Source organism: Manis javanica, chromosome 14 (genome assembly GCF_040802235.1).
Source record: "Manis javanica isolate MJ-LG chromosome 14, MJ_LKY, whole genome shotgun sequence".
In the NCBI taxonomy this organism is placed as follows: domain Eukaryota; kingdom Metazoa; phylum Chordata; class Mammalia; order Pholidota; family Manidae; genus Manis; species Manis javanica.
In genome coordinates this window covers 74,579,847-74,868,204 of record NC_133169.1, presented here as the reverse complement: position 1 = coordinate 74,868,204, position 288,358 = coordinate 74,579,847, and the positions used below count along the sequence as shown (strand labels likewise).

Here is a 288,358-nt window from a genome sequence, read left to right as displayed (position 1 = left end):
ACTCCTTTGTCCTCTCTCCCAGGCCAAAGGCAGGGTCCTCAGCCTCTCTCCACCATCAAAAGGGAGAGGCGTTTGCGACAAGCCAGTGGCATCCTCCTCCAGAAACGCTCAGCACTGGGAGTGCCACTCGGACTGCTTCTCCTCGGCGTGGTGGTTGGTAAAAGGGGACTTCAGGCGCTTGTACATGGGCGAAGAGTTATGGCGGCGGGGCAGATGAAGGGCAGCCCACAGCCTTGCCTCTCCAACCGTGGGCCCTGGCCAGCAGCCCCGGCACCATTAGGCCTACAGACGCTCAGGCTGCACACGGAGGTGCTGGGTCAGAATCCCCTTTGCAGCAAGACCTCCAGGTGGGGCCGGTGTTGAGAAGCCGGCCCTAGAACTATTCTGGGAACCCACACACCTGGATCCTCCCCCTGGGGTGCTGTCCTGTAGGGCAGAAGAGGCAGTAAACGAGCTTTCATTTCCTTGAGGGCAGAGGAGACCGCCGGGCAGGCTGGCCCACTTGGGGAGGGGAGACTCACTTCCCCTTCATCGCTGCCAGCTGTCTCCCAGGTCCCACAGACCCTTCAACTCACATCCCCTCCCACCCGCTCAGGCCCGCACCCACCTCAGCCTGAAGGGTTTCTGCCCAAGTTGTCAGGCACAGGGGATCCCATTTAGATTTCACAACATGGTCACAGCAAATCTGAACCATGCAGCATAAAATTGGGTTGACTTGACAATCTCGCGTTACACTCCAAATTGAAATTAAAAAAATATATATGCATCAAGAATTGATGCACCAGCAGAGGTTCTTGGAAATAGTTTATACTTCTCCCAAGTCAGGCCACAGAAATGCCTGCCATCCTTTTTCAAGATCTGTAGTCTGTGAAAGATGATCAAATCTCGGTAGCTAAGAGGCAGTGGCTGTATCCTGGTAGTATCTTGGTAACTATTTTGCTAATGTTCATCTTCATCGATATAAGTTGTTATGCTTTAAAAATCTATTATACCAGCTTAATATAAAAGATCCCTGAATGGATTGATAAAAAGGCTGTTATAAAGTGCCTCCAAATCAAAATCTTTGCAAGGGAAGTTAGATGTGGTAGAATGCCACAAGAAAAGCCACCCACACACTGACATGCTGCTGATATAGGAAAAAGATCTGCAAAATATTATGGATAATGCGTGGAGTGGGGAAGCAGATTTAAAGCAAAAAGACAACACAGTCATCACAGATTTATGCTCTCCTGGAACACAGCCCCTTGACTTTACATTTATTGCTATGGGAAAATCTGTCTTGAGTTATGCAAGTTTGTCAAAAAAGCTTCCGTGGCATAAAAATGTGACCACGACATACATGACAATGTTTTATCCCTCGGGTCATCGAAGCCAGAAACGTAGCCTGACGTGTCCAACATGATCACTCCCCTTGGATATGGGACTTTTCCTCCCACTGGGTGGGGCCTCCTAGTCCCCTTTGTGCCCTGGGACCCCATCTATTGTATTGCTAGACACCTAACAATGGGGAAATGATGCCATTATCTACAGACAAACTGGTTTTTAACTTGTTCTCCATTTTTTTTTAAATCCAGGCTGATAATATTTGTTGAGCTCTGGCTTTAAGCAGGGCCCCCGCCTGCTCTGCTGCATGGATGTGTATGTCTCAGTGCCTTGTGTTCTATCTTTGCAGAGGTTTGCTCTCAGCCTGACAGTCTTTCCTTGGAGGGAGTTGTCCCAGGAAAACAGATGGTCTCCAGCAGGGTCAGGGGGCCCATTCTGCTCTGGGGTGAGAGGCCACCCCAGGCGGGACCCCGCCACCATGTTCACTACTTCTCTGCAAGGCCAATTGTGGGGCCTCTCCAGCAGGAGTGGCTGAGCTCTGCGTGTGAGGAGGCCCCCACGGGTTGAGGTCAGAGCTGCAGAGACACTCAGAGATCGAGAGGAGGAGGAGCTGCAGATGATCGCAGGGGTGGGTGACAGGAGCCCCAAAGGGACTGTCCTCTTGTCTCCTCCTGTGCAAACTCCTCCTCGGCCTCCACTGCACATGGAGGGTCCCAGAGGCCAAAAGGAGAAGTCTTGAGTTGAACCATAAGAAGTTGCCACTTTTAGGTACAAAATGGCTGACTGTTGGCAATTTCCTATGGTTCAACTTAAAATTGCCCGGTGGGAAGGCTGGGGAGGGAGGCTGTGCGACCCTCTGAAGTTTGCCTGCAGCAGGAGGGTGAGGCTGAGGTGCAGGGGAGACCTCCGTCTGTCTTCACCCTGGAGCGGACAGCCTGGAGTGGGGACCCTATTCTCAGAAGGGACCCTCAGTGACAGGAGGGGTCATTCCCGTGGGGCTGCCTCTGCACCCACATTGCCCTCATCACCCTGCTTGCAACGATGTGCTCTCAAGTGTGTCCTGAGGTCAGGGACAGTGTGTCAGCTCCTGGGACAGCGCCTCCCCTGGGTTCCAGATGTCAGTGGAGGTGCCAAGAAATGGTGACTGAATTGAAGCGGAACCCCCTGACAATGACGGACGCCTGCAGAGAAGTAGTAGCTGGGCATCTTCAAGAGGGAGGAATAGTGCACAGTATTTCCGAAAGGACTGGATGACAAAATATGTTGTTTTCATGGAGCATCTCCCAAGGAAACACCAAGGATTGGTGTTTCCCAGAATGTATTTTGGTCATTCAGACAGGAATTGGGCTTCAATATATCTATGCTCAGTCTATGAACAAGAAATTAATACAATAAACAAGATTTCAAGGTAGAAATAAAAAAATACATAGGAAAAAGACTGTTTCCAAAGAGCTGAGTATTTCAGAAACACCAAGTACATATACATATTTGATATAATATTAATAGGAATTTAATTATTCATTAAAATAGGTTCCCTAAAGAGATGGATAAAGCAAGACTAGATTAGCCTACCTGAAGATATGTACTTGAGTGGGACATGCCTACATGCTTCGAATATATTCTAAATTTTCAATAATTCAAACTAGCTTCACCATTTTATTCCATACTTAAAGGATTATAATCTAACCATTTAATTCACTAATTCATTTGAAAATACATGAAAGGTATATACTTGGTATCATGGGTACCATCCCAAAGACGAATCAAGAAGAGAATTTGTCTTCAGGGCAAATTCTCTAAGAGGTGCTAAGCCAGGAAGATGAGATTAAATGAATGTTCCTCAAAGCAGAATGAAATAAGTACTATATGAAAAACCCAGACCGGTGCTGGGGGCTTCTGAGGGAGGGAGGTTGCTTCCAGCTGTGGGAGGAGATGCCTTGCATGGGGAGTTCCATCTGTGTGGGCTGTCTGCTGGGGCAGAAGGCTGTGCTCGGTGGGAGGAAGGAGCGTCCCCTAGTGGACACCATGGATCGTGTGTCGACACCTGAGCTTGTTTGTACAGAGAGTAGCTAAGATTGGGGGCTTGATTCTGTAAGCGATCAGGAGCCGCCAAATGTGCCCTCAGAGTGCAGGGAGCAGCAGGTGTCTGAGAGAACTGACAGCTGGAAACCCACAGAACGAGGGTGGTTAGAAGCTTTAATGGACGGTTTTCTGTTAAAAGAATGCATACTTTGAAAACGTGAACTCCTCAGCTCGGCTCCGTTTGCCTTGATGTTCAAATGTCCCACCAGCCCACACCTGAGGGCAACCGAGGAGATCCTGGCAGTCCCCACCAGGTGGTTCGCCCAGTGAATGAGAAGGGAAAGTGCCCTTTGGGCTTGTGCTAAGGGAGAGAGGCCAGGTCGTTTCCATGTGCGGACACTGGGAAACGACCTGGTGCTACCACACCAACCCCACGTGGGGTCATCCACCATGAATGGAAAACGGCTTTCAAGAGGTGCCACCGTGTGAGTGGAATGTGAGGATGTAAAAAGCACAACACGGTACACACACTTTTGATAGATTATAGCCAATATTTCCACCATGACTGAACACCTACCATGCGTCCTCATTTAATTTTCATATAAACCCAATGCATTATATTGCTCCCATTTTATACATTTTATGAGGAAACTTAGACTGAGAATGGTCCAAAACACTAAAAGAAGCAAACTTGCAAGCCACTGGCAGGGCCTCAGTGTGAATCCACGTCCTTTTGATCCCCCAAGCCCAGGGCTCCACAGAAGCCAAACCTTTACCTAATGAACACCAGCTCCCCACCTTCTCAGAATCTTGGATCCCCAGTCTGCAAACGAGGGAGCAAGGGTGGGGAAGAAGTAGGCACACGTCAGCATCGGCTCACCTCACAGGGCCATTTTGAAGCTCAACTGTGAAATACCTATTAAAAATGGCAGAGGACTTGAATAGACATTTTTCTGAAGAAGACATACAGATGGCCAATAGGCCCATGAAAAGGTGCTCCACGTCACTAATCATCAGGGAAATGCAAATCCAAACCTCAATGAGATACCACCTCAAAGCAGTCAGAATGGCCACCATCCAAAATACAAGAAATAGCAAGTGTTGGTGAGGATGCAGAGACGTGGGAGCCCTCCTGGGGAACGTAAATTGGTGCAGCCACTGAAGAAAGAGGTATGGAGGGTCCTCAAAAAAATTAAAAATAGAAATACCATACAACCCAGCAATTCCACTTCTGGGAAATTACCCAAAGAAAACAAAATCACTTGTTTGAAAAGCTATATGCACTCCTATGTTTATTGCAGCATTATTTACAATAGCCAAGATACAGAAGCAACCTAAGTGTCCATCAATAGATGAATGGGAAAAGAAAATGCGATACATATATATATACAATGGAATGTTATTCAGCCATAAAAAATGAAATCAAATCTGTCATTTGAGACATTACGGATGGACCTAGAGGGTATTATGCTGGGTGAAATAAGCCAGGCAGAGAAAGACATAATACCATATGATTTCACTTATTTGTGGAATCTAAAAAACAAAACAAATGAACAAAAACTGAAATAGACCCATAAACAGAGAAAACAGACTGGTGACTGCCATAAGGGAAGGGAATGAGGGGATGGGTGGAATAGGTGAAGGGGATAAAGAGGTATAAGTTTCTAAAATTATATAACAATTAGGTCTTGAGGATGAAAAGTACAGCATAGGAAATGTAGTAAATAATACTGAAATATCTTTGTGGACAGATGGTAACTACATTTAACATGGTGAGCATTTCATAATGTAGACCATTGTCCAATCACTATGTTGTACACTTGAAGCCAATATTGCATATCACCTATATTTCAGTTATAAAATTTGTGTGTGTGTGTGAAAGTATACTTTCAACTATGAATGGCTTACTAACAGACATGCTTTGATTAAGGGCTAAGGGTGTTGCAGGTGCTCTGCAAACACAGGCTCCTCCCTTAAACAGCCGGGCCATAAGGGGAAGAATATACACTTAAGGGGTGAGCAAAGGACGTAGCCCTGAAAGAAGCTGGAGGAGTTAAGAGCAAACTCCTGGACTCTCTGGTTCTGCCTTAGGCCATCTCTGGTCCTCACCATGTAGGACTGGAACCCACTCCCGTGCCCCCCTGCGGTCCTTCTGCTTGACCCTGAAGCTTTGCATGTAACCCCAGCCCTCATGACGCACACCCGCGCTGGCCTGGCCCCATGCCTCTGGCCAGGTGCTTGTGCTGATAGGCGGCCTGGAGCCCAGGCCCACCAGCACACTGTGGGGTGAATTTGGTCTGTGTCCATGAAGCTGTCCAGCCACTGAGAGAGAAAAGCATCCAAACCAATGCCAGAAAGCTTTCCTTTCTCTGCTAGCAGAAGGGGTCAGTGGCTCCCCACAGTCTGTGTGATAAATCAGTTCAGAGACACCAGCTTCAAGACTGTAAGGGCCCCTGTGTCATTGGCCAAATTCAGAGTCAGTGCTGCAGGATTTGTTTTCTAGTTCACAAACTCTGATTGACTGGAGCATGTCCTCCCAGCTTTGCTGAATCCTCTCTAGCAGGAGCTGTGCACGATTCTCAGCCTTTGTCTCCTGTCTCCAGGATGAGTCTAGGGTCAGCAGAGAAGGTACCATGTACCCAACAAATCACTAACCTTCAGTTTGAATTGCCAGTGTAAGGAAATATTGGGGGGAGGAAGAGATGAATCCAACCTAAATTATCCTACATTATTAAGAACATGGCCTCTGCCTACTGCTTGGCATGGTGGGTGGAGACCCTTCAGGTCTTGGGGCCGCCCTCCAATGCAAGTTTCAACTGGAATTTCTGCTGGGCTTCTGACGCAGCAAGCCTTTGCGCGTGAACGGGCCCTTGAGCATCCTGAACTCATCTGCCACTGGCCTGCCTGGCATGTGTATGTGGCGGTAAGGATCCTTGTGGGTTCCCTGAGTCTCTACTGGGATCCTGCAGGGCCTGTAGCTTTATTTCTTGAGAGATCCATGATCCAAAAATAGCTAAGAACTATCATGGGGAAAATAAATCTCCTCTGTTCTTCCTCTCTGAGGAATGGGGTCCTTGGCTCCCAGACTCCCACAAGCTGTTTTTACCTGCCTGTAACATCAGCTGTAGACAGGGGTTCAGGGCTTGGCCATGGAATTGGTATTTGTTTTTTTTGACACTGGAAGCACTTTCCCCCTGACTCTTACAGGGACATTGTTGCCCGCCTCAGGCTCGTCCTTCCTGGCCCTTCTCGCTCATAAAGCAGGTTTCTGAAAGAGGAAACAGACACTTGTTACCTCCTGGAGTAAGTAGCAACCTGACGGCTGCAGGGCCTTCCTGGGGACAGAGTGCAGTCCACAGAGACACTGCAGAGCCTCCTGCATTCTGCCCCTGACTAGACCCCGGGAAAGGCGTGTACCAGTTTGCACTGAGCCAAGCTACAGAAGCCCGTCTTAAAAGAAGAATATCCGCTAGAGGCAAACAAGAACTATCAGAAGGCTGCAGCCCCAGCCGCCCCAGCGGCCCCAGCCAGGAGAGACAGGGCAACAGCAGGATCCTAAAGAGATGCCTGGAAACAGCACAAGGATATGTCCAGACACTAAATATTTCCAGTGCAAAAAGACACAGGTTCAGAAGCCGGGGGATTCAGGCAATGGAAGAGCAAAGGGGCCCTCAGGTGCCTCTTGTCATCCTATCTCTTTGGAAGAGGTCCCCAAGATCCTTGAAAACTAGCAGGGCTCCCCAAGAGGCAGGGGTGGGGGCTGGCTGTGGTGCTGGGGTGACAGCCCGGGCACCTGCAGCAACCCGGCCCTGATGCCGCACGTGGGGCTGCAAACCCGGCAAAGCTGTGTTATCAAGGGAAGCTTCAGGGCCACGTCATCTCCACGGGGCTCAGGTGGCAGGGAGCGAAGTCTCAGTCCTCCAGGTCCGCTCTTCTCAGCGGTTCAGGGCATCCTCACCGTGGTCATCCACGTCTTCCCGGGAAGGGGGAAGTGCAGAAAATGACTTCCCCAGGTCCCACGTCCTGCTAACAACACCCTCTGCTGGGAGCCCTGTTCTTCCAGGTGGATGAGGGTGGGGGCAGCAGTGGGCCCTTCTGACCCGGGGCCTGCCTTCACCAGGCCTCCCATCTGTGGCTGGGAGGCAGAAGCAAAACAGAGAGCCAGCTCAGTGCCTGTAGCTTGCTGCCATGAGGGACTGTGTGTCCCGTGCCATCAGATAGGCTGGCTTTTCAACAGAAACAGGAAACCTGCGTTTGTATATGAAATACTCTATTTATAACTGGTGGCTCCGAGTTATATTTCAGAGAATAGCTTTGTAGGGGCCCAACTAGGCTCTCTCTGTCCTTTAGGTCGAAGCCCCAAGGGCTCCACCCTGCAACCCCGGGCAGCCTGGTCCCTCCAGGCCACAGGAGCAACGCCTGGGGCCCCCCAGGGCACCGCGAACAGCCGGCTCCAGGAAGGCTGGAGGCTGGAGGCTGGAGAGAGGAACCCGCCTCTTGCTGTGAGGCGGAATCCTCTGTTCCGAGCAGTAATTCTGGTCCCTCCATAAGCGCCACCGGTCTGGGTCAAGCTACCTGCCCTTGTCAGCTGCGACCTCCTTGTCATCTGCAATAAGCTCTGGGGGAACGGTACCCCATGCGCTGGCTGTGGCCCTGCTGAAGACTAACTGCCCTCAGGCCTTTGGGGGGCCTCTGGAAACAAACAACCATAGCAGCCTCGCCTTCTTGGCCTTACCCTCCTGGAATAACAGTCACTGACACATCGTGAAACCTAACACTCCTAGGGCAGGCTACCCTCCCCACGCCTCTGCGAAGTACCAGACGCGTCCACTGTGTCTCCCATACACAGACTGAGGCTGAGGGATGAAAAGGTTAACGTCCAGAGACCCCGTCTGCATAGTCAGGCTTAGGATTTGAATCTGGGGGTTCACCTCTGGGTATCACTACCTGAGGCCTCTTTGCGGCTCCCCCGCCCTACGGACATTCCTTGTTTATCTCCAAGCAGGGTGGGGTGGGCTCTCCCCCCTCTTCCTTTCCTCCACTCTTCCCTTCTCAGGAGTTTAGAGCGAATCTTCAAAGGCTTCATTGTCACAAAAAGGCATTGAAGTTTTGCCCCCCAGAGGGAGTCAATACTAGCAGGAGAAGGAGTGTTTTGCTAGTAGATTATTTACTCTGAATAAACTGAGGCCGAATCATCTCCCTGCACATTCAGGACTTCACTGATCAGATACTTGAGTACTCACAGACTACCCTCCTCCACACCCCTTTGGGCCCCACTGAGAGTACTTATAACTGGGGAGGAGACAAACTTCCTGGAAATGGGCTGTAGCTAGTCTCCTCCCAAGTGTTAGATACAAGGACAAAGAGTTACCCACTTTCAAGATTCCCTGTGAAGCATATACAATGGAGCTAAACCAGATAGCAGTCGGCAGAGTCCATCCAGCCTCCCCTTTAAGCGCAGTGCTCCCTGTTTACTAGGCTTCACAAGTAAACACACGAGGAAAAAATCCATCACTGATGGTCACCTACAATGTTCCTATGTATTCCAGCTTTGCTTTTGAGCACCGAACTCTTGCTTATGGCCTTTCTTTCTCAATCAGTCAATTAGCCAATCATTAACAACTGATCATCGCTACCCCAGTCTGTAAAGGGCATTTAGAAGGAATATTAGAAATAATGGCTGTGTTGTCAGTCAATAATGCATATTTATTTATACTTGTAATACATATATATTTATACTTTTATATAATATATATTCATTTCATGTATATAAAATGTATATGTTCACGATATGAAAGAATATGTAGTTCGACTGTTCAAATGTGTTGTAAAGACAGCATGTTCTCCGAGAGTTCAAAGAATGGGCACAAGAAGAGGAGCGAGAGCAGGAGAAATTAGGGAAACTTCCTGGAGGAGGTAACGTTTGAGCTAGAACTTGGGAAACAGGAACAACCCAGTTGGAGCCCTAGGGGCAGAAATGATCTTGCTTTAGTTGGCAGGGAGAAATGAAATTTCTGATTGATTTGGGGTGGGGAAGCAGAGCCCAATAAACAACACTTCGGATTATGCAATGGGGAAATAATTGGCTCTTAATTTAGTTCAGCATCTTTCTGAATCGAGTTTAGGAGAATCGGTTCGGTAATGGTACGTAGACGAGCTGCAGAGCACACAGATGCCAGAAAGGACAGCCAGTGCTAAGTTCTGGGTTGGGCACTTAATATCCGTTAAGAGTAAAAGGATCTCCAAACCAGCAGGAAAATAACAAATACCTTCTTTGGAAAACATGAGCAAAGGAAGATATTAAGCACACTGTCAAGGAAGAAAAACATACAAAAGTGTACAAATTCACAAGCAAAATAGTTAGAAAATACAATTTGGCAGGATTAAATAAAAAGATAAAAGCCAATACAATTGGCAGTAGGGGACCATGATACACTGCTGGTAAGACACACATTGGTACAGCTTCTTGTATTTGGTATCATGTGCAGACCTTCAACTCAACAAGTAAGTCCTGCTTTTAAAACTTATCTTAAAGAAAGAATTAAGAGTTTGAGCAAAGAACTTCTGCAAGGACTTTCATTACATCAAGCCTATCATGGTCAAAAATTAAACTAATTTTTAAAATTTGAGAGCCAAGAACAATGTATCAGAAATATGTTTATTAATATGGAAGGCAATTATCAAAATTTTTAAAAAGCATAGAGCAGATCACACAACAGTATCTGCAGAGTGATCCCATTTGTGTACAAAAGTAAAATGAACAAACAAAATTCTATAAGCCTATACTAGATAAAACTATATAAACGATATAAAACTAAATAAACTATGTAAACCTAAACACACACACATACATACATACATAAACATATAACACACACAAGCATATGCGTACATCTGGATTTTTCTCTCTATATATATTAGTATATACACACACACGTGCATATATACAAATAAATACATAGATGTCCATACACTAGATGTTAACATTCCATATCTTTAAAGAGTGGGGTGGGATTATATGTAATGTCTATTTCTTCTCATACATCTTATGATTATTTAATAACTTTTTTTCTACAAATAAGCATATATAATTTTTCTTTAATTTAAAATAAAAGATTTAGATTCTTCTGCCAGGAACCCTTGTTAGTAGGCCAGGCCATGTAATGGTAATTCAATGTGACATAAAATGATGCTGATGGACAAGGCAATTCTGAAAGGCACGTCCCAGTGCTTGCAGCCTAGAACTCAGCATTGGCATGGCCAGGTAAAATAACCTGCTGCTCTCCTTCCCAAGACCCCTTCCATTTCCCAGTGTGCATTTCAAAGAGCAACACTTAGAGGTGGAGAGAGGAGAGGAAACAGAAAACAATGACAATATCTTACTCTTATGAAACACTGCTTATATCAAATCATTCAGCCTTTACAACAAACAGCATTATGATGTAGATCCAGGGGATATACCCATTCTACAGATGGGGAAACTGAGGCTTAGGGGTACAACCAGGACTTGACCCCCTCCTCCCTGGGTAACTTATTGGAGCATTTTAAAAACAATACTCACTCAAAGGCAGCAATTTAAGCCGAATGTGCATTGCAGGAAAGAGCATGATCATGCAAATCTTATTTATCATCTCATCTCATTACATAATCAGATTAAAGTTGTGGATACATAGAAGTGTGAGTCCACGTTTTTGTTTTGTTTTGTTGTTAATCTCTCAATGGAATTTCTGGTCCACTCATCAACCTTACGCATGGCCTTCCCTCCACCGGGGGGCTTCTCTCTCCAGAAGGAGGAAACACATTCTGTTGGAGGGAGCTGCCTCAGCCGACCCGGGTGACTGGGCACCTGAGTGGGTCCCGGGTCTCCGCCTTTCACCTCTCACTGCCAAGGCTGTGTTACCCCATTCCCGTCATCCTTGCCCCATCCTTCCTGATGAGAGCCTGTGTGCACCAGGGGAAGAGAGGGCCTGAGGCGGCCTTCCCACCTTCATATCACAGTCCCTGGGAGGGGCTGGCCCCTGCTTCCTCGCTGTTCCTGCGGAGCCTCTTCCTCAGCTTTGAAATATCCTGCTGCTTTTCAAGTAGAAGCTACAGTCTTCAAAACTACCCTGTACCCAAACACCCCTTACAAGGGTGCAGAATATATTCTGGCTTCATTTTGAGCTGAAAAATAAACCTAGAAGGACAAAAGACTCCTATTGAGAAGCAGAGGTCCCCAGGGGGTCTGGCCAGAGGCAGTGCCTCCAGCCTGGGCCTGACTTGGTTCAGAGAGGGGTGTTAGCACACCTACAGCCTGTGCTTGCTGGATTGGCTGGGCAGTTCATCAGATGTCCTTCATTTGTTTGTTTGTTCAATTTAGAAAACATGGATTTATATGTGTTCTGATTTAATTTTTTCAATATGCAATGCACTTGCCCAGTTCAAAAACAAAAATAATTTAAAGATGGATACATGGGGAAATCTTGATCACACCTCCCTTCAACTCTGCATTCTCTCCTTCATTATAGACAACCATTTCTACTGGTTTTTAATGTATCCTTGCAGTTTGTTATGTAATAGACTTAATTTCTCCCTTTCTTATTGAACAGGCATTCTCAATGGGAGTGACATCACCACCAAGGGGGTGAAAATTGGTTTTGGGAAGTGGAAAATTCTTACTCTTTGTATGCAAAAATCACAGATACATACTATACATAGAGCATATAAATAGATATATACGGTATTGAAATTTAAGGAGGAATGAAAGGAAAAAATGTCATGGTTTCTCGCAGGAGGTGGTAATGAAAAAAAGGTTGAGAAACTCCGTTATAAAAGTGATACACAATATACACTGTTCTGCACTTGGCTTTTTTCACTTTACAATATGTCCTAGAGATCTTTCCATATCAGCTCATACAGGTATACCTCATTATTGTCGATAGAGGCTTAGTATTCCATGGTATGGACGCATACCATGTTTGTACCAGTTCCCTATAAACAAACACTTGGGTTGATTCTAATCTTTGGCTATTGTGATATTGCAGTGACTAGCCTTCTGCATACATTGAATACATGCACAGGGAGACTCTATGTAGATGCCTGGAAGGAGGGTTGCTAGGTCCAAGGGTAAGTTCCTTTAAAATGCAGATGAACTTTGCAAGATGCCCCTCTGTTTCACACTCCAGCTGAGCAGTCATCCAATAAGTAAGAAACCTGTGAACTATTATTTAATGGCTGTCTGACACCTCCTAAGGGTCAGTTAGTCATTCCTGGGATAGGGGCAAGGTGGTCATTGGGGTCCTGGGGTCTCCTCTGGGCTGCACGGTGAAGAGGGTGTCCACAGTCCTGAAGAAGGTCCCTTGTGCTTTGGCTAAGCAGAGGGAGGGTCCTTTGTGAGAGTACCTCACACAAGGAAGGGGCCCCTGCCCCTGCATTTCGGATGAGGAGCCTTTGGGCCATCAGACGGATGTAACCTGCAATGACTTCAGGCTGTGTTGTGGGATCTGGCACCTCCGTCTGTAACCTGGACTGCTCCAGTTTGTGGAAAGGCAGCTCCCAATGTAAGTTGACACAGTCCAACCTTGACTTTCTAGCCTGGGACCAAAGGGATCTCTGGCCAGGCCAGAGAGGTTATTTTGCATGAAATATTCAAGCTGCCACACAGCTCAGCTCTTGACACAATTCCCTTCCTGTTATCCTGCGGCTCACCTTCCCCAGAAGCCCCTGCTGATGCCGGCCAGCAGGCCAGGCCAGGTGGGGACTTTCTCTGCTGCCCTGCTCCCACTTTAATCTGGACTAGAGTTAATAGCCAGCTCACCAGACATTTGTGTTCAGCACCTCAGCTGACTCTTAGAAGATTTTATTTGGTCCTTAAATTATTTAAACCAATGTAATCATATTGGATTTCAACAGAAACCTGCTGTATTCATGAGTTTAAAAGCAGACCCCATGGAGCCACTGCATGGGTGGCTGCCACTATGGGCTGCTTTTGGATCCCCCCATCTCACTCCCTACTCCCCAACCCCTGCCCCAGACAGGCATCTCAGCCTAGGGCATGCAGCCATGTTTTCTGCACGCACACATGTTTTCTGGCTCTTGTTAACCAATGGTGAATACATCACAAAATACAGAAATTTATGCTGCATGACCATCATGTCTGAGCTATTGCTGGGCAGGATTTTGACTCTTATAATTCATTCAAGACTTCCTCTCCTTCCTCGTTTCCCAGCCAAATCTGGGTCCAACTGGTCTTTCCTGAATAGTTCTGTACGCAACTTGGGACTCCCGCCCTGCTCAAAGAAGACTTTTTGGTTCAGTGAATGCGCTTAAATAAATAAACAAACACCTGTCATGAACCTGACTTCAAGGCTGGTATGGGCACAGTGCCTCCCTTGGCCTCTGCAGCGTCTCTCCATGAAGCTGAATGCAATAAAGCTCTGTGCCAGTGAGAAACATGATAGAAAGTATCAAGCCACATAAATTGTGAATCATAAGTCACAGTTCCATTTGCTCTGCCACAGTGTAAAAATTGCAAATTTTTCATCAAGCAAGGAAAGAACTATGAGTGTTTCAGCGTAACTCCGCTTCCACGACACTCGGACCATCCACGTCCACCTGTGCGGCGCACCTCCCCTGCCCCCTGCATGCTGGCCTGTCCGGGCTAGCACCTGCGTGGCTTGTCTTCTCTGGGTGCACACATTCCTCACGCTCCTTCAGTTGATTGATATTTCAGACAGCTTCTATTGTTGTTTGGTTCATGACAACAGTGGAAAAGATGTCAACACAGAAGCTCCTTTTTTCCCTGGTAAATCGCGCTCTCTCTTTTTTCTCTCTCTGTCTCACTCTTTCTGCTCTCTTTCTCATCACCACATTTTCTGTCACCTGCTCCAGAATTCCAAAGAGAGGTAGGACCTGACCAGTAGAGCCTGAGCTTAGGAGAAACAGTCAGGTCTTTCACAGAATGATTCTCAGGACTATGGTCAACAGTACTAGTGTGGGGCCACTTCCCAAAAGGGTCATGCTATGGCCATAACAAAAATCCCATGGCTTCCCCAAGGCCCTTCCTCAATCAGAGATGTGTCTGCCTCTCCAACTTCCACTTCTAGATCCTACCTCTGGCCTTATGGGTCAATCTCTACATAGTGGGCCAAGAGATATTGCCAGATGCTAGGTACTACTAGGGAAGCCTAGGCCCAGTGGTGATTTGTTTATTATTGGTCTATTGCTGGAAGGCTTGGTTTGGGTTGTGGACCCTTAGAGGACCAGGGCTGGCTTTATGCCACTTCCACACAATGCCATGCAGAGAGCCTTGGTATTGCCTTTGGGCAATGACAGCATGAGATGACATGCTCAATAGAAAGGATGGTCATCTGATGTATTATATATTAGAAAATGTGTTAATAGTGTCATCTAAAGTCTGAATCAATTTTTCTAAGTCCTCTGTAATGCAAACCTAATAGAGAAAAATGGGATCAACTTGCAAGGAATGGGACTTTTATTTACTCTTTGGCTATGTACTTATTTATAAATCAACATGTATCGATATGCAAAGTAAATAAACATGTATCAATATACAAAATAAACATGAATCAAGATGCAATCAAACATACTATGTAGCAGAGTAGAAAGATAGGCAAGATGGGTCCCCGTCATCAGGAAGTTTGAAGTAGAAGATATAATAACAATAATAATAATTAATATTAATAATAAAAACAACTAACATTGCTGAGCATTGCCAGTCACTATTCTACACACTCAGCATGGATTTGCTCATTTGATTTGTACAACAGTCCTGTGTGGTAGTTAGTGACTATCTGCATCTTATAGATGAAGAAACTGATGCACAGAGGAACTAGGTAATTTGCCCAAGGTCACACACTGGATGCCTCAGCTGGGGACTGCACCCAAAAAACCTGCCTCCAGAATCCACAAACTTAACCACTACACTATGAAACTAGACAACTATTAAATGATGCAGAAATGTCTGAGACCCCTGAAATAGGCAACAATAAATCGCTAGGGGACTCTACAGGAGAAGGAGATCACCTCTGGGTTGGGAATGGGGGTGTTGGGGGTCTCAGCCAAGGCTTCATGGAGATTATGGGATCTGTTCCCAACCTTAGTAATGGATGAGTTTGGAAACTGGAACAATCCGATGAGATTTACGGGTAGAAATGATGTGGTCTTAGAAGCAACAGAGAAACACACAACTTGCAAAGGAACAAAGAGTTAAAGGCGAATCATGGTAGATTAACAAGGGTTTGGAGAGAGAAGATCATGCATTTCATATTGTAAAATAAACCTTCTGAATATTACAGGATTCATGTAGGTGTGACGCCCCCACAGAGAAGTGTATACATGGGAGGATGTCAGAGCATCTGCCTGGGAATGCTGGGAGAAACGATGGGGCCTGTGGGGCCTGGCAGTGCAGTATTAAACCCAGGCCATCACCCTTCTGCTGCCCCTGCAAAACTCTCCTCAGAAAACATGGCTTTTTATGGTCAAGGTTAGAATAGGCCCCAGCCAATGCCCCAAATTGGCTCGATTCCCTTTTTGGGGTGAAGTGTCATCAATTTCCAAACAGAAATGACTTGATCTCAGCAGGTGGCTGCTCAGTCTGACTGGTAGCTGGTCTCCAGCCACGCCCCGGGCCCCGGCTCTCAGTGAGTGCATGCTCCGCGGCAGACAGCGGGCAGCTTCTTTCCTTAAGTTTCATGACTTATCCCATTGCTGGAAACACCATTTTCAAAACAGTGTGGCCTCTGGTACTGCATTTCGGATGAGGATGTTCAGGGCTGTCCTAGCCCCAGGGTTCCAGGGAGAGTGACTTACACCAAGGAGAGCTGGCACCTCACAAGCCCAACACCAGGGCCTGCCTGGGCCCAGCCCGCAGCCCTGGCCTTGCCCGGGGTGGGAAGACGCCCTCGGGTGGTAAAGGGTGCAGCCGTCCTGAACCTGAGGACGCCTGGCCAGAACGGGCAGTGAGGGAGGGCATGGGACATACGAGGGCCAGCACCAGCCTCCTGGTTAACACAGGCTCTCAACTGTTCATTTAATTAAATGTCTAACTTAGGTGAACAGATGGTACAAAGATAACATCAAATGCTTCCACTTCCTCATCCTCAAAAGAGCTCCAAGTTTCTTTTTTTCTGTTTGGTCTTGTTTCTGTTTTCTTTTTAACAAAGGAAATCAGACAAAGCAGAACACAGACTCTTTGGCACGGGGTGTGTAGGAAGCGGGGAAGCATGCGGGTCTTCTCCGCTCTGCACGCACGGTGGCTAAGGAAAGGGATCGTACCGGTGAGGAGCAGCAGGGCTGCAGTGTCTGGGCACAAGCCCCTCTCGGGCAAGTTAACTGAGCTTCTGCTCTCAAATGCGATCTGCTGCAGGGCAGGGCACGATGACAAGGAGGAGGCGGCATGCTCGGAGACGAGATTCCCATAATCGATTCCCCACCCGTGCTGGGAAAAATCAAACATTTTCTTACACGTTCATTTGTCAGACATCTTGGGCATACAGAGGTGAGAGGGGGAAAAAAATAACAGAACCCAAAATAGCACAGCACTGCGTGGGAAGGATGATAAAATTATGGCACTTCGAAGGGTGACAGACACTGAGGTTTCATTTCATCTCTGTGAAAGTGCTCCGGGCAGGTTCTCTGGTCCCCTGCCTTCTCTTCCTCTGAGCCCCTGTGTTTTCCTCACATGAATATGTACATCACTGCATATTTTACTTCAGCTTGAGATGTTTTCTCACCTGGTCCACCTCAGATGCATGCAGCCTTGCTGCTCAGCGACGGCTTATGTGCGGCCCCAGCTGGCCCCGGGTGACATCCTCCGAGGACCGGGTATAGCCGCTGCTGCTTTGAAGGCACATGCACCCCCCGAATCTGGGAAATGGGATGCCTGCCATCTCGTCACCCTGCCGGTTCACAGAAGCCAGGAGATCAGCTTCTGGGCTGAATGCAAAGGGCTACATCTCTTACTTCCGGCCGTGGCAACCTGAAGCGGCTTTTGCATCTTCCTCGTGCCAGTTCCGTGATGAACAGGTCACTCCTCTAGTCGTGGTTGTGTGCACAGATCCTACCACTTGCACATCAACCCCACCCCCAACCTAAACAGCCCAGAAGAGAGGGAGTGGAGGGGTCCTCAGGCACCCAGCTCTGCAGTGGCGGTCTGGAGGGTCTGCCCTGCACCATCTGCATGGGAACGCTCTGAGACAAGGTGTGAGCACCATGCCTCCTAATGAGGCATCACCGATATTATTTGCTCTCCTACCTGGATCAGGCAGAGTCCAATCAGGGAAAGAGAACCGCTGTGGCTGGTTCGGAGTAAGGACCTGGAGAGTCTGCAGGAGCTAGACGCTCTGCAGGAGAGGTCGCGGACAATGCCAGCGTTGCAGCCTGGGCAGGCTGCCGCCTCTGTGTCTAGCGCCGAGCCTGCGGTTCCCACAGGTCAGCCAGACTGCCAGTGGGGAAGGAAGCGGAATGTGGGTGATGGCAAGGCCATCTGGAACCTGCAAAGATGAACTGAGGCTCACATGACAACTGGAAACTGTGGTGGAGACTGGAACTTGGTGTCTGTCTCTTGCCACCTGGATGCTGTGGGGAAGTGGGTGCTGTGCTACAGAGCTGCTCACACATGTGGCCCAAGACTCAGAGACATGGATGGAGGTCTGGTAGGAGCTGGTAGATCTGCAGAGTCACTGGTGTGTGTGAGGCAGGGTGGTGCTTGGCACCCAGCACCCACATTCAGAGTTTAAGAACTTTGGCTCCTGCTTTATCTCCACCTTCCAAATTTTATTCACAATGTCTCACATGACCAGTGCTCACCTGGAGCCAGACGAGATGGTGTTCAGGGGACTGTGGCTCCAGGACAGCTAAGTTGCTACAGTACAAACCACCATAGTACTTGTTAAGAGAGCTGCAACCTTCCGCCTGCAAGTCCCTCACCCCCACCTGTGGAAGAAACACCAGTCCTAATGAGATGCACTGCTTCTCATCAGCACACATCGTCGGGGTTCTAGAAGATGTTCAGTCAATTGCAGAGACAATGAGAACAAGCTCTTACCTTTGCACAAGTCTTCAGCCACCTTGCATTTTACATCAGTCCATGAACTGACAAGCATCCGCTGAGCACCTACTGTGAGCCAGACACTGGGATGGGTACTGAGGAAAATGTAAAGAAACAGAAAAAGCCACTCATGCCCTCAAAATTGTAGCCATCTGGCTTATGAGGTGACAGGGATTCATCCGAGGCTAATTACTATCACAGTGTCACATTTGGGAAGAGGCAGGGAGTGCTAATGAATAATCTAGGAATCCTTATGCGTGACTTCAGGAAGGCTTCCCAGAGGAGGTAAGACTTCAGCCAGTGTGTGAAGACAGATGGAGGGGCGGGGGGGGGGGGCGAGGCGGAGGAAGACATGGCAAAGGAGTGGACGGCAGAGTTCAAAAGGCCCACTTGGGGCAGGAGGAGGCACCGACCCAGCTGGCTTTCCGACTTTACAGAGAGGATGAGAGGACAGAAGGTGGGGGCTCACATCAAGGGTGACAGCGGGAAGTGAGCCCCCCTCTGTCTGGGCTCTCCCAGCATTGGGAATAGAGAATGTGATCATGCTGCTCTTCAGTGATCCAAAGTATTGACTGCTCTAAACCAGTGCTGTTACATCCATCACTTAACCCATTGGGGGGGTTACCCCTGTCTGCATGGTGGGTAGGGAAGTGGGCCTTAGAAGGATGACATGCAGCAGCAGCCAGCAGCTGGCATGCGGACCGACACCAGCACCTGCGGCTCTGCACCCCCAGGGAGAACATCCACGGGCAGTGACCATCCTCCCCAGCTGCCCAGGCGGGCCTGCAGCTCCAAACCCCAGCGGTGGAGATGTCGCTGAACGCATGGGGTGAGCAGTCGAATGCTGCACTCACGAGGGCCTTTCCTATCCTTTAATTTCAGTTTTCATTAGGGAGGGAAACACCCCAGAATTTAAACTAGCTAAATTATCAGAAATGTTGCTGCCTAGGAAAGTGGCTCTCCCGACCCAGGAGGGCGGACTGGGGAGAGAGCCTGCACCGTGGTACAGCACCTGTGTATATTGGAATGAGCATTTGGTACCTCTTTGCTTTTTATTTTACTGGGGCTTTCACCTGTAGATTATGGGTTTCTTTGGAGAAAAAATGTGTCCAGTTGTGTAAGCTGAAATGCACTCATTCACACTGGTAGTGAAAACGTGCATGCACACAGAAATCACCACCTCAGCGCCCAGCCTGTGGCCGCCCTCCCAGCAGATCAGAGGTCCTTCCCGCCCGTCCCCCCTGTCCTTCCTGCTCCAGCGAGGAGAGGCCCAGCTGAGGCAATGAAGCAGGAAAGCGAATGGAGCTCAAGCCAGTAAATGTATCAATTTATTTGGACTCCCTGCAATTTAGGAGCTGATTTCAAAGAAAAATTGCTTCAGGCCTCAGACGCCTTCTGTTGTTGCCAACTGTGGCCCATTTTACAGCTGACTGACCACCGGCTAACAGTGTGGGCCTCTGGTAGTCACGGCAGGCCTTGAAGGCTGCTCGCTGCCCCCGGCAGAAGTCAGAAGCATAATTACAGCTAATGGAGGCAGGCTGAGGCAGGCTGGCCTCTGCGCCGCCACCACCTGCTTCCCCAAGGACTGGGCCACTGCTTGCACATGCAGCTGTTTGTTGAGAATCCCCAGTCAACAGCTGACATGATTTATTAGGACGTCAGACCCCTCCACTGCAATCCCCTCACGCCTCTTGAACCTTCCCTGCCAGCCCGGCCCGCTGCGTTCATGCTCCCTGCCTTCTCTCTCCTACCCCACCCTGTGCAACCTCTAAGGTTAATTCTGCTGCCTCAAGGCCTCCACCTAGAAGGAAAGTAAACAGCCTGATCTGGCTGGGAGTGACTGAGTTGGAGAGCGGCGGGGGCAAGAAATCCACCCCGCGTGCATAAATCAGCATGCTTTTTCTTCGGCAGCTTAAATCTGAGTATGTTTCATTTAAAATCCATCTCTCCAGTTGCCAGCCTGAGATTGGGGATAAGGGTTATCAGATTGCTCCGTGGTAATAAGGAACACATTAATCTCAGCTGAGTTTCCAGAGAGAATTTTTTTTTTCTTTTGGCTCCGAAAGGGCAGTTATTTAAATAGAGCTGTTTGGTGGATGAAGCATCAATATGCTGTCCCCTCCACAAACCCTTTAAGAACCTGTTAACAGAGCCTCAGTAGCTCAGAAAGGTGATTCCTCTGCGTGGTTTATTTCAGGGCCGTTGGAGGGTGCATTACGTCTGCTCAAAGAGAGCCTGTTCAGAGGAAACAGGAAAGCTCAGGGTGGCACCTCAGCCAGAGGGTTATTCCAGGCGGAGGTAAAACGCGGGAGGCCAGAAGCAAATAGAAGCAGTGCCTGCACCTGCTCAGGGCCTCCATTGCGGAGATGGGGGAGACTTTCCCCTCTGCTGCGCCCAGCCCCAGTGCCCTGCCTGAACCTTCTGCTTTGTGAAGCAGCAGTCTAGACGAATGGAGATAACCTTTCCAGACCAATCACAGCCTTCCGCTGGGACATTTGCATGCAATTCTTATGAAAGGTCACCCAGACAACTACGTGGTCAAAAAGCATCCTTCCAAACAACAAACGTGACAATTAAAACAAAGCACCCTTCTCATTTAATGGCGCGGAAGCAGCTGGGCTCCAGGATAGCTTGGCGGGCCCAGGCCTGTGGCATTTGTTACCTGAGGGAAACAATAGCAGCTCTGTAGGCACTTCTGTCTGAAAGGGCAGGAGCTGTTCCTGGCTTCTTGGTTCAGGCCAATGAGAGAGGGGCATCCGGAGACGGCTCATCAAGACTGCTAGGCAGCTTCACATCTTCTCCAACACCCACCGTATTCTTGCTCCTGCCTCCTGGCACGCTCCTGTATGTGTGCACGTGCGCTGGTGCGATAGTGCAGAAGGCAGAGGGTTTGGGTTCCAGAGTGGGGCGTGAAGCTGGGAGCCCAGGGAAGGCCTGGAGGCTGCGGGGGTGTCTCTCATCCGAGTCTGCAACAGCCAGGACAGCCATGGCTTTGTCCTGGGATTGAAAAATGTGTGTTGGACTGTTGGAGCTCAAGACATGTTTCTCACCTCCTCCAAGTTTTTTCTAGTCTCCCATGGAAGGGATAGTTTACAGATAGCTTATGGCTCTTCTAAAAACACTCACACATGCCCACGAATGCCGGCTGTATCAGTGGGTCCTTGGGGCCTACTTAGACCGTGCTCTATGTAAGAGCAAACCAACCCACGGAAAGGCCTTGGTGATCAGATGGGCTATTTTTCAACCATTCCTCGCTACCCAGGCTTCTCCCACACAGCCCACTGGACCAGGGGCTGGTGACGGACCCACAAAAAGAACCAACTGGTACCTTTCCAGTGACCTGTGACCCATGTTTTCAAAAGAAAAAGGGAGGACAAAGAGCTGAACCAATTATATTCTCTCTCTCTCTCTCTCAAATATGAACCATGAACCAGAGAAGAATTTCCTATTGACAGAAGAAATTACTTCTTAAGAGTCATGAAGTAAACCTAGAACTACAGAAGTCAAAATTGAGCGGGAGCTGGGGCCACAGGCAGGCACAGGGAGCCACTGGTGGTTGGGAATGAGCGAGAGAGAGGCCATCCTGCAGAAGGTAGTGTTGGTCCTGACGGTGGACGGCCTGAGCGGGGACCCATCTGGAGCCCCTGGAAGCCTTCTGTGTGTTCCAGGTGACGCGGCTCTGCCTTGGTCTCTGGCCTTCCCTGTCACGCTGATAGACTTTAACGTGATCCTCCTTCCCTTTGGCTGGCTTCAAGATGCTCAATGCCTTCCCTGAAAATGAGCCCAGAAAAAAAAACAACAGACATCTTGGGAAGACTTGTTTCCCAGAGCCCAATAAGAAAAGGCTGATTTTATTAAGAACACATTTAATTTCTGCTATTGTCTTCGATTAAAGGAATGAAGACAGAAACCCCAATTTATGAGGCAATCACCAGACTCACAGAGGGTGACCCAGACAGCCAGGGGCAGCACCACCAATGCAGAGTCAGTAACCTAGTTGCCTCAGAGGGAGAGAGATGGCTGTCTGATTGCCCTGCCAGAATGGCTGTCCGTTTGGGGATGTGAAAAACTGAAGCTATGCTAGGCAGCTCTCCCTTCTCCTTCCAGGCAGGGCCAGCAACATTTGGCACCCCAGCAGACGTGGCCTGAGAAGAGGTCAAAGCCCTGATTCCTTTAGCCTCTTAGAACCTGACAAAACATGAGAAGCAACAGGAAGGTCAGGTAGATTCATATTCTAGGCCGGGTGTCAATCACTCGGGTGTTCTATCTTTTTTCTGTTTGAGTTACAAGGAACGTGCTCTAGGCTAGGGAGAATGCACAGTATTTTTATAAATTTCAAGTTTATAAGCCATTAAATACTCTTCACAACTTGCTTGAGGAGGCTGGGAAGACAAAGGCAGAGCAGGCCATGTAGTAAAAAAAAAAGACCTCAACTAACCAGAATTCAGCTAACCCAGACTTCTCAGTTAACCAGACGTTTTACTTTCTACTTTTACACACATAAAAGCTCAAGTGACAAAAAAAATCCACTAAAAAAGTCAAACTAGCTTTTGTCTAGAAGCTACGTATAGAGATATCTAGGATGAGGACTTTGAGATATTGCAGCATCTTGAATCATGGAAAATGTTCGGTGTGCTCATTAAACTCTACTTTGTAAGGCACGATGTACACAGTATTTTGGAAAGTTTTGCCACAGTGGATGTTTCTATTTCCTTGCTCTCATGGAAGCAAGGAATTGGATGTTTAAATGCCCACCCATGAGATCCCAAACATCATTCTTTAAGACTGTTATAACAGCCTCAACACCACATCCTCTTTCTTCTGAGAAGAGGGATCATGATTTGGAAAAGGGCTTAAGAGACATGGGTCCAAGTCTTAGTCTTGTCAATCAATGAATGACCTTGGGAAAACCTGGGTCTCATTCTCCGTGGCTGTAGAGAGATTGCATTAACATATAAAATGATCTCTCTCCAAAGACAATTTCACTTCCAAACTACGTACCACCATTTGGAAAGAAAACTTAGGGGCTACTTGTCTTAATTTTAGGTCTAAACTAGAGGCAAATTCTAGAGGAGACACCTTTGGCTGAATGCCCTACTGTGCATTAATTACATTGCCCTTTGAGGGAAACCACCTGCAATAATAATCCTGTACATCCAGCTCCCGTTCTCGTTGTAGTTCACAAACTCCTTTTCTCGATACAGAAAGATCTTGAAGATTCCAGCCCATCCACTCAGATCTGGTATTTAAAGATATATTCCTCCCACAGAGGGAATCCCTGAGCAGACCTGAAATTATGAAGACTGCTTCCTATCCCTCAGACCCTTAATCCTGGGCCAAACTCACGAGTTCTTCCAAATCCATTTGGAGGCAAGGAGGTGGGACGCTTCATCTGGGGAAGTGATGAGGTGCTTCCTTCCTCCTGGAGCTGAGCGAGCTCCGTCCTCAGGACTCCCACGGCCTCAGGGGCCACAGGTTAGGAGCCTGAGGAACAGGGCCGATCCAGGTTTCCCATTAGACCACAGAAGGTGAGTCTGATTCCAAACTCAATCCCTTGCAGCAGATGTGTGTAACCTAATGTAATGCCCGGGGCAGGGATAGGAGTCCTAATGGCTACCCTCTGAGGTGCTGGGGGTCACATGACTCAGACCAGTGACATCGTCTACTGAAGCTTAGTCCCCTCATGTGTGAAGTGGGTTTAGCAACACCCCTCCCTTCCTAAGGCTGGGGCACCAATTCCATGAGATTATTCAGGCCAAGTACCTGGCAAGCAGAAAGTATTCAGTAACGTGTAGCTCTTGTTTTCATTATGCCCCAAGAATCCCCAAGCCCCTTCTTTGGTCCCCCCAAAGTCCTCCAAGGGCAGGGTATCACAGGAGCTAAGTTTGATGTGACCTATATGTCCATCTGGGAGCAGTGGGGGCTGCAGAACCTTCTGGCATGGGGTGGCCATGAAGGTGTTTACTGGCTGTGAGCCAATAGCTACGACGTTCGCACCTTTGATTTCACTCACTCGGTCCTGAAGCACCACCTCTGCCATCCGTAGACAAAAGTGAGCCATGAGTCATTTCTGCCCAGATCATTTCAGTAGCACCTATGTTCAATCGCACTGCATGGGAAACATCAAATACCTTTGAGCTGAGGTTGGGGCATTCAATACACCCAAGCTGAATTAGAAATGGGGAGGCCGTGTGATTCCACACCAAAAGAACTAGCTGGGTCTCAGCACGGAGTCTCTGGTGGAGCCCGGGGCCCGAGGACGAGGCCATGGCTGGATGGAGCTGGCTCTGCATGTGCCAGCTGCACAGCTGTGAGCAAGCCGAACCTCTCCAGCAGCACACTTCCTCCTTGGTGAGGCGAGACGGCAAAAGCCCAGTGATAACCCTTCCCTGGGTCATGCTGGAGACACTGTTCTGAGGTTGAGTGTCCGTCGCTGGGGAGCCCACTGAGTTCTCCTCCCAGGCCCACGGGTGGCTGGGAGGCAATTCCGTTACCAATTTGGTATCTCCCCGTCAACAGCAGCCACAAAGCGGGCAGCTCATCCTCCCACTGGACATGTCTCTAACTTGCACTATGAGCAGTCAGCCCTGAGACCCCAAATCCGGCACCAGCAGAGGCCACGTCTCCCTCTCACCACCTGAAGTCAGCCTGGGATCCAGCCGGGATCCACAGGGCAGGGAATTCCTTCCCTTGATGCCCACTAGGGAGCTCTTGCCGTAGCAGCTGGGGTAGGGTGGGGACTTGATGACTTGGGCCTTGTGGCTCTGATAAGATACAAAGAGAAGCCTTCCCCTGCTGGCTGCCCTTGACACCCTCCCCAGCTCCTCCAGCAGGGCTCCCCACCCCCTGGTCTGACGTCCCACAAATCTGGGCTGCAGCATTTCCTACCTTGACTCACTGTTGCCTTAATTTGTTTCTTCCTATTTAACATTCAGTCATTAATAGCATGGACTCTGGTCTCGGACAACCTGAACTTAAGCCAAGTGTCTCCCTTCTCTGTCTCGGTTCCTACTGCTGTAAGTGAGGAGAATGCTAGTTCCTCTTTTATAGGCTTGCTGTCAGCACTAAATGAGTGGATGCAGGTAAAGCATTCATAACAGTGTCTGGAACATAAGAAACACTGCACTCCTGTTGACTGTTTTATTATTGTTCGTTAGGCCTCCATGACGCCTCCTGATCAGTGGGTTCTTCCGAGGTTTCATCCGTCAGGAGAGAGGGAACAGAGAGAGCCTGTCAGCTCCCCGCCAGGATGGTGTGTAAATCCCTCACATTGTCACACACTGCTGGACCCTCTGTCTGTCTGCTTACTGTGACCGGAGAGGGCTCAGTCCCTCCTGTTCTAGGCACTTTTCTTCTTTTTCTGGAATTATTTGTTCACTCCCATTTCTGTATATCCATGCTTCCCCACTTACACAGACAGAACCATGTCTATATTTAAAAACAGATACATACTTAGTTAAAAAATATTCCAAATACCCAAACACGTGGACTCGCCCCCACCCCCAGGCTCACCCCCAAGCACCAGCCGGTGGGGGAAGAAGAGCACCTGTGCTGCGCCCCTCACTCTCCCTGGATGGGGGAAGAACAGCACACACCGCTTTTCTTCATCTCTCTCCTCAACAGCAATCTTTTCAGAAGCTTCAACAAGAGACGAGTAGAGTTAAAAGAGAATCCTCTAAGGTAAGCCTGTCTTTTTTGGCCATTGGAGCAAAAGTTACAGAAATCACACTGCCAAGCTCCACCTGGAATCCTCCCTACGCTGGCCCCAGTCGTCAAGGTCCATCAAGCGACTTGGAACCAAGTCCACCTTCCTGAGAGTTCTGGGAAGGTGGGTGGAGGAGAAAGCTACCTCTGCTCGGCCCACAGGGCTCCCGGGCAGCTCTGAGGACGCCTTTCCCCAGTCTGTGCAGCAAAGATACTGCAGGCATTTCCAAGTAAACTAGCTCCCCAGTTAAACTAAAAGGCCATAGCATTTTCTTTTCTCTCCCTACCAAAGCTGTCCATGCAGAAAAAAAATTTTTTTTAGTCTACAAGTTGAAGTAGGCTTTTTTTTTTAAAAAAAAAGCAACTACCCACATTAAGACTGTTTAATTCTAGATCTACAGCTAGAAGATCAAAAATAGGAATAATTAAAGCCTGAGATGTAAGTGTTAAGAAAGGCGTTTTTGTTTTCTTTGCCAAGTCCTTAAACAGGTAAACCACATAGTTAAAGGAAGCACTCAGATCTGAAAACCCCAGTGGGGAATTTTTTTCCTTGTTTAAGACATAGTGAATTCAGTCTTCTGAGACCAGGGAGCAGGGTTTGTTAAGCTCTCTGAACTGTCAGCTGAATAATTATCTAGCAAAGCCTGTGTGTAGGTGACTCCCTGTGATTCAGCTTCTTTCCTGTTTTGAAACAGAAGGTTACTAACCTCTGGAACAAAATCTGGCAAAGTCAGGGAATATCAGCTTTATGCAGAACAGTACTTCCTTTTGGTGGCCTCCTTTTCATCCTATGATATTTGATTTTTAAAAGTCTTACAAAAATACTGAATTCCACTCAATAGGCTTTCCAAATACACCCAGAGAAGACATAGAATTAAACAAAAAAAAAGAACAAACAGGTATCCTACTACACTGATGGACAGTGACTGCAATACAGTATGGGGGGTGGAATTCAATAATAAGGGTGAATGTAGTAACCACATTTTTTTCTTGTGAAACCTTCATAAGAGTGTATATCAATGATACCTTCATTAAAAAAAAAACACAAGAAAAACAAAAACAACAAACCAACCAACCCCAAGTCTCCCCCTTTTCCAGAGCGGCCGGACCACACAGGCCTTATGTCAGCGCCCGTGAACAGTCTGACAGTTTCTATTCCAACGAGAAGGTGAAGCAGGGACATGAAGGGTCAAATGCAAAATAAGAATTCTTTAAAGAAAAAGAAAAAAAACAACCTCATTACTGCCAAACCTGTTGGATTTTTAACATGATTATAATTTTGAATTGTGGCTTTAAAATATCAGAGTGCTTGGATGTATTGCTTGGAAGTCTGCACTTGAGGTGTTGGGTCAGCGGTTTCCCTTTCCCTAAAAGGACTCTGGACAACTGGATAAAAGGCATCCTTTTGTTGCGTAGACTTCATCACCATGTTTTGCAATTAACTTACTCAGTCTCTTTCCCCACAGGATGCAAGGTACCTTCCAGCAAAGTCAATGCATGTTACTGTCCAAACTCTCAACTGCAGGCAGAGCTAAGCCATGAACTCCAGATCAGACAGAAACCAGACCTGGAGCAGAGAGGGTGCCCGTTGTACCGGGGTCCCCCGAGAGCTTGGCCTGGCTGGCACACAGGCGTGTGTGTCAGACACTCAGACTGGAGGACTGCTGGCTGCACCTGACAGGGCAGGGGATGTGGGCTTTCCAGATCAGAACACAAAAACTCACTTCCTAATTGTAAAGGAGAAAAAGAGCTGAGCAGGCCAGCTTCTCTCAAATTTAGTCAAACAGGCTACTTTGTTGTTCTTAAGCTCTAAAAACAAAAAACTACCCACCCTGTGGCTGCTACTGCTGCCTGTGTCATCTCAGATGTCACAGTGGGTCCGAAGGAGGCAGGCGAGTGTCTGCAAGGCACTCAGGGTGGGAGTGGAGTTGAGAGAAGCTGCCCCCACCTGGAGATCACCTTGCTGCACCCTCTCCACTACCCTGCAGAGAAAGGCAGTTAGCAGAAGAGCAGGTCCACAGGCAGTTGAGACTTCCCAATGGGACCTCACTTCCAGGCTCATGAGCCTGGACTGCATTGCCATCAGCCTTCCCTGGACAAAGCAGCAGAAGAAACAAGCACGAAGGAGCAGTCCCGCCACCATGTGTTCAGGAGTTTGCCCTGGAATCCGAAGCCGAGTTGTTAGAATTGTTTCATTTTACACTGGTTTTCAGGTCACCCCAGGCCTAGAATGGCATGTGCTTCTATAACTCAAGACAAGCTGCCAACTTCTCAAGAACTTTCTCTATCCTGACACCCAGACATTCAAAGTCTGGGGCTGGCATCCATCTCCTGTTTTCACTCAGGCTGCTTACCTGTGTTCTCAAAACCTTAAACAGCAGAGCCTCTTTTACTGTTTCCCCCTCCGAACTTCACAGCCCCTGTGGAAACTCCCCCAGGATGTATCCTGGTGTCCCCGAGATGTCTGCTGGGACATGAAGAGGAATGGGCAGCTCCCACACATAAACCTAGGGAGCTTGACAGCTGCCCTCCACGATGCCAGCCTGAGCCTGGGATGAAGAGGATGGCACGAGAACCCAGTCCTCATGAGATACTCAGAAAATACCTCAGCAGAACTAGAGAACAGATATCCCCTAAACCCCAGTATTCTTTGACAATATTAACTCCATGATTCCATGATCACTGGTGTTACCAAATCCCGGTCTTTTCCTGCTGCCCTAAGATCAGCCAAGAGCTAACCTTTCAGCCCATTTTCTCTCCAGAAAGGACAACAATTTAAGACATGCTTAAACTGACCAGTCAATAAATGGCCAGAGGTCATTATGAGGGTTAATTTTATTTTGAAAACTTACAAATCAAATTAAAATAAAAAACAGCTTGAAATCATCAGAGAAAAGGGCTAAAATAATTTCAAATTTTGACAGGTGGATGGAATTGCTAACCTATATAAGGAAAGGTAAAACCATAGTCTTGACGGGAAGTCGTTGGTTAAATGTTACCATGTGGGTGCACCTCCCCCTACTCTGAAACCTAATGAACTTCATGAGGTTTTCTTTAATCTTGGAAATTGTTTCAGGTTTTTTTCCCCATGTCGGTCTTATACATTTTTTATTTAGTTTATTCCTGGGTAGCTTAGAGTTTTATAAATGTCATCTATTTTTCTCATGGCATTTTCACCATTGCTTATTAATAGGGTACAGTATCTGGCCAATTTGCTGAATCCTCTTATTAGTTCAAATCATTTTTCAGTTGATTTGGATGGATTTTCTAAAAAGACAATTACATTGTCTGCAAGTAAAAATAGTTTTGTCTCTTCTTTTTCAATATTTATATGCTTTACTTCTTTTTACTGTTTCATTCCACTAGCTAAGATACTGAATAATAATAGTGTTAGCTCTTGTCTTTGTTTCTGATTCCAGACTAGTGCTTCACCACTGAATGTGATGTTGGGAGAGGGGTTTCTTTCCTTTCTTAAAATGAGGCTGTTTTATTTTAATGCTATTTTGTTAAATGGTTTTTTTAAATCACAAATGGGTCTTTGTTGAATTCATTAATTTTTTTTGTCTGTATCTATCAAGATGATGTCATGATCTTCCTCTCAGTTCTTGGTCAGATGAATTACACTAATAGATTTCCTCATGCTGAAATATCCTGGCATTCCAAGGATAATCCCTGGTTCGTTAAAATGTATTATTCTTTCAGGATACAAATGGATTTAGTTAGCTCTGCTGTTATTTAGGACTTTTGCATCTGTGTTCATAAACATGATTGAGCTGTAATTTTCTTTGTTTAGTCTTGTTACATGGTTATGCAAGCCTTGTGGAGAAGCTTCTAAGCTTACTTTGTGTTCTGAAGAAGTGATATAACCGCAAACTATTTTTTTCTTGGTGATCTGAGCTTTATGACTCATCTTGACTAACTTTTAAATGTTTCTGTAATCATTTATCTCTCTTTAGTCAGTTTTAGAATTTATATTTACCAGGAAATCACCAATTTTTTTAAATCCAGATTTTCAAATTTATTTAATGAAGTTGTTCATGGTACGCTTTTATGTTTTAAATCTCTTAACAGAACAGATGTTCTTTCTTATTACTAATGTTTCATTATTTTCATGTTCATAACTGGAGTTGCAAAGCCTTAAATCAATTTTTCTTCCTTGTTTTTACTCCATAACCCCTGCATTTTCGTGTTTACTAATTCTTTCCTACTTTTCTGGGAGTTTACCTCATAATCTGTTATCTGGCTTCTTGATTCATAACTTTAGTTCCTTTTAAAAAATCTTTCTTTTGTCTAATTAGGACATTTAAAGTTATAAATTGTCCTCTAAATATCATTTTGCATGCATCCCACTAGCTTTTTGTTTTAATACTGTGTTCACACTTTCATTTATTCCCAAATTGTTTGTAATTTCAGATTACAAATAAAATACAACTTTAGATTATAAAAATAATTATACATTACAAAATAAGATTTTTTTCTCTGGTTTGGGAGTTATTTAAAAGTTTAGGTTAAAATTTCCTGCTAGACGTGTCTAGAATATATAAAGAACTCCTACAAATCAATAATGAAAAGAAAATCCATTATAAAATGGGCAAAAATTTGAACAGGCAACTCACAAAAGAAGATATTTGAATGGCCAGTAAATATGTGAAAAGATACTGAATATTAGTAGTCATCAGGGAAATGCAAATTAAAGCTACAGTGAGATGCCACTTGACATCCACCAAATAGCTGCCAGTTAAAAGATGTAAAATACCAAATCTTTGTTAGAAAGTAGGGCAAAAGCTCTCAATCATTGCTAACAAAAGTATAAAATGGCTAAACATGTCCCTACCCTACAAACCAGAGATTTTATGACTAGGTATAAACCCAAGATAAATGAATGCTTATATTCAGAAAAATCCTTGTGCAAGACTGTTTACATTAGTTTTGTTTACAATAACCCCAAACTGAAAGCTAGATTATTAAACAGCAATATACCCACACAAAGAGATACTACTTAGGAAACAAAGAAATAAATAAGGAATGAACTGCTGATATACAAACCAAGCAACATTATGCATCTCAAAAATACTGCTGAGCAAGAGAGTGATTATCTCTGGTTAGGGGAATGACTGGAGAAGGGTGGGAGGAGTGTTTTTGAATGATGGGAATGTTCTGGATCTTGATCGGTGACAGTCACTTAGGTGGACATTCTTTGAACATTCACTGAATACTTGCACATTTCACTTTGTGAACTATACTTAAAAGAAGAACAATGATAACAAAGAGGGATTTTGGGGGGATTTTTTTTTTACCTCATTCTGTTGTCAATTTACACTATTATTGCCTTTGGCCAGTACATTTATTTACATACATTCAACTTCTTAATATTTACTGAGATTTTCTTTGAGTCACAGTAGATAGTACATTTTTGGTACTGCTCCATGAGTATATCAAAGAATATATGTTATTTTGTTAGAAATAACTTAACTTCTAGATGCAGCTTATATTTTCTTATTCAAATATACCATTTTTCTTTTTCCTGCCATGATTTTTCTGTTTGGAGAACCACACTAAAACTGTGGATTTGTCACTCATCTCACCCAGTAAACATCTGTTGAGTTCCTACCCTTTGAGGAAGTACACAATAAAGCTTGAGAGCAAAGGGTGTGGAGCCAGACCATCCGGGTTTGAATCCTGGCTCTGCTGTCCACTAGCTATGACACTGGATATACTACTTAGCCTCTCTGTGCCCCAATTTCTATGTCATTAAAATGTGGATAATATAGCACCTGCCTCATGTGTTTGCCAGTACCAAAGGTGTACATACAGTGTCCTAGAATAATGCTTGCATACAATAAGAATAACATGAGTTATGACATGACAGAAACTATGTTAAGCTCTGGAGATAATATGATGAAAAGGAATATAAGACATAATCTGAGATCTCTTGGGGCTTACCTTGTCATGAGAGAGTCAGACTTTTTGTCAATTACACAAATAAATGTATGATTACAGCTGGGATAAATGCAATAAAAGAGAAAAAAGTATCATGAGTGCATGTCACAATGGGACATGGTCTACTCTGAGGCATCGGAGAAGACATTCCTACTGAAGTAATGTTTGGGTTTGAGAGAATCTGGCTATGACTTCAGAGTACAAAAGGATTTCATAAGCAAGTCACAATAAGTAGAACCCATTAAGATTAAAATTTGTAGAGTTCAAAATACCACAAACTAAATGAAAAAATGCATCAAAGACGAGAAGATATTGTAATGCATATGGCTGATAAAGGCTATTATCCGAATTTATCAAGAAATTGTACAAATGATAAGAACAAGCCAACATGTATAAACGTGTGGACAAATGACAAGAAGAGGCCAGTCATCTAATAAACCGGAAAAGCCAAAAAACACAGATAAAGATGCCCCACCTCATTAGTAAGCAAGGTAACACAAAAAAAAGAATGAAAATGAGATAACTGACATTTTTTATCCAATAGACTGGCAAAAAATTTAAAGTCTAACAATATCAAGATTTGGCAACAGGACTCCAACACTACTCTAAAGGTAAATTAATACATTTAATTTGGAAAGTAGTGAGGCAGCATCTAGGAAAACCAAATAGTCCCCTCTGACTCAGGAATTTTACTCCTAGGTTTATACTCTAAAACTAGCTGTCCAACCTTCTCACATCATGGGTTTTATTTTACCCAACCAGCAAATCATATTCAATAAGGAAATTTAACTCATTTCCATATCTTGTGATTACTACTATGACTAGGATGTATTTGTATAATCTCATTTTATGGTTTTCATGTGTCCTACTTAAAAAAATCTGTGTTTGTTTCCCCAGTTTGACCATCCGTTTTAACTGATTTCGAATTACTTGAATTTTTTCCTCCAATAGTTTGGACAGTATACATTCTATTTCTATTTTTTTCCTAGCAATTATCCTTACATTTTAACATATATTTAAGCCAATATTTGGATCTCCATACTTTCCCTGAAAATTCATCTATTGATTCGATACAATTCCAATATTATCCTGCTTTCACTTATTTCTCCAACCCAACCAAACCCACCCTTTTGAAATCATTTGGGGTTTTAGTTCTAATTTAGTTTTATTAAGTATTTTTTACATCATGCTATCAGAACCTTTTTAGATTTAACTACTAATTATATAGCCTTATTGGTTTATTCTTTTCTTACTATTGGTTGATTACTTTCTTAGGCTCATTTTTCTTCTTGTTAGAAACACTCGAGTATGTCTATTCAGAGAGGGCCCGTGGGTGATGATCTTTCAAGTCCTAGCATGTAATGAATGCTTTTACTTTGTCCTTTAGCTTTAATACCAGTTTGCTCAGGATTAAATTGTAGTTCTCTGCAGCCGTACTCTTCCCTGGAGTTGAAAACTGATGAATTCCCCTTAACTGCTGTTTCTTTGGTCTACTTGCTGCTTTTCCATAGATTCCAGTTTAGCAAGTATTTGTTGAGTCCCCCCTATGAGCCAAGCTCTTTTTAGGTGCAGGGGTGCAGGGGTGCAGGGGTATCTAAGCGACAGGGCTGGGCTTGGTGTGTTGGGCTCCCTCCCCTCACTGCACCTGTGCCTGTGCTGCCCCCTGGTGGCCGGCCGAGGGCCGCCTCCTCAAGGGTGGCTGGTGCTGGGCTGGGCAGCAGTATGGTGTGCTGATATTAAACAAAACAACACATAGCAACAAAACTCAGCTCACTGATTCCATTCTCATTCTTATGCGTCTGAAGGGGAGATGCCCAAAGAATGGAGCTGCACGAATAATGCCGCCTGCTCTCTGGCCATCTGCCCATGAAGGATGGAGCTCAGGATGTCTGGTCTGTCTGATAGATGCTCTGACCCAGCTCTGCCTGACAAACCACATCTTTCTCACCATCACTTTCTGAGTGGTGACATTTGGGAGAGGAAAGATGAGCTTCCAGGCAAAGCGATTCTCTGAAGAAAGAAAATAGGGCTGGGGATGGAGGGAGCATTTTTTAAATCACCTGGGGGACTTTTTCAAAATGCACATTCTGGTTTCTTTCCCCAGAGAATGCGATTTGACCCTCTTGGGGATGGGGAAAGTGTGAGAGAAAATACACATGTTTTGAAAAAGTGTTTCAGGAAATTATCATCTATATTTTATGTCTGACCCCTCAGCCACCTCAGAGTTCACAGCCACTGATGCTGTCACTTTATAGATGGAGAAACCATGGTCCAGAAAGGAGAGGTGACTGATTTGTCTAAGGCCACACAGCTCATTAATAGCAAAGCCAGGATGAGACTCAAGGACACTTGATTCCTACACTGGTGGTTCTTCTGACATTACCTATTATTGACCTTTAACTCTTGCTCTTGTGGCTATCACCATTACTGCCATCACCATCACTACCACCATCATCAAAATCACCATCACCACTACCACCACCACCACCATCACCATCATTGTCACCACCACCATCACCACCTTCACCATCACCCCATCACCATCTTCACCATCACCATAATCACCTTCACCATCATCAAAATCACCATCGCCACCATCACTACCACATTCACCACCACCACCACCACCACCATCAATATCAACACCACCACCACCACCACCACCATCACCACCATCTTTTTCATCAGACACTCTAGTGGCTCTTTTACATAAAATTATCTCTCGAATTTGCAGTAATTCAACAAGGCAAGTATAGTCTTCATTTCTCCCTCACCTTTACGTATTATGCGCCCTGACACTTGGGATGGTCCACCAGCAAGTGCCACTATGTCTTTCATCCTTTTTTTGTAAGGTCTTCTCATATCTTGCCCTCGTGGAAATTTAGCTGTTCCCTGCAAAAGCCACCTCATCTGCAGCCCCTAGCAGAGGCCATTCTGGTCTTCTGTCAGATGGATTCGGGATGGGGTAGGTATCCCATGGCACCTTCAATTCCATTTCCTTCCCTCCTTCACAAGGGCCAGATCCTTTCAAATTCATGCTGGACTTTGCCACTAGACACCCTTCCTCACTACTGTTATTTACCAACCTACTCTTCATTCATTAATGACTTTAACACCTGGCTCTCCATCCCTATTCCTATCACCATTCTTGGTGACTTAACAACTTTGTCTAACAGTGGACCATTCCACACCTTGCCCTTCATGTTCCATGATCTCACCTCCAGCAAACTGCAAGCTCTGCTCCACCTCAGCCACTCTTATCCTTGTGATCCTGCCGCTGTCGGCACCAGTCTGACATGGACCCACTGACCCTACACATTTATATCTTTATAAAGATACAAATCACATACAAAGATACCATATACACACATCTCCTTATGTCCTCACTTACCTCCTTGCTCTGCTAGCCCATGGCTTACCATTACAATTGGTTTTGCCTCTTTCCATCAAATTCATGTGGCAAAAGTCCATTCAAGATTAAATCCATATTCACATATTTTGTGACTACACCTGAGATGTCTCAAAGTTGTGGCAGAAAATACAAAGGTGCTGGAAGGTTTACGTTAAGCACATTACTGCCTACAATAGGTACCCAGCACACCTGGCAGGTTTATAATACTCCTTAATATGCCCATTTTTCTGCTCTGTGAAGAGATTGTTTCACACCTTCCCCTGTCTGTTCAAACTTCAGACATGGCTGGTTTTGCCTGCGTTGCTCGAAAAGCTGCGCGAGACACAGGTTTACTTGAAGGTGGTTTACATGGGAAATGGCCCTAGGGACCTGAGAGAGGACCCAAGTGAACAGGGGGAAGTGGGGAAGGCAAAGATGCAGGGCTGAGTTGGCTGCTCCTTTGGGCAGCAGAGGATCACTCCTGTGGAACCTTTTGAAGAGCCTGAGAGGACACAGCTCAGAATTCTCTGCTCAGGGAATGAAATGGGTGAGCATACACCCACCCGCTCCTGTCTCCTGGTGGTCCGCGTGGCCCCTCACTGCCTGCCTGCATCTCCAGGCCATCCGGGTGAGTGCCCAGGGCATCCTGCAGGCATCCACAACAGCTTCAGGGAAGCCCTGGGGCAGACGCTGTCACTCCGCTGCTCACGGAGCTGTGGTCATGCCTGTACAGAGTTGGCCCTGCCACCATCAGCAGAGAAGGGAGTGAGGCTGACGGGATTTGGACTAAGGTACAAGGGGTGTCCCTTGCACCTTTCGCACCTGTCACAGACCCTCTAAGTCCAAATGAGTCTTTATTCAAGCCTGCACCCTTTGCCAGGATTTAATGCACAGAGTGAGACGAGCAAGCTCTGGCCCCACTGCCCCAGCTGATCTCAAGGCCACAACTTGACATTCGTCATTTATCTCTACCACTCATTGCCCATTTCCCTCATACTCAGCCAGCACTTAGCTGGCATAAGTTGATCACACAGGGACGAAGGCCTTTATCCCGCACAGGGTCTGCCCCTTAATGCTTTGCCCTCACCAGGCCACGGATGCCGAACTGCCAATTCACCGTAGTTACTGAGCAAGAAAGCATGGAGCCACTCCCGTGGCCCCTGCGGTTGGGTCCCAGAGTTCCTGCCCTCCCTGGTGAGCTCTGGTGATCCAGCCCCCATGGCAGGGGGCCCCTGCAGCAGGAGGGTTGAGGGCGCTGGCCCCGGGGAGAAGGCAAGAGGCAGAGAGGTAAGAAGTGAGGAGCTAAGAAGCTAAGAAGTTCCCCAAAGAGTTTCACATGGGAGTGGGAGGAGTCGCCAAAGACCTTCCCCCTGAATGTCAGAGAAGGGCCTGTCTTTTCTTGAATACCTACTATGTGCCGGGTGGTTTCAGTGACTTGGCATGGCTGTGCCCGTTTTTGTAAGGCGAGAATTGCTCAGAGCAGGGGACGAACCTGCTGAGCCGGGGCTCCCACCCAGGACTGACTCCAGCCCCTCCTGCCAGCCCTGCGCCTGCTCTCCGGGGTAGGGACTGTCAGGTGACGTGTGTCAGACACCGTGTCAGCCAGCGTCCTGCCAAAGCCCAGAGAGCTCAGCCTGATGAGATGTGTGTGGAATGTGTACAGAACCGTACCGTGTGTGGGGCAGTGGGTGACCCCGCGGCAAGCTCCCTGGTCTCCACCACCCTTCCTGCACCGTGGCTCTTGGCTGCCCTCCCCAGTGCTCCCCGGGGAGTGGGGTGTCTCGGGCCGACCACTGTGCTCCCTTCAGGTCCATCCAGTGAACGCACCTTCCCCCTGCAGGTCACTGACTCCCACAGGCTCCCGGGTCCCCACACCCAGGCAGGGCCCCCTTGGCCGAGTGGGATGAAGCTGGTGCTATGGCCGCCTGGCTCTGTGGGGAGCAGCGACACCGACACCACAGCATGGCAGCCTACTGGCAGGTCCCAAGCAGAAACCACAGCCCTCTCTGCAAGGAGGGGCGGCATGGCGGCCAAGCTGCAGGAGCCTGTGGCCGACTGAGAAGAGTGGTCAGGTGGAGGAGCCCTACCTCGGGAGCTGCTGAGAGAAGCCAGCGGAGCCATCACTCAGAGGGCGGCCAGCTCCTCAGAGCTGGGAGGACAGAGTGAGGTCCTGAGAGCCCCCGGGGCGGGAGGCCGCAGCCTCCTCTCCTCACGCCTCCCTCTCGGTCTCTGCAGGCCCCACGTCACTGTCCTTCCAGGTGGAGGCAGAATTACACCCTGAGCAGCTGGGCAGCCCTGAGGCGGTGAGACTAAGGGCCGGTGCTCAGCATGTGCCCCCTGCTGCCAGCCTGCAGCCTGCAGCTCCCCTGCCTGGAGGTGCCTCTGCCACCTCTGTCACTTCCTGGCTGTGAGGCCAAGGGCAGGTCACTGAGCTTCCCTCTGCCTCGGAACAGGGATGCTGATGGGTGATGGCCACCTGCCCTTCCTCCTGGGGTGGTGTGGCCCAAGTAATATGGGTGGAGTCTTTAGAGGAGGGCAGGGCAGATGCATGTTTCAAATCATTTCATTTATTTTTTGGAACAATGTAATTTTAAAGATGGGGAAACTGAGCCTCCAAAGTGGACAGGCACTCACTGGAGGGCGTACACTGAGTAGGAGCCGTAACCTGCACCTGAACTTTGTGACTCTAAGGCCTATGCTCTTTTTGGGCTCTAAGAGTAAGAGGAGCCATCACACAGGCAGGTACATGGGCTAAGAGCTGCCCTGCGTGGCTGGGCTGGGCCTGGGCCTCTGCCAGGAACGGGGATTCCAAGCCATTCTGCCTCACTTTTACTTTTGGCACCCTGGAACTAGACCAGGGCGCCGAGCCAAAATTCCTCTGCAAAAGGAGAGGCCCACCTCCACGCTAGATGAGTGTAAGAACAGAGCCTCGAGTGGTCTTCCCAGCCCTTTCCTTCTCCCACCCACAAGCAGGGTCTCGTGGTGCCCTGGCCACCTGCCGAGAAGCCATGGGCCCTGTGGAAAGAAAGGCCGGTACAGGGCTTGATTGGAGCAGGAGCTGGGATGCAGTTTCAGAATCGTGTCACAGTTCTTCCTGTGGTCTTCCTGAGGCTGTTGGACAGAAACCAAGTGGAAGGACAGAGGCTGTGGAGGTTCTGCGCTGCGCAGAGGCTCCATCGAGCCACATTTTCCAAGCCCTCCTTGCCTGTCTCGTCTGCCTACTTCTTGCAGCCTTGTGCCACGCATTCCATGAACCACCCTGCTTCTGCCCCCTCCCCAACCAAATGGATACCAGATGCACAGAGTAGACCCTGGACAAAGTGGGGAAGAAAAACTTTACTCAGACAAATAAGCAGAGAAAACACAATTAGGGAAAGCAAACAGACATGGAGAGGCGGTGGGCAAACCAAGCATCCAGGAGCCCCTCGAAAACCGTGCTCTCCCAATAGGGGCCATATGGGAGCCCCCACCCAGCAAAGGAGGGCTCTGAGCATAGCAAATCAAGACAGCTGCTGTGCCAGGGGCTGAGGAAGTGGGGAGAGGTGAGTTTGCTTGTGTTCCACCCTAACGTCTCCAGGAAGGATGTAGGGCCTGTGGCTGCTGTAAAAACATGAGAGCTTCGTGCCAAGAAGCTCCCAGAAAATTGGCCCAGCTCCTTCCTTATCTTGCAATCTAGACCTCCAGCCAGTGCCAGGAGTTGCAATCACTGGAAAAGGGGGGAGGGGTAAAGGCCAGGTTTGCAGCAACTCTTTCCTTGGGAGGCTGCTGTAAGTCCGGGGAGAAGAAATCCTGGGGCAAAATACCTCTAAAAATCGAAATCAGTCAAAGGGAGAAATAAAGTTTAAAATGCGTTTATTGCTTACAAACTGCAGTCCAGGGCCTTCCGTCTCACTCCTCTGCTCCTGAAGAAATAAGCAAGCCAGCCCCTCCCGCTGAACTCTCAGGTTCAGACACACCCTCGGTTGCCCAGGTGATTACCCACTGATATGGAGATGAACCTCGGTCTGCCTGGCTGTACCTGGGGGCACAGCTGGTGACACTCCTGGGGCGCTCTATGTTTGGTGCTGGGTCCATCAACTCCCACGGTCACTTCTGTTCATAGACAAGTATCTGATTGGTTGTGAAAAAAGGCACACGTAAGAAGCAACATCTCATGCTACCACGATGCTGACTTCCCATTAACAGAGGTTTAAAATTATTTTAATGTGTTTGAATTTTAAATCATATAATAACTACGAAATCTAGTTATGGCCCAAAATTATAATATGGGTCTTCTATTTCCCTTTACTGTAGATATGTGTGTTTTCATAGGATTTGGAGAGACTTCCATCCTTTCAGTCCACCCAGAAGGACTCCGTTCAGCGTTTTGTAGAGGGACGCATTTAGTGGTGATGAGCTCTCTCGGCTTTGTTTACCAGGAATGTTTTAATTTCTCCATTTTTGAAAAACAATTCTGCCAGATGTAGAATTCTTTGTTGATAGTTTTTTCTTCTTTTAGCACTTCAGATGTATCGTGCCCCTGCCTTCTTCCCTTCAAGGTTTACTCTGAAGACTTGCCTGATAATCTTGAGACTATCCTTGTATTTAACAAGTCACTTCTCTGTCGCTCTGGATTCTCTTAGTCTTTGAATTTCAACATGTGACAAAGTGTCTGTGTGGAGCTTTTTAGTTTTATCCTCTTGCAGTTCATGGAGCTTCTTGGGTTTGTAGATTCATATATTTTTATTGAAGTTGGGAAGTTTGGGGTCATTATACTTTTTTTTTTTTTTTTTGAGAGGGCATCTCTCATATTTATTGATCAAATGGTTTTTAACAACAATAAAATTCAGTATAGGGGGGACAACGCTCAATGTACAATCATTAATCCATCTCAAGCCTAATTCTCGTCAGTCTCCAATCTTCTGAAGCATAACGAACAAGTTCTTACATGGTGAACGAATTCTTACATAGTGAATAAATTCTTACATGGTGAACAGTACAAGGGCATTCATCACAGAAACTTTCAGTTTTGATCATGCATTATGACCTATAAACAATCAGGTCAAATATGAATATTCGTTTGATTTTTGTACTTGATTTATATGTTGATCCCACATTTCTATTATTATTATTATTTTTATTTTTAATAAAATGCTGAAATGGTAGGTAGATGCAAGATAAAGGTAGAAAACATAGTTTAGTGCTGTAAGAAGGCAAATGTAGATGATCAGATGATCAGGTGTGTGCCTATGGACTAAGTATTAATTCAGGCTAGACAAGGGCAGCAAGACATCCACGGATGCAGAAGATTTCTCTCAAAGCAGGGGGGGTGAGGTTCTGAGCCTCACCTCTGTTGATCCCCAAATTCTCACCTGATGGCCCCCCTGCGACTGTGCCTGTCTTAGGTTGTTCCTCCCTTGAGGAATCTTACCCGTCTCTGGCTAACCAGTCATCTTCCGGGGCCATACAGGGAAATGTAAAGTTGGTAAGTGAGAGAGAAGCCATATTGTTTGCAAAGGTTAGCTTTTTACTTCTTTGCAGATTTATGCCCTGTGGCTTCTATGCCCAGCACTTGTCTCAAGGTATCTTTACCACCTGGAGGAATTATGATACTCGGTAAATTCGATATGAGGCACGAATTCTATTTAAGGGTTGTAATTAGGAAGGAAGAAGAAAAGCTATAGATGTAGCATATGAAGGAAACATGGGAGGATTGATTATTTCTTTGACATATCTTCTTGTATAGTACCTTAAATATGTATAGGTTTTAAACTACTAACTAATTTGCACACACATATTAACATAATAGGAATACGGTGACATAAACAAAGCAAATCTATAATTACCATCCATCTCCAGTGAAGCCAAGAAAACCATTTAGGCACCCTAGGCATTTGTGAAAATTTATCTATGATATGATGGATATTGTCCAACTGTACTTGAACCATCAGACAAATTAAAGCAGCCCATTTCTGGGATCTGTTCACATCCCATATGTTCTTTTAACCATAGATAGTCTATAGTCATGAGATTTTGGAGTGCTACAACTTGCACCCCTCCCAACTCCTGGTTGAGTTCCAACAGTACAGATCCGGTCAAATTCGTTGTCTCACTGTATGCACATGCCAGCCTAGACATCTCCCTCCTCATTCCTATGGCAAGTCCAGGAGACGGTGGGCTGGATGCAGCCACAACCGCAGCATCGTCCGGATCCCTGTGGAGGCTTTTTGATGATCATCCCCCGGCACAAGTCCTCCAGAGAGTGCTGATGCCGGAAGCTCCTCCTCATATCGTATCTTAGTTCATTTTCTGGGTATCCAAGCTAGGCCTTGATCTTCTGCATAGAAACAAACAGACCCTTTGCCCACACTTTGACATGCCCTCTACACCACTGTGCAGAACTCATTGGAGGTCAGCACACAGTAACTGCTTTTTTTTTTTTTTTTTTTTTAATTAAGAGAAAGGAATATTATCAGAAAAGAGTACCTCCATAGCTGATCATCTGACACCCTTTAAGTGATCAACATTAAGGATATTTAAAGCATGCGTTGATCTTTGATTTACCAATAGTTTTATCTCATTATACTTTTTAAAGAATCTATTTTCCCCTTTTACTGACTCCTCTCCTTCTGGGACTGGACTTAGGTATATGTGGGTCAGGTGGGTGGTGTTTCATAAGTCTCTTGGGCTTTGTCCACTATCTTCATTATTTTATTTTGTTCCTAACACTCAATAAATGTTTTATCTTCAGATCTATTGATTCCTTTTTCTGCCTCCTCAAATTTTTCCTTGAACACCTCTACCAATTTTAGAATTCAGTTGTTGTATTATTCGACTCCAGAATTTCACCTTCCTATTCATTAACTCCTCATCCCCCCTTTCTCTTTGTGCTGCCCAGGGGTGAAATTATATAGGAAAGTCCAATGGAGACTACTTTGCCTTAATGGGAACGTCAGTCTAGAACAGGATAGAAATACATAATTAAATGTATAGTAACATTTCTATTTATGATGACTGATAGAACCTCATGGATGGAGCAGAGGATAAGTTCCCCTGAAAAAAAGAAGGGTGTTACTCCAGGATAAGAGGGTGATTACAGGCAACAAGGGTGGTGGTGATTTCCACCATGCCTTCCTGGACCACGGTCTCACATCCTCTCTACACTGCTTACAACTGCTGTCTTGTCCCTCAGACTTTTCTGTGCCTACTGTCCCCACACTGACAGGTAATATTCTTACTGCCTCATCCCAGAGCTCAAGAGGAGAATTGCTTCCATCTGCCCTTACTCTGAGGGTGAAGCCTGTCAGGATACCAGCTTAATAGGTACATGAGGTGTGAATACCAGACTCCTATCCCCAGCTGCAAACCCTTGCCTTTAACTTCTGCTGCCCCTGTCACATGAGGTCATCAATACTACAGCTCAGTTAACAGGTATTTCTCACATAGCTGTAAATGCACTCAGAGGAAAGTTGCTTTGAGTAACTCACCTCTTCCAGATTTTGGCTTGGTAATTTCTCCATTTATAACAGGCTCCTTGTTGCTTTAAAATTATGATTTTTACATTTCATCCAGAGTTTTCATTTTTCCCAGTGGAAAAGCTGATCTAAATTTCCTAGCTTGCCATTTAGGGAGTAATTAAATTATATGTTCATTTAAAAATATCAAACCAGAAATAAGAGAAAAGAAAATAAAAATAATCTGAAATGCCAGTATCAGTATGCCAGTATCAGTATTAAAATTACACAGACATCTTTTCAGAAGGTCTCCTATGCATACATTCACATAAAATTATTCTATATAAATATAAATCTTTATTACTAGCTAGTCCATAACTTTTCCTTAACATGATCATTTTCCATGTTAATATAGATAGTACCATTAATAATGTTTGCATTATAATATCAAACACTCTAACACTTATTGAGTATTTACCATGTGCATGAATCAATTCATTTAATCTTTGTAACAACTTTATGAAATAGATTTTATAGGTTATGAAGCTATTTTAGAGACTTTAAAACAGCTTAGATCTAGACTAGGAAACTTAGGCAAAGCAACATTAAATAATGTGATCAATATCATATAGGCAGTAAGTGGTAGGGCCAGATTTAAACTCAGCCTGACTCCAAAACCTGTTTCTAAGGGCTGGACAGTGCACAGTATTTCACTGCATGGATGTACTAAATTCATTAAGCCAAGCTCCCCACTGATGGATAATTAAATAATCACAGTCTATTTTTGCTATCATGTAAGAACAACTTAAAAAATCCTTGTCATACATCTGGCTCATATATGTCCTCAGAGAAAGTTCCTACAAAGAGAATGGTCATGTCAAGGGTGTTTATATTTAACATTTTAGATTTGGGCACATATACTGCTAACCGCCCTCCAGAAAGGCTTACTGGTTCACAGTCCCTCAGTCAGTTTATAAGAGTTCCCATCCACTGACATTCTTTTTAGCGCTGAGTTCTGTCAGGATTTTCCTTCTCTGATGCTCAGAGCATTATTATTTGCATTTCTTTTCAAACTGTGCCATTGAACTGTTACTGTCTAGGGAGCTACAGGGATTCCCATTTGCTGCCTTTCCTCTCTTCAGCCTGAGCTTGCTTTTGGAACAGAAAGCACTGTTCAGGATGCGGGATTATTCGGTCTCTCCTCAACCATGTAGGATGTGGTGGCCTGAGTGACTGAAGTCTAATTTCAGAGCTGTGATTCTCTTCCGTCCTCACGCTGCGGAGTCGGCTCCCTTCCTCTCTCCTTTCCAATGAAGCAGTGGAGTGATTGGCAGTATGCCACATGTTTTCCTAAACCTATACAATCTTCTGCTTATGGTGCACAGGCTCTAGAAAATGCAGATTTAAACCTGTTACACTATTGCAGGCGACTCCCATGGGCTATCTAAGAGCTGTGTAATGATCAAAGCGCCTCGATTTAGTGACCAAAACAGAATTTCTTTATCATTTCTCAAACACCTGATAAAGTACACATTCCAAAAGAACAGTCCTTAAAATCCTACTTCTCTCTTCCTTCTCCTCTCAAATATATTCCATTTCCCTCCTGCTTGGTGCCCTTTAAGCTTTGGATCTGTGACTTGGTGTCTGACATTTATTCAGGGGGAGACTCAATTATTATTGTTCACATATTGCGTCTGCTGCTCTTCCTTCTCCTTTTGTGTGTCCCACAGTTCCGGGATAGTCTGCTCCATTTTTAACCCAGTCTTTTTTATCTTCGCTTTTCAGTTTTAGAAGTTTCTATTCACACATCCTCAAGCTCAGAGATTCTTTCTCTTGCTGTGTGGAGTCTACTAACAAGACTGTGAAAGGCATTCTTCATTTCCCTTACAGGGTCTTTGAATTCTAGCATTTCTTTTTGATTCTTTCTTAGAATTTGTATCTCTCTGCTTACATTACTCATCTGGTCCTGCATGTTGTCTACCTTTTCCATTACAGCCCTTGGCCTATTGGTCACAGTTGTTTTAAATTTCCCATCTGATAATCCCCTCACCTCTGCCACACCTGAGTCTGGGCCTAATGCTTGCTTTGTCTCTTCAAACTGAATGTTCTGCCTTTCATGTGCCCTGTAATTTGTTGCTGAAAGCCAGATATGCTATACTGCATACAAGGAACTCTGGTTGGCAGGCCTTTAGTTACTGGTGGGAAGGCACGAGGTAAGGGGAGACGTCCTGTAGATCTGTGATTCGGTCTCAGTCTTTCGGTGAGCCTGTGCCTCCAGACCATGGAGTTACAGTTAGGTCTCAGTTGTTTTCCGCCCCCCCTGTAAGTAGAACCAGATAGCCAGAGAGGGCTGAAGATGAGTACTTCCCTTCCCTCAAGTTACTGTAGGCTCTAGAAAAACCATTTATCTGAAGGGTAGGCCTTGTTAAGAACAGAATGTTCTGGCATATTTCAAAAATGTTAATTTTCCCCTTTCCGTACCTGAAGCATGAAGGATTTTTCTCCAATATTTACACCAAAAGCCTGGTAGGGCTCAACCACAGGGTGGGGCTCCCTCTGGAGTTTTAACTCTCAGACTGCTCTACACGGAGCCTCCAGCAATTTGTCAATGACACTTAGGTGTTCTACCTGGTACTGGGTCCCACAAAGGTTTCTGCTCCAGTTGTAATTCTTTGTACCTGCCTGTCTCTCTCTATAGTTTGGGGGAACAGTGGTTTGCCCTGTGACCTCACTTCTCTAACAGATGTAAGAGTTGTTGATTTTCTGTTTGTTCAGCTTTTTACTTGTTAGGACTGAGTGATGACTTCCAAATCAGAAGCCTGGACACTTCATAAGATTTCTCTTTATCACTGAATTTTAACAATTGATCAAGATATGTCTTTTTTTGTTGTTTTGTTTTTCTATCTTGTCAATAAGTTTCAGACCCCGGCAAGTTCACTAGGGATTCAGTGAGACTGAAAAATGACAGTGGAACATTCTTGGGGTAAAAGGGTTTATTATCCAGCTTGTTCTCCCAGAAATAGGTCGAGCACTAGAATCACATCTGCGTCCAAAAGTCTGCAGGTCCACCTTCATCTGTTATCCACCTTCGTCTCAGCCTCCGCCCAGAGCACTGGGCAGAGCTCTTTAAATAGTGACTCCGTTAATAATAGCTCATTGCCTACGGATGTGGAAGCAGTAGCCTTGCAGTGGGCCAATGACATCATCAAGTAGTTTAGGTTCAGGTGAGGATCCTGGCATGGGAACTTCCATTTATGCCACATTTTGCTTGAGGGTCACTGGGCTTCTTGGATCTCTGGGTTTTTGTCAATTTTGAAAAAATTTTGGCCATTTCTTCAAATATTGTTTCTGCTTCCCCTCTGCACACCCTCTCCTGGGATGCTAATTATACGTATATTTGACCACACAGCTTAGGGATGCTCTGTTCATTTCTTTCATGTCTTCTATTTCATTTTGGACAAATTTTTCTACATTTTGATTTATATTTCTATGATTTCAAGTTCATTGGTCTTTCCTTTTGCAGTGTCAGATCTGCTTTTAAACCCATTCAGTGTATTTTTCATTTCAGATATTATGTTTTTTATTGTCTGAAGTTCCATTTAATTCATCTTTATTTCTTCTCTCATTATGTCCATATTTTTCCTTGATTACTTGAACAAATTTAAAGAACTGCTTTAACATCCTGTTAATCTCATCATCTCTATCATTTTCAGATTTATATTTACTGATTTTTCTCCCAATTATAGACTGCATTTTCCTGATTCTTTGTATATATGTATGTATGTATAGTAATTTTTATTGGTTGCCCAGCATTGTGAATTTAACATTGTTGAGTGTTCAATTTTGGTGTATTCCTTTAAATAGTGTTAAACATTTTCTGGCAGGTAGTCAAGTTATTTTCACATAATTAGAGTCTTTTAAAGTATTTTTTAAAAGCTCTTTAATAGGGCCTAGAGGAGCCCTTGTTTAGAGCTATCATGCCCATGTTTAAGACTTGGCCCTTCTGAGGTCTTTTCTAAATGTCCTTCAATTCAATAATGTCTCTCCAGTTTGGCTGGACATTAGTTCCAACAATTCTCAGCCCTGTGTGAGCTCTTGGAATTATTTACTTTACAGTTTTCCTGTGTGGATAAAGTGAAGGTTCCTGTGGCCAGGATTCTCCCCTGGCCCTGGTTGGCCAGCTCAATACACATGTGTGGGCAATGTGTTGTTATTGACTCTATATAAAGAGCTCTGCCCAGTGCTCTGGGCAACACAGTGGCATGGCAGCAAGGCTGCAGGAGAGCAGAGCAGAGGTTGGAGTGGTGGCAGCGCCGAGGACAGAGACTAAGACGTCTGCACGGGTAGAGGCCCAGAGGCAGAGACCGGCTTGCTGCACACAGACTTGCTCTGTGTGGACAGGATTCCAGTGATTGACCTGCCACCGTGGAAATAAAGTTGGGTATAACCCTTTCACCCCAAGAACGTTTCACTGTCATTTCTTCGGTCACACTGAATCCATAATGAACTTGTCCAGGGCTGAAACCCATTGGCAAGACATCCTGTAATCATTTTACCTTGGAAGCTGTTCTTGTCCAACTTCATGATATGTTTTCTATTTCTCTCCTCATTGTGTTCATGTTTTGCTTTTTGGTACCTTGGACAAACGGAGCATGCACAGACTGGTAATAAACCAAGGGCTCAAGGGACCTTTATGCACACCTCTGTAGCAGTTAGTCCTTCATGGACAGCAACAGAAGCTCTCTCCTTAACGCAGATGAAGGCAGAAATGTTCTTGCCCTCAACTTTGCATTTCCCAAAGACTCAGGGGACCCAAAGTTACTTTTTGATAAATGTTCTCCAAAATATTTATGTCTTAAAGATTTAGACCTTACTCCTAAAAAATAAGCCATTTGTGATCACATCTAAATTGCCTTATATCCAGTACCAGGTCCTTGCTCTATGTAAAGGAGGAAATGCATGGGGAAGGGAGTTAGTTCTTGAACACAATAAACAGCTCAGCTTTTAAAGGTTATTTAAAAATCTATGCCATTGTGAATAGGGCTTAGATTTTACTATGATGTAATTGGGTCAATTCCCACCACCCCAAGACACTGAACAAAATAACACTGCTCACTCCCCCCCCCTTGCCTCCTATCACTCTGAACAGAAATGCTCAAAGGAGACACATTACTACATATCTCCAAATGTCTCCAGGGCTATCTGACCCTTCTTGTGCCAACAGTCCAGCACCCTCCACTCTTCTCTGACCTGTGAACCGCTCTGGCCAGGGCATATCAGGATTTTGGAAAGAGAATCCACTGCCAAAGAGAACTCAGCAACAATTTTTCACAGCTATTTTGTCCAATAAATGGCACAGAACTGAATCCTGATAGCATACCCAGTCCTGGTATCCTTTTTGCTGCAGATAGAGAAATTATGAAACTAGTACTTTCTGAGATGAAATAGAGGAAAGGAAACAGATTATATGCAATCACTTTGATGTTGGTATCAGCAGGGCCGGAAAAATCCCCTGGCTAAATCCCACAGTGAAAATCTGCTAATTTTGAGGGGATTAAATCATCTGAATAAATTGGGATTGCCAGATAATGGAAGTAACCATTCTGAAAGTTAAACTACTCCAGGGGAGGAAACTTATTATTTATGTCTCTAGCAATAATAGAAAGTAGGAATTTGGCATTTTTTTAAAGCAAGACAATTGGGACTGTTTCTTATGATACAAGTTACATTTGTATAATCTCTGTGTGTCAGCAGTATTGACATTTTATTCAGATACAAATTCATAGTTTGACTATTATTATCTTGAAACCATTATGTAGTAATTTTCCCATTCACCTTATGGAAAAAGGACCCAGGCATGATTGGATCTGGTTGATATAATAATCCCTATAAATAGATTTCCTTTCCCACTTTCAACATAGTTGCAAAGCTCTGAGGAGGATATTAATGTGCTTAACAGATGATACTGGCCTGTGCAGTCATTTCTAAGCTATGAGAAACATCAAAACTTTCTCTTTCTCCTGCTTACAACTTTCTCCCTGGTTGGCATTTACTTGAAAGATACCAAGTTGGCAGAAGATACAGGCGGGAAGGAGAAACAAAGGATATCTCACTGAGCACATTGCTAAAACTGTCCCCTGGCCAGCTGCTAGCTAGGCTCAAAGGCACAGAGAAGCTGTGATGAGGGGTCAGGTCATCTGGGGCAGAGATATGCGTTTCATTTTGCTCCTGGCTCCTTAGTGCCTAGTGCACTGTGCACAGGGCAGGGACTCAGTAAACGTGACGCACAGCAGCAGAACCCTGGGAGCCTCCTCTCTGAGAAGGAATGTGCCTCCGGCTTCTCCTGCCGAAGTCCTGGTCAAAGAAAGATATGACCCCAAGGGGACTCACTCTTCCTCTCAAAGACATGTCTTCCCTGATGGACCCATCCTTTACCTTTATGGCTAAAATTTATGAAATCTTATTGTTTTTACCTGTTCTTGTGTCTTATTTGAGAATTATGAAATTTCCAGCACAGGGAACATCAGTGATAAGGTGGGGAGGGATGAGTCTGTATAGTATGTTTGTGAAACAGTTCTTTTTCTCTTTCCTGTTTTTTTTTTTTCTTTCTTTCCTGTTTTGGCTGTTCACAGTGAGTACAGAGGTTACAGTGGATCATATTCTTTTGTTCATAGCATATTATCATAATTAATCAGTTCATGTTTCTCTCATTTTTTTATTTATATACCTTTTACTTTTTCCCATAGACTAGCTTCTGGCTCACGATGTACTAAGGCTCCCACTGATAACAAAAAGCCACTTTTTTTTTTTTAATGAAGTCATTTGTAGAAAGACATCTGAAGGAGTTACAGGGGTCAAGATTCCAGAGAGAGACTGAATGGAAGTGGACTGACCCTCAGTAGCTGCTTTTTCTCTGAAGGCATTTGTCAATTTTGGCCAAAGGCTCTACCTGAGCAAAGTGAGCCTCACAAGTTGGAAACCTGAGTGGCTTCAACATACCTCCAGTCTTCCCCTAAAGACATCTGCCTAATCCTGAAGCTACACAGAAAGCCTTTGAAAAGTAGAACTTTGTAGTGTCAGTGATGAGGAGACAAAGAATAGAGTTCAGGACTAACCAAGACAGGGACACCCAATGACCACACCAGCAAAGATTTGTAGGGCTACACCCTAGGAGCAAGGGTGAACTGGAGCCAACTGAGGCTTAAAAAAATTGCAGCTAAGCATTTTCTTAGCTCAGCTCTGGATTGGATTAAGTAATCAGTCCCTGCACTGTAAGGCTCATAAAGGAAAGGGTGAATCACCTCTGCTGAAAGATAGTATCATTTGAAGCCACTAAAATGTTTAAAATGCACAATGTCCAGTGTGCAACAAAATAAAACTTAAGAGTTAAGAAGCAGGAAAGTAAGCTTTTTACCAAGAGATAAAATAGTTAATAGAAGCAGAATGAGAAACGAACCAGACACTGAAGTTTGCATACAAGGATTTCAAAATAAATAAGAATATAAAAAATAAAACTGAAAAAGGATGGAACTACTGAACAGAAAAAAATGAAGCAATATAACAAAGAATTTGAATTCATATCTAAAGAGAGTCAAAGTTGACATTCTAGAACTGCAAAGTTAGTATCTTACAAGCTTCATTTTTAATTTAGGAGTGAATTCCTGATAAATATATATTCCTTCAAATAGCATCTATAAACCCTCAAAAAAGTACAAAACAAAGAGGAAAAAATCTATCTGAAGGCTCTGGAGATTGAAAAAGACGGGCCAGTTATGGAAAGGAGTTGAAACTTAGTAAAGTGATGGGCTAGAATGAATTCCCCGTTTCTGTCACTTCACCCTGAAGGCAGCACTGACGTGGTGGCGACAGTGCCCGGTCACTAAACTCCACTAGGAGAACCTATTGACCTGCCTTCCAGAGGAAGCAGGGACAACCACAGCTACTGAAAGTGAAGAGGGAGGCTTGGGAAGGAGGGAGCCAGAGAGAACTGCTAGCTTAGACTTACGATTGGTCAACGAATCACCCGTGCTGATGACAACTAGGAGGAGCTCGTACCTAAAACTAAGGGAACTGAATTGAGAACCGAACCACCACCCACCACAGGCGTGACAGGAGGCTACTTGAGTCTCCTTATTGAGTAGGACCCTCCATGTTCCAGCTCTTCAGCTCAGAACGGGCTCAGTGGGGCTGTCAGGATTATCACAGGACCTGATCATTAACAGGAGTCTGTGGGACTCTCTCATGGCTTTGCTGCCACCAGTTGTGGAAAGAGGGTCCAGGAATAGAGTGTTAGTTGTCAGCTCATCTGTCCTTTCCCGAAGCTCTACTACGTTTCACAGTGATCTGGCTCCCGGTGCTCACCTCCATGCCAGTCTCTTACCTTAGCAGTATATACACACACACGTACAACAGAGACCTGGCCTGAGCTCCTAGAGAAAAGTGTTTGCAGTGCAGCCGGGAACGTGGGAGGTAGATATCCCATTGAGCCCTGGGACAGGCACCATACTCTGTACTGCCACATCCCCAGTAGTACAGTGGCTGGTCCAAGGAAAGCATTTGTTTAATAAATGTTTGCTGGGTTAAGTTGAATATATTTGAAGCCTTTGGAGAAAAATTGGTGAAGTCACCCCCATTCTCCAAGGACATACTTTCCCTGCTGCCTGTCATCTACAGTGGATGGAACCTAAAAATTCCTGGCAGGAGGCCCTCGGGCTTATGTATACAGGTGGATGGTGGCCATGTGACTATCAGCGCCTTCACATGCTTTATATATATAAAGTAAGAGCTCCAATTGTTTTTGAACCTTATACAGGATTCAAATTGCTACTCAATCAGTATAGACTATGTTCCTGGGTTCAGGCCACATCCACTTTCCTCCAAATAGAAAATATGTACTGACTGAAGCTCTGCCTGTGGAGGATTTTCCTGCCCTTCTGTCTTCCACAGTACCCTGAAAGGGACCATTATGTCGTAGCTGACCCTTCCAGTATTTGTGGCTGCCAGCATTGCATACAACACTATCTGTAACTGGGCCTGAATTTTAACTTCCCCTTCACCCCAGTGGCTCGTCACAGAGAACTTTCCATGAGGCCTGATGGATGGTTGGCTCTAGCCTCATAAACATCATTTCCAGCCCACAAAGGAATGCTTCTTGGCCTGATCACCATTATAAAGAGCAATAGCAGGTAGCATTCACGGGGGGTAGGTTGGATCATACAGTCACTTAGTGCCCCATGTCCCAAATCCACCAGAGCCCAGTGAAGAGACAGGAGCAATGTCTCAAAGGCAAACAGTTACCTGTCAAAGGCTTTGCTTCAGAATCTTAAAGGCCTCACACAAACTCGATACGATACTTCTTGCTGCTAAAGATACCACAGGCCCTTTTGGAATCTGCTGGGTCACTGGAGATTCCTTTCTTTCCTTAAGACCTACTCAAATCTTGGAGCTTTTTTGACACACAGCCGCTGAAGCCTGTTTATTCACTAAGGCTTATTCATTAAGCAGAATAAGTATGTGCTTAGTGGGGAGAAGGAGACAGAGAAACTGAGGAAGAGAGGGATTCAATGAACTTAATTGTTTGAAATCTGAAAATCTATAAAGAAATAGTTAATTTTAAAAAACACACTAATTGTGCCTTTTCATAAACTGGGATTTATTCTGGATTACTTATAAGGGCAGCAAAATCTTTTCAGTATTTAGGTTATCTAATGTTCTTAACCAAGTAGCTGTTGAATGGCCCAAAGCAGCCACCCCAGAGAGAAACGCTTTACTTGCAGAATCCAAACAAGCATTATGCTCTGTCTTGAATGGGATGGGCACACGATTCAGCCACTTGCTGGCAGGCACCCGATTGCTGACCAGATCCCCATGTATTTAACCAAGGTGAAAACTCTCCATTGTTGCATGGATGTAGCTCTTTCCCACTGACACATGTAGTTTTTCAATTTTCCAAGCTATAAGCAGCCTAGCTGAGGGCTCAACAGTCCTCTACTATTTACTCCAATGAGCTGGACAAGTATTTTCTGTGTGTACCACGATGCAAGAAAAAGTTCAGGAGGCACTGAGGTAAGTGATGAATGGCAACTAACAGTCACGCTTGGTAAAAAGGGCTCGTAATGTTTCCTTAGGGGCGATATTGAATTTTGCCCTAGCAGGCTCTCCTCAGTGAAATTTACGTATTTCTAAAAGCATGTTCTTATTAAAGTTATAATTTTTCAGAATATATTTTACTAACAGCTTGTTTAATATCTAAGGGAAGCCTAGGCCCTGTGCCTGCCTGTCCTCCACAGGCACTGCTATTCAGCAGGGGACAGTCACTAATTCTAAAGTTAATCAGGCTCTACAAAGTTGGTCCCTGTAACTTAAAGCTTTTAATGATGAAGAATGTCACTCAAGGAGAAAGGAAATCTTAACTATCCTTCCTAAAAGGATAGTCATGCAGCGTCTTGTATTTTGGATCCAAAGTGTCCTGTCACTTGACTGGGAGACCCGGATGGTGTGGAGAGTCATTTATCGTTGAAGCTCCAGAAAAGTGCCTAGAACCACAAGGGTTATGGAATCTTTGATCCCACTGTAAACAGACTTTGGCCCTTTTGTCCTGGGAATCACTACCTGAGCTTCTAAGCTGGTGGCTGGGTTTCAGCTTTGTCTTCTCAGTGACCTCACCTGGGACACCGACACAGGGTGTTTTCTCTTTGAGCCTTTTTGAACGCAAAGGACTAGAGGGGAAAGAGGTCACAGTGAGAGTCCCAGTGCTAAAGTGAAACGCCCAAACAAGTGGCCGTACACAATCTGTTCCAAACATGAGCTACTGGGGCAAGAGAGTCCTACAGGCCCTTCTGATCTGTGTGTGTGATTCCCACAGTGTAGGTAGAGCCTGGGGACGTCAGGAAGGTCAGAGAGAGGAGGCACCAAAGCGCTACATCTCATTCTCTCTGCCGACTCCCTTCCCTGGAGAGAGCTGGGAAGGGGTTACCTGAGCGCTTTCTCCCAAAGTGGTACCTTTTCAAGCCCCAGACACTGTCGAGTGGTCCCAAGTGGTGACTCTTTATGTGCTGGGATCCTCAACAGTAGCACCTGGTCACCCTGGATACATTTTGGTATGGAGAACATACCCCAGAATACTTTTAGCTGCACTGAGGTGAGAACCATCAGATAATCTTTGAAAACATCGCACTGCACCTCACTGAGGCTTCCCTCATATGTTCTGGGAGACCCTTTACTTCTATACCTTTAAATAAACCTTTGAGGCCACAAGTCCAGATACAGAAACCTCTCCTGTGAGAAGTCTGTGAGACACACGTTATCCTTATCTCAAAGCTCAGGTGGAATATGTGCTTTTTGTCTAAAATAGGGAACTGCAGAATGTTTTTCATACTAAAATTCCTCTGTATTGACATTAGGGTTATTTATTTCAACATAATTTATTAGAATTTCAATGTTTTCAGCTTCAAGAGAAAAAGTCCTGGATTAAGGTAGCTGAGTGAGGCACTTAACTCAGGCACAAAAATTAAAGGGACTCTGCAGTCAAGGCATATAATATTTTAGTAAATCCAAGTTGATGCAAACATTTCATGATGAAGAAAATATCAAAATTTTAAGTAAAGATAAGATCAGTAAGAATGCCATTCTGAGCTATATTGGGACCTGAGGCAAGTGCAAAATTCAACTGTCGTGTTTGCCATGGACACATTATGCTTCTTCACACTGTACAAAGAGATACAGCAATGATCAGAACCGGATTCCAATATGACACAGATGCAGGAACTATCAGACAGGACATTTAACACAGCTATTATGAATAATGTTAAGTGCTACAATGGAAATGGTAGACAATATACAAGATCAGATACATCATTTCAACAGGGAAATAGAAACTGTAAGAGAGTAAACAGAAGTGTAAGAAATATAAAAACAGTGACAGAGATGAGGGACACTTCCAAGGGCTCATCAGCAGGCTTAATACAGGGAAGGAAAAAAAAATCCATGACCTTGAAGGTAAGTCAATAGAATTTATCCAAATTGAAAGGCAAAGACCAAAGAGGGTAGAAAAACAAAAAACAAAACTAGGACATACATCAAAGAGCTGTGAGACACTATCAAATGGTCTGACATGTACAAAATTAGACTCCCTTAAGAAGGGAATGGGTCAGTACAAATAATTGAAGAAATAATGGCTGAGAATTTTCCAAAATTAATGACAGACACCAAACACAGATCCAAGAAGCTCAGAGAACACTAAACAGGATTAAAACAAAAATAAGGCAAAAAACCTAGGCATATCATAGTCAAACTGCTGCAAACCAAAGACAAAGATCAGCAGGGTAAGAGGAGTGGGGGGCAGGGGAGACACAGCATCAACGGCAACAAGGATAAGAATTAGAGTCAGTGTCTTATCAGGAACCAAGTAAGCAAGACTAGCAGAGTGGGATCTTAAATGGGCTGAAAGAGAGAGAAAGCTGTCAACCCAGAGTGCTATAGGAAGTACAAATATCCTTTTAAAGGGAGGAGGATAAAGATTCTCTCAAATAACAAAAACCTGAGGAACTAGGGAATTCATTGCCTGCAGACCTATTCTACAAAATAAAAAAAAGTTGAAGGAATTTCTTCAGGCAGAATGAAGATAACATAGGTCAGAAATCAGGATCTATACAAAGAAATGAAGAGGGCTGGGATTGGAATAAATGAAGAGAAAATATAATGCTTTACCTTCAACTGTTCTAAAAGCATTGTTTAATGCAAAATAGTAATAGCATATTATGTATTTGTATTTTATCTAGAAGTAAAATATGTAACAACAATAACAGAAATAATGAGTGTAAGGCATTGGCAATATATTGCTACAAGGTCCTAAACTACACGTAAAGTAGTACAATATTACCTGAATGTAGATTCAGATAACTTAAAAAATGTACACTGTAAACCCAAGGAAAACCACTAACAATTTTAAAACATAAATAAGTCAACAGGGCAGATAAAATGGAATCATTAAAATGCTCAATTAAACATAGAGAAGGCAGAAAAAGAAGGAAAAAAAAAAGCCAAGAACAAATGGATTTTAATCCAATCATATCAATGATCACTATAAATCTGAGTCGTCTAAAAACATTAGCGAAAAGACACAAAAATGTCAGATGGGGAGAAGCAATATGCCATATGCTATCAGTAAGAAATCCCCTTTAAATATAAAGACACAGATAGGGTAAAAGTAAAGAGTGAAGAAAGATATGATGTACAATAAACAAACAAAAAAAACCCTGGATTGGCTATTCGTAGCTCTGGGAGTAAGGGGGTTCTCTTCCCGGAGCAATTTCCCCTATGACTCTAGTGAGACCTAAGTAAGTCAAGGAAAAGGGTGGGTTGGGAGAAACCATTTTTATTGCTCACAACTTGCTAGCAAGGAATATACACTAGCGAGGCACGGCTCAGACCTTTCCCTCTGGCCCCGGCATGCACTTACACTTCCGCCCCTCCACCCCAGAGAAACTCCAAGGGCAGTTCCTTGGTGACTGGCAGATGCCAGAGCAATTACGTGCCAGGAATAGAGGGGAGGAGAGAATGGTTGTTTTCTTTCCACCCCTTCCCGGGATTCCACCGGAGGCTCTGGGTATGTAAACAGACCAAGGCTAGGCATGCGATTCTGGATATTACGCCATTTACCCCACACTATTTCAACTTTACACAAGGTGGACTTCAGAACAAGGAATATCACCAGAGAGGAGGGACATGACGTAACGATCATCAGAGAGGAGGGACATGACATAACGATAGAGGGGTCAGTTCTCCAAGATGATGTAACAATCCAAAATGTATATGCACTTAACCTCAGAGTTTCAAAATAAATGAGGTAAAAAATGATAGACCTGAAAGGAGACATACAACTTCACAATTATAGTTGGAGATTTCAACATTATTCTCTTACTAATGGATAGAATGGGTAGGTAGAAATCAGAATATCGGTGATCTGAACAACACTATCAACCAACGTGGCCTAAGGTATCTATAGAACATTCCATCAACAATAACAGAATGTACATTCTTCTAATGCAGAGGAACATACTCTACGGTAGCCGATTTTGGGGCCCATAAAACTTTTTCGATAATTATAAAAGAACAGAAATCATATAAAGTGTATTCCTGGCCCATGCCAGAATTTAGCTAGAAAATATCAGAAAGATTCTGGAAGATCCCCAACTATTTGAAAATTAAACAGTAGTCCTACTAAACAGCCCAAGGGTCAAAGCAGAAATGCTGAAGAAAATCTGAAAAATATTTTGAATTGAATGAAAATGAAAACAAAAATGTGTCAAAGTTGTAAGATGCAACTAAGGAAAAGCAATGGTTACAGAGAAATGAATACACAGCATTAAATGCTTATATTATAAAAGAAGACCTAAAATTACTATCCTAAGCTTTTACCTTAAAAGCAAGAGAAAAATAAACCAATTAAATCCAAAGAAGCAGAAGGAAAGAAAAATGATAAAGATTAGTGTAGAAATCAATGAAATGGAAAACAGAATAGAGAAAATCTATCAATGTACAATCTGGATTTTTTAAAAGTTCAATAAAGTTGATAACCTTGCATCCTGAATTATCAAGAAAAAAGAGAAGACACAAATTACCAAATTAGAAATAAAATATGAATATCACTACAGATCCCTTAGGTATTAAAAAGCTGCCAAGAGATTATTATGAATAATATTATGGCAATCAAGTTGACAGTTTAGTGGAAATGGATAATCTTTTCATAGTAACAAATTATCAAAGCTGACTCAAGGAGAATTGAAAAACATAAAAAAACTAAGTGTATAATTAAGTGGTTTGCCATAAATAAAACTCACATGACTTTATGGTGAAGTCTATCAACATTATGAAAAGTACTAATCCTACAAAACATAGTGACAAAGCTGAGTTCATCTCAGGAATATAAATTTGGTGGAAGATCTAAAATCGGTCAATGAAGTCCATCATCTTAATAGAATAAGGGAAAAACAAAAACTATTTCTTATTAATAAATGCAGAAAAAGCATTTGCCAAAATTCAACACTCATTCATGGTAAAAATTCTCAGCAAAGACCTTTCTCAATCTCATGAATGTTATAGACCAAAAACTTGGAGCTAACAGCATTCTTAACAGTTGAAAGACTTATTTTCCTCCTAAAATAGAGAACAAGGCAACGTTATTGGTTCTCATCACTTCTATTTAATATTTTCCTGGGGTCAAAGCTAATGCAGTTAAGAAAAAGACTGAATGGAGATCAGAAAGGAGGAAGTAAAACTGTTTCCCCAGACTACATCATTGTACATGCAGAAAATTCAAAGGAATCCTCCGAAAGCTACTAGAACTAAGAAGTGAGTTTAACAAGGTCACAGGATGCAAGATTAAAATACAAATAGCAATTGTATTTTTATATATTAGCAGCAGACAAGTAGGAAATAAAATATAAAAAATGCCATTTAACATATGTTAAAAAAGTGAAACTCTAAGGGATAAAATGAATAAAACAAGTATAAGGTCTGTACATTGAAAATGGCAAAACATTGCTGAGGAAAATTAAAGAACTAAATAGATGGGAATTCACTGTTGTTAAGATGTGACTTCTTCCCAAAATGATCTATAGATTACATGCAATCTTAAGTCAAAATTCCACAGGTTTTTTCTTTCTTTGTAGCAATTGACAAATTTGTACTAAAATCTAGAGAAATACAAGAGACTTAGAATATATTAAGCAATCTCCAAAATTATAATGTTTATTTTGTGACTTATTATACAGTTATTAAGTAGTGTGGGTTTGGTATAAAGATAAACCATATAAAGAGGCCATATAGAGAGTCCTCATAATCAATGGTCAAGTGATTTTGACAAAAGTGCCAAGAAGTTCAATGGGGCAAAAGATTCTTTCCAACAAATGATGCTGGCAAATATGGGTATCCATTTAGAAAGAAAGGAACCTTGGCAATTACCTCATATCATTTACCAAAATTACCTTAAAATGAATTGTAGACTTAAACATAAAAGCTAAAACTGGCAGGCTTCTAAGAGAAAATATAGGAGAAAATATTTGGGTATTTGAAGGAGGCAAAGATTTCTTAGACAGGACAAAGACAGCACAAACCATAACAGAAAAAAGTTGGTAAGAAAAGACTTTTTAAAAATTAAGCACTCTGCTTTTGAAGGTAAGCCCCTGACAGGGAGAACACATTTGCAATAAATACATCTTACAAAGAAACTGTTTCCAGGAAATACATAGAAAGAACTCTTAAAAGTCAAGACTAAGAAGACAAATCAACATAATAAAAAAACAAGGAAAATTCTCAAAAGAAGACACAGGAATGGCCAATAAGCACATGGAAAATTGTTCAGTATCATTAGCATAGAAATGAAAATTAAAACCACTACACATTTGGAACAGTTAAAATTAGAAAGACTGACAATACCATGTATTGGTGAGGATGTGTATCAGTAACAACCCTCATAGACGGATGGTGGCAACGTAACATTGCACAACTCCTTTGGACAACAGTTTGGCAACTTCTTATTACTTTAATCAGACACTTTCCAAACAACTCATTAGTTCCTAGGCATTTCCACCAGAGAAATGAAAACATTTCTCTGCCCTCCCAAAGACAGACACAAAAGTTCATAGCAGCTTTACTCATCACAGCCCCGAGTCAAAAATAATCCCTAAATCCCATCAACAGAAACATTTTGGGGCCTATCCATCCAATGGGATACTCTTCAGCAATAAATAGGAACATATTTTGGATATATACAACAACATGGATAAGTCTAAAAAACATGCTGAACCAAAGAAACCACACACAAAAGCCTACACAGTATGCTTCCCATTTACATGAAATTCTAGGGTAGTCACAACTCATCTCTAACGAGTAGATCAGTGGCTGACTGGGACCAGGGGTGGAAGAGATTGCCTGCTAAAGGAGCACACGGGGTCTTTTGGCACGGCGGAAATGTTGTGTATCTTGGCTGTAATGGTAGTTACATGGATTTGTGTATACATGTCATAACTTACAGAACAGTACAATTAAAACAAATATTGTATGCAAATTGAGTCTCAACAAACATGACTAAAAATAAAAAATAAATCCCAGGTTGTTCTGTATTTAGTTTTCAGATCTCAACATGCAGGCTAACGCTCTGCAGTGGAGCACACTCCGCCACTCTGAGACCTGCCCTCCTGCCGGCTGCTGGACCAGAGCCCTGGACGGACTTCCTCTCTGCTCAACGATGTCCCAGGTCTAGAAGCCCACTACTGTGAGGTCTCTGTTTACAGAGTCATATCCTAGGTGTTAGGAGAGGGATGCGGTCTTGGCTATCAAAGGAGTCACGTGAAGAGCTGATGTATTCCTGGGGCCTGGCACAGTGCTTCTTGGATGAATGAATAGGACAGAAGTAGAATAAAAGTATTCCCAGGGCAAACCTTAAATCTCTACAACAGTACACATGCAAAGGCTGAGAGAGCCAGAGGAGAGGGGGAGAGAAACAGTGGCTGTGAAGAAAATCACCAAGCCGGGAAGCGCCTCCATACTGGCTCTCAGAGCAAGCCCAGGCTAGGAAGTGCACAACTGATATATTTGCAAATCCTGGCAGTGGCCTTCTCTGATGTCATTGGGCCATCCTCAGTGTAGCAGACTCCCCAAGGAGGTACATTTTATTTCTCCTGTACCTGCGACTCTCAACAAGATGCATCCCCAGTCAGGGCCAGCATGCAAAGTGCAACTCTCATTTCACTGGAACTCCTTGCAGAGCATTTGGCCTCTCCTAGGACACTCACAGGCCCGTTTTCTCTGTCCCTATGTGTCTCTTGCTTCCCACCATCCCAAATTGGTTAATCAGCATGGGCTCCATTCCCAAGGACAGCCAGCAGACATTCTAAACATGGCTTGACGTAGCTCACTGCTCTTGCTACACCTACACTCCCCTTGGCTCGTATGTGGCCCGTCTGTTGATGAAACATCAATGACACAGTGTGTCACATATGGCCATACATTCACTGTAGGATTCAAGCTAGAAGCCATGTTACTGGGGAAGCTTCAGTAGAGTATGTGGAACAGGTTCTGCCAGCTCTCCCCCATTTATGAAAGATCCCACGCCTTGGCTCCCTGGAAAAATATCTGATCAGCAATGGCGAAATGTCTTGCTAAGTAAGGCAACATGATAAAAGGAAATCATTAGCACAATTATGCTGCAGATGCTGGACAGGAGCGAAGGAGAGGCTTATGTGGGGGTATAAGACCACCAGAGAACCTAGTGCTGTTTTGAGGATGGTAGAACAGGAGACATTCTACTTTGCCCCCAAATCTGGGATGCTGTGGGTTAGCAGGAGGCCAGTTACCTGGAAGGGAGTCAAACCTCAAATCCAACATATTAGACTGCTAGATGCTTTCCCAAAGGCAACAGAATTTCTTGTGTCCCCAAAATAGACTCTCTTGAACTAGTAGGTGAAGTATGGGGGTAAATTCCCCACTTCCTTAGATGGCAGTTCTGTCACCACCCCTTTCTGCTGCACTAGAAGCAGTAGGGTAATATAATGTTAAGGGTTTGGATTGAGGATCGTGAGACCTGCTTTCTACACCTGGCTTTACCAAGAGGGGGCCACATGACCAGGGCCTCATTTCTATGAGTCTTACAAGCAGCTAGACCACTTGGTATTTCCCTAGTTCCTTCTGGGCCTTTCCATGTTGTTTCCATGCTGTCTTCCAGAATGTTCCTTTAGCTTGCCCTCTAGTAACAACCATTTACATGGCCTCCCAGCTGACAGCCAGAACTGCTGCTCCCAGTTAGCATTTGACCAATTTTACTGAATAAATGAATGAATAACCATGTATGTGAATAAATTCCTCACTCTTTCCCACATGCTGTCTCTGTCTGTGGGCTGCTATCAAACAGGGTGTTTAAATTATGCTCAGTTGGTCACTGCTAATTCAGGACTGTTAGGCATCAAGGTAGGCAGGTGTTTGCGCTGATCAGAGACATATGACAAATGCCTGCCGGTAAGAAATGCCAGCTGTTTCCATTACCTCTGTCTGCGACTCCACACTGACAGCTGGTGAGTACATCAGTCAGGGCCTGATGAGGAGACAGAAACTACAGTGATATAAATAGGGTAAGCTTAACATAAAAACTATGAAGTTAGATGAAAAAGTAGCTATAAGATCTGGGAACTTTCCAGGGTACCAGAGGCCTGAGGGACAAGCAGCTATGCTGGACAGGGACAAGCTGCAGAAGCTCCCAAGGAAGAAGGAACCTGGGAGGGGAGCCCTCTCCTCAAGGGCTGAGGTTCACACAGGTTGGAGAAGGTGCAGTTCAAGTCCATTGGATGGAAGAGAAGTTTGGTTTGCGCAAGTCTGAGCTGGTCCGCAGTCTCTGGAAGGGCAGGAAGCAACCCTCTGGGAAGCAGTAAATAAGCCACAGCCAGTGATGGGATATATACAGGGGACAGGAAACGCACTGTTTGTAGGGGGCTTGGCACACCGTGTCCATGTCAGGAGGGCAAACCTGAGGCGGGGGGTGGGGACAAAGGGAATCAGGGCACATGCAGAAGGGCTGGAGGTAATGCTCAAGAGGCCTAGAGTATGCAGCATCTGTGCTGGGAGGGCCATGGAAAGTGCTCGCCAGGAGCAGCCAGGGCCACATGGTCCGCAAAGGACTGCAGGTTCTGGACCCACTGCCACATGCCCTTGCATCCACATGGATGGTCCGGTGCCTCCTCCTCCTGCACTGCCCCTCTGTTGGGGGTTGAGTTTGGTCGTGGTTCTTGTCCCCGCCACAACAAAGAATTGAAGGGCAGAGACACAGTCGTGAAGCAGAGCAAGTTCTGTTTGAATACACTCCCAGGGAGGTGCAGGCTACAGCAGTAATGATGAGAGGAAGGAAATAGAGGGAGGAAAAGGAGCTCCTGCTCGGCAGGGGCACATCCCCTGCCAACTCCTAAGGCCAGGGCCACCTGATACCCAGTGTTCACTTGAATCTGCACGACATGGGAACTGAGTCCCTGCCACCCCAGGATTTGGGGGGAGCTGCAGAGCACTGGATGGAGTGGGATTATGTTCTGGGAACTTCCCAAAGGCAAAGAAAGGCAATTTTCAGGCAGGCTACTAAGGGGCAGGATGGTACAGCTGCGGTTCCGTCCAGGCGAGGGATCTTGCAAGCGCAGATCAGAACTCTCAGCAGCCCCTCCCTGCTTATCTGGAGTAGGACAGACAGAGCGACACACTCAAAGAAAAGGGAGTGTGGGCAACCTCAGGGAGGAGGCGCTCTTACGGGGTTAGGGTCTGGGGTTTTATACTGTTGTTTGGGGAGGAGTCAGGATAAGGAATGATGTACACTGGTGATTCATGCCTTTAAAGTTCTGTCTTAAGAATAGGGTTATTCAGGTGACTGTGTTGGTCCACATCTCAGCATTCTTTGCCCACACAGGTTTATTTACACTTCAGAGGTCTGTCTCCTGCCCTGGTTACAAAGTTACTTGATTAAGGGGTTGGAAGAAGAGGAAGAAAAGCATATAGGTTAAGTCAAAGAATAAACCGGAGCGTTTTTCTTGCAGGCTAAGTAGGTTTTACAATGGCATGATCTAGCCGGCTGTGCTAGGATACTTTTCTTTATCTGGAGAATATCTGGACATTCCTAGTTGCTCCTGGCCTTTGGAACTTGAACTAATGAACTCATTAACTCTTGAGTCCCTCCTGGCTCTTTGGTGTTAGCCGGTTAACTCTTTGAGTCCTATTTAGTGGGCTCCACTGCCCTTATTCTCCTTCCATCCTTTTATATCTGTTTTTCATCCTAACACCTCCAGCACCTTCCACTGAAAAAGCTTACCACAGTCTCAGTGCACAGAGGGGCCTCCAGGGAAGCTAACCACACTGCAGAGCACGTACTACAGGGACATTTGGAGAGGCAAAAATTGCTCTCAGGAGCCCTGAACGAAGGGCTGGAAATCTGGAGTGCTCCTGTGTGACCTTGGGCAAGTGACCTAGTTCCAGTTCCTTCATCTGTAAAATGGAAATGCTACTTCTCTGGTTCACTACCCAGGAACAGCATGAGGACCCACCAAGACGGGGGGTCTGAAGAGCTCTGTAAAGCACTGCACCGTTCCAAGGGGCAGTGCTGGGCCGGGAGCCCTCAGGATCACGTCTGCTGCCCGCAGAGCTGGGGGATGTCCAGCCTGGTCTGCCGGCCACGGAGATGAGACCTTGCCTGCTCGTTTTAAATTCCTGGCACCTAGCAACCTCACCGGCACAAAGCGGCAATTAGCTAGTCATTGTTACCAGAACTACTGTTTTCCATATTCTCTGGTGGTCTCAGTAACCAAGGAGCTGAAGCTGAAGGTTAACGCCTGGTCTCATCAATCAAGGGCCAACCGTAGCTCTTCAGAAGCAGCCCACACTGAAGCTGCCCCGTCTTTCCTCCTAGCCCCGGAAAGCTGCAGGCGGCGGCAGGAGGGGGAGCCTTTTTGCCACTCATCAGCCCTTTCTGGGAGGGCAATGCCTTTATTGTGGATCCTGATACTCAAACAGAACAGGAGAGTTCTAAGAGGACCTCATTTGCTGACCTAGTAAACAGTTGGTGGATAAATACATGTACAAACGAATGAATGAGGCACACAAAGCTGCCCAGCTAAGGTCTCGTACAGCATCTTATTTGAATATGATAATCATAAGGCTACCCAAATCTATTTTTCCTTAAATAATGCCTTTATACAACACACACACAAGTATTTGTCTATTCCTTTCTCCTTTGTCCCTCTAGTCCTTTCTTTTTTTAAATAAATGAAGAAACCTGGGTATATATACAAAGCGACTGCTCACTTATTCATTTATTGTGGTTTTTATAGCAGAAACCTCACAGTAGAATATTCCAGGGCTCCGTCTGGGCATCTTGGGCTCTACCACCTGACGTCCGAAGCTGTTTGAGGTCTGAAGAGTCTCTCTGTATAAAGGGTGAATTCCTAGTGGTCTGCCTGTCGTGGGGCTGCTGCTCATCCATGTAGTGAAGATGCTGGGAACAAGCTGTGGCAGGAAGGGGCAGAAACTGAGGACATGCTGACTGGCCTGGGAGAGGGCCCCCCTGCCCTCTGGCTCCCCTCCCTGACAATGGAAGTCCTGGAGGAGCAGCAGAAAAAGGCAAGCAAGTTTCATTACTCCAAAACATATCCCGGGCACATTTTAGAGCCCCCTGCAGGGAACTGAATGCTGCATGCTTTTTAAAGCTCAACATCACTAATGTAATTAGAATTTTTTTTTGTCTTGCCTTTAACATATTGTGTGGATGGAATTCAGCCAACAAGCACTTGTGCAGATGTGGGCATGTAGTGGTTAACTGAGAAGGCAGAAACTACCTGGCACTGCAGAATTAGTTTGCTCTGCTCTTGATACACACTGGGAGGGTTAAGTACTTCAGGGTGAAATAACATACGGCAGAAGGCTTTAATTCACTCACTCCCCGGCCTGGAGCAAGTCCTGTGGGGTTCATATGATGGGAATCAGCCCCACTTGCCGATAACTGAACACATTTAGGAAAGGGGGCACAAAGGCAGCGTGGGAGTGGCTTGCACATGAGTTAGTGGAGCACCGAGGGTAACTTGATCAGTCAGTTACTATCTTGTCCCCTTTCTCCCAGCTTCCTACTTGGACGTGTTGCATTGTAAACACTTAGTCTGGAAAGCAAGGAGCACTGTTGTCAATTGTTCTTTCCCTTCCACAAATTCAGCAAATGCACAAAAGACAGACTCAGGTCAGGCTATCAAGGGTACATCTATACCTCCTTAGCTGCAGGGAGCTGGAGGGAGAGATTCAAGTTCAAGTTCTCAGAACCTTAGGGGAAGGTGGGTGTGAGGTCAGTTTCCATCCTGCTGGGAACTGGTCTCAGGGGTCTGTTGCGGCAGGTGGGTAACCAATGAACCACTGAAATGAACTCATTGGGGCTCCCCTCAGTTTTCAGAGGAGTGGATATTTTACTTATTTAGAATAGAGGGTTAGAAGTGTCAAGCTGGTCTTCTTCTGAGGAAGTCCTAGTTGCTGATTTTAAAGGCTTATTGGCTTACTCAATGCCGACTTGAGAATCAAATGGTATGAATGATGACTTTGATGTTATTCCAGAGCTTTCTACATGTTTACCACTGAAAAAATAGATCTGCTAAGACGATCTATAAAGGACAGAGGAGAAAGTGTGATTGCATTTAATGGCACTTAGCTAAGAACCTCAAACGCCAAAATCTTGTCCTTCCAATCACTTCTCAAGCCTTGACATTCCCCAGGGACAGACAGATGGTGGGGGTGGGGGCGCGCGCGCACACACACACACACACACACACACACACACACACACACACACACAAAGACTGAAAGCAAAAGGAAAATAAATTGACTCCTTATTATTACTTTTGAGAGTGACATGGCTGGGTTGGAGCACATGGCTCATTCCTCAGCCCTAAGGAGGCCTCTCTCCCCCCCACCTCAGTTTCACCTCAAATTCTGAGTTATCACTAAGTCCTTGCCACCCACATGGCACAAAACTAAGGTAATGATGCTTTGCTGAGGTGGGGAAAGATGGCTAGGCCCTGAAGGATCCCTGGGTCCGTAGCAATTTCAGCCTCTGGATAAAAGCAGGGTGTGCGAGAGAGGGTGGCTGTGCACAGGCACGGTCTTTCTACAGCACTCCGCCCTTCAGTAAACAAGGCCACACCATCTCAGGACTGCCCGAACCAAAGGGCAGGCACTCCCCCCGAAGAGAGGGGCGGGGGCTGGAAGGAGACACAGGAAAGTAGCAGGAGAAGCGGCTGCCCTTCCCCAGGGGGACAGTCACCCTCCCCCACAAAAATGAAGCCTTACACAGAGAAGCTTATGAAATTAGAGGTGGCTTCTTTGGTAAAACTCAAAATAACATATTTAGAAAGCCAGTGAAATGAGTAGTTATTTTATAGGAGAATTTTTCACTTCTCACAAACTATGACTCTATACAAAGACAAGCTAACTTTTTAGGGCCCCACCTTTTCAAGCAGTCACTTTTGGAACCCTGGGTCCCCCAGCCTAGACTACACAGCTAAATATAAGCATTAAATAAAATGTCTTTGAGATTATCCTGATCATAAATTTCACTGACAGTGTAGCCTGGTGAAAAGGGATCCCCAAGTACAAATGCATTTATGGGGATGGCATTAGCCCAAGGGAACCAACCCAGGAGATGGGAGAAGCAGCTCCCGGAAGCCAGCCGAGAGTAGAACACTGTAAAATCAGTACATTTGGGCACACTCCCACTGACTGCCGGAAGGAGCAACCTTGCAGATGGTGGTCACACTCCTCTGGCCTGCCCGGCAGAACTAAGACCGCTGACCCAAACATAGGCTAAGAGCCTGTCTAGCAAAGGTGGTCACTTCCTGAGTCCTCCCAGCCTGCCGAGTGAGGAACCTGTGCTGGGTAATTCCCAGAAAGCTGACGTGCCCTAACTTACTGCCTTTTTATTAAGACTTTAGTTACTTTGGATCACCCAAGCACAGTATAGAACATACTCTGCAGAAGGAAACACCGAAATGCTGGCAATGTGAGCCTTTCCTGCCAGACGGTGGAAAAGTTAGATGTTACGAATCATCACTCCAGCAAGAAGAAAAAGGTCCCTCTCGTTTGACCCTAAATGCACAGTCTTGGTTGCATACAGAAGATTTTAACTAAAATGTTACCGAACAGCTTTCTGCATGGCTCTCTTGCTTGCATTCTGCATTGGCTTTGTGAATGTTTTCAGATTTTTGTCCAGCCTTTATATTTCTGATAACCTGGCACAATATGTGCCATGTAAGGGGAGACCTCTTTCTCAAACTCTCACTGATCGCCCACATTGGCAAGGAAAGCCTCCTTGTGCGCAGTATGTGTGTCTTTAATCAAGGAACAGGAAATTATAATCTGGGTAATGAGCTCACAAAGTCCACACGTACTTCACATACATCTCAATGTAAGAATGTTGCCAATGTCATTCTGGAGCATTTCATTTGACCCTGTTTCACAAATCACCTCTGAAATTTGGTAGGAAAGTAGCTGTTCTGCATTCTTTGCAGTAAGGGTCCCAGAAGCACGTCCAGGTCCACTTCGTGACATAAATCTCTTCACAGCCATGGGATAACTTGCCCTAGTCTGGAAGGGAGAAATCTGGGTCTCCATCAGTGATCAGTCTGTTACTCTCCTCATTAGATGTGCTCCAGGAGTGAAAAGATGCGTGATTTGGGAGATCCTCCCCAGAAGAGCTGTGGCTATTGCCTCGTGGGATTACCAGTGGATTCAGCTAAAGTGGTTTGAAAACTACTCTTGTAAATCTGAGATTTATGACGTTTTTGCTTTTAGCAATTCAGATGGTACTGTGCAAATAAAGGAGGCATAAGGAGAAAAACTGTTTATGTATTCCATTAATTCATTCAGCCAATATTTCTTAAGTACCCTGATGTTGGCAGGATTACTTACATCAGCATGGAATAGAGTGAGAGGCTGAACTGCAAAGTAGAGCACATGGTCTGGGATGTATGAGTCACTACTTTCTCCAATCATTTGGAAAGTTACTGTGCTCGGCTGCCAAAGCATAGCCACATTCCTGGACAGAGAGGGATGGGAAGCTCCCAGTGCTAACATGTTGGAAAAGCGTGCTTCTGGGGACAGCTTTCTGCTTTGTTCCTAGGTAGCCTGGTTGAACCTGCAGGTAAAATCTGCCATGTGGACTAGACAAAATGCACAAAGGAAATCTGGCAATTTCAGAAGCAAGGAGACATGGCAGAAATCTTGAGAAATCACTGAGCTCCATGCCACACAGCAAATCTACATTTATTATAGATCAGAAAAAACTAATTATTGGCTTTTTCTTAGACTAGTCAAGTAGGGTTTCTTGTGCTCTTTAAAAGTCAGTTTCAGAAATAAATGCAACCATTACATTTACTATTAACTGCTTTCCTCTTCTTTGCTTTACCTAGATTCCTTTAAGGAAAAAAATATTTAAAAAACCAAGTCATTTATAAAATAAGACTCAGATTCTCATTAAAAAGATGCTAAAAATGACTGAACTCTGGTTTGACTAAGGGAACATTATTATACATTCATTATTTGTCCTGCCTTGGAGATTTAAAGACTTTTCTAATCCTATACCATTCTCCTTACAGATTTATAGACTGGACTTGTTTCAATTTTCCTGTCTTTGCAGACTATTTCTTTTGAAATAAAAAAGAATAACTTTGCATTTCAAATAAAACAAATAAGCAGGCTAGGAAAATTGCCATCACTTGGATTTGAGTCATAGACCTTCAGGACGACCTCACACTTCAAAGAGGAGCAAAAGACCTTTGGAAAGATTCAAGAGTTATGTATGTTGGGGTGGGTAAGGGTGACAGAGGAAGCAATGCTAACATCCTTGAAATTCTCCAACATTTTAAATGCCATTAAACTTTACTATAAAATCCCTCAAATTAATGTGCTCCTAATTTTAGCAGTAAATCAGGCTGGTGTATTGTGTAGCACTATTTGCATAATGACAAAAATCAAAGTTTTATGGAAGCAAAATTGACTCATCTGAACCTTAAATTCTAATTCTTGAGTGGCTTCTCACTAATGAGCCTAAACAAGTCAGAATTTTCCTGCCCTCTTCAACAGTGGAAAAGGGATTATGTAAAGACTTTGGGAGAAATTTACAGTATACATCCATGGTTTCACAAACTCTTCCTTCCAAATAGCCACACTGAGGGAGAGGGGGCGAGTCTATCCTCCCAGGGGCCCTTGGAGGTTAGCCTGAAGTGGGAGGCTGCAAGCACAAAGTGTTTTTTTGAAGTTTCTGATTTTCTTGTTAACACTTATAGGTACGTTGAACTATATGCCATACAATATTCATCTCTCTTTAAAAATAGAAATGCTCTAAACTATTGGAGAACTAAAATCATGTTACCATCATATTAGTTAGGCTATAGGCTAAGTTGCTGTATTAAAAAGATCCCAAATAAATTAAAAAAAAGATCCCAAATAAATAAAAATACTGCCCCTTCCCCATCCAAGATCCCAAATTATTCAAACAAGATGTTTCATTTCTCACATAATGGTCTGGAGACGCGGCTTGTCAAGGGCAGGATGGGAGCGCTGCCCCATGAGGACATTTGGGAACCAAGCTTCCTTCCACCTAGTCAGGGGCTCCCTGACCCTTAGAGCACTATCCCTGGAGGCTCAGTCAAAGCTGACGTGCTCCAGATCTGTTTCACTCACAGAAAGGGCAAAGAAGAATGGAAATGAGTATCACTTCCACTCACATTTCATGGTGACACCTAGTCACATGGCTGCAGTAGCTGCTAAGGATAGAAAATATAATCTGCAATTGGGTGGCTATGTGGCTGGCAAAAATTAAAGTAAAAATGATGCTACAGAAGTATATACATTATTCACCTTATGAACTTTTGTATCCCTCTATCAACTGTTATATTCCTCTAGGGATGTCCCAGGGAAGCAGCACAGTGTAAGGCAGAAGTCTGCAAACTCCTGTAAAGAGCCAGGTAGTAAATATTTCAGGCTTTCTGGGTCATAAGCTCTCTGTTACAACTCCTCCACTGACTGCTGTTCTAGAGCAAGAGACGTAATGTATTGTATTTACTGACAAAAGTCTGTATATAAAGTGGACCCATGCATTTTAAACCCGTGTTGTTTGAGGGTCAACAGTATGCAAATGAAAGAGTATGGCTGTTGTTTACGTTATCAGTTACAGCCTATTTATTACAAATTACTAAACTTACCCGTTACAGCCGATTTATTACAAATTACTAAACATTCAGAAATTTAAATCAATACACATTTATTCTCTCACAATTACCATGGATCAGGAGTCTGGGTCTTTCATGCAGGATGTCACAAGGCCACTACCACAGCGAGGTGGACTGTGCTGTTATCTGCAGGCCTGACTGGGACAGAAGCCACTTCCAAACTCACCCAGATTTACTGAGGACTGTGGGTCTCAGCTTCGTGCTGGTTATTGGTCACCCTCAGGTCCTAGAGGTTACCTGCAATTCCTTGCTGTGTGGTTCTGTCCACAGCCGCTCTCACACCTGGTAGCTTGCTTCATCAAAGCCAAGAATGGAGAAAGTCTTTAGAGTAAGTTTGGTAGCATGACAGAATTTTACATAACATATCAATCATGGGAGTGACATCCAACTACCTTTAACATATTCAATTGGTTAGGATCGAGCAACAGGTGCTGGCCACCCTCAAGGGGAGAGGATTATACCTAGGTGAGGATACCCAAAGGCAGCGATGACTGGGCATGTCTACCATAGCTGTGTTCCAGTAAAACTTTATAAGAACAACCAGCGTACTGGATTAGTTTGCTGACCCTTGGTATAATGAATAATGTTCAGAAGACATTGTTTAAGGTAAAAAGAGATAGAAATTTATTAAATAGAGCTACAGAAAAAGATTTCTCACAGCCAGGAGAGCTATGTAGAAAGATAGCCATAGAAAAAAAATATTTCTGATTCTGGTCACATCTCATAATATATCTTATTTTGTTAATAAAGAAGTAAGAGTGGGATAGATTGGCATTATGTTCAATCCAGTGATCATAAAATAAGAATTGTTGCTGGGTCTCCAAGTAAACTCAAAATGAAGGGGCTTCATGGCATGCTTTCTGCAATTTCGACTTTAATTCAAACCTTACCTGGAACAATTCCAACAAAAAGCCTGGTCAATTTCTTAGTGATTATGAAAATGACAGTTAACTCTTATTATGTGATTACTGAAATTAGGAATTATGCTATATGTTTAACAAGAATTATCTCATTAAATCTTTGTAACAGTCCCATGTTATATAGATTATTATTCCCATTACAAAGATGAGGAAACTAAGCTTTAGCAAATTAAGTAACACAAAAAGTAGTAGAACTAGAGGGCGGAGCCAAGATGGCGGCGTGAGTAGAGCAGTGGAAATCTCCTCCCAAAAACACATAGAGCTATGAAAATATAACAAAGAAAAATCTTCCTAAAATAGAGACCACAGGACACAGGACAACATCCAGACCACATCCACACCTGCAAGAACCCAGCGCCTTGTGAAGGGGGTAAGATACAAGCCCCAGCCCGGCGGGACCCGAGCGCCCCTCCCCCCGGCTCCCGGCGGGTGGAGAGAAACCGGAGCGGTTTTTTTTTTTTTTGGCGAGCGCTTTTTGGAAGCCTTAGAGGGACGGGCCCACGTTGCTGGGGAGGCAGGGTGGCGGGACCGGTGAGGAGGTGCCTGGGAACGGCGCCGGAGGACAAAGAATATCCCGCGTTTCTCCCTGCGAGACCTGGGGGCGGGTGCCTGAGACCGGTGCCTGAGGACGGAGGAGGTCGCGCGTTTTTCCCCTTTTTTTTTTTTCTTCTCTTTTTGGCGAGCGCTTTTTGGAAGCCTTGAAGGGACGGGGACCCCAGTGCTAGGGAGGCACGGTGGCGGGACTGGTGAGCGGGTGCCTGGGACCGGCGCCTGAGGACAAAGAATATCCCCCGTTTTTCCCTGCGGGACCGGTGGGCAGGTGTCTGAGACCGGCACTTGAGGACAGAGGAAATCGCGCGTTTTTCCCCTTTTTTTTTTCTCTTTTCTGCGAGTGCTTTTTGGAAGCCTAAAAGGGACAGGGACCCCGGTGCTAGGGAGGCAGGGCGGCGGGACTGGTGAGCGGGTGCCTGGGACCGGCACCTGAGGACAAAGAATATCCCGCATTTTTCCCTGTGGGACCGGTGGGTGGGTGCCTGAGACCAGCACCTGAGGACGGAAGAAATCGCGCATTTTTCCCCTTTTTTTTCTCTCTTTTTGCCGAGTGCTTTTTGGAAGCCTTGAAGGGACAGGGACCCCGGTGCTAGGGAGACAGGGCGGCGGGACTGGTGAGCGGGTGCGTGGGACCAGTGCCTGAGGACAAAGAATACTGAGCGTTCCTTCCCTGCGGGACTGGTGGGTGGGTGCTATTTGGAAGCCTTGAAAGGACAGGGACCCTGGTGCTAGGGAGACAGGGCAGCAGGACCAGTGAGCGGGTGCCTGGGACCGGCACCTGAGGACAAAAAAAAAAAAAAAAAATCGCTTGTTTTTTCCTTTTTTTTCCTTTTTTTTTTTCTCTTTCTTTCTGTTCCCTCTCTCATTGTTGCTGTTGTTGTTTTGGTTTGGAGAGTGCTTTTTGGAAATCTTAAAGGGGCAGGACAGGTCACTTAGACCAGAAGCAGGGAATCTGGGGATCTCTGGGCACTCTAACCCCCTGGGCAGCAGGGAGCACAGAGGCCCCTTACGGAGATAAATAGTCTCCTGGCTGCTCCCCATCCAACGGGGCTCCACCATTTTGGAGGAACAGCCCCAGCCAGGCCAAGCCCACAGCAACAGCGGAGATAAACCCCAAAGCAACTGGGCAGGAAGCAGAAGCCCTGTCTGCGCACAGCTGCCCAGCACAAGCCACTAGAGGTCGCTATTCTCCCAGGAAAAGGCTACAAACCAACAAGAAGGGAAGCTCTTCCAGCGGTCACTTGTACCAGCTCTGCAAACTATCTCTATCACCATGAAAAGGCAAAACTACAGGCAGACAAAGATCACAGAGACAACACCTGAGAAGGAGACAGACCTAACTAGTCCTCCTGAAAAAGAATTCAAAATAAAAATCATGAACATGCTGACAGAGATGCAGAGAAAAATGCAAGAGCAATGGGATGAGATGCAGAGAAAAATGCAAGAGCAGTGGGATGAAGTCCGGAAGGAGATCACAGATGTCAGGAAAGAGATCACAGAAGTGAAACAATCCCTGGAAGGATTTATAAGCAGAATGGATAAGATGCAAGAGGCCATTGAAGGAATAGAAGCCAGAGAACAGGAACGTATAGAAGCTGACATAGAGAGAGATAAAAGGATCTCCAGGAATGAAACAACACTAAGAGAAATATGTGACCAATACAAAAGGAAAAACATTCGTATTATAGGGATACCAGAAGAGGAAGAAAGAGGAAAAGGGATAGAAAGTGTCTTTGAAGAAATAATTGCTGAAAACTTCCCCAAACTGGGGGAGGAAATAATCGAACAGACCATGGAATTCTACAGAACCCCCAACAGAAAGGATCCAAGGAGGACAACACCAAGACACATAATAATTAAAATGGCAAGGATCAAGGACAAGGAAAGAGTTTTAAAGGCAGCTAGAGAGAAAAAGGTCACCTATAAAGGAAAACCAATCAGGCTAACATCAGACTTCTCAACAGAAACCCTACAGGCCAGAAGAGAATGGCATGATATACTTAATGCAATGAAACAGAAGGGCCTTGAACCAAGGATACTGTATCCAGCACGACTATCATTTAAATATGATGGTGGGATCAAACAATTCCCAGACAAGCAAAAGCTGAGGGAATTTGCTTCCCACAAACCACCTCTACAGGGCATCCTACAGGGACTGCTCTAGATGGGAGCACCCCTAAAAAGAGCACAGAACAAAACACACAACATATGAAGAATGGAGGAGGAGGAATAAGAAGGGAGAGAAGAAAAGACTCTCCAGACAGTGTATATAACAGCTCAATAAGCGAGCTAAGTTAGGCAGTAAGATACTAAAGAAGCTAACCTTGAACCTTTGGTAACCACGAATCTAAAGCCTGCAATGGCAATAAGTACATATCTTTCAATAGTCACCCTAAATGTAAATGGACTTAATGCACCAATCAAAAGACATAGAGTAATAGAATGGATAAAAAAGCAAGACCCATCTATATGCTGCTTACAAGAAACTCACCTTAAACCCAAAGATAAGCATAGACTAAAAGTCAAGGGATGGAAAAACATATTTCAGGCAAACAACAGTGAGAAGAAAGCAGGGGTTGCAGTACTAATATCAGACAAAATAGACTTCAAAACAAAGAAAGTAACAAGAGATAAAGAAGGACACTACGTAATGATAAAGGGCTCAATCCAACAAGAGGATATAACCATTCTAAATATATATGCACCCAATACAGGAGCACCAGCATATGTGAAGCAAATACTAACAGAACTAAAGAGGGAAATAGACTGCAATGCATTCATTGTAGGAGACTTCAACACACCACTCACCCCAAAGGATAGATCCACCGGGCAGAAAATAAGTAAAGACACACAGGCACTGAACAACACACTAGAACAGATGGACCTAATAGACATCTATAGAACTTTACATCCAAAAGCAACAGGATATACATTCTTCTCAAGTGCACATGGAACATTCTCCAGAATAGACCACATACTAGCTCACAAAAAGAGCCTCAGTAAATTCCACAATATTGAAATTCTACCAACCAATTTTTCAGACCACAAAGGTATGAAACTAGAAATAAATTCTACAAAGAAAACAAAAAGGCTCACAAACACATGGAGGCTTAACAACATGCTACTAAATAATCAATGGATCAATGAACAAATCAAAATAGAGATCAAGGAATATATAGAAACAAATGACAACAACAACACTAAGCCCCAACTTCTGTGGGATGCAGCGAAAGCAGTCTTAAGAGGAAAGTATATAGCAATCCAGGCACACTTGAAGAAGGAAGAACAATCCCAAATGAATAGTCTAACATCACAATTATTAAAACTGGAAAAAGAAGAACAAATGAGGCCTAAAGTCAGCAGAAGGAGGGACATAATAAAGATCAGAGAAGAAATAAACAAAATTGAGAAGAATAAAACAATAGCAAAAATCAACGAAACCAAGAGCTGGTTCTTTGAGAAAATAAACAAAATAGATAAGCCTCTAGCCCAACTTATTAAGAGAAAAAGAGAGTCAACACAAATCAACATAATCAGAAATGAGAATGGAAAAATCACGACAGACTCCACAGAAATACAAAGAATTATTAAAGACTACTATGAAAACCTATATGCCAACAAGCTGGAAAACCTAGAAGAAATGGACAACTTCCTAGAAAAATACAACCTCCCAAGACTGACCAAGGAAGAAACACAAAAGTTAAACAAACCAATTACAAGCAAAGAAATTGAAACAGTAATCAAAAAACTACCCAAGAACAAAACCCCGGGGCCGGACGGATTTACCTCGGAATTTTATCAGACACACAGAGAAGACATAATACCCATTCTCCTTAAAGTGTTCCACGAAATAGAAGAAGAGGGAATACTCCCAAACTCATTCTATGAAGCCAACATCACCCTAATACCAAAACCAGGAAAAGACCCCACCAAAAAAGAAAATTACAGACCAATATCCCTGATGAATGTAGATGCAAAAATACTCAATAAAATATTAGCAAACAGAATTCAACAGTATATCAAAAGGATCATACACCATGACCAAGTGGGGTTCATCCCAGGGATGCAAGGATGGTACAACATTCGAAAATCCATCAACATCATCCACCACATCAACAAAAAGAAAGACAAAAACCACATGATCATCTCCATAGATGCTGAAAAAGCATTTGACAAAATTCAACATCCATTCATGATAAAAACTCTCAGCAAAATGGGAATAGAGGGCAAGTACCTCAACATAATAAAGGCCATATATGATAAACCCACAGCCAGCATTATACTGAACAGCGAGAAGCTGAAAGCATTTCCACTGAGATCGGGAACCAGACAGGGATGCCCACTCTCCCCACTGTTATTTAACATAGTACTGGAGGTCCTAGCCACGGCAATCAGACAAAACAAAGAAATACAAGGAATCCAGATTGGTAAAGAAGAAGTTAAACTGTCACTATTTGCAGATGATATGATACTGTACATAAAAAACCCTAAAGACTCCACTCCAAAACTACTAGAACTGATATCGGAATACAGCAAAGTTGCAGGATACAAAATCAACACACAGAAATCTGTAGCTTTCCTATACACTAACAACGAATCAATAGAAAGAGAAATCAGGAAAACAATTCCATTCACCATTGCATCAAAAAGAATAAAATACCTAGGAATAAACCTAACCAAGGAAGTGAAAGACTTATACTCTGAAAACTACAAGTCACTCTTAAGAGAAATTAAAGGGGACACTAATAAATGGAAACTCATCCCATGCTCATGGCTAGGAAGAATTAATATCGTCAAAATGGCCATCCTGCCGAAAGCAATATACAAATTTGATGCAATCCCTCTCAAATTACCAGCAACATTCTTCAATGAATTCGAACAAATAATTCAAAAATTCATATGGAAACACCAAAGACCCCGAATAGCCAAAGCAATCCTGAAAAAGAAGAATAAAGTAGGGGGGATCTCACTCCCCAACTTCAAGCTCTACTACAAAGTCATAGTAATCAAGACAATTTGGTACTGGCACAAGAACAGAGCCACAGACCAGTGGAACAGATTAGAGACCCCAGAAATTAACCCAAACATATATGGTCAATTAATATTTGATAAAGGAGCCATGGACATACAATGGCAAAATGACAGTCTCTTCAACAGATGGTGCTGGCAAAACTGGACAGCTACATGTAGGAGAATGAAACTGGACCATTGTCTAACCCCATATACAAAGGTAAACTCAAAATGGATCAAAGACCTGAATGTAAGTCACGAAACCGTTAAACTCTTGGAAAAAAACATAGGCAAAAACCTCTTAGACATAAACATGAGTGATCTCTTCTTGAACATATCTCCCCGGGCAAGGAAAACAACAGCAAAAATGAGCAAGTGGGACTACATTAAGCTGAAAAGCTTCTGTACAGCGAAAGACACCATCAATAGAACAAAAAGGAACCCTACAGTATGGGAGAATATATTTGAAAATGACAGATCTGATAAAGGCTTGACGTCCAGAATATATAAAGAGCTCACACGCCTCAACAAACAAAAAACAAATAACCCAATTAAAAAATGGGCAGAGGAACTGAACAGACAGTTCTCCAAAAAAGAAATACAGATGGCCAAGAGACACATGAAAAGATGCTCCACATCGCTAATTATCAGAGAAATGCAAATTAAAACTACAATGAGGTATCACCTCACACCAGTAAGGATAGCTGCCATCCAAAAGACAAACAACAACAAATGTTGGCGAGGCTGTGGAGAAAGGGGAACCCTCCTACACTGCTGGTGGGAATGTAAATTAGTTCAACCATTGTGGAAAGCAGTATGGAGGTGCATCAAAATGCTCAAAACAGACCTACCATTTGACCCAGGAATTCCACTCCTAGGAATTTACCCTAAAAACGCAGCAATCAAGTTTGAGAAAGACAGATGCACTCCTATGTTTATCGCAGCACTATTTACAATAGCCAAGAATTGGAAGCAACCTAAATGCCCATCGGTAGATGAATGGATAAAGAAGATGTGGTACATATACACAATGGAATACTACTCAGCCATAAGAAGTGGAAAAATCCAACCATTTGCAGCAACATGGATGGAGCTGGAGAGTATTATGCTCAGTGAAATAAGCCAAGCGGAGAAAGAGAAATACCAAATGATTTCACTCATCTGAGGAGTATAGGAACAAAGGAAAAACTGAAGGAACAAAACAGCAGCAGAATTACAGAACCCAAAAATGGACTAATAGGTACCAAAGGGAAAGGAACTGGGGAGGATGGGTGGGCAGGGAGGGATAAGGTGAGGGAAGAAGGGGAGTATTAAGATTACCATGCATGGGGGGGAGGGAGAAAGGGGAGGGTGGGCTGCACAACACAGAGAGGACAAGTAGTGACTCTACCACATTTTGCTAAGCTGATGGACAGTAACCGTAATGTGGTTGTTAGGGGGGACCTGATATAGGGGAGAGCATAGTAAACATAGTATTCTTCAGGTAAGTGTAGATTAAAAATTTAAAAAAAAAAAGAAAGAAAGAAAGAAAAGGGGGATTACTCCTTAACAGGATAAAACTATTGGTAAATCAAAGATCAACGCATGCTTTAAATATCCTTAATGTTGATCACTTAAAGGGTGTCAGATGATCAGCTATGGAGGTACTCTTTTCTGATAATATTCCTTTCTCTTAATTTAAAAAAAAAAAAAAAAAGCAGTTACTGTGTGCTGACCTCCAATGAGTTCTGCACAGTGGTATAGAGGGCATGTCAAAGTGTGGGCAAAGGGTCTGTTTGTTTCTATGCAGGAGATCAAGGCCTAGCTTGGATACCCAGAAAATGAACTAAGATACGATATGAGGAGGAGCTTCCGGCATCAGCACTCTCTGGAGGACTTGTGCCGGGGGATGATCATCAAAAAGCCTCCACAGGGATTCGGACGAGGCTGCGGTTGTGGCTGCATCCAGCCCACCATCTCCTGGACTTGCCATAAGAATGAGGAGGGAGATGTCTAGGCTGGCATGTGCATACAGTGAGACAACGAATTTGACTGGATCTGTACTGTTGGAACTCAACCAGGAGTTGGAAGGGGTGCAAGTTGTAGCACCCCAAAATCTCATGACTATAGACTATCTATGGTTAAAAGAACATATGGGATGTGAACAGATCCCAGAAATGGGCTGCTTTAATTTGTCTGATGGTTCAAGTACAGTTGGAAAATATCCATCATATCATAGATAAATTTTCACAAATGCCTAGGGTGCCTAAATGGTTTTCTTGGCTTCACTGGAGATGGCTGGTAATTATAGATTTGCTTTGTTTATGTCACCGTATTCCTATTATGTTAATATGTGTGTGCAAATTAGTTAGTAGTTTAAAACCTATACATACTTAAGGTACTATACAAGAAGATATGTCAAAGAAATAATCAATCCTCCCAAGTTTCCTTCATATGCTACATCTATAGCTTTTCTTCTTCCTTCCTATTTACAAACCTTAAATAGAATTCGTGCCTCATATCGAATTTACCGAGTATCATAATTCCTCCAGGTGGTAAAGATACCTCGAGACAAGTGCTGGGCATAGAAGCCACAGGGCATAAATCTGCAAAGAAGTAAAAAGCTAACCTTTGCAAACAATATGGCTTCTCTCTCACTTACCAACTTTACATTTCCCTGTATGGCCCCGGAAGATGACTGGTTAGCCAGAGACGGGTAAGATTCCTCAAGGGAGGAACAACCTAAGACAGGCACAGTCGCAGGGGGGCCATCAGGTGAGAATTTGGGGATCAACAGAGGTGAGGCTCAGAACCTCACCCCCCCTGCTTTGAGAGAAATCTTCTGCATCCGTGGATGTCTTGCTGCCCTTGTCTAGCCTGGATTAATACTTAGTCCATAGGCACACACCTGATCATCTGATCATCTACATCTGCCTTCTTACAGCACTAAACTATGTTTTCTACCTTTATCTTGCATCTACCTACCACTTCAGCATTTTATTAAAAATAAAAATAATAATAATAATAGGAGAAATGTGGGATCAACATATAAATCAAGTATAAAAATCAAATGAATATTCATATTTGACCTGATGGTTTATAGGTCATATTGCATGATCAAAACCGAAAGTTTCTGTGATGAATGCCCTTGTACTGTTCACCATGTAAGACTTTATTCACTCTGTAAGAATTCGTTCACCATGTAAGAACTTGTTCGTTATGCTTCAGAAGATTGGAGACTGACGAGAATTAGGCTTGAGATGGATTAATGATTGTACATTGAGCATTGACCCCCCTATACTGAATTTTATTGTTGTTAACAACCATTTGATCAATAAATATGAGAGATGCCCTCTCAAAAAAAAAAAAAAAAGTAGTAGAACTAGAATATGACTCAGTCTGTATTCTGAGAGTCCAGACACTTGAATTTTATTTAAAGTATAACAGGAAGCCTTTTAAGGGTTTTAAGCAGGAAGATGGTGTAATTAATATGACTAATTTTTTAAAAATTAAGGTATCATTGATACATAATCTTATGAAGGTTTCACATGAACAACACTGTGGTTTCAACATTCACCCATATTATCAAGTCTTCCCCCAACCCCAGTGCAGTCACTGTCCATCAGCATAGTAAGATGCTAGAGAGTCATTTCTTGTCTTCTCTGTGCTGTACTGTCTTCCCCGTGACCTACGTATATTGTGACTGCGAATTATAGTGCCCCTCAATCCCCTCCTCCCTCCCTCCCCACCCCTCCTCCCCCACCCCTCCCTTTGGTAACCACTAGTCCCTTCTTGGAGTCTGTGTCTGTTGCTCTTTTGTTCCTTCAGTTTTGCTTTGTTGTTCTACTCCACAAATGAGGGAAATCATTTGGTACTTGAATATGACTAATGTTTTTTAAATCATTAGCTCTGTGTGAGAACTGGACTGAAGGCAGGCTAGAATGGAAGCAGTATAGTCCAGGGCTAAGATGAGATACCTTGGAAAAGGTAGTGTTCTGGAGGTTTATTTGCAAGATATTTTGAGTCTGGGAGTGAGAGGACTACCTCTCTACCTGTAAGCCACTCTTCCATGCCCTTGTTCTCTCCACTCTAGCCACACTGGTCTCTGGCTCCCGAAAGGTGCTGATCCAATCTCTGGGACACTACATGGGCCACTTCCTCTGTTCTTCCATTGCTTCATTGACACTCAACCTACAAGACTCAGCTCAAATCTCACTTCTTCTGAGAATCTTTCTATCTTGATGCCCCAATGTAAGTTTGGTTACATCTTTTATTTTCTCTTAACACAATCCTATTATTTTTCCTATACTTGTTCACAACTTATTACATTTTGCTTGTTTTTTAAATCCAACACATTATGTTTTCATTTAACAACAGATTGAGTTGATTTAAATCTAACACATTATGCTTCAAGAATCGAGGAACTATATTTATTTTGCTCATCAACTGTTAACAAGGCCCCTAGCATATATGGTTTCTGGCACCAACGGCACTCACTGAATATTTCTTGAGGGAATAAATGTATGACCTCAGGGCCCTTCCTTAAATACTGTGCCCTGCCTCTCACACTCATTGCCTTTAGAAGAGATTTCGTATTCAGTCCCTCCGGAGTTGTGCCACGACCTATCCCAAGTAATTAGGGACAGTCTTCTCTCCAACCTACTCTTGGCCTCCTCCCCAAACCCAACCCCAAGGTGAAAAGAAGGTGAGAAGGAAATGTAGACCAGGAGGCGGGGCCCCTACTGTCAGTGGGAGTATAAACTGACAGGAACCTTTGGGGAAACAGCTCATCAATACACAGAAACTGCCATTAAATATATGTAAATAAATAAAAACATACAAAGAGAGGTGTATGTGTATTTACATAAGATGTCTGAAAAGACATAAACCAGATGTTTCTAAGTAGTTTGGTAGGTACTTCTGAGGAGTGAGATGACAAAACAGAAGAACATTTTTAGTTTTTTATACTGACAATTACTATTTTTATAATAAAAATCCCATTAAAGATAAAAATAGAAAATAAATCTTCATACTTTTGACATAGTAATCCCACCCCTAAGAATATATACTAATAAAATAACAAGAGATGTGTTCTAGTGTTTATATATAGTGATGCTCACCAGTGAGTTCTTCAGTATGTTAAAAAATAGGAAATAACATAAATGTCCAACACTAGATTAGGTAACTAAAGTGTAGCTCATTCAAATAATGGGCTATATAATATACATTAACATTTTGTTAACAGGACATGAAAAATGCTCATGTTACAATGTTATATATAAGCAAAGCAAAGAATGAAACTGTATTTATGGCATTAACTCCAATTTATTAGGAAAGTAAGAAAAAAAGGAGAAAAAAGAAAGATACATGGATAGAAATAAAAACTTCAATAAAATCTACCAAAATGTTAATAGCCACTTCTGGATGAGGGATTCTATAATTTTAGGTTACTTCTTTATGATATTTTGTACTTTCTAATGAAAAATAATATTTTATAACTAGATAATTGTAGATATTATTTGTAGTATGTACAAAAATAGTGCATTCGTTCCTTTCTAGCAAGTAATTCTATTTTTATTCAATCCTCATGTCAAATATTCATACAAGACATATTTATTGATAGGAGGTGCCAGTACCCACTTATCCCTCTACCCATTTTATTTCTATGAAAAAGTAACATATGAAAGAGTATTTAATCTCTTTAGGAATGATATTTTCTTGACTTGTGTGTCATAATAATGATGGTGCCTTATGGAATAAAACGAACTGCAATTTAATATATTTCAGGAATAATTATGTTCTTAGTTGGAATTAAACCTTTTACATTTCCCTTCTTCAATGCCTTTGGTCAGACTTTCTCGAACTAGACTAATGGAGAGAAAACTATTTACCACATTTTTTTGAATAGGTTTAGATATGTCTGAGTATAAGACCAGCTCTTTTAGGGAGTATAAAATGACCTACTAATAGAAAATTTCACTTGGAACTGTCACATTTAATTTAGATACCTACATGGGGATTCAAGTTGGCCATTAAATCAATGAAAACTTCACCTATCCCTATGGTCACTGTCAGGAAGGCCTAACAAATTCAACTTGAGATGATGTATATGTTTATTTGTACATAAGAAGTTGAAAAGAATATATAGCAAAATGTTTACAGCAGTCAGGTTGTTGCCTCTGGAGACCAGCAGAATAGAGCATAAAAAAATTATATCCCACAAGCCACATACAGAAACAAATCCCACTGTAGTATAAACATGTCTTCCAGATATCTTATCAATGGAAATTTGAGTTTAAAACTTTTCAAATCAATTATGGACAGCAACTACAATATTTACTTTTCTGAAATAATCCAAACTCCCAATCTGTCTAAATAACATACAAGTAAGTCAAGGAAGAAATTCCATATATAAAACATTTATTTGGGAGATATTCAACAACTTGCATTATTACTCAGATACCTCACAAAAGGAGTATGATTTGATTGTAATGGCCCTGTTTATTAACTACAGGACATTTCTAAAATCAAATTCCTTCATATGAAGAAAGTCAGGTTTGAATGAATCAATCTCTCCCATCCTGTTACCCCTGCCAAGTCCCCAGCATCTCCTTCTTACCCGCTACTTCCCTTTGTCCTTCCCTCCCTCCTCGGATTCTCTGGAAACAATATAGGACAGATACTTCATTCATAAAAAATTCAATTGATATTTTCTTAGAGGCAACTATACTTGCATTTTTATATATTCATAGCATGAAATACCATGCATTTCAGTTCAACTAATTCTAAGCAGTCAAAATTTTATTGACTGAAATTAATGTATTTACAGAAAGAATATAAAAAGTATCTTTTGAAATTTTAAGGGTTCCCATTTAGCATGCATTATAGTTATTTTTATTCATGATCTGAATCTGTCTCCCACACTATAAAGTAAGTCATTATTAATGTGCAGAACAAAGAAAAGCACACAAAAACCTGGACTACTTTTAAATCATTAAACTCAGAGAAAAATTAAAGTGCACAGAGAAACTCATACTAGAATAAACTGGTATACTACTAGTGGGTCTATTTAAAAGTTCTTTCCTATATTATTTCCCAAGAAAAATATACTCATTATACTTAAGGAAAACTGTCATAATGATGTGATTGCATGTGGCTGCTTTCTTACTTTTATTAATTACTGATGTTCTGTATTCTAAGGTACACATTACACAGGGTATCCATGGACTCTCCTTGATACATAAAGGTGTTGTCAGGTATGTAACAAATAAACAGGTGAGGCAATAAGGCAAAAATAGGACAGTAAATATGGTATGCACTTCAGGTGCATATCTTTTAAAGCAAAAGTGCTCTTGGCTCACAGAACTAGAAAACATATATTAGAACCTGTTTTCAGAACAATGGTCTCCCCTGGCTATTGTTTGTCTAAGAAGCAACAGCCATATAATTTATAAGAAGAAAGCTTACTGAATCCTTCAGAAAACACAACCTGGCAGTTTATCTTCAATGCAAAATGATGAGGTGGCAGGCATGTGATGGAGTCACCAGTCTTGCACATCATGTAAGGGAATCCAGCTGTGCTTGTATGGTCTCTAGCTATTTACACAGACAAAAATAGAAAGTTGGTGAAGGGAGAGAATTTATATCAAGTGTTGTTTAGAAACATGCAAACAGAAGGCAAAGAAAGAAACTGGCAACTATGTATGTTAAATCCACTTACACAGCAATAAAAATACTCTAGAAAAATTTCCTTTTTTTAGAGTAAAAAAAGAGAAGGTAAGTTTTCAAATTTGTAAAGGTGGATTTTTAAATAATACTGTTTTAAATATACCCATCTGTTTCAAGGAAATGACCACTACACGAGATTTCTGAGGCAGGGGGGTACATTCTTTTGGATTATGAAATCAGTATTTGTAAAGAAACAAATATGCTCAAAGATAAATCTTTAAAGGCCTGGCATCCTCCTTTTCCCTTGGGCCCAGAAATTAAAATATTTAACATTACTGTACCTAAAGCACCAGTATGGCTAAGTACCACATAGTTCATTACTTAACGCTTGGCATTACAACAATCCTATTGCTTTAATAATCACTTCTACTTTCCTCCTGATTGAGTTTGTCATATTCTCTCCATCTCAGCAATGCTTCCGACTGTGGAACAAAAGGTGTTTACCGGGGAAGTTTAAAGAACTTAGTTCCATAATACGGCATTTAAAAATAAGAATTCATAAAATGAAGGAAACATTTTGAAAACCCACATATCAGAAATTATTTAAAAAAAACTGACCTTGTTATAGAAGTCAAACAACTCCTTGTGACTGAATTCCATAAGAACTTTCTCCAGGCTCTGTAAGAAAGAAAAATGAAAGAAAAATGAATTTTGTTGTATACAATTTACATTGCATTTTGTTTTCTCCAACGAGCCCCAGATTGTGCTATTTTATTATGAGATGTTTTAAAAAATACTTACCTGCTTTACTCAACCCTACTGTTCCTAGACTCACAAATGCACTTAAATAATGTTCGACTTCAGCAAAAGGTTTCAACTCTATAAGGACATCTGTTCTTTAAGCTGACTCCACAAAGGTTAATAAAATATATGCCAGCAAGAGAACAATTTCATTACCTATTTTTCTGAAGATGGAGATAATACATGAGATCATATTTCATCTTTCTCTGCAGTCCATTTACAATCTAGTAAATACCATTACACAAAGGCACTGGAGGCAGCAGCCTCTCTGAACTCGTCCAGCCATTCATGCCTCACCTCAGCACAGATGCAGCCTCTGAGCATTAATGTAGCAGTTACAATCATAATATACTGACACTGTTACCTTTTTTAAAAGCACAGACTTAGCAAAACTTAACGATTAACACAAGAGCTTCAAAGCTGAGACTTAAACATGTGCCCTCCTGTCACCGGCCACGCGACAGCGGCGCCTTCCGGCTGCCGCAGCTGCCCCAAAGCACTGTGCAGAGTCGAGTGGTGGGTAGCAGGCCCGACATGACCCACCCCACCATTACCTGCTTTGGGTTGATTTGTAAACTGAGGAAACAAACTAGTTTCTAAAGACTGTTCAAACATGTTTACTTTCTTCAAGGTAGCTTTGGGGTGCGACAGTTCCTGAGGAGAGAGTGCCGAGGGGTGCTTCCTGCCCTGACCGCACTGCTGTGCTCATGTGACATAAAACGGGCACCACGAACTGAACAAGGGGGAAAACGCCGCAAGCAGACATTGATTCATGAACTGAACTGCTGTGGTCATTTCCAACATCCTATTAATTTCTCATTCTCAGTTTCTATGCTTACTTTTACCCTTGTTTTATCTGTTTTAATGATTTGCATTTCAGTTTACAAAGCCAAACATCTTCAAAACAGGTCATCTTCGGCCACCACAATAATCAATGAGGCTGTGTTCAGAAATGGCACCTCTCTTCTCCTGAAGCCTAAGCACACAGGATTAAATCCCACCCTTTTCCATTTTCCCTTATATACCCACCTATGTATTTACCTTTCAAAATAAATGAAGAATCCTATCTCCTGTAAAGCTTCATCTGTTAGGCATAATATAAAACTATGAATTTTCTTACTGCATTAGAAAAATTAGTTGGCTACTGGCACATGTCATTAGACCTCCAAAGGCTGAATCAGCCTCACCTAGTAGGGCTGCTTCCTCCCAGGGGTGAAAGGGAGGTGACAAGCCTATGTTTAATATGGGAAAAAGCAAGGCAACTTCTTTCTTCTCCCACCAAGCCAAAAGTCAGGCTGGATCAAACCAGATCAGTATGTGAACAACTGACCTGCTCTACCTCTAGAGGCAGCAGCCACATTCCGCTCTTGTTCTTTACATTTTGCTTTGCTTTGTTTCAAGGTATTAATTCAAAATTTGTTACAATGAGGGAAGGTAACTTTAATAGCATAATTCTTAAAATAACAAAAGCTAGAACAATTTGTGTGTACTTTTTGTATGTATCTTGCTTTATGAAATACTTAGTCCCATGCAGGAAAAATGCTGATACCTGAAATCAAATACACAAAGAACCTATAGCTATGTCTGGTATAATCCCTGGTAACTATTATCCTTACCATTTCCCATTCAGCCCTCAATGACTTAGAGAAGGCCTGAGAATATGGGAGAACAGGAGAGTGGTTTTAAGTGTTTTATGTCTATGCATTGAGAGATTAATTCTTAGAATCTGAAAATCTATGTTTACCTAATGGGAGACCAAGGCAGTTGTTTTCTAGAGTGGCTGGCCAGGACCCAATCCTCACATTGTCATGTTCTGATGTGGAATCCCACAATCCCCAGAGTCGGAGAATAAAAATTCACTAGCCTTCTAGGACATTATAAAGGATCTTCTCAAGAAAGGAATATAGATCACAGTTTATTTAATAGTTGGATGGCTTTATTTATGACTCTAAATTTAGACATATGGTCCATGGCCTCCATTTTCACTCCTACTTCAGGTCCCACAAATATTAGGAGTGGGCCTGATCAAAATCTTTCCCAGGACCACAGCACTTTTAGGAGGAAAATACACTCTTAGCTTTCCTTGAGAATATAACTAGAAGGTCACAAATTTTCTTATCAAATTTGAATCAACTCTCTAACTTCCTTGTATACTCTTCAGAAAACGTAAGCAAGGTTCTGTCCACTAAGGAAGCATGTTTTCAAACAACCTTTTAGTTCCATGTCTGCACACAAATCAATGGTAGTCCAGACCCAAAGGATGTCAGAAGCCTTAACAATAGTGAGAGTTCAATTCTTAGTAATTTAGGGGTGCTTCTCTTCAGATTGTCTAGCTGGACATATATCTTCCTTCCCTGTAAATGCTTCTGGCCTTTAACTCAACTCCTAGTTCATTAGTATCTTTGCTAAGGGAAGAAGAAGATAAAATAAATTAAAATTCAAACCCTCCATCTCGGCAATCAGCAGCAACTCAAATAAAAGCCTTTCTGGAGGACGATGGAGACAATCCTGGCTAACATAGTTTGATAGGCTGGTTTGACAATGGACTTAATTATCCATGTGCTTCCTGTGTTTCACTGTCATTAGGTAATGAGACTTGACTATATTTGGTCCTATTTTTTCCCCCCACAAAGAGTCAGAAATATAGTCTGGATAATAAAATGTAGACTTTTATGTCATACTAAATAAGAAGAAAAAGTATCTTAGCAGCATTAAACTAGAGTGGCAAGTTAGCAAAATGCATCATCTTATCAGTCATATATCAAAACTACTTTAAATTTGAACTGCATAACTCTAATCACTTGGTGAAGCCAAATAAGTACATATTTCTAATACATATGTGTATATGCACACACACACACCTTTAGATTGTACTATGCTTCACTTTTACATAGTCAAGTGTTAAAGAAAAAAAGTTTACATTACATCCCTACTTTTCCAGTAATCAGGTATAAAGGATACTTTCATAAAAGGCAAACCATATTTTAAATTAGAGATGTTAAAGAAATTGATAACTCTAACAGAGAGTTTATATGGTCTTCCAAAGAAATATAACAACTAGATAAATAACACAAATTATTTCTGGGAGGGTTTTTTTGTTGCTTGTTTGTGTAATGGGAGAATCAATGGATTCCGCTATCACCCAGGACATCTTATGAGAAACACTTCCTAGATATGGTAAAAAAAAAAAAAAAAGGAATTTAACAATTGCTAACTAGGCCAAGATATTGTCATAATACAATATATATTGTATTGTTATACTACTATGCATATTATAATCCACATAAATGAAGAATTTTTAAAACAAAAAGCCAGTAAATAAGGTAGTTTTTGTCTTATTTTGCTTTCTTGCTACAGTTTTGCTGGGGGTGGAGAGGGTGGCTGGTTTGTACCGAGTCATCCACACTACTGCTCGGTCCCTCAAGACAAAAGTACGTATCTGTGAGGCATTTTGGAGGCAACGGCAAATGACACCTGCTTATGTGAGAATAAAGCAGCATAACCCTTTTCTTAGTCTTTTATTCTTGGTTCTACACAATCTTCCCTGATCTAGCTTTCTAGTTTTAAGACCTCCCAAAATCTCTGCTCCAGCCAAGCTGGTCTACTCACTGTCTCCCAAATATCCCACCCACACTTTCTTGGCTGTTCTTGCTCATGTGGTCTCTAATCCCTGATGGACAGTTCTAAATGGGCACGGTAAAACAAATTCGCTAAAGGAAAATACAAGTGAGTATCTCCATAATCTTGGAGAATGTAAAGACTCTTTAAAAAAAGACATGAAAATAAACTAACTGTATGATATCTTTAGACAACAAGCTATTACTAAATGTACTATGTAAAGAAAATGACTGATATATCAGAATAGATTAAAATTCAGGACTTCCATTCATCCAAACACATCATCAGAAGAGTGAAAACGTTAGCCAGATACTCATACCCAGAATACACAAAAAATTTCTACAGATCAATAAAGAAGATAAAACTCAGTTTAAAAATGGACAAGGATAGATATCAAATCATTGTGTTGTACAATGTAAATTATTACTATGTTACGTCAATTATAGCTCATACAAAAAAAAAAAAAGCCACCGGATGGTAGTGTTTGGCTGGGGAGAAGGAGGAAACTATCAGGAGACTCTCATGATGCCGCATGAGATTGTTAGGAGCGACTCCAGCTAACGTGAATGATCCAGAAGCCTGGCTGGAAGTGAAATGCAATGGGCGGAGGAACTAACAATTAGGGATGGTCCTTCTCTTGGTCGGATACCTGGCAAGTTTCCCCAGCTGAGAGGGATGTGCCCAGGTTGCTCAAGAGTGTCTTGGATTGAAAGACCTACTCCGATTAAAAAAAAAAAAAACAGACCAGAGACTCGAACAGGCACTTCAAAGATGATGCTTAAACAGCCACAAACATATGAAAATAATTAGTACCCATGCTGCTGCAAGGGATACTCTGGAAGCTTGTTTGGCATTATTTACTAACTGAATAAATGTACACACTATGTCCTAGAAATCTACTCCTATGTATTAATACTGGGCTCAACAGAAATGTACACATTTGGATACCAAGAGATAGGTGCAAGAATACCAACAGCACCATTACTCAGAAGAACCAAAAAATGGAAGTAACCTAAATTTCTTTCAACACAAGAATATATAAATAAGTTGTTATATAGTAACATGATGGAATGTTATACAGACATGAAAATAAACTGTTGTATGCATGACTCTTACAAACATAATGTTGAATGTCAGAGTAGGCACAGATAGATTTCATTTATATGAGGATTTAAAAAAACAACAAAAAAGGTTTTAGAGACAAATGTTTAAGTGGTAAAACTATAAAATAAAGCAAAGCTATTACCAGAAGTATCAGAATAGTGACTACTCCTAGGTAACTGGAGAGAGGACTTTTTAGTGAGAGCAGGCATTCGAGTGGCTTCTGAGATAATGGTAATAATTTGTTTCTTGATCTTGGTGGGGGATTAAGGGGTATTTTTTTAATGACACATCACTGTGTTCTTTTCTGTAGGTTTGTTATATTTCCTCAATAAAAAAAGGAAAAAAAAAGATGGCATTGTTATGTGGTAATATTCATTCATTCATTTTTATTCAATAAATATTTATTTTAAATGCCTCCCAGGCCTGTTCTGGGTGCTATGTATACAACAATGAGCAACACAGACAAAAATCCCCCACATTCTACTTGATACAGACAGACAATAAACAAGATAATAAAAACAATAATAGTAATAATAATTCACATACATACATTTAGGAATGTTTGTTGGTGATGTGTTAGGAAGGATATCACCTTTATTAAGCAGGGCTAGAGAATGTGTGTTTGCAGGGGTAGATGGAGAGTCAATGGTGTATGGTCAGGAGAGGTCTCACTGAGTTCATGACATTTAAATTAGGATTTAATAGGAGTAAAATGACAACCCACAAAATGGGAGAAAATATCTGTGAATCATTATCTAATGAGTATAATACCCAGAATATATAAAGAACACCTATAATTAAACAACAAAAAGACAAGCCCAGTTAAAAAATAGGCAAAGGATTGGAACAGATATTTCTTCAAAGAAGATATATAAATGGTAAGTAAGTACATGAAAAGAGACTCAGTGTCTTAAGTCTAGAGAAATGCAAATCAAAACCACAATGTGATACCACTTCACACCTAATAGGAAGGGTATAATTCTTTTATATAGAGGGGAAAAAACAAGTATTGGTAAGGATGCAGAGAAATTGGAATCCTCATACGCTGCTAGTGGGAATATAAAAGGTGGAAAGCTTGGGCAGTTTTTGAAAAAGTGAAACAGAATTACTGTATGACCAAGTAATATTCCTGAGTATATTTCCCAAAGAACTGAAAACATGGACTCAAACAGGTGCTTGTACATCAAGGTTTACAGCACCTTTTCAACAGCTATTTAAGGCAATGTGTTGATGTAACAGCAGTAAAGGTGTTGATGAAAAGATGGTAGAGGAAGCGAGGCCATGAGGAATACAGAGATGTTACTCAGAGGGGTGCATTTTGAACATGCTTACTCCTCCATCAACCATGAAGCCTTATAATGGGCTTGAACTGTGTCTCCCCCAAATTCCTATGCTGAAATCCTAACCCACAAGACCTCAGAAGGTAATTGTATTTGGAGATAGGGTCTTTAGAGAGGTAACTCCGGTAAAATAAGGTCCTGTGGGTGTGCCCTACTGCAATCTGACTGGTGTCCTTCTAAGAAGAGGTACCTAGGCCACAGACACACACAGGAAAGACCACATGAAGGCACTGGGGGAAGAGGGCCAACGGATAAGCCAAGCAGATAGGCTGCAGGAGAAACAGATCCTGTTGACTCCTTGATCAAACTTGAAGCCTCCAGAACCATGAAGAAATAAATTTCTGTTATTAAGCTACTCAGTCTATGGTACTTTGCTATGGCAGCCCTAGCAAACTACGAGAGGCCCAATCACCTCTTTTGGACTGGATAGAAGAGACGATCTTTAAGAGCAATGGAAAACCCTGGGAAGTTTTAAGTACAAGAACAATATTGTTTTATTTACATATTAACAGCTCATTGTGGCTTTTATTTGTAAATGGATTACAATTGGCCAAATTGGACATGGAGAAAGAAACCAGTTGGGAGGCTACTGCATTAGTCCAGGCAAAAGACACTGACTTGATCTAATGTGATGGCAGCAGTGAAAGAGAAAAGTGAAAAACCTGAGATTCAGGTTAGAGGTAGATGAGACAGCTCTTAGTGACAGATTGGGGTGGTGGTGGTGAAGGAATAGAAGGAGTCAGGAATGACTCTCAGGTTTTGGCCAGAGAAACTGGATGGATGCAAGTGATACAGGAAACACAATAGGAGAAGATGTGAAGATGAGGAGAATCAAAGGTGAAGTTTCAAGTTTCAGACACATTTAGTTTGATGCCTCTCAGATTTCCTTGAAAATATACGAAATAAGCCTGGAAAGCCAGAAAAGATATTAAGGTAAGAGATGTACATTTGGGAGTTATTCATATATTGATTTTCAAACTCTAAGAGTGGATGAGACTGCCCAGGAAAAGAAAGCAGCATGAGAAGAGAGGGTGGCCTGAGCCTAAGCCCTCCAAAACTGCAGTATTTAGGGAATGGAGGTGTTCTGTGTAAGTGAGTAGCATCACCAGGTTCACAAATGTCTTCTGCATGGCATGTGAAATGTATGGTGGGCATTTATTATATGAATCAAAATAATGTAGTATGTTAGAACACAGTCAATAAAACTGTGTGGCTTGTTTTTGAATATGCCTTCAATCTTCCATTTTCCAGTGAAACCCATTAAGGTCACTAATACTGTTAACTAAACATACACAGACTAGATTGACTCTCTTTCTTCTTTCTTAAACATATAAGATTACAATCAAGAAGCCATTAGGAAATTCATTCCCTATATTGTCTAAGTTGTTCTCATGAACTTAGACTTCTGCACCCTATCTGAAAATTCTACAAAGTGAAAATGAAAGTACAAAGATTAACATTCTGCCCATTTCTTAAAAGAGAAGAAAGATGCATCTGTTCACCCATTTCTTTTTATTTCTAATTGGTAACCCTGTCTATGAATAATGTTGCACATAGCCATTAGCAAAATTCCCATGGAAACAGAATTTAGCAAGGTCTTCAGAGAGGTCTAACTTGATGAAAGCTGACAGTAAAACATCCTTTACTTTCCTGTTAGTTAGAAATTAGGAACCCTTATACATTTTTCCAATAGAGAAATGCATTAGCCTCTTTACAAACTATTCAAGCAGAAATAGTCTCTACAGATTAAAAATTAGATAAGAATTAAATTAAATTTACCAAATTTATATTGCTTAGCTGTTAAAGTTAAATTAGATATCAGAATTAGAAATGGTACAATTATCTTTTCACTTAGAAAATCAAGAGTAGAGGATCCTAAAAAAAGAAAGACTACTAAATCTCTTGTCCTAGTAGAATCTTAAAATACATTGCTAGGAACTTAAAGAGGAAATTTTCTCCTTTTCAGTCACAGAAATGAAAGAGATCAAATTTAAACACTATTTCACATGCTACTAAATGGGTTTATAAAACAAAAACCATTAGGTCCCATTCACTAAACACACCTAAGACTATATTCTCTATAACTACACATGTAGATAATTGTGAAAATGTTCCAGTATCCCTATGATTATGTTGATTATCTTCACTATTATTGCTCAAAAAAAACCTCGGCATATAATTTAAGGTCCCACCAGAGACTGAAAAAATCATGAAACTCCATTCATAAAGCCTTTGCCATTTCTGTCACCCATAATATTAAATCAATAAACATTTAAAGAGTACCGACCAATACAAAGAGAAATAAACCACAGGAAGGAGTAAACTCTCAACCAAAGAAAGGTCCTTCTCTAGGCAGGCAGATTTCTGTTTATGGCTAAGCTCACAACTATAGAAGAACGTGGATGGGAGAGTAAGAAGGAAGGGATCCTCTGCCCATCTGTCACACAACGGAATCAATCCAGCAACCAAATGGGGACAGACATTACAACCAGCTCTGATTCAGAGGGTGCCAGCGTGACAAAGTGCAAGCAAAGGCATTCTAGGTAAAGCAAGAGCAAATTTCCATTTTCCTGTGGCCCAGCTTACCTACGTGATCTCTAAGGCTCCTTTTGAGTCTATGACTCAAGGATGTTGAGGCACATTACATAAACAAACTAGAGAACAAAACAAATTAAACTGAAGGACCAGAAAATGTCAGTAAGAAAGAGCTTTAGCAATAACCTCATTCAACCCTGTTATTTAACAGATGAGGAAACTGGTCTAACAAAGATGAACTAAATTGCGTAAAGTAAATGGTAGTGGGACTAGTCACTGTTTTTTCACTTTATTATTATGGTATCTCAAGATAAAACAGTGCTGTTGCCTGCACATAAAGCTGATTTATAGAAAAAATTTCCCATGAAAATGCACAATTACTTCTCTAACTCATCCTATACGGAAATACATAAAAGCTATGCTGAGGGCAGTTTGAGAAATAGGATGACGAGATGCCATACTATCTTAATACAAGTATAATACGAACTTAAAATCTTCAGTTTCTCAAAAATTTTCAGAAAAACATATAAGCAAATCTCTTTGTGTTGGTTACATTAACAATGAGTATTAACACAGTATCACTGCCATATTTAAAATTCTAATTCCAAACAAACAAAAATATTATCCCACTGAATGTACTATATCATACAGAGGTAGTTAGAGCTAGTAGTAGCACCTGAAACTCGTTAGTTTCACCTGAATGCCGAGCTGATTTCTGTTGTTTCATCAAGTCTTGTGATTTCAAAGGCTCTTCAGTGAAACACTACCGAGCTGGGCAGGCTCCAGAAACCTCACATGCAGAGATGGCTCCGTTTGAGGAGGGCAGTGGGCAAACTGAGGACTCCCAGCTTATAGCAAAGTTTGATAAAAGTTACAAAAGGACAAATGCAATAAATAAGTGGAATACAAGCCACAAAAGGCATTTCCCCAAGGTGAAATCAACCAAATGATAACTTTTACTTTTATCGGTCTTCACAAAAAATAGTTTGACAAAAATATTTATCGATGTACAAATACAAGCAGTATATAAACAGCAAAAGCAAGTTTATGAGCATGGCATTCAAGACTTCCAAAATCCGGCCCATGACTCCTCCTCCTGCCTCATTTTCCAGCATCCTCTGAACGCACTGTGTGTACCGGACAGCACCAGCAGGGTTTGCATAGCGCCCTCCTGGTCTTTGTTCATGTTCTCCATGCTCTCCCAGCAGTGCTACCAACTGCTCTTAGGCATGCCTGTCCCCACACACGTGCACAGGTACCAGCTATTTCATTCAGCCAGACCCTTTAATCTCAGCTCAGCTGACCTTGCCTGCAGATGGTGGGCTCGTGTCTTGCCAATGGGTTTCAGCTCCGGGCAAGTTCGCTATGGATTCAATGTGACCAAAGAAATGACAGTGGAATGATCTTGGGGTGAAAGGGTTATACCCAACTTTATTTCCAGGTGGCAGGTCAGTCACTAAAATCCCGTTCATTTAGAGCGAGTCTGTATGCAGCAAGCCGGTCTCTGCCTCTGGGCCCCTCTGTCCGCACAGCTGTCCTCTGGGCTTCTCTGCACAGTCGTCCTGCACAGCCGTCCTCTGGACCCCTGTCTTCGGCGCTGCCACCACTCTGGCCTCTGCTCTGCTCTTCGGCAGCCTTGCTGCCCTGCCACCATGTGGTGCCCAGAAAACTGGGCGGAGCTCTTTTTTATAGAGTCACCAGCCATGTATTGCCCACAGGTGTTCAGTGAGCTGGTCAACCAGGGCCAGGTGAGAATCCTGGCCACAGGAACTCTCATTTTATCCACAGCTCGCCAAGGGCAGGGGCAAAGAATTATTTTCTTTAATGTAGTCCAGTAGCTCAATGTGGTACCTGATCATAGTATTTACTAACTTAACATGTTTAGTGAGCTTAATTTTAAGAAAAGGAGGTTGTCAAATTTAAATATGCTTTTTCTCCCATAGGGAAAAAGATACTGCATTTGGAAAGTATCAGAATAAATGAATTTTGTCTCAAGGATGACTGTGGGGAAAATGGAAGTTTCTATGGCTGGCATCCTCACTTGCCCCTAAACTACTTGATGTAATTGGCCTACTGTTAGGCTAATGCTTCCACACCCGTAGGCAATGAGCTGTTATTGACTGAGTTACTTTATAAAGAGCTCTGCCCAGTGCTCTGGGTAGAAGCAGAAACTGAGGTAGGTTAGGGACCTTTAGACCGCTGGATACAGACATGACTCTGGTAATAGACCTACCACTGGGAGATAAAGCCAGGTATAAACCCTTTACCCCAAGAACGTTCCATCCCTGAAAACCTCAGGCAAGATAATGACAATATTTTCCCAGTTATACTACAGTATTGGCCCCAATGATGACGGTAGTCTTTTAGGTTCCCTAACTCTTATTTACTCAGTAAATATGTGGGCTAACCAATACAGTATTGATTCTCTAGTTAGTTTGACAAATGGCTTCCCACACTTGAAAGCCCCTGTCTCAAGCTGGTAGAAGCAAAAGATTTAAGGTTTTGTACCTATTTTAGCTAAAAACAAAATAGTTACAGCCCTGAACATAATCAAAAGCCATTTTTTGACCATAAACCTTTATTCAATATAAAAATGCGTAAAAGTGTGAATGAAATATTGTCACTAAATGTTTAATCACAGGCATCTACTTCACCTGTTAGGACATCTAACCCTTTTTATCTAACATCTATGCCCTTTCCATTGTGGCTAAAATATTACTTTGTTCTTGTGTAAAGAAAACACTACATTTGGCAGTCATATCACCATCATATTTTCTGTTCTCTTAAAAATTACAATGTGCTATGCATGAGCACATCACAAACTTGGAGCCAATCAAAATGTACCTCCTATAGTATTCATTAACTGTAATTTATTATGTGTATGCTGATATGTCATTATGATTTTCAGCTTTGCTACTGAAATATTTAGCTATGGTTGTTGAATATAATCAGCAAGATAAAAGCTTTTGAATATAATTACATGAAGCTCCTTAAACAGAGTGAGAAATTCCACAAAGAGGGGCACTGACAGCTTGCTTTTTTTCCTGCAATAAATGTTACAGGCAATGCATCTTTTTTTGGAAATTATACTTTATTCTAGTTATAAGTACTTATCTGATTACTGAAACTTATCATTACAGATTTAGAATGGCTCCATCACAACTTCTCGAAACGTGTTAGTATCCTAGTTGAGGGATGCATGGTAAACTAGAAATATCAAATTGCTGTCATATTGTTTTCAGTGGTGCAGTTTTAAAGACTGAGCTCAATGCCCAAATTTGGGTTTCTCCTTTGTTCATAAAATCACTTTATTGTATTCAGACAGAAATTTGGAAGATACCATGGCTTTGGTATGTTACCATGTTCTGTGAGGTCTGTTCTTATCTCCAGGTGTATGCAGGCTGGCAAAGCCTTCTTTCCTGTTGCTTTTTCAGGATTAGTTGTATTAATTACATTTTCATATTATATGTGGTTTTGGGAGTAGGCCTCTGTCTTTCCTCTCAGGCCACCATCTTTAATCCCCCATAGTTTTTTTTCTATTTCACATCTTCCATATTGATTTTTTTGTTTTACTAGAATTGATCATTTAGTGATTCTTTTAGATTGTCTCTGAAGGTCTTAAGCTAGTCTGTCTTTGCACGACTGAAAATGTGTATTTAATCTCTCATTTGATTTCTAATTAAACTTGACAGAATTTTACATTTAAATGATTTTACTTTAGAATTTTGAAGCTACTTCTCTATTTATTTCTATTACCTAATTTTGCTAAAAACAACTGTGCTTTCAATATGATTTTCATACCTTTGTAGATAACCAATTTCCCAACCTCCCTTTGTCTCCCCATCTCTCCCTGGAATACTTTGAAATTGGTATCCATGGAGTTCTGATATTACACTATGATGTGATTTAAGTGTCTGTTTTATTATTAGTTTTGTTCCTCAGGTGCCTCTGCCCCATTTTGTGTGAAACCATGACACTATATTTAGCTAAGGGAAATTTTTCTTCTTTTATTTCTGTGATACTTTTTCACTCAGTTCTCTTGTTTATCCTTTCATCAGTAGTTTCTCAAGCTTCTAAATCTGACTTCCATTTCTCCTATTTTATGTCAGTCTATTTTGCAATGGATTAATCTCTTGTCCTTATCTAGCTCAATAATATGATCTTCAGCTGGAATCTTTAAATTTTTGGTCCATTTGTTTAGGCTTTGTCTTGTCATTATTTTATCAGGCATAATTTTAACTTTGCTGAACTTTTTCAAAATAGCCTTTTTTTTTGTTATCCTCTAATTATTTAAAAATAAAAATCCTTTATTTTTGCCCTCTATTTTCATCTCACTGAGACTATCAACTGTATTTAAAGTTTTCTTCTGTTTCTTTTCTCTGCCTAAATTCTATTTCTTCAGTTTAAGCTTGCTCACTCTTTTGCTACTTTTTCCTCCAGTGATTGGGGATTTTTGGTCATTAGTATGTATAGCTGAAAGGTGCTAAGGAGCAGTTTTGGTGGTTGCAAAGTACTTACTTCTCAGCCCCAGTGAGACTCCATCCCTTTCTATTTCTTGGAATAAGATGCTTATTACAGAAGCCTTCATCTAATGACTTGAGCAAAAGGGGAGAGTCTGATTGGGCAGAATGCACCTTATTGCAGGAATTTGTCATCTGGGTTTGGGACTCCCTTCCCAAAAATGATCTGCCACTTTGTTCTGCCCCTGTAATCCCACTGTCCAATCTGGGACTCTCCACAGTCAGGAATCACATTTAAGAAAAGATAATCCTGCTTTTCTATTTATTGACCATGACTTTGTGTTTCTCTGGGCCTCTATAGTAGCTTTCCCTGTGCTTCTTTTAGCTTCGGTTTTCTCTGATGTGATTTTTTTCCTTTAGTCCAATTTCCTCTGATTTTTAGTTCATAGAATTTCCTCAGATTTTCTGGTCTGCAATGATATTTTTATTTTCCTGAACTACTAATGTTTCTTCTTTTAAAAAACATGTCCTATGTAGAAGTTAAGGGGAAAGGGAAGAGGTAGTTGTGTCCTTATTTGCCATCATGATCCATTTTCTCTTAAAGCAATATGCAAAAGTACAGATTCTTAAATTAAGAGAAACTAAAAGATATTGAAACCATTTAATGGAGGCTTATCAACATTTTAAAAGGGAGAAAATGCACTGGTTGTTTATAGTGCTTAATGAGTTTATAGAAGTCATTTATTTAGCATTAACCTTCTTCATGAGTTCATCTTTTTCCCCAAGAAAACTAATTCAAACTACTGACTTTGCACAAATTTCTTGGACAATGTTTATTGTTAGCCATCCTACTTAAGAAGTATTTGATTATTTAAGTGGTATTTTTAATATAATGGTAACAAATGGATTATTTGGATATATTCAATACTCAGTACTGACCCATTTTATTAAGTAGGTGTGTTGTTTTCAAAGTAGGATGGCACATCAGCATTTTGATTGGTAAATTTTATCAGTACTAAAAGAGACAAATGCTTATGTACTTTAATGGGAATATACAAGAGAAGTTCACTGTCTCATTCTAGGCAAGACTGAATAAAAAAAATCAGGTATCATATTAATAGTCATGCAAAGCAATAGCCAGTTTGCACAAAGTAACTATTTGCTAAAATGGACAGATTGATTGTTTATAACCTCATTTTAATTAATTACATTTTTGGAAAGGGAATGCGGTATAAAATTAGACCCCAGCCTTGATTTTTGTCATATTTTTCATAATCATACTTTGGAACAAAGTTTGCTAATAGGCATTTATGAGAGAGTAAAGAAAGATTTTAGTTTACTTAGTTCTGACTTTTTATGGTGTAAGTGTTGTATGCTTTTTCATTAAACTATTCGAAACGAGGAAGACATGAGACATGTTTTCTTTATTAAAGTTAGAAATCATTAACAAATCAGTAAGATTGTTCTTGTACCTGAACTGCCTCATGGAGACTCACAAAATCTGATTTTATTTTTGTCTTTTACTTTTTCTAGCAAAACTAATTTCTACTTCAGAGGCATCAGTAGCCCACGGAAATTCATTGCTTTTCTTTTAAAAGTGCACCTGCATCCAATACTGATTGAAAACATACTTAAAAAGAAAACAACCATAATGAATTACATTTCTCAGTAGTACCTAATTTGCCAATATGACGAGTTTTGATTAAAAAGAAGTTGATTATAATATTTAAAACTGTTCATTGAACAGAAAAGCTGGATGCAATCAGAAATCAGAAGTGTACCCATGGAGATATTGAATTTAAAAATCCTGATGTGACAACTGTCTATTTCCTTTTAGGGTTTTTAAAAAAATAATCTTGCCAGGGTAATGCTAAGTAGTTCTTCAACTATTTGGAGGATTTTCTTGGTTTTTATTTTTTTGGGGTTGGAGGGTGCTCCTTATTTTAATGTTTCAGTAAGGTTAGAGTGATTTTGATGTGTATTCTTTTCATATCTTACTGTATGTTCTTTTACCAAATTGATCAGTACAGCCTGTAACTGGACACTTCCCCAAAATACGTTACCATAACTAAAAGTTTTCACTTCAGTGCATTTATTTGGCATCTTTCTGGTTATTATTGACCAAAACACCCTGTTGCCTCTTCTTTCTTTTCATCCACTTTTTCACTTTTATTTTGTAACCTTTTGCATGTGTATATGGATCTTGGGCTTCTTCATTCCTACCAACTAGCACTAATTTTTAGTGTTTTTTATCTTCATTTATCAGCATACATTGTTCTTGTTTAGCCCCTAGTCTGTGTCCTCTAGATCTTTGTCCACCTCTGGTATTACTGGCCAGCCATTCTTAGTGTTTGGGCTTCAGAAGTACTCTTTCCCCCCAAGTTTCATGATATTAGCTAATATTCATTAAACACTGTGTCATTCACTATTCCAAGCCCTTTATGTGTCATATGTCTTCACTGCAATTATGAGATAAGTTACTATTATTATTTCCACTCACAGGTAAGACAAGTGAGACACAGAGAGATTAATTACTTTGCGTGAAACTACACAACTATTAAGTAGTGCAGCCAGGATTCAAAAATCAGAGTCAAAAGCCAGCACTTTAAACCTCTAGGTGTTGTTCTGATTTTTAGAAATCAGAGTTTCCTCAGCCTGTGCAGCCCCTGGCTCAACGGGACCGAGACGCAAGGCATTCTATGGTGACAGACTGAACACAAAACAGTCTGGGTTGTTTTTTAACTGATGTCACCTGGTTCTGTTTTGACAGCTCTGCCTCTCCATAGAAACTGTGCAGATGGGACCAGGTAACCAGGTCAGAGGTGTGTCACCAGGGAGCCTCTATTCCCCCTGCCCCTCACCCCCAGCTGCTGTCACTCTGAGTCTTCAGCATCATAGTTTCTTCTTTTTTGAATTAAAACCCATGTACCAGCAATAGCATGCTCTCCCCCAGAATCTCTTAACATGCTCTGTTTACATAGATATATGCAATTCAGGAAAACAAGCCAAAAAAAATCACTGTTTCCTCTCATTCTTTGTCTGTTTGAGTCCAGGTTTTTATACTGTCATTTGACCCACACTTACCTATTATGCTAAAATATTCTACAGCCCTCAAAACATATCAGTTAAGGTAGTTTTCAACAGACTGGGAGGTTAATAAATGTTATGGACAAAATTGTTTTTGTTGCTTTTTAAAATTAAATTTAAGGAGAATAGTCACTGCAGTGTTCAAAGTTAGACCTAAAAAGATTTACATGTTTTTATTTTATCCATAATTCTTCAGTTTCTTCATTGCCAATTCTATAATGAGACATAATACTGCCGGGATTTTATCATTAGCAGTTAAACTGTGGTTTTTTTAGAATTGAAGACTGAATTTACAGCCAGTATTTTCAATGGTAATTATCTGAAAATGTTTAACTCTGCTCCTTATAAAATGGATTATTGTCTTAAGTATTGGTTGTCATATCCTAGTCTGTACATTCCCACATCTTGTACTCTGAAGTGAAGATAAAATGATTATGCATTTTGTTTTTTATATTTTGTACCAATTAAATGAAAATAATTTTTTATAACCTCACTCTTCATTTCAAAAATAATTTGAGGAACAACTTAGGCCCATTTGTACAATATCCAGCAATATTTCTATGTCATATATTTTGCAGTCTTGCATTTAAAATGGCCAATATATTATCAGGCACCATTGTTTCCTTTTTTAAAAAAGTATAAAATTTAAAAGTACTTTGGAAATTGTCTCTTCAGTTTCTGTGATATAATTAGTTATTCTAGCAAAGGAAAAAACTTGGAAGGTTTAAAAATTGGTTGTCATGACTAAAAGTTTTATGATTTTATAGAAGTTCTTTCCTAATGTATAAGCAAGTTTCTATTTACACACATATGTTTCAGAAAATAAATAGTTCATATTTTGCTTATATTTTAAACATGTGTTAAGTGCTTAGATGTATTTGAATTGAAGCAAACCATGCTTCTGGGAAGATCAAGAGTAGAGAGCCAGACTTTATCTAGAAGGTAAACCCATACACTGTTATTTAAAATGCCAGAGTTCACTATCTTTACCTAATAGTGTGGTTCCTAAATCAGATCAAACTGTTCACATCCCAACTACCTCTTGCCATACAGGTCCACTGGTCCTGCTATACATGTTATACATTTTCCCAGGATAAATCCTAGTGATTAAAGTGCAGGACATAAGGGGAACCCTCCCCCACTGTTGGTGGGAATGTAAATTAGTTCAACCATTATGGAAAGCAATATGGAGGTTCCTCAAAAACTGAAAATAGAAATACCATTAGACCTAGGAATTCCACTCCTAGGAATTTACCCAAAGAAAACAAGATCCCAGATTCAAAAAGACATAAGCACCCCTATGTTTATTGCAGCACTATTTACAATAGCCAAGATATGGAAGCAATCTAAGAGTCCATCAGTAGATGAACAGATAAAGAAGAGGGTACATATACACAATGAAATATTACTCAGCCATAAAAAGGAAATAAATCCTACCATTTGCAACAGCACGGATGGTTCTAGAGGGTATCATGCTCAGTGAAATAAGACAGGTGGAGAAAGACAAGTACCAAGTGATTTCACTCATTTGTGGAGTATAACAAATGAAGCAAAACTGAAGGAACAAAACAGCAGCAGACTCAGAGACTCCAAGAAGGGACTAGTGGTTACCAAAGGGGAGGGGTAGGTAGAAAAGGAGGGAGAGGGGGATTGGGGGCATTATGACTGGCACACATGGTTTGGTGGGGGTTATGGAGAAGACAGTATAGCACAGAGAAGACAAGTGGTGACTCTTTGGCATCTTACTACACTGACGGACAATGACTGCAATGGGGTGTGGGGGTGACTTGATAATATGGGTGAATGTAGTGACCACTGTGTTTTTCATGTGAAACCTTTATAAGAGTGTATATCACTGATACCTTAATAAAAAAAAAATTTAAGACAGATTCAGTAACAATGTTTTGCCCACCCATATTAGAGCTGAGAGCAAAAAGAAAAAGTCACAGCATAGATTATATCTTTACAATGCTGATTCTTTGTTCATCATGGACTTTTTTAATTAGTTTTAATTTTTTAAAATATAATTTATCTTGACTATTAAAAAAATAAAATAAAATAAAGTTCAGGGCATGATGCTGGATGAAGAAAGAGGGTATTCTTTTGCAGATCTGTTACTGTAATCCAGGTCAAACTTTGAATATATGTGTGAAGCCGTAACACTTTATATTTCTAGTTGATTTCCTATAGGTCAAACTCTGTATGTGTGAAGCCATAACACTTTATATTTCCAGTTGATTTCCTATAGCTAAAAAATTACTGCTTAGTGAAAGTTCAACTAGTCAGACTATCCCTTCACTAAAATCTAGCTCTGTCATTTTACAATTCATCTAATAGCACCTAACATTAGTTACGTCCACTATGGCACTTAGCATGCAAAGATTTGTTTTTCTACAGCTACATCTCCTCTCTTATCAGAAGACAAGCGGGTATTAACTATACTGCCATGTAGGCTTAATGTGAAAATAGAAGCCTGCAGTTTTGAGCTCACCTGTTGACATAACAGACCGAGCATTGTGATCTTCTTTATTACTGTAGCATCTGAGCCCTGCATATTGCTGATTTCTCACTTGCCTTTCTTAGCATGTATTTTTCCTAGTTAGGACCTTGTTGGAGAAAGATATAGTTTCTGTCAGATTTTGCAACATGTCTTGAGCTCCTTAAAAGGTAGGTATTATGCAAAATGTGGTCAGTTCTTTCAGTCTATGACATCTTTTATTGGCCTTGCCATTAAAAATAGTATTTATTTCTTTAAAGCAAGTCTGTGCTATGTAAATGACATTTAGTGCTTATCATGAATAAGTTCATGCCCTGAAAATCTCAGATACTGAATATATTCAGAATAGTTTCCCCATTTCATTTTGTTTTCACATGTTCATGAAAAAGGGTAGTGAATATATTTCTGTTATTAACATTATGGCTTAATCTCTGGATTAGGATACCAGTGAAAATGAACCTCATAGACTCATTCTATTAAAGACATTTTGTCTACTTCATAAACAGCAATGTAGTTTTGTATTATTTGGTGGTCTTTGTTCAGGAGACATTACATCTAAAAAGAGCTGGAAGTTGCCTTTTCACATGAAGCAACGTCATGTGGGAAAGGAAGCCAATCCTCTGCATCCTCTTTGCCTAGAACATAATATTCTGCATACTGGCTTTTTTTCATTTGCCTCAAAAGTAAGAATTTTTCAAGCAGTTCTTTCTGATAGTACTATTGAAACAGACCTTCATTATATATGTAAAGGGTCTTTCAGACAACTTGAAGGTATGAAAATAGCTAACAGAATTGTAACCATATTTAGGCTTTATCTAAGAAATGACACTTGCTTTCCAAAAAGTAATTTATTTGGACATTCATATAACTCTATGTGTTGTTTATTTAAAGTGTTATATTTGATAGAGTTTTTGCTTTTGTTCTCCCTACTTAATGTTTTACTTGAGGCTTTATTTTCCATGCAATCTGAAAAGCCAAAAAATTCTTTTCCACTTAGCAAGCATTTATTAAACATTTGTTATATTCAAGGTCCTGGGCCAGGTACTTGTGGAGCACAAAAAAATGGTGATTCTGGTGACGATGTCTGCAGACACTTGCAATCACTGATGACATACTGAATACCAGACCAGGCCACTGGCCTAAGTGTTTCTATGCTTGATACTTATTTAACCCTCATATCCCTGTCAGGAAGGAGCTGTTTACCAGGGATACGAGGAAACCGAGACACAGAACACCTCATAATTTCACAATTTGCTCAAGAAAGTGACTTGCAAAGACTGGTTTAAAACCCAAGCAATTTGACACTAGAGGTTACACTCTTAAGTACTGTACTGTACTAAAACAAAGACAAGATCCTACCCTCAAGAAGCTTTCTTCCTACTGGAAAAGGGATGATGTATTCAGGGGGAGAAGCACGGTGCAGGGCAGACTGTTCGATGCAGTCCTGCTGGCTCCAGCACGGAAGGCCCTGTTGGGGGCGGAGGAAGGCCTCCTGGAAGAGGGGTTTTAGCTGGCCCTTGAAGATGGCAGGCTCTTGCCACATGGAAGTTTACTGAAGGAGTACATTCTCATTGAAGGGGGCAGTGGGAACAAAGGCATTTAAAAAAAATACAGAAGTGTTCAAGGTTAGTAATTAGCAAATTTGTATGACATCCTTGGAGAGGCAGAAGGAAGAAGAGAATTCAACTTGAACTGTGGAAGGATTGAAGTGGCAGCCTGGGGAACTGTAACTCGGGCCAGTTATGAAGAGTCTTCAAAGGTCTGTACATGCTGGAGAAGTCAGTCCATGATGAGAGTTGGATTGAAAGGGGAAGAGCAAAATGATCTTGAGACTTTTTAAAACTTGCACACAGAACTTATTTAGGAATTGCATCAAATACTTAAAATACATTTTACTCTGTTAACTAAATGAAAACTAGGGTGGCCCAAGTTAATTTGAGTATGTGAAAAGAAAAATCTTTGTACTCACATAGGCCCTTGAATGTGATGCGTGTTTTCATTTAAAATTGGAAACTTCACATCATTTTTTGAGCTATTAGTAAATTATAAATCCAAATTATAGATAATGTAAAAATTGGATTGTTACATTTTTCTTTTTTAACTATAGGAGAATATTTCAAAGGAAAGTAATTATCCCAACCGGATCTGGCCAAAGTGCTAAGGATTAACACTGCTTTCTTACAGAGATGTCATGTGATATATTACAGATTTTAATGTTGTTCTACATCTAATCTTAGAAGATGTTATCAGTCGTTGAACTAATAGGTCTGAGTTGATGCAACAAAAATAAACCTACCTTTTAAGGAACTACTCCTATTACTCTTTAATTTCTTTCCATAACCTGCCAATATTTAAAGTACAACATTGAAGAGTTGCATTCACCATGCAACTCCATTTTTACCCTCATGTGAATACTTTGTTTCAAAATGCTGGAATAATACTCTCTGAACATGGTGTTTCTAAAGGAAAGATTTCCTATGAAGCCTGTCAGGGGGAAGCTAATACACTTGTAGAAATTGAACGCCACCCACTACACCATTTCCTGACTCAATTTGTGAACCAAGGTACACTGAGGTCACTGTGCAGACTGATTTCTCCTCATGATTTTCACATTTTACTTCATAAGGTATATTGACCTTTGGATTTCAGGGAGTAAATAAAATTAAAAGTCTTCCTCAGTTCAAGTGAGAAAAAATTGGATTAGTCTGAGCCATATTTTTGTCTAGTATCTTCAGGCATTTTCATGTTACTTTTTATGATTTTTATAAAATAAAAGGTATACTTTTAATTTTAGGGTTTACCCTTATCTTTTTCTAAAAACACGATTTAAATATCATACTGATTCTTTTCAGATATTTTAGCTTCTTCTTAATCACCTCCCCCTACCAACTTAACTATGAATCTAGCTATCTACTGAAAAATAATTTTTGCCAATTACTTTAGTTACTTAGATCGTAAGCCATCTTGGTTTGCATAAAAATGGGTCATTAAAGAACATACTTGGCCTCCACAACTTCTGACTTATGCCTAAGGAGTTAGGGATGGAGGGGAGAATTAGTGAATATACACTTTACCCCATTTCTGCATATTCAAATCCCAACTTCAAAGACTAGCTCTGGTTTCACCCCTGGCACAAATTTGAAATGAAGGTAAAAGAGGTATACATTTTCTTTTTATTGTTATTTTCTTATATTCACCTCAACCTAAGATTAATAAATTGTGGTATCTGAGAAAACCATTCTCCTAATCTTGGTGTAGTGAAGAATTACATTTTTAGGTCCTTTGTTCTTTGCCTCTCATTTCCTACTTTACATTTTTCATTTCCAACAAGCCTTTTTTCTACTGAAGTATACTTGATGTGCAACATTGGTTTCAGGTGTACAACGTGGTGATTCAGCAGTTACATACATTACTAAATGCTCATCACAATAAGTGTAGTTACCAGCTCTCACCAAATTTATTAAAATATTACTGACCGCATTTCCTATGTTGTATTTTTCATCCCCATAACTTATTTATTTTATAATTGAAATTTGTGCCTCTTTATCCCCTTCTCCTATTTCGTCCATCTCCCCATTCCCCTCCTTTATGGCAACCATCAGTTTGTTCTCCGTATTTATGAGTTACTTTGTGTTTTATTTGTTTGTTTTTATTTTTTTATATTCCACATATAAGTGGAATAATACGGTATTTGTCTTTATTCTTCTACCAAAGGGAAGGAGATGGGATGAGGGTGGTAGACTTTAACTACATTCTTTATTTACTCTTTTAAAGGCAAAATGTTAATGAGTTTTATCTGTTTGTTGGGTAACATGAATATCTGTTACATTAGTCCCTGTAATTTCAATATTTTAAATATTTCATAACTAAAAAGGAGAAGGTAGACTGAACCAGTTTATGGAAAAAGAGCAGACTTCTGGGCAAAAGAGGTAGAACTTTACCTGTTGGCAGTGGGAGAGATAGTGGCTGTTTTTAGAAGTGCAACCTAATGAAAGTAGCACTCTAAACTCCTGAATTTGGCAACTGTTTTTTAGAATGATCTAGAGAATGATGAGACTGAAGAAAAGGAATTTGGGCAAACTCAGCATTCTATCTTTTGAGAAATAAGTCCTCAGAGCAGGAGGCAGCACAAGGAAAAGAAAGGAAAGGGGAAGAGCTGCTGCTTTGTGTACCCGTGCTGGTGAGTGTTCCCGAAATGCGAGTGAAGCGGGGTTACTAACTGTGGGTCAGGCGCCTGTGTATTTGACTACTTAGCTCAAATCTATTTCCTACTGCGTAAGTATAAGCACTCTCCATGAACTGGCCCAACCTTCCAAACCAAGACCAAACTGAGATTATGAGCAGTAATATGGTTATTACTCCTAAGCCACCCATGTACAAGATCATCTTCTAAGAAGGGCATCATCTCTGTTGCCAGTAATGTGGGACTCAAATTAGTCTGGCCCACCTTCTCGCAGGCTGTGTCTGTTTGGAAGGGTTCTGATTTGCAACATAGTCTTGGCTACTTCTGCAAATTTCGGCAAACTTTTATTAAGCCAGTCTCTTTATAAATGTCTAAAAGAAAAAGCCTTCAGCCATTATTTCACCCCACGTTAAATGATATTGGTCCACGTAAACATTCTGTATTTTCACAAAATCATTGTTTTTTCCAATTCCATGACACAAATGAGTACTTTGTCACAACTATTTGGGAAAATCCCACCAACATTATCAGTTTTATGTTTATTAACTCAGATATGACTTGAAAGTAAAAATTACTTGTAAACACTTTGGGGTTAAGCAGATTTAAACTGTTGTTATATTATTCCAGTCATCTAAAGAATAACCTATGTTTTAATTCCCTATTCTATTAATCTATGATTTTGAAACAGCCCTATGTAACCTATAATCAAAGTGATGTTTGATAGCTGCTCTCACCATTCTGTTATTTTTTCCCAAGATAGGAAATGCCTTTGAAACCCTTGTTTATTGTCTAGCACTAAAGAATTTTATAAAGTAATTTCAAGTTCAAAATTATTACTGAGAACTTCTTAATAGGATATTTAAAGGTTTGTTTTATTAACTTGGCCTAGGTCACAAAACTCATTAATATTAATGATGGAACTAGGGAGACATTTAGCCTCCCTAATCATCAACAGATACAAAACATTGAACTGAATTGTGGCGCTTTATTATGTTATGAGTCATTGCAGGCAAAGACCACATATAACAAGCAAAAGCTGAGCAGTCCAGTTATAATGTTTCTGATACTTTTTACTTGTTTATGTAGTTAAATTTGAGTTTTAAAACTGGCACACAAATTTTTTATGGACTTCATATGAATATGTAACTCATTAAAATAAAATACTTGGAACTAATTAAAAAAGTACCTATCATTAAAAAACTTTAGAAAAGAGAGAAAACTTGAGGCAAAAATTACTTTTATAAAATAACTTTTAAGTCACATTTGGATTCTCTTAAAGAAGTTTTCAAAAGACTTTAATAATGTTTGAAAAACTGTATAAATATGAGCTGCCAAGTGATGTATTCTGTTTATTCCAAAGATATGACCTAATAGCCTCTGCAGCTATATCACCAGCCCTTCCTATGAAACAGCAGTGCATCAACTGGTAGTGAAGAGAGCCTGAACTTTCAACCTGGAGATGAGTCATTACACTGAGTTCACTACAGCTGATTTTACTTACCTCCACTTACATATAAACAACATGTCCTTTTTAACTGGCAATAGTGAACGTAACATGAAATGTGGATGCTTATTAGGTCACTTTTGTTAAGTAGAACTAATAATTTGAGACATTTGTCTACAATAGGGGTTGGCAGACATTTGTCTGCAAAGCGCCAAATGGTCAATAGTTGAAGCTTGCAGGCCATCCCGCTCTTCTGCTGAAACACGAAAGCAGACATAGAGCATACATAAACAAAGGAATGGGGCTGTGTTCCAGTAAGCCTTTATTTACAAAAACTGACAGCAAGCCAGAAAGCCACCTTTGGCCTGTGGACTACAGTTTACCATCCCCTGGTCAACATTCAGTTGGCTGCTCACTTTTTTTTATCTTCTCCCCTCCTAACCAACTGCAGTTGGCTTCTCCCCACCAGTTCAGCAGAAGTACTTCTGCCACTATCAGTATTTTTCTCCTTATCATTGAATCTAAAATAAAAATTTATCAGTCCTTTTCTCAGTTGGTTCTTGGGAGCTTTTGACACTTGAATCATTCCTTGTTAAAACCTGCCTTTCCTTTGGGTCCATGATAGTAGTACGCTGCAGGTTTTTTCCTGCCTCTCAAGGCATTCTTCAGTTTTTGTGTTTGTAATGCTCCACTCTTTAATCACTCATTCCTTAAATACTGGTATACATTGGGGATCTGTGTAAAATTTATATTGTTGCAGAACAGACAAATCTGTAGGCACAGAAAGTAGGCTGTTGGTTGCTTAGGACTGGGGAGGCCAAGGGAGTTAGGAGGGCTGCTGAATAATAGCTATAGGTTATCGGGTTTCTTTTGGGGGTGATGAAAATGCTCCAAAGTGAATTGGTCATAGTTGCACAACTCTGTAAATATAATAAAAATCACTGAATCATACAATTTAAATGGGTGCGTTGTGTGGTGTATTAATATCTCTATAAAGCTGTTTTAAAAATTATCAGTTAAATTCTCCAATGTTATTATTTTCCCTAAATTAAAAATAAAACCCATGCTTCACCCTCTACTCACGTGCCATAGTTCAGATTGTGCCAGAGAGACTCAGGATTATAGAAAAATTTCAATTCATTAGAACCATTTCATCTTTATAATAATCATTATTAGTTCATTTGATGATTCCAAGAGGATTTTACAAATCATAATTATGTTAGCAGGGAATGAATGTGGCTGGAAAAAAAAGAGCTCAGTCTCTTTATCTGTCACCGTTACAAGTTAAAAATTTGTAATGGAACAACATGATTACAAGTTTAAAATTTCTCATAGACTGTCACTGCTATAAATTAACTCCATGATCAAATTAGTTATTGAACTAATTTGTGCCTGTCTTTAGGACTTTGGGTCCACCTCTGTTGGGGGAGAAGTAGAGGGATTCCCATCATTATGCTGCAGGTTGACAGTGCATTTTCAGGTGCCCCTTATATAGTAAACTCAACACCCTTCATAGCATGAGGCAAATGCTGAATTTACCATTTATTTTGCAGAAACAGAGCTTCCAATAAGCTGATAAGAAATGTAAATTACAACTACACTGTGAATTAATACTCATTTAAGTGCAAGTATTGGTCTTTTCTTCCTTGAAGACTGACATGACAGCTCAAGAGAGAAAACAATTAAACCAACATATGTTTTGAATTACCTTTTGCTTAACACTGCAAATTATATTAGGTTATTTAATTGAAGATGCAAAATACACAGTAGCTCTTGAAAGTACACACCCAAGCCCTTCCCCCACCCCAGATCACCTGTGGGAGGAGGAGATACAGAGTGGGGAGTGGGTGGAGGCCTAGGACAGCTGAACACCCAGACCTCGAGATCTGCTCTAGGAGCAGGAACCTAGACTGCATGGTGCTCTGCAGACTAGTGGGGTTGGAAAGCTAAAACAGGTGGCATACTTGGAGAGACTAAGATTCCAGCCACTTGTAGAAAATGGGAATCCACAATTGGCTGCTCTGGGTCAAAAGAAAGGTGGACAGTCGGAGAGACTTCCTAACAGTGAGAGGGCTGCTAAAGGGGCAAGGACTGCACAGAGCTTACTGCTCAGGAGAAAGGACAGGTGGACAAAATTGCCAGGCTGCACACTGTCCAGCAGGATGGGAACTTTCAGGAGCTTCAGGCACTCCATCCCCCTGACTGGCTGCCAGCTCCAAGGCCCCCCACCATGATACGCAGTCTTCTGCGCCTTCCCCCATGCTGGCCACGAATGGTTCACAAACCGGCAGCCACTACTGTGGCATCAGGCCAGCTGAAGGGAGGCCCCACCTGGGTCACCTACAAACACAAAGCATAGTGGCTTACACCTGTGTGCTCAGCCCATTGGTTCTAGCAGTGGAGACAGGCACAGGAGGTGGAAGCAGGAAACAGCTCTTTCCTCCCCCCAGGCACAAGTGCTGCTCCCCTGCGACCCCAGGCATCTCCAGGGACTGAGCAGCTCCAGAGAGAAGACCTTCTGGGCACTAGAGACCGCCACATACAAATATGAAACATCAAAGGAATCTGGTAAAAAACAAAATCCCACAAACACAAGAAAAAGGGCCAAAGTGAAACTGAACTCATCAATCTTCCTGAAAAAGATCTCAAAATAAAAATCATAAACATGCTCATGGAGGTACAGAAAAATATTCAAGAACTCAGGGAATAATTCCAGATGGAGATTCAGTCAGTAAGGAATGCAACAACTGAAATGAAAAACACAATGGAGGGATTTAAAAGCAGATTAGATATAGTGGAGGAGATGGTAAATGGAATAGAAATTAGAGAAAAGGAATACAAAGAAGCTGAGGCACAGAGAGAAAAAAGGATCTCTAGGAATGAAAGAATATTGAGAGAGCTGTGTGACCAATCCAAATGGAACAATATTTTCATTATAGGGGTACCAGAAGAAGAGAGAGAGTAAAAGGGATAGAAAGTGTCTTTGAGGAGGTAATTGCCGAAAACCTCCCAATCTGGGGAAGGAGATAGTCTCTCAGGCCATGGAGGTGCACAGATCTCCCAACACAAGGGACACAAGGAAGACAACATGAAGACATCTAACAATTAAAATGGCAAAAATCAAGGACAAAGACAGACTAATAAAAGCAGCCAGAGAGAGAAAAAAGATCACATACAAAGGAAAACCCATCAGACTACCATCAGACTTCTCAACAGAAACCTTACAGGTCACAAGGGATTATCATCTAAATTTGAAGGAGGGATTAAACAATTTCCAGATAAGCAAAAACTGAGAGAATTTACCTCTCACAAACCTTCTCTACAGTGTAATTTGGAGGGACTGCTATAGTTGGAAGTGTTCCTATGACTAAATAGCTGTCACCAGAGGAAATAAAACCACAGTAAAGAAAGTAGAACAATTAATTACTAAGCAGATGCAAAATCAAATCAACTACCCCCAAAATCAGACAAGGGATAGACAAAGAATACAGAATATGATACCTAATATACAAAGAATGGAGGAAGAAGAAAAAGGGGGGTAAAAAAAAACCTTTAGATTGTGTTTGTAATACCATACTAAGTGAATTAAAATTAGACTGTTACATAGTAAGGAAATTACCCAAGAAAATTTGGTAGCCTGCAATGGCAATAAGTACATACCTACGGATAATCACCCTAAATGTAAATGGCCTGAATGCACCAATAAAAATACATAGAGTCAATGAATGGATAAAAAACAAAACCCATCTATATGTTGTCTACAAGACACTTAATTGAAACCCAAAGACATACACAGCCTAAAAGTGAAGGGAGAATAAAGCAGGTGTTGCAGTACTTGCATCAGACAAAACAGACTTCAAAACAAAGAAACTCACAAGAGAAAAAGAAGGACATCACATAGTAATAAAGGGGTCAGTCCAATGAGAATATAACCATTATAAATATCTATGCACCCAACACAGGAGGCACCTACACATGTGAAACAGAATTGAAGGGGGAAATAGAATGCAATGTATTCATTTTAGGAGACTTCAACACTCCACTCACTCCAAAGGACAGATAAACAAGACAGAAAATAAGTAAGGAAAATAAGTAAGGAAACACATTAGAACAGATGGACCTAACAGACATCTATAGAACACTCCAACCAAAAGCAGCAGGATACACATTCTTCTCAAGTGCACATGGAACATTTTCAAGAATAGATCTATACTAGGCCACAAAAAGAACCTTAGTAAAATCAAAAAGATTGAAATTGTACCAACCAGCTTCTCAGACCACAAAGGCATGAAACTAGAAATAAATTACACAAAGAAAAGGAAAAAGCCCACAAACACATGGAGGCTTAACAACATGCTCCTAAATAACTGATGGATGAATGATGAAATAAAATCAGAGATCAAGCAATACATGGAGACAAATGGCAACAACAATATAACACTGTAGAATAAGTAGGATGTGGCAAAGGCCATGCTAAGAGGGAAATAAACTGCAATACATGCCTACCTCAGGAAAGAAGAACAATCCCATATGAACAGTTTAAACTCACAATTAACAAAACTAGAAAAAGAAGAACAAGTGAGGCCCAAAGTCAGTAGAAGGAGGTACTTAATAAAGATTAGGGCAGAAATAAATAAAACTGAGAAGAACAAAACAATAGAATAAATGAAAGCAGGAGCTGGTTCTTTGAGAAAATAAACAAAATAGATAAATCCCTAGCCAGACTTATCAAGAAAAAAAGAGAGTCTACACACATAAGCAGAATCACAAATGAGAAAGGAAAAATCACTATGGACACCACAGAATACAAAGAATTATTAGAGAACACTATGAAAAATTATATATCAACAAACTGGATAGCCTAGAAGAAATGGACAACTTTCTAGAAAAATACAACCTTCCAAGGCTGACCCAGGAAGAAATAGAAAATCTGAACAGACCAATTACCAGCAATGAAATTGAACTGTAATCAAAAAACTATTTAAGAACAAAACGCTAAACCAGATGGCTTCACTGCTGAATTTTATCAAACATTTAGTGAAGACCTAATACCCATTCTTCTTAAAATTATCCAAAAAGTAGAAGAGGAGGGAATACTCCCAAACTCATTCTGCGAGGCCAGCATCACTCTAATAACAAAGCCAGTCAAAGACACCACAAAAAAAGAAAATCACTGACCAATATCCTTGATGAACATAGATGCAAAAGTAATAAGTTAAACTGTCCCTGTTTGCAGATGACATGATATTATACATAAAAAACCCTAAAGAATCCACTCCAAAACTAAACCAGATCTAATATCTGAATTCAGCAAAGTTGCAGGATACAAAACTAATACACAGAAATCTGTTGCATTCCTATACACTAATGATGAACTAGCAGAAAGAGAAATCAGGAAAACAATTCCATGCACAATTGCATCAAAAAGAATAAAACACCTGGAGTAAACCTAACCAAGGAAATGAAAGACCTATACTATGAAAACTACAAGACACTCATGAGAGAAATTTAAGAAGATACTACTAAATGGAAACACATCCACTACTCATGGATAGGAAGATTTAATATTGTCAAAATGGTCATCCTGCTTAAAGCAATATACAGATTCAATGCAATCCCTATCAAAATACAAACAGTATTCTTCAACGAACTAGAGCAAATATTTCTCAAATTCATATGGAACCACAAAAGACCTCAAATACCCAAAGCAATCCTGAAAAGGAACAATAAAGCTAGAGGGATTACACTACCCAACTACAAGCTCCACTACAAAGCCACAGTAATCAAGAAAATTTGGTACTGGCACAAGAACAGAACTATAGATCAATGGAACAGACTAGACAGCCCAGATATAAACACAACCATATATTGTCAATTAAAATACAATAAAGGAGCCATGGACAGGACATACAATGGGGAAATGACAGCCTCTTCAACAACTGGTGTTGGCAAACCTGGACAGCTTCATGCAAGAGAATGAAACTGGGTTATTGTCTAACCCCATACACAAATGTAAACTTGAAATGGATTAAAGACCTGAATGTAAGTCATGAAACTATAAAACTCTTAGAAGAAAACATAGGCAAAAATGTCCAAATATCAACATGAGCAAATTTTTCCTGAATGTATCTCCTTGGGCAAGGGAAACACAAGCAAAAATGAACAAATGGGACTACATCAAGTTAAAAAGCTTCTGTACAGCAAAGGAAACCATCAGCAGAACAAAAGGGCATCCTACAGTATGGGAGAATATATTTGTAAATGACATATCCAACAAGGGGTTAATATCCAAAACATATAAAGAATTCACATGCCTTAACACCCAAACAGCAAATAACCCTATTAAAAGATGGACAGAGGATATGAACAGACACTTCTCCAAAGAAGAAATTCAGCTGGTCAACAGGCACATGAAAAAATCCTCCACATTACTAATTATCAGGGAAATGCAAATTAAACTACAATGAGATATCATCTCACACCAGTTAGGATGGCCAGCATAGAAAAGACTATGAACAACAAATGTTGGAGAACATGTGGAGAAAGGCGAACCCTCCTACATTGCTGGTGGGAATGTAAACTAGTTCAACCATTGTGGCAAGCACTATAGAGGTTCCTCAAAAAACTAAAAATAGAAATACCATTTGACCCAGGATTTCTACTCCTAGGAATTTACCCAAAGAATACAAGTTCTTAGATTCAAAAAGACATATGCACCCCTGTGTTTATTGCAGCACTATTTACAATAGCCAAGATATGGAAGCAACCTAAGTGGCCATTGGTAGATGAATGGATAAAGAAGTTGACATACACATGCACAATGGAATACTATGCAACCATAAAAAGGAAACAAATCCTACCATTTGCAACAACATGGATGGATCCAGAGGGTGTTATGCTCAGTGAAATAAGTCAGGCAGAGAATAACAAATACCAAATGATTTCCTTCATTTGTGAAGTTTAACACTGAAGCAAAACTGAAGGAACAAAAACAGTTGCAGACTCAGAAACTCTAAGAAGGGACTAGCAGTAAGAAGTGGTAAGGAAGGGCAGGTGGGGCAGGAAGGAGAAGGGGATTGAGGGGTATTATGAATAGTATACATGGTGTGGGCAAGATCATGGGGAAGACAGTGTAGCACAGAAAAGACAAGTAGTGACTCTAGGGCATCTTACTACACTGATGGACAATGACTGCAATGGGGTACGAGGGGGACTTGATAATATGGGTAAATGTAGTAACCACATTGTTTTTCATATGAAACCTTCATAAGAATTTATATCAATTATACTTTAATAAAAAAAACTAATGTACAAAAGTAGTAAAACTAAATTTAAATAATTATTGATGCCTGTTAAAAAGAAATAATAATCTAAAATTAAAACACAAAACTATTTTAGAATGACTATCAGGGAGAAAGAAATTATATATATACCAAAACTCCAGACATTGTTAGAAAAGAATGCCAATACTCAGTAAAAGAAACTTTTCGATGTTCTCAAAATATTCCTTTTAGTTATATAAAGAGATGCTTGATAATGGAAAAATACACAATTTCTTTGCCTTTAGATTTAATGAGTTTTCTTTCCTCCAAATATACCCATATTTGCACATCAATAAATCCTTACTGGTGTGTACTCATTACTGTTATAGTAGTCTGGGAGCTGCTGAACCCTCTTTAAAACTAATGAAACAGAAATTATGTATGGCCTTGAATGTCCTATATTAAATGAAACCTAAATATGAAATCAGATATATAAAATTGTGGGTTAGAAAGCTTCAGTATAGTGATATATCACTATATCACTAAATATATCATATAAACTTCCAAGAAAAGAATTAATTTTAATTCTTGGAAAATTACTTCCCCCGAAGTTCAGATGACTACAGAATGTTTTTCCTGGAGTTACAGTAATATAAAAGCAGTCCATAATGAATACCTTCAAATTATCTATTGCTAATATTTCAATTAAAATTGACCTGAGCCCACCATAATAGTCTTCATTTTGTTTAGCAAATAAGTTTGATGTCTTTTTTTTTCTAAGTTCACCTAATTTTGAAAAGAACACGATGTCCTATACTAGCCCCACGATTTCAGGGAGAAGCCTGCTGCTAAGAACACTCATGGAAGTTAATTTTGAAGGTCTAAATGAGCCTTCAATTTACAATGTACTTACTCATTAAGAGCAAACCAAGTGTCAAAAGCTGTTTTGCTAAAATATCTGCTTGTGTATTTTCCTTTTATAAATGTCAAATGAAAATAAATGCTTCTATTGCACAGACATCTGGATATGTAATACAGAAGTTTAAAATATTAAGTAGAAGAAAAAAAAAGTCTATCTTTCTACTATTAAAATAAGGGACAACGGGCTCCAAATGGAGCCCATTTGTCCTAAACCCAAGTCACCAATTGAGACTTAATGTTTAACCTAATCACAGTTTCAGCTTCTCCCAGGAGTGGAATCTTAAACTAGTCAATCTGGAATTACCTGATAGTACCAGGAAGGCAATATGCCTGATAGACACTTTTTGTCCCCTTAAAGGAAAGTGACCTTTCCTGAAACAATCCATTCTGCTAGTAATTTCCTTGTCCTGCCCTCTTCTGCCTATAAAAGTTTTTATGCAGCTCTTTGGAGCTCCTTTCTGTTTGCTAAATAGGATACCACCCAACTCATAAATCCCTGAAAAAAGCCAGTAAGATATTTATAATGTTTTTGAACATTACATAGACGATAACAACAAGCTATATATTTAAAACATCTAGAGAGGATCTTTGCAAGATGTAGAAGGCCTGTATCTTGTTTCAAATGTCAAAAGTGAGAGAAAGGGGGAAAAAAAGTCCATCCTTTGGCTTCATGAAACAAATCCAAGGATTCCTCAGTTCTTGACTCTCATATAGATGCATGGGAATGGTAATTTCTATAGCACACAAAGTACAAAACATAAAAGTCTACTGCAGATTACAACCAACAGCCAAATTATTCTTCAGCATAAATCCATGCTTACAGACCTTAAGGAACAGTACAACAGTATTGTTTCATATACTCAGTAATTCCAAAATCAACAGAAGTTGGAAACTACCCCTTGAAGTTTTTCCACTTGGTCTCCAAGGTCAGTCTCTTTCAGTGGCACAAGAGCATTTCAGACTTTACAACAGTATGGTTGACTTTCATCACATTTTAGATTCTTTTTTTTCTAATGATATACCCATCCAGAAGCCAGGCACAGCATTTTAATAAAGTAAAATATTATGCACTTGCCACCCTTGGGATATTTTTCAAATGCTTATGGAGGCTTTTATAGAAGGTAATTTCAGTCATGCATATTTGGGCTAATTTATTTAGCTGAGAATGAATACAAAAATAGCTCCATATGCATAGCCATGAAAATTTAAGAAAATGAGAAAAATTAAGATTGGGTCTAACTACAGTGTTTCTGAATACTACAACTAAATTCACATTACTAAATGTTTTAAAGACAAGAAATATGTTCCTCTCCTCTACTTAATGAGATCAAACTTTCTCAATGTTTTAATAAATCATTCTATATCTCTTACAGGCAAAAATAAAACCGAAGACTCAATCAATCTGAATTTGCAGGTAGCATATACGTACACTATTAAATATCAGTGTTAGCTTATACAATATTAAATTTTAACTAAGATTATGAAATGTAAAGACTGTCTAATTGCTCCTAAATCATATCCCACCAATATATTAGTAAATGAAAATGTCTTCAGAGGAAAAAGTAGCTTCTGGTAGATTCTTAAGTTTGGGCTACCAAAAGTGAATTTTACTCCTGGATATAGAATCTGCTTCAATTTGTAGAAAATCTGTACAAGAGGGAATACTGCATGAACAATTACAATGAAGATAAAAAGAGTACAATAGAAAACTTACTATTTGTAATAATATGAGGGCCAGAAACAATGGATAAATATAATAACAATTGGTTTCACCTGTCTTCTTGCATGAACAATTACAATGAAGATAAAAAGAGTATAACAGAAAACTTACTATTTGTAATAATATGAGGGCTTCAGAAACAATGGATAAATATAATAACAATTGGTTTCACCTGTCTTCTTGCATGAACAATTACAATGAAGATAAAAAGAGTATAACAGAAAACTTACTATTTGTAATAATATGAGGGCTTCAGAAACAATGGATAAATATAATAACAATTGGTTTCACCTAGTTGGTAGCATTAACTAGGAGCTCTGTGTTTGTACCCAGCCAAGCTTCACTCAGGCAGGAGCTGTGATGAGAAGGTAGGAAAATGCAGGCTTATTTGTGAAGTGCCAAGATGCACAACAGAAACTTTACCCTTCCCATATGGTTAATTCCCTTCCTTCTGACGTGAGGGTCTGGGTTCTGGCCTGGCAATGCAGAAGTCAGGTAGGGGAGCCACTTGTCCTAGTTTTATGTACAGACCTTTATTTAATCCTCCTGTTTTCAGCTCTACAGCTTCTTCCTGTCCTTCTTCACACATGCAGATTCTAATCCAGAGGCTCTTTCAGGCCTAGGCAGGCTGATGGGTGTCCTTTCACTTCCTCCGCAGTGTGCTCACAGCTGGTTTTACCAATTAATTCATTCCCAACTCCCTTTTCCCAGGAATTTCTCGAAAACTGAGAGCTCTAGCAAGTCCCTCGGAATTTCTTTACCACAGCTGGTCTGCAGCTCTCTGTGCTTCCGTGTTAGTGAGGCCTCGGGAGCAATGAGAAGTCAGCATGCATGCTCAGGCCTCCACCTTACACCAAGCGGGAGCACTGTTTCCATTTTTAACCAAATTACTTCCATTTAGTGCCTGTGATTGTGTATAAATTTCATATCTGCTAACTTGTAGAAGAGCTTTCTTAAGATCTAACTAAACATATTTAAAAACTCCACAGCATTTTGATGCATTATAAATTGTCTACGGATGAGAAATCGGCAGTTGTTTTTATATCTGAAGACTAGCAAAATGCTACTGCTATACCCAATGCTTAATGGAGAAAACCTAATTCATCTAGTGAATCTCAAAAAGATTGCATTTCTGTTTCAGGTTCAAAGATCTTACAAACTGAAATAAAAGTCATTTTTCCAACTATCTCAGCAATTGAGTAATTATCAATTACCTGCAAGATAATGAAAAAGAGATGTTTGAAAATAATTATTTTTCCCCAAAGAAGACAAAGAGTAAAATGGATCAACTACAATAATATATGGAAGTTTGAGGGAATAGAAATTATTATTCATAAAATCAAATTTGAAAAAATCATAACAATATAATCCAAGTTCTGGAGACAGATATTAACCTATGACAAACATACCTCTGAATAAAAATACGATTGTTAAATGACTTATGTGAATCACAATTAACTGAATCATTATGTTGATTTATTACTTTACTGCCGTTGTCTCGTTGTTAGTTCATAAAATCAGATGTGGAACTGATATCAAGCCAAGAATTCCCAAAGAATCAGGAATATAACAAGAAGCACAAGTCATACAAAGATGGTCAAAATCTGCACTGTATTATACTCTATTTTTAAGATTTTAATTAGCTGTAGAAAAACATTTTTAAAAATCACAAAATTGTATAGTTTATTTGATATAAGTCCATAGAAAATCTCAACTATGTTGGCACTGCCTTTTAATCCATTAGACTTCAAATTTTATGTAGTGGAGGAAGAGGGATGAGATGGGGGCAGAGACGGGATAAACTGCCCTCGAGTGTCCCCTCATTTCTAAGTTCTCTAGTCAATTTCACATTCTCAATTTTTTATTTATGCATACTTTAATACCATCATAAGTAAAAATTATTTTTATTTAATATCACAGTAACTTCAAAATCCTACATTAGTCAAATGTGTTTGTAATTAAAATCATGCATTAAGACAAACGAGCACTAGAAAATTAGACTTTTTGCTTTGCCATGGCCAGGTCATTGGATTTATCCAGATGTCACAGGTGAAAGATTCAAATGCTAATCCACAATAATCACTGGAATAATGTTTGTTTTGGGAACCTACTTCTTAACTATTGTCATAAAACAAAAAGTAATGAATTTTTCGATAACAATTTACAATAAAACACTTGTGGTCATTTACATATTTGAAACAGACCCAAGCACAGGAGTCTTAAACATACCAAGGTAAAGAGAATATGTGGTAAAAATTTGAACTTTAAAGTAGGAATATAGCTGGTAACCATGCTTGGAAGTGAACCAATAAAGTAATACATTTTTTCATTCACTAAAAAGAGTAAAAATTGCTTAAGACAGATTATTGACATTTAATACAGCATAAAATTGTAATAATGGATATTGTACTATTTTTGGTTTCCATTTTAGTGTTGCTTTTAAAGATTGGTGAGGAAGGAAAGAAAAATTAAGGTTATCTGCACAGCCAAACCATAGTAGTTCTCAACTTTGGCTCTAACATAACCAACAGGAACTTCTACTAAAAAGTGTCTATGCTCAGGGCCACTCACAAGGATTCTGTAAATAAATCTTTAGGCCAGGGCATATGTATTAAAACCAACAAAACAAAATCACATCAACAAAAACCTAACTGCAGAGACTATTCTGATGCCTTCCAAGGGTCGGCACACCTGGCACCGACTAGCTTTACCTCCTCCTGCCTTTCTTTACCTTTCCCGAGCCTTTGTTGTTAAAATCCTCATTCTTCCACTGTCATCCAGTTTACCTTCCTACCTTCCACATTATACTTCCGATTATTTTCACAGTATTGCCTTGCAGTTCATCTGTATCAGAACTGAAACTCTGAATGTTCTCAGAACCTACACTGAAGTCAATTTATGTACTCTAAATTTTATTTGAAGGGAATTCAAGGTCACAGAGAGACTATTTAATAAATATTCTGATGCGAGCACTTGGCAGTACATAGCATAAGGAAAAATACTCAGCTTTTGATCCTTTATGCATTTAAGAAAAGCAAAACAAGCAAGAACATGAGTTTCTGGTAAAAAGCAGTGCAGGTAAATTCAGATACATCAGTTTATACCAGGCAGATTTCAGTGCCCCAATGTATGTTAGTTTGGTTCTCAGCAATCTAAGGGGAAAAAGTTTGATGATCTTTTAGTCAAAAGCAACCTTTCAGTAATAAGAAAGTTGTCATCAGTCTTTAGAGGGGATCTAGAGTAGTGGCACTGCAGAAGAATGGTTACCCCTCTTTTGAATTTAAATGGATTACATGGCCTAGAAAAGGGTAGATTTATTGTGGTTCAGTTTGAAACTCATGTCTCTAATCTTTTATATTTCTGAAAACATTTATAATGCTTTCACAACATACTTTTACTTTAACAGTTGCTAACTTCTTTTTCTGCAATTAGTATGCTCATATGAAGATCTAACAAACTCTACTCGTCTTAAGATGTTAAACATACATGATTTAGCAACCAGACTATGTACATGTTAATGAAATGCATTATACTTCAGATGTTGCCCTGAGTACAATAAATTTTAACTACATTAGACTTTTCACTGTTTATATCCAAACCTCAAACTTTTGACTCTACCTCAAATGTATTAAAACTGCATCTCATCAGAATTCAATTTTTCTGATAACTATGTAACCACATTTAAAAACTAATGGCTACATAGTTTGAGGTTACTAGAAAACTAGATGCTTAAATAATTACAGGAAACCTATCCTCTTTTTGATTGTTTTGAAACCTAATTAATACTAAGATAGTCTTTAAGTTGTTTTTCTTCTGACCTTACCCTCACATACTTCTTAAAGAAAACATTCATTGGATTTTATTTTTGATGCAGGGGAATACTGTAACATTAAAAGGATAATAAGAGCCAGAAATAACTATTTTCTATTTTTTTTACAGATTCCAAATTAAGTTGTCCAAGATATGAATAGAATAGAAGGCTAAAAAAAGGGACAAATCTGACTTTAAGCTGAGAGAATATTTCCTTTAAAACAGTTTGACTCCTGCACTAAACAGATTATAAATATGCTCTTATTCCAAAACACCATTTGTAGATGTCTCACTTCGGGATATTCTGATCCCACATAAAGAAGCTTTCTGAGAGGGAGACAAAGAGCTAGAGGACATTTATTGGGCTTAATGACTAAGGTTATAAACCATAAACTAATGTATTAGGAAACAGAACAATTCTTTTAAAAAACGAAAAAGGAGAACTGCAGAAATTTTTTAAACTTTTCATGGTTAGTTTAAGCCTTTTGACTATCTGACCAAATACTATAAAAGAAAGAAAATCTTTAGATAAATATGTAATGTAAGGAGCTGTCTGGTGAATCATCTGAGGATTTAAAATAGGGAAATAAACTGATTAAGTCTGCATTCTGGGAAAAATCAAATATTTACTAGTGTTTGTCATATGCCTAATAAATGACAATATGTGAAAACCTGGGGAATAACTTCTGCCTTATGGAATATTTTCTCAAGTAGATATCAAGTGAAAATTTCGAGAATAAAGCTTTCTGGCTGGACTAGCAATTAGTAAAGTTTCCTACTTGACAGTTTAAATGATTTATTTGACAATATTATTTGATTCCAAAAATACTGACATAAAGCATGTTGTGTATAAATGAGGAAATGTGTAATATTACTAGGGTGTGGAAAAAGGACATATATGTATTTATCTAATTATTTTCTAGTTTCTGGGTCTTTTTGGTTTTATGTAAAAGCTAGTATACTCTACATATGTGATATACATAAATAAATTGTATGTACCAAGAGAGTGCTTATTCCTAAATGTTTATGATAGGGTACACTATCAAAAGAGAATACAACAATAACATTTTCCAACAATAACACTGGAAAATATTTCAAGACGTTAGAATGGAGTTATTTCTTAAGTAGGGCACAGAAAGTATGAATCATGAAAAGACTGAGAAATAAATCATATAAACTAGATCACATTAAATTTAAACATTTCTTTTCCTCAAAAGATTCCTTAAGGTGTGGTAAAAAGTAAGCCACAGAGTGGGTAAAGTAATTTTAACACATACAACCTACAGAGGGCTTATATCTAGAATATCTACAAATCATTAAGAAAAACAGCTTAATAGATAAATAGACAAGATACTTGAAAAGGCACTTTATCTAAGAGGATGTCTAAATAATCAATAAACATTTCAAAAAGTGCTCAACTCATTGATAACTCAGAAATAACACTGCTCAGTAAGCTGAAAAAAATGATGAAAGTAAATTTGATGATGTTGAATATTTCCTTAAACATTAAAAATTATGGAGTACTTATATGTGCCAGATACTGTTAAAATTGCTTCATATATATTAACTCATTTAACCCTCAAGCAACCTATGTTACATGGAATGAGACACAAGAGGTTAAGTAGTCATGCATGGCCACACGAATGTCATTTAAACTCAGACTGTAATTCCAAAGCTCATACCAGAAGAGGGTCAATTCTAGCTTAAATGTACACCTGTATAAAACATGAAGCATAGCAGCATTTGTAATATAGGCCACAAATATTTACTGAGTGCTTATGACAGGTCAGGTGCTATTCTAGGTGCTCAGTTGTAACAGTTATAAAACACTAAAGCTACCTGCCCTCATGGAATTGCATTCCATTGGAGACTGGCAGAAAATAAGCTAATAAGTAAAATATATAACATGTTTTAATAAATATATAGCTTATCTGAAGCTATAGAGTTTACAATTTCAACTTCAAATACAAAGGAATACAATTTCAATTTTGCCTTATGGGGTATACTAGAAATAAGATGAACTGTTATTTCCTAAGATGGTCAGAGAAGGTCTCACTGATAGAGTGACATCTGATGAAAATATCTTAAAGTAAAGAAGTGGATAAATCGTGAGACTATCTGAGAGTAGAACATTCTAAACAGAGAAATGAGCAAGTGCAAAGTCCCTGAAGAGAAAATGTGCATGGTGTCCTCAAGAAACAAGGAGACAGGATGACTGGAACATAGTAAACAAGAGGGAAATTAGCAGATGATTAGTTTAGGTAAGAGAGGTGGTGCTAGGACAGATTATATAAGGCCACTGTTAGGATTTTGGCTATTGTTTTAGATTGGAAGCCTTTTCGGGGATTTACACAGAGAACCAAAACTTTAACATATCTTGGGCTTTAAGGGTAATAGAAGAATCCTTGGTAACTAGAAAAGTAAGGATTTACATTAACAGAAGAGGTGAACAGTAATAAAAATAGGATAGTAATCAGTGAAGTTAATATGTTTGAAGGATCAGTGTCCCTGCTGGCAATAAGAAAGGGAAAGGCTAAAATTTTCACTGGCATTGTGGTTGAGAAGACTAGGGTCAGAATCAACATTTGCTATGGAAGCAGAGTGATAGTGGAAGCAGAAGTAACAAAGGAAGGTAGGGAAAGTCTCAGCAGAATATAATGAATTCCTCACAGAAACAGTCACAGGCAAAGACAGAGAACGCCACTGGATAGCTATGCCAATCAACTGGTACAGCTTTGCTCACTAAAAAACAGACACTCTTAAGTCAAAGTCCTTGAAAGACTGTGCAGTTCAAAAACAAAAAATACCAGAAAACACTGAAAGAAATACAGTTTCAATTTTGCAATCATCATTAAAACAAGGTCACAAAAACAAGGAAAAATACCCATAAATAGTTCCCATATAATTCTCATGGTAGTAATAACCTAACAGATATAGCTTTGAAGATGGGTAAAATTACCACTTTAATATAATAAAATGGTTGAACAAGGAATGATACAGACTGCTTATGCAAATATATAAAGAAAGATGAAGTAAAACTCAGTGTTGAATGGAGAAGCTATTGCCGTGTCCAGTAACAATGCATTTAAATAAAGCAATTTGGCTGGAACTGCATTCATCTGTAAATAATTTACATACAGATCGAGTTATGAACTAGCTAAAAAATAGTATGAGTTCTAAAAACATACCCAATAAGAAAACTGCATCTCTAAGGCTAAAGAGGACTGATTCCAGAAGGCCTTAGAGTCCCTTTTGTGAAGAGATCTCTGTTAAGTATAAACGGTTGGCAGAACACAGGAGCAGCTGGCCTGGGGCATCAGGAGTGCTGGAGAAAAAGGACAAGAGCTCCAGCCACACAGATAGAGTCCAGGTCTGAGCAGTCTCTACAGGGTCTGAAACTTTTCATTTTGCTGGAAAACCCTCACCGAGTCTACTCAACAGTCTATATCCTACCAATGAACTTCAATCTTGAAGATATGATTTATAAGAGAACATAGAAACCTAGCATTTGTATGATGTAATTTCTTAATGTGCTTTTTATACATATTGTGCCACTTATTTTTTCAAGTTTGGAAATGTAACAGAATCTAATCATCTGATTTTTTTCAATTAAAAAGAGAGAGTGTGGGCTATTAATAAGTAAAAAACGCAGATCAAATAGAGAGGTTGATAATGCATACTTTTCAATTCCTTTGAGAAGTCTTTTTGGTCATTCAGGATTCAGTATTATAAAAGCTGTAATTCCCTTTGGCTGCCCAATTGTGGGACTGTTTGCTACTTGTTTGTTAGATTTTGAGTTCCAATTTGAAACAGTTGCCTTCTTGGATAGCTGCAAAGCTGTTACGTATATATTTCAGGTATTTCACTTTCCTACTACACCCCTTGGGTTTTAGAGTCATTGTTTTTTGCCTCTCACCTCTTCACCTATTGTGATTTTATTGGAGATGCACTTTCAGAGTCTTGCATGTCCAAATTATCTTTGTATGTGTTCACATTTTATGGACAGTTTGGCTGGGTATACAAATTTCTGGTTCCAAAATCATTCTCCTACAGAACCCTAATGACACTTTCTCTTAGAATTCAGGATTGGTAATGAGAAGTATAACACCAGTTTGATTCATGGTCTTTTGCTGGTAATCTATTTCTTTTTTTTCTTAGAATTTCCTTCTCTATTTTTGGTGAACTGAACATGGGAACATTTTATTCATACATTCATTGTGCTTGATACTTGCTCAGCCCTTCCATCTGAAGATTAATAGCTTTCTTCACGTCTTGTGGTTTTTTAAATTATTTCCTTAACTTCTCTCTGTAGTAATGCACATACATTATTTGTGCCCATTCATTATATTTACATACCCTTCTATGTGTCATTACACCCATTATGTTCTTAACAAATAAGAATATTATAAGTTTGTTAGAAAGTGATAGACACTGTTGAAAATGAAAAAGTTGAGCAGAGTAAGGAAACTTAGGTGTTGAGGTAGGCTGGAGTAGGGAGTACAGGTTGTGATTGTCGAGAAGATGATCAAGGTAGGTCACACTAAGAAGCCAGCATGTGGGCACTGAGAAAATACATGGCTATCTGAGAGATACAATACAAAGACCCTAAAGCAGAAAAGTCCCTGGCATGTTTGAGGAACAGGGTTAAGTGTGGCTGTAGCGACTGACGGGGAGAGAATAGTGGAAAATAAGATCAGCAAGGAAACCTAGGAGTCGGGGGGACACATGATTTAGAATTTCATAGGCTAATGTATAAACTTCTCAATCTGAGTGCAATGGTAAGCCTTTCTAAGGTAATACAGTGATGGTTAAATTTGAGCATTTCCTCTATGATGGGTGGCTGTATTATTAAAACAGATTTAATGCTGCAGTTATAAAAAATCACGATTTATTTTTAATATATTTCTATCATAAGCTCAGAAATTGAAAAAAAAGCAATGCTACATCATGTTTTTATTCTAAAATGTAGATTAGTTTTACAGAAAAGAAAAACTATACTCAAGATATATAAACTGAAGTACTACTAGAAAATATTCCAGTCACATAGTTATTTCTAATCTGTTTTCATTATATGGTCAAATAATAACTTAGCAAAGCTCATCTGGTTATATTAATTAAAGAAAAAATGTAATAAATGCATTTTGCATTTCTTTCATGTAAAGTGTTTTTCAATTTTACATCTCCTGATTTGTAGTAATACCATCAACTCCTACTAAGAAGAGTTAGAATAACAGTAGAAACCTAGGGAAGGAGTAAATGACAGAAATGCTAAGAAGTCAGAATATAATGTCATCGTTTCAAAGCAATTTTCTTAGTTGTAATCAAAGTAAATTTAATAAAACTAAAAACAATCTGCTAGTAGAATGTTATGATCTCCTGTTTTGAATAAATTCCCATTATCTGGAAATCAATATGGCTCATGCTGCACACAAACAAGGTCTGAAAATAGTAACACCCCAGAGCTCCAACAGGATGTGATATCCTTGAACTTCTTAGACCAATATGAAAGGCTATTTCCTGGAAGAAATGATGCTCTGAGCAAGACATTTCTTAAAATACTATTTCTAGAATTACTTGCAATCACCATAATAATAAAACATTATCAGGAAATTATCAGCCTGATTGTTCACAACATAGGTGACATACCAAAAAAGCTCACATTTACTGGACCACAGGACAATTAACAACAGAACACTTCCATGATTAATAGGTTAAAGGCAGGAGTTTTCAGTGAACCTAGATTAGCCAACTTTCGAATCTTTGATGACTGTCCTGACCACTTTTAACTGGTTTAACATGATTTTTAAATGTTTCCCTAGATATTACATTTGTTAGAAATTAGAAGCCAGCTTGAATTCCCATGAAGTTTTATTCAACAATCCTCTGAGAACCTAATAACCAAGTACCCTCGATGCTATAGCAGGATTAGTACGTATTTCAACATTTATCTAATAGTTGGTTTTGAAAATTTTTTAAACATGTAGGTTCCCCAGGAGTTCATATCCAACTGAACAATATCACTTGTCCTTAAGCCATAAAAACTCATTTTTATTGGCAACAATATGAAAAGACTCAAACCCATACCCTTATATGGAGTAAACTTCCAGGAAATGAGCCTAGCAAAGCACAGAAACAGGACAGTGAGGGAGGCTCAGCTTTGACAAAACACCACTGGGTAATACTTAAACCAGTAATCACTTCTGTCATTTACAAATAGGAATCTATTATCGTCATCAGTTGTTCCGACTAACCATTTGGATGATGCTAACCTGCTTTGAAGCCTTTGCATTTAGCTTTCCAAGTTTTTAATGTCAGTCACAAATTTATACTAAATTTAAATCTTCGCTTTCAACTAAGAATGCTATACTCATGTAACTCTTGACACAAGGATCATAGTGGATTTTACAGCTCATAGTTAACCAACAATCTTCATAAGATTTATTGGAGTTCGTAACAAATATTTAAAACAATGAATCTCTATTTCTCCCATCCAAACTCTTTTTTTCCTTCTGCTTTGTTTCATAAATGAGCACAAGGAAGGACAGGGAGATAATAGGATATCACTCACTACATGAGGGCAGGGTGTGTCTTATTTTTGACTCAGGAAAGGGAAGACAGAATGCCAAGTGAATAAGGAACATAAATTTGCAAAAGGACATGAATCCAGGTAAATGGAGAAAAATAGGAAGACTGGTAGAGGGAACATGGGAAAAGAGAAGATAGATACATGGGGAAAGAACTACAGGGAAAATAAAGGAGGACTTAGTGCAAAAAGACAACAGAATGAAGAAGAGAGCAAAGACTGGAAAGCCTTCAAAACAGAAGTACTTTCGAGGTTGGTCTTCATAAGCAGATGAAATTCTGATTAAGTTAAAGGAACTTATCTGAATCCACATTAATAAAACCAGTTTCAAATGCTATTTAAAATGCTTGTTCTTTAAAAAATGTTTTCTTTAATCTTTTCTTTTCTGTTTATAAAAAAATGCTCTGGACAGGAATTAAGGACACAGCCTGAAGTGATTACAATGTCCAAGAAGTATTACTGATGGGAAAAAGAAAAAAACATGTATTTTAAAATTATGATAAATACTAACCACACTATGAATATAGAGTATTATAGCTGTAGCTGCTACATTCTGAAACACATAACATTCTAGATACGATTTCTGTTCTTTTAAGACTACCAAACTAGTTAGAAGAAAGCCCAAACCAGACTGTCTCAATTTGCATTTGAAATAGGTGTTCAGGGAAAGCCTATTTAACAAAAGCAAAAACTTCAAATTCACTCTTTTAAATTGAACTGCAAAATTTATTCTGTCATCTATGTATGTGAAAACTTAAGATACCTCGATTATTGAAATAATGGCTCAGAAGAAAATAGTTCAAAAAAATAATATATAAACAATTCCTACTTACATTCCTCTGTCAGGCACAGTATGATTCTTCAAATATTCTGGTATTCAAGCAGTTAAGTAATAAAATACACTTTGGACAAAAACAACCTATCTGACATTAAAAAGCTCTACTATGAAAAACTGCAACACCAAAAATTCCAGTGAATAAGATCACTAATACTACCACCAATATAGGCTGTGGAATCAGCCTGACCTTGTTTTAGAGTATCTGAGAGGTTCTACGAGCTAGCAAAACCAGTTTAAGAATGTGGAGTGATAGGAAGTAAACTATTATTCTGGGTTTGAACCACTCCAAGCCAGCCTCAGAAATAACCTTAAAAAAAGAAAGAGCCAGAGACTAAATACTGAAAAAAATTTTAAATGTGATTTGAAATTGTTTCTGGAATCATTAGGTCAACAGAAAATTGGGAGGAAAGCAATGTCAATCAACACTGGAAAAGCTGTTTCTAGTAAGGATGGTGTGAGCATATGTATACACACAAGTACTAAATCTATGTACCACATCTATATTTGGACTGATTCAAGGAGTCCATGTGCTCACCAAGGCAACTTCGGGAGCTGGTGATGATATGGGGAAACGGGTATTATAGTTTTTCATTCCTATCAGTTTTTTTTGGAGAAACTACATGGTAGAGGTTGGGACTGAAAAAAGAGGCGTCCTCCTTCCTTTCTTTTCTTCCCTCCCTCCCTCCTTTTTCTTTCCTTCCTTCTCTCCCCCTCCCCTTTCCTTCCCCCTCCTCTCCTTTCCCGCTCTCGTTTTCTTTCTTCCTTTCTTCGTTCCCTTCCCTCCCTTCCCTCTCACCCCCTCCTCTCCTCTCCTTTCCCTCTCTTTCTTCTTCCTTTCTTCATTCCCTTTTCCTTTCGTTCCTCTCTCTACCTCCTCTCCTCCCCTGTCTCCTCCCCTCCCTGCCCCTTCCTTTCCCTCCTTCTCTCCTTCCCTCCCTCCCTCCTTCCTTCCTTCCTTTCTTTCTGTTAGAGACTTGTATACATCACCGGACCTTAAAGATCCATACCCACTGGACATTTAGCTACAGGATGTACCTCATATTAACTGTAAGAACTAAACGTAATAATAAATTTTCCCACTAGAATTGTGATGTGCAACAAATTCATAATGTTTTATTCATTCAAGAAGTGTTTATTAAGAATCTATGCTGTATAGTGGATCTGCGGCATCTTACTACACTGATGGACACTGACTGCACTGGGCTATGGGTGGGGACTTGATAATATGGATAAATGTAGTAACCACATGGTTTTTCATGTGAAACCTTCATAAGGGTGTATGTCAATCATACCTTAATAAAAATAAGTAAAAATAAATAGATAGATAAATAAATAAATAAATCCACCTGAAAAAAAGAATCTATGCTGTATCAAGAACTATGTAAAGTCCTGATGATATGGCACAAGATCCCATCTAGTGAATCACACAAATGAATTATTAAAGCAAATTAAAATACAATGATATATGTCATGATTGAGATGTAAAGCTGGGCTAGAGATACAATGGAGAAATACCTAAGGAGAGGCAAAGAGGGATAGCTTTCCAGCCTAAGCTAAATCTGAAGTACTTTAAGTGTTCACTAAAGGAAGAAGTAGAATTATCTCTGTTTGCAGAGAACATAATCTTATATGCAGAAAGTCCTAGATTGGATAGAATAAACAAATTCAGTAAAGCTGCAGGATAAAAAAAAATCAACATATAAAAATCGATTGAATTCTATACAGTAAAAATGAGCTATCTGACAAAGGAATTGAGAAAACAATCCCATTTACAATAATATCAAAAACAGTAAGATACTTAGGAATAAATTTAACCAAGGATGTGAAAAACCTGTACACAAAAAAACTACAAAACATGATGAAAGAAATTAAAGAAGACACAAATTGAAAGATATCCCATCTTCATGGACTGGAAGGCTTAATATTGTTAAAATGTCCACACTACCCAAAGTGCTTTATAGACTCAACGGCTTTTCAAACTCCCAGTGGTACTTTTTACAGAAATAAAACAAACAATCCTAAGGTTTGTCTGGAACCACAAAGGGCCCCAAATATGCAAAACAATCTTGAGAAAGGAGAACATGGATGAAGGTACCATACTTCCTGATTCTAAAATATATGACAAAGCTATAGTAATTAAAACTGTATGGTACTAACATAAAGACAAATATATAGACCAATGGAACAGAATAGCCCAGAGATAAACCCATTCATATTTAGTCAGCTAATCTTTGACAAAGGTGTTAAGAAAACATAATAAGAAAAGGACATCCTCTTCAGTACATGGTGCTGAGAAAACTGAGTATCCACATGCAAAAGATGAAACTGAACCTTGAACTTATATCATACACAAAAAATCAACTCAAAATGGATTAATGGCTTTATCATTAAGAGCAGGAAATGTAAAACTCCTAAAAGAAAACATAGGAGAAAAACTTCATGACATTGATCTTAGCAAAGATTTACTGGACAGGACACCAAAAATACAGGCAACAAAAGCAAAAATAGACAAATGGGGTTATAGCAAACTGAAAAGCTTCTGCACAGTAAAAGAAAGAATTAGAGTGAAAAAAAAAAACTTATGGAATGCGAGAAAATACTGGCAAACCATATCTGAAGAGTTGATATCCAAAATATAAAAGGAACTCTTCCAACTCAGTAGCAAAAAACTCCAAATAACTAGACTAAAAAAATAGGCAGAGGACTAAAATAGATAACTTTCCAAAGACATAAAATAGCCAACAGGTTTATGAAAAGATGTTCAAATCACTAGTCATTAGGAAATGCAAATCAAAACCAAAATGAGATATTACCTCACACCTATTAGGATGGCTACTTTTTTGTCATCAAAGAAACAAGACAACAAGTGTTGATGAGGATGTGGAAAAACTACATTTCTGGTAGGAATGTAAAATGATACAACTGCTGCGGAAAACAGTAAGGAGGTTTCTAAAAAAATTAAAAATTGAATTACTGTATTATACAGCAGCTGCACTTCTGGGTACTTAACCAAAAGACATGAAATTAGGAACCTGAAAAGCTATTTGCACTAATGTTCACTGCAGCATTATTCACAATACTCTATGCTGAAACAACCTAAAACGCCTATCAAAAGATGAATGGGTAAAAAATACGTGGTATAACATGCTATAAAATATTATTCAGCCTATAAAAAAAAGAAGAAAATCCTGCATATGCAACAACATGAATGAACTTTGAGGACACTGCTCCAAGTGAAATCAGCCAGTCACAGAAGGACAGGTATTGCATGATTCCACTCATCTGAGGTCTCTAAAAGAGCCAAACACATAGAATCAGGCCCAGGGCTGGGAAGAGGAAGAGATGGGGCATTAATATACAATAAGCTCAAAGTTTTAGTTATGCAGGATAACTAAGTTCTAGAGATTTGCTGTTCAACACCATGCCTACAGTTAACAATACTATTACATACTTAAAATTTTGTAAAAGAGTAGATCTCATGTTAGTTGTTCTTAACATATATACAAAAATCTCCTACACCATTACCACTTAGCAACAAATGGGGGAAAAAAAACAAACATAAAATGTAGTGAGGCTGCTTTACCACATGGCCTCCTTATACAAAGCTAAACAGAAGACTATACTCCGAGGCCTACTTTCTAATAAACACAATTCAGAATACCTGGACGTTGGTGAAAAAAACTGTACTTAGAATACATAAACTTACTGCGAAGTACAGTAATGAATCTTTAGGATATTAGAGACAAAGAAAGAATATTGCATAAAACCTAATAAAGTTTATACTCAATAGATTGAGACATTAAAAGAGAACAAAGTTTCTTGAATTTATTAAGCATCTCATTTATGAAGTGATCATGTATCTAATTGGTTTTTAGTTTGGGCTAAACAGTATTTTCAATAGATATCTTTTAAATTACATTTTTTTAAAATTTAAAATAACCAAAACTCTCAAATAGCCAAAGCTATATTACTGTATATCACCACACAGAATTTTACATCATACAGATGGCTTTTCACTTGCCGGACAACAACTACGCTTCTGTTTTGTTGCACGACTGACACTTGATTATATACTGTCATATTTTGTTCTCTAGCTGTTTTATATGTGAATCATTTGTCTCTCAAATTAGATGATAAACTTCTTTAGGGCAAATCATACTGTGTTCTCCTGTTGTACCTGTTAGCAGCTCATGCAGTGTTGGGCTTTAGAACCGCTCAATATATGCTTGGTGAATTGAGCATACACTTAATCATTGCCATCTCTATTCTCCAAAAGTACGGCTGAATAGACTTAATGCTGTGATGCTGTCAGCTTTTATACCTCATCCTGCTTCTGTGACCACCTTGCCAGAAGGCAAATTCAATGTTTATGCCTATTCCATCAATGCTGCTCCTGCCAGGATTATCCACAACAATGACAATCAATGCCAGCTCAAGCGGTGAGTTTTATTACACACAAATACCTGTCACCTAGAGATTGAACCCAAAAGACCTGTATCAGACTTAGTCCTTCTTAGTCTGCACTTGACTCAAAACATATGGTCAATCTTAAATATAAGCTCACTGCTTATACCTTTCGTTCTAAAAGTGGGAATAAAAAAACTGAAAGGAAATAATAAAATCATTATTTTTAAAGTAGATAAATTGTTAAAGTTCTCTATGTACTGGCAATTATTATGCCCAAATGTGAAGGCAAATAAGTTTCTCCTAAAGTGAAATTCCTTTACTTTAAATTGTAATGTCTATAGGTAAATGTTTATTTTACACTATTCTGCAAGATAAAATAACCTATCTTGATCCTATCACACGCTGGGAAGTGAAAATAAAAAAACATGATTCTCATAGTACATTAATCCTCCAAATTTAATACTGCTTCAGTGTTTATTTACTGCAGTGAAAAAAATTTCTCTTTGCCAATGCAGGTTAAATGGAATTAAGTAGTTAAAACTTGTTTATAATAAGGGCTAAGTTATAACAGGAAACGAATAAGGAGATAATCACAGTGATCCTAAAAGGTCCTATTTTAGTAAGCTCGAGAGGAAAAGGATCAGAAGCTAGACTTCATTGTCATTTATAATCCTACAATTTATGACAAACCACAGTATATGCAACCCTGAAAACATCTGTTTAAAATCATAGCAGGGCTATATTATCTCCTCAGGTTCAACTGAGACTTGGAAGAAGAAAAAAGCAGTGGCCTATTAAAGGTTCTTTGACAAATCTATTTTATTACCCCTTTTATATCTATAATTCTCTTTCTTGAATAAGGAAAAAATTACTGTATATGAACATGATAAATGTGATATTTCCTTTAATTACTTTGCATAAATTAATTTAAATTAAAATTAACATCCAGCTTGCGTTGGACACTAGCAACACTAATGGATAAAATTTTATTTTATTTCTTTGAATTTTAAAACTCTGGCCTAAAATATGAATGATGTTAGTATCAAAATGGTAGTTTTGTGTTTCACATTATACTACATTTCATTTCTCTTTATCCAGTTTTTAAAGGTAAATTGCAAGTGTATTTTTAAATTAAAACCACTATAGTGACTGTGATCTATTTGGTTGAAAAACTCTTTAAACTGCACCAATGTCCAAAGGCAAAATTGAGATTTTTTTGCCAATTTAAGGAAAGTAGAAATGAGGCCAAAATGAACATCTAAGAGAGCCACAGTGACAGAAACTGTATCACATTTATCACTACAATAAAAAAACAAAACCCTTCTAATACTGATTCTTATAAAAAGCTTTAAGCTCTATTGAAATGTAAGCATAAGTGCATTATTCTGATGACATTCTATTCCCTCTCTTGCCTTGTTGACATTTCTAACATGACCCAGTTCAGCTAAAATTACCATAGCGAAAAAGAGCTGCATTGTGATAAGCCATTTCACCTAGACATGCTGTCTGGTTCCCACTGGTATACACACACTGACATCCCCGGGTGAAAGAGACTAATTCCTCCTACTTGTCTTTTTCATGATAAAAGACATTGAGAGTGACTTTTTATAATTCCTTGCTTCTAAACTGAGAAACTGAAAAGCTGTGAGTGCTCAGCATCACCAATCAAGTCAGAAAACTAAGCCCTGTAACAACACAAGCTAAAAAAATACCTGAAGCCAATACCTTGAGAAATGAAGATAACAGGAATGAAGTCACCTAAGGGGGTGGTCTGAGTATTTTGCACCATGTTCCCTACTCCCCACAGGTAATAGTGGACTAGCCCCGGGCATATGAGACAAAACATAAACGTGGAATTTCAAGGACAGTACTATGTTAAATTTCAGGAGGCATGAGTTGAATAAAAATTCTTTGCAGGTGGTACCAGATTACAGATGTAAAATAAAGGTATCTCTCGATGATACTGTGAAAGATAGGAAAAGGAAAATAGAAGAGTACTGAAAATGAACTGATGGAGAATTAAAAAGATGGGTGACCTTAATCAACCAACTGGAAAGTTATTAAAACTATTGGTATAGTTTTAAAAGCAGAATAATAATGTCTGTGCAAAGGAATCCAAGCCATGTTGACTGAAAATGTGAAGCTCCATTAAAGAGGAAACAGATAAAAGGCTCAGGGCCCTAAACTAAAGAGAAAAGAAGCAGAAAAGATTTTTTGTCAGCAGGTGGAATCCAGTACTTAAGTAGTGATACTTTTTAGATGGTCAACTCTAACTTGCCAAGGATAGTGAACCTGTAGTACAGTAGAAACGGGTAATGCTTATCATCCTCATGAAATGAATAAAGAGAGTGAGAAAGAGTCAGAGAGTATATGCATTAGAGCAGTAAACTTACCTGTATCTTGGGCCTGGGGCACAGAAGTAATGTGAGTTTGTATGAAATGAAAGTGAAATTAGAAAAAGTCTGAGGAAGTCACACAGAAGCATTTTAAACTGTTAAGATCAGCTATCTGCCTATATAAACGTAAAACTCCTAACAGATTATAACCAGGTGGTTATAATAAACCCTACCTACTATATTTATGAGCACATATGAAATTTAGGTGCTACTGAAGTTACTCTGCAATTCAGAGGTATCCAGCTGTCTTCAGCAGGATAGTGTGGTTGGGCTAATAACATACACCAGCTGTGTATGTGACCTGATGTGAGGGATGGAAATGTTAATGACGGGGCTGTGCACAGTGCTTGGCTTGCTAAGATACAGACAGAAACCTCCAGAGGGCATCATGGGACTGCAGGACGGGGCGTAGACCCTTGGAATGCCGGGGTCTGCATAAAGACTTGTTCGTTGGAAGGCAGTGAGAGTCACCTGCTCCTGTTGTTCCCATGAGCCTGAGGGTGTTTTTCACAAATGCTGTTTTTGCGTAGTATAGTCCTAGTTTAACCAAGCACGTAGCACACGTACTACACTCCTGTGATCTGCACCTGTGGTATTTTTAATCCTGATGTAAAGATTTGAAAGCACATAATAAATGTAAGAGCGAATGGAGGAAAAGGGTCTTTGCCTCTGAGCAATGACCCCCTCGCCTTCTCCTCTCTTGCTGTGAAGTAAGATGTGGAGTAATCCTCCAACTTTCATCTCAGGGACTGCTGGCCATTCCCGACAACCTGACTTGCACAGAGAGTGGACACCTAAGAGCAGCTGACTAGAGGGACTGAAGTGGGGGTAGAGTAAAGACTAAGACTGGACCTATGGAAAGGGAGTCTATAGACCAAAGTTGTTTCTGGAAAGGTGTCTGTGAGACAGGGAGGCCAAGCACAGCAGTGATTACTAAAATGAATGTGATGTCATTTGGGAAGCTCTGGAACTTGCACTTGTGAGAACATCAAGAGACAGCACCTCTAATAAGGAAATGCTACACAGAGCATATATCACAGAGGTGGTGGTGAGGACCCGCCTTTGCTCAACTGCATGGGAAGACATGAGTGCAGGAACAATCATGTGTAGCCTGTGTGCACTAGTGATAGCCCCAGAGTCTACCACGATAATCAGGGGTATACTGTACAGGGAGGGGGAAGCCTCTGTCTCCCTTGCAACTCTAAAACTCAGTAATTTTATGAAGGTATATTTATAATAGTTAATAACAGAGGTAATACGTTAGAAAAGCTGGAGTAACAAAAGTTTCAGTCTCATTAGTGAAAGCACATTCCCACATGAAAACAGGGGTATTAATCTACACCAAATATAAAGGACAATAACATTGTTTATTGATTTAAACTGGGAACAATTCAATAAATTCTGAGTGAATATTAGGTATAAAGCTAGCCATTACAGAAAACATTAAAATGGGTTAACTTACAGTAGAACAAAGTATCCAACAACAGTGTAACATAAGTTCCTTTGAAAATAAAAATACTCGCACTGTCTTTTATTTCTAAGTTTCCCAATAACGTTATCAAGTCCAATGCAAAACCACCTGCCAACGAAATGCCTAGAATCTGACAATGGTAAAGAATAAATAGGACTTTACACTATTAAAACCACACACACATAAACATGCACATGTACACACACACACACACACGTTACAGAAACTGAAATTAGCTCATCAGCTCACACAGAAATCTGCTGTCCCTTAAAAAAGTATAAACTGTCACCACGAACCTGGAAAAGTTGAGGTATAAGTTAACATCTAAAAACTTAACTTAAATTTCATTTACTATTTAGAAGCATTTTTTAAAAATGTACTATTGAAATCAGTGGGGATGAAAAAATTCAACTTCTGGTCACAGAGGATAACTGAGGTGCTCACACAAAATGCCAGAGATAACAATGATAAAATGCTAGATTAATACAAACTACATAAAAATACTAGTATGCATTCATAACATAAGGCTGTTATGACATAAGGCTGAAGAGCATTTTTGAAAAATGAAAATGGAATGGGTATGAATTGAGAACTCATGGCTTACTGGCCTAAGGGCACTGACTAAGTGCCACAGTTACAGCTGCATAAAATGGAGGGGAAAAAATGGAGCCATGTGGGCTAAAGGTGCTAGAAATTAAGAGTTCAGGGCCAGAGGAGCAGCTGAAAATTTAAAGAGGAAATCTTGGAAGCACGTCAGCCTCAGACAGTATAAGACCCAAATTCAGAGCATAAACTACCACATATCTCTGGCTAATAGCAAAGTTACAAATGAGCAAGGGAGACAGTGAAGCCTGGTGAAGAAGCAGAAAAAAGGAAAAGAGCCAGATGTTTGAATTTGTAATGCAACCATTAATTGAGTTAATTCATCGAGCATTTTCAGCTTGAGTGAGAGAAAGATGAATCTGGACAGGCTTGATCATCAGAATGAACAGCCCAAGGCCAGCAGAGCTATTATCAATTAGCAGGGAATTCTTAGAAGCAAAGAAACAACAGAAAGGATGAAGGTCATCTTAGCCTAAATCCTTAGGCTAACTGCTAAATTTTGCAGGCACAAGGGAGACCTATAGGAAATCAGGCTAAGAAAACAGCAATTGGGAAGCTATAAGATGTATACTGCACAAGAGACAATGTTTGCAGTTTCAATTCAAGCAACCTAACCGCCTGTAAGATCGAAAACCAAGGTCTTCAAAAGAATACGACAGAACTCAAAATCACTTCAACATATAATCTACAATGTCCAGTTTCAACCAAATATTTCTTGATATGCAAAGAAACAAAGTGTTACTTATAATCAGGAAAAATTGCAGTAAAAAAAAAAAATGACCCTAAGTGGGCTCAGATGCTGAATTTAGCAGATAAAATAATTTTAACAATTACACATATGTTCAAAGAATTCAAGGAAAATATGCTATCAGTGAGTGAACACAGAAGAAATCTTAAGAGAAAAATGGAAACTAAAAAAAAAGGAGACTGTAAATTGGAAAAATACAATCACTGAAATAAACTTTCACCATTGGGCACAACAACAAATTGGAGATGGCAAGGGAAGAATTAATAAAACTGAAGTTGGATTAATAAAAATTACCCAAACCAAAGGTGAAAGAAAGGCTGAAGTATAATGATCATAACATCAGAGATCTGTGAGACAATATGAAATGATCTAACACATGTTTAATTGGAATCTTAGCAGGACAGGAGAAAAGAGGAAGAAAAAATATTTATAGACATAATGGCTGACAAATACCCCAATTTGATGGAAATTAGTAGATTAAGGCCCAATTTCAGTAAAATCTAAGCACGATAAGCACTAGGAAATTATACTAGATGTAACAACAGTCAAGCTGCTGAAACCAAAAATAAAATACAAATCTTGAAAAGGGCCAGGGAAATTCTATACATGGGAAAACAGTAAAGACTCACAGTTAACTTCTCTTCAGAAATGATGGGAGCCAAAGAAACTGAAACGACACATTCAAAGTGTAGAAACCAAAAATTGTATTTCTAGGAATTCCATCTTTCAATAATAAAAGTAAAACAGGGACATGTTCAGATAAACAAAAACTGAGAATATATTGCCAGCAGACCTGAAAAACAAGAAATGCTACAGCAATTCTTCAGCTGGAAGATACTACATGGCAACTCACGTCTACTGAATAGAAGGGCATGAGTATATATATATGGGTAAATATAGAGAGTATATAAAATTTTCCTTTCTTCTCTTAACTAATTATTAGACACATGAAAATATACCCAACATCATTAGTCTTTAAGAAAATGCAAATTTAAAACCACAGTAAGATACCACTATGCATCTATTGGAATGGCTATAATCACAGAAACTGAAGGGAGATTCTGCCACCAGAAATGTTCAAGTTTCTACATAAATATCTGGCAATCTCAGATCCTCACATTTTTGTCAATCTGATGAGTATGCAAAATGCTATCTCATTTATGTTTGTTACCTGATGTTCCATTGGTTCATCAGAGAAATTTATTACTGATAGAAAATTTTATTTTTCTTAGAGCTGACACTGTTTTGTGATAGTGTTTACATATTTAAATGGTCATTCCAACTTAGTGCAATTAAAAATTAAAATTTTAAGTTTGTAAATATTTGTCTTTCAAGGAATGTTCTAGCTTTGCCATTAATTATGACAATATCTGTTAAAAAGTGTTTAGCTTTTTCATCACAAACTCATCTGGTTTTCAGGATTCTATTAATTAAAAAGAAAAGTACTTTGAAGTTTCATGCTTGAAAACATTTGGCACTTATGACAAAGGGAAATACTAAAGGTTTTAAACTACTTAGAACTGTCTTTCTATACACACCTCAAAAGAATTAATGATTTCATCCTCTGCTCAAAGAACTTTATTTATACATTATTTGTTTTACTCAGCCTCATGTTAGTTTGTCGCTCCTTCATTAAGTTAGTCTTTTAAGGCTGGGATTGTCATAATATAATATCTTCAAGTATAAAACATGTCATTAAGGTACAAAACATTAAAGCACCCTAGAAGTTGTTCCTTTGTGCCCCCTTCCAGTGTTACCCCTTCAAGGGTAAACACTATCCTGACATGTAACAACAAAGATTTGAATTTTATGTAAGTAAAGTTATACACTATGTGGTGTTCTACTTCTGGCTTCTTTCGCACATTACATTTATGTGATTCATCCATAATATATGGATGCTAAATATAGCTACAGTTCCTATATTCTCATTGATGTATAGTATTTCATTGTATGACCATACTACAGTTTATTCATTCTACTGTTCATGGGCATCTGGGCAGTTTCTTTACTGGGGCTCTCATCAATAGTATTGCTATGAATATTACTGTCCATGTCTTGTGGTGAACATATATCCACATTTCATTTAGGTATATGCCTACAAATGGTATTTCTGGGTTACATGGTACTTACATATTCAATTTTAGTACATAATGACAAACAGTTTCCCAAAGTGGACTACCAGAGCCTAATTTCTGCATTTATCATTCATTCATTCATTCCCTAATTTTAAAAAACGTGTTAAGTAAAAATGTCTTGAGGTACTACACATCAAGCTGGTGAAATGGCCAGCACCAATTCCCACATCTCCACAGCACTCATTCCTTCCTACCTTCATTGTGCTCAATACCTATGGTGCTCTAGGCCTTATTCTACATTTGGAGACCATCAGATTAATAAGACAAAATCTTTACCCTCATGGTACTTACATTGTAATGGGGAGACAAACAATAAAATATAGGTAATAATAAGAAAAACAGACATCCTAACAAAAAGTGGAGAGTGCTTTAAAACAATGAAGTGGAATAAGGAGAAAAATGTGGTGGTGGGAAGCAGGGTCCAATTTTAGATGATCCACATGGGGTCACCTACCATAAGGGAAGTGGAAACTGATGTTTCAGATCTAAGGCTGCTCAATGGGACAAATGGATTAAGAAGTTTAAACAGTTCAGTTGTTGGCCAGAAATTCATAATAAACTTATAGAAATCTCGTTAATGAATTTTGCACAATACACAATCATACCCTCCCCCACAAAACTCAATCTTAGGCACCTGGTAGCTGATAGTCTGAATGCCTGACTTAAAGATAGTTCAGCAACGAGTTAATAATATCATTAAACAATTTTCAGAACTGAGAATGATGAAATTTTATCCAACTTTGTTTCTAAATTATCTTTTTACTTTCAGATACCACTACATAGCTGACGTATGTGAACTAACAGAGGAGACAAAAGAATCAGTGGAGATGGAATTCACTTCACATTTAGAGAATCAAGAAACACTGAGAATAATAGGGAGCAAAAATATAACAGGGAGTATCAAGAAAACAAAAGTAAAAACCAAAAAGATGCTAAAAAATGTCTGAACCATATTAAAAGTCCTCAAGCTCTCTTATTAACTTTGATGTGAAAGTGGTATAAGTTACTTTCTTAAAAGAAACCACTGTGACCTTATTTTTTGCTTCTTTTTATTTTACTACAAATCACAACACACATGCATGTATATGAATGTGTGTACAAATATATACATGAATACATATATATATGTGTATGTATATTTTTAACAAATCATGTAACTAGCATTTGCTTTACAGACTTTTTTCAACAAATCATGTTAATGGAAAGAAATACTAGAAAAATTACCTAATGGAACAGAATGCTGGAATATTTTTCTCCAGGTAAGGAATAGTTACTCTACTCCTTTTAGATGCCAGCAAAAATTCAGTAACACCAGATGCTACTATAGGTACTATGGTTAATTAAGATTTAATGTACTTTCCTGCCTCAACAATTAAATGGGAGGGGCTGCAGGGAATTGTCTCATATTGCTAGAAAAATCATTATGGTCAGAAAAGTAAAAATAAGTTTCCATGAATTCTGTTTTCCTTCCTTTGTTGGAAGAACATTTGCACTTAGGAAGAAGTTCCCACACACCTTTCATTTGGAATTTAAATGTATGCCATAGATTTTAGTGCTTTCAGAGGAAGTAGGTTTTGGACACACCAGATATATGACCATCTAGAAAATCGAAGTTTGACAGAATAAAAAGAAGAGCTGCTGGAGCTTGAGAGCCATTTGATTACCGTCTGATTTAGCAGCATCTAACAGAGATGGGAAGTTGTATCATGCACCTTTAGCTACTAAACTCACAAAACAAACAGAAGGTTTACCATGGGAGGCAGAAAGGGATCAAACTATATCCTCTAGCTACTCTTCCAGGAAAACAGCATGTGTTGTCTAAAATTGCTATGGGAACATGGGCGGGCGCTCACAAGGAATATCAAGGTCTAGTTGAACGTCTTCTTTAATATACTAAGACCTCCATAGTAAATAAAAAGTGTAGGTACACACATCCATTATAAGTGAGATCAAATATTAACATGAAAATGGCATACAACAGTGTTAAATTTTGCAGCTTAATTATGCTGAATTATTATTAAACATGTAAGGACTTTCACTGCATGATGCTTTTGTTTGCATATTACAATTGATTTTAACATATTTTGTAAACTCAAATGAATGCAAGGGAAGACAGATTTGTGCTCCACTTCTTCTTCTGCCTATAATATAGAGAAAGAGGGTTACATTATTAGACATTTTCTTCTCAAAAATGGCAGGTGTTCCTCTAACTATTCAGGACAATCAGGAACCAGATCCAAAGGGAAAATTAATACAGAAGGTATAGAGAAGACGGGGGGAAGAGAAAACACCTCAATGAACGTGATGAGATCAGAAACAATAACTGAGCCTCACTCAGTTTGCGGTATGAACCATCCATATTGCTTTTCAGAAAAGTGGAATAAATTTAGTGCAGAAGAAAGATAATTTGATTGAGAGTGCGAATATTTAGGTCCTAGTTGCATCTCTGTCACTTACAGGCTGTGTAACTTTGGGTAAATCAAAAACCTTCCTAGCATTTGCTTTATAGACTTAAAGCCAAACAGCAACTTCTTATTCTCTTCATTTAATGCAGCAGTGTAGGCAGGGTGTCAGTTTATAACATTAAATTCATTCCCACAGGAACCAACTGCTGTCAATACAGTATTAGGAACTCTTTATAGTATCAGTCAAAGGTAAGAGATTGGCTTCACCTACTAAGGAGAGAGAACCAAAGTGTACTTGAAAGTTAAACTTCTTCAAGGTGCCCTCTTCTCTCTACAGCTGTGACTAATATTAAAGTCTTTCTCTTTAAGAGTAGCAATGGACATTTCTGAGGATAATTTGACTTAGGGCTATAATGTTTAAAAAAAAGCTAATAAAACTGTGTGTGGGTGTGTGTGTATATGTGCTAGAAAAAAATTATCAGAATAACCGAGACTAGGTGTGTAACACAGAAGAGGAGGGGAGAGGAGAGGTTGGAAAGGGGTGCGGAGAAGAGGGGAGAAGGGACACAACTCTCTTTACATCTTTTGTTGTCAAGCCTTCCATGAAATAGCACAAGGAAAGCGTGCATGATCCTGGCTCTGGGCCAGACCGACTGAGAATCAGTGCTCAGTACTTCAGTTCTACTACTATCTCAATGCACAACCCAGGCAAGTCACATTATCTCTCTGTGCTTCTGTGTCAGAACTGGATTCCACTCAAAGGGTAATTGGCTATTTCCATGGGGGCATGTATGGTAATTTATACCTTGCTGTGCTTTTAGAAAGGGAGAAAAAGTAGCAGAGTTCTTCCACAAATTTTCTACTTCTATTAAAAAAAACTGTCCTCAACTCTACTTATAATTTTTATTGGCAAGAAAGATAAAAAATAAACTGATTGGATGAACTACAATGACATTTTAGAAAGTAAAAAATGTTTCGTAAAGCATTAATTTCATATGAAATCTGCAAAGCCCATTACTATCAAGTGAATGGGAGATGAACGAAATGACTTGTATGGTCTCTTTATGATCATGAACTGTACTACATGAAAGGTGAAAGACAACCCCATATTAAAAAATACCAGATGTGTCTACTGCAGGAAATATAAATAAGGATAGATACCTATTTAGCAGAAACAATTATCCTTTCTTGATTATATGCTTCTGTTATAAATTACTGACAATCTGAAAGGGGAAAACAATTATTATCAAGATGTTATTTTTGTACATACTGAAAGACAGGAATACAGGTATCACATTGCTTCTAAGCTTTATTTAGAAAATCATCTGTCACACTAAAACAATATCTATTGTTTCATGGGTTTTGTTTAGTGTCTTCTTGATAAATCTGAAAAGTAATATGCTATCCTTTACATATGAAGATAAAAAGCCATTATTTAGAATATACTATATTAGCTGTTTCCAATAATTATATTAGATTATGGCAATCATAATACATCATACACACATGCTTAGTATTTCTGTGACTGATTATAGCATGAGGGATGTTTGAATATAAGCATGCCATGTACCATCTATAGCCATAGTAAACTTTCCTCCTTAGAACTAAGCAAATAATAATAGCAACTCCACATCTCCGACTCCTTCATATCATGTGATAATTACTCACATTAACCAAAGCAGGCATGGGAACATTAACGTATTTGCCTATTAAGTTTTTTTATACTACAAAATCATTACAGTTCTGTGTGTCTAAAGTTATTCATACATAAACTTACTCTTATTGATAACAGCTCAAAGTGGTAAATAATGTTTGCAAACGTGTAAGTACAATTACTCTAAATTCTCTGAATATCAAGTCTTTAAAAATATTAATCTGTACTGGGTATTACTGATGAAACAAGGGACAACAGACTCACTTGGTCACCCACTATGTGGCTGTGTACATTTATCCTGGCATATCTGTGTCACTTTCATTGAGCTCAGTTTTCATAATAACTAACAGTCTTGCATTCTGAGGAATACCACACTTGCTCATATTGAGTCCACCCACCACTGTAAAAGACCACAAGTTAAGACAGGATTTTTAACATGAAATGTTAAAAAGCAGAATTCAAAAAACAAAATGCTAGAAATTTCATTTGTAGCTTAATTAGGTTCCAAGTTAATCGGTCCCCAAAGAAAGCCACATGATTATGATATAAGTTCTTAGAGCAGTCAGCAGCCTCTGCAAATACATTTTATTTTGTTAAAATATACTTTAATTCTAGCATTTCATTAAACAGAATCTGACCCTCACTTGATTGCCTGCACCACATGAAAGGAACAAATAGATATAATTAAAAAAAAACACAGCAGGTAAAATCAAATTCCACTAAAGAATGAGTTATAAAAATGGATTTCTTCAATTTGAAGAAAATTTTCTCCATAGAACCAATGTTAGAAACAGCAGTTAGACTTCCAGACTCACTGGTAAAACCTGATGTGAGCCTTAATATGGCTGAACTACAGAACCATTTTGGGCCCTTAATCCTAGGTAGTTGGGGACCATTTGGGAACAGGGGTGGCAAGGGACAGTGTTTATCATTACTGTTAATGAGGCAATAATAACTATCACTTGCTGAGCACCCACCATGTACTAGACATTGTGATAAATCTTTACATATTTTACTTCACTTAATTTTCATAGCCACTCTATGACACAGGTAATTTTCATCTTACAGTTTAAAAAAAAAGTCAGGTTTTGAAAAATTAAGTGACTTGCCAGAGGTCACAGCTGAGAAGTGGCGAAGTCATGTCCAGGTCCATATGATTTCCAAAGTCCATGCTGTCTACCACTTCACTACATGGCCAAGTTTTAAAATACCTATTTTCCTTACCACAGCCCAAATCTCTAGTCCTTCAATACAAGTGATCCCAGCTATAGATCAGAAGAAACCTTTCTGATCTAGTTTACACTGGATATAAGTAAGTAAATCCTACTAGAAATAGTATTCTCATTTTTTAAAAAGGAGGTAACCTAACTAAATTCAAGAATGGTATATTGGATAGTGAAACAAAGGCAAGCGGAACTTGTAGTGGGAAGCAGATGTCTACTGAAGAGGACATCTACACTTCTCTGACATCTTTTCTGTTTGGAAAGTTCACTACCACTCAGTGTGATACCGACAGAGCTGGCAATCCGTGGCCTTCCTTCCCCAAACCCTGGTGGCCAGGAGATCAAGCAGGGCCAATATGCTTTTATTATTATCCTGGAGATTTTTAATTGTCACTGGGGAAACAGAAGTCACTCACACCTGAAATCTAGATTTCTAAGAATGATATACCTCTATAGACACATGCAGTCCGTGGAAAGCACATGCCAGAGAAAAAAGCCAACACAGAGGAAAGCAAAGTTGAAGGCTTCAGATACAAAGCTGTGGTGATACGACCTGAACCCTTGGATCCTGCCATGAATGAGGCTAGAAACTCACCTCATTTCATAGCTGCTACGTGAGCCAGTAAATTGTGACTAAGTTAATTTGTGTTAGGTCTCCGACTCTAGCACCCAGAAGGATCCTAACAAACATCCTGACAGTTCACTCATGAGGTCATCTTCCCTCAGGAATGATTTCATTAGTTCTTGTCTTTATCCATTTCAATACCCAAGGATGCAGTAAGCAAGAAAGCAAATGAAGAACATCAATTCCAATCGCACAACAAGGATGACTAGTGAAGTGCAAACACACAGGGAAGAATGAGGTTGTGGCAGCCAAAGGTAGTATTAATAAATGTATCCTCCTACCTAAAACATCTACACGCACACATCTGGAAATGACATGATTCTCATCAATAAGCTCATATTTTCAGTCATGATCTTTGATAGAAAACCATGTTATAAATGTCAAAACTGCAGGAAGTTATGTAGGTAGGCAACAATAGAGTGTAAAATGTAGAAAAATGCTTATTACAAATCAAATATAATCCAGCAAATGTAACATGTTGGTTTAATTTGACTTTTTAAAATATACATTTTATAGGACTTTACTCTTTTTAGTGTTTGTTTCCTAGTGTGTGTTTTACAGATTTAGATCATAGAAAGTAAAAGTACAGCTATCTCAAAATTTCAAAGAAGTTTAAATGTTCATGCTCATCTCTTTCTAAATTAGTACTCTATCTTCAAGTATTAGTTGCTTTTTCTTGTTCATGTTTCAGGTACAAAACTTATAAATAACTAAAACATAAATAAAAAGTTAATTCTAAAAATGTGGTACTAATATATCATGATGCCAATTCAAGATGAATTAGCATTTACATTCCAGAGAAACTAGGACTCTTGGTTGCCAGTGACAGAAAACCTAACCCAAACTGGCATAAGCAGAAAGGTAATGTATTGGCTCCCAGGATTAAAAGTGTAGGAGTAGGGATCACTTCAGGCATTGCTGGGTTTAGCCGTCAAACTGTATCATCAGGACGCAGTTTCTTTCTGTCCAACCTCAGTTCTACTTCTTGATACACTGGCCTCCTCCTCAAGCTCCATGAGATGTGTGAAGCTGTGGGGTAAATGGAAGTTTCCACCCAGATTTCCTGCCTGGCCTTGATAGTGGTGTGTGGCTAATGGCCTGTTTGCATGTTATGGAAAGCTCACCATGGCAGAACCTCCAGTCGATCTGAGGCAAGGGGGTGGGATGGAAAGAAAATAGCCATTCTGTCCTCCCCTCCATTCCTGGTGTGTAATAGGTTAGGTGCCCCCAGTCGCCAGGGACCTGCCCAAGGAGTGCCTCCCAGAATGGGCAGGCAGGGGAAGCGTGGTGCCATGGCTGCAGGGTACAGGTGGAGTGGGCTTGGTGCAGAGTCCGGCGAGCAGAGGCCAGAGAGCACTGTGGGAGAGGGAGACTGAGTGGACAGAAATAAGAGCCCTTCTACCAGACTCTCACCAGTGTCATCCTTCGGTCTCATGGATTCAGAAGGAACTTGCTCCAGGCAGGGCCTCCCCCTTCTTTCTGGAGCCACACTTTGACAAGAATCAGTAGGATCCGGTAAACCCAAACACTGTCCTCACGGGTGTGATGTTTCAGCGGACTGCCCCTACAGATAGATGGTGGGGAAATTCCCTGGGAGCCCCCCTACAGACAGTGGGAAGATACCCAGGGACCTCTCCCACCATAGGTAATGGGGAGATACCCACCACTATGGATGGTGGAGATTTGGCCCTGGGTGATCTGCCTCCTAGAGGAGTGGGCCCCTCCCCAGAAATGGGGAAGGGTGGGGACACCAGAGGCAGTGGAGTTGGCCTTCCACAAAATAGGGGATTCCTTGGGAGAACTGAGTGCCCATGTGGTGGCAGGAACTGTGGGTTGGATGTTTCTCGCAGCATTGGAAAGGGTTACCAAGGAGAGAGAAGTGGTTTGGAGAGAAGTGGCAAAACAGGAATTGCGAACTGTGGGATGCTCTAAAGAAGGAAAGAATCTCTCAAACATTGAGATTGCACTGCTGAGGGCCATATTAGTGGCACAGGAAGGGGCAGAAAACAATGCAGGCTGCAAGAAGCCATGGGGGAGGCGAAGGAAAGGGTGGTGCCTTCAGCTCCAGGAATGGTGGATGAGACATGAGAAGAGGAGGAGCCAGGGAAGGATGAGGGGGCGGGGCCCAGGACAGAACTACTGCCTTTGCCACAGTCAGAAGCACTAGTCCCTCCTGTATTGAAAGCCTGCCCAGTTGTAGTGAAGAAAATAGACACAGCAACCGCAGGTTCCTCAGGGAGAGGAGTAGCCCCCTCCCCAGGGTGTGGAGCACTCCAAGCTCCGCCCCTACACCCAGGCCAAGCTGGTGGATTTGAGCACCAGGCTTCAGCAGAAGCCCTCTGAACCTCTGCTCACATGGCTTTTACATCTTTGGGATTTAGGAGTAGATGGCATTGTTCTATCTGGGTCTGAAATGGGTAAACTGGCTTCCCTTACAGGACTCACCCTCTCCAGCAGACATTATAAAACACTCAACAGACCCTGGGGAATCATGCACTTATGGACTGGCTGACCACAGCACTACACACTGTATGGCTTCATGAGGGTAACTTACCATACTTTCATACTAGCTGGCAGATATATGCAGAGCTCCAGCAGGTTTTACAGGAGTTGAGCATGAAAAATATCATCTACAATATGGACTACCAAGGCCCCAATGAGTAGCTCACCATGGGGATGAGAAATCTGGTGCTCCATACAGCTCCCCCATCCTTCCTTGGGTCCCTAGTGACTATTCTTGCCCCTTATTTAGGGCAACCCATAAGTGAGGTTACTCGTACTATAGCAGATCTGGGAGAGGTTGAGACAATGGGGCATGTAAGCAGACATGATCTGCTGAGAGAAGAGGTCTAAAGGGCTTGGTGAAGGTCTTGAGGAGCCAGATGTGGGTTGATTTGATAAAGGGCAGTGAAATGTGATGGACAGCCCATAAGAATCAGTTAAAGACAGAGCAGCAGTTCCAGCCAGAGGTCTAAGAAATGGAAGTCAGAGGCAAAGTCCCATGCCCAGCCCATGTATCTGCAGGCCTTCCTGTGGGAGCACATGCAGAACCTGCCTGGACCCTTGCTGGATGACTGATTATTAGGTATTACAGTTTGACTGATGAGAGGGTCAAAGCACCTGCCTTGGGGGACTGACTGGGGCCTCTTGCACCAGAGGCCACATATTGAGTAATTTAATAAATTACTAGTCCTCAGTGAAATGTGTAGTTTGTTGTGGCTCTGGTGGACACAGGAGCCAAATGCTCCCTGATTTATTGAGACCTTGAATGGTTTCCTGGGACCCCCACTGTTATGAATGGTTGCAGGAGTGGGGCTGTCAGAGTGAAACAAGCCTAAATCCCCTTCGGAATAGGGAATCTAATATTGTGTATGATGTTATGAGCATAGAAAATCTAATATTGTGTATGATGTTATGTTCACCTCTGATTCTCTTACAGATAACTGTGGCATTATTTCAAAAGGTTTTGGATCTTGTAGGCTACTATAAAGTGTTTATCCTGCACTTGGTACAAATTCTGAGGCCTTTGTGCCTCTTGGCACGCAAGGGCTTCAGGTGGGGGCTAGGATACAATATGCACATTTACCTCTGCTGCTGCAAAATAGACAAGCTGGATGTCCATGTGACTAAGGCCTATGGCAGCAGCTTGCAGGCCATTTCCCTTGGCATCCCCAGGGAATGATGAAGCAAATGACTTGGTCCAGCGCAAAAGACAGTGTGGGCTATAGCCCTTCTGTGCGGTCAGCCTCTAACATTTGGAGGTCAGTAGGGCCTCGGAGGAGTGCATTGTGTAACTGAGTCTTTCAGTAACCTGCAGACTATGTGGCCTTGGACATCTTGACACATGAACCATCAATGGCTGGCCCTTGGGGCCAAGGCCTGGAAGTTGGCCTCCTGCGTGTTTCTAGACTAACAGCAGAGTGGCCTCCAAAGATCACAGTAGTGTATCCAAAACAGCCAGAAGAGCACCTCACAGGGGGAGTTATGTTTTGACATTATGGCCAGTGCATGTGCCTCCCATAGCCCTACGCAGCAACCCATCTGTAACTCCCACAGGGAGAGGGGTGAAGGTCTGGTATGCTAGACCAGGATGGACCCCATTCCTGCCACTGTTTTATCACAGAACCACTCTTGCATGCATCCTACCTGACGGACAGGATTTGCCTATGTTGGTGTCATTAAAACATGTACCTTATCACCCTTAAGGTTATTCTCTTCTACAGCCTTTGTGGATTGGGCATGCCCCCTAGCCACAGCTGCTGCTTACTGAGTATGCCTGGAGCCCCCTGCCAGTTCAGCTGCTGGCCTCCCATGGAAGGTGTGAACTGTGAACTTAATCTGAGTAGGACTTTGAACCCAGCTGGATCCTCAGGTTTGAGGATTGTTATGATTTTACTGTCCTTATCATAATTCGTTGTTACTGTATGTTATTAGTATGGTTATACAGTACAGTGCTCCAGCTTTCTTGTACAAGGGCCACTGCAGAAGACTTGGAGTACGTAGACTGTGAGGTGAGAATTCTGGAGGGGTGCTTTGTGTGATAAGAATCCCACCTGGCCTTGACAGTGGTGTGCAGATAAGGGCCTGTTTGCATATTAATGGGAACTTTACCAAGGCAGAGCCTCCGGTGGAAAGGGGTGGGATGGAGAGAAAATGGCTATTATACACCGTTCCTGGTATATAATAGGGCAGGTACCCACCAGTCACCCAGGGACCCACCCATGGAGTTCTTCCTGGAAGAGGTGGGCAGGGGAAGCATGCATGTGCTGTGACCACAGGGGACAGACAGAGCAAGCTTGGTAGCAGAGCTGAGCAAGACGGAGCCAGAGAGCACCATGGAAAAGGGAGACTGAGCCATGAGGAATAAAAACCCTTTCCCCAACCTCTCACCTGTGTCGTCCTTCTTTCTCATTGGATTCATGGAGAACTTGCCCTGAGCAGGGGACTGCCTTCCTCCCAGAACCACAGAAGCTGTAGTACTTGAAGCTGCTACAGCCACCTTTCAATGTACAATGATATGTTCTTGTCCAAACTTACCAATCGATGTGTCTTAAGGAGGCACAATGTGCTGACTGCTTAGATGTAGGTCACACACATCATCCGGGAGTGGGCTGGTGGATCTGGCTTGACCCTGAGAGCAGGCCAGGGATAGATGCCACCCAGGAAAGCCAAAGGGATATTTTTCAAAATACAAGGAATATACTCCCAATATAAATTACATGTTTTCATAATAATAAAAATTATGTGAACAAACAATAATACCTACAATAAATGCTTTAAATTATATGGTATGCTGAAAATTATATGCCTTGAAATTTTAAAATCCTTGAAAATAGTATTCTTCACTAGATCTTCATTGCTGTTTCTGATACCACTACTTAAATAATTAAAACTTGTATTTTCCCCCTTTCATTTCCCTTTTACAATGTTAAGTGAAAATCAGCATTTTGGCAGCTGTTGCTATAAAAAGTAGACTATATTTGCAAACAGAGAGTATGACCAATTTTTGCCAACAATAATTGTACCAGTCAAAGTTCTTGGCTGCAAAGAGCAGAAACGATCTCTGTAAACTCAAGCAGAACAGGACACAAAAATGATGAAGTTGACAAAACACTCAGGAAACAAGCTGGAACTAGAGAGCAATAGGAAGTCGGAAGGACAACGAAAATCACGCTGAAGGAAAAGTCAGCTTAGAAGCCTCCGCTGAGATGCGAGCACCACCCCAACGGCTGGTGGCTGTGCGTCCACACAGTGGGGCTGGGACCGCAAGCCCACAGAATAAATAAACCCTGACATACAATGAGCTCCTAATAAATGAAACCGTTCTTCTCATAAAAGCATGGTTTAAGTAATTATGTGGCAAGTATTGTCTTCACCATGATACAGGTATTATTCACTGAAAAGAAATACAACAGAGATATTTCCAAAATCACAAAATTATTGGTAGAAAGCAGGCAAAAATTGATTACTCAAATCAACTCTTTTGAGCAAATTTAAGAAGATAAAGTATAAGATTTAAGAGGAAAATTTGGCTTACAGTATACAATTGTTGTTTTGATTAAAGTATAAGTACTTGGAAGCCAGCAATTTTATTTATAAAAAAGTTTTTGTTTTTAAAAAAAGACAGCATTTAATTACTAAAATGTTTTCTCAACTCGGTTAAATACAAACTACATTCACTTCTACATTTCTGTAGTGAGTTTGACTTAGAATATGCTAGGAATATATTTACATGTAAATATTAATACATAAACTAACAAAAAGATCATTTAATCTACATTATAGTGGTAGCCCAAATTCTGTTAACTCTTCATCATGTAGGTTGATGTGGATTTTTTCCCATCAATAAAGCTGCAAATTATGTAGTTTACTTTTAAACATAAAATATCTTCAGAATTCTACTCTAACACTAATTTACTAAACCATACAGTATGGTAGCAATCTTTGTACATATGTGCAACATTGGATTATATTTAAATGTGCATACTATTATTTTATGTATGGGAATTCTATAAAATTAATTCTACAGAATGAATACTGTCACTTGTAGCTTCTCCTTTATATATTCATTAATTTATCTTATAATTTTAGCCATAATTTTAATTGTCAAATAGTTCTTAATTATAAAGGTTTTGTAGCATTTTATTTACTAGAGCATTAGTTGCTGAGAAAAGCCTAAGATATTTAGTTAGAAAACAGCATTTCTGACGTCTCCTTTGTATTTATGTATTCCTACACTGCTTTAAAGTAAAAAAAAGAAAATATAGATGATTTATCTATATTTTCATTTTTTATTTAGGGGTGTATGTTGAATAGTATTTAATAAATATGTCATTTAATTAAGTGTTATCAGAAACAAAATACAAAACTTCATAATAAAAAACTTAGAGATTATTATACATTTCTAGTTTTTTAAAAAACCAAATAGAGGACAATAGGAGAAAGCATATATGCTGTGTACCTACTAGGCACTATTGACTACACTGCTTAATAACTCTAGTAGAGGAACTAATAGTTTTAACTCCAGTTAAAACTTGTCACATTGCCAAGGAAAAAAGCTCTCTTAACGTTAAATATTGTCTACTGAGCTACAGAGTGATACAAGTGTTCATTTACTCAGTCACTTCAACAAATATTTCTTGAGCTCCTTACAACTATCAGGGCCTATGACCAATGAGATCCCTACTCTCTAGAGGACAACATTACAAAATGGGAAGAAAAACACTAAATCAATTTTTACAAATGTGCCAAGTGCTAAAGTGGGGGAACTAAGTCAGGTCAGGTCAGGTAGGGGAAATCTCTCTCTGGCGATGACATCTGATAACTGATCAGTAAGTGGGGGAGTTGAGGAAGTCAAGGGAGTACTTTCCAGGTAGAAGAAACACATCCTATAAAAACCCAGAGGCAGGAGAATAGTAAGCGTACTGATGAAACGAAGTAAGTGGGCCTGACCAGAAAGGAAGAGTAGAATGGCATGAATAGAAGGCTAGGGATATGAGATTCTCACTAGGTAATGAGAAGGCTGCTCAAAATTATTAAGCAGGGAAGTAAAACAAATTTATAAAAGCAGCTTGTTTATAGAGGAAGAAACTGTACTGGAGAAGGCCCAAGACCGTGAGAACTGACAACTTGTTTAAAAAGTTTGTCGGGTGAGAGGGGGCTGTACCTCAAACGACAGACACTCATTGGTTACTTTCACTTGACGCTTGGATTCATTTGAGCAGGTTTCAACGTTGATGGAAAGAGGCCAATAGGAGGTTATTAAAGATAGAGGAGAGAGAGGCACTCAGATAACTGGACAAGATGGAACCCAGAGCTCAGGAAATTACAGGCAACTCATCACCGCAGTATGCTGTTTTCCAACAATACCTGCTGGCACAGTGAAGTCAGACAGATTCCCTCAGTCAGAGTTCTTGCTGGTGGAGTACAGGGAAGCCTCATGGGGAAAGACTTTGAGGACAGTGAAAGGAGAGCGAAGTGACGAATCAGAGACTATGATGATAAAGAAGAAAATGAAAATAGGAAGGGCCAACTAAGGAGACCTTAATGAAGGGAAATAAATAGGAGGAAGTAATCAGAGAGATGTCTGAATGTATTATTTCAAAGTTGGTGAACGTCTGATGATGGCTCAGAATCTGGCTCTGCATGGGTGGAGATCAGTGCTAGAGTGAAGGAGGTCAAGGAGCTTTTCCACCAGGAGTACTGTCTTTGCCTGGGACCCTTGACCTTTGGTGATACTTTGCTGGCTGAGGACTCTACCAAGACAGCCTGGAATACTCCTCCCTCCTCCCTGCACCACACAATCCCACCAACTTTAAAAGGCCAAGTAGAAAGCAGAGTGGGACCTGAGAGAGGGAAGTCAAGGAACAGAGTGCTTGAGCCTGCTTTTAGTTGTTTATACTTTTTTCAAAGACACAGACCCTTTTGTTCAGTCAGTATCTCCCATGGAAACACAAAAGTAAAACTAGAAAGTTTTTTTTTAAAAAACCTGTTAAACCCCCATTGCTCATCCTCCCCCTCCCTATATCCTTTTATCTAGCAGCCACATAGGACCTCAGAGCACAAATTGACCTTTTATTCAAAGTGAACAAAAAAGTAAACATTCTACACCTCAAAAGACACATCCTTGTTGGGATTACTGTGGATCACTTACGCTGAGACAATAGACATTTATGGGCACAGAGCTCTAGCAAATCATGAAGAAACTTTTTTACATCCCTCTTTCTATACTTAGCAGTGGGATCGATTCAACTCTGAATGTGCCAGAAGTTTCATTTGGCATTTTGTATATGCAATTGCATTCTCTCAAAGTTCTTGTCAGGAAATCATAAATTTCCATTTTGCAAAACAGGAGGCTGAGGTCCAGAGGTCAAGAAACTTGCTCACATTTACAAAGCTAGTAAGTAAAAGGGTCAGGATTCAAAGCATCTATTCCCAAAGCCCCAAAGTTCATTATGCCACATTGCCTCTAAGTTCAGAAACATTACACTGTTCCTCTATTACCATTTATATCTAAATTCTCTGGCTGAAAGCGCATTAAGTGTTTTCTCATATATAACATTAAAAACAGCTCAACCCTTGAGAATTATAACAGTTTTACAGTAATAATAGTAATAGTGCACAACATGGTGGCTCTAGCAGATCTCTGTTCAATCTGTTGTCTTTTTTTTTTTGGTAAATAATGGTTCCACCAATGCTAGAGTAAAAGCTGATGCTGCTTTTTGACTGCTCATTATGTCCTAATTCTACATCCACATGCCTGATGAGGTTCTAGCCTAGGAGTTAGTATAAACCAATATTATTAACACAGAAAGACTGGCTAGAAATGAAACTGCAATTGCTTAAATGTGTCCACATGAAAGTAACAGAAGTCATGGAAATAAATATTTGAGAAAACAATCACTGAATAACAAGATCATGAGAAAAAGGAGCCCAAGTCAATTCAAATTTTTCTAGAGTAAAGTCTATTTTAATCGAGAGCTTCAGGGAAAAAAAAGTTCAGATAAATGATTATGAAAACAAAATAGTATGGTCACATAATTGGGGAGTGAATACAAAAGAACCGACATGCTATGTTTTAAAAAAACAAAGACATGTGGACCTGATAGGAATGTCTGTCATTTTTCTACATGACTATAGTTAATAAGTACAATGCGATGAACTTCCAGAAACAAATCCAAGTAAAATAAGGTCCTGGGATATCTCATCTGTCATCCATAAAACTTCTTTCAATAGTCATTAATACTACTTGTTCTCAAAGACTTCATGAACTCAATCCTTTAGTATTTAGAATTTAGAAATATGCAACTATAAATTATCAATCAAAAAGAGGAGACTGATCAAAATAGTTAAAATGCACAGAAATTCTAAAAGGAATTTGTATTTGGCTTAAAATTATTATAGCATTCTCTGTAATGCATGGAAACAGAGAATCTCAATGTTCTATGCCATTTCTGATCAGTACTAATACTATTTAGGTATAGCCCTGCTACTACACAATTCTTGAATGCACTAATGGTAGAGAGATCCCCTCAGGTATCACAAATGAACTACTTTGTAGATTATCAGCTTTCCAGAAAGTCCAAAACTGAATATAAAATTCAAATTCATTCATTCAAAAAGTATTTGCTAAATGCTATGTGTCTGGCACTGTGCTAAGTATGGTGAATACATTGGTGAATAAACCAAAAATGGTCTCTTTCTCTCAAATGTAAAGAAATAGTATTTTCTCAGAACTTTTGAAAGAAAGTCACAAGTTTCAATTGACTACTACTTGGAAAATCTTTGCCCTTATTAATTTCAAGGAGGCCTATAATTCACTTTCAAAACAATACAGATTATTTCAGTCCTTCTAATAATCCCTTAAAGAACTGGAAAACATCACATTAAAAAAAAAACAAGATTGACTTTCATTTTAATGGAATTCATACTCTACATAGTCATGGAAATTCAAGGGCATGAGCTACTAAACCCAGATTTTAAAAATTACTTGAGCCATTTACATTATTCTCAAGGAGTCTGCTAAGATCTTTAGATTTTAGAACCTACTGAAACTGCTTTTTCCTCTCAGTTCTGGCATCATCCCTTAGGATACCTCATGAATATATACATTTCATATTTCAACTATAATGTTGGATATTCTGTGTCCATGGTAATTATTTTCTACATTTTCTGATGAGCCAATGGCCTCTCTCTGATTATGTATCAATTTTATTGTTTTCACTTACTTTCTGGACAATCCTCCTTTTTCAACTTGGCTAGAATTAAATAATCTTTTACTTGACTTTCTAACTTTTTAACCTTTGCAGGGGTCAGTATTACTTAAAATCCCCCAAATAGAATGTTTTTCTCTTTATCCTTGATAACTGTGGTGTTTTCCCTAAAATACTCCTTTGTTTCCCTGAATTTTTTTAACATCAAAGGAACAGCCTAAATTTCTTAGCAATAAGTAGTTTCTTCTCTGTGCAATCTTACCTTAATGTAGTAAAAATTTTAATCTCTTTAACTGACTGTTTCTTTAACCAAAGTCTCTCAAAACAGCTGAGCTCACACATACACACACAAACCCTTCCCCATTTCTATAAACAATACTACCATTTATCCATTCTGGTAAACACATAAACCAAAAACCTAAGGATTGCCCTTAATTTCTCTTCTCTCTCTCTCTCTCACCTCCCTCCCTATCCCCAACACCCAAATTTATAAACAGCTAATCTACTTTCAGTTCCTAAAGATTTTTCATCTTGCCTCAGGGCCTATGTATATTTAGTTGTCTCTACTAAAATAATACTCCTCCTTCCTTCTCTTAACAGACCTAGTTCCTTCTCTGTTTTGGGTTTCAACTTCAATGTCATCTCTACAAAGACCACCACGCCTAACAGTTTGTTCTCTGATTTTCTCTTTCACCTTCTCCTTGTTTGCGCCCTTCATGTCATATGCTGTGCTTCAACTGGCAACTCCTTCCTTTGCCTGTTCACCTGTTTTTGTTTGTATGTGGCCCCCAGGAGAATGCAAGCTCCATGAGGGCTGGCACTGTGTCTATCTTACTCTTTATCTCCAGCTCTTAATATGCCTGGCACATATTAAAGGTTTAGTAAATATTTATTAGATAAAGAATTAATACACTGGAAAGTTTGGATGAAGAAATGCTGAGATGCCAGCAGTTTTATAACACTACCAACGTGGTAAACGAGACCACACACAGATGCTAGAAGTTAAAGATATAACTTAAAAAATCTTCCTTCTCACCCTGATGACCTGCCCCCTAATGGCTCTACAAAGGTCTGTAACAGTGATTCTCCAAGTGTGGTCATTGGACCAGCAGGATCAATCACAGTGCTTTTTCAAAATGATGGTTCTCTAAAAATGTTTGTTGAATTAAACCAGACTTCCCATTATTATTTCCTTCTTTCTTTGTGTGGATGCTTCATGCTTTTAAAATCTATGATTCAGAAGTAATATATCCTGTACATAGACTTACACTACTCTGGCTTCTACTAATTTCTTCTACATTAGTTACAAATCACTAGCCTAGTTTTAATTTACTTTGTATGCTGTGTCTTGCCAATGGGTTTCAGCCCCAGGCAAGTTCACTATGGATTCAATGAGACCAAAGAAATAACAGAACATTCTTGGAGTGAAAGGGTTATACCCAACTTTATCCCCATGGTGGCAGGTCAGTCACTAGAATCCTGTCCACTCAGAGCCAGTCTGCATGCAGCAAGTCAGTCTCTGCCTATGGGCCTCTGCCCCAGTAGCCACCTCAGTCTCTGTCCTTGGTGCTGCCACCACTCCAGCCTCTGTTTTGCTCTCCTGCAAACTTGCAGCCTTTGCCACCATGTCTCCCAGACCACTGGGCAGAGTTCTTTATACAGAGTCAATAGCAATGTATTGCCCACATGTATGTAGTGTGCTAGCCAACCAGGGCCAGGTGAGAATCCTGGCCATAGGAGCCTTCACTTTATCCATACTCCGCTTCGTGTCTTCTACCTTCTGAAATTGCATGGAGTAGGGTGTATGTGTCAGTCTGACTGATATTTGTGCCACACCCTGGGGCTGACAGCCTGCCAAGAAATGTCTCTCTGATTGTTGCAGTCCCATGGGACCCAAGAATGTAAGCCCCCTGGCCACCACAGCCAGTGATGTGGCCTGTGTGCCTGTTGGCTTTAGAGAGGCAAGAGGAAAACACTGGTAACAGGAGAGCACAGGGTCAGGGCACGCATCCTGACTTCAGAGGAGCCCGTGGGGGAATGCTAGTCTGGGCACACCTGCCCGCTTTAGTGGGATTGTGGGAGAGCAGGACCAGGGCATGCCCCCCCAGGGCTATCAAGGTAGAGGGAGAGCACAAAAATTGCTCCTGCCAGCACCCCCATTCCCAGAGAAAGTCACCAGAGGCCTCTGTCCCTTGAGAGCATGTTTCAAAAATAGCAAATAAATCTCTTTCACATAGTCTAGGTGCTTTTCAAACTGCTACTCTTGTGCTGGCCCCTGGGAAGAGTGGGTCTTAGTGGGATCCTTTTAAGAGAAGTATCTCAGTTCCCTACAGCGCTTTGGGTGTCCAGGACATCAGCCTTGTTGGTTTTCAAAGCCAGATGTTTTGGGGGCTCGTTTCTCCATTGCAGATCCCAGGGGTTGGGGTACTGACGTGGAGCATGAAACCCTTGCTTCTCAAGGAGAAGCCCCAGGTCTGTGAGATACTTTCTGACTGTGGGTCACCTGTTCGGGATGGGGTTTTTGGCGAGACCATTTCTCTGCCTCTCCTGCCTGTCTCAATGTGGCCCTTCTACTGTTTGTGGTGAAGGAGCTAGTTTTCTAGTCTTTTCTCAAAGGAAATTGTTCTATATAAAGCTGTAGATTGAGTATGTATATGGGAGAAGGTGAGTTCAAGATCTTCCTACCCCATACTTGGACCACTCCCCTCTACATATTTCTTTATTTCAGGGAAATTTGGGGATACTTCATTTATTTACTCATAATATATGAAGTAGTAAAAAGAATGTGGTTCTGGATCTTAGCACCATTTACTAAGACTCAGTTTCATCACTTTGGGGGAAAAAACTGTATGCTTTTCTCAAAGAGTGTTTTTCTTGCAAAAATCAAATATGGTATTTTACATAAAACCACTTAATAAGCTATAATGCACTCTTGGCAAAATAGAATGAACAGTGGTTACAATCTGAGCCCTGGAATCTGTTTAAAGTCCTTGGAGGCTACACTAAAGCTCTCCCTAAAGCCTGGAAGTGAAGAAAATACTTTGCTGCTTTATCTGGTCTGTTCACAGAATGAATCATGACCAAGATATGAACAGTCACTGATAAAGGCAATACTTATCTCAGCCTATAGCTTCTAGCTCTTCCAGTTTATTAACATACTTTAAAAAAGTGTGTGCTCCTATGAAGTTGCTCAAGTGGCCTTGTGCTGTTGAAGCCTAAAGAGAGATTTCGAGACAAGGAGCAGATTCAGCAGTGCATGAAGAGAGGAAATTTAACTCAGAAAATCTGAATATTAGGTTCCATTCTTGAGGGGGTGCCTGTGTTTAAGGAGATAGTTCAGGCCATTAAAAATCCTATTCATCAAGCTTTCCTAGTTTTGTTTCTTGGTGTGAAGCACAGTTCTAAGAAGGAATACAGTTGACTATATCATATTTTTGGTGATTGTCTAATAGCTTTTATGCATATAATGTATCCGTCTGCTAGGGCTGCTCTAACAAAACACCACATACTGAGCAACTTACACAGCAGACATTTATTCTGCATAGTTCTTGAAGCTGGGAGGTTCAAGATGAAGGGGCCAGCGTATTCAGCTCCTGGTGGGGGCTCTTCCTGGCCTGCGGACTGGGGCTCAGCCTCTGCGTCCTCACTCTGTCCTCACATGGCCTCTTCTGAGCCCAAGTGAGCTCCCTGGGGTCTTTTCTTGAGGACACTAAATCCTGTCAAACCAGGGCCCCACCAGTGTGGCCTCATTAAACCTTATTACTTGCTTAGAGGCCCCGTCTCCAAATATAGCCACACGGGGTTCAGGGCTTCAACTTGTGAATTTGGGTGGGGCAGAAATATTCAGTCCGTAACACTTGGTTACTGTGTGTCTGCCCCCAAGAGAAGCCTCCGAATAACTCTTATACTTTTTTGATCAAATCAGGTTTTGGGGGGGGGCTTTGCTTGAGTGTACTATGGTGGCATATTCACTAAGCATGTAATTCTTTGCTCTTTGGAGCTGTTTGCATCCCTTGTGTCATACATAGGCATTGTACGGCTGGAAAAGCCAGCACATTAAAATATTTCTGTAGTTTCATTCCTTAACTCTGGCACATCTAGCTCTGGGGACTTCAGTCTATTTCTCTGAAAATGATGGTTATAATTGCTCTTCAGAGTTGTTATAGGTCTGATTCTTTAAGGGAAAATATGACACAAACTATAAAGATGCAAAAATTAGTTGTTTTTATCAAGATTTAGAGTGTTATTTTTTCATTATTTGCAAAGCTTAAAGACTTGAACCCAGATCTTCTGATTCCAAGTTTAGTATTTTCTAAGTGGCCAAACTGAGCCATTTTCCCAGAATAGTTAAAATTCTTTATGGGGAAGTACTATGAGTAAAGTCCCTGAAAGTTTTATTTGCACCATCTTGTTCAGTAGGCCATGATGCTTTGCTTTGTTTTGTGAATTACATCTGAACTCAGTTGCTCATGGTTGGTGCCCAAGATAAAGGATTTTGCTTGGTGCTATGTCTAGGTCTTAGAGAAAAATAACCCAAGATAGAAAAATACATCTCTTGGCCAGCCCCTTTATATATTACATATTGAGAAGTAAGTAATGTTAAGGAACATCATCCAATATTTGCTTACCAGCTGGTATTAGTATAGAGAAAAATCTGATTTAAATTAATATCTAAGGTTAGATGGAGGTGGAAAGTAGAGAAAAGCATTGGATTATTACAGGAGTGGGAATGGTATTACACTACTTCAGAGACAACAAGGAGTGCAAGAGAGAGAGAGAGATTATATAAAGAAAACCTCTATGCTGATGCTAATTTTCTTTCGTGGGAATGTTGATGTTCTTTTTCCTTTTCTAAATTTGCCGCCCCAAATTATCAGACACCTTTAGCATTTTGGTTCCACAGAAGCATTGGAATTCCCTCAAACTTGAGGCATTTACTGAGACCGACTCTTACTGTATGGTATCTGTCCTAAGTAGGACATATTTAAGTCCTACAAAGTTTCAGCCAGATATTTTAGAAAACAGAGCTGAGTTCCCTTTTGAAGAAAAGATTTACTTACCGTGTTCTGTTGTGAAGCCGTACCTCCAGGCCACCGCCTTCTGTAGCCAACAGCCTTAGGCCAGGCTAAGAACCATGGAGAAGAGGGGCTCAGGGCCCTGTGCTGCCGAATCCTGACTGTGCTTATATGGAGGTTAAAGTGAAAAAAATCAAACTAAAGGCACTTGTTTGAAGTAGTGACGCTTTGGTGCTTGAACTCTCAAAACTTTTAACTTTTCTGAAAAATTGTTTCATGGTATTTCAGTGTTGCTATTCTTGTAAAATTTAAGTAATGAATAGATTGAATTAATATGAGAGGGACATCTTTAATAATTTTACATGATACAATCTTTGTTATTTGCTCTTCTATAGTTTGTAAAATTTAAACTACCTAAAATTGTGGCAGTATCATAGTCTTGACATTTATACTAATGTAAATTAAAACATTAACATAATCATCTGTTTTGTATTCATGTTTTTTAAACTGAGGTATAGTTATATACAGCGCAGTTACCCACATTATTAAATCCTCACCCCCTCTAGTGCGGTTACTATCTGTCAACATAGAAAAATGTTACAGAACTATTGACTGTATTCTCCATGCTGCACTTCCATTCCCATGACCAACTTATATTATGATTGAGATTTTTGTGCCCCTTTATTATAAAATGATAATATGTACACAATAAATGAGTTAAGGTGAAGGGAAAGTCATACAGTATTAATTTATCTAACCGCTGCCTCTTACTTCTCTTTATGATGCTTTTAAAGTAGTTTACAAATGAAAAAAGCCTTGGTATTGAACTCCATTTCTAAGAAATTAGGAAAATCTTCATTTATACTTCCTCCAGCAGCTGTATTTCAACATTTCTATGAGTGCAGTAATTTTCAACTTTCTAGTTATATGTACCATGCCATATTAGAGTAAGAGTATAAACTTCTGAATTTCTTGGTTTTCCAACATTTTAACTTTTTACTTTGCTTTTGTAGGTTGGACCATGCAATTTAATTTATATAGTCAGTATAGATATATTTATATTCAGAGAGATAGTGGTTATTTTCAACGATCACACTGTGAATAGCTTTTAAAAAAGGCAAATTTGCATTGTAGATAATGAAGTAGTTGGTATTTGAAGTATAGTTTCATAAACATCCACCTTCTGTAAGTAATTTGTACAAATAGAAAATGTGTGCTCTCTGAAGGGCAAGGCATTGTTTATTTCCTCGATGCATTTTTTAAACTTTATTATATGTCTCAAATCCTTATACTGAACCCTTTAACTGAGGTTTTCTGATGTTTGGGTCTTATAAGACTGTACTCTTAATTGAAGGTTTACATTCGTTTCCTCACTTTATTTATTAAAAACTTCCTGATTATGAGGGGCAGAGCCAAGATGGCGGCGTGAGTAGAGCAGCAGAAATCTCCTCCCAAAACCACATATATCCATGAAAATATAACAAAGACAACTCTTCCTAAAATAAAGACCAGAGGACACAGGACAACATCCAGACCACATCCACACCTGCGAGAACCCAGCGCCTCGCAAAGGGGGTAAGATACAAGCCCCGGCCCGGCAGGTCCCGAGCGCCCCTACCCCCAGCTCCCATCGGTAGGAGAGAGGTCTGAGCGGGAGGGAGAAGGAGCCCAGGACTGCTGAACACCCAGCCCCAGCCATCTGGACCAGAGTGCAGACACAGTGCATGCACGGGGCCCTGGATACTAGGGAAACAGGGCGGCAAGAACAGTGAGCGGGTACCGGAGCCCAGCACTGGAGGACAAAAGAAAAGCAAGCCACCATCTTTGTTGTTGTTGTTTTGTTCTGGTGAGTGCTTTTTGGAAGTCTTAAAGGGACAGGGACCCCAATACTAGGAAAACAGGGTAGCAAGACCTGTGAGCGGGTATCGGAGGCCAGTGCCGGAGAACAAAAGAAAAGCAAGCGGCCACCTTTTTTTTTTCTTTGTTTGTTTTTGCGAGCACTTTTTGGAAGTCTTACAGGGATAGGGACCCCAATAGTAGGGAAACAGGGCAGCAAGACTGGTGAGTGGGTGCCCGAGGCTAGTGCCAGAGAATAAAAAACGAGCGGCCATTTTTTTTTTTTTTTTTGTGGTCGTCGTTTAGTTTTGGCAGGTGCTTTTTGGAAGTCTTAAAGGGGCAGGGCAGGACACTTAGTCCAGAGGTAGGGAATCCTGGGATCTCTGGGCACTCTAATCCCGTGGGCTGCAGGGAGCACGGAGGCCCCTTATCGAGATAAATAGCCTCCTGGCCGCTCCCCCTCCAACGCAACTCCACCACTTTGGCGCAGCAGCCCAAGCCAGGTCAGGTGCAGAGCGACAGCGGAGATAAACTCCATAGCAACCAGGCAGGAAGCAGAACCCCTGTCTGCGTGCAGCTACCCAGCACAAGCCGCAAGAGGTCACTGTTCTCCCAGGAGAGGAAGGCCACAAACCAACAAGAAGGGAAGTTCTTTCACCCGTCACTGGTCCCAGCTCTGCAAACTATTCCTATCACCATGAAAAAACAAAATTACAGGCAAACCAAGATCACAGAGACACCAGAGAAGGAGACAGACCTAACCAGTCTTCCTGACAAAGAATTCAAAATAAAAATCATAAACACGCTGACAGAGATGCAGAGAAATATGCAAGAGAAATGGGATGAAGTCCGGAGGGAGATCACAGATGCGAGAAAGGAGATTACAGAAATGAAACAAACTCTGGAAGGATTTATAAGTAGAATGGATGAGATGCAAGAGGCCATTGATGGAACTGAAACCAGAGAACAGGAACGCAGAGAAGCTGACATAGAGAGAGATAAAAGGATCTACAGGAATGAAACAATATTAAGAGAACTGTGTGGCCAATCCAAAAGGAACAATATCTGTATTATAGTGGTACCAGAAGAAGAAGAGAGAGGAAAAGGGACGGAAAGCATCTTGGAAGAAATAATTGCTGAAAACTTCCTCAAACTGGGGGAGGAAATAATCGAACAGACCACGGAAATACACAGAACCCCCAACAGAAAGGATCCAAGGAGGACAACACCAAGACACATAATAATTAAAATGGCAAAGATCAAGGACAAGGAAAGAGTTTTAAAGGCAGCTAGAGAGAAAAAGGTCACCTATAAAGGAAAACCCATCAGGCTAACATCAGACTTCTCGACAGAAACCCTACAGGCCAGAAGAGAATGGCATGACATACTTAATGCAATGAAACAGAAGGGCCTTGAACCAAGGATACTGTATCCAGTACGACTATCATTTAAATATGATGGCGGGATTAAACAATTCCCAGACAAGCAAAAGCTGAGGGAATTTGCTTCCCACAAACCACCTCTACAGGGCATCCTACAGGGACTGCTCTAAATGGGAGCACCCCTAAAAAGAGCACAGAACAAAACACACAACATATGAAGAAAGGAGGAGGAGGAATAAGAAGGGAGAGAAGAAAAGAATCTCTAGACAGTGTATATAACAGCTCAATAAGCAAGCTAAGTTAGGCGGTAAGATACTAAAGAGGCTAACCTTGAACCTCTGGTAACCACGAATTTAAAGCCTACAATGGCAATAAGTACATATCTCTCAATAGTCACCCTAAATGTAAATGGACTGAATGCATCAATCAAAAGACACAGAGTAATAGAATGGATAAAAAAGCAAGACCCATCTATATGCTGCTTACAAGAAACTCACCTCAAACCCAAAGACATGCACAGACTAAAAGTCAAGGGATGGAAAAACATATTTCAGGAAAACAACAGCGAGAAGAAAGCAGGGGTTGCAGTACTAATATCAGAGAAATAGACTTCAAAACAAAGAAAGTAACAAGAGATAAAGAAGGACACTACGTAATGATAAAGGGCTCAATCCAACAAGAGGATATAACCATTCTAAATATATATGCACCCAATACAGGAGCACTAGCATATGTGAAACAAATACTAACAGAACGAAAGTGGGAAACAGACTGCAATGCATTCATTTTAGGAGACTTCAACACACCACTCACCCCAAAGGATAGATCCACCGGGCAGAATATAAGTAAGGACACACAGGCACTGAACAACACACTAGAACAGATGGACCTAATAGACATCTATAGAACTCTACATCCAAAAGGAACAGAATATACATTCTTCTCAAGTGCACATGGAACATTCTCCAGAATAGACCACATACTAGCCCACAAAAAGAGCATCAGCAAAATCCAAAATACTGAAATTCTACCAACCAATTTTTCGGACCACAAAGGTATAAAAGTAGAAATAAACTCTACAAAGAAAACAAAAAGGCTCACAAACACATGGAGGCTTAACAACATGCTCCTAAATAATCAATGGATCAACAAATTAAAATAGAGACCAAGGAATATATAGAAACAACTGACAACAACAACACAAAGCCCCAACTTCTGTGGGACGCAGCGAAAGCAGTCCTAAGAGGAAAGTATATAGCGATCCAGGCACACTTGAAGAAGGAAGAACAATCCCAAATGAATAGTCTAACATCACAATTATCAAAATTGGAAAAAGAAGAACAAATGAGGCCTAAAGTCAGCAGAAGAAGGGACATAATAAAGATCAGAGAAGAAATAAAATTGAGAACACTAAAACAATAGCAAAAATCAATGAAACCAAGAGCTGGCGCTTTGAGAAAATAAAAATAGATAAGCCTCTAGCCAAACTTATTAAGAGAAAAAGAAAATCAACACAAATCAACAGAATCAGAAATTAGAACTGAAAAATCATGACAGACTCCACAGAAATACAAAGAATTATTAAAGACTACTATGAAAACCTATATACCAACAAGCTGGAAAACCTAGAAGAAATGGACAACTTCCTAGAAAAATACAACCTTCCAAGACTGACCAAGGAAGAAACACAAAAGTTAAACAAACCAATTACAAGCAAAGAAATTGAAACGGTAATCAAAAAACTATCCAAGAACAAAGCACCCGGGCCGGACGGATTTACCTCGGAATTTTATCAGACACACAGAGAAGACATAATACCCATTCTCCTTAAAGTTTTCCAAAAAATAGAAGAGGAGGGAATACTTCCAAACTCATTCCATGAAGCCAACATCACCCTAATACCAAAACCAGGCAAAGACCCCACCAAAAAAGAAAATTACAGACCAATATCCCTGATGAATGTAGATGCAAAAATACTCAATAAAATATTAGCAAACCGAATTCAAAAGTATATCAAAAGGATCATACACCATGACCAAGTGGGATTCATCCCAGGGATGCAAGGATGGTACAACATTCGAAAGTCCATCAACATCATCCACCACATCAACAAAAAGAAAGACAAAAACCACATGATCATCTCCATAGATGCTGAAAAAGCATTTGACAAAATTCAACATCCATTCATGATAAAAACTCTCAGCAAAATGGGAATAGAGGGCAAGTACCTCAACATAACAAAGGCCATATATCATAAACCCACAGCCAACATTATACTGAACAGCGAAAAGCTGAAAGCTTTTCCTCTGAGATCGGGAACTAGACAAGGATGCCCACTCTCCCCACTGCTATTTAACATAGTACTGGAGGTCCTAGCCACGGCAATCAGACAAAACAAAGAAATACAAGGAATCCAGATTGGTAAAGAAGAAGTTAAACTGTCACTATTTGCAGATGACATGATATTGTACATAAAAAACCCTAAAGACTCCACTCCAAAACTACTAGAACTGATATCGGAATACAGCAAAGTTGCAGGATACAAAATTAACACACAGAAATCTGTAGCTTTCCTATACACTAACAATGAACCAATAGAAAGAGAAATCAGGAAAACAATTCCATTCACAATTGCATCAAAAAGAATAAAATACCTAGGAATAAACCTAACCAAAGAAGTGAAAGACTTATACTCTGAAAACTACAAGTCACTCTTAAGAGAAATTAAAGGGGACACTAACAGATGGAAATGCATCCCATGCTCGTGGCTAGGAAGAATTAATATCGTCAAAATGGCCATCCTGCCCAAAGCAATATACAGATTTGATGCAATCCCTCTCAAATTACCAGCAACATTCTTCAATGAACTGGAACAAATAGTTCAAAAATTCATATGGAACCACCAAAGACCCCAAATAGCCAAAGCAATCCTGAGAAGGAAGAATAAGGGGGGGGGGATCTCACTCCCCAACTTCAAGCTCTACTACAAAGCCATAGTAATCAAGACAATTTGGTACTGGCACAAGAACAGAGCCACAGACCAATGGAACAGACTAGAGAATCCAGACATTAATCCAGACATATATGGTCAATTAATATTTGATAAAGGAGCCATGGACATACAATGGCAAAATGACAGTCTCTTCAACAGATGGTGCTGGCAAAACTGGACAGCTACATCTAGGAGAATGAAACTGGACCATTGTCTAACCCTATATACAAAAGTAGATTCAAAATGGATCAAAGACCTGAATGTAAGTCATGAAACCATTAAACTCTTGGAAAAAAACATAGGCAAAAACCTCTTAAACATAAACATGTGTGACATCTTCTTGAACATATCTCCCCGGGCAAGGAAAACAACAGCAAAAATGAACAAGCGGGACTATATCAAGCTGAAAAGCTTCTGTACAGCAAAAGACACCATCAATAGAACAAAAAGGAACCCTACAGTATAGGAGAATATATTTGAAAATGACAGATCCAATAAAGATTTGACATCCAAAATATATAAAGAGCTCACACGCCTCAACAAACAAAAATCAAATAATCCACTTAAAAAATGGGCAGAGGAACTGAACAGACAGTTCTCCAAAAAAGAAATACAGATGGCCAACAGACACATGAAAAGATGCTCCACATCACTAATTATCAGAGATATGCAAATTAAAACTACAATGAGGTATCACCTCACACCAGTAAGGATGGCTGCCATCCAAAAGACAAACAACAACAAATGTTGGCGAGGCTGTGAAGAAAGGGGAACCCTCCTACACTGCTGGTGGGAATGTAAATTAGTTCAACCATTGTGGAAAGCAGTATGGAGGTTCATCAAAATGCTCAAAACAGACCTACCATTTGACCAAGAATTCCACTCCTAGGAATTTACCCTAAGAACGCAGCAATCAAGTTTGAGGAAGACAGATGTACCCCTATGTTTATCACAGCACTATTTACAATAGCCAAGAATTGGAAGCAACCTAAATGTCCATCAGTAGATGAATGGATAAAGAAGATGTGGTACATATACACAATGGAATACTACTCAGCCATAAGAAGAGGGCAAATCCTACCATCTGCAGCAACATGGATGGACCTGGAGGGTATTATGCTCAGTGAAATAAGCCAAACGGAGAAAGAGAAATACCAAATGATTTCACTCATCTGTGGAATATAAGAACAAAGGAAAAACTGAAGGAACAAAACACCAGCAGAATCACAGAACCCAAGAATGGACTAACAGGTACCAAAGGGAAAGTGACTGGTGAGGATGGGTGGGTAGGGAGGGATAAGGGTGGGAGAAGAAGAAGAGGGGTATTAAGATTAGCATATATAGTAGGGGTGGGAGAAAGGGGAGGGCTGTACAACACAGAGAAGACAAGTAGTGATTCTACAACATTTTGCTATGCTGATGGATAGTGACTGTAAAGGGGTTTATAGGGGGGACCTGGTATAGGGGAGAGCCTAGTAAACATAATATTCTTCATCTAAGTGTAGATTAAAGATAACAAAAAAAAAAAAGAAAGAGAAGGGGGATTACTCCTTGATAGGATAAAACTAACTAAATCAACGATTAATACATGCTTTAAATATCCTTAATTTTGATCACTTAAAGGGTGTCAGATGATCGGCTATGGAGGTACACTTTTCTGATAATATTCCTTTCTTTAAAAAAAAAAAAAGTAGTTCCTGTGTGGTGACCTCCAATGAGTTCTACACAATGGTATAAAGGGCATATCAAAGTGTGGGCAAAGGGTCTGTGTGTTTATACAGAGGATCAAAGCCTAATTTGGCTACCCAGAAAATGAACTAAGATACGATATGAAGAAAAGCTTCCAACATCAGCACTCTCTGGAAGAGTCATACCAGAAGATGATCATCAAAAAACCTCAACAAAGATCCAGGCGATGCTGCAGTTGTAGCTGCATCCATCCCACCGGTTCCTGGACTTGCCATTGGAATGAAGGAGATATCTAAGCTGGCCTGTGCTTTCAGTAAAACACCAAATTTAACTGAATCTATACTGTTGGAACTCAACCAAGAATGAGGAGAAGTGCAAGTTGTAGTGCTCCAAAATCTTACAACTACAGACTATCTACTGTTAAAAGAACAAATGGGATGTGAACAGTTCCCAGGAATGGGTGGTTTTAATTTGTCTGATTTCTCTCAGACTGTTCAAGTACAGTTGGACAATATCCATCATATCACAGACAAATTTTCACAAATTTCACCTAGGGTGCCTAACTGGTTTTCTTGGCTTCACTGGAGATGGCTGGTAATTATAGATCTGCTTTGGTTATGTAACTGTATTCCTATTATGTTAATGTGTGTGCACAATTTAATTAGTAGTTTAAAACCTATACATGCTGAAGTTACTCTACAAGATGATATGTCAAAGAAATAATCAATCTTCCCATGTTTTCTTCCGTCTCCTACCTCTATAACTTTTCTTCTTACTTCCTAATTACAACCCCTAAATAGAATTCGTGCCCCATATCTAATTCACCAAGTATCATAAATCCTCCAAGTGGTAAAGATACCTCAAGACAAATGCTGGGCATAGAAGCCATAGGGCATAAATCTGCAAAGAAGTAAAAAGCTAACCTTTTCAAACAATATGGCTTCTCTCTCACTTACCAACTTTACATTTCCCTGTATGGCCCCGGAAGATGACTGGTTAGCCAGAGACGGGTAAGATTCCTCAAGGGAGGAACAACCTAAGACAGGCACAGTCGCAGGGGGGCCATCAGGTGAGAAATTGGGGATCAACAGAGGTAAGGCTTAGAACCTCACCCCCTCTGTTTTGAGAGAAATCTTCTGCATCCGTGGATGTTTTGTTGCCCTTGTCTAGCTTGGATTAACACATAGTCTACAGGCACACACCTGATCATCTACATTTGCTTTCTTACAACACTAAACTATGTTTTCTACCTTTATCTTGCATCTACCTACCACTTCAGCATTTTATTTTAAAAAAATAATAATAATAAAGGGGGAAATGTGGGATTCACATATAAATCAAGTATAGAAATAAAACAAATATTCATATTTGATCGTTTATAGTTCATAATGAGTGATCGAAACCGAAAGTTTTTGTGATGACTGCCCTTGTACTGTTCACCATGTAAGAACTTATTCACTATGTAAGAATTTGTTCACCATGTAAGAACTTGTTCGTTATGCTTCAGAAGATTGGAGACTGATGAGAATTAGGCTGGGGGTGGATTAATGATTGTGCATTGAGCATTGAGTCCCCTATACAGAATTTTTTTGTTGTTAACAACCATTTGATCAATAAATATGAGAGATGCCCTCTCAAAAAAAAAAAAAACTTCCTGATTATTAGTTCTCATGTCATTTATTCTCAAATAATAAGTTACTTATTTTTGACTACTGTCAAAGCTTTCTGGGTCCAATCAGGACACAGAAACCTCACAGGAATTTAAACAGGGGCTTAATAAGAAGAATTAGTAACTAAAAATGTAAAGAGAACTGAAATATATACCCTAGAGCTGGAGTGTATTCAAGGAAGGATTGACTAAGAAGAGGGGACCCCTCCCCAAGGTTGGAGTTCAGACCTTTTTAGAGGAGATGTGATTGCAGCTACTGGATGGTGGGGAAGTTTGCTGGGGTGCTGGGGCCAGAGTTGGTCCACAGTCTTGGGGCAGACAGGGAACAACCCTTCAGGGCACAGTTGAGCTGAGGCTGATGGATGGGTGTGTAAAAGTAGTCCAGGTGCCACTGCCTGGCAGCATGTGGTCTTGAGTGCACAGCATCTGTGTTGAGAGGGTCATAGCAAGGTGATCAGAGATCCTTCTGGGGATGGAGAAACTGGGAAGGGCTGTTGGGATTGGGTCGAGCCAACCAAAGTTGGGATGTTTGGAATGGGGTATGAGAAAGGAAACAGTCTTAAGAGACAGCTTTATTTTTCACTCCCTAATCCTTATTTAAAATACATACCAAGTACTGTAAGTGCTATTTCCGTGAACACATCCTTCCCATCCTTATTGCTTTAGCTTAGGCTTTCGTGTTCTCCATCCCAAGGGAGTGCATTATTCTCCTGATTTGTATTCCCACTTTTAGAATCTCTCTCCCTGCCTAGTGTCATTTTAAAAAAACTAATATATGATATGACATTTTGTTGCTCAAAATTCTTTAGTGATCCCCCCGCTGCGCCCCCACCGACTGCCAAGTAACTCTAAACTCCTGTGGTGGCATTCAAGGCCCTACAAGTAGGACCTATGCCCTCTGGCAGTCACCATAGACGCCTTCTATACTGAATTTCTCAAAGGTTTCCAGACATCATTTTCTTCTCCTTTGCATATGTTGTCACCACTACCATCCTTTACTTATGTTACCATCAGGAAAGTATCTCATAGCCCTTTAAAACGTAAACGCCACCTGTTCTTCCCGTTTGCCCAAGGCTTCCTCAGTGCTAGATGACCATTTTATTTTTTAGCATGTTTCTATTTGTTTATGTCTTACCTCAAAATGAGACTGAGTTGTTTGGGTTTTTTTTCCACCTTATGCCTTAGTCCATTCAGGCTGCTGTAACAAAATATAGAGTGGGTGGCTTATAAACAGCAGGAATTTGTGGCTTGCAGTTCTGGGGGTGGAAGTCTGAGATGAGGGTGTCAGCATGGTTGGGTGAGCACACTCTTTTGAGTCTCAGACTTCTTGTTGTATCCTCAGAGTAGAAGGGGTCAGGGATCTCTCTGGACTCTCTTTAAAAGGCATTAATCCTGTTCATGAGGGCTCCACCCTCATGACTTAAGCCCCTCTCAAAGGCCCCATGTACTAATACTACCACATTTTGAGGGTAGGATTTCAACATATGAACTGGGGAGAAACATTCAGGCCATAGCACCCTATTCATCTTTTTTACCCTTGGTATTTAATGTACTGCACAGCACATAGTGGATGTTAGATGTTTATTAGGTGAATGAATAAACCTTGCCCATGCATACTTAGTTTTAAATAGGTTTTTACTCAAATAACATAATCACCTGCCATAACTTAAAATAGAGTTCAGAAGGATACACAGTATAATTGAGGTTCTGTGTATTTATACCTATAAAAGAAGTGATACCTTAATTTCTCTAATTCTCTCACTTTTCTGATGCCTGAATAAACATATTGCTATGTAATATCTGGAACACACTAGAGATAGGCAAGTGAGGTGAAAATGAGTCAGCTGCTTAAATGAATGATGGGGTTGAAATTAGAAATCACTTCTTTTTGCATTATCTTCCTTTGATCTTTTCAGTATTAAAAATCAAGTAGACAAACATTTATTGTGCTCCTACTATGTAACACTGTGTTAAATCTGTAACTCTAGGTTCTCTTCCACATCTAAGAGTCTATGAATAATTAGGAAGATTTAAGCCTTAAACGAAACTTACTTAAACATTTTCTGAAGTGGGTGGTTATGTTAAATATTTGAATTAATTATAAAATTATTACATATGAAATAAAACACAAAAATAACAATGTATGGTGAGCACTATAATGCATTCCCTGAAGTAACCAAGAAACGTATCTTTTTATGTCTGCTCATGCATATGTTTACTCACAAAAACACATGGGTGCATATTTTTAATTTCTTAAATTGGCACATTTATAATTTTTAAAATTGACACATAAACATAATATAATATGGTTAATGCTGCCCTCTTTTGAGCCCCTGTTTCTGAAAATATTGTAACATTCTAATTTCTAAGAAACACTTAAAATTACAGTACCAGGAAATATAGCCTCTTCAGCACACTTGGTTTTCTAGCCTAGGTAAGGCCTTTTGCAGTTGGTTCTGCTTTTCCTTAGTAGCCTTAAGGAAAACTCGTTTGATAATAAAATTTTAATACAATGTCTGATGCTCTGACATATTCTCAGGAGTGGTTAGCTCCAGTTGATGAAAACAGCCACTCGAATAGATTCCTAGAAATATCTTCCATTCTTAAGAGTGAGAAAACATTATATGTCTTAATCGTTGACTTGCATTAAATCTATATTTAGTCTGTGGTGCCCCTCGAGTAGAGACATATGGAGTCCAGATGCACCATGTGAAAGTTGGCGTCTTTCTGGATGTGATTCATCATGCTTCTGGCCACATGCTCACCCATGCAGTTTTACAATCTCATAACCGAAATAAAAGAACTGAAAAAGAACCAATATAAAATGAATGATATTTTGCTATCAGTTCCTGAAAGAGCTGAGTTAGAATTTGCCACTAGAATAATTTTCTAAAACACTAGTTATAACAAAGTATTAGCAAATATATTCTTACAGGCTTCCTAAAAAGAAATTCTCAGATCCTGCTTTATTCTTTGCTACTTAAATTAATTGAAGGAAACAAATGAAAACAAAAAAATTTTAAAGCTTCCCCCTGTACCCTAATTTTATGAATTTGGGAATTACAAGATTACTTTTAGGTTTCATTACTTAAAAGGTATTGCTTTATTTGCCTTGTTTCATGCAAACAGAGGAGTTGTCAGTTAGTTGCAGGTATTTATTAAGGATCTACTTAAATACTGTCTATGTCTTGTTGAGTTGACAAAAACCTAAAATATGTAACTTTTATCTTCAGGAAGTTTGTAACCTAGCAGTAAAGATTTAGTATAGATAAAACCTTTAGTGTGTGGATTGTTAAAATAGTAAGACAATTGGTATTGTAGGAGTTTAAGAATTTTAAAACCAAAAGAGAATCTGGAGATAATCTATATCAGTATCTCATTGTACTGGTGAAGAAACAAGTCTGGACTAACTGTTACCTCAAAAAGTCTACCCAGAGTCACAATACCAGAAAATGTCAATAGAGTTAGAACCTGGGTTTCCTGATTGCAGCCTAATACTTTCTGTTTGTAAGCACCTGTGGACCTATGCAAAGTTGGGCCTGAATCAAGACATATGGAAAAAGTGAGACGTTGAGGGCTCTGGGTAGGTGGTGGGGACAAGGGTGGAGAGAGCTTAGAAGACTTGGGAAAGAACAAAGGGAACAGCCTGATGCGAGGAGAAGGTGCACAGTAGGACCTGTTAGTAATATGTGTTTGGATTAAGAAAATCCTTGCAAGCTGGGTAGGCTTTATGTTGTAGGTGCTGGAGTGCTTTATGGATTTCTCCAAGAGTGCTTGATAAAAATTATATTTGGGGAAGATCATTTTGTGATGATGAACATGAAGGACTGAAGTGAGGTTATACCAGCAGTAGGAAGACAGGATAGGTTGGGTTATCAGGTTGTGATAGTAGGAATAAAGTAGAAAGTTCAAACCCATAAGGCATTTCAGAGGAAAAAACAATAGGGCTAGATTATAGTTCTACAGAGAATGAAGGAAAGAAGAGTGTAGAGCAATGGCATTTCCACTGAAATCAGATCATCTGGATGAGACTAAGACAAACTGAGTTTTTGTTTAAGCTATAAAGGAATATTAGATCATCCAACCAAGTGGGACTTGGGGACTTGGAATACAGCACTGAAGTGAAAGGGCCAAAATACAGAGTTTAGAATCTGTCTATATGATCATGTTGAAATTGTCAGGCTATGTGAGTTTACTGAAGAAAAAGAGGTAGAAAAAGAGTAGGAGAGATGTTAACTACGGTTGGAGGGGAGAGGGAGAAATAGAGGAGCTAAACAGGAAACAGAAAAGAAGGAACTGAAAAATATTAAGCGTGGAAGGAGAACAATTAAAAGCACCCTGGGCTTTGGTCCTACACAGACCTAGGTTAAAGTTCATCCTTTACCTCCAGTTAGCTTTGTTACATTGGATTAAATAATCTTTTTTAAAGACGTGATTTTTTTTTTCATATGTAAAATGAATAGTAATAGTGGTACATTTTAGGGAAGGATTTATGTGAGCATTAACAAAAAGCCAGGAAGGAGCTTAGCCCAGTCATTGACACACAGGTACTTTCAATAAACCTTACAAGATAAATAGGGCCACAGAGTCTACAAAAAATGAAGAAATGACACTGGCTCTGAAAAACAGAGGAACATCTGGAAGATGGGTTTGGGGTAGTGTCATAGTGTCGCAATGCAGTTAAATTTGATCCACTTTTATATACAGGTTGTGCAGTGGTTGAGTCAGCTTTGAAACGGTTAAACAGATTTCAATTCAAAGAATAAAAACTAAGCAAGCTTTCCTTGTTCTTGATATTAAAAGGATTACTACTGAGTGCTAATGAAAGCTTACTGTAATTGTATTATTTAACCCAAATAGGATTTTAGGTTTTCATTTGAGAGTTTCCTGTGTCTTTGGATTTGGATAGTCAATAATCAAGTTTCTGTATTTTGACTGAGGGTTATGTACACTTAGAGACTGTTAGGTTATCTCTGTACATTTTCCAGTTACATGTATGAACATTTTTGAGTGGAGGGCTACATATATTCAGGTTTATTTAAACCAATATGGATATGATTTAAATCTAATAGTAACAATATATTTGAATTCATAATTGTTACTGCTCCATTGCTTACAGTGTATCTTTAACATGTTCACCAGATTCCTTCTCCAATTAAGCTATTCATTCATTTTTTTGTTTAGGACCTATACCACTGAAATAAGAGTAAAATAGAATAAACCGGCATTTTTTTTCTACTTCAATTTTTTCCTGTATTATTCTTGGAATAATGGATTTACTTTTTCTTGCAAGACTCAAAATAGTGCCTATTTTAATAATACTTGCCCAAATGAGAATACAACTTATTGTAACATGTTAGTTCATTTGTAAATGTTTCAAAAATCACTAGATAATCTTTTATCAAAAGATATCAAAAGTAATCTTTTATCTTTTTGTGGCCTCCAATCTTAAAGTTCATTTGAAAAACAAATAGTAAAACTAAAATAAAAAGAAAAGAAAAATTTTCCTGACTAAAATGCACCAATTTACAATCCCACTACCAGTGTAGGAAGGTTCCCTTTTTTCCACATCCTCGCCAACATTTCTTATTTCTTGTCTTTTGGATAGTGGCCATTCTGGACTTGTGTGAGGTGGTATGTCATTGTGGTTTTGATTTGCATTTCCCTAATGATTAGTGATGCTGAGCATCTTTCCATGTACCTGTTGGCCATCTGTATGTCTTCTTTGGAAAAATATCTATTCAGGTCCTATCCCCATTTTTTAATTGGATTATTTGGTTTTTCTGGTGTTGGGTACTATGAGTTTTTTATGTATTTTGGATATTAGATCCTTATCAGATATATCATTTGCAAATACCCTCTCACATTCAGCAGGCTGCCTTTTTGTTTGTTGATGGTTTCTGTTGCTTTCCTTTTCCTTTGCTTCTGTCTTTTTAGTTTGATATAGTCCTATTTAGTTTTTATTTTTACTTTTGTTTCCCTTGCCTGGGGAGACATATCCATAAAACAGTTACTAATGCTCATGTTCAAAAGTGTACTGCCTATGTTTTCTTCCAGGACTTTTATGGTTTCAGGTCTTATATTTAGGTCTTTTATCCATTTCAAGTTTACTTTTGTGTTTGTTGTAAGACAGTAATCCAGTTTCATTCTTTTGCATGTAGCTGTCCAGTTTCCCTCCAGTCCTGGCAATGTCTTTCTGGATCTGACCCAAAAGCAAAAATAAACGAGTGGGATTATAGCAAACTCTGGTTTCTGCACAGGAAAGAAAACCATCAACAAAATGAAAAGGTATTATTCCTTTTCAAAAACTGAAAAGATACCTACATACCTTACATATTAGATACATCTGACATATATACATAAATACACACACATACACACACACACACATATCACTAAATGAAAGTTGATTTGGGTATATTTAGTCTAGTTCAATTACTTTACATGGAAAGCCAGGTGATTAAAACAATTTGAAAAGATTTTCTAAAATATGTAAATTCAAAGAACTGAGTTGCTCACAAACCTGGAAGAAAATGAGTCTTCTCTTCCAACTCTCTACACCAAGAAAGATTTCCTTTGGCTGGTTTTTATACAACTGTCACAGCAACAACTGTTCCTGTGTATCAGTGCAAGCAAGGGGATTTAGTGATTGGATATATTCTGCTTTAGAATTATGGGGTTATTAATGTGACCTTGGGGAAATCATTCCCTTTTTATAAAACTGCAAATTGAAAAAAGTAAGGAACGAAACATCTCATAAGAGACAAAAGAGAAAAGAAAAATGCTTAAAGTGCACTGGGTACTAATAAAGTTGTCTTTGTCATAAATAATAGCAACAAAAACAAAAGACAACTATACTAATTATCTTAAGATCTGGTTCTGATTATCACCAACCATTACTAAATATGTTAGTCACTTAACCATCTTGCCTTCAGTTTTCTTCCATCTATTAACATTAATAAAATATTAATATGTAAAGTACACAGAAGCATCAATGGCATAACGTGTGAAAACAGCTTAAAACCAGAACAAACATTTGGATAGTTACAAATTATAGTTCTAAGCATAAATAATGATATACACAGTGGAATACTATTCAGCCATAAGAAAGAAACAAATCTTACCACTTGCAACAACAGGGATAGAGCTGAGGGGTATTATGCTCAGTGAAATAAGCCAAGCAGAGAAAGACAAGTACCAAATGATTTCACTCATCTGTGGAGTAATAACAACAAAGCAAAAACTGAAGGAACAAAACAGCAGGAAACTCACACAATCCAAGAAGGGAGTAGCAGTTACCAAAGGGGAGGGGTGGGGGAGGAGGGGTGGTGAAGGGGATTGAGGGGTATTATGATTGGCACAAATGGTGTGGGGGGGATCATGGGGATGGCAGTGTAACACAGAGAAGACAAGTAGTGACTGTGGCATCTTACTATACTGATGAACAGTGACTGCAATGGGCTATGGGGGGGGGTACTCAATAACATGGGTGAATGTAGTAACCACATTTTTTTCATGTGAAACCTTCATAAGAGTGTATATCAGTAATACCTCAATAAAAAAATTCTATTAAAAAAAAGAAAATACATTTGTATGTATTAGCCTTTAAAAAATTAATAAAATAAGACAAATAATGAGATTAGGAACAGGCACTTTTTTTTACTAAAATGACTTGGTATAAAAATGGTAGGTTCATCACCACAGTATTTTGTTCTTTCTTAGATTCACTTTAGTATTAACAGAAATCTCAAATCTTTCAATTTTTCTCTAAATTTATTTTTTATGTATTATGACTCAAACATTATATTAAGTCCCTTATCTGAGATTTTTAAAAAATTTAAAATTAAAACATATTTATTAAGTCCCAAATATGTACAGGCATTATGCCATGTCTCTTTACAAAAAGGTTCACCAAAAAAATGGAGGGTTGCTAAGGCCCCTTCCTTTCTTGTTTTCTCTTGCATTTACAATCAATTTAAATGGTAACTTTACCTGAGATTCTCTCTATCCTCAACCACTTTTAAGAAGGAGAGAGGAACTAAATTTACTCAGCTCATATTCTGCAGTTGGCAGTTCATCATTACACATACATACATTTTCTCAGTTAATCCTCACAACTCTAGGAGATAGGTATTCACATCTCATTTTAGGGATGAGAAAGATGAGAAGCACAACAGAGAAAGAATTTAAACCAGGTTTGCTAAATCCAAAGCCTATGAGTTTTCTATTAAGTAAGTAGATCCCAGACTTTTAGATTTCACAGACCAGTACCACACACACACACACAAACTGGTGGACCTCATGAAGATGGCAATACTTTATTTTATAAGAAATGGTAAATATTTTTAAAAGGCCTTCTACCTATCATCAACATTACTTTATAAAACAAAAAGGTATTAACATGAAAAAGAACAGAAAGACATAATCTCAAAATAAGAACTAGTCTTCTGAAGAAAGAACAGTTGATAAACTTATACTGATATTTTCACCACAGAATAGCATAGGTCCTCCAACCAACTACTGAGAATGGTTGCACTGAGTACATTGCTTCCTGTAGGAGAGAGGTAGACCCCGAATTGCCAAAGCAATCCTGAGAAGGAAGAATAAAGCTGGGGGGATTATGCTCCCCAACTCCAAGCTCTACTACAAAGCCATAGTAATCAAGACAATTTGGTACTGGTACAAGAACAGACCCATAGACCAATGGAACAGACTAGAGAGCCCTGATATAAACCCAACTATATATGGTCAATCAATATATGATAAAGGAGCCATGGACATACAGTGGGGAAATGACAGCCTCTTCAACAGTTGATGTTGGCAAAACTGGACAGCTACATGTAAGAGAATGAAACTGGATTATTGTCTAACCCCATATACAAAAGTAAACTCAAAATGGATCAAAGACCTGAATGTAAGTCATGAAACCACAAAACTCTTAGAAGACAACACAGGCAAAAATCTCCTGAATATAAGCATGAGCAACCTCTTCCTGAACACATCTCCTCAAGCAAGGGGAACAAAAGCAAAAATGAACACATGGCTCTACATCAAACTAAAAAGTTTCTATATGGCAAAGGACACCATCAACAGTACAAAAAGGCATACTACAGTATGGGAGAATATATTTGTAAATGACATATCTGACAAGGGGTTAACATTCAAAATATATAAAGAACTTAGACACCTCAACACCCAAAAAAGCAAATAACCCGATTAACAAATGGGCAGAGGGTATGAAGAGACAGTTCTCCAAAGAAGAAATTCAGATGGCCAACAGACACATGAAAAGATGGTCCACATCACTAATCATCAGGGAAATGCAAATTAAAACCACAATGAGATATCACCTCACACCAGTAAGAATGGCCAGCATCAAAATGATTAACAACAAATGCTGGTGAGGATGAGGAGAAAGGGGAACCCTCCTACACTGCTGGTGGGAATGTCAGCTAGTTCAACCATTGTGGAAAGCAATATGGAGGTTCTTCAAAAAACTAAAAATAGAAATACCATTTGACCCGGGAATCCCACTCCTTGGAATTTACCCAAAGAATACAACTTCTCAGATTCAAAAAGACATATATGCACCCCTATGTTTATCGCAGCACTTTTTACGACTGCCAAGATATGGAAGTAACCTAAGTGTCCATCAGTAGATGAATGGATAAAGAAGATGTGGTACATATACACAATGGAATACTATTCAGCCATAAGAAAGAAACAAATTCTACCATTTGCAACAACATGGATGGAGCTGGAGGGAGGACATTATGCTCAGTGAAGTAAGCCAGGCAGAGAAAGACAAGTGCCAAATGATTTCCCTCATTTGTGGAGTATAACAACGAAGCAAAACTGAAGGAACAAAACAGCAGCAGACTCACAGACTCCAAAAAGTAACTAGTGGTTACCAAAGGGGAGGGGTGTGGGAGGGTGGGTGGGAAGGAAGGGAGAAGGGGATTGAGGGGTATTATGATTAGTACACATGGTGTGGGAGGGATCATGGGGAAAACAGTGTAGCACAGAGAAGGCAAATAGTGAATCTGGGGCATCTTACTACACTGATGGACAGTGAGTGCATTGGGGTATGAGGGGGACTTGATAATATGGGTAAATGTAGTAACCACATTGTTTTTTCATGTGAAACCTTCATAAGAGTGTATATCAATAATACCTTAATAAAAAATTTAAAAAAAGAGAGAGAGAGAGAAGTAGAACACAGGCTCTAAAGCATTGTCATTCTTCCCAATTTCAGTCCAAAGGTCATAAGAATGCTTGTTGCCTTGACTAAAGCCATTGTTTTTCTCAAAGTTTTACATGCCAAGGTTCTGAGGACAAAGAAAATTATGGAGGCGTCAAAATAAGTTAAAGCAGCTACTGGTATCAACAGATCAACATTTTCAGCATTATGATATATTTTTACAGATAGCAGTTCTTCTTAAGGCTTTTCCTTCAAAAAAAAAAAACCTTTATATCTTACACAATCAAAAGAATAAAGAGTGTAGATCTACTACCTCATACCTAAGAGACTCATCCATCTTCCATAGCTTTCCTCTTTTCAGCTTTATCTACCACATTTAATTAAAATGAGCAAGGATCTTGTCTTCCTTATGTCATCCATATTAAGATGCTAACTTACTATCTGAGGGTCAATATACAATAAATTTATTAGCTCACAGCCATTGCCAGAAAAAAATATAAGATGTTAATAAGTGTATTTGAGGTGAATTTTCAGAATGTATTTACAGTTTGTCCTCAAAACAGTGACCAGCAGCAAAAGTCCTAACAATTCTGAGATCCATATATCAAAATACTCACTACAGTCTCTTCCATATCTCTATTTCTAATTTCATCTTCTTACTAAGCAGAGGATTGGACGAAGGACTAGGAAGGGAAGTAAACAGAAAACAACCTGCTATGTGCTGTCCAATTGCACTTGGAACTGACCTCTGTAATTTATTACCATTTATGAGCACTGAGTGTATCAGGCACCATGTTAGGTACTTCACGGCCTCCAATCTCTGATTCATCACTATCCCATCCTGAATTGTCCTCAAAACTCTTAAGAATAAACATACTCACTAGAAGCCTAAAGCTTCTAAACAATCACCTGGAAATAAAGTTTGTAGTTTTATGAAATAATTCTCTTAGGTAAATGTACTTGGCAACTTTGCTTCAGGATTAAAATAGTATCTTAATTCATCTACTTACACTTTACATGGTATAGTTTATTTATCTATACCATTCAAAGACAAAAAAAGTAAAAATAAATACTCTTGAATTTGTCCCTAACTCCCTTCAAGGTCGTAATACAAGGTTGGTGCAACTATCTACATAAACTATAAATGAAATGTTTTTTAATTGTTTTAAAAAAAAAGCTACAAAGGAAGTGAATTAATCATTTTCTGGGCAATTTATTTAGTATTCAATGAATCTGTTAATTTATTCATTTTTCATTGTTTTGTTTAATTTACTGAATTTAGTCACTTCCTTGAGACTATCCATTACTCTTTCCACTCACTTTTTAAGGCCTAATTCAAATATGTACTCCTCTGTGATGCGTTCCCCATGGATCTACATAGAGTCAGTCCCACACATCTTTGTGCACCCTAAGCCTCCACAATTCGTCACCGTTTATGAGCATCAAGTATGCCAGGCACCATTTTAGGTGTTTATCATATTTTCCAATTAAGTATAGTTTCCAAGTCTTTTTCTTCTAACATCACTGTGAGTCTCTCCAGAGGAGGAAACTTAATACCCATATTTTATCCACTCAGCACCTGTCACTGAACTTGGCACATAATAGGTTTTAAACAAATGTTCATACTTTATCAGTAGTACACATTTTATTAACAGAAATGTACAACTGTATTTGCCCAAAATATAAGGACTATAATTTGATCAGCATCTTCATGTTTTATTATCCTAATGCAAAATTTGATTCTTGGCTTTCTTCCACAGTTGAAATTTATATAAATAATTGCTTAGCATCAATGTTTTCCTCATTCCTGACTCCCACCCCCAACATTTTACATGGAAAATCAATTGCTGAAACAACTCTGTCTCTAAATCAGCAGTTATTCATTGAAAGCTTTATTTACACTGGAGTCACACAGACCTGTGCTCCAATCTCACTTCAGTTACTTACTAGCAGCATGATTTTGCTCAGGTTCTTCACTTATAGAATGAAGGTAATAAAAAGAATCTTTGTTATGGAGCTTTTGTGAATAGATAAATCAGATAATAGATTTTAAGCACTGGCAGATACGAAACATTCAGAAAGTAGGCATCTGTTGTCCCTTCAATACAGATTTGGCCTGCAGTCCAGCAATGACTACGGTCTTACTTAAGACCTGTGGTACTCAAACAGGTGTGTCTAACAAAGAGTACAGAAGTTATTTGTATAACTTTAAAAGATATTACTTACATCCCATCCCTAATTCTGAGATTTTTTGTTGATGGAAGGACAAGGGAAAGTAGGTATAGGCACAGAGTTAGAAAACTATCTTCTGATGACTGAAATCACTATTTTAAATATTAAATTTATTAAGCTTTTGTTATGTGAGTCCATTCCCAAATCCATCTATTAACAATCAAAAATGTTGGATTTGTTAAAATGTCAAATTCAAATTTTCTATTTCCCATTAAAATAGGCATGTTTTATTCAACAAAATATTTACCTATACAACCAGCTCTCTTAGCAACAAATACTTGATTAAAATAATTAAACTGTTTTAAAATCCTTATAAGGATTAAAATGTAGAAAAAAATAATTTCCTTTTGGAGTCTATTCCTAATTTGGGGTTCATTAGTTTTTAAAATAACAAAGACAATGCCCTTGTCATCACTGTCACCGCATGATGAGAGTCTTTCACATTATCACCACGGCCAGATGTGCTCAGGGCTCAAAGCTGCTCTTCTGTGTCAGAAAGGTCTCAGTCCTATCTGCTAGTAAAAGTCTCTGTTTTACTGTTGTTCAACTTGGCTATTTAACTCAGTACTTTAGAACAGTCTATAAGATCAAGTAAAAATATTACAGTAGCCACAGATTCATTCATTAAAAATATAATATTGAAGGTCTATCATGTGTCAAGCACTGTTTTAGGCATCTTCTTGCTCTCACAGTTTAATTTCTAGGACAAGGGAGCATAACATAAATAAATAAACATACTAATAATTAGTATGTTAGGGTACGATAGTTCTGTGGAGAAAAATAGAGTAAGTTAAGGGAGACAAAGAGTTATAGGAGGGATGCTGCCAATCTTTATAAGGTGTTCAGGGAAAGCTTCTCTCTGGTAAGATATCCAAGCAGAGATCTAATAATGGGAAATAGCAATCCACATGGATATCAAGGGAAGAAACAGTCTAGAAGAGGAACAAAAAGTGCAAAGGCCATGAAGCAGGAGCATGTTTGAAGTGTTCCAGGAAGAACAAGGTGACTCCTGGGGTTGGAGCAGAGTGAGGTACGTGTGGGTCAGGGGGCGGGGAGGAGGGGATGGGCGGGGAGGAAGGTAACAAACTTAAACAGGCAGCACAGGGTAGTATCACATAGGATCTTACAGGCTGTATATTCTGAGGGAAGCCCTTAGAGTGTGCTGAGCAGAGAAATAACATAATCTGAACTATATTTAAAAATTTTGACTGCTGTGTGAAAAATAAGCTATTGACGACAAAGGTAGGAGCCGGGAGACTACAGGCACAGGTGACAGATTCATGTCAAATGGAAATGATTAGCCACAGGAGAAATAAAACTTTCTGGACTTAATTAATGAACATGGTGACCCAGACCCTGCAACAAGATTGCAAAAGACGTTAGCACCTGCTACATGTCGAACACAGCTAAACCATTTGCCAATGAGCTAGTTAGACCTCAGATAACAAATAATTGTCTATAAGGCAAATGACACTTCATGACAAAGGTCTTTCTACAATGTACATTAATCCTTAAGGCTTTACATGAGCACCCCCAAATCTGTCAGACTTATGAAAGTCAAAACTACAAAGACAGCAATGAATTACACTCTTGCAAAAGAGAGACCAAGACCAACTTTCCCATCAGGGATTAACTAGAAAAACTTGACAAAAATAAGGAAAAGCAAAAATTATAAAACATTCACTTGAAGGCACTAGCGAGCTAACAACAAAGTAATAATTTACAGTTTGGGACCCAGAAGCAGCACAGGGAAGAAAACTAAGCCACTGGACGTGCTCCTCCTCTCCTCACAAAAGCAGATATTCGAACAGCCAATTAAACAAAAACAGAATAAAGGCAAAGACAATCCAGCTTACCAGCAATTAAGAAAATATTAAAATTACAATAAAATATCACTGGACACTCAGCAAAATGGCTAAAACTAAAAAGACGTACTATTCAGTCCTGGTAACAATGTGGAACAGTCATGACTTTTTTTATACACTGTCGGTATAAGTGTAAACTGTACAACTACTTTATATACACACACACACACAATCAGATTATAAAAATGACCCCAATTCTTCATCCTTTGCTACAGACATTACCACTGAAATGTAACTCTGAAGCATCTTCCATCAATAATTAGAATCTATTTCCCTACTACTTGAATCTGGCCTGTACATTTGACAGACTCCAGCCAACAGAATGTGATGAAAACGACAGTGTGCCTGTTCTGCGCCTGGGTCTTGTCTCACCAGTGGGTTTCAGCACTGGACAAGTTTACTGCGGATTCAGTGAGACCAAAAAAATGAAAGTGGAATGTTCTTGGGGTGAAAGGGTTTATACCCAACTTTATTCCCACGGTGGCAGGTCAATCACTAGACTCCCACCCACTCAGAGCGAGTCTGCACGCAGCAAGCCTGTCTCCGCCTCTGGGTCTCTCTGTCCCCGCAGCGGTCTCAGTCTCTGTCCTTGGGGCTGCCACCACTGCAGCCTCTGCTCTCCTGCAGCCATGCAGCCTAGAGCTCAGGGTGGAGGTCTTCAGATAGAGTCAACAACAACATATTGCCCACAAGTGTGTAGTAAGCAAGCTGACAAGCGCCAGGTGAGAATCCTGGCCACAGGAACCTTCCATGTCTCCACAGGCCTCAAGAAACTCTGTGTCATTTCATGCTTCCTCTGAACAAGTGAACAAGCCCCGGCTAACCTGCTGAGTGAAGAAAGGCATGAAGCCCTGTCACAGCAGTGAATAAAGCCACCTAACCTAGCCTCCCCCGAGCCAACTTCTGACACTACAGCAAGCCCAGCTGAGATCAGCCAAGGCCAGCCAGCAAACTACCTTGCCCACTCATGAACAACAATAATTACTGTTTTAAACCACCCAATTTTGGAATTGTTTGTTATATAGCAATAGCTAGCTGATATTACCAGAAGTGACATACCGTTATAATTTAAAAAGTAAAATATGTGGTATTGGCTTTGGAATCAGTGCCCTACAGCTTGAAAAACAGTGAGCAACAACTGTTAGCAAAAACTGAAAAAGGGTAAGAAAATGTTAAATGGAGGTGGAAAAAACAGGGCCCCGTGTTATGTAGTGCTTTGTTTGAAGGTTTCAACTCTGGGCAAGTACACTATGGCTTCAGTGAGACTGAGAAATAACAACAGAACATTCTTAGGGTAAAAGAATTTATACCCAGCTTTATTCTCACAGAGGTAGGTCAAGTGCTAGAGTTACTTCTGCATCCAGGGGTTTGCAGGTCTGTAATCTACCTCCATCTCTGCCTCCGCCCAGAGCACTTAGCAGAGCTCTTTATATAGTGACTCAGTCAATACTAGCTCAGTGCCAGTGGGTGTGGGAGCAGTAGCCTAGCAGTAGGCCAGTTACATCATCAAGTAATTTAGGGTCAAGTGAGGGTCCTGGCCATAGGAATTTCCACTTTTCCCCACATGTAGTGCAAAAACAATTGGCAAAATTATGTTGCGAACAGAACTCAGAAAATGAAAAGTTACTTTATAAACACTTAGATATGCCTGACACCTCAAGGCAAATATTGAAAGTCAGCTGATTGTTCCTAACTTCATGATACACTACTATGACAAGAAAGAGACAAGCTAAAGAAAAAAGTGATCAGTTGACAAACAAAATTTAAAAGGAAGAAAGAGGGGTCAGGACTTGCTGGGTTGGAAAACACAACTGCTTCTCATCTCCAGTCTCTGACTGACAAAACACTTACCAAATATAACAGTCAGGGACTATAGATTAAATCAAGGGAGCAGATGTAAAACCCTTTGTTAATGCTGCTAAAAGAATTATGGCAGAGCCTACTAGACCCTCTCAGCTGAATAAAAAGCCTTTTAGTCTTAAAGGAGTTGTCTCAAAGTAGTCTGACACACCCAAGTAAGTCTAAAAAAGAGGTATACCTCAAAAACAATTACAAGTATGGCTTTTGGCATAATAACGAGCAATTCTACTTTCAGGCAGATACGGGTGAATGCCCTACAGGACTGGGTGACCATATCTAACAAGGGGCATGTGCAACAATGTCCACAGCAGCAGTATTCATAATAGCTAAAAACTGGAAATAACACACATACTGACCAACAAATAATGAATAAATAAAATGTGACCTATTTATATACTAAAGCACTAAATGAAAAAGCTACAGCTATATATAACAAGGATGAATATCATAAACTTAATTTTGAAGAAGCCAGAAACACAAGAACATAATCAATGTGCTTCCTTTTATTTTTTTAATTTTATTTTTATTGAGAGGTACATACAATAAAATGCACAAATTTTAGTGTACAGCTTGATGAATTTTGACATGCAAATCCACTCATGTAACCATGCTCCAGATCAAGATATCAAACATTCTCACTAATTTTTTTAAATATGCTTCCTTTGAAATAAGGTCAAAAATAAAACAGTCAAAACGATAGTCTTTAGACATGTATGATTAGGGGGTAAAACTATGAATAGAAACAAGAAAATAATATATAAGTTAGGTGAAAAGAAGAGGAAGTTATTCAGAAGAGGCCAAGGAGACCTCTGGCATACTGGCAGCATTTTGTATCTTGATCTGGGTGGTATTGCACAGATGCTAGCTTGGTGGTTAACTGTATATCTGTATTTTACATACTTGTCTGTATATATATAATTAAGCATGTGTAAGAGATGTGAGTGAGGCCAGAGATCAGAACTAACATGTCCAAGGTCATACTGTGTAAGCACTTCAGAATAGAACTTTTTAAAGTGATACACTCTGTTGAGATGTTATCAGATTCATGTAATCAAAAAAATACCATTTTTTTCTGTCAGCCTGTTTAGGACTAACGAGGAAGAAAAGGATTCCCTATGTTTGCTTAATCATTCAATAAAATCTAGAGGGTACTGGATACTGAGATGAACTGTCTCTCTCTCAACAGGAGCACCATTCACATTCAATAATAGTGAATTGATATGTTTGTTCAATAGCGATTCAAATCGGCCAGATAAAATATTATTGTTCCTCCGTCATTTATTTTGTTGCTCTTCATAAGTTCTGTGTGAAAATTTACTGTGATAAGAAATATTTTAGTAGAATTCCCTCCTAGCCCCACTACAGGTGAGAGCACAAGACTTAGTTCCTTTCTGCCAGGGAAAGACCAGAGATGAGAGAGGTCACAAGATCTGACCTCTCTCAAGGCATCATTACTGTATCCCAGCAGGCAATCAGCTTGACCCATGTGATAAAGGTTGCGCAGAAAATGGAAGTTCCTATGGCCAGGATCCTCACCTGAACCTAAACTAATTGATGATGTAACTGGCCTGCTGCTAGGCTACTGCTTCCACACCTGAGGCAATTAGCTATTACTGACAGAGTCACTATATGAAGAGCTCTGCCCAGTGCTCTGGGTAATAAACCCTTTCACCCCAAGAACGTTCCATCGTCATTCCTCAGTCTCACTGAATCCATAGTGAACTTGCCTGGGGCTGAAACCCACTGGCAAGACAAACATATAGCACAAAATAATAATGTTCTCTACTACCTAGCTTCCATCAGAAATTTCTCTTTAAAAAGATACCACTATAAGACAAATGCTGAAAAATCATATATCATAACTCAGATTTATCCAGTTCATAGTTCACTGCTACACAGTTCTGAAATCTGTAACACAACGTATAAAAAAGGTTACAGATTGATTCCAGTAAGAGAATACTTTTCTTTAAAAATAAAATCATTAAAGAAAAGAAAATCAGCTAGCTGATGTTTGGTACTTGTATACTCCAAGATTATTATAAATAAAACTTTAAATTTTCCTATTCATCTATAATTGTGGAAAGGGTGACAGGATTAACAGCATTATATTTGGGAAGAGCAATACAAATCAGACAAGATACAATTTTAAAATACAAGTTAAAATAATTGAGATCTATAGTAGACTTACTTCTAGAAAAGACACTATCTTTTATCACATTTTAAGTTTAAATATTTTATTTAAAGCAACAACAGAATTTGTTATAATTTCACTTTCCTGGCTTTAATGGAAGCAAACTCATGAAAAATATTTTTTTTTAAATCCATGTCTTTGCGAACATTATTTTCAACTGAGGGAAATGTCTTGTTAAACAATATCTCTTGACCAAGTGATGATCATAAGCAATTTTAAGTTAGCTTCAGTTTACTGAAACTTCTTTCACAGAACACCATGGTGGCTAATATTGTTAAACAAAAATTCTCAAGCTCACTTACTGATTTGGCTAAAATTGCACTAAGCTAATTTCACGAGCAAGTTTTTGTAAGATCCAAACATCATGCTGATTTTAATATTACAATTGTTGATACTCTATACTGCTAAAATTATTTCAGATGAAATTTATACAGGACTTAAATAGTCTAAATATTTAAGAACCAAGTCAGTGGCTGTTTTTTGTAAAGAGCAGTATTCAAAGAAAATAACCTTTCTGTGGTTAAAAATTCAAAATTTGAAGATACTTCATTTGACTTTTCATATCTTAAATACAAGACGTGAAATTAGGATGCCTACAATCTCCCTAATTTTTATTTTATACATCTTTCCCATAATAATTTATACTCTGATCTAATGATATGTACATTTCTAACTTTTCTTTTTAAAAAGTGAATAGGTATATTTATAACTTTTGCTCAAGTTTTGCATTCATCAAATGTCAACACTGTATTCTACGATTTGTTGTGAGGGGTATGCTTCCTACTAAGTATACAGCTTTACATATATAGCTAATTTTTGAAATTGTAGAGCTTTAATAACTTTTTCCGTGTGGGTCAATCAACCAACTGTCATGATGAACCCAAAATATTTAGTCCAATACCAGTGATGAAAGTTAAAATTATGCAATCCTAATAGAAATAACAAACCCTAAATTCAAACACTACTATACCTAGTCCACTAATAACATATATAACAAATCAAGATATATAAGGTACTGCATAATTACCCAATACACTCAGTTTATATATGCAAACCAATTTATAATGAAATATCCAGTAGTTTTAAAAGATAACTGTAAAAACAAGAGAATAGCCACAAATTCAAAAGAGAGTGCACCACGTTAAGATTTCCTCCCATTAAGGAACTAACAGAAAATGTTGACAAATTCATACACTTTGACTATTTGTGTGAGTGAGCCATTTCCTCCAAAACGCTTCAATAGAACATTTTCTTTGATTTTATATTTCTAAATATAACAAGTTTTCTTTAAATATTCAAAGGATTGCATATATTTTACTACCCCATTCTCTGAAGATGTATGTAGTTGAGTGATGAGCCCAAAATCATTCAAAAAGTAACAGAATTGGATCCAACTTTTTGCCTGAATGTTTACTCAGTAAATCTTTTCTGATTTACTTTCAAATGCTTAAGGAAAAGAAGGTCAACACACCAAAGAACAAAATTTAGTAAGGTCTTTTAACAAATCTTCCCTTAAATATTTTCTTCCAATTGCTGTCAAATAGCAATTCATCCTAAAGATAATAGAGAAACTCTTAAACAACACAAGGAATTATCTTCTTTATGCCTCTACTTTCACAGCTAGTTCTACTTCTGGCAGAACTCAAAAATGACCTTATAAAAGGGCTGGGTATTTCAATTTTCCTGCCCTAAACTTACCTATAAGGATTAAAGATATGAATGAATAGACACTTTTACATTCCTATTATGCTTAATTCTCAGAAAAACCACGTGAAGTAGCTATTACTCTCCAAATTTTCAGATCAGAATTTGAGCTTCGGACAAGAAGAAACCTGCTTAAGATTTTTAGCTACTTCTTCAGATGGACACAGTATGATTTCAAAACTTGTGTGGTTTTTACTACATACCAATACCATCTTCAAAGTTCTTTGCTTTCCTCTCTGTTATCTGTCAAAATGTAACCAAGCCATTTTTCAGCTGAGTGGTAGAAATCACTTACCTCAACCCCTTTATTCTATACATGAAAGTACTAGCATCAGAGAGGTGAAATGCTGTCCCAGGACACAGCTCTTTAGTAACAAAGTCTAAACCCTAGTCTACAACATTATTAACATGGGCGGAGGCAAAGGAGAGGAAACCCTGACCAGCAATCTTCAGCCAGACCTGAAGATAGATATAATAATTTAAATAACAAATTAATAAATATATAATAAATTAAGTTGTTACAGCTGTTATAAGAAAAATTTAGGTCCTTGCTTTGTTAAGATAATTGATATTAATTCTTATAGTAATGAATGTGATATATTTTAATGGCAGAAAATAAAGAAAAATTAATAGGTGATTAATGTTGCTAACATAAAGAAAGGCAAACCCCTACTGTATAAAACAATGTTAAGAGCCTACAAGAGTGGAGACCGAAGGAGACAGTCATACTGAATCTAAATCCAATTAAAACAACTTGGCTGGTAGCAATAGAACACAGCTCAATATATTTGCAGGAAATAGGAAACCATTCTAGATTCAGAATTATTCATATTGACCCTAATTAGGTCACCAAACTCACACTTCCTGTCAATTTAAAAGTTAACGCCTATCACCTATATTATCTTATTTCCTCCTTTTTTCACTAGGACAGTGTTTGTTGACCCACAAGATTTTCATAAGAATGTAGTTATCTAACAAATACATTATACCAAAGAGTTTATATTCAAGAACTTTTCTCTCTCCTAACAGGCTCCTATAAATCAGTAGGAGATTGGTAATAGGCAGAAGACTTAATCAATGAACACAGCGGCACTTTTAAATTCTAAGAAATGAAAGTCTAAAGATCCCAAAGGCATACATAAGGAAAATGTAAGAGGGATAGAGCACAAACAAGTCATGAGTTAATGCAGTATAGTCACATATTTATGTGAATTTAACTATGATTCACTTTTAAGACTTCGACTATACACTTTGCAAACAGAGACAGAATAATTAAATAATGCGGGCAATTAAGTCCACCATTTTCCTAATGAGTGTTAAGTCCTGCAGCAAATGTGAGATGCAAAATGCAAATCTTCTGTTTACTCATCAAGGTAAGCTAAGATCTTACGTGTGCTGAGGTGATTCCAGTGATAAAAGACATGCATGCACTCTAAATGTTCAACTAAAGAAATAGCAAGCTGTTACAAGCTGCTTTACAAAAATAATATGGCTGAAATGGACTCATTTAAAAATGTTATGTTGGATCTACTGTGGTGCTTTTCTAAGGGATTCTCTCTCCCTCCCAATAGTCTTCTGTCTATGAGATGGTCACCTTCTGCACTCAGCTTAGATCCTAAAACCCATCTCTCCACAAGATGAGATCCCATTGTATGTAAAAGAAAAAAATAGAACATTACTCTTTTTAACATTAACGTGCAAAAAGAAAACTAAGACATCTTGTGGGAGAGGCTGGCAGAAATCACAATCAAGGACAATTAGATGGGACACTAATAAAGGTTGTCTTTGTAGATTTGGGCCAACTTGCTATATGACAAGGTTAACGTATGTTAATCAATTATAAACTTGATCTGAAAAAATTCTTATGTCAGAGCTTCAAAAATTACATGAAACTACGAGTAAACCAAATTTCCTCCAAAATGCTTACAGGAGGTGAAAAGCAATCTCAGGAAACAGGTCTAGTTTGCCCTCAGTCAATCCACACAATCACCTGGGAGACACATACTAGTCAGGAAATGTTTATACTTACATGCAAGTTGCTACTGTTCACTTTTGAGCTTAATAGCAAGCTGCTAAATACAAATTTCAAGCTTTAAATTCAATATCCCACCAGTGATTAAACAATAGGAGAAAGTTAGCTTAAAAAATATATATTTATATTTTATAATTTCTACTTCTTTCCATTTCTGAGGGAAACTGTGTCTCCTAAACCTAACTTACATCCTGGCACTGAGGGAAAAAAAAGTAATTTACAATGTGGTTAACCAACAAGGGAGCCTAAGGGTAGGCACTGGCTTGGAACCCCAGGGCCCTCTGACACTGCTGCCCTGTCCCAACGGCTTAAGAGGTCAACCAGCATCTAAACTGACCTGTTAACCACCTGTACTTCAGTTGAGTAGTTAGGCTCTAGAAAAATCCTATACAGACTCTATTTTACTGCCAGAAGGTCTCTGATTCTCGAATACTGTAAGTACTTCATCACGCAGGCAGCCCAACCAGAAAACAGGAACAATTCTCAATCCAATCCTCTATCAAGAATTCCTTGCACTTGGCAAGTGTCAATAAGTCACCTACACTCAGAGAAAACCATAAAGATTATGAGAATAGGACTAGCCACGGACCTCACTAAGGACACGTAACAAAGTAATCACTGTGGAAGCCCAGCTGCTACTTAGGTGAATTGTACGTTGTTTTTACTCCTTCTGGGCAAATAATAAGTGACTTGTTTACTAATTTTAAGGATCCAATGAGACAAAGCATAAAAGCACACAGAGGAATACCTGGCCTATATTAAGCATCCAATCAATGTCATCTACTATCATCATTAGAATGTGGTGGTATCCGATGTCCTGGTCACCGTCTGTGCACTGCAGCTATGGAAGCACTCAGCTTTGCTCAGCTCCACCCACCCACACTGACTAGGATTCTGACAGAGAGATGGCAGCACTTACAGAAGAGACAATGAGCTGTCTCAGCCACCTGCAAACTTTATGTACTATTATGAAGCAATCAGATGTTCCCTCAAGCTCCAAAATGGGCCCTTACCCATATTAATTGACCCAAGGCAGCTTACCAGTCTACTTGTCAATATAAAATTCTCTTTGAGAAAGGTTTATCTTTTTTTAATAATTACTATTAATTAGGCTCCATTTTAAATTGTATTTTTAAGCCTGTTCTGTATCATAACATATGGGAGCACAGAAGCTACTTTATTAAAATTGTACTTTATTTTCCAGTCCTGGGCAAATAAAAAATGACTGTTTATAAATTTTAAAGATCCAATGAGACAAATAATAAGACCCTCCCTTCTTAAGATCTCCCCTCTTAAGATCACCACTTTTAAGAAACAGACAACCAAAATATACAGGATTACGTAGTACTTTATTCATTAAGGGCACACATACCATCAAAGAGAAGCATATATATAAACTTACACAGCAGCAGTCTCACTGTTAAATCATCATCACCATGCCAAGCTAAAACACCAGAGGAGGTGACTATTACATTACTTCTATCTGAATGTACAATACCCACTCTCAAAGCTAAGAAATCTATATACTGTTCTACTCATCTGTCTACACAAAAACCCTTGCTCAATTAAATAGTTCAATTAAACTACTTTAGGTAAATGCTTACTACTTTCATACTTTCTTGTTCTTTAGAATCAAAAGAAGTCAATATACATTACAATCAGTAGAAAAGTAGAGAAAATACCCAAATTAAAATGGGGATGAAAATTTGAGCATCACTTACAAAAGGTAAAAGAACTTTTGGTTTCTCATTTTAAAATAAGACATCCTATAACAATATACAGTCTAATTTTTATTAGATTATTTCTTCTCTTATTGTAACATTAACAAGTAAGTCTATCCTCTTCTCTTTAAAAAGATGATTACTGTATGCCAAAGGAGTGTTCTGAGGCCAAGTATCTGTGAAGTGTTTTGAGCCTGGTAGCTGAAAGCTACTAAATAAATACACAATATTATAATTGAGAATGGTGATATAAAGCAAAGATAGTTTAATATAATAAAAAATTACATTTATAATTAGCACATTGCCACACTGCCCTTCTGGATTTGTTCTTCCAGAACACATCTTTATGAAAGGTCACTGTGGGTGAAAAAAAGAAATCTCACAGGAGTTAAAGTAGCCTACAAAGCAATATTAGTAATTAAGGAGGTGGTATTCTTCCTCTATATTCATTTGCGAAGCATTTCAACTACTAAGAGAAAAGGAACAGTGATTTTTTTTTTTTAATGATGGCTACAGACAATTCAATCTCAGTTCTAACAGCCTGGTTGCAAAGTAGAATATTGTTAACACTGAACAATTTTTTTGTAAAGAGCAAACTATTGTACAAGTCATCAAGCCAATACCCAACTCTCTTCCAAGGTAATACATTCCCAAACATATTTTCCAGAATAATTTATATTCCTAAAACAATGTTAAATTATAGCACTGCAAATTCAAATTCAGTTAACACCAAGTGCCCACTGTGTGAGTCATTCTAATAGGCATTTCACAGACATAATCTCATTTAATTATATCAATAATCCTAGGAGGCAGGTATTACTAGCTGAGTTTTCAAACTGGGAAATCTGCCATACTAAAATGCAGATTTTTGCCCATAATCTTAGAATTCAAACTTAGTCCTCTCATTTTAAGCCCAATCTCCCTTCCACTGTATCAGTCCAGGGTCTAATCTGGCTGTGCCAATAATCAACTGACAAATCACCTTACCTCAGTGGGTCTGAGTTTTCTCATCAGTAAACTTAGAGGGTTGAACTATTTCTAAAGTTGGTCTCCCCCATTCTCTCTCAATCTCTCTAAAATTTACTGCTTTAATCATTTTTAACATATATAATTCAGTGGCTTGCAATACATTCACAATATTGTGCAACCAAATCACTATCTAATTTCACAACATTTTCATTACCCCAAAAAGAAACAACCTTCAAGCTGTCACCCCCCATTCTTCCCTGCCACCAGGCCCTGGCAACTCCCAATCTGCTTGATCCTGGATATTTTATATAAATGGAATCACGTAATATGTGACCTTTTGTATCTCGTTTCCTTTACTAAGCAAAATGTTTTTGAGGTTCACCTAGATTGTACTATGTATCAGAACTTCATTCCTTTTCATGGATCATTAATATCCTATTGTATATAAGTACCACAATTTGTTTATCCATTCTTCCACTGATGGACATTTGGGTTGTTTCCACCTTTTGGCTACTGTGATTAGTACTGTTATAAACACATTGAGTCCTTGTTTTCAATTCTTCTGGGTATGTATCTAGGAGTGGAATTGTGGAGTCACATGATAAGTCTATGCTTGAATTTCAGAGGAACTGCCAAATTATCTCTCACAGTGGCTGAAACATTTTACATTCCCATCAGCAATGTGTAAGGGTCCTAAGTTCTCCACATCTTCACCAATGCCTGCTATTTTTCTTTCTTTTATATTAGAGCCATCCTAATAGCTGAGAAGTAGTATCTCATGTGGTTTTGATCTGCATTTCCCTACTGACTAGTGGTGTTGAGTATCTTTTCCTATGCTTCTTGGCCATTTGTGTATCTTCTTTGGAGAAATGTCTATCCAAGTTCTTTACCCACTTATTATTTGAACTGTTTGCCTTTTTATTGTTGAGCTATATGACTGCCTTACATATGCTAGATAATTCCTTGTCAGATATTTGATTGGCAAATATTTTCTCCCATTATTTAGGTTATGTTTTCATTTTCCTCATAAAAACTTCTGTGCACCAAAGGATATTAATTTTGATGAAATCCAATTTCTATTTTTTTGTTCGTGCTTTTGGTGTCACATCTAAGAACCCATTACTAAATCTACCTAAGAACACTTTTTGCTTGCAAATTATGTAAGCCTTTGCTCATTCCATAAATAAAGCTGTACCTGGATAATGCTATTTGTTTTACTGCTGACAATTACAAAGGAGTTATTTTGGATTATTTATTTTATGGCCCTTCTTAAGGAAGTGGCAGCATTTTAAGTTTGGATAAAATTACCCTTTTAAGATAGATGAGTTGGAACTCCTCAAGATAAAATGGGATGCCTCTCAAAGAAACTGCATTTCTGCTCCATTATAAAGAAAGAACGAAGGGGAAAGACAGAGAAGAAGTAAGGAAAGAAAATACTCTCCATTTGAGAACTTCATGAAATTAATAAACACATACACAATCTTAAAAGCCATTCCAAATTATATGCCCAAACATTATAATCCCTGGAAAAGATAATTTACCCTGCAATCAAAATTCAATACTCCAGAATTCTCTAACACATGGATAGTATTTCTAATATTTACTTCCCTCACTTTAACTAGCCAATGTGTTAGTGTCTATCAAATGGTTTATATATGGCCTTAAAAGCAAATGTATGCTGAATGATTACTTGAAAAATAAACCATAAGTACCAAAAGAAGAAATAGGAAGGTGGAACATATAAACAACAGAATACTCTGCAGCCATTTAAAATGGTGTTTCTGGGTAAAAGTTCATCTATTGACAATGAAAGATATTTTACAATCCAATATTCCATGGGGGAAGATTAGTTTATAATGGATAGATTTAGAAAGCTATATACCAATTAAATATGTCATTCAAAATTACTATCTTTAGGTAGGATTATAGATGAATTTTATTTTCTTACATTTTATATTTATATTGATTTTTCTACAATGTAGAAAATTATTACTTATGTAAATTTAGAAAAGTACAAAACAAAGAGAAAATCGAAATTCCTTAAGAACAAAATTTATAAACAAAAATTTCTTTCTGCACATTCACTTATTATTACATCTCATGTTCACCCAGTATGTTTATTACAATAGGAAAATACTGGAAACAAACCCACTTTTTGACAACAGAAGAATCAGTAGGAAATGATAGTATGTTACCGCCAAAATATGATGCAGTCTAAAAGTAAATGAGTGATGAGTTGGAAGGACACAGAAAAGGCTTGTTACGGAGTTAAGTGAAAAAAACAGATTATAAAACCAAAGATGTCATATGCTCAGACTCTTCGAAAAGAAAGTGTCCACAGAACAGACACTGAAACAAAAGAGATCAAATAGATTGGTATCCTGTGAGTTTTTCTTTCCATAGCTCTATAATGTTTAAGTTTTCTCTAATAAACATTCACAACTTAGGTAATAAAAAAAGAACTACAATTTTTTAAAAAGACAGTAAGTATTCATCAATCATCTCATTTGAGAAGAAAAACCACTGACCTGTTTTAAAAATTTTCTGAACCCTTAATAACCATACCAACTAATACAAATGAAGTGAGTTTAACACAGAACCGCTAGAGACAAAGTTCATTTTATAAAACTTCTGATAAAAATCAGTGATTAAAAAGCCCAAAACTTCGTAGAATGTCTCTTCAGACCACCAGATAGTATTCTGTAGAAAAAGGAGTAAATTACTAATTATCAAAAAGGAAAAATATCTGATTGATGAATGAAATTATCCTCTCATAACCATATCTAGTATTGAACAGTAATAATAAAGCTTCAATTCTTTTTCCTTAGACAAAAGGACAAAAATTCACTATTTTTAAAAAATCACTTATCAGTTAATAGGTGCATAGGAAAAAACAACTGGAAGGTCCCTATGGCAAAATGGAACAATATTGTGGGTATTGGAATTATATTTGGCCTTAACTTTTTTCTCCTATATTTCCAAAATATCTATTATAAATACATACAGCTATAATAACAGAGAAAAAAATAAATTCAGATTATCAAGGGAGTATGCTGAAATATATTCACTACACACATTAGCTTAATAAAAACACAAAATTTGTAAAATTCAGACCTCTCATGGGTAGCTCAGAAAACATCTGAATCAGTCAATACAAACTTCTAAAGAAAGCAAAACACTTTAATTTTTGTATATACAATTTCATGATTTGAACAACATACATATTTTTCTCTTACTGAGAAATCTGTCATAATAGATCTAGGATATGTTTTCTTTTTAATGATATAGTCTATTTCTTTGTTCATAAGACATCAACATCAATGATGTCACATAACCCTTACCAATACAGTGTGTCAATAAATGCATCCTCTACAGAACTGAGATAACATCAAAACATACAAATTTACCTCTATATAAAAGTGTGTATTAGTGTCGCTCGACTAGAAGTGTAAAATTGTTTCAATTTAATCAAATAAATGAAAAGGAAAAGGAAATTTAAAATCCATACAACTATAATTACATGAAAACAACAAAACAATCGCTGCATTTTAGAACAGCTTTCAGTACTTTGAAACATATACACGTATTACAGGATCAACTGCTAAATTGTTAAATAAACAAGGTGACCCAGTATCCTAGCAATGAATTATAGCACAGGACTCTGAAATAAAATTGCCTGGTTTCAAATCCTGGCTCTGCTCTTTATTAGTTATATAGCCTAGAAAAATAATTTAACCTCTATGCATTTCCATTTCTCTATCTATCTATAAAATAAAGGTAAGATTTCATACCTGGAAGAGATGTTTTAAATATTAAAGAAGGTAATACCATGTCTAGCATAGAGTAGGAACTAAAAAATGGGGTTTTTTCCCCCTTTTTCTCACTCTAACCAGAATTTTTCATATACGTGGGCAATAAGAATGAAGACCTCTAACCCAAAAAATTGGCATTGAAAGTCCCAATCCCATGAAGTACCTTCTGCAACCTGAGCATAATCCAATTTAACATTAAGATAAATGAAAGTTGTTGTGTCAAGGTGATTTCATCCCAGTTGTTTCAAAAAAGAAGAAAAAAGAATGAAACACAATCTTTCTTAAAAGATGTACCAAAAAAATTTATAATCACTGTATTAAAACAAAACATGTTTGTCTGGAACAGCAAATTTGCTGGGGAAAATGCAATAATGCAACATTAACAGCAAAATGTAAATATTTTACTGTTTTTACAGTATTCAAAGTTAAAGTGTTGATGTCCTTCAGAATTACCGACACTTGTTACATACGTATTGCTATTCTCTATAAAGAAAGAAATTTCAACTATGATTAGCCTTGAACTAGTTACACTATAACCATTATAACAGTCATTCACCTATCTTGGAGATTAGTTTACTCACTTTTCTCATAAATAAACTAATATAAGTGACAGAATGTAACCCAAAAGGCAATAGCCTAAAAGGCTTTTTAATAAATGTCATTTGGCACATGATCACATACAAAATTAACAAACACTGAAATCATGATGATTTCATTTATTTTTTCTATACATCTGATTAACAGGCATTAATTTTGTTGATGGAAACGAGAACTCTATTGACACATACACATTAGAAATGTGAACACTTAGCATTTCTCACAACTACTGACTTCACAAATTATTTTGAATGCTATTTCAAATAACACTGAATGCCAGAGGTTAGGTAAGCAAAGTGCTCTACTGCCCCCTAATGAAATAAAACAAAAAACAAAATTTGTTTTGAAGTATCTGTAGAGTAGGAAAATAATCTTACTTTGTTAAATGCAGTAGACAAATACTAAGACAACTCACTGAAAACAACTAGAATATATATCAAAAGACTGTAGGAAAAGCTACAATTGTCCAGTATTCATGATAAAATTAGCAGCAAAACAGGAAAGCCTTGAGACAAAAATGTTCTAGAAGAAAGGAGACCAGTACAACAATGTTATCTAATGTGATAGCAATTAAAACTTCATGCAGGCTACCACGTGTATGTTGGAAGTGAATGAAAAGAGATTCTCAAAACACACTCTTCAGAGAATTAGTTTTCAGTTTAGCAGCTCAAAAGTTAAATACGACCCAAATATTCTCTCACAATTTTCACTGACTCTAATCCTCTCAGAAAATATTTTAATATATGTATATTTTCAGGATAACTACCTTGTAAAACACACATCTAAGAGAATTTTGCCTAATGCTTCCTGCTTTAAACAGATGCCAATTTCACTAAGTATGACAACTTTGTACTTGATGCCTTGCATCACACACTAAACCAGTGATAACTTTTAATGTTCCTTTTAGTAAAAGCTCTCCCTTCCTTTAACAAACTTGGTTGTTTTCAAAACAAACTCCTGCTCCTTTAACCTACTATTCCAACTTGTCAAGGACTTCCAAATTCTCATTTCAGAACAGACCAAATGTTTGGGGAAACAGTATGTGGTCCTTGATAACAGGAACTACACACAAATTAACATCAAGGAACCAAATGTAACAAAAGTACAAAGAGTAGATGTCCAGATCATAAAAACAGGGAGAATGTAAACAAAAGAAAAGGTAAAACTTCCTGGCAGCAGTTCCCCTAAGGGAATAGAGCCGTGGTAGGTAACTACTCCTTTACAGCTAGGGCCCACATCACTTGGAGATGGCATGTTTCCTCCAGGGTGACAGTGGTGGTACACTCCACTACACGTCTGTTGTCCAGAAGATAGAAGAGACAGGGGTCAAATCCATATAATGCTATAGGAAGACAAGCAATACTGAGAAAAGAGGTTTACTTAAGTTCGCATGCAAAATGAAAATATCCTTTATATTGTGTGCTGCTGCTCTTCTTCCCAGTGTCTGATAAAGAAAATGGTTCTCTAGCTTTGCAAGTTACAAGGGTAACCAAATGTTCATTCAAATTTTCAAAGCAGCAACATGAAGAAAAATACAAATGTAGTCAAGCCTATTCCTCAAATGAGTTGGATCTTACATTTGTATAGATTTCCTGAATAATATGAATTAAAAATATGACTGTTACCAGAAGCATTACTCATTTCTACTGCCTAAAAATATAACTTACACATAGACATATTTTGAAGACATAATAGAGGAGTAGAGGAGCTGGGAGGACTCAAGCATCCCCAAGTCAAGCAATGCCAACGTCCTGATGTTTGAAGTATGCCTAACATAGGGTCAAAATAGTATCCTTCTAACTTATCCTTCAAAAAAGTTGCATTTAGCTACTCAGAATATGGTAGTCATGAGCAATGCAACAATGAAGGTATACAGCTACTTGGAGAATGTAGGTATGTATGTACATACATCACGTGTGCTTCCATTCATGGAATACCATCTACACCACTGAGTTCCAGATTACAATCCTAAACCTAAGGGACTGCCTTCCCTAGTTCATAGAAGAAAAAAAGGACTTTCCAGGCTGTCTTTTCTCTCCCTAACCCCCAGTAAGCATAAATATGACAAATATGATCAAGAAATACAAGGAAAGAAGAATGAATGGGAAAGAAAAAGATTAACTTCCATCAGGAATTAAATTCAGTGTCAGCTTTGATTTAAAGCAAAGATATTTATTTATTCAATTCAGCAGCCCAAAAAAGTTTTGATGATGGTGATGAAAATGGTAGCAGTAAGCATCTATTGAGCATTTATCATAATATTCGGAATTGAACCAAGTGCTTTGCATACAATGAGTATCTAAACTTCACAAGAAACCCTGTGGGTCAGATAATATTATCCCATTTTAGAGATTAAGAAACTGACACTCATAAAGATTAAGTAACTTGCCCATGTTACACCACTACTAAATTGTGGAGCATATATAATAATCCAGACAGTTCAACACTTAACCACTAAGTTTATATTATTTTCTGGTGAAAGTGTGTGAAATGAAATGGTACTTTGGAAACACTGTTACAAATTACTAAATCATATAAAACCCAAACTTGATTGCCTAAAATTTCGCAGACATGCAACCAGGACTAGGCACTGGTCCCAGTTCTTATGAAAGCCAGAAATGTGCATAATGTAATATAGTGAAAGTGCTAAAAAAAAGAATATTCCCATCCTTCAATGCCCATTTGAAGTAATAACATTTCTTCCATTATTTTCTGGCCCTATTCAGTCACAGTCATCACTCCTTCCTCAGATCCTCCCACTTGTTTCTCACCTCTATTTTATTTGTCTTAAAATGAGACAAAGTCTCATTTAGTTAGGGGAAAACAGGTCACACTCCCTTCTCTATCTTAAAAAGATAATCAATAGCTTTCATTGATATCTGAAGTATGTATTTCTCTATATGCTACAGTACTGCAACAACCCTTTAACTTTTGATAACATGTTAAAGTTTTCTGAAATTAATACTAAAGGAGAAATCACCATGCAGTGTAAAACTAATTCAAAATTCTATTTTACAAGAACTGGGATTTAAACACATGCACACACATCCTACCTACAAAATATAAATACTCAGCTCATTTCATCCAGGCATTGGCTGGACAACATTCCCTCTGCTATATGTATTCAGTTTAAAACACAAAACACCCAGGAATACCGAAAAATACCTCAAACATTAAAATCATAATTTTATATGGCTACTACCAATTTTTTCCATTGTAAAATTTAAGAGGACATTATGAAATGTTCTTGCAAGAAAAGCACTTTGCAAGACACACTACTTCTCCAAGTACATAAAGCAATAGGTGAACCTAACATCAAAACGTGTCACAAATAAATTTGTTAAGCCTTGTTTAATTTTAATTGAACTAAGTTTAAATTTTCAATCCAGAAAGCAAAGTCCCTGCTAACAATAAAGCATAAGACCTAATAAACAAAATACATCATTTCAATGGTACAGCATTTCTTACCTTTGAATCTTCACTGCTCACTCCTAGTTGTAACACAACCTGAGGAGATTTTAGTTTTGCTTGAGCAGAGTGGGCCATCTGAAGGTTAAGCTGCCATCCGACTGTCTCTAGCTATAAAAGACAAGCGCAGACTGGAATCAGACGGTACAGAAGGAAGAAAATAGTCACCTTTAAGCAAATCTCCAAGCAGGAATGAACACAGACAGCCTGTACTGTGTGGAAAGCAATTCTAGGGCTCCTTCAACCTGCATATCTGCAAATTCTCCCTTTGGGCTCATTAGATTGGCCTTGGGCTACCCCTGTCAAATTCATAGTAAAACTGGTCTTTAAATGCACACTATCCTAAAAATAAAGACTAAGCAATGAGGTACACTCAAAGAGCCCATGGTTTTACAATAAATTACTATTTTAAAATAGCATATTTTAAAGCCAATGATGTTTAAATAGTTGTGAATTTGAACACAGCCATGTAGTCTTTCAAAATTCTTTGCGTTAGGTAGAAAACAGGTAAGGCTTTTTTTGTTTTTGTTTTTTTTTAGTTTAGAGGGAAATTCAAGTAAGTACCCAGATGGTAAGAGGTTCACACATTTAGTTAGTGAGACTGGAATAGAGAGAGCCAGGCAAAGAACTAACTGATAGCTACTAGTGAGCAGGTGTTGTTATGCTTTCCAAAGTACTCTAACGATGGTTCCCAGTTATAACAGAAACTAATTAGAACATTTACTTTGAAGTTATTAATTAACACAACAGCAATATCTAATCAGGTAAGACAAAACCAGTTAAGACTGAAAAAAGTTTTCTTTTAAAGTATTAAGCAGGAAAACCATGGCTTTACTGAACTTTTCAGATTATTGGTTTCTCCAATGTCAGAATTAAGGGTGTAAGGTTTTAATTTCCAGTAAATCTCAATTATCAACATGTAGAGAATAGAGAAGTTTTGTACAATTCAATTTTCACACACCTCTGACAAAACGACCCTAATAACTGGTTTATGTAAAAGTACCTTAGCTACACTGGTAAGTATGGTAGCCTCACGACAACTTTTACTTAACCAGAATACTAACTGCTACTTTAAAAGATTGTTCAACAGTCAGAACCACAACAGTGACTCAAAGCCAAACTGGAAATAGAGCAATGGAAGTATTATCTGTTCGAGAGGGGATGTGATGAGAAAATACAGACACAGTTCTGTGCTTTCTGACTCTGAACCTTTTAGAAGTTATGGGTAAAAAGGGGGAAGATGTTACGGAGACATAATCCATAATACCACAAGTAAAAAATCAATGTAATGGTGCATGTTAAGTAAGAGCATTTAAAGTACTGATCTTAAACGCTGATTATAGTAAGCATAGTCTCTAATATCATCCCAGCACTATTTCAAAAATCATATGCAATACACCCTCCAAAAAACACCAGGAAGAAATATGTCACAACCATTCTTATACATGGAAGCATTTGAGACATATCACTGGCTTAACTGAAAAGCACCTTCTAGGTATCCACATGGAACTGTACGACTGGTTTTGATCTTACTTAACTGATACTATCCTTGTTCTTTAAGCACTTTAGATAAATAATGAAGATGAATACTAAGTGAATAAATTAAAGCATACCCCACTGAGGAAAGGCTTTTGCATAAATTAATGTATGCCTAGTCACTGCACAGGGGTGGTATGGGAGAATTAAAGAGGGCACTGAGCTTAAAGCTTATGCTTTGGTTCATGCTTAAGCTGCCACTCATGAGCTATGTGACTCTGGTTAAGTCACAATCTTTCAAGAACTCAATTTCTCATATAAAATGGAAATAAATCTATCTGAACTATTTACTTCTCTGAGTTATTGGTAGTATCAAAATAATGCATCCTCAAAGTGTTTTAGAAACTGAAAAAGGATTATAAATAAAAGGCATTTTGGTCACCTAATTTTTTATATAGTATCCTTTAAATACAGTAAGCACTCTATATCTTTCTGTTGAATTGAACTGAAATGAATCAAAGAATATGTACAAGGAAAGGTAATGTAAAAGTTATGGCGAAAAAGGGTTTGTGGGCTTTATTAAATTCTGCAGCTTTTTCTATTGAATTTTGTATTTTAAAAATATCTGTCCCATGCCCAAATGAAAGGCTAATTTAAAATTAATGGAACTGCTAAACTTTTATGTGGGTGTACACACATACACCACAAATAAAATTTTATAGAAAATGATCAGTAGTCAGAAACCTTAAATGGTGAGGGGGCAGAGAAAAGATAACTAGAATTATAAAAGAATACTTTACACCTATTCAGAGCAATAAGGAAACAAAGCAAACAGACTCCAGTGACAGAAGGAAACAAGAAAAATCAACACTACTTGAGATTGGTATTATTATCCCCATTTTACAGATTAAATATAAAAAATGTAAACAATTGGTAAAAAAGAGTACAGATGACCCTTCAACACAGGTTAGAACTGTGTGGGTCCACTTATATGCAGATTCTTAAAAATAAACATACTGGGAAATTTTTTGGAGATTTATAACAATTTCCAAAAAGCTTGCAAAGAAACCATATAGCCTAGAAATATCCAAAACATGAAGAAAAACTTGTCACGAATGCATAAAATACACGTATATACTTGCTGACTTTATTACTTACTGCCACAAAATATACAAAGTTAAAAAGTTATATTTTATCAAATATAACTATTATAAAAAGTTAAAATTTATCAAAACACACTAATACAGGTTATATGTGCCAGTCACAGTCAAGAGAAATGTAAACAAATGTAAAGGTCCAATATTAAATCATAAGTGCATAAAACTAACTGTAGCACACAGTGTACCACTGTACTCATTTCAGTCACCTCCTGTTGCTATTTCCCTGAGCTCAGGGTGTTGTGAGTAACCACATAAACTCTTTGTGATGCTAATGATCTGTCTGAGCAGTTTCTCTCCAGTAAACTGCCCATTGTAGTAAAAAGTGCTACCTTGTGGCGCCTGCACATTGTTGATCATGCTTAGTGCAATACCATAAACTTTGCATAACACCATAAGACCCACACAAAGTGCCACTAAATGATGCTGAAGTGCTCCTAAGAAGCAGAGAAAAGTCATGACATTACAAGAAAAAGTTAAATTGATTGATATGTACCATAGATTGAAGTCTGCAGCTGTGGTTGCCTGCCATCTCAGGATAAATGAATCCAGTGTAATGACCATTGTAAAAAATGGAAAGGAAATTTATGATACCATCCCTGCAGCTATGCCAGGAGGTGCAAAAATACTGCACTTTTTGCCAAGTACCTTTTTATCTCATATTGCACATGCAGCTTTTGTGCGGGTATAGGATTGCTTTAAGAAAGCAGAAGTGCTATAAGACTCTAATACAAATAATTCGAGAAAAAGCAAAGTTATTATATGATAACTTAAAGCAAAAGGTGAAGGATCTGAAGCTGGAGAATTCAGTGCCAGCAAAGGATGGTTTGATAATTTTAGAAAAAGAAGAGGTTTAAAAAAATGCCAAAATAACAAGAGAAGCAGCTTCTGACTACCAAGAGGCAGTAAACAAGTTCCCAGAAGCTATTGAAAAAATCATTGAGAAAAGATCTGCCTGAACAGGTTTTTAATGCAGATGAAAGTATCCTATTTTGGGGGAAAAAATGCCAAAAATCAGTAAGGAAGAGAAGCAAACACCATGATTTTATCCAGGAAGGGATACACTAACTCTAGGGTAATTTTGTGCAAACAGTGTCGTGTATGATCAGGACTGCCCATATCTGTAAAGCTGCTGAGCCCCAAGCCTTGAAAGGAAAAGATAAAACACCAGCTGCCAGGCTTTTGGCTGCACAAAAGGAAGGCCTGGACAACCAGATCCCCTTTTCTGGATTGGTTCCACCAATGCTTTGACCCTGAAGTCAGGAAAGACCTTGCCAGAAAGGCATTGCCTTTTAAAGTTCTTTTGATCCTGGACAATGCCCCTGGCTACCCAGAATCTCATGAGCTCAACAACAAAGGTGTCAAAATGATTTACTTGCCCCCAAACACAGCATCTCTGATTCAGACTCTAAATTAGGGGTTCATGAGGATCTCGAAGGCTCGTTACATACGGTGCTCTTTGGAAAGGACTGTCAATGCTCGGGGAGAGAACCCTGATAGAGAAAATCATGGAAGCCTGGAAAGATCACACCACTGAAGATGCCATCATTATTAAAGAAAAAATGTGAAATACATCAAGTCTGAAACAATAAATTCCTGCTAGAGAAAAAGGTGCCCAGATGTTGTGCATGACTTCACAGAATTTACAACAAAGCTGATCAAAGAAATCATGAAAGACATTTTGGATATGGCAAAAAAAAAAAACAAAACAAAAAAACGTGGTAGGGCATGGGGGGGGAGTGAAGGGTTTCAAGACAGAGATCCTGGAGAAATTCAAGAGCCAATAGATGCCACACCAGAGGAATTAAAAGAAGATGACTTGATGGAGATGAATACTTCCAAACCAGTGCCAGACAGTGAGGAAGAAGACACAGGAAAAGCAGTACTAGAAAACAAACTGACATCAGACAGAAGGGCTCCAATTATTCAAGACGGCTTCTGAGTTTTCTTATAACACGGCCCCTTCTATGATACAGACACTGAAACTAAAGCATGTGGTGGAGGGAGGCTTGGTACCATATAGAAACATTTTTAGAGAAATGAAAAAGCTAAGAAGTGGGACAGAAATTATTACCATAAAGTTATACCAAGCGTGCCTGCCTCTTCTCCTGCCTGCCCTTCCACTTCTTCCACTCTGCCACCCCTGAGACCCAAGACCAATCCCCACTTTTCTCCTCCCCAGTCTATTCAATGTGAAGACAAGAATGAAGACCTTTATGACAATCTGCTTTCACTTAATAGCAATCATCATGCCCGACAGTTAATCAATGTAGCTGTTGTACTATGTGTATGAGTGTCTTTCTGTGCAATGGAGTAACTATGGCAAGAACTGTATGAGAAGTTTTTGTGTTATCATCACTATTAATGCCCAAGTATTCACTGTGTAGAACATCATGTACAAGAATTGTATGGAAGTGGATAGCCTATCCTTACATGAGTAGTATTCATATAAAATTAATAATGTGTTATTTTTCTTACTGTTTTATAACTTGGCTTTCAAACCATTATATTACTGTACAGAATGCTTTTCTCTCTCATAACTGGAGAAAATGACTATCAGCCTATCATCACAAGTATTTTTTTTTAAAATGCAATGTTTCCAATAGTGTATTATTAATATGAGTGTAACACTATATACCATAAAATTCTATAATAGTTCACTCATTAGTGCAAAGGCTAGGCTACCGTGAGCAATATTACTGATTACACTAGCAATCACATTACTACTTCTTTGTTATTGATACATGAAACCTTATACCTGTAAACAAATACGAATTTTCTCTTCACACTATTTTTAATTTTTGATGTCTAGTGTCAATAATACATATAACACCTACTGTGTTTTGTATGATATAATATTAGTATGGGTATGGACAGGCAATTCATAAAACAGATATAAGACAGTACTGATATGGGTATAGACACACAATTCATCAAACAGATAATATAAACATGGTGTAAATACAGTACAGTACATGTATTTTCCTTATGATTTTCTTAACATTTTCTTTCCTCTAGTTTACTTAATTGTAAGAATACAGTATATAATACATATGACATATAAACTATGTGTTAATCAACTGTTATTGGTAAGGTTTCAATCAACAGTAGGCTATTAGAAGTTTTAAGTTTTGGGGAATCAAAAGTGACAGGCAGATTTTTCACTATGCAGGGGAGTGAGAGAAGAGGTTGGCACCCAAGCTCTATATTGTTCAAGGGCCAAGTGTATATGGAGGTTCCCTATGTTATTACTGCAACTTTTCTCTAAGTTTGAAATTATGTAAAAATCAGAATTAAGACGGGGAAATTGATTCAAGTAAGAATCATCAATGGATCCTAAATATAAGTGGGGAAAGTGTGAGTTGGAACCCACAGTCACAAAGTTTCTACTCACAATTGCTTTTTAGTTACAAAAGAAAAAAGTTTTATGCAGTGGAAAAAACAAACATCTTAACCAAGACATCCAAATTAACCACTAAGAGGTGGCAAATGGACATCATGTGCCTCATCATGTGATAGCTTGCAAAGACCACAACGTCACTTACATACTTTCTAGCCAAAAAATCAAAGCCTAAAGTTGTCATGAAGAAACAACAACAAAATAAATATTGAGAAACATCACAAAAATAAGAGGCATCTGCATTTCAAAAACATCAATGTCCTCCTAAAAGAACAGTAGGAGAAAGAAGCAATTCCTTACATTGCTTAGGACATATTATTATATTATTTGTTGGGTCTCTAATAGGCAGTGGTGATATAAATATGAATAAACAAAGTCCCTTTGAGAAAATGAAAATATTATAGTATGTTATTTAATTATTCCTTTGAGACTCATAACTAGGAAATGATACAACTATCATCAATACTTTAATTACATATGATATAAGAAAATCTAGTGTAGAATTTTGACAAGTTAGCTAAACTACATTTGCTTCTATTTATAAAATAAATTGTCTTATGTACATTAACATTTGTACATAAAATACCAGGAGTCATTTTAATATAATTCACTTTGTTATTTCACATCCAAATTTAATTGAGGGTCCTTATGCCTTAATCAAAATCTTAGGTTTAAATGGCACCAAAATAACATAAAAAGCAAGAAAATGAGCTGTTAATATTTTTAATGTTTTCCAACCAAGGCCAAAACTGCTTAAATAGTGATTCTCAGGCATCTCACATTATTTCTTACCTGACAATGCTACTAAAATGTCAGTTAAAAAATGTAATGACTCTCACTAATTTCCATGTAACAACTTCACCATAAGCTTAAATTCTCCTAATTGTTTTGTAAACCGCAATTGCAAGCACATGCAAAATTAGCAAAAATTATAATAACATTTTTAAATTGAAAAAAAAAAGTAAAGTCATCACCAGATTTTAATTAATGGCTCTCTAATACAATAGCCACCATTTGGACCATATCACAGTAAGAAACATTTTCTATGCAGCAAACTGCTATACATATACAAAAGCCCCAAAAATTAATTTTTACCCAGAGCATGTTCTTTAATCACCTTATTATGTTTCATTTTTAAAATGCTATTTCAAAATCATCTAAATCAATTTCATTACCCAGTAAGCCACTAATAGTTCAAACTATCTACACTTAGAAAAATACTGAATGCCTTTTAGGAACTCTGTGTGGATATTCATGAAACATTTATTATTTATTATAATAAATTATGAAAATACATAAAATTAAAGTTGCAACTACCAAAACAGAAAATACTATCTATATTCTGTTCCTATAATCCAACATTGATTTCATGACTATAAAATACCATAATCAGATATTCCACATATGCATGACTCATTATAGAAACAACATATCCCTATTTACTTTCCTGAAATATAAAAATTATGAAGTTGGTTAAATCTTTAACACAAGAAGAACATGAACCTAACTATTTTTAAGACTTAACTAAATACCTACTCCACAAGTTTTTTCTCAACCACTTCCTCTTGACTTCAGTACCTTCCTACACAATCTCTTGATTAATTATATAAAATTCCCAACTTACAAAGCAATGTATTCTGGTATCAAGAAGTGTGCAGATAAAAAAAACAGTCTTTCCACAAACAACATTTATAAATTCTCAACAAAACACAAAAAATAACTATCCAAGGGCTCTATATATTTTAAAAAGCATATAGATTTTTTAAGAACCAAAACATAATGCAACATCAACGACCACCAGGTCAAAAAAGAAATCAAAATACTTAAAATGGAAGTACAGCAGACCAGAGAATTCACAGGATGCAGCAAAGCACTTCTGAGAGGAAAATCCACAGGAGTAAGTGCCTACATCAAGGAACAGATGTCACATCAGCAACCTGACTGTACACCTCAAGAACCAAGAAGAACAAGAAGCGAAACACAGTAGCAGGAAGGAAATAACAAAGATCAGAGTGGAAATAAATGAAAGAGAGACTAAACACATAACAGAAAAGTTCAAAGAAACTGGTTCTTTGAAAAGATAAGCAAACCTGACAAATCTTTATCCAGCCTCATCAAGAAAAAAAAGAGAATTCCAAGAAAATCAGAAATGAAAGAGGAGACCTTACAACTAATATCACAGAAATGCAAAGGATTATAAGACACTACTAGGAACAATTATATGCCAGCAAGTTGGAGAACCTAGAGAAAATGGATAAATTCCCAGCAACGAACAACGTACCAAAACTGAATCACAAAGAAATAGAAAATCCGAACAGACCAATTACTAGTAAGAAGATTGAATCAGTAATCAAGAACCTCCCAACAAACAAAAATGCAGGACCAGAGGGCCTCACTGGCGAATTCTACCAAACATTTATGATTCAATACCAATCCTTCTCAAACTATCCCAAAAATAGAAGGGGAGGGAACATTTTCCCAACTCATTTCACAAGGCCAGTGTTACCCTTATACCAAAAGCAGAAAAGAACACACAATAAAAGAAAAATAGAAGCCATTATCCCTGATGAACACTAAAGTAAAAATCATCAACAATAATATTAACAAACTAAATGCAACAATGCCATGATCAAGTGGGATTTTTCCAGGGGTGCAAAGATGACTTAACACCCACAAATCAATTAACATGGTACACCACAGTGACAAAATAAAACACAAAAATCATGATTATCTCAGTAGAGGCAGAAAGAACATTTGGCAAAATTCAACATCTACTTATGACAAAAACTCTCAACAAGGTGGATATAGAGGAGACATACCTCAATGTAACAAAGACCATATAAGACAAACCCACAGCAAACATCATTCTCAATGGTAAAAAATAAAAGCTTTTCCTCTAAGATCAGGAATAAGACAAAGATGCCCACTCTTGCCACTTTAATTCAACATAGTATTGGAAGGTCTCGCTAGAGCAATTAGATAAGAAAAAGAAATAAAAGGCATCCAAATTGGAAAGGTAGAAGTAAACCTGTAAATATTTGCTGACAATATGTTTATATATATATATATACAGAAAACCTAAAGACCCCACCAAAAAACTCTTGGAATAAAAATAATTCAATAAAGTTGCGTAATACAAAATCAACAGACAAAAAAAAAATCTGTTGAGTTTCTATACACTGATTAGAAACTATATGAAAGAGAAATTAAGAAAACAATTCCATTTACAATTACATCAAAAAGAACAAAATACTAGGAATAAACTTAACCAAGGAGGTGGAAGACCTGCACTCTAAAAACCATAAGAAACTGAACAAGACACAAATAAATGGAAAGATATTCTGTGCTCATTAATTAGAAGAATTAGTATTGTTACAATGTCCATACTACCCAAAGCAATCCATAGATTCAATGCAATCCCTATGACAATACCAATGTCATTTTTTACAGAATGCAACAATCTTAAAATGTGTATGGAACTAAAAAAGACCAGCATAGCCAAAACAATCCTGAGAAAGAATAGAGCTGGAGGCATCATGCCTCCTGATTTCAAACTATTTCAAAGCTATAGTAATAAAACAGTATGGTACTGGCATAAAAACAGACACACAGATCAATGGAAGAGAAGAGAGGGCCCAGAAATAAACCAACACATATACGGTCAGTTAATTTACAACAAAGGAGGCAAGTTTATACAATGGAGAAAGAACAGTCTCTTCAATAAATTGTGGTGGGAAAACTGGACAGCCACATTCAAAAGAATGAAACTGAATCTCTGTCTCATACCATACACAAAAACTACCTCAAAATGGATTAAAGACTTAAATGTAAGACGTGAAACCTAAAACTCCTAGATGAAAACACTGCCAGTAAGCTACCTGACATTGGTCTTGGTGATGATTTTTCTGATTTGACACCAAAAACAAAGGCAACAAACACAAAAATAAACAAGTGGGACTACATCACACTAAAAAGCTTATGCACTGGAAAGGAAAATACCAACAAAATGCAAAACAACCTACCAAATGGGAGAAAATATTTGCAAATCATATATCCAATAAGGGGTTAATAGTCAAAACACATAAAGAACTCATAGGACTCAATGGCAAAAAAAAAACCCAAACAAACAATCTAATTAAAACATGGGCAGAGGACATGCATAGATACTTTTCCAAAGAAGAGATACAAATGGCCAATAGGTGCATGAAAAGATGCTCAACATCATTAATCCTCAGGGAAATGCAAATCAAAACCACAATGTGGTATCACCTCACATCTGTTAAAATAATTATTATGAAAAGACAAGAGCTAAGTAAGTGTTGGTGAGGATGTTAAGAGGGAATCCTTGTGTACTAGTGGTAGGAAAGTAAACTGGGGTGATGCAACTATGGAAAATAGTATGAAGATTCCTCAAAAAATTAAAAGTAAAACTATCATATAGTCCAGCAATTCTACTGCTGAGTACTTATCTGAAGTAAATGAAAAACACTAACTCAAAAAGATACCTGCATTCCCACGTTTAATGCAGCATTAAGTACAATAGCCAAGACATGGAAGCAACCTAAGCATCCATCAATGGATAAAGAAAATTCAGTATACATATATATGAAGGAATATTATTCAGCCAAAAAAAAAAAAAAAAAGGAAATCCTTCCACTGTGGATGTCCCTTGAGGGCATTATGCTAAGTGAAATTAAGTCAGAAAAAGACAAATACTATATGATCTCACTTATAAATGCTATCTTTAAAAAAAAAAACAAAACTGAACCCTGAACCCATAAATACAGAGAGTATATATAGACTGGTGGTTGCCAGGGGCAGGGTGTGGGAGGTGGGCAAAATGAGTGAAGGAGGTCAAAGTCACAAAATTCCAGTTATAAATCCTGGAGATATAATGTATGGTGACTGTAGTTAATAACACTATATTGTATGTTTGAAAATTGCTAAGAGTAAGTCTTATCACAAGGAAAAAAGCCTGTTAACTGTGTGGTGATCAAAGTTAACTAGATACGCTGTGGTGATGTGTGGTAGTTCTGTGTTGCGATAGTTTGCAGACAGGGATTAAAAAAAAAGGTTAACTAGATTTACTGGGGTGATCATTTTGCAATATATACAATTATCAAATCATGTTGTACTCCTGAAACTAACATAATGTTATGTATGTCAATTATATCTCAAGTTTTAAAAAATAACATAACTATATACTATCTAGAAAGAAACACTCCCAGTATAATGACATAGGTAGTCTGAAGGTAGAATTATGAAAAAAGATATACCATGTATGTACTAATCAAAACAAAACAGGGAAGGCTATAAAATTATCAGAATTAGAGAAGGATATTAAGTAACAATAAAAGGATCAATACACCAAGACATAACAATGTTACACATCCCAATGTATATGCACCAAACAACAGCTGCAAAATATGTATAACAAAAATTGACACAATTAAAAGAAGTAGACAAATCCACAACTACAGTTAGAAACTTCAACACCTGCTTCTAACAACTGATAGAATAACTAGACAGAATATCAGCAAGGATATAGAAGAATTCAACACATCATAACCAGAAGAATCTAATTGATATTTATAGAGCATTACACTCAACAGCAGAATACACATTCTTTTCAAGCACCCATGAAACATATAACCAAGACAGGCCACATGTTGGACCACAACACACCTTAACAAATTAAAAAAATCAAAATTAATAGAGTGTGTTCTCTGACAACAATGGCACTGAACTAGATATCAGTAACAGAAAGACAAGAGGAAAACCTACAAATATTGGAAACTAAACAACACACTTTTAAATAATCCATGAATCAAAGAGAAAGTCTCAAAGAAAATCAAAATATATGTTGAACTAATTAAAAATGAAAACACTATGTATCAAAATTTGTGGGATAAAGCTAAAGCAATGCTGACAGGAAAAGTTAGAGCACCAAATGCTTAGGTTTGAAAAGAAGAAAAATCTCAGATCAATGATCTAAGAACCTCACAAACCATAGGTAAAAAAATTAACCAACTCACACACCTCATGCAAAAATTAACCCAGAAGGGATCAAAGACATAAATAAAAAATATAAAAACTACAAAATTTTCGGAGAAAAAAAAGAGTCAACTAAATAGAGAGTTCTTAGATGACCTAGGGCAAGGGAAAGAGTTCTTATATTTCACACCAGAAGCAAAAGCTGTAACAAGAAAAACTGATAAACTGTTCTTCACCAAAATGAAATGCTTTTGCTCTCCAAAAGATCCTATTAAGAAGATGAGAAGTTAAGCTACAAACTGGGAGAAAATACTTGTAAACCACATATGTGAAAGTATTAGTATCTAAAATATATAAGGAACTCTCAAAAACTCAATAGTTTAAAAAAAATCTAATTAGAAAATATGCAAAAGATACAGCAAGAAAATTTCACTGAAGAGGATATACAGATGGCAAGTAAACACAAGATAGCATGTTCAACATCATTATCTGGGAAATACAAAAAATTAAAATCACAGTGAGCTATCACTATACACTTAACAGAACAGTTAAAATAAAAAAGTGAAAACTCCAAATGCTGGCAAGGATGTGCACAAAGTAGATCCCTTAGGCATTGCTGATGGGAATGCAAAATGATATATCCACTCTGGCAAATGGTTTGGCAGTTTCTTATAAAACTAAACATACGACTACCATCTGACCCATCAATTGCACTTCTCGGTATTTATTACAGAGAAATAAAAACTTATACTCATTCATAAGCCTATACACAAATGTCTACAATTCCTTTGTAATAGCCAAAAACTGATAACAATTCAGATGTCTTTCAAAGGTTGAATGATTATGCAATCTGTTTGATATGTATGCCATGGAATACTACTTAATAATAAAGAGGAATAGGCTGTTAATACACACATTAACAACCAGGATGACTCTCCAGAGAATTCTGGTGTATGAAAAGAAGTCAATCCCTGAACATTACATACTGTATGATTCCATTTATATAATATCTCTTGAAATCATACAAATTATAGAAACTAATGGAAATGGAGAAATCAGTGAATGCCAAAGGGGCATGGGATGGGCACAAAAGGGAAGTGGGTGTAGCTATAAAAAAATAACAGAAGAGACCCTTGTGGTGATAGAAATGTTCTGAATCTTGACTATATAAATGTTAAGTCCTGGTTGGGATACAGTACTAAACTTGTGCAGGATGTTACCATTAGGAGAAACTGGGTAAAGCTTACATGGGACTCTCAGTATTATTTCTTACAACTGCATATAAATCTCTAATTATCCCAAATGGCTAATTCATTTAAAAGGGTAGGAGCATGAAGAAAAGAAAGAAGATTAAAAATATAAATAATTACATAAAATTTGCTGAATTCACACCTACACCTTATGTATGAATTCGCACTCACACTTAGGTATGACTGTTGCATTTAAAGCAAACCTACTTCTTTACAAGATCCTTACAATTATAGTTGGCTTTCCTTATTCTTTGCTTCCTAAAACTATACATATAGAAGGAAGCAAGAGATAAGAACTTTTTCTAAACCTTTCACACAGAAGGGCATTTTTCAGTTGATGTAATCTGCTTAATGAGGTACACTTTTGAAGCATTTCTTATTACAAACCTGTATCACCAAAAAAGCAGTACCTGTTGGGGAAAACAATTTATGAATATATAAAAAGTCATACTTATTTATGATCCCTTGATAATGGCATATATGAATGTATGTGTGTGTAATTAAATCTTTGTTTAAAAATAGATTCAGAGAAATTTTATATTTGTCTAAAGTAGAGACGTTCCCACTATTTCCATTATAATGTATAGAGATTTATGTCCTCAGCCAAAGGACACAAAACACCACCAGTTTAGGGGTACATTTCACTGGAAACATTCTAATTACCAGACAACAGTAAGAGCACAGATGACTGTATTTCAATTTTTTACTTTTTCTAGAATGAAAATGCTGTAGAATATGAAGTACTTAAAATCAGCTCAAATAGGTTGATTAATCAAATCACAAAATTTTAAATAGTCTGTCATTTGGAAGTCCTCCAGAAGATCCCAAATTTCATGCCCTATTTTAAAGCTGGTAGTGCCCAACTTGAGAAGTTACATTCTAAACTACTAGTTGTTTGGAACTTAGAACAAATTTCCAAACTGAGTAACATTATACATGTTGATAAAACTACCAATGATAGAATTAAATTACCAAGAAATTTTTAGAAAGAATGCAGTGGCTCCCTGCTTTTGTTCTAACCAGAAGAATACCTAAAACTCTAAAAGTAAAGTAAGATCCACAACCCAATAGCTAAAAACAGTAATACCTAAACATTAAGACAAATCTCCAATTTCCAGCATTTTTAAATATATTTCCTTAAATAATTTTATACATAGACACATATTTATATATACACATTATACTTATACCTATATTATATACAGAGATGCCTTAACATAATAGGCATCCAATCTGAGAAACAGCCTGGTGCTTTCAGGATGTTAATGATTACCATCTTTGTGTAAATTAAGTTTATGACACTACACTTCATAAATTTAAGTTTATGAAATCTACACTTATCAGTAGAATCAGACTTTCATCCTAATTTTCTATTCATTTTTAAAAAGCAATGGCAAAATGATTTAAAGACTGGTTTCTGCAAATGGGGGGAAACAAACATGGAGTTACCATGAACTGAAATGGAAATACTAAAAAACAGTTTCCAGAGGAATGATCCGAAGATCAGTTTATTTTTTTAATGTTAAGTTTGAGATGCCTACTAAACATCCCATAAAATTATCAAGTAGGCAGGCCCAGGCTAGAGAGAAAAAAAACTTTATTATAAAAAACTATTTAAACCCTGAAGCCTAGATGAAATTGCCAGGGAAATACAAAAGAAAAGAGAAGAGGATCAGGGACTGGGTCCTGGCATCAACACAAAACTTGGAGGTTGTGGGAATGTGAGCAGCACGCAGGAAGGAGAAAAACCAGAAGAGCACACACCTAACTTACAGACCATCTTAGACGCTGGCGACAAACAAGTGAATAAACTCACAGTCTCTGCCCAAAAACTCCACATCTAGTGATGAAGACAAATATGTATAAAACAATTTTGATATAACATGCCATTATGTACATAGAATATCCTAAGAAATTTGCAAAAAAGCTACTAAAACGAATGGGTGATTTTAGGAAAGCTATGGTACATAAGATTAATAAGGAAAATCAGTAGTATTTCCATATGCTAGGAAACAAACTGAAAAATGTCAAAAATGCAATTCCATTTGAGGAAGCTTTTGCAGGTGATGAAAATGCTCTATAGCTTGATTATGGTAGAGCTCTCATAGGTAAACCTCTATCAAAATTCATCAAACTGTATGATTTAATGGGGTACCAATTACACAATGTAAATTAAAATTTAATAACATTATTTTATATAAAGGCTGTAAACAGAGGAATGTGTAGACCCAGTGGGGGAACATCTTCAGCTGCCAGCTACCACAGCCTCTGTGAAACCCTCTAGTCACCAGCAAGAACAGGAGGCAATAAGCCTCCAAGGACCACGCCACACTCTTACTTCCTCCTAGAGACAGAATCCTCTACTACGACATCTGTTAGTATACAAAGACAATGTCAGATCTCAGAGATGACTACTGCACAACACGGTATCCATATTACACAGATGTGAATATGTTACCATGGGGCAAATAAACTTCTTGCATTAATACTGGAGTCATCCTGCACCAGGTGACTGCCAACCTCCACAAAGCAGAGTGCACAGGGTTGCCCATCAGGCAGTCTCCAGAGGACATCGAAAATCCAAAAGTAACTGAACACATGCTCCTTTAATGTTGCTGCTACAAAAGAGAAAATCATAACAAGAGGTACAAATGCATTATTACAAATATCATAATTTAGGGATACTCCCTAACCTATACCCCTCAAGTTAAGATGCACAAAGCAATCTACTCTCACTACTAGGATGGCATGGAACTTAATTATACTCCTTGATCCACAGATGTGGCCAAAATACCTAAGCATGGTCTTCATATCCAAGCTGTAAGGTGATGAGAGAAAACATCAGTGAATCATCCTTCAAACTGCTTGCCATCTCCGAGTACCAAGAATGTATGAGGATAATAGTATAAGTTTGAGGACGCTGAAATGTCATTCTACTAATGCTCTCACAATTGGCAGCACTCTGAAGAAGTACATCAACTCTATTGAGCGAGTGCACATCTTTGAATACTATGACATAGTAGGAGTAATTTTGCTAACAGCACACTTCTTTGGCATTAGTAAAATCTTTAATTTGTTAATGGTTCTGATTTTAGCCAATTATGTATAAAGCAGAGAAAACATTTCTGTTAAAGTAAGAATGATTAAAGGTCTCAGATCTAAAGCTCTTTAAATTGATTGCTGCAGCAACAGCTAATGACATCACCTTATTTTCTGGGAGAATTTCTGTCTCAAGCTAAAGAAATTCCTTCTATATTCCAACTAAAGAGGAAAAAATGTTTGAATCAAGTATTTCAGCAATACTCAAGTCATGAAATAAATGAACCAAAAAGGCTTAAAGTATAATCAAAATGGAAACACAAAAGAACACTAGGAAATACAAAATATAATCCATACCCTCTCCTCCCTTTATTATTTTCTCCACCAACAAATAACCTTCTTTATAAGAAAACCTAATAGACTGAACTTCAAGTACAATTCATAAAGCAGGGATATTGTGCATTCATTGATTCAACAACTATTTAGTGAGAATCCACTATCTCCCAAGAGCCACTTAAAGCAGTAAAAATACAGTAGTGAACAAAAATTTTTGCCCTTGTGGACCTTATAGTTTAGGATAGAGACAAACAATAAAAAACAAGTAAGTAAAATAAAGAGTAGGCCAGATAAGAATAAATATAATGGGGAAAAAATGAAGTAAGAAAGTACCATGGGGGAGAGGGACACTTTTCACTATGGTGATCAGGGCAAGACTCGCTGATAAAATGACATGTGAGCGAAGAGCTGAGGAGGGTAAGAAGCCAGCCATACGATCATCCAGAAGAGCTTCTGAAGCAGAGATCAGAGGTATCCACAGCGCGCCGGGTGGAGGATGCTAAGAGGGGAAGGCCGACAAACAGATCAGGGACTAAGGGGGGTGACAGACTATGGAAGGCCTTACAGACAATTGTACAAACTTTGACTTCTACTGTAAGCAACATGGAAAGCCTTTGGTGGATTTGGATTAGAATAAGACTTACAATTTAAAAGAATCACTTTTAGAGTTCCTAATCTGGTAATAATAGGAAATATTTTTCATTACATTAACCTTCTTGCAAATAAAAATTACAACCTCTAGACAAAATATTTAAAAACGGTGATTTGAAGGCATTTGAGAATGACTAAAAGCAGATAGAAGCTAAAGGGATTCAACTCATAGAAGAAGGGAACTACACAAGGTGACAGACTCATATTTACATGGTTGTTCCCAGTCCATGCAGCATGGGGTAGCGAAAACTCTAATGGAGAGCCTCATGTTAGGCTCAAGGATCAGCAATTCCATTCCTAGATATTCACCCAAGGGAAATGAAAACATATGTCCACAAAAAGTCTTGTATACAAATGTTCATAGCAGTCTTAGTCATAATAGTCAGAAACTGGAAACAACCCAAATGCGAGTCAAAAGGAGAAAAATTGTGCTATTTTCATACAGTGGAATACTATTTAGCAACAAAGGAATTACTGATACCAAAAAAAAAACATTAAAAACATTGTTCAGAGATAATAGGCAAACACATTTGTTTGAGTACATATGTATTAAGTCCAAAAACAGTAACATCTACAACGAAAGGAAGCAAGGGTGAGGGTGGAGGGAATGGAAACTGGGCACTTCGCAGGTGATGAAAATTGTCTCTGTTTTATTATGGATAATGATTTCTGAAACTCATCAACTGAATACTCAAAAACCTCTGCATTTTACTGCAGGTAAATTATATTTCAGTAAAAAGTAAATAAATACAGCAGCATTTAAACCTCACAAACATTTATTTTCGGTCAAGTTCAGAAAATGGAAAAACTATGCCTTTCGTTTGATTCAAAACATGCCAACAACTAAAGTAACAAAAGAGGCAGAAATCTGACTTGTATGTGGCTATGATTACAACAAAATACCTTTCCTATAAAGGCAGACAACAACACAAAGAAGCATGTAAGTCTTGGAGAAATGCTCAGATATGTATTTAGAGTTATAAATTGCATTTGAATATTTAGCTGCATTAAGTATGCTTTTTTCCATCCTCTTTATATAAATATATTCATCCATCCTTAGAATCCCAGAAGAAATAAAACAATTGTATTAAAGAAAATAATAAAGTAAAAGAATACAATAAATTTTTAAAATACCAAATCCAAATCTCTCATTATTTATACTCCATATAAAAGACAGGCATTAAACAATTAAAGAAGCAAACAATTATTTGTTACACTTAACAATAAAGTAAATCTTACTATAATGGCTTTAAAGGCAATATTTTTCAAAGAATGCTACAGGGAATTATCTTAGGAACATTAGCTATCTACTTTAAATGCAGATTTCTCAAGAACCTGTAAGATGTGATGAATTTTCACTATATAATGAAAGGAGTAAATATTATGAGTAAATTTGCCATGTAATTGGTAAAGTTAAGAACACTCTTTTAACAGGAGAAAAATCACATTAAACATGTTTTTTAACTTTCAAAATAAATCTGTCAAAGTTATATTTTAAAACTCCCTAACAAAGATAATTGCGTTTTAAGGAAAAAAGTCAGTCCATGTAGCCTTTAAAGAGCAAGCTACTCAGAGTGGAATATACATTCCTTATATAATTCAAGAAATATATTTCCCATAACCAAATATGTTACTGAGGGACAGAGTTAACTTGGAATGTAAAAATACTTCAGAAAAAATATGTTACATAAAAAGACCACAAATCTTTCCCTTAAGGTCTCAGAAAAGACACGTTTCATTAATAATTTTATATGGAAGTTTTTACATTTAGTATAATGGGACCTATATGTAAGAACTCTAAACAGAATTTTAGGAGTAAAATTAAACTATTCAAGTTCTGTCTGAAAGGGGATTCATAATTTAATAAACGTTATAACCACACAACCACATAGGCATCATAACAAAAATCAAACAGAAAACCCTATTAGAAGGACACTGCTGACACACTAAGAATACAACTTCCAATAAGTGGTAGTGACATTTCAGTCTCAAGTCTCCAAAGAGGTTAAGATAAAGTATATTTTTAAAAAATGAGAAAGGATGAAATTTTTAAATCTCCTCAATCATATCCTACAAAAAGCTTTCATTAAGATTAATTTTCAATCTGCTGTCACTTATTAGATCTAAATAACAGAAGACAAAGAGGTGTTTTTAAAAATAAGCATCTTCTGATTTGATTTATTATTTATTTGAATTTGACTCTCTTTGAATTTAGAATTATCACCCACACATAGAGGCTCCATCCACTGCAAGCAGTGCAAACAGTTGGTGTGAATGAGCCCTTAAATTACCTCAAAACAGCACACATTGTAAATACACCTTTTTTCATTAAGTCACTGCCATGTATTTTTGTTGCAATTTAAATAATAAGATCTATTTCCATGCATGCCTGTTTTAGTCACCACATCCTAAATAGTTTTCGGGGCAAAAAAGGAAGATAATTTTATACCTGCCAGAGGTAAGCAGTAAGATATAAAGGGAACATGGCAAAAGGAACAGATCTGATTTCCACCTCAGCTTATCCCACAGAACACTTGGGTTTTATACTTCCTCAAGTTGTACTTCCTTCCTTTTCAAATACACGAAACATACACATACAACTGTGTAAACCACCCTGATAATGCCTGACACCGAAAATTCTGTAGCTAACATCTAGGTGGGTGTAGCATAATGGCTTAGAGGTGTACTACTTGGGTCAAATCCCAATTCTGCAGCTTAGCTGCATGACCATGGACCAATTATTTAATCTCTCTAAGCCTCAATTTTATTTTTTCAAGATAGAGAGCAATTGGTCTGGTATTTAGTCCACAATAAGTATAAGAGAAACATTTGTTGTTATTCTATTATCTTAATTAAGCATTTAAGGCATTAAAATAAGTAGTCAGCAATCCTCATATATTCTGTGCTGGCAAAAGATTAATTTCCTACATTCAAGGGGCTACTGTACAATTAATCATGTCCTTTCAACTTCTTTTTTACATATTTTTTATGGCAAGTGATTAAATCACATATTAAACAGAAGTTAACATAATGCAACATAATAAAGAGAAGAAATCTTATTTTAAAGAAAGAAGGAAACTATCATCTGGAAGACCCTGAAAAATGACTTACTATTAGAAGCAGAGAAAAAACTACTTTTAACTGTACAAGTATACTATACATGTATAAAAGCAAGAAAAACAGACCCTATAAAACAGAAGTTATATAAACAGAAAAGCAAATATTAAAAGGCAAAGAGAGATGTTTTTTTTTGTTGTTTTTTTTTTTGAGAGGGCATCTCTCATATTTATTGATCAAATGGTTGTTAACAACAATAAAATTCTGTATAGGGGACTCAATGCACAATCATTAATCCACCCCAAGCCTAATTGTCATCAGTCTTTGATCTTCTGAAGCATAACGAACAAGTTCTTACATGGTGAACAAATTCTTACATACTGAATAAGTTCTTACATGGTGAACAGTACAAGGGCAGTCATCACAGAAACTTTGGTTTTGATCACACATTATGAACTATAAACAATCAGGTCAAATATGAATATTCATTTGATTTTTATACTTAATTTATATGTGGATCCCACATTTCTCCCTTATTATTATTATTATTATTATTTTTAATAAAATGCTGAAGTGGTAGGTAGATGCAAGACAAAGGTAGAAAACATAGTTTAGTGCTGTAAGAAAGCAAATGTAGATGATCAGGTGTGTGCCTATGGACTAAGTATTAATCCAAGCTAGACAAGGGTAATAAAACATCCACGGATGCAGAAGATTTGAGAGATGTTTTTTTTAATGGAGACAGTTGAAAGAAGAAAACTCCAGGGACACAAAATGGAAATCAAAATCTGTATAGGATGCAGAAAAAGGGACAATTAAAATGATGAAAAATGAAGCAATAATGTGGAGAACACTTGAGAGCTCTTAGAATGCTGAACTGAAAAAGTACAGAGAAATGAAAACAAAAAAGAGGCATTTTCTAAAAACCCACAATTAACATCCTACTTAATGATGAGAGACTTAAAGTTTCCTCTCTAAAGGTGGGAACAAGGCAGGCTGTCTGGATTTACCACTCCCATTCAATATCATACTAAGTGCTATTTAGTGCAATAGGCAAGAAAAGCAAATAAAAGCTGAACAGACTGGAAAAGAAGAAATAAAACTGTCTATTCATGGACAACCTGTCTACAAAGAAAGTCACAAGGAATCCACACACACGCAAAAAAATGCTACAACTAATTAGTGAGTTTACCAAGACCATAGACAGTCAACATACACAATTGTGTTTCTGTATACTAGCAATAAACTGGAAACCAAAAATTTAAAAACAGAACCATTTACAACAACTCCAAAACTATGAAATACTTAGGCACAAATCCAATAAAATATGTGCAGATCTATATCCTGAAATAACAGGATTTGTATGCTGAAAAATAACAAACACTGATATAAGAAATCAAAGAAGACTTTCATAAGTGGAGAAATATATTCAGTACTGTTAAGAAGTCATTTCTCTACAAAGTCACCTACTAATTAAACAATCAAAATATCAGGACTTTTTATAGATAAAGAAAAAATACTACAAAGCTACAGTAATTAAGGCAGTGTGATACTGGCATAGAGATTCTGGCATCAATACAGACAAATAGGTCAATGGACCCAAATAGACAGTCTAGGAAAAGATTCACACAAACATGTCAAATGATTTTTGACAAGGAGGCTGAGGCAATTTAGTGACAAATGCATGTTATCAACAAATTATGCTGGAACAAATGAATATCCACATGCAGAAAAAAAGAACTTTGATCTGTACCTTTTGCCTTACCCAAAATTAACTCAAATTGGATCTTAGACCTAAATGTAAAACATAAACCTCTAAAACACTAAGAAAAGAGTATCTTTGTGACACTGCATTGGGCTACAATTTCTCAGATACAAAAGCAGAGCAGGATCAATAGAAGGAAAACAATACATTAAACTTCAGAATTAAAAGCTTTTACTCTTCAAAAGAGTTAAATAAGTGAAAAGGGAAGCTGTAGACTAGGAGGAAATAACTTCAAATCACAAATATGACAAAGGACTTATACCTAGAATATAAAAAGAACTCACAAAACAGTAGAAAAACAAACACCTCCGTAAACTGTAACCATCAAAAAAATACCTATGTATTTCTATATGCTGGTATTTACACCTGTAATTGTTCTTTATATTACTCTAATGAATGAGACTTCTTTATCTGTCACAATATAGAAATAGAGTTAGGCAAAAGATCTGAACAGACACTTCACCAAGGAAGATGTATGGAAGCAAGTTAAGTACATAAAAAAGATCATCAACATCATTTGTATTAGGGAAATGCAAATTAAAAGTACAATATGCTTCTACAAATCTATTGGAATAGTTTTAATAAAAACAACTGACAACAGCAAGTGCTGACCAGGATATGGAACATGCATCCAATGCTGACGAAAATGCAAAATAATACCAATCCTTCACAAATGCTTCCAGAAAACAGAAGAGGGGGAACACATGTCAACTCATCTATGAGGCCAGTTATTACCCTGATACCACCAATATCCCTCATGAAGATAGATGGAAAAATCTTTTACAAAATATTATGATCAAATACAGAAACATATAAGAAGAACTTGTACATTACAACCTAGTGAAATTTATTCCAGGAATACAAAGTTGGTTGAAAATCTGATAATCAAATATGTAATATAACATATTAACAGAAAAAATGGAAAAATCAGTATGATCACCTTAACCTCCATTAATAGTGTCTAAAGGTTATGAAAGAGCTTTGTGACACTGCTGTTATTTTATATTTTTCCCAAAGTTCACTATTTGCTACTGAACAAATACTGAGTACCTTCTGCATGCAAGGCATTCTCCTAGGCACTAAGACAGATATATAAAAACAAGTGATTACATGACTTGGTAAAAATCAGAGTAAGTTTTATCCTTGGGTACACAGTTAAAAGAAAATCCAACTCTGCCCAAGGACTCAGGAAAAAAAAAAAAAAAAGACTATCTCATTCCTAGTCTTAAGATATAGAAGCATATTTTAAACTGGCAATTAAAATTAAATCACACTGTGGCAGTACATACATATGTATATATACATAAACACATACATACACACACATATATGGAAATAATTTTAAAGGACCATTTCACACACACACACACACACACACACACACACTTCCTTTTGCCTGACTCTACCTCTCTACAATACATTACCACCTTAAAAACTCTTCAGGTATAGCAATTCATGCCCTACTCTTGAAAAATATCTGGGGAGTAGTATTCCTATACCTTGTAGGGAGCAAGAATCCTCTGCCTGAATTTTTCAACTGTTTCTTGACCCATAGAAGACCAGGCACTGACAAATGCTTCTGCTTTGTCTTCTTCAAGGTGAATGTTCTGTAACTGCTGCTGCAAAGCTGCTGGCTTCACATTATGATATACTGCCTATTCAAGAGAAAAAAAAAATTACATAGATCCCTAATATTCACACAGAGACCTTGAGCCATAATCAATACAAAATTATTTTTAAATGATCTAAATTAAGACAATACTTAATACTTCTACTGTGGACATTTCTGATTATTTTACAAATAATAATAATATATACAACCAAGGGCTAGAAGATTCAGGATTAAATGGCCTAAATTATTCAGGCTGAGCTTTTCCATTTTTGCTGTCTGTGGTTTAAGTAATCCTATATCCACTTAATGGAAAAACTTCTTTTATGCTTGAGTTATGTAAATAGCACCCTAATTAAAATTTCATTTCCTTATTTCACTTAATTATTTCAAAGACATGTACAATGGTTTTATTTCCCTACTAACCAAATTTTTCCAAGAAGCATTTTTCAAAACTACCTTCATCTACCAACTTCCTAGGTAACATACAATAAAAAATTATTAAAAACTTTATCAGTGATACCTGTTACATTTCTTACATTATTTTGGAACAACTTTCTCATAAATCCCATGCTGCTCAGTCCTATTCTACTATCCTTTTCTTCTACTGAAGGGGACCACCGAGAGTAAGAGCCATAGTCATCTTTATGATCTGTAATCTGAACAAGGCTGTATATAGTAGATGCCTGATAGCTTGTCCTCCTAATAGTATCTGTTCACTAGAATGTTCATGAACCTACAACATTATTTAAATTTTTATTTCACAAGTATTCTATTTAATCAATCAACAGGAATTTATCAAGAATCTATTTTAAGCCCAGCAATGTGCTAGGTTTGCATAGGATGCACAAAAATATGATCCTGGCACCCAACAAATTAAAGGGAGGCCTACAGGCACACATGAAATAATAAAAGACTAACAGCGTGCCCTCTTTTGATGAACCAAGGATAAAAGAATTCAAGTTAGGGGAAGACTGCAAGTATAAGGGGTCAAGGTCACAGTGGGAAGAGACATGACTGGAAGGATATTTAAACAATGAACTGAATTTAGGTTCAAAGGAGGGATGCAGAAATAAATTCAGTAGGAAGAAACAGTATAATAAAAGGTCCTTTGACAACTACTATTTTTCTAAATATTTTATTTATCATCCTAGTCAAACAAATCCCCCAAAATCACTTATTAAATTTCTTAAATGTTACATTTTTCCAAATTAATATACCAAGGAACCATGAATGAAAATCTTTTATACTGGTCTCAGGTCACTCAAGTCTTGATTCGATACTCTACTCATGCTACTCAACATTAAGATTGTTCTGTAGAATACAATACCATGGAAACAAATCATACATTCAAGTATTTGTTTACTACATTGAAATTCTTAATTAAAATGCAGTCACACCTTCCATCTGCACACTTTCAAAAAAATATTATAGCTATCATAGCAATATAAACATGTAGTAAGCAAACCACAGTTGGAAAGTTTGGGGCAATAAAAATACCTGCTCTAAAATGAATGATATTGTTTCAAGAACTAGGTGAAGATCCTGTTTTTCTAGAGAAAATGCAGCTTGAAGTTTTTCTTCCTCTTCTTCACTGAAACTATTCTCAGCCTAAAACACAAAAAGCAATCTATTAGCACATATTCAGGTACTCAAATCTCAGATATATGACACAAGATTCATTTATTCACATATGGAATGAGAACCTCAAAATAAAAGTGAATCCATGGTGAAACTGATGTGTTCATAAATTTCAATATCTAAATTTCAATATCTCAAAATCATAGTAGAGTTCACTATCTGGGTATTGTCAAATAAATATCTGGCCAACTTTAAAAAAACAGTATTTTAAGTTCTATGATTACAGGAGGTGGAAAATAACAATAAATAACAATAACAAATGGACATTTAGAAAAAAAAATACTAGAAGGTAAAACCCCAAAATGTTAATAATTAATAGTAATTTCCATCTTCATCAAAAATATTACTGAGTATTTATTATGTGCTACATAGACAATTCATGTCTTCACTAAATTCTAGTTAAAAAGATACATAAAAACAACTAATCATTCAAATAATTTCCATTTGGTGGGTTCCACAAAAGGATGGTTATTATAAAACCACACATAAAGCAGGAAATCTAATTGTTTTTATAATTTTAATATATATTTTCCAAAACTTACACAACACACATTACTTTTATAAGCAATACATGAAAAAAAGAAGCCAGCCATCCACATACAACCTCTGTTTAGTCTCCTTTATTTAATTTCCAAAATAATCTCCTTGCTCTAAAGATACTGATTCATCGAGTATGAAAATGTACACTCTTAAATAAAAGTAAATACTTTATCCACATCTACTAAACAGAACTTTCTCGGCTGCTGCCTCTGCCCCACAGCAACACAGAGACATTTCAGAAATTCCACAAGTCTGGCCTTGACAGCTCAGGGTGCTGGGCAACTACAGCTGCTCAGCTGAAGCAGCACTAGAGCTCCACGCTGGCCTCTTCTTGCTTTTTTGGAGGAGAGACACCAGAACTCCCAGGCTCTACGACTGACAAAAGCATGACCCCAGTTTGGCAAAAATGCCAATCACTTACCGTAAGAGCAATGTTTTAATTTAAAAGTTCCAGAATTTTTGAGAGTACCATACATCTTTTTGAAACAATAGCCTATACTTCCAGATTTTATCAGTATGAGGAATGTAACAGTATTATTTATGTATAATCACTGCACCACATGTTGCCTTAAATTCGATAGATATTTACAATTTAACTTCCAACTTGGTCAATCTGATTTCTTTAACTATACACCAAATAAGCTGTTTGGCAAAATAAAAAGTGACTGAGCATGTAATAAACTTCAGTGTTCCCAATATGTACAAGAAAGTGAGATATTTTTTAAAAAGAAGAGCAAAAAAAAAAAAAAAAAAGGGCCATTATCTTAAGGTGGTTTGGAGTGAAAAGGGGCAAGGAAACATTTATCTCATCCCACCCACTGGTACACCAAGCATGCACCCTTAAAATACGTGATCAGAGCAGCAAACGGAGAGCATAGCTATAAACCAAAGTTCCAAACATGTAGTCAACATCCTGCTCCAACAGTGACCCTAGACAGGTAAATACTAAATGCAGGTCCCTCTACCTCTTCCAAACAGCAGCAGTTTAACTTCTATCTACCAAAAGCAACTCACACATATCTGGGAGTTAAAGAGCAGGTAAAAGAGATACATTCTTTTTAATCCTTTCAGTGGGAGAAAATTAAGACCCAGCATTATAGAATTAAAGCATAAGTGTCCAAGAAACTTCAATTTTAAAATGGAAAGTAGATGTTTATGTTCTTTTATATATTTAAAGAGTATATGCCATAAACATATATACACAGGCAGAAAGGCAACACAACACATAAAACAAAGTGGTGCTATATGGATTGACATGGTAAGATCCTGGATAAAACTGGTAAGTGAAAAAGGTAAATAATAGAACAATATATATAGTATGGTACCACTTCTATAAACACACATAGACAAACTACACACTTCTATGGGTATGTGCATTTATTAATATATGTATTTATCAATACATGGAAAAAGATCTGGAAAAATAAAAACCAAACTGATAGCAAAGGTTACCTGTAGGGAGGTGTGGTGGTTTTATGATGTCCAGAAATGCTTTAACACAGTCCCATCGAAGTATGGCACCCAATTTCCTTTCCCTTGAACATGAGCCAGACTTAGTGACTTAATTCTAACAATCAGAATAAAGTGGAAGTGAAGCTACGAGATATGTGAGGCTAGGTCCCAAGAAGGACAGCACCACCCTACCTTGGATCACTCATTCTGGTAGAAGCCAATCTCCATGTCAGAAGGAAAGACTGTGCGGCAAGGAACTGAGGCCTCCTACCAACTGCTGCCACCATCTGGCCGTACCGGGAGGAAATCTTCCAACCGCAGCCAAGCTTTCAGATAGCAGCAGCCCTAACCAACATGGAACAGCTATTTCACGAGAACCACCCAGAGCCACCCAGACAAGTCGCTCCTAAATTTTTGACCTGCAGGAACCGTGAGGGATAATAAATGTTTATCGGCGTTTTAAGCTGCTTAGTTTTGCTGGGAGTGATTTGTAATTCAGCAAAAGATAACTAATACAAGAGAGAATTAAAATGGAAGGAGGGGCAAGAGTTAATTAACCAAGGGAGCACCTCAGCTTGTCCATACTGTTTAAATGTCTAAAAACAAAAATTTATTCATAAACTTTCTGTGAAATTTTAAAATACAGTATTAAAATGTTTAATTTAAGGACCCTAAGTATTTTGGACTTTAAGGGCACACACAAAAAAAGCAAATTAAAAATCCATTCTTCCAACTTTTCATTTTTTTCCCCCAAAGAAGAACTCATTTCCTTAACATACATGGTGAGTGAACTACTCTCAATTCCACATACAGTTGAAATCAGGTCACATTTCTCAGAAAATAATAGAGGCCCTCTATTCTATATATCATCTAAATAATTATGAAGGCAATTAGGTTTACAAACTCAGCGCACAGATTTTGAGACAGAAGGGCCTACGGTCCAGAGTCCCAGCTCTGCCTCACACAGTCATACACACCCTGTGAACGCCACAATGGAAGACACGGTACGAGTGCTCTGCGTACACAGTAACTTAAAAGTGCTTAAGTTACAAGTGTACAGAGGATGCTGCTGGCATTTACTGTAAGGAACCCTCTACCTTATATTAACTACAAGATAAATACATTTCCAGAGATAAGCTGCCCTTTTCTTTGCTGTCCATATAGGTGGGGCCAGTTCTTTTTTATGCAATAGAGTCCTGCACATTGTAAGACATATAAACCCCAAGGCATTCAATGCCAGTATGCTGCTTTGCAAACTGGCTCCAGCGCCTTCTAACAGGATTGCCCCTGTCCTGGCTCCCAGCCCGTGGCCCTGGCATCTGGAGTGGGGTGGGTCAGGGTGGAGACACAGATGGGTTGGAGCCACTACAAAATATGGAGAGCACAGCTATAAACCAAAGTTCTAAACACATATTCAACATTCTGCTCCAACAGGGACACTAGGTCACACGCTGTAACAACCAGCAAAATCCTCAGGCATTTCTACATGCTGGGGTTCACACCTGGGATTGTCCTTTACGTCAATATGAGATTTCTCTGTCACAATGGGGAGAATACACAGGTAGACACAAATGAAACTATCAAGTAGCTTGTAAACTTTGAAAGCAATCTTTCCAAGGTGTACAGCACCCATTCTAGGCTTTTACAAGGTATATAAGATTTTTTGTGTTGCATCAGGTTCTAGCTGTGAGCATCAGAGGTCTGTGCTACAGTACCCTAAAGAACTCCTACACTGATGGTTTTTCACTTCAGAAACGACCATCAGGTTTCTGTGCTTTTGTATGTCTTGCATCTGATTTTCATAATTCTTACTGTTTATTACACAATCAGCAGTGAATTCTTGAAACTACCTGCATGCAGGCCCTATCACAGCAGCACCTTCAATCCCCCTGTTTGCTGTTGCTAATCTGCTGAGGCCAGGAATCCAGATAGCTGCTCTCTCAGACACGGAGCAGTTACGGCAATAGGATCTGGGTGAGGGCTTCAAAGTCTCTCCAACAGAGACTGAAGAAAAGTATAGGTGATTTTTTAATTTTATGAGTTATGACTCCTATTTCTGACACTCAGAAGCCATGATTTCATACCTAATTCCCAGCTACAGAAGTTAGTCTGCCTTCCCTCATTGTTTCCCAATGCAGACTCTACTAGCCTGCTGGATGGGACCTGTACAGGACAATCTTGCATATTGCAAGACACTTAAAGTTCTTGGGCAGTAAATGCCAGCAGCATCCTCTGTACACTGTGAAACTCTAAATTCTCCGATGTTTCTATATGCTAAGATGGGCCAGAAAAATGGCTGAGACATGATGGGACTGAGACATGCCCACATTCTCTATCAAAGCTTAGTGTACCCGTGTGTATTGCTACCAGGAATTCCAACAAACCATCTGGACAAAAACAGATATCCTCTGCCCGTAAGTAGCTAAAACTTGGGAAAATCAAAGTGCCAGGCTGATAACATTTAGAATAGCAACCAAATCCAAAAACCTCTTCCCCAATCTCCTGCATCAGATTACACTGTTCTACAGGCTCTGCTTGTACAAGGCAAAAGCTAACTTGACAGACCAAGAGTACATAAAACAGAGCTGGCAGACCCTGAATGCCGCTGCAGACTTCATTTGATAAGAGCCCTTGTCACAACAGGAAACTGTCCAAAAAAAAAAACTGCACCTTTCCTGACTTTGCTTCTTAGCAGGCAAGTAATCACATACATATGTTTCTGTCCTCAAGAACTTTAGATCTCAACTACCAAACCTCCTCATCTCCACTCCCCTGCCTCTGATGGCAACTGCTTCTGTGGAATGATCTGGCCACTCACTTACTCTTAGATATTAACTTACTCTCAACTCCAGAGGTAACTGAGAGGATCAAAGACAAACTACACATCACAGTTTTCCTCCAAATGTTCCATCTGCCCTCAGTTTGAACACCAGAAGATCTATGTAAGAAGATTTTTTTGTCCCATCTTGTTTTATACGTTCAAAAAGGCAGCCAACAGTTCAGTGAAATCAAAGCAGAACTGTAGTGATTGCCGGCATCACTCACTTGTAGACTGATGGATACACTATTCTGTACACTTCCCTGAGGTTTACGGTACTTGGTTGAAGGGATTGATTCTGGGATCAGACTGCCTTATTAGCTAGCTGTGTGACCTCGGACAAATTACTTAGCTAGTCTCTATCTCAGTTTCTTCCCGGATAAAATAAGGATGACAATAGTACCTACTTCCTAAATGCTACAAGGACAAAGTGAGTTAATACAAAGTACCAGTCACAGAAGGAGCTGTGCAACTGTTAACAACAAATATGGCAAAATGTAGCTGTTAGTATTGTGGTGGTTGTTCCTATTTTTCCACCTACATCACACATTCCTTACAGACAGAAATTTTGAGGACCTACATTTATTTTGTGTTTCCCATGCAAGGAAAACAAGTAACTCCAAGAACACTTACTGAGGGCTGACTGTGTAAGCATCAATGTATTAGGTACAGGAAATAAAAATATGAGTAAGACCTGATACTCAAGGTATTCAAGGTCAGAAGAAGACTGTTACCATGAGACAAATACTTGCGATGAAGTACTGAAGTCTGATGAGAATGAACCAAGTATTTCAGAAGCACAGAAGAGAGAACAAACCGCCGAGAGTGAGATTTTGCAATCCTTGAAGGATGAATAATTTATTTACTACAGTTGAAGAAAGACACTGCAGGTAAGAAATTAGTTACATACATGGATGCAGAATTTTAAAAGTTCATGTTACATTGTAGTAAAAAAGCACAGTCCAATGTGACTGGAGCACTAGCAAAGTGGAGAGAATAGAGACTAGAGAATATTATACTATTATTATACTGAATTCAATATCAAGGATTTTGAACTTTTCTCATGGGGCAGTGGAAAGTCATTGACGGCTCGGAACACTAAAAAGCTATGATCAACTCTTATACTTTTTGGAAAAAATATTTAAAAAGATAAATGGAATAGCATTATGAAGAAGCAATAGGAAGGGTGAAGACTATAGACAGAGATAATCATGTGAAGGTAATTACTGTAGTCCAAGGGAGAGATAATAAGGATCTGAACTAGGAATATAAACAGAACTTGGAGTTGAGAGACACCTCGGAGGGAGAAAGGGTAGGACTTTGGGACTGGCCCCTTGTCAGAAAAGAAAAAGAGGAAAGAGTCCAGGTCCTAATTTAATGATGATGCCCAGCACCAGGTAGAGCAGTTAGCAGGTGCTCCATAAACATGTATTAGATGGAATTAAATTTTATAAGCTGACAAAGAAGTTAACTTAGATTGGTGATCACACAGTGATTATTAAACATTAGTATGTCCAAAATAGCCACACCTTTGCAATAAAAGTGGAAAAGAAAGATTCTATGAATGAAATCATGCATCAGAATTTTTCCAAAGTATGTTCCCCTCAGTCCCAAAATATATCCCATGATAAAATAGTTCCACGGTCAAACAGATTTGGAAAGTTTTGCACACCACATTTACTATAAGCATTACCATAAAACGTACTTTGAAAAGTTCCATAATGAAAAAAATTTAACTTTAATAATGAAGATGACAGTTTCCCAAACTTTTGAACATGACATATTATCAAACTTTTTAGAGACCCAGTGTTCCTGAGGACACACTGTAGAATATTATACGTAGCAAAATGTTCTTCAAGTAGAAACACAGAGTTTCAGTGGAAACATGAGAAAGTATTGTAAGCTACAGAAATGTGAAATACAAACCTTCAGATGAAGTTTTTGAAGAATTCGGGTGAGCAATCGTGGAAATCTTCCTATATCTATTGCATTTATCAGCGACACTGCTTTTTTCATGCTAAATAAATTCATAAAACAAAGATTTAAAATGAGTTTTCCAAGTCAGGCTACACCTGCTGTGGGTATAGTTTTCTATAACTGCAGTATTAAGTTTCATTTCAACAACTCTCATAATAAGGTTAGTCTGAGCAAAACAACAGCAGAGATGGCTAGCAAAGGAGACAGGACATTTCCAAAAAGATGCCTCCCCAAAGTATTTCTGCTGAAAAAGTCCATTTGGCAAATTACTATGGGGGGAGTTGCATTAACTCAGCAGTGGGTGTGTAAGAAGCTGCTTAACCCAAAATGGAACTCTGGAAAGACGGGGAGGAGGGAAGTGGCAATAAGACCAAAAATATAAAGAAAAGAATGCTGCATGGCAGATAATGGGAGCTTTAAAAAGACTACAAACGAAATGATTTCAGGGCACTAAGTACACAGTTGTTTTAAAACCCTGCTTCCACTGCAACAATCAACTTTAAATGATGTAAGAACAATTCTACTGCAGCATATTGGAAACAGTCTACTGATGCAGTGTGTGTTGCTCAGGGCACTGGTGTGAGGAAAGGAACTGGTGTCAGGAAGGAGGAGAAACGTGAAAATGACAGCTCTCCTCTTCAAGATTCCTGCTCAATCCAGCCACAAAGAAGTTATTTTCCAACTTTTGACTACTCGCACTTGGTTCGCATCCACACACCACCTAATTTTATTTTTCGTCAGAGTCATTCTTCCCTAAATAATTTCACTTTAAAAGAGAACCTTGTATCACCACCACGGACACCTGATCTCATCTTCCCTAGGTAGAAAATGAACTAAATAAATAAATAAATGAAATGAAAACAAAAGCAATGTTACCGAATTCTGGCTAGATACGGTTGCCAGGCAAAACCTCCTGGCTGGAGGCCTGTTCTACTGTGACTGAAAAGGGACATTCACATGTATTGGTACCAAAGACCGGCCGGCACCGACGGGAGCCTTTCTCATCACCAGGTCTGACGCGAGACCCGAACACGGAAGCGGAACGCCTCCCACGTGACCCAGCACTCGCCAGGGAGGCTTGGGTGTTGCCGACACCCCGCCCTGGGTACAGCGGGGCCGACCGCGCATCGCGGGGCCGAGCTCGGCTGCGGCCGCCGGGGCCCCGCGCCTGCGGCCCGCCGCGCAGGTGGCAGCGCCCGCGCTCCCGCGCACCGCCGCGGGGCCCGCCCCACCCTGGCGCCAGCCCCGGGTCCACCCGGCCCAGCCCAGCCCCGCCGCGGCGGCGCAGGGCACGCAGGCAGCAGGCACTGACCGTCCGCGCCCCCGCGGGGGCAGCTACCTGGGGCTCTCCGGGAGGATCAGCGCTGCGGACGCCGCCATTCTGGAGCCTCCCCCGCACGTCGGCGCTGGTCAGCTGGCTGGCGCCCGCCAATGGCCGCCGCGGCGGACGGAAAGCCGGAAGGCCCACGCCGTGCTCCCTCCCTGCTCCGCGGACGGGACGCCCTAGCCCTGTCCTGCGTGCTGCCGAGGCGGGAACATCTGAGCGTCACCGAGATCCTGCCCGCCGATCTTACCGTTCGTAGTTCAGCCTATATACATATTTACATTTATATATATGTACTTATATGTGTATATACATACCTAGATATAGATGTGTGTATTTTGTATGTATAATACATAAAATACACAATACATACTGTGTGGTGTGTATAAATATACACATTTAGGCTTGGGTACATATTCATATACTTTTTTTTTTATAAAGTTGGAGCATTCCCGCGGTGTCTGGCCGCCTCTGCAGGGCGGCCGGTGGGAGATGCTGTGGGTCCGGTCCCCGCGTGGAGCCCCCAGCCCACCTCGCAATAGAGGCGGCGCCCCGCGCCCCGGCTTGCGCGCGGTGCGATGGTTTGGCCCAGCCGGGTCTGCAGCGCCGGAGCTCTGCAGGATGCCGCGCGGAGCTTGCGGTGTGTACCTTAAATCGTGCAATGGTATTTATGGGGCGCCTAGTGTGTTCAAGGCGCTGTGCTAGCCGCTAGAGATAAGATTCCTGCCCTGGGAGGTTGCCAGCAGTGCAGATGGATCAGTATTGTTGCTCCCTCCTTGGGTTATGGCCCTGAGCTAGGTACGGCATAGAAGGAGAGGAATCACCGCAGAGACTGACGTAAGGATCTCACAGGAGAATAGGGAGACAACACAGGTTCACAATACCTTGGTCTGCCTTCAAACGCGGGGCATTAAAGCCATTAGGAAATGGGAGCAGTGATCAAGCATGGGAGGTAGTAGGCCCAGGAAAACTTCCTGAGGCAGATAGCTTGAAGAAGCCTTGAATGATAGGTTGTGGCCATGTGCACTTTAATCTGGTGAGAACTGGAAAGCCATTAAATGTTTTCAAGCAAATAAGTTTTTGTGATGAGCTGTAGTTTGTTTTTGTTTTGTGTTTTTGTTGTCGGGGCGGAGGAGGGTGGTGGTGGGGCGGCTGCGGTTTGAAGATTACCTCAGCAGAATGATTGGACTGGAAAGAGAGGTAAGCAAGAAAGCCAGATAGGGAACTGTAGCACTAATCTATGGAAAGCAATGAAATCGTGTAGTAGTAAAATGACGTTGGAGAACGAAATGATAGTGGATGTGTTAATTAAATGTCAGCTGTAGAATCTTTAGAAGCTGGCAAAAGATTGAACTTAATTTTCCTACCTAATTATGTTTTACTTAAACTATTATTTAAATTAGTTGGCATTCCTAGAGCAGCCCAAAATATCCTAACTGAAAGAAGAAGCCAGATTGCAAATTAGAAGTGAATAATCCCCACATGGATAATTGAGTCAATTATACAGTGTGTTGAACACATACAAATACATTTAGTTCCACAACACTCCACACACTCCCCAATTTATACAGTATCTGAAAAAGATGTATGTGAAATCTACATAAATTATAGGTCTCTGATAGAAACACAGACGTTACCTGGCACAATTTTAAAAGGGTTCCAGTTCCCTCAACTTTCAAATCATTTTTCTTTTGTCTTGATTCATTGCCTAAAGAACAGCCACTAATCAGCTAAAGCCATTTTGATCTCTGGTGAAGTTTACTTCCTCCTCAGTTCCCTTTAGAACCATAGCTGTAGCTTTGAGCAAAAGGACATCAAGATGATTTGAGCTCTTAATATGTGTAATTTGGGATGAAGCACTTAAGGTTTCTTATTCCTGATCCACCAAATGGCAGTAAGGATGTCTGCCACCCTGAACTGTGAGGAGAATTAACCAACGTGAGTGTGTGTACAGAAACCCTCTCCCCTCCCTCCCAAAACAAGGCACAGACTTGCAGGGTTTCAGCAAAAAGGTCTCCAGTGGCCACAGCCTCTTGCTCCAGTTCTCATTTTCACTGAAGGTATGATCACTTTTTATTTCCACTTATTGCTACAAAGACTTGATGTAATGAATAATTTCACCTCTTGAATGAGAAGCTTACCCAACATGTTTCTGTGGCCTTTGGAGTATAGGCATAACCATCCATGAAAAACTCCTTGTAGTCATCTACCTGTTGCCACCTGCTAGAGAATAGGAAATGTACCTCCTGGAGACATAATTCCATAACCACAGTTTCTCCCAATCCCCAAATTTTTTTTCCCCATCTTTATGATGGATCCAGAGCCCAGATCTGCTGCCCCTGATCTATTACAGCTTTTGAACATGCCGAATGCCTCAACATTTCTTCCATACCTTTACCTTCACTGCAAACTTCCACCTAAGTCACCTTTTTACACCTTCTGTGCTCTCGAAAACAACCTGAATTACATATTAGTGCTTCATTGGGGGGCTTTCACTGTAGGAAAGTAAGAATGAGGGCAAAAGGAAAGGAAAGGAGGGAAGCAAATAGGAGGTGGCGTGTTACCCATCCAGGTACAGCTGCAAAACATAGTTTCTCAGTACTGTGAGATATTTCCAGAGAGACTATTTCAAGTTACTGTGTACTGGAACAGCCAGGAGGTGGGAGTGGGGGCGGTGGGGAGAAATTGTCTGCAGACTCTTTCCAATCTTCTATCTCTTTGGTCAAAATATGTCTTATGGCTTGTACCTCCCCCTTCTCCTGGGTATGTCACCTGGCGCCCCTAGGCGGCCACTGGAAAATACAGAGCTTCCCAGAGTCTGGTCAAGTAGGAACTGAGTCCTGGAGCTGTAGGAGAAGACAGCCCGTGGTGCAGTCTCTGCCCATACGCACCTTCGGATGTCTCCTCCTGCCCTGAAGAGGGTGGCAGCAAGTGGCAGAGCCTCTAAACCATGGGAACAGTTCACAGTTCCTAGGGGCCACTTTATTGGAAAAGTGGAGCAACACACCGAAGCCTGGGACATGGTAAGGCTGAGGCTATCTGGGGAGGTCCTTAACTTGGAGACAGATTCTCAGCATAGAGTTGCTAGGGCTTTGAGCGCTTCAGGTCTTTATTGATGCAGCTTTTCAATACCCATCTGCCTGGTTGTTTTACCAAAGTCTGTCACAGCACAGGTGGGAGTGACATTGGTGGCAGCCCTCCACAGTGTCCCAGGAGTTAACATTTCCTTCTAGGTGTGACCTATATCCTGTTGGTGGCCCTTCCCTTTTGGTGGGTTCCTTCTCAAAGGTCTCATGGCAATATAATATCCTGCACTAGAACCTCAGTCTGAGCTCAGCCTCCCCCTACTAAGCATCATTTATGTCCTTGACACTCAGTGAAGTAGAGCCAAGCTCTGAGCCTTTTTTTTCCCCCCCAGAAGTCTCCTCCAAGCCCTATGTAAATCCTGGGTACAAAGAGGAGCCCAGCCCAAATCTATCCCTTACTCCAGCCACTGATGCACATGATTGTCTTTGGAGCAAGGGTAACACCTACTCACCTAGCAGAACAGCACCTAGCCCCAGGAACCCAGTCCTGCTGAAACAATCTTTTAAGAAGGCTCTTGATATATATTGTCAAATTGGGGATACAGGCATTTGATTATGTACCCAAGTTATTCTGGCAATGTAGCTAAGTATCTGGCCCTGGTCCCTACCTAATACTGTGAAAGTCTGTGGTCCTGCAACTCATCTTGTGTTTCTCAGGTAAACTCTCAAAGGTAGTTTAAAGTCACATAAGGCCAAGGACTGCAAGTTCTCATACTCTGTCCCAGGTGACTAGCCCATACAAGAGCTCATATCAGCTGCTTTGTCACGTTTGCTTGCAGAAGCCACTGGCCCAGTTTGCCTATATCCCACCGCCACACCACACACCTCCCCCTCCATGCCATCACTCACTCGCAGTTCCCAGCTGCATTTTTAGCTCTGTGTTCAGCACTTGCCTCATACGTGTGAATGAATCCATTGGGGTGTAGGTAAAGAACACCCTTCTAAATGGTAAATGTGTAATTGTTCATTCCACATTTTGTCCCCATTCCCAGAAATGACGTTTTCAACTTATGTATTTTTGTTTATGAGTTGGTTATATAAATGTCCCTGTGTAATGTAAGATACATAAGGAATAAAGAACATAGGAACATAGGCTATTCTCTGATTATTTGCATACCAGGCTGTGATATGGAAAGGAAGCAAGAAGCTTGGGAAATAAGAAAAGAAGGAATAGTATCGAGGTTACAGGTCACATCTGTCCATAAAATACAGTATTGTGTTCACCCACCCTGAATCAAATGGGGGGTGGGGAAGGGGATAGGTAAATTTACATTAAAATGTAGCAAAAATATGCTTGGTGATATATAAAGAGATCCCTGTCTAAGCTATTCTTAAAGTTGAAAACCATCTCAAGCGATCACCCCTCCACTGCACCTAGTTTCCCTCATTCTACCTCCCAGAGGCCTGTGCCATTAACAAGACTGATATTTACACGTAGGATTTATGAAAGGTTGAGTGGTTTCTCCAGTGATATTCACCAGTGAACACAGTTTAAAAAGATCAGATGGTGTTTCCCAGATAGACATGTCACATGAGATGCGATCACAGATTCCCTCTTCCCCAGACTACTAAAGGAAATAAAAATGCTGAGCATCACAAACAAGCAACAGAAGAGAAATCCACCTGACAGCAAACAAACAAGGAAAAGAAGCATAACTTCATGCGCTTGAAAGGAAAGAAACAGAGCATCTACCGGGCTAAGAGGGGTCCTAAAGATAATCCCCAACCTGCAGAAATAGTGCTAGTAAAAGAGGGTGCCCACAAATCCATGAAAATTCTCTGTGTATTTGGAGTGGAGCAGAAAGGAGGTAAATAGCCAAGGGGAAGTCTTGGGGAATCCCTGGAGGATATAAGTCTTCGAAGGTTGATAAAGGACTTGGTGGAGGCTAGAGGAATCTCTAGGAGTCACTCTTTTGCTGTCTCTGGGTAAGGGAAAAAGTAGAGCAGTAAGGCAGAAAATACAAAACTACATCCAGTATCCCAAATGACTAATGAGAAGCCAAAAATATGAAAACAAAAAAGAAAAAGAAGAAAAGGCAAAAAGCTAGTGGGAACGGTTTCATTGAAGACACAGTGAAAATAGCCTTCCCTCAACCTCCTCACCTCTTGCTAACATGGGCTGAAGTCCACAGGTACCCTCATCCTTCCCCTCAACCTCCAAGTGGAAGTGAAAGAATGAAATAGGGAAGTGAATGCCAAGGCCGACTCAGGATCAGAAGCTCTGGGGCACCACAGTTAATGAAGGGCTGATCTGAAGCCACGGTATCCCCCCTCAGGAACTGGACCTGCCTCGACCAAGTGGAGTGAATCCTGAGGAATTTAGCATGCAAAAAAAGATGAAAAGTTCAATCTGGAATAAAAATATAACCTAAGATACAGAAGAATCTCATGTGAATGCTCAAGATAGAACTCAAAAAAATTAATTCAGTGGAACAACAAGAGACAATTTGATAAAATGACAAAATTAGATGTAAAAGTCATTGCAAAACCAAAAAAAAAAAGGGACTAACCACCCTTTTAACCTCTTTAACCACCATAAAACCCCAAGCCAGTGGCCCTTCCCTGATCTCTCAGGTCATTTTCGGACCTGCTTGGAAGCCTGCCCTGCTCTCCCCAGAAAGCCTCATTATGTAATAAAACTTTTCATACTTTCTTGGAGAGAGGGACCTGGCATCATCAGTCTCAACACCAAACCAAATTTGGGGTAGGCCATCAATCTCTCTTTTATGGGATCATCACAAAAATGCATAGAAGAAGACAATTTCTCTATAATGTTGGAAAAACCGAATCTGTAGTTTGCTAAAAGAACATACTGTTTTCTTGAAGAACCTGACATGGAATGATAATATTGGGAGAAATTCTAATAAAATTGCCAAACTCCAAAGATAAAGAAAAAATTCTTCAGGCATCCAGGTGAAAAAAGTCCACAAGAGGAAAAAGAATCAAGAAGTGTTAGAATTCTCCATAGCAACATCTACAAAGTTTTGAGAAAAATGCATTATGTCCAGCCAAGACGTTATTCAGTTATTAAGCAAAAGTCAGATAGTCTCAAACATGATTGCATTCACAGTTTTCATGACTTTTAGGGGGGAAAACGATAGCTGGAAACAAGTCAACCAAGACACTAGTGAAAATAACTCAGGAACCAAGGTGCTGGGGCATGTAGTAAACAATAACTCCATCTAAAACTAAGATTTAGTTAAAATTGGAATTATGTTTATGAAATTAAATATTTATTGTTTGATAATGCAAAATTAAGAGAATTTTAAAATGCACAAAATTGGTGAAATAAAGTTTTAAAAGTATGAATTTCTTAATCTTTCAAGGTATCCTAAATGAAATACATTTAATTATTTTTTAAGGGTAAAAAATAAATTGACTACAATTTCTTAATCTTTTATTAATCTGTGCAAAGGTAACAACCTGAAGAACTGTAGTCTGAATATGGCTTATGGACTGTGGAAATATTTTGCTTATTTTGTTTCACCTACTCAGGGATGACATAGGCAATGTAAGCAGAGAGGTTTTTTGTTTTTATTTTTATTTACAAAGTTATTACAATATTATTGACTCTATCCCCTATGCTGTATTTTTCATCCCTGTGACTTCTTTACTTTATAATTGGAAGTTTGTACTTCTTAATCCCCTTCACCTATTTCACCCATCCCCTCATCCCTCTATGCTTTGGCAGTTGCCAGTTCTCTGTGTTTATGAGTCTGTCACTATTTTTCTTTGTTTTGTTTTTCAGATTCCTCAAAAACTGAAATCATGCAGTATTTGTCTTTCTCTGACTGTAACTCTGGCGGGAGAATACGTTTCCAGTCTGAAGCAAATAACCTTTGAAGCTGAAATCAGTCAAAGGGAGAATAAAGTGGGAGAAACCCGTTTATTGCTTACAAGTAGTCGTCCACTTTTGCTTGCCCATCTCTCATTACCCAGCTGCAAAGAGGGACCCCACCAAACCTCTCCAGTCCAGATATGCCCTCTCTCCCTATTGGTATGGAGGTGGACTACTTCTGGCCACCCCTTGGAAACATCTATTGATATGCAGATGCACTAAGGCCAGTCAAGAGATTCTAGAAATATTGCAGTTTTACCCACACTGACATATCACCTAGCATAATAACTTCTAGGTCCATCCCTATTGTGCAAATGGCAAAATTTCATTCTTTCTGATGGCTGAATAGTATTCTATTGTCAGATAGCCAGACAGGTCCTAATGTGCCTCATTAGAGCCACAGATAACACATAGGATATGTTTGATTCTTCACCCAGCTTCTTCATTGTTCCAAAAACGTGCCAGCCCATTCTCAGTTCTGTGTCTACAGTTAGTTTCACCTTCCTGATGAACTCTCAAACAGAGAAGAACATTAGGTAAAAACTAATAGATCTGAATAAAGTATGGATTTTAGTTAGTAATATATTGGTCTTGGCTCATTAATTGTAACAAATATATGATAATTAACCTAAGATCTGTAACTTAAGAAACACATCTCCTGACCATGAGGAACTTACAAACTAATGTGAGGTCAAAAAAGAAGACAATACAAAGTTTAAAAAAAGTGCCATGTCTGAAGTTAGCATGGTGTACTGCGTATGCTCTGAATACACAATAACCACCATTTATCAAGCTCTGCTTACTGTGTGCCCAGCATTGTTTTAAATGCTTTGCAAGATATTATTTCATTATATCTCACATCAATCCTGTGGGCAGGTCCACTTAAACAAATAAGGAAACTCTCAGTGAGAATCTGAGGAGCTTTCCCAATTTATTGAAAGGACACTCAGTGATTGGAACCTCATGTGCTATCTCAAGACCTTGCCCTCTTTACCATTGCCCTGCTAGGAGATGAGAATGCGTGAACCTAACAAGGAGTGTGCACGTGGGCTCACAATGAATAAAAAGGACAATAAGAGAGACTGGGAAACAGTAGTCAGAGAGGAAGGAAGGGGAATCAAGGGTTGAAATTGTTTCACAAAGCAGAGCGTGGCCAGCAGAGTCAACCAGCAAGAGAAGGTCAGCCAAAATAAAGATATACAGGTCCTTGCGCTTTAGCCACAGGAGGGTCCTTGGGGGTCTTGCCAAGGGACCTTTGGGTTGGAGGGGTGGGTGGCCAGATCGCAGTGAGTTGAGAAATGAATAAATAGGTGACAAAGAAAGAGACACAGTGAGTGTGGAATAGTATTTCTAGAAGCCTGGCTGTTCAGATAAAAGGAGGGGTCAACAGTAGACATCAGGTCAAAGAGAGATCTTTTCTACAACTGGTTTTGCTTTGGTTTTCCTGAGAAGGGAGACACTTGGGCATGGGCATTGAGTTGACCTGCCTGGTTTCTCTTCCACCTGTTTTTGCAACAGCCTTGATTGTCTCTGGGCTGGTCCTCTTCTCTCTGTGACGTCTCGGGGGCCTGGTAAACTGGAGCAGAAAGGTGTTGCCTTGAGCACAAGTAACACATAAGTCTGCACAACTGGATACCTTTCCCACAGACAGCTTGAGAAAGAGACATAGTGGGAATTCTACATTTTATCTGAAATATTTTTTATTTGCTAAATGTATCCTTTGTGTTCAGTTTTAACTCTGAAGCAAAAAAAGTACTTAAATATAAATAAAGGACCCAATGTAAAAGTCTGTCATAAGTTTGGAAACATTAAATTTAAAAATTGAAATACGCTCTGGGGAAAAGAAAAAAAAACCCGTCTTTTTTAATAGTGGTGTCTTGGTTTTATTCTCGGTATAAAACTTGAAGTTTGTATGAATGGCCAAGAGAGGGAGCCAAAACCGTGCATGTAACTTCCTCTCTTTACTACAAAGCTTTTAGGAAAGTGGATTATTAAAAACTGCAAAATGCAAATGAACCTCATCATCCAAGAATATATGTAAAAATCATAGAAATCTTATAATTCAATGCTACTCTGCAGCCAAATACTGTACAGAACATTTTAAGGCTAGAGGGAGATTCTGAATCTCAAGCAGTTCCAAAAATCTCTCCCCACCCCCACTTCCTCTGTCTCTTTCTGTGGGACTTGTCTGTAGTAAATCCCCAAAACTAGGTAATATGTATTCTATTGCAGTTGACACATTCTATGAGCTGATTCAACACTTTCCCAGTTACCCCTGTAGGGAGCATACTGGTTCATACTGGTTGCAGGTGTGTTGAAATTGAAAAGAAGCTAGAGGCCTGTAGCTTAAACCTCTAAAATCAGGCCTTTAGGTATAGATTACGAAGAGAAGGAACACATTTCTTGTGATAGTTTGTTGAAAGGGAATTTTCTGCAACTAAATATAACTGTTTCTCCATTTTCTGGATGATACCTGGGTTAGTGGCGGTGTTTTGTTAATACCCAAGGGAATCCAACTTGGACTAACAAGGGGGGTGAGGAATTTATTGAAAGGACACTGATTTGTAACTATCTTTTTAGTTTACAATTAAAAATTTGGGGAAGATATTTTACAATTAAAAGTGGTAAGAAGTGTATTTTTGTGGAGAAAGTGAAGGTTCCTATGGCCAGAATTCTCACCAGGCCCTGATCGGCTTGCTCACTACACACGTGTGGCCAATATGTTGTTTTTGACCCTATATAAAGAGCTCCTTCCAGTGCTCTGGGTAACACCGTGGCGGGGCTGCAAGGCTGCAGGAGAGCAGAGCAGAGGCTGGAGTGGTGGCTGCGCCGAGGACAGAGACTGAGATGGCTGTGCAGACAGAGAGGCCCAGAGGCAGGGACCAGCTTGCTGCATGCAGACTTGCTCTGAGTGGACGGGATTCTGGTGATTGACCTGCCACCGTGGGAATAAAGTTGGGTATAAACCCTTTCACCCCAAGAATGTTACATTCATTTTTCAGTTTCATTGAATCCACACTGAACTTGTCTGGGGCTGAAACCCACTGGCGAGACAATTTTGCACAACTTTGGTTCACAAATTTGAAAATTTAGGAAAAAAATGGATAATCCTTGGAAAAACATTACTTTCCTAAATTGGTGTTAAATAGAAGAAAACAGACTAGAACTTTTAATGAACTGTGTGTGTGTAGGTGGGGGTGTATAAAAGGAACCACCACCGCCATCTCAGGACCAAATGACTTCATTGCCAAGTTCCAACAAAAATTTTAGGAAGAAAAATGTCATCTGAAATAAAGCCTTCCAGAGGCAAAAAAAGAGGAAGTAGTCACCAATTCCTTTTGTGAGGCTAGCACTACCTAGATAATCTAAACCGAAAAGGGTCTTGCACCTCTAGAAAGATGGGAAAGGGGTACCTTTTTCTATTCATCTTGTAAGTACACTAAAAAGGCTGGATATGATACATAAAACAAGCATCAGGCAACTCTGCAAGGTGCAGAGAAGGCTGTCTAGGTAGGGACCTCAGACACAAGGAATGACACAGCCATAAATGGCCCAAGTTTTCTTTTTCTTTCCTATATCCCAGGCTATTTTTTGTTTTGTTTTCTTTACACATTGTATTTTTAGCACCTCATAAGGAACCATAAGTCCAGCAAGAGGTGCTTGGTGAAATGCATGAATGAATGAGTGAATGAGTGAATGAATGAGTGGTCCCTAAGTAGTGTTAGCTATCCTGCAAGGCAACTGAATGTACTATTGAAAGAAAAACAAACTCCAACCCTGAGCTCTTTGAATTGCCGAGACCTGACCTGAGCCTTGGCCAATTGAGAAAGAACACAGACAACCGCACAAAGTGAGGGGGGAAATCTGTTCAAACTACAAACAGAAAATAAACTGCTTTTTACACATGGAGAGCAATGATGAGTCATTTCCGTTCTGCAGAGTGAAGGAAAATACTGTGGAAAAAGCAGAATTTGGGGAAATCTGGGAATATGAAAAAAGTATTCATATTAAATAAAAATTTAGATTAAAATACAGATTCTTACAAAGAAATATTCTGAAAACTGCTTAGGCTAGATCATATATATGGACCAATGTTATAAATAACCTGAAAACTGTCTACTGCTGGGATAGACACCATGGAGAATGAGGGAAAAGAAAAAAGGAGGAAAAAAGAGACAAGATATAAGGATTTTCTTTTCATTTATATAAGGCTATGAACTAATCTAAGGCACTCAAGGTCTAGCACATGCTGTCAGTAAACACTAGACAAGAAATCCACACATTAAATGGCACTTGATGGCAGGGCCATTTTGCCTACAGCTCTGGGGTTGTTGTGGCAGTGTTGTCCATGTGAAAGGCATGGACCTGTGCACACGCAGCAGACAGCCTGCATGACCAAACACTGCAGGCTGCTCACATACATGTTTACATTTCCAAAGCATCATAGAAATACACTCTGTGATAGCCCCAGAATATTGAAGTCAGCATTGTTCACTTTCTAGAAAAGCAGATAAATATCTAAAAGAGAGGTTAAGTGATTTTTCCATGAGTTAGCATCCCAAGGCTTGTCTGCCATGGATCCAGGATACTGCAGGATGGGAGGAAGCGGAGGTGTGGAAGGATCTCAGACACTAAGGATATTCTTTAACTCTTACAAATTAGACTCTATGATAAAGTTATTCCACAAACTGATGGGATATGGCATTCTGGTTGCAAACCATTGCATATGGGTACAAGGTGACTTGCTTAAATCCTTCAGGATGTAACAGTTTATGTTTAAACAACCTCCAGTGAAATAGATTTCCCTGTACATTACATATTCATGAAGACACACCCTCAGCATTGACAAACAGCCAAGCAGAAAGAGAAAAACCCTATTACACTGACAAGACATTCCTTAATGTAACCAGAAAATACAGCTAGATTCTTTGTCCATCTGAATTTAATTCAAATAACTGAAGAGCATTGTTCACTTTGTGATAAAATTAGACACTTGCAAAATAAGTTTCTGACAATTCACATAAATTTATTTTCGCAAGAATCCTTCAGTTCAGGAGACTTTTTAAAAAATGCATGGAATTAGCATTAGATCAAGATGAAATAAACTGATTGCTAAAGAGGCACTTCATCAAATATGTTACCAGTTTTCCATAAAAGCAGTACGAGGTATCTGCTTGGTAATTACACATTTTTAAACTTTGTTTTATTCTTTTGCTTTACTTGGAACACTTACCAACACAATTTTCCAACACACCTTTAAAACCAGATAATTTTAAACCAGATTATCTGGTCTAATGGTTAAGGCTGAATGACAAGAGGAGATAAAAGATGGAGATACCTTAATGTTAATTTGCCTGAGATTGTTTTTTTAATAACCAACCGGTGATCAGGCAGTTTTTCAAACTTTCCTGATCAGACTTACCTGGGGTGCTTGTTTAGAAGTATGAATTTCCAGACCTCATCCATAGAGGTTCTGATTCCTCAGGTTTGGGATGGTGAGCAGGAAGGTGTATTTATTAAAAGCACCTGAATGAGTTTCATAATCAGGCAGATTAGGGAAATACTTGATGCCATGGAAAGAACACTGATGTAGTCTTAGGCTCACAATACCAAGGTTGCCAGCTCTTCGGTGTGTCCTTAACTGAGTCATTTTTTTCTTACCGGGTCTAAATTTCCTCCTCTGTGAGAGTGAAAACAGCAACATCAAGGCAGGTTTTAGTCTGTAAACTTCGTGAAGACAGAAGCCAGCTGAGTTTTGCCCACAGTTCTATCCCTGTGTCTAGCCTGGTGCCTCTTGGTTATTATTTGTTGACTAACTCACTAGCTGCGACTTGTATGATTCCTTTTCAAATTTAAAATCATATGACTCTATAATAAGTAACACAAAATTCATTTGGTAGCCATCTACAAAATAACAATTATTCTCAAAACAAGATATAAACCAAAAGAGGGCCCCTCACTCTGTTTGGCTGGCACGTTCTTCGTTCCTCTGGAGCCTTTCAAAGGCTCTGGCTCAGGCGATTTGATTTCCCATCTTCCTCATAAGGCTGACATGGTTACAGGTAAGGCAGTAGAAGCACTTAGCACAATGTTTGGCTCACAGTAGAGACTCAGAGTGAGTTGAATCTGAAAAACTCAAATTCTGTGGAAAACAGAGTAAGTTCTCCTGCTACACATACAGGAATCCTGCAGGCACACCATGGCTTCCACAAGTTTTGTTTAGTCTGAAAACATACCGTCAAGTAACAAGTGCAGAATTATCGTGAACCTTCCATGGCACATGTGCAGCGTGCAGAAATAAGTGTTTTTGAAACTGGTTATGAAGGAAAAATAAACCCTGAAAACTAACACTAAGTTTGCTTTAAAATCAAATGCTCTTATTAATCTTTTTATAAAAATGTATAAATGACTCTATTTAAACAACTCCATATTTAACTTAAAACCATAACTTAAAGAAATGGTTTTCAAAGTGTGGGCCCCCCACCAGCATCATTCCTTGGGGAATGCAAATTCTTGAGCCTTGCCCCCGACCTCAGAAATCTGGAGCTCTGGGCACAGGGGCAGCAAAATCTATGATGTAACAAGTCTCCCTTGTGATTCTGATGTGCACTGAAGTGTGGGAGCTGCTTATTTAGAGCAAACAGAACACTGTTAAAAAAACAAATTCCAAGAAGGCCATGTTTAAGTTCCTATGAAGTGCCTATGAATGTATCAGAGCTAAAAAAAAACACATCATGTATCTAGTCAATGGCATGTCAATATATCCAATTAGCACACATATAACAACATGTCTTTATATAACAATTTAACTTTTATTCTCCCAAAAAAAATTCTAAAATACTGATCCTGCAATGAGAAAACTGAACCACTGGCTTTTAGGAATTCAAGTCCTCATTTCTCAATTTTACAAGTAAAATGCAAATTTTTAATAAAAATATTTCTAAGTATTACCAGTTAAATTATATTAAAACATTAACAGTAAAAAAAAGACTATGAGTATACAGTTCAAAGTCACAAGGTTTGGGTTTTTTTTTTAATCTAAAACTCCCGATTTAGAATTAGTGATGTGTAAGATTCTAAGGGTAAGGTAACTATATTACAAATTTATGATTCTATGTTCCATGTAAGAAAGGCTCTCAGTTTCAGAATTCTAAAAAACTACGTTTTCTCAGGTACTAGCAAAGAGGAAAGATTTTTAATTTGAGAGCAGAGTTGAGATGCAGGTGTCAGTGAGGTGCTGGTATCCATCTGCTGTCAAATTCTTTGGTTACAAGTAAAGGAATATGGGAAGAAGAAATAAGAATGTTATAGAATGACTGTCTGCTCTACATGGTTCTATGGCTTCAGAGAACACTAGTCTGAAGTCTGTTTTTCCAACGTTTTCCCCAAGCCCTAAAATTCGCCCAAGAGAATGAGGTTGGCTTAAATGACAGAAAGAAACAAATCATCCCCCATGTAACATCTAGTCAGGAACATCAAAAGGCAGTGTGCTGATGACCTCTCCGGACTCGGTGACTATGGCATCGTAGACCCACTGCCGGCTGCAGCGGCACTCGGGACCACATTTGTTGGAGTTGCACTTGGGGCAGGGGTAGAAGCAGCCCAGGCAGTTTTTCTCCAGACAGTCACACAGATCAACATCGTTAAAGATGAGCTTGCCACTTTCGTCATACTTCTTCAAAACACTGTGAAGAAAGACAGCCACGCTCACATGACACTGCAGTGTTCTTTAACATGGAGAATAAATGATTACACAGCAAATTTCATAAATATGACCCCTTTGACTCTGAGGAAGGAGCACCCTAAAAGATTACCCATAAAACTTATAGAAGAAAACATTGGCAAAAATCTCTTGAATATAAACAGGAGCAACTTTTTCATGAACACATCTCCTTGGGCAAGGGCAACAAAAGCAAAAATGAACAAATAGGACTACATGAAACTAAAAAGCTTCTGTACAGCAAAGGACACCATCAGCAGAACAAAAAGGCATCCTACAGTATGGGAGAATATGTTCATAAATGACTCATCTGATAAGGGGATAACATTCAAAACATATAAAGAAGACTAAAAGCAAAAGGATAGAAAAAGATATTTCATGCAAACAATAGGGAGAAAAAAGCAGATGTTGCAGTACTGTGTTAGACAAAATAGACTTCAAAACAAAGAAAATAACAAGAGACAAAGAAGGACATTGCATAATGATAAAGGGGTCAGTCTAACAAGAGGATGTAACCATTGTAAATATCTATGCACCCAACACAGGAGCACCTACATATGTGAAAATAATACTAACAGAATTAAAGGAGGAAATAGAATGCAATGCATTCATTTTAGGAGACTTCAACACACCACTCACTCCAAAGGACATATCAACCAGACAGAAAAGAAGGACACAGAGGCACTGAACAACACACTAGAACAGATGTACCTAACAGACATCTATAGAACATTGCACTCAAAAGCAGCAGGATACATATTCTTCTCAAGTGCACATGGAACATTTTCCAGAATAGACCACATACTAGGCCAAAAAATAACCCTAGCAAATTCAAAAAAATTGAAACTGTACCAGTCAACTTCTCAGATAACAAATATATAAAACTAGAAATAAATTGAACAAAAAAAACCAAAAAGGCACACAAATACATGGAGGCTTAACAACATGCTTCTAAATGAATCAATGACCAAATTCAAACAGAGATCAAGCAATATATGGAGACAAATGAAAATAACAGCACAACACCCCAACTTCTGTGGGACACAGCAAAGGCATTTCTAAGAAGAAAGTATATAGCAATCCAGTCCTATTTAAAGAAGGGAGAACAATCTCAAATGTACAGTTTAAATTCACAATTATTGAAACTGTAAAAAGAAGAATAAATGAGGCCTAAAGTCAGCAGAAGGAGGGACATAATAAAGATCATAGAGGAAATAAATAAAATTGAGAAGAATAAAATAATAGAAAAAATTAATGAAACCAAGAACTGGTTCTTTGAGAAAATAAACAAAATAGATAAATCCCTAGCCAGACTTATTAAGAAAAAAGGAGAATCTACACACATCAACAGAATCAGAAACAGGAAAGGAAAAATCACTACAGACATCACAGATATACAAAGAATTATTAGAGAGTACTATGAAAAACTATATACTAACAAACTGGATAACCTAGAAGAAATGGACAACTTTCTAGAAAAATACAACCTTCCAAGACTGACCCAGGAAGAAGCAGAGAATATGAACAGACCAATTACCAGCAATACAATTGAATCAGTAATCAAAAAACTACCCAAGAACAAAACCCCTGGACCAGAAGGATTCACCACTGAATTTTATCAGACATATAGAGAAGACATAACACCCATTCTCCTTAAAGTTTAACAAAAAATAGAAGAGGAGGGAACACTTCCAAACTCATTCTATGGAGCCAACATCACCCTAATACCAAAACCAGGCAAAGACCCCACCAAAAAAGAAAATTACACACCAATATCCCTGATGAATGTAGATGCAAAAATACTGAATACAATATTAGCAAACCGAATTCAAAAGTATATCAAAAGGATCATATACCATGATCAAGTGGGATTCATCCCAGGGATGCAAGGATGGTACAACATTCGAAAGTCCATCAACATCATCCACCACATCAACACAAAGGAGGAAAAAAATGACATGATCATCTCCATAGATGCTGAAAAAGCACTTGACAAAATTCAACATCCATTCATGATAAAAACTCTCAACAAAATGGGTATAGAGGGCAAGTACCTCAACATAATAAAGGCCATATATGACAAACCCACAGGCAACATTATACTTAACAGCAAGAAGCTGAGAGCTTTTCCCCTAAGATCAGGAACAAGACAAGGATGCCAACTCTCCCCACTTTCATTCAACATAGTACTGGAGATCCCAGCCACGGCAATCAGACAACACAAAGAAATAAAAGGCATCCAGATTGGTACGGAAGAAGCCAAACCATCACTGTTCGCAGATAACATGATATTGTACATAAAAAACCCTAAAGAATCCACTCCAAAACTACTAGATCTAATATCTGAATTCAGCAAAGTTGCAGATACAAAATAAATACACAGAAACCTGTTGCATTCGTATACACTAATGAAGAACTAGCAGAAAGAGAAATCAGGAAAACAATTACATTCACAATTGCATCAAAAAGAATAAAATACCTAGGAATAAACCTAACCAAGGAAATGAAAGACCTATACTCTGAAAACTACAAGACACTCTTAAGAGAAATTAAAGAGGACATTAATAAATGGAAATTTATCCCATGCTCATGGGTAGGAAGAATTACTATTGTCAAAATGGCCATCCTGCCCAAAGCAATCTACAGATTCAATGCAATCCCTATCAAAATACTGACAGTAATATTCAACAAACTAGAACAAATGGTCCTAAAATGCATATGGAACCATAAAAGACCCCGAATAGCCAAAGCAATCCTGAGAAGGAAGAATAAAACAGGTAGGATCTCACTCCCCAACTTCAAGCTCTACTACAAAGCCACAGTAATCAAGAAAATTTGGTACTGGCACAGAACAGACCCATAGACCAGTGGAACAGAATAGAGAGTCCAGATATTAATCCAAGCATTTATGGTCAATTAATTTATGATAAAGGAGCCAAGGATACACAATGGGGAAATGACAGCCTCTTCAACAGCTGGTGTTGACAAAACTGGACAGCTACATGCAAGAGAATGAAACTGGATTACTGTCTAACTCCATACACAAAAGTAAACTCGAAATGGATCAAAGACCTGAATGTAAGTCATGAAACTATAAAACTCTTAGAACAAAACATAGGTAAAACTCTCTTGAATATAAACATGAGCAACTTCTTCATGAATATATCTCCCCAGGCAAGGAAAACAAAAGCAAAGATGAACACGTGGGACTATATCAAATTAAAAAGCTTCTGTACAGCAAAGAACACCACCAGTAGAACAAAAAGGCATGTTACAGACATATTCTGTATGTGAGAACATATTCATAAATGACATATCTGATAAGGGGTTGACATCCAAAATATACAAAGAGCTCCTGCACCTCAACAAACAAAAAGCAAATAATCCTATTAAAAAATGGGCAGAGGATCTGAACAGACACTTCTTCAAAGAAGAAATTCAGATGGCCAACAGGCACATGAAAAGATGCTCCACATCACTAATCATCAGAGAAATGAAAATTAAAACCACAATGAGATATCACTTCACACCAGTTAGGATGGCCAACATCTAAAAGACAAACAACAAATGTTGGTGAAGATGTGGAGAAAGGGAACCCTCCTACACTGCTGGTGGGAATGTAAATTAGTTCAACTATTGTGGAAAGCAGTATGAAGGTTCCTCAAAAAACTAAAAATAGAAATACCATTTGACCTAGGAATTTCACTCCCTGGAATTTACCCTAAGAATGCAGGAGCCCAGTTTGAAAAAGACATATGCACCCCTAAGTTTATTGCTGCACTATTTACAGTAGCCAAGAAATGGAAGCAACCTAAGTGTCCATCAGTAGATGAATGGATACAGAAGAAGTGGTACATATACACAATGGAGTATTATTCAGCCATAAGAAGAAAACAAATCCTACCATTTGCAACAACATGGATGGAGCTAGAGGGTATTATGCTCAGTGAAATAAGCTAGTACTTTCAGGAGAAAGACAAGTACCAAATGATTTCACTCATTTCTGGAGTATAACAGCAAAGCCAAACTGAAAGTACAAAACATCAGCCGACTCACAGGCTCCAAGAGGGGACTAGCAGTTAACAAAGGGAAGTGGGTGGAGAGGGAGGGAGGGAGAAGGGGATTAAGGAGCATTATGATTGGCACACATAATATAGGTAGGTCACAGGGAAGGCAGTATAGCATGGAAAAGATAGTTAATGACTCTAGAGCATCTTACTAAGCTGATGGAGTGAGACTGCAATGGGGTGTGGGGAGGGGGGACTTGATAATATGGGTGAATGTTGAAACAACAGTGTTGTTCATGTGACACCTTCATAAGATTGTATATCAGTACTACCTTAATAAAAAAAATACAGCTATTCTTGATGGAATTTTCCCTAAAAAATTATACTCTTGTTCTTTTCTAAGAAAAAGCACTATAGTAAATACAGTGACCGTTTTAATGACTTAAGATAAGCATTGGAACTGTCCTTTACCATCATCATTCAACAAACAAAACTCCTTTGTTAAAAAGTTTGCAGCTACCATTGCTTCACTTCCTGATTCTGTTTTTTAACTACGGTGGAGGGAGAAAGCAGGTGACCAGCTGGTAGGATCCACTATAAACTCTGAGAGTAGGGAATAAATTCTGTACCACACAGTGCCAGGGTCTACACCTCACATAGGGTTCACTCACTTTCTCTGCCAGCCTCTACAACACCTCCAGGAGGCAAAGACTTTCACAGGATTTCTGCCACCTTCTCAAAACCAAACCATCTGAAAATAAACCCTTCAAAATCAAGCTGCTTGAGAGCCTCAGCATGATGAAAGTGTCCTGTCCACATCCTTCGTTAACAAGTGAAGTCTAAAAAGGCTGGCCCTGCGCTAGTGGGGTAAAATTATCAACTTCTGTGCTCTGTCTCTCCAAGTGGGCATAACACCTGCTCTCTTCCCGTTCAGTTAAGCAATGCTGTCCAAGCCTCTTCCCTCTCCTAACAAAGCAGGGAAGGTTGAGGATCATTGTGTCCACCTGCTGCCTGATCTCACATCTGCGGGAATGCCTTCCAGTGAGGATTTACATTTGAAGCATTTCATCTCTGGAATCAGACCTCCACACCCTCTCCCATGCCCACCAGGAAGTTCAGGTGTCTGCTGACAAAGAGATTGAAAACGGTTGGTCATGAAGTCAACAGAGCACAGATCAGATTCTGACCTTCTCCCTTTGTCTTAACCAAAATGCTCGCTTTAACTCAGACATCGAAACAGATTTTTATGGTTTCCTGCCCACCTGATGCTATCTTTTGTAAAATTCTAAGCCATCATACATACAAAACATGTGCATAAAGAAGAGTGTGTCTACTGCCTGGTTTGATAAAAGGCTATTACACCTTTGTGGCCCCCTTCATGCCCCACCCATCGCATCCCTCTACCCTGCCCTCCAAGAGGAAGCACACCTTGATGTAATAACAATCATCTCCTTGTCACCTTTTAGCCACCTGTGTATATGTAGCTTCATGCATATTGCATTTTCCTTTCTTTAATTTGCTTTTTTATCCCACATCATGATTTAAGATCCATCCACAATGGTACATCTAGCTGTATTCAAATATTTTCACTTCTATATGTATTGTACTGTATAGGTTACATATCTTTTCCATTATGCATGGGCATTTAGATTATTACTACTTTATTTTTCTTACTATTGCAGCAATGCTATGAAATTTCTTGAACATGTCTCCTGCTGTACATGTATAAGAGTTTTCCCAGGATATGTTCCCAGGAGTGAAGAGGATAGTTCATAAGGTACATAGACAATGCTGAGCTGTTTTTAAATAGTGATGCCATTTTACGCTCAATTCATGTCCCATAGCTTCATCACCATTGATATCACCAGACTGAACTCTCCGCCCCTCCGGAGGGTGGAGGACTTCCCACACCTTACTGATGAGATGCAGGATCCTGAATGTCCATTAGCTTTTTCTTCTATGAGATGCTTATTCATTGTTTGGCTTGTTTTTCAGTTAGGATATTTATGTTTTGTTCACTGACTTGTATATGCTTTGGATACTGATCTTTTAAATTAGAACTCAATTCTCCCTGTGATTTGTCTCACATGATTCTTAGTTTTAATATAGTTGAACTTTATGGTTTTCTTAGTTTATACTTCTGATGTGCTAGAAATCATTATTCTTATGATACTCCTGTGCCCATTTGATACCTGAATCTATTCCCTTGGTTATAGTATTTCTGCCTCCATCCTTCTTATAATCATCTCTACTACTAAAGCTATTACTGTAGTCCAAGGGCTTCTGAAGCCTTTTGTTTAAAACACTGATACCTAGTTTGGGATTATAGCCTATTTCTTGAAGCTGCTAACTTCCAGACAAATGATTTTATACTTTCGAAAATATATTTATAATCAAAATGAAGAGGCAACCTTTAATTGCCTTGCTCCATCAAGGAGAACTCATACAACTGAAAATCCTATCAATCAGATGTAATAAATCATGGTCTTACTTGTATTTTACAGAAAAACACTCATTCATCATTGACCTCCGAGCTCTCTTTCTCTGCTGCCTTATTTCAGGATTAAAGTCTGCCACCTGTGGTCCAGGGTTTTGAAAGGCCAAGTACTTTAACTGCCGCTCTATCTGTTGCTATGAAACAAATAAAATGTATTAGTGGTAAAACTGGATAGTTTTATCCATTTCACATGGTATCAAAATGAACTTTCTGTAACTTTTATCATAATGCCATAAAAGTATAGATGCTCTACTGAGAGAAATAAACTGTTTAATCTGATTAAGTTTCAAAAGATGATATAAATTTCCTCAAATTTGGTCATTCTTTCTGAAGAAAGAAATCCATTGTACAAAACTCCTGTAATAAAAATATGAAAAACAATCAAGCAGGAAGAGAATTCCTTTTATACCCGCAAAATGCCAGTTGGCTTCTCAAATGTGATGGGGATGAAAGTCATAACTGGCATTTGATGGTGGTTAAGCACAGGGTGTAAAGACCCTTCTGCAGCTGTTGGCTGAAGAGGCCCAGGTAAAGCGTCTCAAACCACAGCACACACAGCATCGCCCTTCAGTGCCCTGAGCTGTGGTTCAGAACTATTCCCAGTCCCGGGAAGGTGGACTCCATCAGGGCTGCGGTGCACAGTGGAGGCACCTGAAGAGCCCACGCCCAGTCAAAGCCAGATCCGAAGAAGAAAATCTTGCTGAAATGATTTCCTAGAGAGTCAGTGAAAAATATTTCAAAAGAGTTCATCTCAGAATATTTATACTGCAAAATGAAATGGAGCCTAATTAGGAAGAAAAACAGCAAAAGATGCTTCAATCAATCCTGATGACTTATTTGGAGCCTGCAGTACATCTGTCACAAGAGATATGAATGCTCTTTTGAAGGATTTTCGAAGAGAATCTGACCCCAAAATATATAGGCTGACAAATGGATGAAATACCGTACCTGGAAACTCAAGCAAAAGTTGCAAAGTATGAATTTCAATGTAGCACTTTAGTAATGGAATCTCAGGCTTATCTGCAGTTCATTTAGTTTAATAATAGTCTTGTCCATTTAAAATAATTCATATATGATTCTTTACATTTTCACTTTGTGTGTGTATGGGTTTGTTTTACAAACTTAACCTTATAAAACAATCCTGTCTTTAGGTGTAGCTGTGAAGTATACATCTGTTATTTTTTTTTTTACTGCTTAAAATGTATTTAATTACTTACAAGTAAAATGTAATTCTCACTTAAAAGTTGTTTGTATTATTTTAAAAATATATTAATATTTAGAATAAATCAAAATTTTAATCTAGACATTATTATAAGTGTGATATAATATAAAGGTGTTGGGAACCACTATACATTTCAGTATACATCTGTTATTATTCTTGGTAGCAGAGCAAGAGTTTCAGAACAAAGAAAGCAGGGTAAGCCTACCTGTGTTCAAACCTTGCCTCTTGTTTGTGGTGGGCCTTCAGCAAGCTCCTACATCTCTAAGTCTCAGTTTCTCCTTTTGCAAAATGGGGTAAACCCTAGTGTCTTGTTATAAGGACTATATACAAGTGGAATACATACGAAGTTTTAGAACCATGACTAGCCCATAATAGGAAAAAAACAAAGGTTTGTTAAATAAGGGTTTGTCGTGTTTAACTACATTTTCCACACATATCCTACTTAAAGGGCAGGGTTTTATTGCACAGAACACTGGGCTATAAATCAATGGACAAAGAGGCAGAGAAGAGATATGTGAGGGGAAGCCAGCCCCATGGGCTCCAGTGAAGAAGAGGGAAATGCCCATCAGCACAGGAGTAGAGGTCCTGTCTGTGCAGTCCTGACTGGGCCCACCTTCCCTCCCAAGTCCAGGGTCATCTCAGAGATGCCCACGTTGAGACCTTTCCAAATACCATGCAGGCATAACATCCATATGCCATACCAGTTGCCTCTGTGTGATTTGATGGTTCTTCTCAGGAGAACTTTGATCTGTGTGTCCCTCTTGAGCAGAATTGTTTTTTGCTGGTTGTTCATTCATTTCTGATAAATAAAAAAAGTGATTGGAACAAAGCAAACACATCAATATCATACAGTCCCAGTAACTCAGTCCTGTGACTTTTCTGCTCTCTCCCTACATCTGACTTTCTTTCAAAGCCAGGCTCCCTGAAAAAGCCATCTGAGCCCCTGGCTTCTTTTTTACCACACCCTCCTCCTTCCTGCATTGGACTGGCCAAGGCTGCTTTACTGAGCTTCTCTGCAGATGAGCAAATCAATGGTCTCATCTACAGTTCTTGGCATGGCACCGTAGACCTTGCTGGAGCAGGGACACGGGCACCATCCACGCCCGTTTAAGATGACCATGAATCCTTAGGCCTCTGTTCTTCCCCCTTTACATTTCCTCTCTAGGGAAATATTAAGACACATTGCTGTCATACATCCCCAGTGACTCTGTGACAATCTTATCCATGCCCACGGTTTCAGTTGTTACATCTTCAGAGATCATTCCCCAGGCTGCCTCTCAAGGTCCTGACCTCCTTACTCATGTTTCCCAACAAATTCATACTAGAACTCTAGCTAAGTGGGAGTCGTCAGTTTACCACAAAACACAGCTGCTAAAATACCTGAGATTTACTTCAAAATGCTCCATTACATCTACAGGGTGCCCTGAGGTGTGTGTGACTTGGGCGACGCTCATGCAGGATGCTGGAGGTGAATGCACAGTCCAGGCTGCCAGGCAGCATTCTGTCAGGAAGGACCACGCTCCAGAGGAGGTTTCCAGAGCCCTGCCATTCCCCTTCCCTCCCACTCACTGTTGGTGCTGCCCTGGGAATGTTCCTACCAAAGGAATCTAAGAGCTATGCTTGACCAAGTTGGCCGGAGGCACTTGGCACCGCCCCTCTGCCAACCAACTGCACATCCCATTTCCATGAGTGCATCTGCCTTCATCCATGCCTAGGGTCACTAGACATGGACTGCTCACTCTTCCGTAGCCCCCTCTCCAATTCCTGACATTAGTTAGGAAGCAATGTCGGTTTTTCTTTGCCAATATTCCTAGCACCAATTCTTCCTTTCCATTCTCAATCAGGTAGAATCCACCCCAAAGTTAGTCGTGGTAGTACCAGAATTAAGAGTACCTTACCATGACCAAGATGGCCTTACATTTCCTGTCAGCTTGACTTAACTCTAGACAGGCTCCTTCCTGACTCTTTGCTCTGATCTCCTTTTTCTTTAGAGCATCTACTTCAGTAGACTTGTCATCCTAAAGTCTTTCTCTGCCCTGCTGAGATGTAAATCTCCCAGCCTCTTGCTGGTTTTACCACCCAGGAATGTCTTTTTCAAGGATCACGAGTTATCCCTTTGAAATGTAATCAGTCAGAGAGATGGTGCCCTTGCTTGCCAATCTCCTGGGAAGGTAGAATTAGCTAACTGGTTAATTGGGTTCCAATTAGCAAATACAGGTGACTTCATCACAGAGAAAAACATTTGCAAACTGGATAATAACTCACTGTGCTCAATGCATCCCATGGATCAAACCCCCTGAAATCCTCTAGTATTTTCCTTCCTCCTTTTGTTTCATGGCATTGAGTTCAGACTGAGTCCTGGCCTCTCTCCCCTATTATCAGAGCCTTGAATAAAGTCTTCTTTGCCTGTTTAACTGTACCCTGTGCAATTTTTGCTTTGACACCCTCACATCAAACATTCCTGTGGAGTAGTTTCCCTCTTGTCTGAAGATAAAATCACATGGACTGTTTTAAAAACAATAAATTCCCCATCAGATCCCAGACCTACTGAGGCTATAATTTGCAGAGGACTATCTGTAATCTGTATAATTAATAAGCTCTCTGGGTGAATACTCTCCTTAGGCAATTATGTGAAATGTAGGTATAAATTTCTCTATCCAGTCTTGCCATCTGATCCTAAAACAATTGTCCATATTTTTGCCCACCTTCAGTTCAAGTGGGAAACATTGTGGTTGTGTTAATATTCCTAAATCAGAAATTTCTCTGATTCCTGTTAAATGACATCACTGACTCCCCTCTGTCAGTGACGTCCCCCCTCCTCAGCAATTCAGGCAAGGTCTACCCCAATCATTGCCCGCCTACCTGTATAGGCTCACCCCGCACGTACCTTCATTTGGGCTAAACCTACCTGACTGTACCACTCCCATTAACACACCTCCCAGAGTCAGTCTTTTGGACTCTGATCTATCCCTCAGCTCCAAGAAGGCTTCCAGAAGCTTCCCCTGATGACTCTAGTCCTCAAAGATCCCGTTCTCTCTTGGACTGTGTTTGAAGCTTCCTCAGCCCAATTCCCCCAAAAGGGGCCCTAATCCCTCTAGCTTTTTGTGTAACAATTTTTCATCCTCCTGGGAATAGATAGGACCTTATGATCATCTTTGCAATCAAGAACTTTTCCTGAAGAGGCATCCACGTAACTGAATTAGGAGAAATGAATATCTTATGCCAATCCCCTGCCCCAGATGCCTTTTTTAAGTCTTTGTGAAATAAAAAAGGGGAAAAACTTGCTCCTCTGTATTCCAAATAAAGAAAAAGGAAATGATAATTGAGTTTCACCAGGGACTGATATTTAATTGGTTTTTATTATGAGCCCAAAATATCTGTCCCAGGAAAAGTAGTAAGAAGGTTTAGAACTCCCCTTGTTCCCTGCTTGATGTTAAGGCAGGGGCTTTTAACTGGAGGATGAATTCTGGCAGCCCTTGACTTGGATGAGTAAAGAACACATACTTATTTCCATTAAACTCTAACTGAAATTCTGGATTTTCCTTCTATTATAATGCAACCAATGAACAATAATTGTTAGCAGTACTTGTGACTTTGTTGCCTATGAAACAGGTGTTTTCATAACCTATTAGAGTTGCTGCAGATATGCCAAAATGTCACAGGTGTTCATCACTTCTTCAGAACAATGGAAATCCTTAGACCCACTGCTAGATCTTGTTATTTAATATGTTGATAACGAAACAAATATATATTACCATCACAAACTGTTTTTCACATTTTGATAAGTATATTTCAGTATAATTGGCTTCTTTTGTAAACTTACAGATTTTATTTTATACTATTAAAAACATCATTCTGAGAAATGGTCTATAGATAGAATAGTTGGCCAGAGGAGTCCACAAAAAAATAATATTAAGAACCCTTGCAAAGAAGCAGGGAGAGCCCACGGCCATCCACTCCGCTGATCATACTGATGAGAAACAACAGTACCTGGCTAAATAGATGCTCACCTTCAAGGGCTAGAAGCAATGTGGTATATCCAGGGCTTTGCATTTAATGGAGCACAATGGGTATCCATTAACAACAAACTCTCTATTTTGTCCTAACATTAGCTCAGATTACCTATGAAAGATCTAAAATATGGGCAAACACAAAGAGAAGAGGCTCCCCAAGTGGCAGACATAACACAGTCTCAAAGAGCAGGTCTCCTCAAAATGCAGCACTTGGATGGAGCAACTGCTTAGTACCAGCCTTGGGCCAGAATGAAAATCAACTGATTCACTAAGTACACTGGGTAGTTTAGCTGACATTTTTCTTATATCAAGACCATCTTCCTGGAGGCAATTCATTGATTTACATTCTCACACAAGCTCCTTAATTGAACATGACCAGGGACCCTGCATTGCGTAGGAGTATGTGTTGACTGTAACTCTCACCCTCGTGTAGTTAGTTCAAATTTCATATGCCAAGTTTCTATTTCTATTAGGTCTTTAGCTCTGGAAGCAGACTTATACCTTCCTTTACCCCCAGCAAGCCTAGAACTAGGACACAGTTAGTATAAATCTCAGGAATATTATGCTAATGCATGCCAATTATTAGGCACCTACTATGTGCCAAGTTCTTTGGAAAACATTCTACCTATATTACTCCACTTAAGTCTACCTATATTACTACATTTAATGGACCATATATATGTCCATATACATAGTATAATACTGCATTTAGCTCCATTTAATATTATAATCTCTTATCTGACAGATGAGGAAGCAAGGCCCAGAAAGATCATTTATATGAGTTTGAAACCCAGGTTTGTCTGCCCTCCAAAACTAAGCTCTTGCCAAGATGTTAGCTTTAAGGTTTGTTTTAATGATGACTACCACCTCTATCCAGAATATAGCTAAGGGAGGGGACAGAATCCATGCCAGGTGCACAGAGTCTTTTCACAGAGAAGCCTGGAGAAGGAGTAAGGAGGATGTACTTTAGATCATCTCAATTTCGCCTCCTTCAGCTTGCTGGGGAAATGGTCCTGTCAAAGGCCCATGATCCACAGCTGCCCTCAAGGTGGGATTCCAAAGTCCATAAAAGAAGAAAGTCCTATAGAGACAAAATTATACTTGAAAACCCCTTCAGAAAATGTTGCATAGGGATAGTTCTATACAGCCAGGCATTTCTCCAGCATCAGAATAAGATGCTGTTTTTTTTGGTTGAGAAATACACAAAGTGGTTGGCTTATACACAGGGACCATCACGGATAAACTGTTCACCTGTAAACCTCTGACTCACACCCCGACGGCAAGGTGTTCCCTCTGTGGAGGCCTCAAAAACCCTCCAGTCCAGAGGCCCATCTTCCTGCTCACTCTGGAGCACAGGACTTCAAGGGGAAACCAGGCAAAATGACTCATACTTTGATCACTTACACTTATACTTAGGATGCCCCCAGCGTCCCAAAGTACAGTTGAATTTTTTAGGGCTCATTGTAATTTGCATAAGGCAGAATAAGTACTTTTCCTGCTTTTCTCTAATAAATCATCCAAGCAACAAAAAGTGTTAAATGTAAACTCTAATCCCAAAGTTAGCCTCTATTTTTATTCAGTAGCAGATAAAGCCATTTCTGCAGAACCACTATCTGCAACACACCCCTCGGAAAATATTTAGAAGTGAAAGACACAGACAGCCACAGAGGACATGCAAATGGGAAATGTATCAGTGACCTAGTCAAAAGGTTTTTATTAAAAGCAATCATAGTAGAGAGTCAAGCTATTTTAATCTCCTTCTGTCTCTAGTTCCTATACTTGCTAAAAATGATAGGTGACTGAAATAATTGGCAGGTGAGTCAAATCCCACCGGGGACACATTTGGTAAAGGGTAACGAAGGGGCTGGTGATCAATTAAGTCATTCCCTTGCTGCTTCCTCCCAGCTGATTCAGCTGTTTTCAAAGCTACAGAACTGCTCAATAACCTCTAGCAACTTCTCCATTGCCATTTGTCCATAAGAATTCAGTTATTTTGATCCAAGCCTTTGGGAGTGTTTTAGATAAACAATGTTAATGCTTTAGAAACAAAGTTATTTACAATATATAAACATGCATCCTGGGGATACTTTTATTGCCCTCTTTTCCTACACACACACACTTTGGTGGCTCAGTATAAAATAATGTGAAAACAATGATCGTTTATTTAAAATAATTTGCAAGTGCGCTCAGCAGAGAATTTGATAAGCTGCAGAACTCAATGTGGCCCCATAGCTGTTATTACTAATGCTGCAATCTGGCATCGCTCTCAAACCAAGCCCACTAAAGGGACCGACTGGATCAGTTACCAGTCAGCACCCGAGAGGGCCTCTCTGCTCACACCCTGTGTATAATCTGGATCTCTTGAATTATATATTTTCATTCTCCCTTGCAATTTGAAGGATTGCAAAAACAAAAAACCAAAATCTGATTACTCTGCGCTATCAGTGAAAAGAAGAGAAGGGAGAAAATTCTTGTATGAGACCAAAAGACTGGGCAATTTTCAGCATTATCTGATAATTACAGCTCAAAACCACTTATCCTAAATTTTAAGTGTAGAGGTTCTTCTGTCCAGAACCCTAAGGCCCTTTTATGCTCATTTCAGCTTTCACTTTTATTTCAGTCTGCACTACAACAAAAGAATCCCAGTTTTCTTCCACTCTTAACCACCACTCATTAGCACAGCGGTATATGTCCGGAATGCACACCTGGTGGCTTGCCGTTGCCGCCGCTCTCTGCCCAGCCTCAGGAGGAGCCGAGTGTAAGCGCAGCATTGGAAGGGGAGGACCTTTCCAAGGGTGCCCTTCCGCCCACGTCTTAAGGAGAGTGGCCTTGTCGTGGGGGCGGTTAAGAGAAAGTACACATACCTTTCAGTTGGATGAAAAGGAAGGAAGGAACGCTGGGAAAAGAGAAACTGTACTGCCTTGTTTCCTTTGTTTTCTGAGAAACCACAGAAACCTCCTGGGAAAAAGTCACAAAGCCTCTAAGGTGCTCGACAACCTAACGCTTTTATAATGATGGCCGGAAGGAGGAGAGGTGGAAAAACAGAGGCAGGGGCGACAGATGATCGGATCGTGAACTCTGTCCCACCATGAGTCTACTCTAAAATCGTATGAAATCAAGGAATGATGATTCATCTTCTCACTCACCTTCCCTTTGCAATAGGCAATGAATCCAGAGCTAAAGTTTCGACTCCTCTACTCCATCTCAGATGTTCACCTCAAATGTTCAACTAGTATTAACTCTGAATTGCCCATCCTGACTATTTTTATACTTCAGTGTAAATAGCACAAATACTACACATACACAAATACACGCACAGAGACATAAACGTGTATATACAGTGCTCCTGCAAACAAAAAGGAAAGGAAATAAAATCTTCAGTTATAAGAGCTTGCAACCCTTCTGACACTGATGTGAAACCTTAAGATGGCACCAGAATTACGTATATTTAAACTGAACTTTATACCCATTAAGCAACTGCTATATTTTTGAGATTACACAGGAAGTTTTGTGTATCTGTATTTATACCTATATCTAGCTAGCTATCTGTCTATCACCTATCCATCCAATCTATATTGAAGCTAAAAAACATTTAGGAAAAAACTGTGTTGTCCCAAGAGAAAACTAAACCATGTTTATAAACTGTGTCTGAAATATATATTAATTTCTAAATTACAATCCTATAACCATTGTCCTCTGCCAGTAGGATCAGACATTGTGCTGTGAGTTATTAAAACCACTTCACTGGAAGATTAATACCCACCCTGTTCATTTGTGATTATAGGGTAAAAACCACCATTTCATTCCTAATTACTTTTGCTGCAAAGAACAAGGGAAACAAAACAAAATCTTTAGTTGTAAGAGCTTGCAGGCCATCTGGTAATGATGTAGAACTTTAATGTGGTGCCAGAATTAAGTATACTCGACCTGAATTTTCTGTCCATTAAGTGACTGCTGGTTTTTGAGATTACATAGTAATCTTGCATATAATCAGTAAATTTGCATATAAAAATTGCCATCTTGCCATTTAAGGATTGCCAATTCCATCTTGCAGCGTGAGGTGATACTCCTTAAAGCCGGTAAAATCCTACCAGATCTTTCCACACTCAATCACATCTTACAAAAATGCATTCTTTGGCCAATGTGTGGCTTTGTTCTACACCATCAAGGAGAAGGTATTCTGCACTGATTTTACAACACAAAATGAAAACAGAAAGAACAAACATTTCAAGGGCTAAATTCAAGGGCACTAATCCTCTTAAAATTAGATGGAAGATCTTCTAAAGGACAAGGAAGCCAACCAAAAGTCCCAACTGAAAACCTTTCAAAAAAAAAAAACTGCCAAGAAATAATAGTGCATCATATGATTTGAAGTTCATTCCTCTTATTTCAATTCAAAAAAGCAAATAAATCATACAAAATAATTATCTCGTAATTATTTCCAAGCTTCTCAAGCAAAATTAGCTTTTCAAATTAATGGTTTAATGGGAACATCTTCAGAAGACCTTTGCATCATTTCCTAAAGAGATAATTTAATCTTAAAAGATGGAAGAGTATTTTTCAAAGTTAATAATACCTCCCTAAATTTGCTAGTCCAGAAATTATTGCACTTTGATGGGAAATTTTACTAAGAAAATACACTTTTCTTTTCAGATGTTCCGAGGTTTTCTAGAGGATAAGTTGATATACTTTAAAATTGGTTATTTTTTCAAATGAATTTGCATACTCTATTAATTCCTAGAGAGTACAAATCTTTATGAGTTGTATTAACTTACCAGCTTATAGCTATCTATAAATTAATTTTTAATATACACTGTACATTAAAAGTAACACAACTTAGCAGCTTATTTGTTTGTAGTATTGTTTATAATTGCCAAATATTGGGATGCCCATACACTGGGGAAAGGTTGAATAAACCATCTAAGTCCACATGTATCAAACACTTTGAGAAAAGACTAGGGAAGTGATATGGAGTGGTTCCAGAATATATTATTAAATGAAAATAGGAGAGTACCAGAGTACTTACCTTTCATGTAAGAAAGTACACTACCCTTCCTATAAGACAGAAGGGGATACAGGAAAAGTCATTACTTGTAGCCAAATAATTTTAATAAATTCAATAATGTAGGGTGTGGCTTATGAGATATTTACAAAGTCAATGGCTTTCAGTCATGAGCATCTAGGGGCTGCAGTGGGAGATTCTCTAGTTTTATCTTCCTAACAGTGTTTGCATTTTCCTGAGCAGCTACTGAACCAGCTCTCACTGGGCTTATTCAACCTTCTATTCAATTCCTACTCAATTCCTGACAGTGGGCAATAGTTATTTTAATGGTTTTCAGAAAGCGGGCTGCAGGAGGTCTTGAAATTGCCTAACTGCTTCTCTGCTCTCCCTTGCCTTACTGCACCTGCCTGCCCACCACTCCATGTTTGTCATTGCGAACAACCTTCATCACTGACTATATAAATGCACAGATCCTATGGCAGTGCACTCGGGCTTCAACCTGGAAAACCCCTCCCCTCCCACTAAACCCTTCAGAAATCTGTGGACTAGGCTAAACTCTTGCTTAGAGTTGCTCCACCCACCTACAATGCCTTCCTCCTCCCTGTCTACCTGCATTTTTCCTTGTCTTTTTTCAAGTTTCACCCAGTTGCTATTGTGGACATGTATTTGTTGACAGGAAGAAAGATATACACAATTTACTGTCAGGGAAGCAGGTTCTAAATGACAATATAGAGTTTTTTCCCTTCTTGGGACAGTTTTGGTAAATCACATTTTTCTAAGACCCTAACCCTTTCTTCTAAGTTTTCAAACTTATTGACATAAATTTGTTCATTATATCATCATTTTTTCTTTCATGTTTGCAGCCTCTGTAGTTATAACTCCCTTTTTATTCCTAATCTCTTTATATCTTCTCCTCAGACATTTCTCATCGTGTCAGAGTAAATATTTTTTCCTCCCTTCCTTCCTCCTTTTCCCCCTCCCTCCCTTCCTCCCTCCCTTCCTTCCTTCCTTTCCTGGGTATATATTTAACATCATTTTCTATTGCCTTAAGACGGATGCTTAGCTCATTACTTTTCATTCCTTGTTTATTCTAATATAAGCATTTGTGGATATAAATCTCATTAGGTCTGTCTTTTCCAGCTTGTTTGACTTTTTATCTTCTTTTATCATATCTCATTTTGAGTCCCATCTCTGATTTGATCTCTTATTCCAAAGAAGAAATGTTTTCTGATTTCTTTTTAATTCCATGGAGAAGTTTGTTCATGTCTTCTTCTGCTTCATAGTATTTTGTTCTGCTATGCATTCTTTATCAACTATTGTTCTGTTGTTTTCCAGTGCCTTTTGCAGAGGTTCCATTCTGATCCTTTCTGACTATCTGTGATCTTTGCATGGAGACCTTCTTTCTGGGACGGCTATTTGTTGAAGGATAATGGGAAGAGGGACTTGGGGGAGCAACTACAGATATGTTGACTTGGACAATTTCCCACTGACCCCCTGCTAAGGCATAAGCTTCCACCTGAGGCTCCACAGGCTCCTGGATTCCAATCAAGCCTGGAATGTCCCTGGTCGTTCTACAGATCAAGACTAGTACCCACAGGGCTGATTGCCACCTACCCTGTCTCCCAACTCTGTCACTCCAAGAGCAAGAGTGGCTCGTCTGTGCATGCCCCATCCTGCTCCATTTTCTCTGTCACTCCATGATGTCTCTTAGGCTCCAGAAAGGTTCTGGAAACCTGTCTGAAACTTGTAACTCCAAGGTTTCCAGGTTCCCTCAAGGCATGTTATTTTATTTTGGAAGGCTCTGTGTATTGCTGAAGATCCACAGAAAGGAGTGATGTCACATTTACCACTGGATATAGTAAACTTGGGTATTTATTTCCTGTGAATCTTTCCAGGGTCTAATCTACTCTCCCATCCCTATGTCTATCCCTCCCTGTAGGTTATATCTGAGTGTAAGATTCCTGCCTTGCATAATAGGGTCACACACACCACAGGGAAGAAGAGCAGTACCCCCCATTGCCCCTGTGAATCTCATATCAAGGATGTGTCCTCTCCTTCTACTACTGACACAACCTACATCAACATAGTGTTGATCTCCAATTGGTGTTTAAAACACACACACACACAAACCCAAACTGAAAGATGCCATATTCTTGTGCATACAGAAGGCTATCTCTGGATGTTAGTCTCATCCTTTATTATTTCCTACATTTGCACATTTCCTCTATAAACATACATTTTATAATTTTAAAAGAATTAATAAATATTTTTAAAGAACATACTTCTAAGAATAAAGGTAGAGTTCTCAGTAGGTGCAAAATAAAGATGTCCAGCAAATGGCTCAAAACCTTAACCCAGAATTAAAATAAATTTTTAAAAATCACTCTCTGAAGAATGCCACATGGAAAGCATGTTTCTCAATGACCAAGGATCTGTCAGAATGGTCTGGTCTCCAGAATTTTCATATCTGTTAAATATAATTTATTTGACCTCTTCTATAGCCAAAGGTGAGTCATTTCAGAGATAAAAAAAAGGGGACTCAGAAGAGGGGACGTGTAAGACCTACAGAGGCTGCAGCATGAGGTGATTTGTGCAGAAGACTCTTGAGGAATGAACAAGCTAGATACAATGTGACACTGTACTTGGAAAGGATTTGGAGGTCAAAGAATCCATCACTTTTCACTGTTGATAAGGTTTTTTTGCTAAATGAACCCCAGTATACGAAACTATAAAAATTGGAGCTATCCTATTGTAACTCTGGGGGGAAAATCCTGGGGCAAAATACCTTTGAAACCAAAATCAGCCGAAGGAAGGAATAAAGTGGGAGAAACTTGTTTATTTCTTACAAGCAGTCGTCCACTTCTGTTCTCCCGTGTCTCTCATGACCCAGCTGCAGAAGAAGGGATCCCACCCAACCTTTCCAGTCCAAAGATGCCCTCACTGGCCCTTGTAATTACCTACTGATATGGAGATGGACTACTTCTCTCTGCCCCTTTGAGAACACCTGTTGATATGGAGATGCACTAAAGCCAGGCGAGAGATTCTGGAAATACTGCAGTTTTATCTATACCTGCAGCTAGTAACCACACTAGAGGGGGTAAAGATTTAATAGTGTGGGTAACTGTTGAACCACTGTGTTGTTTATTTGAAACCAACATAAGACTGTATATCAACAATACTTTAAAACAAAAACTGGAGCTATTCTAATTGAAACTGGGGTTTGAGAACAAAAGCCATCCTGGGCTCTCCCTTTACCTAAGCCACTTGGCGGCTGACACAATTAGTCAAACTTAATCAATATCTATGGAATCCATAAAATACTTCCAAGAAGCCCTAGAGAAAACCACTAATGCAGTGCAATACTCTTGATTTGTCACTGAAAAAAGGGAAGCTTGGAAGAGAGTTACCAATTTGAAATGGAAAAATATTTATTTTAAATTACTTGTTTTAGAGGAAAAAAATCATTGAGGACACTCAAAATGCATCCAGACATTCAACACTAATAGTTTTCCCAAATTTGATGTCTGTGCTTACAATTTCTATTGAATTAAATTTTTGATATTTTTAACTTTGGACTCACTTTAATCCTTTTTACAATTGTATATGGTTTATGAAAGCTATAGGACCTGAGCATTTCAGCTAAAGCTAGCTTTTATGAATAATATAAGCATACTCTTGGGTTACATTTATATCAATAAGGTTTATTTCTATCAATAAAATATCCTTAGGCTTACTTCCTGTACAGCCTATAATTTTTACATGCAACTGTAAACAATAACAAATAGTTATTTGACAGTGAAGTTAACTATTTTAGAACTTTCACAATTCCATAAAAACCTGCCTAAGTAATGTTTGCAAAGTAGATGCAACGACCTCTTTAAACACACTTACCTAAAGATTCTGTTCAATACAAGTCCAAATTTAACTTCCTTATACAAATCATACTTAGAAAGCTTTCTTCTGCTTTCAGTGGCTATGTCTACATGAAGCACTGCTTGTAATTTCCAACAGCTGCCAACTAGGCACCCTATATCTCTGGTCCACAGTAGATATGTGTGGATTAAAAGCTTTCAGATGAGGCTTCTCAGCATATAATAGTATCTTAATGACATCCTAAATTAACAGGTAAGAGGAACACCCAGAGTAAATGGGATTTGGCAGTTAAAGAGAGTGGGCCTTAAAAGCTGGTTTCAAGGAGGAGCCAAGATGGCAGCAGGAGTAGTGCAGCAGAAATCTCCTCCCAAAATCATATATATTTTTGAAAATACAACTATCCCTGAAAGAGACACCAGAAGATACAGTACAACAGCCAGGCTACATCTACACCTGCGAGAACCCAGCGCCTCACGAACGGGGTAAGATACAAGCCGCAGCCCAGCAGGAACCGAGCGCCCCCCACCCCAGCTCCCCAGCAGGAGGAGAGGAAGCCCAGGACTGCTAAATACCCAGCCCTAGTCATCTGCACTAGGAGCGCAGACACAGTGTGTGATGTGCTGGATACTAGGGAAACGGAACAGTAAAACCCGTGAGCGGGTCACCACAGCTGGCACCCCTGGGACAAAAGAAAAGCGAGTGCCTTTTGACAATCTTAATGGGACAGGAGCCTCACAGCTGGACAGAAGCGTCCCGGCACACTCAGCCCAGCAGCTGGGAATCCCAGGGAACTCTGGGCGCCCTAACCCCCTGGGCGGCACTCCACCTCTGAGCCCCTCATGGTGATAAACAGCCTCCCACCTGTTTCCCCTCTGGCACAGCCCCGCTATAGTGGAGCAGAAGCCTGAGACCAGCCACGCCCATAGCAGCAGCAAGGAGACTCCCCCACAGCTGCCCAGGCCAGACTCAGAGACACCACTAGGGAGCAGCTGCCCAGCACAAGCCGCTAGGGGTCACTGTTCTCACAGGAGAGGAAGGCAAGGAGCAAGCAGGAAGCAACCTTGTTCTCCCAGCTGACACACACACCAACTGCCCATGACTACCTCTATCACCAGGAAAAGGCAGAAGAATTTGATACAGACCAGAATAACCCAGACATCCCCTGAGAGGGAACCTGGGGAGATAGATTTAACCAATCTTCCTGAAAAAGAATTCAAAATAAAGATTATAACCATGCTAATGGAGCTGCAGAGGAAAATGCAAGAGCTAACGGATAAAGTTGGGAGGGAGAATACAGAAATAAAGCAATCTCTGGAAGGACTTAAAAGCAGAATGGACGAGATGCAAGAGGCTGTTAATGGAATAGAAATCAGAGAACAGGAATGCAGAGAAGCTGATGCAGAGAGAAATAAAAGGATCTCCAGGAATGAAAGAATATTAAGAGAACTCTGTGACCAATCCAAATGGAACAATATCTGCATTATAGGGGTACCAGAAGAAGAAGAGAGAGGAAAAGGGATAGAAAGTGTCTTTGAAGAAATAATTGCTGAAAACTTCCCCAAACTGGAAGAGGAAATTGTCACTCAGATCACGGAAGCACAGAGAACTCCCAACAGAAGGGACCCAAGGAAGACAAAACCAAGACACATAACAATTAAAATGGCAAAGATCAAGGACAAGTTCACAGTATTAAAGACAGCCAGAGAGAGAAAAAAGGTCACCTACAAAGGAAAATCCATCAGGCTATCATCGGACTTCTCAACAGAAACCTTACGGGTCAGAAGAGAATGGCATGATATATTTAATGCAATGAAACAGAAGGGCCTTGAACTAAGAATACTGTATCCAGCACGATTATCATTTAAATATGAAGGAGGGATTAAACAATTCTCAGACAAGAAAAAGTTGAGGGAATTTTCCTCCCACAAACCACCTCTACAGGGTATTCTAGAGGGACTGCTCTAGATGGAAGCACTCCTAAGGCTAAATAGATGTCACCAGAGAAAATAAAATCACAGCAAAGAAAGCAGACCAACCAAATACTAACTAAAGGCAAAAAATAAAATCAACTACCCACAAAAGCAGTCAAAGGATACACAAAAGAGCATAAAATAAAACACCTAACATATAGAGAATGGAGGAGGAGGAATAAGAAGGGGGAGAAATAAAGAATCATCAGACTGTGTTTATAATAGCTCAATAAGCGAGCTAAGTTACACAGTTAGATAGTAAAGAAGCTAACCTTGAACCTTTGGTAACCATGAATCTAAAGCCTGCAATGGCAATAAGTAATATCTTTCAATAATCACCCTAAATATAAATGGACTGAATGCACCAATCAAAAGACACAGAGTAATAGAATGGATAAAAAAGCAAGACCCATCTATATGCTGCTTACAAAAAACTCACCTCAAACCCAAAGACATGTACAGACTAAAAGTCAAGGGATGGAAAAACATATTTCAGGCAAACAACAGCGAGAAGAAAGCAGGGGTTGCAGTACTAATATTAAACAAAATAGACTTCAAAACAAAGAAAGTAACAAGAGATAAAGAAGGACACTACATAATGATAAAGGAGTAAGTCCAACAAGAGGATATAACCATTATAAATATATATGCACCCAATACAGAAGCACCAACATATGTGAAACAAATACAAATAGAATTAAAGGAGGAAGTAGACTGCAATGCATTCAATTTAGGAGACTTCAACACACCACTCACTCCAAAGGACAGATCCACTAGACAGAAAATAAGTAAGGACACAGAGGCACTGGACCAAACAGACATCTATAGAACTCTACACCCAAAAACAGCAGGATACACATTCTTCTCAAGTGCACATGGAACATTCCCCAGAATAGACCACATACTAGGCCACAAACAGAGCCTCAGTAAATTCAAAAATATTGAAATTCTACCAACCAACTTCTCAGACCACAAAGGAATAAAACTAGAAATAAATTGTACAAAGAAAGCAAAAAGGCTCACAAACACATGGAGGCTTATCAACATGCTCCTAAATAATCAATGGATCAACAACCAAATTAAAATAGACTTCAAGCAATACATGGAAACAAATGACAACAACAACACAAAGCCCCCAACTTCTGTGGGATGCAGCGAAATCAGTTCTAAGAGGAAAGTATATAGCAATCCAGCCCTATTTAAAGAAGGAAGAACAATCCCAAATGAATAGTCTAATGTCACAATTATCGAAATTGGAAAAAGAAGAACAAATGAGGCCTAAAGTCAGCAGAAGGAGGGACATAATAAAGATCAGAGAAGAAATAAATACAATTGAGAAGAATAAAACAATAGAAAAATCAATGAAACCAAGAGCTGCTTCTTTGAGAAAATAACAAAATAGATAAGCCTCTAAAACCAACTTATTAAGAGAAAAAGAGAATCAACACACATCAACAGAATCAGAAACGAGAAAGGAAAAATCATGACGGATCCCACAGAAATACAAAGAATTATTAGAGACTACTATGAAAACCTATATGCTAACAAGCTGGAAATCTAGAAGAAATGGACAACTTCCTAGAAAAATACAACCTTCCAAAACTGAACAAGGAAGAAACAGAAAATCTAAACAGAACAATTACCAGCAACGAAATTGAAGCGGTAATCAAAATCTACGTAACAGCAAAACCCCCAGGCCAGATGGATTTAACTCAGAATTTTATCAGGCATACAGAGAAGACATAATACCCATTCTCCTTAAAGTTTTCCAAAAAATAGAAGAGGAGGGAATACTCCCAAACTCATTCTATGAAGTCAGCATCACTCTAATACCAAAACCAGGCAAAGATCCCACCAAAAAAGAGAATTATAGACCAATATCCCTGATACACACAGATACAAAAATATTCAACAAAATATTAGCAAACCAAATTCAAAAATACATCAAGAGGATCATACACCATGTCCAAGTAGGATTCATCTCAGGGATGCAAGGATGGTACAACATTCGAAAATCCATCAACATCATCCACCACATCAACAAAAAGAAGGACAAAAATCATTTTATCATCTCCATAGACGCTGAAAAAGCATTCGACAAAATTCAACATCCATTCATGATAAAAACTCTCAAAAAAATGGGGGTACCTCAACATAATAAAGGCCATATATGATAAACCCACAGCCAACATCATACTGAACAGCGAGAAGCTGAAAGTTTTTCCTCTAAGATCGGGAACAAGACAGGGATGCCCACTCTCCCCACTGTTATTTAACATAGTACTGGATGTCCTAGCCATGGCAATTAGACAAAACAAAGAAATACAAGGAATCCAGACTGGTAAAGAAGAAGTCAAACTGTCACTATTTGCAGATGACATGATATTGTACATAAAAAATCCTAAAGACTCCACTCCAAAACTACTAGAACTAATATCGGAATTCAGCAAAGTTGCAGGATACAAAATTAACACACAGAAATCTGTGGCTTTCCTATACACTAACAATGAACTAATAGAAAGTGAAATCAGGAAAACAATTCCATTCACAATTGCATCAAAAAGTGTTGGGAGCCGGGGCTATGTCCCTTCCCCCACGTCTGAACGCAGCGTGGGAAAGCACAAGCTTGAGAGCAACCGGTGCAGTCCTTGGAAGTTATCTGCTCACAAAAACATATCTTGTCCTTGAAGATGAGCCAAGACTCCTCGCTCTGAAAATAGGGAGACCTTGAGGATGTGTGAGAACACCTCCCCGCCAGCGCCACCTAAGGTCCAATCATCTTCTGACCCACCCCTTACTTGCTACTTGTATAAATTGAGCCTGTAAACAATAAACTTTGCCAGCTTGATCAGACACCCTGTCTTGCTGGTCGTTCTTTGTGTCCCTTGCTTGTTCATTTCTGCAGGCGTCTCCGGCTACACTCCACGTTAATCCCGCGGGCCGGGACAACTGGCGCCCAACGTGGGGCCCCCCGGGACTCCTGCTGAAACGTCTGCTCGGAAGCCCTGGCCAGGCATTCATTTGAGTCACCGCACGGGTATTGACCTGATGTCGACTCTGCATGGAGAAGGATCACTGCGGCTCACCCGTCCGTAATACAGATCCTTGAGAGGTGAGTAGACGAATTCCCCAAGCAAGATTCCAGACAACCTCTTGGGTGTTCAGCAGTCCATTTGATCTTATCACTTTCCTCCAGTTTGCTGCCGCGATTTATTCCTTGTTTTGTTCACTGGCCGTTCCTCTCTGAAAACCTTGTGTTTACTTTGGGCTAAAGGTCGTCCACCTCGAAGGCATACCCAGGGGACTCCGACTCCAGAGTCCCTGCCCTAGAGGGTCCGAGCAGGCGGATTGTACCTGCCGACTGTCCTACGTAAACAAGGGCTCGTCTGAGCTGACGAGAGTGGCTCCAGTGTTTCAGGACATTGATGTAATTGCAGCTAAATTGGAGGAAAAGATTCAAATTTTTACAGTGCAAGGGTTGCGGCCATAGTGATGGGCAACTCTCTGAACTCCCATGAGGTTTTCCTTACTGGACTCAAGGAGTCCCTCAGGACATGAGGAATTAGGGTTAAAAGAAAAGACCTTAGGTATTTTTTTACTTTTATCCATGAGACTTGTCCCTGGTTTCCCCTAGAGGGCACTATTGATCACAAACAGTGGAAAAGAGTTGGTGATGCCCTTCAAGATTTTTATCGGACCTTTGGCCCTGAAAAAGTTCCTGTCTCAGCATTTTCATATTGGAACCTTATTCATGACGTCCTTGAGGTTCATTCACAAGATCCTGACATTAAAACTATAATCAAAACAGGAGAAAAAGCTCTCAGAGAGGACTCCCGACCGCCCTCTGCCTGCCCTTCTGTAGCCGTAGATATTCCTGATGAACCCATAACCCATACTGACAAATCCCCCGAATCTTAACCAGACACAGAATCTCCAAATACCCATGATAAAATTGATACCCAGGACATAGCTGATCCCCCTAAGATTCCAAATATTTATCCTGCACTTACGTCCTTTAAATCGCAAACTGAAGAACCCCTAGAAAATCAGACCATCCCTTGCCAGGCTGAAAGAGACCCCTGGCGCCCTACAGCGCCACCCTTTTATAATACCACCTACATAGGTTATAGACCCCCTCCGTATAATCCCACTCTTCCAAAAGGCGCCCCCATACCTCAAAATCCTACTCTAGAAGTACTTCATAACTTATCTTCTTCCACTGACCCCATCAGGCAAGTAAAACTTTCTCTAATTAAAGAAGTCTCTTCGCTTAAAGAGATACTACAACAAAAGCGTGAACATGTTCAGCTCGTTAAAGAGATTAAAGCCCTTGACTCAGAGCTCACTTCACTACATTCTGCGCATGCTTCGTCGCTTCCTAAAAAACCCACGAAGAATGCGAAACCTAAGAACCCAGTTTTAGCCTTTCCAGTCACCCGCGGCCGCCCGCTCGTCCGTGGTCGCCGCCCAGAAACCCCCCCAGAAGTCATAGGAGAGAGTGAGGATGAAAATGCCCCCGATTCTCAAGATCCAGATATTTCAGACCAAGAACAAAACCCCGAGGGAGAGCCCTCAGACCATGAAGAGCCCAATACCAACATAAGAGATCCAGTTAAAGCCCAAAAATATCGCCGCCTGAATCTTAAACATTTAAAAGACTTAAAGGCAGCCGTCACCAATTACGGCCCCGCAGCTCCTTTCACATTAGCATTAATTGAAAGCCTGAGTGATCGGTGGCTAATCCCTAATGACTGGCTTTCCCTAGCCCGAGCTGCTTTGTCAGGAGGAGAGTATGTCTTATGGCGTACTGATTTTGTTGAGAACTGCCGTGAGACCGCGCAGCGCAATAGTGAAAGTAAAACCTCCCGCTCATGGACAAGAGATAAGCTTCTCGGCCGAAGTCCCTATGAAACAAACGAAGCCCAAGACTACCCATTCCCTTATCGCTACTGTAATTCACTCGCAGAAGTAGTTTTGCAAAATCGTAGGGGTTTAGATCTTCTCTCAGCAGAACAGGGAGGTATCTGTTTAGCTTTACAGGAAAAATGCTGCTTCTATGCCAATAAGTCCGGCATTGTTCGAGATAAAATAAAGATTCTCCAAGAAGATCTCGAGAGAAGAAGGAAAGAACTTCAGAACAACCCTCTTTGGACAGGACTAAATGGACTCCTCCCATACCTCCTTCCTATATTAGGCCCCCTTTTAGGATTACTACTAGTACTTTCTTTCGGCCCCTGGGCTTTTCAAAAACTTACAATGTTAATCAAACAGCAAATTGACTCCCTCGTAGCAAAACCCATACAAGTTCATTATCACCGCCTTGCTTTAGCTGACCAAGGTGTGAATCTTTACATAGAGCCCTGAGCTGGCAATAAAATAAACCAGGAACGAGCTATGTCAAAGTTTCTTGTCCTGTCCCTTGACAACATCTCTGGGCAATTAAGGCGGGTAGTCAATGACGGGTAATTAAGAGGTTGTACCTGCAGAAATACAGGACAGACATAAGACCTCTGATAAAAATAACAGGGGCCGATCTAATACTGGGGCAAGCTCCTATTTATGTAGGCCGATCCAGTATTAGGGCAAGCTCCCCTGAAGATATCAGGCCGACTCCAAAAAGAGGCAAGCTCCTGAAAAACAGAGGCCAAGTACAAAACCTCTAAACCTAAGACAGGCACCGTCTACCCAGTAGATAAAAAGCTCCAAGTTCCTGTCCCAATCCCTCCTAACTCATCCAACAAGCCTTAAGAGACCTGCATTATTTGAAATTGCAGACGGCTCCCCCACTTGTAAATCATAAGATCTAAAGTCAAGTATGGTAGCCAGTGACGGGTAAGATATAGTTGAATAGTAAATACCAACCTAAGACAGGGAGTGGTCGACAGAGGACTATGCCCCCATGACGGGTAAGGATTTACTTCAACCGTACAACCTAAGACAGGCACATACCTTGACCCAGTCTGAGTTAGGCTGGTTATTTTATTAAAGAAAAAAGGGGGAGATGTTGGGAGCCGGGGCTATGTCCCTTCCCCCACGTCTGAACGCAGCGTGGGAAAGCACAAGCTTGAGAGCAACCGGTGCAGTCCTTGGAAGTTATCTGCTCACAAAAACATATCTTGTCCTTGAAGATGAGCCAAGACTCCTCGCTCTGAAAATAGGGAGACCTTGAGGATGTGTGAGAACACCTCCCCGCCAGCGCCACCTAAGGTCCAATCATCTTCTGACCCACCCCTTACTTGCTACTTGTATAAATTGAGCCTGTAAACAATAAACTTTGCCAGCTTGATCAGACACCCTGTCTTGCTGGTCGTTCTTTGTGTCCCTTGCTTGTTCATTTCTGCAGGCGTCTCCGGCTACACTCCACGTTAATCCCGCGGGTCGAGACAAAAAAGTATATAATACCTAGGAATAAACCTAACCAAGGAAGTAAAAGACCTATACCCTGAAAACTACAAGACACTCTTAAGAGAAATTAAAGGGGACACTAACAAATGGAAACTCATCCCATGCTCTTGGCTAGGAAGAACTAATATTGTCAAAATGGCCATCTTGCCCAAAGCAATCTACAGATTCAATGCAATCCCTATCAAATTACCAACAGCATTCTTCAACGAACTGTAACAAATAGTTCAAAAATTCATATGGACCACCAAAGACCCCGAATAGCCAAAGCAATCCTGAAAAGGAAGAATAAAGTGGGGGGAAGCTCGCTCCCCAACTTCAAGCTCTACTACAAAGCTTGATTAGTACACTAATCAAGGCAATTTGGTACTGGCACAAGAACAGAACCACAGACCAGTGGAACAGAATAGAGACTCCTAACATTAACCCAAACATATATGGTCAATTAATATACAATAAAGGAGCCATGGACATACAATGGGGAAATGACAGCCTCTTCAACAGTTGGTGCTGGCAAAACTGGACAGCTACATGTAAGAGAATGAAACTGGATCATTGTCTAACCCCATACACAAAAGTAAATTCAAAATGGATCAAAGACCTGAATATAAGTCATGAAACCATACAACTCTTAGAAAAAAACATAGGCAAAAATCTCTTGGACATAAACATGAGTGACTTCTCCATGAACATATCTCCCCAGGCAAGGGAAATGAAAGCGAAAATGAACAAGTGGGACTATATCAAGCTGAAAAGCTTTTGTACAACAAAGGACACCATCAATAGAACAAAAAGGTACCCTACAGTATGGGAGAATATATTCATAAATGACAGATCCGATAAAGGATTGACATCCAAAATATATAAAGAGCTCACGCACCTCAACATACAAAAAGCAAATAATCCAATTAAAAAATGGGCAGAGGATCTGAACAGACAGTTCTCCAAAGAAGAAATTCAGATGGCCAACAGACACATGAAAAGATGCTCCACATCGCTAGTCATCAGAGAAATGCAATTAAAACCACAATGAGATATCACCTCACACCAGTAAGGATCGCTACAATCCAGAAGTCAAACAACAAATGTTGGCGAGGTTGTGGAGAAAAGGGAACCCTCCTACACTGCTGGTGGGAATGTAAATTAGTTCAACCATTGTGGAAAGCAGTATGGAGGTTCCTCAAAAAGCTCAAAATAGAAATACCATTTGACCCAGGAATTCCACTTCTAGGAATTTACCCTAAGAATACAGCAGCCCAGTTTGAAAAAGACAGGTGCACCCCTATGTTTATTGCGGCACTGTTTACAATAGCCAAAAATGGAAGCAACCTAAGTGTCCATCAGTAGATGAATGGATAAAGAAGACGTGGTACATATTATACAATGTAATATTATTCAGCCATAAGAAAAAAACAAATCCTACCATTTGCAACAACATGGATGGAGCTAGAGGGTATTATGCTCAGTGAAATAAGCCAGTCAGAGAAGGACAAGTACCAAATGATTTCACTCATCTGTGGAATATAAGAACAAAGAAAAAACTGAAGGAACAAAACAGCAGCAGACTCACAGAACCCAAGAATGGACTAACAGTTACCAAAGGGAAAGGGACTGGGGAGGACTGGTGGGAAGGGAGGGATAAGGGCGGGGGAAAAAGAAAGGGGGCCTTATGATTAGCATGTATAATGTTGGGGGTTGGGCACAGGGAGGGCTGTACAACACAGAGAAGTCCAGTAGTGAGTGACTCTACAGCATCTCACTAGCTGATGGACAGTGAGTGTAATGGGGTTTCTAGGGGGGGGACTTGGTGAAGGGGAGAGTCTAGTAAACATAATGTTCCTCATGGAATTGTAGATTAATGATACCAAAAAAAAGTGTGTATAAAGATTGGACAGCAATGTTCACAAAAACCAACAACAACAACAACAAAATCTGGTTTCTGCCTCTGCTAGCGCTGTGGCCTTAAGTCTCCTGTTTCCTCTTGTGGAACAATTATAACATTGATAGGAACAATTTATCAACCTGAGGTGGTTAAGTCGTTGTGTCTCAGTTCTAAACCCACCTTTTTTTGCTGGGCTGTGTGATGTCAGGCCTGGGTCTCCGCAAACCGCACTTCGGCTTCGCCGGCTCTGCCAGCAGGGGACGCTGCGGGGCACCGTTGGGCTCGCGGAGGCAGAGGGCCTTGCGCCTACCGGCTGCGATCTGTTTCTAACCGCTTTCCCCAGCAATGAGTCTTCCTCCAGATGGCGGCTGTGGGGCTCCAGATCCTGGGGGTACGCCCCCAGCCTCCGGGACCTAGCCTAGGGTGTTCCCTGGGAGACGCTGGCACCAGCGGCAGAGCCCCTCCCTGTGGGCCCTCCTCTGGGCTTCTGAGGAGCAGCAACCGTCTCCCTTTGTTGCGCCGCCTGGGGGACTAGCTAGCTTGCAGTTCCTAGCGTAGCGTTATCTCCGAGTTACTCTTTTACCTTCTCAATTTCTTATATACTAATTCCTTATAAAAGTTGTCTCAGTCAAAAATTTTAAAAAGCTGATCCAGTGTCTGTTTTCCTGAGTGGACTCTGACTGACGCCCACAGACTCCGCAGAATTAGGCCGGAACGGTAGGATTCCCATCATGCCCCTGGCCTTGCGCACAGCGCGACCCCTGCAGCTGCCGCCATGAGTCGGGTCATCTTGTGCTCCATGACAGTGAGGTACCTACGGGTGCAAGTGCCGTCGCCAGCCCGGGGCTGCTGCGTTTGACCGCCGTGACTGCAAGCCGACCGACTGCATGGCTATTTCTGAGCACAATGGACGTTTCCAGGAAGAAAGTGATCAGCTCAGGCCGTGTCACAGTGTTAGGCAGAGAAATAGATATGAGTGGGGGCTGGGGGGTGGGGGTGGGGGTGGGACGGGGTGGTAATAAGGCGGGTAAAGCCCAGTAGAAGCGACTCAAAGAGTTAACCAGATAAAACTAGAGAGCCAGACGAGTCTCACAGAATTAGTGAGTTAATTGGTTGAAGCTCCAAAGGCTGAGAGCAACTTGGAATGTCCAGATATTCCTCACATAAAAAAAGTATCTGAGCACAGCCCGTATCTTCCTGTGTCAATTAGATCAGGCCACTGTAAGATTTACCTTAGCCTGTTGAAAGGCCCAATTTATTCTTTAACTTTATCTATGTGCCCCAATTTATTCTTTAACTTAATCTATGTGCTGTTTTTTAACTCTTCCTCCAGCCCCTAATCAAGTAATGTTGTAACCAGGACAGGAGACAAGCATCACAATTAATTTTCAAAAAAAGCCCAGATATAAACAGTATAGTAAGAACAGGAGGGACTCCATCTTAAAGCTGAGATTCCATTTTAAAAACCAGAAAGTTAGGAAGATTCCTAACATTATTTAGCAAAAAGACAGTAATTCAGCCCACCTTGGGGACAAGGCATGTGGTCTTGATATGTTCCCAGAAAGCAGCTGGTATCCCGGGGAGGGACCATCTCTGAGGATGCCCGCACTTTTTCTCTCTTTTAAGTGTGTAACTTTAAATAAAACTTCTATTCTGCTTCACTACTGTGTCTCTGCCCTTCAATTTGTTGTTGCTGCAGGAACAAGAACTGAGGAAAATAAACTCAACTGCCCCCCTAATAAGAGGACCAGAGACCTTCAAAGGAAGTTCTAAAAGAATCTGGGCACCTCGTAGCTGCTCTGCAGGATGCATCTGAGAGTGCAGGCTGAACTCACAGCCTGCCAAGTCTCAACTGGGTGAATCAGGGCATCTAATGGGAAGGCAGGGACCCCAAGATCTGGAATGAGGACATCTGGCTGGACCCAAAGCAGAGACTGGCAACGCCTTTGTCCGAGCTTCTGCATTCTAGAAATGGCAACCTTTGCCCTTGATTCTCCCCCAACTGGGGAAGGACCGCTTCCTGGGCTGTCACTCTGGGGTCTCCTGCTTTTTCACTTCTCTAATACCTGTGGAACAGGTCCCTATCATGAAAGCCTCTTTGGTAAAACAAGCAAACAAAAGAACTGGTCTGTTCCTGTTTTTCCGACTAGATCCTGCTAGATCCACCACCTCACAGAGTCTTTCGAGGATGGGGCAAGCAGATGGCACGCAGAGGGCTCCCACCAGGTGGTAGTGTTTTCCTGTTTACCGCATCTTGCTCTACCGTAAAATGAAGGCTACTCGAGTTGAGGAGAGCATAAGTACTCTCCGATTTGGCTCTAAAATGAGTATATTTTCTCTAAAATGTGGGGGCATGTTGGGGGGCAGAGACATGAAAGAACATCAACTTTGAGAGGAGGTAGGTGCTCTCATCCTGCCTCCCTTGCACAGTAGCTCACAAATACTGAAGCCACCATCTGTGCTAATGATGATGGAGGCCTTCTGTTCACTCCTGAACAGCCCAAGAAACACTTTCCAAAGAAACACTTCCTATTTTCTGTTCTGAGGCATTCTTAGGACAATCTCCTTGCACTGAGGGTAGAGAAGAAGTAACTCCTGCAGCCCCCATGCTTAGCACCTCTTTATTCCTCTGAAAGAAATCTATGAACTCCCAGGGTCCAGACTTGTCAAGTGATCCAAACAGCCCACTTTCAGCAGGAGCCCAAGGTGGGGAAAGCTGGGAAAGTGGAGAAGGTAATGATCTCATTCTGCTTGGCTTTGTGAG

At 39.4% G+C, this 288,358-nt stretch overlaps 2 protein-coding genes and 2 long non-coding RNA genes across 14 annotated transcripts; 1 reads left to right on the top strand and 3 right to left on the bottom strand.

Moving 5' to 3' along the window:
* Window positions 1–19,742: 19,742 nt before the first annotated feature.
* On the bottom strand, window positions 19,743–27,167 carry LOC140846145 (uncharacterized). Its single transcript, XR_012125063.1, has 3 exons — window positions 25,941–27,167; window positions 24,392–24,503; window positions 19,743–22,165 (listed from the first exon to the last, which is right to left on the bottom strand). It is a non-coding gene; the product is annotated as an uncharacterized lncRNA (long non-coding RNA).
* On the top strand, window positions 24,521–34,122 carry LOC118967513 (uncharacterized). The gene is made up of 3 exons (XR_005054607.2): window positions 24,521–25,646; window positions 26,018–26,074; window positions 27,565–34,122. It is a non-coding gene; the product is annotated as an uncharacterized lncRNA (long non-coding RNA).
* A 49,084-nt stretch (window positions 34,123–83,206) lies between these two features.
* Window positions 83,207–240,222, bottom strand: COMMD10 (COMM domain containing 10). 10 transcript variants are annotated; one of them, XM_073221888.1, is made up of 7 exons: window positions 240,098–240,222; window positions 238,708–238,798; window positions 231,831–231,941; window positions 230,221–230,376; window positions 206,597–206,707; window positions 85,398–85,457; window positions 83,207–84,707 (listed from the first exon to the last, which is right to left on the bottom strand). In XM_073221888.1, the coding sequence occupies exons 1-7, from the start codon at window positions 240,136–240,138 to the stop codon at window positions 84,669–84,671; spliced, it is 609 nt and encodes a 202-aa protein (XP_073077989.1). In that variant the 5' UTR covers window positions 240,139–240,222; the 3' UTR covers window positions 83,207–84,668. The 10 variants fall into 10 exon arrangements, with proteins under 10 accessions (XP_073077989.1, XP_073077986.1, XP_073077992.1 ...); XM_073221885.1 differs by lacking the exon at window positions 240,098–240,222 and adding an exon at window positions 239,635–239,657; XM_073221884.1 differs by lacking the exons at window positions 83,207–84,707; window positions 85,398–85,457; window positions 240,098–240,222 and adding exons at window positions 175,511–176,747; window positions 180,056–180,146; window positions 239,635–239,773.
* A 13,607-nt stretch (window positions 240,223–253,829) lies between these two features.
* Window positions 253,830–286,276, bottom strand: ARL14EPL (ARF like GTPase 14 effector protein like). 2 transcript variants are annotated; one of them, XM_073221572.1, is made up of 5 exons: window positions 285,775–286,276; window positions 271,492–271,520; window positions 263,154–263,251; window positions 261,225–261,364; window positions 253,830–254,691 (listed from the first exon to the last, which is right to left on the bottom strand). In XM_073221572.1, the coding sequence occupies exons 2-5, from the start codon at window positions 271,496–271,498 to the stop codon at window positions 254,469–254,471; spliced, it is 468 nt and encodes a 155-aa protein (XP_073077673.1). In that variant the 5' UTR covers window positions 271,499–271,520; window positions 285,775–286,276; the 3' UTR covers window positions 253,830–254,468. The 2 variants fall into 2 exon arrangements, with proteins under 2 accessions (XP_073077673.1, XP_073077674.1); XM_073221573.1 differs by lacking the exon at window positions 271,492–271,520 and having other exon boundaries at window positions 285,775–286,272.
* Window positions 286,277–288,358: the final 2,082 nt, after the last annotated feature.

Coding starts and splice junctions, on each gene's coding strand:
- COMMD10 (XM_073221882.1), bottom strand. CDS start 239,711: ATGTCCCTTTTCAGTCACAGTAGAACAGGCCTCCAGCCAGGAGGTTTT. Junction 238,799..239,634: donor CCGTATCTAGCCAGAATTCG/GTAACATTGCTT, acceptor GAATTTATTTAG/CATGAAAAAAGCAGTGTCGC. Junction 206,708..230,220: donor GGATTCTTGCTCCCTACAAG/GTATAGGAATAC, acceptor TGTCTTTTATAG/CTAGAGACAGTCGGATGGCA.
- ARL14EPL (XM_073221572.1), bottom strand. Junction 261,365..263,153: donor AAATCACACAGAGGCAACTG/GTATGGCATATG, acceptor TTTGTTTCATAG/CAACAGATAGAGCGGCAGTT. Junction 254,692..261,224: donor TGTTTTTCTGTAAAATACAA/GTAAGACCATGA, acceptor CTTTCTTCACAG/TGTTTTGAAGAAGTATGACG.